General features: G+C 41.9%; 2 protein-coding genes across 4 annotated transcripts; both read right to left on the reverse strand.

The window, feature by feature from the left end:
* Positions 1-8,347: 8,347 nt before the first annotated feature.
* Positions 8,348-75,755, reverse strand: LOC142194711 (amine oxidase [flavin-containing]-like). Its single transcript, XM_075264020.1, has 15 exons — positions 75,549-75,755; positions 46,175-46,269; positions 45,283-45,420; positions 38,218-38,322; positions 37,616-37,707; positions 23,439-23,580; positions 21,157-21,306; positions 19,818-19,977; positions 17,630-17,726; positions 15,978-16,031; positions 14,820-14,877; positions 13,516-13,613; positions 11,556-11,667; positions 9,416-9,478; positions 8,348-8,610 (listed from the first exon to the last, which is right to left on the reverse strand). The coding sequence occupies exons 1-15, from the start codon at positions 75,592-75,594 to the stop codon at positions 8,455-8,457; spliced, it is 1,566 nt and encodes a 521-aa protein (XP_075120121.1). The 5' UTR covers positions 75,595-75,755; the 3' UTR covers positions 8,348-8,454.
* Positions 75,756-121,245: 45,490 nt separating this feature from the next.
* NDP (norrin cystine knot growth factor NDP) lies at positions 121,246-210,786 on the reverse strand. Of its 3 annotated transcripts, XM_075264044.1 has the most exons (4): positions 210,707-210,786; positions 208,947-209,055; positions 146,638-146,985; positions 121,246-121,992 (listed from the first exon to the last, which is right to left on the reverse strand). In XM_075264044.1, exons 3-4 carry the CDS (start codon positions 146,809-146,811, stop codon positions 121,765-121,767), a joined length of 402 nt encoding a protein of 133 aa, XP_075120145.1. In that variant the 5' UTR covers positions 146,812-146,985; positions 208,947-209,055; positions 210,707-210,786; the 3' UTR covers positions 121,246-121,764. The 3 variants fall into 3 exon arrangements, with proteins under 3 accessions (XP_075120145.1, XP_075120144.1, XP_075120147.1); XM_075264043.1 differs by lacking the exon at positions 210,707-210,786 and having other exon boundaries at positions 208,947-209,402; XM_075264046.1 differs by lacking the exons at positions 208,947-209,055; positions 210,707-210,786 and adding an exon at positions 202,346-202,434.
* Positions 210,787-288,358: the final 77,572 nt, after the last annotated feature.

A 288,358-nucleotide genomic window follows, 5' to 3' on the forward strand; every position in this document is an offset into this window, starting at 1 on the left:
ACAACGTAGGCATCGAAAAAAAATCGAAAAAAGTAATTGGCTGGCTAAATCAGGTGACCTCCACTTTATATGAATGGTGGATTTCAGATTCGGTTCATATGAGACTGTGAACTATGTTACTGTGAGACAGGGATAGATGTACAGGCAGGGTTAGCTAGGGATTACCTTTATTTAGGGGGGAATGTTACTCAAACAGCTCTTTGGGGCTATAACTCTTCGGGATCCCTGTCAGCTTGCGTTATGAGGGAGCTGACTTTTTCTCATAGGAATGCATTGACCAGCATTGATTGGCCATACAATGTACAGCACTCAGCCAATCAACGCTGGTTCTGCCAGAGCAGGCGAAGTCTAAGATCGGTCCACAGCAGTCTCCATTGTGGTCCGATCTCAGATGTAGCAGAGTTGACACAGCTGTGCTACACCTGAGATGCAGAAGATCTGGCCGTGCACTGAGCTCTGCTACACCTGAGATGCAGCAGGATTCAGCACACAGTCAGCTCTGCTGCATCTCAGATGTACCAGGGTTCAGCACACAGTCAGATCTGCTGCAACTCAGGTGTAGCAGAGCTCAGTGCACGGCCAGCTCTGCTACATCTGAGATGCAGCAGGGTTCAGCGCACAGTCAGCTCTGCTGCATCTCAGATGTAGCAGGGTTCAGAGCACAGTCAGCTCTGCAGCATCTCAGGTGTAGCAGAGCTCAGCGCATGGCTAGCTCTGCTGCATCTCATGTAATTTTATGCGTGATGTTCCTTTTCAGTACCTGGATACTTTGGTTACCTCAGTCACCTGATTTGATACCACTGGACCTTTTCTTCTTAACCCTCCTGAAGGATGTGGACAAACCCATGTTACACAGTCTTAAAGAGACATACACCTATTATTTTTCCCTCTCTTATGTCTTGGATGAACGGTGCAGGAGAGATTAAAAAGGAGAGGACTTTGTAAAAGTGTTTGAGCAGTTCATCCTATAGCAACAGCAAGCTCAGGCACAGCAGCAAAAAGCAGTGATAGAAGCTGAAAGGCAACAGCAGCAAGCGCAAGCACAGCAGCAGGAGGTTGAACTTGCAGTTTAAGGAGATGCTGACGCAGCTCAACAAGGCTTTGGTTGACCAGATTACAGCAGAAGAGTGTAGTGGCACTAGCTGCCGCACAGAGTACCCTACAAAGATGACATCCACAGATGACATAGAGGCATATCTTCACATTCTTAAGTGAGTTGCCGAGCAAGAGAAACTGCCTAAGAATCAGTGGGCCGATGTAGTGGCACCTTTTCTCACTGGGGAACCTCAGAAGGCCTACTATGATCTGTGTGAGCAGGAGGCTAAGGACTCCTCCAGATTGAGAGGTGAGATATTGGCACATCTTGGTGTGAATATGCATGCACTTGCTTGGAGAGTACACCACTGGACTTTCTCTGCGAATCTCCCACCCCAATCCAAGATGCATGATCTGATCTATCTGGTGAAGAAGTGGATTCAGCTTAAGGAAGCCACTCCAGCACAGTTGGTAGAGAGAGTGGCTCTGGACAAGTACATCAGATCGCTTACACTTAAAATTCAGCACTGGGTTAGACAAGTGGGACCTACAACGGCAGACCAGCTGGTATGTTTGGTGGAACAATAATGAACCACAGAGGAGCTAATACAGGCATCTCCAAGATCTACTAACCCCAAGGCAGTTAAGACTGCACATACTACTGTGGGGAATCAGAAAGGGGAGGATGCTCAGAGGGGGAACAGGCAGCTGAGACTGAAGGTATTAAGCTCAAGTCTCAAAATGGAGACCCATGTCGATGCCATGAACTAGGACAAGTTGCTGCATACTGTTTCCTGACAACTGAGCCCATGGACTGGGTGGATTTCCTTGTTTGCTCAACCCGCTTCTTTGGCAGAAACTGTGACTGAACCACAAATATTCTCTTTAACTGTAGCAGGACATGCTGTATGGGCTCTCCTGGACTCTGGTAACCTTGGTGCACCATGATCTGGTCGACTCTGCACTGTACAGTGGAAAACTATTGGGGTCTTGTGCATATTTGGTGAAACTAGGGAGTTTCCTTTTGCAGAAATAACCATAAAAACTAATTCTGGCACCGCCTCTCACAAAGTGAGCGTGGTTAAGTCCCTGTTCCATAATGTGATCATAAGGAGGGATTTTTCTCTATTTTGGGATATGTGGAAAAAGCAGTGTTTACCATGTCCTAAAATTATGAATGTTGATGATATCTTGCCTAAGGTTGACCCTGAACCCTTTGACGATAACAGGGAAACATCAGCTGTTTCCTTGTCATGGTCAAAGGTAATAATTTTCCCCTGTCTATATTAGCTGGTGATGCTGAAGTTCAAGAGGGAGTTCCCGAAATGTTGGAGCTTGAGGTGTCCAATTACAATTTTGGGACTGCTCAAATAAGAGATCCTAATCTGGCTCTTGCCAGACAAAACATAAAAATGATAAACGCTAAACCCCAGTATCCAGGGGCTGATAAAGAGTTCCCCTATATGTCCATGAACCAAGACCTATTGTATAGGGTGAACCAAATATGGGGAGAAATTGTTGAGCAATTGGTGGTGCCCTGGCCCTATCAAAGGGTAGTTTTAGATTTGGCACATAAGCAGGAGGACACCTGGGGTACAAAAAGACCAAAGAACTCATTCTAAAGCATTTCTATTGGCCAGGAATTGATTAGCATATCCAAGAGTATTGTAACTCCTGCTCAGAGTGTCAACTAAGTGACACTCAGTGTCACACTTCAGAAGTCCTTTGGTACCCCTTCCCAATACAAGGGTACCATTTGAAAGAGTGCCCATGGACTTGGTAGGTCTTGTGGTAAAGTCTGCTAGGGGGCATTAGTATATACTAGTGGTGTTAGATTATGCTACACAATACCCTGAGGCTGTACCCTTGAGACATACCTCAGGTAAGTTAATTGTCCAGGAGCTCTTTTATATGTTCTGCCCTAACAAAAGTCATCAATGACCTGCTAACCGCCAAAGCCAAGCGCCACTACTCTGTCCTCCTCCTCCTCGACCTCTCCTCTGCCTTCGACACAGTTGACCACTCCCTCCTGTTAGAAATTCTCTCATCCCTTGGTATCTCAGACCTGGCCCATTCCTGGATCTCCTCATACCTCACCGACCGCACATTCAGCGTCTCCCACTCGCACACCACCTCCTCACCACGCCCTCTATCTGTAGGTGTCCCCCAGGGCTCCGTCCTAGGACCCCTCCTGTTCTCCATCTACACCCTTGGCCTGGGCCAACTCATAGAATCTCATGGCTTTCAGTACCACTGCTATGCCGATGACACCCAAATCTACATCTCTGGACCAGACATTACCTCCCTGCTGGCCAGAGTTCCAGATTGTTTAGCGGCCGTAGCCTCCTTCCTCTCCTCCCGCTTTCTCAAACTCAACATGGAGAAAACAGAGTTTATCATCTTCAGCCCATCCTGTATGGCCCCTCCACCTGACCCATCTATCAAAGTTAATGGAACCACAATTACCCCTGTCCCACAGGCCCGATGCCTTGGGGTAACCCTGGACTCTGACCTATCCTTCAAGCCACATATTCAAGCCCTCAACACCTCCTGCCGCCTCCAGCTCAAGAACATCCACCGAATTCGCCCCTTCCTCACCCAGGAAACTACCAAGATGCTTGTCCAGGCCCTCATAATCTCCCGCCTAGACTACTGCAACACCCTTCTCCATGGACCCCAACAAACACCCTCGCCCCCCTCCAGTCCACCTTAAACTGCGCTGCTCGCTTAATCCACCTCACACCCCGATCTTCATCAGCTGCTCCCCTCTGCCAGTCCCTCCACTGGTTACCTATAGCCCAGCGAATTGAGTTCAAGCTACTAACGCTAACGTACAAAGCCATCCACAACCTGTCCCCTCCATATATCTCTGACCTAATCTCACGCTACCTGCCCACACGTAACCTCAGATCGTCCAATGATCTCCTACTCCACTCTGCTCTCATCTGCTCCTCACACAACCGTCTCCAAGATTTCTCCCGTGCATCCCCCATACTCTGGAACTCCTTACCACGACACATAAGACTGACCCCCACAATCACAGGCTTCAAGAAGGCCCTGAAGACTCACCTATTCAGGAAGGCCTACAACCTCCAATAACACTATCACCGCACCCCCATCTGTACAGTCTCCCCCTCTCCTTCTGTCTCTACCCCCCTTCCCTCATAGATTGTAAGCCCTCGCGGGCAGGGCCCTCTACCCCACTGTGCCAGTCGGTCATTGTTAGCATTATATCTACCTGTATATTCTGTGTATTGTATGTAACCCCCAAATGTAAAGCACCATGGAATTAATGGTGCTATATAAATAAATAAATAATAATAATAATAATAATAATAATAATAATAATAATGTTCTCTTGGACAGGTACAACCAAAGAGATCCTGACTGACTAAGGGACTCCTTTTATGTCCAAAGTAATGAAAGAGATGTATAAGCTCCTGAAAATTAAACACTTGAGAACCTCTGTATCTCATCCTCAGACAGATGGCCTAGTATAGAGATTCAATCAAAACCTTTGCTAAAGAGGGTGGTTAGCAAGAATGGCAAAGATTGGGATTACCTACTGCCCTACTTAATGTTTGCAATCCGGGAGGTACCTCAGTCCTCTAAAGGTTTTTCCGCATTTGAGTTGTTGTATGGTAGACACCCACGTGGTCTCCTAGACATAGCCAAAGAAACCTGGGAACAAGACCAAACCCCTTACAGGAGTGTAATTGAACATATTACCCTGATGCAGGACAGAATTACAGTGGTAAGGCCTATTGTTAAGGAACTTATAAAACAGGCCCAAATGGCCCAGAGCTGTGTCTTTAACAGAAGGGTTAAACTTAGAACCTTTAGTCTAGGTGATGGGGTGTTGGTGTTGGTTCCCACGGTGGAAAGTAAATTTCTTGTCAAATGGCAAGGACCACATGAATCATTGAAAGGGTGGGAGAAGTGAACTATAAGGTAGACCAACTGGGCAAGAGGAAGCCTGAAAAAAATATACCATATAAATTTACTAAAATCCTGGAAGGAAAGGGAAGTTTTGACATCAGTAGGTACCCCTAGAAAAGTTACTACTGAAGGGGTAGATATTCCAGGTAGATCTTCACCCCTGGGCACAGAAACAGGAGTCAAAAGAGTTAGTACAGAAAAATAATGAGTTATTTTCTGAATTGCCTGAACATACCAATGTGTTAGAACATGACATTGTCACCAAGCCACAGGAACAGGTTAATCTAAAACTGTACATAGTACCTGAAGCTCAAAGACAAGCCACATCTGAGGAGGTCAAAAATATGATGGCACTTGGGGTAATTGAGAAGTCTAAGAATGACTGATTGCTTGAATCCCATTGTTTTGATTCCTAAGCCAGATGGTTCCATAAGGTTCTGAAATGATTTCAGTAAGCTAAATGAAGTGTCAAAATTTGATGCCTGCTCGATTGCCAGAGTTGATGAGTTAATCAAAAGGTTGGGACTTGCCAGTTATTTCTCCACCGTCGACTTAACCAAAGGGTACTGGCAGGTGCCACCCACTAAAGAGGCAAAAACTGCATTTGTCACCCCAGAAGGCTTGTTCTAATATGTGACGATGTCATTTGGGTTACATGGGGCTCCAGCAACCTTCCAGAGGTTGATGGACAGAATCCTCAAGCCCCATTTTCTAACAGCCAACCCAAAAAAGTGTGCTTTAGGTCTGGAAGAGGCTAGATACCTTGGGTATGTAATAGGAAGAGGGGTGAAAAACCTAGGTTAACAAAGTGGAGGCCATTCAAAATTGCCCTCGACCCTTAAATAAAAAGCAAGTAAGAGCATTCCTGGGAATCATTGGCTATTACTGCAGGTTCATCCCAAATTTTGCTACTATTGCAGCCCCACTGACAGACCTAACTAAGGGGACTAAGTCTGTCATAGTCAAAACTAGTGAACAGGCTTAGGGGACATTCTATGAATTGAAGTCAATCCTCTGTAAACAACTGGTTTTAGTCACACTTGACTTAACTAAAGAGTTTGAGATTCAAACTGATGCCTCTGATATAGGCTTAAGCACAGTTCTGTACCAAATGGGCGGTGGTGAAGAACACCCTGTCACCTACCTGAATAGAAAGCTTACACCACCTGAAAGAAATTACAATATTGTGGAGAGGGAATGCTTAGCTATTAAGTGGGCCCTTGAATCCTTAAGGTACCACCCCCTGGGTCAACAATTTAAGCTGGGCACTGCCCTCTAACAAGGATGGCCACGCTAAGGAGAGAAACGCCAGATTCACCAGGTGGTTTCTGACCCTGAAAAACTTTAAATTCACTGTGGTGAACAGGGAAGGTAAGCTGCAGGGAAATGCCGATGCTCTATCTAAGGCCCATTGTATGTGGGCTAAAAGTGTGCACCCCCTACCGGATCTGAACAAAGGGGAGGGTGGGGTGGTATGTGTGAAGGTGAAAGGCGAAGTGCTGGGTGCTATATCCACCCCAGATTACCGACTTATGTGTAGTTCAGTGTCGGGAATATATTTAAGCCCCAGGTGTGGCCCATAAAAGGTTGCAGAGCCTGCAGTTCAGGGCAGATCCTCAGGAAGAGATGAAGTACCTGGATCTATCCTGACACCGAGAGCCTTGTAATAAGGTACAGGTTTTTTTTTATTTTTGATAGTAAGCCACATGTACAGTTAGTATTTTCTGTTTAATTACTGCTCAGACAAGCAGGATTTTGTTTGACGTTATTTTGCCTGAAGTTAAGGCTGTATTTTATTTTACTCATTTTTTTTTGTTCTTGACATGAGGTTTTATTCATTTTGCGTTTTTCTTAAATAAACCACTTTTCTGCAGGATTTGTGTCCCTGTCTCTAACCGGTTGGGTCCTCACCACTGCTTCTACCGAGCTACCTCCACACAATAGGCATGTGTCTAGTTTACCTTATGGAAAATCTTGTCCTTGTGTCAAACATCTACTTTCTTTTGTATTTTTTTGGGGGGCTAGACAAAATCTTTATTCATCATACCCTTGTCAGCAGATAATCCACTTTATTTTACAGTAGTGGCATAGTGAGTAAGATATCACAAAACCTCATAGGCATGCTGCAAAAAACCAACCTGCATCATAAATTTGCCATGATTGTGTTTCTAAAGTCACAGCATTTCAATTTACACCATATCTTTTAATCTTTGCAGAGATTATCACTGTAGAAATATCCCATTTTGAGTATTTTTTTTGCAATAGTGGCTTTCAGAAAAAAAAGCTTCTGACGTTGTAGGAAATTGAGCAGTGTCCACCCTAAATTATACAGTACTGAAATAAGATTAGAGATGAGCAAACAGGTTCAGATCAAATTAAACTCGATACATATTTTCCAAAAGTTTTGGGTTTGACTATTTGTTATGTTCAAACCCCTCCCCTGAGCCTCCATTTACTGTATTATACTCTGGGGTCTGTCTTATAATAACAGCATTTCCAATGACAAACTTATTCGACCCAAAATAAAACTGAACCCCAAATGAATCTGCCCATCTTTACAAATGGATAAATGAAAGGAATATATACAAAATATTGTTCATTAAACATACTGTATAGTATAATATTTGCGATATATCTAAAGAGGTACCTTACGATATATTAAATGTTCTGAGGTAATCAGGTACTTATAGACTAGAGTTTCATGAAGATATAAAGTCACCTGCAAGTCACAGTAAAGAAATGGGGTAACTAGTGTACAACATGTTGCAATTTCAACATTTCCCTGTAGAAAAAAGGTTTAATTTCAGGCAATTTTGCTTGTGTTGTTTGTTTCTATAAGTAAATTTACACAGCTGAAATGTTTCCCTAGGCTTACATTGAATAAAGTTAAAGGGGTTGTCTGGAGAATAGTATCTTATTCAACTGGTCCCAGGAATGGTGTTGCACCGATACAACGTTCGGCCACCTAGATTGCTCCATCCCCCCTTCTTCCCCGATCTAATAATAATAATTAACTGTGAGATAAGGGAAAGGGGGTGCAGAGTGACATGGATGGCCAAACTCTGCATTGGATCACATGATCTGGAGGGTCTTGATGTCACCGAAACCTCTGGGCCCATCATCAGTGATCCCCAGGACAAGGTACATAATTTCCTACTCCTTGGACAACCCCTTTTACAAAATTTGGTTTCTTGATCAAATTCCATGAAATACATATAGGATTTCTTTTCACCAGATTTGTCAATTTTTCACAATTGTTATTTAACAATAAAAAACTAAAGAAAATGAAATAAAGATTCAGTCACAAGAAACAAACAACTGAGTTAACATTTTCAACTCTTGAAATGAAAATTATATTTAACTTACATGGGAATTATTAAACACGAATTCAACTGTTCATTTCTGAAATAAGATACTGAGATACTTCACACCGGAATTTTAGACTAGAATGAAATATTTGGATTAAAACCATGAAAATTTTCAATTCCGAATGAGAAGTCCATTCTTGTAAACCATTAGACCTACAACCACTGTTGATGCTACAACTGCTGAAAATCCAACAAAAGTCAGTAAACCACCCACAGATGGCAAGTTTCTTTCCCAGACTGTAGTTGTAATTGGAAAGGCTGGAATATCCTACAATAATATGAAAAAAGGAAAATAAAAACATTAATTCTATATTAATTCTAAATGATTTCAAAAGTTCCCCATATACAACATAAAAGTCAGTTGAAATGCTAAATTCGGTCTACGATTGTCTGGTCAATAGCAGACGTCAATGAATATATTATTATCATTATTATTATTATACACTGTATAGCATTCGGCCAATCAATGCTGGTTCTGAATCGAATCTTTACTGCGAATAGGAGAAGTATTCGAATGAGTAGGAGTATTTGGAATACCGTAATATTCTATCAAATACCTACTCGATCGAATACTACTCGCTCATCTCGACTTATTACCAAAAGTCAGAATTGGTTGTCAATGCAGGATAGAACGACAATATGATTAAGAATGACCATCTGCATGATGTTATTGTAACAATAACAATAACTAATAATGTTTTCACACTCAGTAGACATTTTTATGTATGAAAATTTCATGAAATATGTGAAAATATCTGAAAAGAATTGTTGCCATAGATTTCACTTTGCAATATCAAGGGAAAAATCCACAACAAATCCAGAGGAAATCAGACACAGATATGGCATGTCAACCACAGTCTATCCTCATATCTATGCAGATGTTTTGCTGAACCATATGAATATATATTTTTTTTTTTTTAAAGCAAACAAACCTTGTTTCAGTTTATTGGTGTACAATCCACAGCAAAAAGTGCCAACAAATATGACTTCTATGCAAGTAACCAAATACAGTTACCTGTTGTGCTATGAAAAGTACTGTAATATACTATTTAGAATCATAATTGAGCTCTTACCATTGACTGTGGTTCTGGCTTCCATATATCACATTCTGGAATCTTTCCCATCTCAAATAAAATCTAAAACACAATTCATGGGATATATTAAAGATTTACAGTTTGTAATTGCCTAAATTCATCTAACTATAAGGTTAAGTTCACACTGGTGTTGTTTTGTTCATTGTTCTGATCCATTGTAAGATTAGAACAATACACTGAAAAGCCAATGTAATGGTGGATGTAATTTAGCATTTACATTCTGTTATGATTGCCACTTGGAACTGGGAATCTTCCTCTTCGGGAATGATGATTCATAACTTTTTTTTTAATAAGAGAAACAAAATTCTAAAATTACCCCTTTCTGTTATAACATATTATTCTCCATCATTAACAATATTACATCAAATTTGGTGAATACCAGGACTATACTTTGTACTGGAATGCATTGTGGTCATTGCCGTGAGAATTGTCTGTGCAGCTAACCGCTACAGGATGCTGATGCAGTGCACTAGCATCCCGTCACGGCATCCTGCTCCTGATTAGGTCCGAAAGAATGGGCCTACTCGGGGGTGAGTCTCGGACACCATAGCTGAGTTAGCCACGGAATGTTTCTTTTTTCCGCTAGCTGAGAAAAAATCACTAGTGGGGGAAAAAGCGAGGGGCTCTCATTGAAGTGTATGGGAGCCTTTTTTGCGGAATCCACCTCAAAATCCACCTGCAAAAAATTCTGTGTAAAATATACCGTTAGCGGTCTGTGTGCTTTAGGATGACTGTAATATTAACTATGAACAGTAGGGAAACAGTAGTAGGGGAACTGAGCATGCTCAGTATGCTCAGTTCCCCTGCTACTGTTCCCCTGCTACTGCGCCAGTGCAGGATTACAAGCAATGAAGCCAGAAGTAGAAGATGAGGAAGACGGGACCCGTGGACATCGCTGCAAGAAGAAAAAAGATGTAGGCGTGGCTAAAGATGATGTTGGACCATGATTGCTCGCCCAGTATGCACGATACGGTATGATTATCATCTTCTTTTTTAGGGTATTATTTTAAAACGGGGGGGGGGGGGGTAGTTTAATATAACATTAACAATGCCTGAATGGCCTTTTTAAAGGCTATTAATGCATATGTGCATTAATGCTTTTTAGGAGTCAACATGAGTTCCATCATTAAAGTGGAATCCAGGGAAAAAAATTCAATACATTCTATGATTTTTTAATGCCGCTTCTTTCTCATCAGGAAGCTTTTCTCTCAACAAAGAAGGAAATTCTCCCCTCCTTTCTGTGTTTAGGGACTATCACAATCCAAGGCTCTCACACTTCTTCTAAGATCTCAAAAAACATTTCAATTTTTAGATTATGTCTCTTCTAGGTCTTGAACCCAGGATCTTAATGTGCAAGGCCACAAAATAGGGAGGCAAGCCACACTAGTGAACATATTAGAGGGTTTTCATTCTGAAAAACCTCAGCACCAATGATACAGAAAGTATTCATGTATAGAAATCTATATATATGACAGTAGCTTAAAAGTGGAAAAAGTATATTGTGGCTAAAGAGGAACACCGCTATTGAGGCTTTTATGCTGCAAAGCTCCTTTTTCTAACATGAAGTAAGTGTGCAGTTCACATCACCATGTTTCTGTCTTTTATATAAGAGGTCCTGAGTTCAAAACCCAGCAGCGATACATTATAAATATTGGCTAAAATATTTAGTGGCATCTCAGTAACCGTCTGAGATTGCTACGAGGTGATAGTCTCTTAATACAGAAGGGAGGGGAGAGAATTTCTAGAGAAAAGCTTTTTGTCAAGAAAGAAGAGGCAAAAAGTCATCTAAAGTGTTGAAACTTTTAATGGCTGCACTTTCTAAAGTAAATTTGGTAACCACTTTAATGCTACGAGTGAATAGAAACCCCATGCGCTATCAGACTTTGGCCACTAACAAACACATACATAAAAATGTTCCAAAAACAATCTGTGGTGTAATTTTCTCATCCGCAATATCTAAAAATAAAAAGTCTATACAAAAGTGACATTTACTATTGGTGTTATTTTAGAGCTATTTTTGGCATATGTAATATTAGTAACAGAACTGCCCTAGTCTGGGAAAGCTAAAATGTTACTTATTACAACAATGTATGACCCCATGGGGAACAAGAAAATTTACTTCTCTGGTAGCTCTTTCTCCAGCTTGGATTGCTCCTTCAAGATATCCACTCCACTCAGTGGCTGTCTCTGTGCCAGCAAAGAAAATACGGCCAAAAGGTTGTCGAAGAACCCTTAAAATATATGGAAAGAACAAAAAAATAGAATAAAGAGAATAAAAAAATAAAATGTATGGCATACAGCTAACATACGGTATTTTTAGTATTTCTATTGGCATCTTTATCATTTTTTTCATGATGTTCAGTGCACATTTTTGTTAGCTGACCTGAGATGATACAAATAAGAATTGCCACCTTCTGAAAAAAAAATAGTCTACAAAAATAAAGACTACTTTTGGCTTTATAACACTAAAATTCATCTGATGACTCCTTCATAGACTTGCCATGACCTTATCCTTTTTTCATATAACAAATGGAGAACAAAAAATACCCATTACATGATAATGTTGTCCCATAGGAACCCTAACACAGTTATGATATTAATAATAAATTTTTAGTGTTTTAATAGTATTGATTTTTATATGAGTCAAGTAAAAAGGCTCATGGGGCCAAATCACTTGAAGACACACTTTAACATCTCAATTTTTGTTATATGAAATAGTTATAAGTACTAGAGATGAGCAAGTAGTATTCGATCGAGTAGGTATTCGATTGAATACTACGGTATTCGAAATACTCGTACTCGATAGAGTACCACTTGCTGTTTGAATGTAAAAGTTATGCTATACAGTCAGCCAATCAACGCTGGTTCTTCTCCTACCTTTAGAAGTCTTCTCCGTGCAGCTTCCCCGCGGCGTCTTCCGGCTCTGAATTCACTCTGCCAGGCATCGGGCCTGGACAGAGCCGACTGCGCATGTCCGCTTGTAGTGCGGGAATGCGAAGTCGGCTCTGCCCAGGCCCGATGCCTGGCAGAGTGTATTCAGAGCTGGAAGATGCCAGGGGACGCTGCACGGAGAAGACTTCTTGGAGGATCCAGCCCGACCCTCAGTATAATTTGATCGAACGTTGCCTACCCCTGAAACGAGCATTGTCCCCCCATAGACTATAATAGGGTTTGATATTCGATTTGAGTAGTCAAACATTGAAGGGCTACTCGAAACAAATATCGAACCTCGAACATTTTACTGTTCGCTCATCTCTAATAAGTACATTAAACCATTATGTTTCTAAAATGAAAAATGAAGCAAGTTTCTAATGAGTCGTGTGTGAACACCCCACCCCCATCCTAGGATCAAGGATAAGTGCCTGATTGGTGGAGGTCCATCTGTCGGGACCCTGCATGAATTACAATGCGGCAGTTCAATATAACTCTACATGGCTCTGTAGATAGCTTAGTGTTGTTATTATGGTCTCAATGAGGGTCTCAGCAGTTATATCCCGCCGTCATCCTTTATCCTGTGGACTCTTAAACAAAATGTTCTATTTTTGCATTTACAGTACCCATTCAGACATACGCCTCGATGGTGACTGACTGCCAACAAATCCTGTTTGCGGTTCTAATCCTGCAGTCATGAGCTACACTACTTTCTCTTCCTCATGTCATATTGTCTGGAGGTGAGCAAGAGGAGAGACTACTAAAACGGAGTAACAGATCCCTTTAGAAACCAGTTGTTGTTTTGACTTAAAAAATACTTCCATCCTTCCCACCTACTCTCAGCATTCACCGCCCTTGGCCTAACGTGGATGGGATTGTAGCAAATCCTATTCACACAGGAAAATAAACACAGCGGGCATGCTGCGATTTCCAATACTGTCGCTATTTTGGAAATCATAGCATGTCAATTATACCTACAGAAACTATAGAGGACTTTCTGTGTTTTAAATTGATGCAGAAAAAACCGCAACATGTTGCTTGCTGTAGTTTTTCCTGCAGTGCTTATAATTAAAAGCCTAATTTTATTCAGTTTTGAAAAATATTTTACAATTGTGATTTCTGATAATATTGTCCTTTTAAAAACTTACCTTCCATACTGAGTTAGGATTCCAGGTGGGAAATAAGCCGTATAGCAGCCCCCAGAATACTGTTCCTCACACCAGTTCTTCTCCTCGTAATGCACTGGCTGTTGGTATATGTAGAGTTACCAAATGAATAATACAACATAGTCAGACTATAATGATACTCAAAATGCCCTTCTTCATACCTTCCCTTAGTAAATTAATGAACATTAGATTCAATTCACAAGGAAGAATTTTGGCATTGATTTTGGGGTGGATTCTGCTTCAGAACCCTGAATCTGCCTCCAACTGTATTCAGTGGGAGGCCGAGACTGATGTAGGGCACGGAGAAAATAAGCGTCTGGCTTGATCTTACCGTAAACTACATAACTAATTCAATCGCAGAACTTACAGAGTAAGACCGAGGGAAAAAGTCAAAACTCTGCCTCAAATTTATTTTCATTTTGTGTACAGAACTTTTAGGCTAAAGCCCTACGTAGCGAGCTGCAGACAAAAAATGCTGTAGTATAGACTGTGGCGGAAACACATCTTTGTTTTTGTTCCGCAGTTCTTTTCACAGAAAGTCCTTCTGCGGACCTTCCGCCTATATTACACCTATACAGTAAACGCCAGCATTTCCAGGTACTGTATAATAGACTTGCTTTGATTTGCAAAAATGCTTGCGTTTTTAAAACTGCAGCATTTCCGCTGCAAATTTTTTCTGCAGTGTCTATATGGAATTAGCCAGAATCCCATACACTTTTGCACGTAATATAAAATGCAGCATTTATTGCCACAGCAAAAAACAAAACACTGCTTTTTCGCAACGTGGAGCTCAAGTCTATAGTAGCATAAAAGGCATGCTGAATTTCCTTACTCTTGTAAGCAGGACACACTATATAAATTCTATTACAGGGGCTACAGTATCTATAGGGTGAAATTAAGGAAATAATGACTTGTTATCGTTCAAATAAGTTTGGATTAAAAAAAAAGATATATTTTTATGTCAAGTTAAGGGTTTGAGTCACCATTGACTTTGTTGGCATAGCAATAGGATATACCACCAATTTCTAATCAGCAAGAGTCACAAAGAGATAACCTCTTTAGTGCAAGTTATATCTAAGGCTTGTGAACAAGCAAACAATAGTTTTATTTTATATATAGTGGTTATTTGCTGGGATTTACTGCCTGTAGCCTTTATTGTTCACATCAGTGTTTCCATATTTATGTATATAAATGCATAATCCTGGTTGTGTATTAATCACAGTTGACATAAAGTCCATACTCCAATAACTGTAAAGTGTGTACATTAAATATTAAAGTGATCTTACATGTAGAGCTTCCTCTGAATCCAATACTCTTGCATACAGCTCACAGATCCTTCTTTTTCTATACATGAAAAGCAGGAAATATTTATTTAATTTTTTTATTTTCCTTTTCAATAAAATGTTTCTCTAATATATATATTATATAATTTACATTCTGACATTCCCATTAACTACATGTCTAAGTATATAGGCTCCTATTATCTATGGTAGGGGGAACACTGTAGGAGAAATATACCAATGATTTTACAGTTTGTCATAAATTTAAACACACAAAAATTTGGAACTTAGTATCTCTGTAAGTACGGAATTGAATGTATCAGTAATTATAAGAGGGGTAGTGTCAGTAATTATGGGGAGGGGGACCGTATAAACAATTTTTAAGCCACGTCCCGCTTAAGAACAAAGTCATATAGAGGACTCTACAGTGCCTCCTGTCACCCAGATTGTACTCTGCCCCCAATGTTTCCCTATACAAATTATTCTCCTTTTTTTTTCAATATTCCTCTTAATGTCCTACATAGATTAATGCCCCCGTCAGCGCCTCCAAACAATATAATGGCCTTTCAATGCCCCCACACATTTTAATTGTCCCATCAGCGCCTCACACAGTTTAATGCCCACTTTCGTGTCCGAATACAATTTAATGTCAGTGTCAGATGCATTTAAATTGCCCACACACAGTCTAATACCCCCTTCAGTGTCCTAACAAAGTTAAATGACCTACCTAAGTGCCCCTACATTCAGTGCCCCCCAGTACTCACTGCTCTGCTCCAGGGCCCCTCACTTTCTCAGTTGCTGAGCTGTGATGTGTCATGTACTCCCAGAGCAGAGAAGGAGCATGGAGCACAGTGATGAGTGATAAACCACTACTTTCTTACTGGCATCTTGTAGGTTACAGGCCTAAGGCAATTTGCAGCCTACAAGTCAGAGAGTGTTAGGGCTTCAGGATTGGGTCTGGATACCTCATCTCCCTTGTACTGCAAAGCAGTACTTTTAATAAGTGGTTTGGATACCTGGTTGCATACATCTATGTAGTAAATATTTAGTTAATACAGATATCTTATGTGTTTAAAGCAATACAGAACAATACATACACTCAATACTACCTAAATTGCAAACCTATACACAAACAATAAAATGAAAAAAAAAGAAATCTCTTACCGATCATCTTTTGTAAGATTGACCAATCTCCTTGACTTGCGGGCGAGTATGAATCTACAATCAAAGGAAACATTTTGGTAACATTTTGTATTTTCGTTAATATGCTCTTATTTTTTTTATTTTAAACTGAAATTTTGACTGTGTTTTCATATCAACATGGACAACCAAATATTTTTACGTTCATACATAAGTGATACTAATAGCCTTCATTTGCCAACCTGGGCCTAGTTCCCGAGGAGACCCAGCATATCTTCTGCGGCATATATCAGAAGACCACTGTTTACCGCTCCTGGGCTGCGAAATGACTGTGTTCATTACACACTGTGTATCAGCTATTCGTAAACTGTGGAGTCACTTTGTAAATGACGGTGTGCAGTATACTGTAGTATTATGTTATGTTGCTGTAGTTGTATTTTATTATCCATGTTTTATAAGGTCACTGTGTCCTGTGACATTGCTGCATGTCTTTACCTTTCCTTTTATGTCACAGCATTTAAAATCCATGGACACTATGACATCACTGTGTTTTATTTGTGCCATAGACCTGTTGTGATAGGGGATAGTTAATATTTCACCAGTTTTCTATGCAAAAGTGGCTCATTTTTGGCTATTTTGCACATATACCAAAAATATATCCCTTTTTCATCTTCAGACCTGCTTGCTTCTTTAGGGAACCATGAACAAGGTGGGGATCAAAGTAGGCTGGGCCAGGAATACCTTAGTCCAACAGATGTACTATGGCTCCCGCTAGAAAACTGGTTTATGGGGATAATGTCACTCCTTAAGGAGAGACCACCTTTTCAGGTGTGTGGAGACTTATACAGAAAAGGTGGTCTCTCCTTAAGGAGTGATATTATCCCCATAATCTGGTCTCTCAGCTTCTCACTTCTACCAAATCAATCCTCTCTAGGCTGCACTGATGAAGTCCAACCAGACAGAAATGGTGCCGTCCGTAGCTGAGAAATTGATTTTGTTATAACCCCGCATTATGTAGTAAAGACTTCTGGGAAAGTAGGGCATGATGTTCAGGGTGCTTCTCATAGAGAGCAGCATAACAGAGGCACTGTCTCCCTGTTTACCTCTTGGGAGACAGATTTGCATAGAAAACTGGTGTGTGTTATACCAGTGAGTTATTACTGTACTATTTAATCATATGAACCATTATTTCTGAATTATCACCGTCGCATCACTGGGGCTATAACCTCATTGATGTCACTTCACTTTGACTATTACCCATGTGTTGTGGCATAACTGTCTTCACTATCCTTATTTGGAGATATCATCACTGTTTATTATCTAAGTAATCTTTATATTGTGATATTTCTATATTTATTATACCTGTAATTTTAGGTAACTGTTTATTATTTCTGTGCTATTACGACAGATGTCAGGAATGGGTTAAATTACTATATTGCTCCCAAAGTTATTGATACATTCATTATAATAATATAATGGTGTGCCAAAAATTTAAGTCATAAATACAAATTCTGTTCAAGATTTGGTCATTTTTAGTCTTTAAAGAGCTCCCCCTCCCTCTTCCCCTCCTTTTATTTTACCCTCCCTCTCTAAGCCAGTGCCACCCCCTTAGAGTTAGTTGAATCTTGTGACTAGTTGAGTCTGCGCCATTATTCTTAACTTAGAAGACATTATACCCCATTATTGCAGGCACTGAGCCATCAGGTTTTGTATCATCGAGGGTTAGACCAATAGGTGCTTCTTCATCTTCTATAATCATGCTTCCACAATAATCTAGAGAATCAAAAAAAAAATTACTAATAATAAACTTTTAGGTGATTTTTCAGGATAAACCATAATGTGTATGTACATGAGGAATATGAATATTATCCTACTTATACCCTGCATGTTGTAGAAGTTCAAGCTTCTGTAGTCTCTATTTCTAATTCGCAGTTGTCCCTGAGCTAGTGGGAGTCTCCCATAGGCAGCACATGGAGAAAACAAGAGATTTACCCCCTAACTCAACTTCCACTCAGAAATGTCAACAACATGGAGGGCATTACAAGTAGAATTAAACAGTATGGATGTGAATTAGACACTCTGATTAGACCGAAAACATGCTGTTAGTAGAATGTCAATGAGTGTATTCCTGCATCTATGTATTGGTATCTGTTAGAGATGAGCGAGTACTGTTCGGATCAGCCGATCCGAATAGCACGCTCGCATAGAAATGAATGGACGTAGCCGGCACGCGGGGGGTTAAGCGGCCGGCCACCGTCAAAGCGGAAGTACCAGGTGCATCCATTCATTTCTATGGAGTGTGCTGTTCGGATCGGCTGATCCGAACAGTACTCGCTCATCTCTAGTATCTGTCATTTAAAACCTCTTAGAGATGAAAGTCCATCTTGGAAACCAAGAAGGATTTAGCAGCGAATTCATAGTGAACCATTTACAGGGGGAGGAGAGGAGTCTGATAAGTAAAGAATGAGGGATTATGTTTAAAGTAAAAGTTTCCTAAAATCGCCAATACTATTGAGTTAAGGTTTGATGCACCTGCAGTGACCGCTTAACTGTCTGCTAAGAATTACAAGTAGAGGATTAAACTGTACTTGCTTGCTATTAAGACCTAGAGTCTCACTATATAAATTATCTGTGATGGTGAAAATGCATGTGTTGTCATGCCCTTGCCTGAATATAGACTACACTTCCACTGAGTATAACTACAATTTCCAACCACTAGGTGGAGTATTATGAGAGTAATATCAGCTAAATTATATCCACTAATTATATGCTAAAACTGCTGATGGACTAAATACATTCTACTTCTACTGAATTTTCTTCAACTAGATGCTTCTATGTGAGGAAGCAATAGTAGAGAACTTTCATGAAGGGTACTACGCTGTGAACATCCAGCAAGTTCAATACAGGAACACAGTGAATGGAGGTGTAGATCTATCATCGCACCCACCATATGTCTACACATTGATCTGGTGTCCTGTTCTCCCTACCTGTACACTGCTTTCAAGAAGTCTGCAGCTTCTTATAGCCCCAGGAGCTCTACAGAAATTAGTGTAAATCTGTCTACTTCTGACTAGCTGCTTGTGTTATTGCTAGATCTCCTATATTATGATCACTTGGGCTTTGCTCGGCCATTTGTTTGCTGTTTTACAGGTACTCTTAACAGATTTACATGTAAAGAAACCAGTAGTAGTAAAACTAGATGGGTGAGGGGGCAGACTTCTCTGTATTGTACACATCTCCTGCCTCAGAGAGAAATGCAAAATGTGCTGCAGCCATAATGGGGCTATTAGCAACAGAAAAATTATAGGAAATGTATGAAGATTTATACAGCAATAGAATAGTTTGATCAGCAAGGCCCTTTAAATCTTTGAACTTATGATAAAAAAATAAAAAAAATCAGATGCCCTTTCAGTCTTCAAAACTTAAATGATATTCTGGTAATTACATGTTATCATCTATCCCCTAGGGTAAGGAAGACTGTCTGATTGGCGAGGGTTGCCGCTCCATCACTCGCTATAGGACTGCTGAAGTCGAGTACAATCCTTAGCTGTATCTTGGCGGTCCCAAAAAATTAAATGCATCAACAACATGCATGTTCGTTCTGACAATCCATTCTTAAAGAACACATAGGACCCCTGTTCTTTTGATTGCTAGGGGTCCCAGAAGTTGGACCTCCATGGTTCAGACATTTCTCCCCTGTCCCGAGGTTAAGTGATAACTTGTAATAACCAGAATACCCCTTTAATAAACTAGTATCTTAAATTAAAATAAAACACAATTTTTGATCTTTTTAAGATAAATTGGCACATAATGTGCAAATACTACAGTATGAAAGTGCAGTCCCTGATATCTATGAGCCCATACCTTTCTTCCTCCAGAAGGCTTCCTTGTAATAAACCATGCACTTTATTACTGAGCCCATAGGAACACGATTTATTAGCTGATTTCTTAGTGGAGGCAAACTCGGATTAAAATGAATTTTAAGACAAAGAGCAGGTGGAATGGCACTGATGACATATTTGGCCTGTAACAGAGTAGAAGTGCTTTAGACACAAGAACATCATTTCACCGCTCTCCATTAAACTATAGGGTCATGTAAATTTTGATTTATTAGCCAGGATGTTTATAGGTGAATAAAACTTTATTAGAATCCACAAAATGTGTTTATTTGTATCTTTCAAACAGCAGTTTAAGTCGGGTCCATGTTCCTTATCTGGGATAAGTGAATGGGATGTGTTACATTTGAGGAAAAGGCATCTATTAGAGTAATGGAATATAGTGGCAGTGCTGCCACTAAACCTCCAAGCTGCTTGCTCTTCAGATGACTAAGTTTACCTCCTTCTGGGTATAGCGGCATGGTTAGTGACTATAGTACATATCAGGAATAGCTTAGCAGACGGTGGAAAAGTTCACAACCCTTACCTAGTGTTGTGGTGTCATGATTATGTCTCCTGGTGCAGACTGCCTTTGTGTGTGTAGAAAGGGTTAAATAAGTTTTCCCGTATCTGCAAATACTTGTTACTGTTTGTATAATGAAAGGTTATATAATCTTCGAGTATACTTTCCATATAAAAACCAGCCCATGGTCATGTGATGATCCAGAACCTTGTACCTGGGTTAAAGGTTGGATACCAGGGAGCCAGTTAGACAACACACCCTTAGGAGTAGTCTGCAGCTAAACCAGTTAGACACTGGGAGTCCAACTCCATGAAGCATTACAACATTATAGGTTTGGGGTTACTCTGTCTTGGGAAGTCTCTTCCCAGCATTACTGTGTCTCAGTGCGCAAAGTGGGGTCAATAAAGATACGACATGAGGAGGAGCATGGTGGTGAGGAACTCAAGCGGGCATGCCTTGCATGTCAATCCTCCCTCCTGGTTTGTTTTACTTTTTTGTTTTCAAATAAAGAAATAAGTTTTTAAAGAAAAACTCTTTGAACGGGTGAGTGCCCCCCTTTTCTTCTTCCACATATTCTACTCCACTGTATATTGGGATGTAGAGCACCACCCGGGAGTTTGTTTTTGTGACCGTCCCCATATGCCTTTAAAAACTACAGGGTGCATACACAGCAGTACAATATAAGCAATAGTGCCACTTATTTTTGGACTCATCTTGCTAACAATGTTTATACAAAAATTATCCCCAAAATTAAATTTTTTTCAAAGAAAAAAAAAATAGAAAAAAAAAGAAAGCAATTGCCTACCTCATATATTTCATGATTGACAGTTTCTACTGTAACATTCTCAGCAGATTGATCAACACGCACAACAGGCCTCTGCAGTTTTACCCGACCTTGTAACCGTTCTGCCATCTTTTCACTAATCTGTCCTGCTCCACCAACAAACTTTCTCTCCTTAAGAAAATCATAAAGTTTAGAAAGAAGCATTAAGAAATGACTATAACTACAGTCCTATGAAAAAGTTTGGGCACCCCTATTAATCTTAATCATTTTTAGTTCTAAATATTTTGGTGTTTGCAGCAGCCATTTCAGTTTGATATATCTAATAACTGATGGACACAGTAATATTTCAGGATTGAAATGAGGTTTATTGTACTAACAGAAAATGCGCAATATGCATTAAACCAAAATTTGACCGGTGCAAAAGTATGGGCACCCTTATCATTTTATTGATTTGAATACTCCTAACTACTTTTTACTGACTTACTGAAGCACAAAATTGGTTTTGTAACCTCAGTGAGCTTTGAACTTCATAGCCAGGTGTATCCAATCATGAGAAAAGGTATTTAAGGTGGCCAATTGCAAGTTGTTCTACTATTTGAATCTCCTCTGAAGAGTGGCATCATGGGCTACTCAAAACAACTCTCAAATGATCTGAAAACAAAGATTGTTCAACATAGTTGTTCAGCGGAAGGATACAAAAAGCTGTCTCAGAGATTTAACCTGTCAGTTTCCACTGTGAGGAACATAGTAAGGAAATGGAAGACCACAGGGACAGTTCTTGTTAAGCCCAGAAGTGGCAGGCCAAGAAAAATATCAGAAAGGCAGAGAAGAAGAATGGTGAGAACAGTCAAGGACAATCCACAGACCACCTCCAAAGAGCTGCAGCATCATCTTGCTGCAGATGGTGTCACTGTGCATCGGTCAACTATACAGCGCACTTTGCACAAATAGAAGCTGTATGGGAGAGTGATGAGAAAGAAGCCGTTTCTGCACGTATGCCACAAATAGAGTTGCCTGAGGTATGAAAAAGCACATTTGGACAAGGCAGCTTCATTTTGGAAACAAAAATTGAGTTGTTTGGTTATAAAAAAAAAGGCGTTATGCATGGCGTCCAAAAAGAAACAGCATTCCAAGAAAAACACATGCTACCCACTGTAAAATTTGGTGGAGGTTCCATCATGCTTTGGGGCTGTGTGGCCAATGCCGGCATCGGGAATCTTGTTAAAGTTGAGGGTCGCATGGATTCCACTCAGTATCAGCAGATTCTTGAGAATAATGTTCAAGAATCAGTGACGAAGTTGAAGTTACGCCGGGGATGGATATTTCAGCAAGACAATGATCCAAAACACCGCTCCAAATCCTCAGGCATTCATGCAGAGGAACAATTACAATGTTCTGGAATGGCCATCCCAGTCCCCAGACCTGAATATCATTGAACATCTGTGGGATGATTTGAAGCGGGCTGTCCATGCTCGGCGACCATCTAACTTAACTGAACTTGAATTGTTTGTCCAAAATACCTTTATCCAGGATCCAGGAACTGATTAAAAGCTACAGGAAGCGACTAGAGGCTGTTATCTTTGCAAAAGGAGGATGTACTAAATATTAATGTCACTTTTCTGTTGAGGTGCCCATACTTTTGCACCGGTCAAATTTTGGTTTAATGCATATTGCGCATTTTCTGTTAGTACAATAAACCTCATTTCAATCCTGAAATATTACTGTGTCCATCAGTTATTAGATATATCAAACTGAAATGGCTGTTGCAAATACCAAAATATTTAGAACTAAAAATGATTAAGATTAATAGGGGTGCCCAAACTTTTTCATAGGACTGTATAATGAAACAATGATAGTAATTGCATAATATGTGTATACAAAATTCTACATTGATGTGTCCCTTAGTTATTCCTCCTGGAAACGTATAACTACAGTGACATATGGATATTACCATGATACCTGTAAAGTTCATTTTACACTTTGATACTGTCCAGTAGGTTCTTATCAATGACAGTCTGTTTAGTTACACATCCTATAGACTTGCACATTCTCAGTCAGCGCCCTCTATTGATGTGCATACTTGAGGCACTGGCATCCTAATTACATCATGGAAGTCAGATTTGCATATTCTTCCCATATTGTGTTTATTCAGGTGTGAATTCATTCATGCATTTCCAGAGGTATTATTAGAGGAACTGACAATGTAGGACTTTAAGAAGAATATGCTCAAGAGTTATTATTTCATGAATAATACTGGTAAATACTGAAACAAACATAGCAGGATGATGGATTTTTATATTTACCTGCCCACCATTAGAGGTTGAAAAAATTCTTGTAGTTCCTCCACATTGCTTTACATACCACAAGAACCAAAGAGCTGAGACTTCATGAGGTTCTGATGTTACATTTACATTCACGAAAAGTGTTGCAAAATTCTTGGCTGTCCTGCAAGATCATAGGCAGTTAATACATAGAAATATTAAAGGGATAACTCCTTTAAGTTTTGAATCAGCCGAGGGCAGTGAAAAAAATGTAAAAAAAATTCATACTGCCCTGGTGTCTGTCCGACATGTTCCAGTCCTTCTGCTCAACAGGTCTCTTGCGGAGCTCTGCTGAAGCCGCTGATTGTCCTCAGCAGTCACGTGCGGACAATGTGACAGATAAATATGCATTTTCCTTACTTTTTTCACTGCCCATGGCTGATTTAAAAGTTAAAAGGGTGTCCAAATTTGCCTGGGCAACCCCTTTGAACACTATAAATGTCTTCAAGAACAGGGGATGTATTGTTTAATCTTACTATGTAATTTTTCAGTCTTGAATTAAATGGGACATAGAGATACTGAGCTCTGCATTTATTTAAAGTGCTTTTACACCTACAGTCCTATGAAAAAGTTTGGGCACCCCTATTAATCTTAATCATTTTTAGTTCTAAATATTTTTGCAGCAGCCATTTCAGTTTGATATATCTAATAACTAGAGATGAGCGAACAGTGTTCTATCGAACTCATGTTCGATCGGATATTAGGCTGTTCGGCATGTTCGAATCGAATCGAACACCGCGTGGTAAAGTGCGCCATTACTCGATTCCCCTCCCACCTTCCCTGGCGCCTTTTTTGCTCCAATAACAGCGCAGGGTAGGTGGGACAGGAACTACGACACCGGTGACATTGAAAAAAGTAGGCAAAACCCATTGGCTGCCGAAAACATGTGACCTCTAATTTAAAAGAACAGCGACGCCCAGCTTCGCGTCATTCTGAGCTTGCAATTCACCGAGGACGGAGGTTTCCGTCCAGCTAGCTAGGGCTTAGATTCTGGGTAGGCAGGGACAGGCTAGGATAGGAAGGAGAAGACAACCAACAGCTCTTATAAGAGCTAAATTCCAGGGAGAAGCTTGTCAGTGTAACGTGGCACTGACGGGCTCAATCGCCGCAACCCAGCTTTCCCAGGATCCTGAATGGAATACACTGTCAGTGTATTCCCGTATACCCGATATATACCCCGATACCCGTTCCAACGGTGTGCCCCCCCACCTTCACCCCAGAAATACCCTGCAAGTCCCCTAGCAATAGAATTGGGGCTATATACACCCACAATTTTTACTACTGGTATACAGTGCCATTGTCTGACTGGGAATTCAAAGAATATATTGGGAATACAAATACCCTCATTTCTTGCTACTGCCATATAGTGCCAGTGTCTGACTGGGAATTCAAAGAATATATTGGGGTTACGTGCACCCACAATTTTTACTACTGGTATACAGTGCCATTGTCTGACTGGGAATTCAAAGAATATATTGGGGTTATAAATACCCTCATTTCTTGCTACTGCCATATAGTGCCAGTTTCTGACTGGTAATTCAAAGAATATATTGGGGTTACGTGCACCCACAATTTTTACTACTGGTATACAGTGCCATTGTCTGACTGGGAATTCAAAGACTATATTGGGGTTATAAATACCCTCATTTCTTGCTACTGCCATATAGTGCCAGTTTCTGACTGGTAATTCAAAGAATATATTGGGGTTACGTGCACCCACAATTTTTACTACTGGTATACAGTGCCATTGTCTGACTGGGAATTCAAAGAATATATTGGGGTTATAAATACCCTCATTTCTTGCTACTGCCATATAGTGCCATTGTCTGACTGGGAATTCAAAGAATATATTGGGGTTACGTGCACCCACAATTTTTACTACTGGTATACAGTGCCATTGTCTGACTGGGAATTCAAAGAGTATATTGGGAATACAAATACCCTCATTTCTTGCTACTGCCATATAGTGCCAGTGTCTGACTGGTAATTCAAAGAATATATTGGGGTTACGTGCACCCACAATTTTTACTACTGGTATACAGTGCCATTGTCTGACTGGGAATTCAAAGAGTATATTGGGAATACAAATACCCTCATTTCTTGCTACTGCCATATAGTGCCAGTTTCTGACTGGTAATTCAAAGAATATATTGGGGTTACGTGCACCCACAATTTTTACTACTGGTATACAGTGCCATTGTCTGACTGGGAATTCAAAGAGTATATTGGGAATACAAATACCCTCATTTCTTGCTACTGCCATATAGTGCCAGTTTCTGACTGGGAATTCAAAGAATATATTGGGGTTACGTGCACCCACAATTTTTACTACTGGTATACAGTGCCATTGTCTGACTGGGAATTCAAAGAGTATATTGGGAATACAAATACCCTCATTTCTTGCTACTGCCATATAGTGCCAGTTTCTGACTGGGAATTCAAAGAATATATTGGGGTTACGTGCACCCACAATTTTTACTACTGGTATACAGTGCCATTGTCTGACTGGGAATTCAAAGAATATATTGGGGTTACGTGCACCCACAATTTTTACTACTGGTATACAGTGCCATTGTCTGACTGGGAATTCAAAGAGTATATTGGGAATACAAATACCCTCATTTCTTGCTACTGCCATATAGTGCCAGTGTCTGACTGGGAATTCAAAGAATATATTGGGGTTACGTGCACCCACAATTTTTACTACTGGTATACAGTGCCATTGTCTGACTGGGAATTCAAAGAATATATTGGGGTTATAAATACCCTCATTTCTTGCTACTGCCATATAGTGCCAGTTTCTGACTGGTAATTCAAAGAATATATTGGGGTTACGTGCACCCACAATTTTTACTACTGGTATACAGTGCCATTGTCTGACTGGGAATTCAAAGAATATATTGGGGTTATAAATACCCTCATTTCTTGCTACTGCCATATAGTGCCAGTTTCTGACTGGTAATTCAAAGAATATATTGGGGTTACGTGCACCCACAATTTTTACTACTGGTATACAGTGCCATTGTCTGACTGGGAATTCAAAGAGTATATTGGGAATACAAATACCCTCATTTCTTGCTACTGCCATATAGTGCCAGTTTCTGACTGGGAATTCAAAGAATATATTGGGGTTACGTGCACCCACAATTTTTACTACTGGTATACAGTGCCATTGTCTGACTGGGAATTCAAAGAGTATATTGGGAATACAAATACCCTCATTTCTTGCTACTGCCATATAGTGCCAGTTTCTGACTGGGAATTCAAAGAATATATTGGGGTTACGTGCACCCACAATTTTTACTACTGGTATACAGTGCCATTGTCTGACTGGGAATTCAAAGAATATATTGGGGTTACGTGCACCCACAATTTTTACTACTGGTATACAGTGCCATTGTCTGACTGGGAATTCAAAGAATATATTGGGGTTATAAATACCCTCATTTCTTGCTACTGCCATATAGTGCCATTGTCTGACTGGGAATTCAAAGAATATATTGGGGTTACGTGCACCCACAATTTTTACTACTGGTATACAGTGCCATTGTCTGACTGGGAATTCAAAGAGTATATTGGGAATACAAATACCCTCATTTCTTGCTACTGCCATATAGTGCCAGTTTCTGACTGGTAATTCAAAGAATATATTGGGGTTACGTGCACCCACAATTTTTACTACTGGTATACAGTGCCATTGTCTGACTGGGAATTCAAAGAATATATTGGGGTTATAAATACCCTCATTTCTTGCTACTGCCATATAGTGCCAGTTTCTGACTGGTAATTCAAAGAATATATTGGGGTTACGTGCACCCACAATTTTTACTACTGGTATACAGTGCCATTGTCTGACTGGGAATTCAAAGAGTATATTGGGAATACAAATACCCTCATTTCTTGCTACTGCCATATAGTGCCAGTTTCTGACTGGGAATTCAAAGAATATATTGGGGTTACGTGCACCCACAATTTTTACTACTGGTATACAGTGCCATTGTCTGACTGGGAATTCAAAGAATATATTGGGGTTACGTGCACCCACAATTTTTACTACTGGTATACAGTGCCATTGTCTGACTGGGAATTCAAAGAGTATATTGGGAATACAAATACCCTCATTTCTTGCTACTGCCATATAGTGCCAGTGTCTGACTGGTAATTCAAAGAATATATTGGGGTTACGTGCACCCACAATTTTTACTACTGGTATACAGTGCCATTGTCTGACTGGGAATTCAAAGAATATATTGGGGTTATAAATACCCTCATTTCTTGCTACTGCCATATAGTGCCAGTTTCTGACTGGTAATTCAAAGAATATATTGGGGTTACGTGCACCCACAATTTTTACTACTGGTATACAGTGCCATTGTCTGACTGGGAATTCAAAGAATATATTGGGGTTATAAATACCCTCATTTCTTGCTACTGCCATATAGTGCCAGTTTCTGACTGGTAATTCAAAGAATATATTGGGGTTACGTGCACCCACAATTTTTACTACTGGTATACAGTGCCATTGTCTGACTGGGAATTCAAAGAATATATTGGGGTTACGTGCACCCACAATTTTTACTACTGGTATACAGTGCCATTGTCTGACTGGGAATTCAAAGAATATATTGGGGTTATAAATACCCTCATTTCTTGCTACTGCCATATAGTGCCAGTTTCTGACTGGTAATTCAAAGAATATATTGGGGTTACGTGCACCCACAATTTTTACTACTGGTATACAGTGCCATTGTCTGACTGGGAATTCAAAGAGTATATTGGGAATACAAATACCCTCATTTCTTGCTACTGCCATATAGTGCCAGTTTCTGACTGGGAATTCAAAGAATATATTGGGGTTACGTGCACCCACAATTTTTACTACTGGTATACAGTGCCATTGTCTGACTGGGAATTCAAAGAGTATATTGGGAATACAAATACCCTCATTTCTTGCTACTGCCATATAGTGCCAGTTTCTGACTGGGAATTCAAAGAATATATTGGGGTTACGTGCACCCACAATTTTTACTACTGGTATACAGTGCCATTGTCTGACTGGGAATTCAAAGAGTATATTGGGAATACAAATACCCTCATTTCTTGCTACTGCCATATAGTGCCAGTGTCTGACTGGGAATTCAAAGAATATATTGGGGTTACGTGCACCCACAATTTTTACTACTGGTATACAGTGCCAATTTCTAACTAGGAATTCAAAATGCGCAAGGCTCCCAGAAAGGGACGTGGACGAGGCCGTGGGCGAGGTCGGGGGAATGGTTCTGGGGAGCAAGGTAGCAGTGAAGCCACAGGGCGTCCCGTGCCTACTCCTGTGGGGCAGCAAGCATTGCGCCACTCCACAGTGCCAGGGTTGCTTGCCACATTAACTAAACTGCAGGGTACAAACCTTAGTAGGCCCGAGAACCAGGAACAGGTCTTGCAATGGCTGTCAGAGAACGCTTACAGCACATTGTCCAGCAGCCAGTCAGACTCTGCCTCCTCTCCTCCTATTACCCAACAGTCTTGTCTTCCTTCCTCCCAAAATTCCGAAGCTTTACAGAACAATAACCCAAACTGTCCCTGCTCCCCAGAGCTGTTCTCCGCTCCTTTCATTGTCCCTCAACCTGCCTCTCCACGTCACGATTCCACGAACCTAACAGAGGAGCATCTGTGTCCAGATGCTCAAACACTAGAGTCTCCTCCATCTCCGTTCGATTTGGTGGTGGATGACCAGCAACCCACCCTCATCGACGATGATGTGACGCAGTTGCCGTCAGGGCATCCAGTTGACCGGCGCATTGTGCGGGAGGAGGAGATGAGACAGGAGTTGGAAGAGGAAGTGGTGGATGATGAGGACACTGACCCGACCTGGACAGGGGGGATGTCAAGCGGGGAAAGTAGTGTGGATGTTGAGGCAGGTGCAGCACCAAAAAGGGTAGCTAGAGGCAGAGGCAGAGGTCAGCAGCTTAGGCGAAGCCAGGCCACACCCGGAATCTCCCAAGATGTTCCAGTTCGTACCCAGCCCCGAAAAACTCCCACCTCGAGGGCACGTTTCTCGAAGGTGTGGAGTTTTTTCAAGGAATGCGCCGAGGACAGATATAGTGTTGTCTGCACAATTTGCCTCTCGAAATTGATTAGGGGCTCTGAGAAGAGCAACCTGTCCACCACTTCAATGCGCCGTCATTTGGAATCCAAGCACTGGAATCAGTGGCAGGCAGCAACGGCAGGACAAAGGCCGCCTGCCGTTCACGCCACTGCCACTGCCTCTGCCACTGCCTCTGCCACTGCCACTGCTGACTGTGCTGGCGATGCACTCCAGAGGACGAGCCAGGACACCACTTCATCTGCCTCCGCCACTTTGTTGACTTCTACCTCATCCTCCCCTGGTCCTGTCTTATCTCCTTCTCCTGCACCATCAAAGGCACCATCAGGCGTTTCTTTACAACAACCCACCATCTCTCAGACATTGGAGCGGCGGCAGAAATACACTGCTAACCACCCACACGCGCAAGCCTTGAACGCCAACATCGCTAAACTGCTGGCCCAGGAGATGTTGGCGTTCCGGCTTGTTGAAACTCCCGCCTTCCTGGACCTGATGGCAACTGCGGCACCTCGCTATGCCGTCCCTAGCCGTCACTACTTCTCCCGGTGTGCCGTCCCCGCCTTGCACCAGCACGTGTCACTCAACATCAGGCGGGCCCTTAGTTCCGCGCTTTGCACAAAGGTCCACTTGACCACCGACGCGTGGACAAGTGCATGCGGACAGGGACGCTACATTTCACTGACGGCACACTGGGTGAATGTAGTTGAGGCTGGGACTGCTTCCCAAACTGGCCCGGTGTACCTCGTCTCCCCGCCTAACATTCCTGGCAGGGACACGAGAAGAACACCCCCCTCCTCCTCCTCCTCTACCGCCTCCTCCTCCGCCACCGCCTCCTCCTCCGCCACCGCCTCCTCCTCCGCTGTTAGATTGACCCCAGCTACGAGTTGGAAACGTTGCAGCACTGGCGTTGGTAGACGTCAGCAGGCTGTGCTGAAGCTGATCAGCTTGGGGGACAGACAGCACACTGCCTCCGAGGTGAGGGATGCCCTCCTCGATGAGACGGCAATATGGTTTGAGCCGCTGCACCTGGGCCCAGGCATGGTCGTTTGTGATAACGGCCGGAACCTGGTAGCAGCTCTGGAGCTTGCCGGACTCCAACATGTTCCATGCCTGGCCCACGTCTTCAACCTAGTGGTGCAACGTTTCCTAAAGAGCTACCCCAATGTTCCAGAGCTACTGGTGAAAGTGCGGCGCATGTGCGCCCACTTTCGCAAGTCGACAGTAGCCGCTGCTAGCTTAAAATCTCTCCAGCAACGCCTGCATGTGCCACAACACCGGCTTTTGTGCGACGTCCCCACACGCTGGAACTCAACGTTTCAGATGTTGAATAGAGTGGTTGAGCAGCAGAGACCTTTGATGGAATACCAGCTACAAAACCCTAGGGTGCCACAAAGTCAGCTGCCTCAGTTTCACATCCATGAGTGGCCATGGATGAGAGACCTTTGTGACATCCTACGGGTCTTTGAGGAGTCCACAAGGAGGGTGAGCTCTGAGGATGCGATGGTGAGCCTTACAATCCCGCTCTTGTGTGTTCTGAGAGAATCCCTGATTGACATCAGGGATAACTCAGATCACACAGAGGAGTTAGGGATAGCATCCGATCCGTCACAGCTGGAGAGTAGGTCCACACATCTGTCCGCTTCACTGCGTTTAATGGAGGAGGAGGAGGAGGAGGAGGAGGAAGAAGAGTTGTCCGATGATGTGATGGTGATACAGGAGGCTTCCGGGCAACTTCGAATCGTCCCATTGTTGCAGCGCGGATGGGTAGACATGGAGGATGAGGAGGAAATGGAGATTGAACTTTCCGGTGGGGCCAGAGGAGTCATGCCAACTAACACTGTGGCAGACATGGCTGAGTTCATGTTGGGGTGCTTTACAACCGACAAGCGTATTGTCAAAATCATGGAGGACAACCAGTACTGGATCTTTGCTATCCTTGACCCCCGGTATAAAAACAACATCTCGTCTTTTATTCCGGTAGAGGGGAGGGCCAATCGCATCAATGCTTGCCACAGGCAATTGGTGCAGAATATGATGGAGATGTTTCCAGCATGTGACGTTGGCGGCAGGGAGGGCAGTTCCTCCAGTAGGCAACCAAGTTCTCACCGGTCCACACAAACGAGGGGCACACTGTCTAAGGTCTGGGACACCTTGATGGCACCCCCTCGCCAAAGTGCCGCCACGGAGGGTCCTAGTGTCACCAGGCGTGAGAAGTATAGGCGCATGTTGCGGGAATACCTTTCCGACCACAGCCCTGTCCTCTCCGACCCCTCTGCGCCCTACACGTATTGGGTGTCGAAGTTGGACCTGTGGCTTGAACTTGCCCTATATGCCTTGGAGGTGCTGTCCTGTCCTGCCGCCAGCGTCCTATCTGAGAGGGTGTTCAGTGCAGCCGGTGGCATCATCACTGACAAGCGCACCCGTCTGTCAGCTGAGAGTGCCGACCGGCTCACTTTGATAAAAATGAACCACCACTGGGTAGAGCCGTCATTTTTGTGCCCACCTGTGTAAAGCACCCCAACATGAAACTCCATGTCTGTACTCAACCTCTCCAATTCCTCCGCATCCTCATACTCATCCACCATAAGCGTTGCACAATTCTGCTAATACTAGGCTCCCTCCACCCTGATTTCCCCCAACTCTGCTGGTTAGAGGCTCCCTCCACCCTGATTTCCACCAACTCTGCTGGTTAGAGGCTCCCTCCACCATGAATTTGCCCAAACTGGGCTGTTTAGAGGCTCCCTCCACCATGAATTTGCCCAAACTGGGCTGTTTAGAGGCTCCCTCCACCATGAATTGGTCCAAACTGGGTTTTTTAGAGGCTCCCTCCACCATGAATTGGTCCAAACTGGGCTGGTTAGAGGCTCCCTCCACCATGAATTTGCCCAAACTGGGCTGTTTAGAGGCTCCCTCCACCATGAATTGGTCCAAACTGGGCTGGTTAGAGGCTCCCTCCACCATTAATTGGTCCAAACTGGGCTGGTTAGAGGCTCCCTCCACCATTAATTGGTCCAAACTGGGCTGGTTAGAGGCTCCCTCCACCATGAATTGGTCCAAACTGGGTTTTTTAGAGGCTCCCTCCACCATGAATTGGTCCAAACTGGGCTGTTTAGAGGCTCCCTCCACCATGAATTGGTCCAAACTGGGCTGGTTAGAGGCTCCCTCCACCATTAATTGGTCCAAACTGGGCTGGTTAGAGGCTCCCTCCACCATGAATTTGCCCAAACTGGGCTGTTTAGAGGCTCCCTCCACCATGAATTTGCCCAAACTGGGCTGTTTAGAGGCTCCCTCCACCATGAATTGGTCCAAACTGGGTTTTTTAGAGGCTCCCTCCACCATGAATTGGTCCAAACTGGGCTGGTTAGAGGCTCCCTCCACCATTAATTGGTCCAAACTGGGGTGGTTAGAGGCTCCCTCCACCATTAATTGGTCCAAACTGGGCTGGTTAGAGGCTCCCTCCACCATTAATTGGTCCAAACTGGGCTGGTTAGAGGCTCCCTCCACCATTAATTGGTCCAAACTGGGCTGTTTAGAGGCTCCCTCCACCATTAATTGGTCCAAACTGGGCTGGTTAGAGGCTCCCTCCACCATGAATTTGCCCAAACTGGGCTGTTTAGAGGCTCCCTCCACCATGAATTGGTCCAAACTGGGTTTTTTAGAGGCTCCCTCCACCATGAATTTGCCCAAACTGGGCTGGTTAGAGGCTCCCTCCACCATGAATTGGTCCAAGCTGGGTTTTTTAGAGGCTCCCTCCACCATGAATTTGCCCAAACTGGGCTGGTTAGAGGCTCCCTCCACCATGAATTGGTCCAAGCTGGGTTTTTTAGAGGCTCCCTCCACCATGAATTTGCCCAAACTGGGCTGGTTAGAGGCTCCCTCCACCATGAATTGGTCCAAACTGGGCTGGTTAGAGGCTCCCTCCACCATGAATTTGCCCAAACTGGGCTGTTTAGAGGCTCCCTCCACCATTAATTGGTCCAAACTGGGCTGGTTAGAGGCTTCCTCCACCATGAATTTGCCCAAACTGGGCTGTTTAGAGGCTCCCTCCACCATGAATTGGTCCAAACTGGGTTTTTTAGAGGCTCCCTCCACCATGAATTTGCCCAAACTGGGCTGTTTAGAGGCTCCCTCCACCATGAATTGGTCCAAACTGGGCTGGTTAGAGGCTCCCTCCACCATTAATTGGTCCAAACTGGGCTGGTTAGAGGCTCCCTCCACCATTAATTGGTCCAAACTGGGCTGGTTAGAGGCTCCCTCCACCATGAATTGGTCCAAACTGGGCTGGTTAGAGGCTCCCTCCACCATGAATTTGCCCAAACTGGGCTGTTTAGAGGCTCCCTCCACCATTAATTGGTCCAAACTGGGCTGGTTAGAGGCTCCCTCCACCATGAATTTGCCCAAACTGGGCTGTTTAGAGGCTCCCTCCACCATGAATTGGTCCAAACTGGGTTTTTTAGAGGCTCCCTCCACCATTAATTGGTCCAAACTGGGCTGGTTAGAGGCTCCCTCCACCATGAATTGGTCCAAACTGGGCTGGTTAGAGGCTCCCTCCACCATGAATTTGCCCAAACTGGGCTGGTTAGAGGCTCCCTCCACCATGAATTGGTCCAAACTGGGGTTTTTAGAGGCTCCCTCCACCATGAATTTGCCCAAACTGGGGTGTTTAGAGGCTCCCTCCACCATGAATTTGCCCAAACTCTGCTGGTTAGAGGCTCAATCCACCCTGATTTTCAAAACAAATGTTGGTGCCAACCTCAACTTACTACAAGGGCCAAATTCACTGCTGGTGACAAGCTCTCCTCACTGCAAGTGCCAAATACACATGTTTCAAGGTGTTTTCCTACTGTCAGAGAGGTGGTATTGAGTGTGTAAAGTGTGTAGTTGTTAGGCTGTGATGTTGGGGTAATAGAGGGTCTTTGGTGTGTTAGATGCCCCCAGACATGCTTCCCCTGCTGTCCCAGTGTCATTCCAGAGGTGTTGGCATCATTTCCTGGGGTGTCATAGTGGACTTGGTGACCCTCCAGACACGGATTTGGGTTTCCCCCTTAACGAGTATCTGTTCCCCATAGACTATAATGGGGTTCGAAACCCGTTCGAACACACGAACATTGAGCGGCTGTTCGAATCGAATTTCGAACCTCGAACATTTTAGTGTTCGCTCATCTCTACTAATAACTGATGGACACAGTAATATTTCAGGATTGAAATGAGGTTTATTGTACTAACAGAAAATGTGCAATATGCATTAAACCAAAATTTGACCGGTGCAAAAGTATGGGCACCTCAACAGAAAAGTGACATTAATATTTAGTAGATCCTCCTTTTGCAAAGATAACAGCCTCTAGTCCCTTCCTGTAGCTTTTATTCAGTTCCTGGATCCTGGATGAAGGTATTTTGGACTATTCCTCTTTACAAAACAATTCAAGTTCAGTTAAGTTAGATGGTCGCCGAGCATGGACAGTCCGCTTCAAATCATCCCCCAGATGTTCAATGATATTCAGGTCTGGGGACTGGGATGGCCATTCCAGAATATTGTAATTGTTCCTCTGCTTGAATTCCTGAGTCGATTTGGAGCAGTGTTTTGGATCATTGTCTTGCTGAAATATCCATCCCCGCCATAACTTCAACTTCGTCACTGATTCTTGAACATTATTCTCAAGAATCTGCTGATACTGAGTGGAATCCATGTGACCCTCAACTTTAACAAGATTCCCGGTGCCAGCATTGGCCACACAGCCCCAAAGCATGATGGAACCTCCACCAAATTTTACAGTGGGTAGCAAGGGTTTTTCTTGGAATGCTGTTTTTTTGGGACGCCATGCATAACGCCTTTTTGTATGACCAAACAACTCAATCTTTGTTTCATCAGTCCACAGGACCTTCTTCCAAAATGAAGCTGGCTTGACCAAATGTGCTTTTGCATACCTCAGGCGACTCTGTTTGTGGCGTGCTTGCAGAAACGGCTTCTTTCTCATCACTCTCCCATACAGCTTCTCCTTGTGCAAAGTGCGCTGTATTGTTGAACGATGCACAGTGACACCATCTGCAGCAAGATGATGCTGCAGCTCTTTGGAGGTGGTCTGTGGATTGTCCTTGACTGTTCTCACCATTCTTCTTCTCTGCCTTTCTGATATTTTTCTTGGCCTGCCACTTCTGGGCTTAACAACTGTCCCTGTGGTCTTCCATTCCCTTACTATGTTCCTCACAGTGGAAAACTGACAGATTAAATCTCTGAGACAACTTTTTGTATCCTTCCCCTGAACAACTATGTTGAACAATCTTTGTTTTCAGATCATTTGAGAGCGGGCTGTCCATGCTCGGCGACCATCAAACTTAACTGAACTTGAATTGTTTTGTAAAGAGGAATGGTCCAAATTACCTTCATCCAGGATCCAGGAACTGATTAAAAGCTACAGGAAGCGACTAGAGGCAAAAGGAGGATCTACTAAATATTAATGTCACTTTTCTGTTGAGGTGCCCATACTTTTGCATCGGTCAAATTTTGGTTTAATGCATATTGCACATTTTCTGTTAGTACAATAAACCTCATTTCAATCCTGAAATATTACTGTGTCCATCAGTTATTAGATATATCAAACTCAAATGGCTGCTGCAAACACCAAAATATTTAGAACTAAAAATGATTAAGATTAATAGGGCGCCCAAACTTTTTCATAGGACTGTATATACACCATTTTAGAGCTCTAACTGAATTAACACAAACTGTTTAGGTTATATAGAATCTGTTCTGAGACTGTGTTGCAAATTTCATCAGACTAGCAAAGACAAATTAATATGAGAACAAGAGAAGTGAAGTAACATTAATACAATTAAATACATTTAAAACTTCAAAAGTGTACTGTTTATGGACACTGTGTTGGATTGTTCTATTTATTTATTTGGACTTATTATCGCAATACAATCTGGACTATCTGTCTCATCCAACTGAGGCAGTCACAGCGGAGCAGGTAATTATTCTTCTACTATAGTATGTTAGTGGGATTTGCTGATGTTCACTTTATTTTGCCCATATAGTATATGTTGTATGACTATGGAGCAAGTTAAAGTAGATTTCAATGTCATACATACAAGAAGCAACATTTTGTTGATTATTCGGCAGACCGACTCAATAGATTGGTAGAAATCTTTGTAACAGATAAGTTCAGAGATGCCCAATAGACTTAAAAACCTGATGTAGCAATTAGAAACCTTGCTCTCTATGTCTGCATATACTATGGTCGTGCCCAGAATTGGAGCACTTTTGGAGATATGTGGTAGCCACTATCAACAAGGTACATGTCACTTTGTTCCCATTTGTATGTATTTTAAACTATATTAAAGACTTAAAGACTAAAAAACCTGGTAAAGTGACAATTACCAGAATGCTTTATATGATCCATAATGTTATTGCTCAGTGCTTCTCAACAGGTCGCACTGTCAGAGAATATGTGGATAAAACCAAGTGCTAGGTGTGTCTTGAAAAACATTTTATAGAGGACCATATGTAAAAAATTTTTTAAAAAATATGGGATCCCTGGGTGGATCATTCGGGAATGCATAGATACAAGTTGGAGATCGGCGGGGAAAGCGATGGATTGACTCAATGTTCATTTAAGACATACTGCTTGCTTAATTTTGTGTTTATTCCAGGTATGTATTTCAGGAGGAAAAAAAAAAAAGATTGTGAATTGATCTTTCCATTTTGTGAAAATGGACTGGTTACTCTGTTCACACAGTTTTTAGGGTATGGCTGGCAGGGGGGGGGGATGTTTGGGGCTTTATATGTATTATATGTATTTGTGTAATAAGTATAAAAAATGTCGATAAAAAATAAAGTTATTAAAACAAACTTTGATATTTAAAGAAACCAAAATACAATGAGACCTTACAAGACCTATGAAAAGAAAGAATGGACTATAACAAAACTAATGATAAAATGTTGGATAGAAATTGTAGTTTGGCATGTTCACCCTATAGTCTTCGAGTTTATTCTGTCGTCTGTATGATGTGACTTCTATATAAAATATGGGATAACATCTGATAACATTATCAGGCTTACTTGGTCCAGCATAATTTGTCGATGAGTTCTTTCATTGTTATTTTGTCCCATTCCTCGGCATGTGGTGCATTCCATGGAGCATCATTAGGAATCTGAAACAAATGTTTTAGAACATATATAAATAATACTCTACAATATATATAATTATCTTTTAGTTTGGCCAAAAAGCATATCTCAAGTTAGCCAAAAAATATTCTTTGAATTTTAATTACTACAAATATTTCTGACCCATAAAACAAGAGCTTTATGGGGTAAACTTAGGTTTAGTCACAGGAAACGTTATGGTTATGGTATTCACTATCCCACTGCCTTTTCTTCACTTTCTAAGTCTCTCTCTTGTTCCTCACTGTCAAGCTGCTTTCAACACACTCACGTCAAACTGGTATTGCCTCTGACCTGTATTATCCTGTATTCAGGAAACATTAGGTATGAGGCATTGCAAATAGAGTCAGGTAGTCAGAGAACAACATCAAGTTACATTATAATGACATCTCCAAAATGCTATGGTAATCTATTGTCACCACTAATATGTTTCTAGAACACTGCTGTATGGATATATTTGTGGACTTTTTTTTTTTCTTTGAAGTTTTCTTCAAGGTTACCTCCTTTCCCATTTCATCCATGGTTCTCCAGAGATTATTGTAATCCAAGTAGACAATTGGGTTCCACATTGGAGGGAAGGGACCTTTAAAGGTATATGACTTACCCTAAATGAAAGTAAAGTAAGAAAAATAAATATTAATTCATATTTATAACAAATTATTACTATATTAACATAAAACTTGTCTGAACTGTAAATCTAGTGAATCTAATTTTATTTCCTAATACGTCTAAAAATACAAACTGAAACAATTTATGGGCATGTATCACCAAAAATAATCTATTTAAAAAAAATTATGAGAAACACTTTTTAAAATTTTTTCCAAGAGACTATCTGTATTTTAAAAAAGTACAATATCCTGAAATGTTCACTCTGTATGCTAAACCTAGTAGCAGCCTTACAATTAATAATTGTCCAGGAACAGAGTATGTCTAGAAAACTCTTCTACTGACCTCAACAGGTCAGCTCCAGATGGCTCCAGACTATTGTTATATCCATGACTATATTGATAAGCAGTGCACGTCACTAAATGCAAGGCAAGGCAAGATGGCAACCCCTATATATATATATATATATATATATATATATATATATATATATATATATATATATATTCTAAAATTACAAAAACAGATTAGAAAAAAGTGCTATATTTCCATATCTGTTTTTAATAAATAAATTTAAATTGGCAGCACATTCCTTGTAAATGGCCCTAATGAAAAAATCTTGAATCACTTAGTGTCTACAGCACTTGTGCAGCCCTATTTGCCATACAGTTTGGCTGCTAAACTTATCACCATAGACCAGCTCCATCATGTCTATGGGACTGCCAAGAAGCCAAGTACAACACATGGGACCCCCATTCTGGGTGATGGGTGAAGGTCTCAGCAGTCAAAACCTAACCAATCGGACACTTATTACCTGTTCTGTGCAAAACAGGTAATATGGGGGAAAAACAAAATGGTACTTTTACTGTTGTCTAGCACTAGTTTATTGTTTTTTGGGGCAGAAGACCCGATATATCCGGTTACTGCCTATCTTTAGTTCAATCAAGCATGCTATAACTGTGCTGCTGATTCGTTTATGGCAATTAAGTGTATTGTTACACTGTATTCAGTTTCCCTCATTCTAGTGTCAAAGGTCATATAATTGTATACTCACATTTAGGCAAGGACAGTGTTGGAATTACTGGGCTCCATAGAAAAATTAAGAATGAGCCCCTATTTTGTTAATGTCCCATTCAGACATCAGTGATTTTCATCCGTGTGCTGCCGGACTTTATTACAGATAGGACATGGACTGATCACTGTCACAGTAAAGACAATAGGGCAATTGGCGAGTGATTTTCTGTACAGACCCTTTGGTCACATAACTGTACTAGACTCACCCATTCAAATCAATGGTTTAGTGAAAAGAAATAAATAGCACACGGATCCTATCAGTAAGCGATCTGTTTTTCATAGATAGTTGCCAATAGATACGGAAAGAAATTTCATGTGTGAAAACTGATGCCATAGCGATAGGGAAAAACCGATAAAAGAGAACGCACTGTTAAAGAAACACTGATGTAAAATTGGCCCTGCCTGCAAGGGCTTACAATCTATGAGGGAAGGGGGGATAGAGACAGAAGGAGAGGGGGAGACTGTACAGATGGGGGTGTGGTGATAGTGTTATTGGAGGTTGTAGGCCTTCCTGAATAGGTGAGTCTTCAGGGCCTTCTTGAATCCTGTGATTGTGGGGGTCAGTCTTATGTGTCGTGGTAAGGAGTTCTAGAGTATGGGGGATGCACAGGAGAAATCTTGGAGACAGTTGTGTGAAGAAAGGATGAGAGCAGAGCGGAGTAGGAGGTGATTGGAGGATCTGAGGTTACGTGTAGGCCATTGCTCATCCAAACGCAGACTTATTAATATTCATCAAATGAATACAGTGAAAAGCTAAATCATTTGTGATTTTATTTATTATTTTTTTTATTTTTTACTCAGATTTTTGAAATCCCTATCTACTTTCAAGGGCCAACATGGTTCATGGAACTGTCTATCCCTACGTCTTGTAGGATGAAGGTGTCAGTTCTTGCCCACAGTGTTGTCTCTGCTGTTGCTAGTAACTGGCTTCATTTTGTGGTGACAACATGCCATGCAGTAGTGGAACAACGACACATATTATAAAAACCTATACAATATATTGCTTTTCAACCAAATCGCATATAGCGAAAATATATTAGCTAAATATATTATTTAGAAGTAAGAATAGAAAGCAAAAACTTATTTTACTTACACAGATATTGACACATTTCTATTTGTGTTAAATGAGTTGTCCCATCTCAAGGATCCTATCTATACTGGTAGCGTATGTAAATTGAAGCCTTTTTCTAAATATATTGTTTTAGAAATTCTGCTTTCTTTGCCTGCAATGTGACTTTATTCCTCCCATTGTTTATACCATGTTGCTATAACCACGGACCTGGGAGATAGGACAAGTGATGTCACTTATTCAGTGCTGGCAAGACAATATGTTCAGCTAATTGCAGTTTCCTAATAAAGCCTGGTCTGTTATCTCTCTATGTAAACCCACAGATAACACGGAGTCCATTCTATACAAAAATCTGCAGATTATCTGACCTGCAGAAGTGTTGCTTGTCCTGCTCAGCAGGAGGGAGGAGGAGGAACACAAATACAGGAAGTGGGAGGCAGACACTGCAGGCAACCTGGCTGAAAGTCTGAGATGGGAAAACCCCTTTAAAAGTGCAAAAATAGATGCACTTCATATAAGACAAGGTGTAGGCCTCCTCATAAATGAGGCACAACCTGCACTAAGCTGTGAGCCTCAAGGGAAATTTACACCATCTTGTAACTGGCATACATTTCCCCTGTCATTACACCATAAATTATTGTAAATCTAGCAGAGCCAATGGTCCCACTTGCCATGCACCCTAATTGAGGAAGCCGCGCAGGCAGCGCAGAAGCGAAAAAAATGCAATTTTTTGGCTCAATGTGCCAATCTGTGCAAGGAAGTTCAAGTTTTTATGAAAACTGGCATACGGGGAATATTAAATGTGTTCCGTTATTTTATCCCTTTTAATTATTTTCTCATTATGTTTACTTGAGGTATTGTTTTTGTTTTTATTAATAATAAATAAAAAAAAATAGATTTTTTTATGATGCTGGTACAGTCTCAGATTGAAGAGACAGGAGTAGGTGCGCTCATTCTGCTCTCCAAGGAAGGTTACATGAAGCAGAGCCATTCAGAAACAAGGGGGCACAGCGCAAGCAACCGCAGGGAGTTTCAGCATCCAAAACCCTGCCAATGAAAGCTTCTCACATTCTACTATGATATGTCAATATGGCTGCAGCTCCTGATTTCTGAATTAGTAAAAAATCTAAACAGAAAAATAACTTATTAAACAAATGTGCTGGATCAAAATCCTATGAAAACTGTTGGTCCCTGCAGAAATATTTTTCAACTATTTATTACAGTAGTGACAAGAATTTACTTTATAATAAAGATTAGTAATTAAAGCTGGTGAGTCCAAATGTATGTTTTCCACTAGATGGGGCTAGGAGTGCTTAGATATGATTGCCATCTGTTCCTGTCAGCCCACAAGTTTATTTCTTTTGATGACTCTTCCCCTCGGCACTTGTCTGCTTTTGTAATGCTTTGATCTTCTCCCCAGGCTATTCCTTATCCATAGTTGGATACTTGTCATACGCACCTATTTTACACCTCTTACAACCTTAAAAAGCAGTTTATCATTTGCATAAGGAAACAGCTAAGCTGCTGTGTAGAAAACACTGATTTAGGAAGCACAATGTATAGAGCCAATGAAATAATGTAAATGATAGAGTAACACAGCCTGCTTCAAATGACCCACAAAAATACTCGAGTATATACTTGAGTATAAGCCGAATTTTTCAGTCCAGTTTTTGTGCTGAAAAAGCCCCCCTCGGCTTATGCTCAAGTCAGCAAAAAAAAAAAAAAAAAAAATTTAGGGGGGGGGGTTATGACCAGCCACAATATCAGTGTATAGAATCTCCTATAAAATAGTGCAAAAAAAAAAAAAGATTTAAAAAAAATAAAAGGTCTTAATCCCTCCTTTCCCTAGAATACATACAAAAGTAGAAAATGACTGTGAGACACATACACATTAGGTATCCCTGTGTCTGACAATGCCCGGTCTACTGAATATAGGGTATCTGCAGTGCTCCTGTTCCGTCGGGAAGGGGTTAATAGGAGCACTGCAGATACCCTACACTCACCGGCCACTTTATTAGGTACACCTGTCCAACTGCTCGTTAACACTTAATTTCTAATCAGCCAATCACATGGCGGCAACTCAGTGCATTTAGGCATGTAGACATGGTCAAGACAATCTCCTGCAGTTCAAACCGAGCATCAGTATGGGGAAGAAAGGTGATTTGAGTGCCTTTGAACGTGGCATGGTTGTTGGTGCCAGAAGGGCTGGTCTGAGTATTTCAGAAACTGCTGATCTACTGGGATTTTCACGCACAACCATCTCTAGGGTTTACAGAGAATGGTCCGAAAAAGAAAAAACATCCAGTGAGTGGCAGTTCTGTGGGCGGAAATGCGTTGTTGATGCCAGAGGTCAGAGGAGAATGGCCAGACTGGTTCGAGCTGATAGAAAGGCAACAGTGACTCAAATAGCCACCCGTTACAACCAAGGTAGCCAGAAGAGCATCTCTGAATGCACAGTACATCGAACTTTGAGGCAGATGGGCTACAGCAGCAGAAGACCACACCGGGTGCCACTCCTTTCAGCTAAGAACAGGAAACTGAGGCTACAATTTGCACAAGCTCATCGAAATTGGACAATTGAAGATTGGAAAAACGTTGCCTGGTCTGATGAGTCTCGATTTCTGCTGCGACATTCGGATGGTAGGGTCAGAATTTGGCATCAACAACATGAAAGCATGGATCCATCCTGCCTTGTATCAACGGTTCAGGCTGGTGGTGATGGTGTCATGGTGTGGGGAATATTTTCTTGACACTCTTTGGGCCCCTTGGTACCAATTGAGCATCGTTGCAACGCCAAAGCCTACCTGAGTATTGTTGCTGACCATGTCCATCCCTTTATGACCACAATGTACCCAACATCTGATGGCTACTTTCAGCAGGATAATGCGCCATGTCATAAAGCTGGAATCATCTCAGACTGGTTTCTTGAACATGACAATGAGTTCACTGTACTCCAATGGCCTCCACAGTCACCAGATCTCAATCCAATAGAGCATCTTTGTGATGTGGTGGAACGGGAGATTCGCATCATGGATGTGCAGCCGACAAATCTGCGGCAACTGTGTGATGCCATCATGTCAATATGGACCAAAATCTCTGAGGAATGCTTCCAGCACCTTGTTGAATCTATGCCACGAAGAATTGAGGCAGTTCTGAAGGCAAAAGGGGGTCCAACCCGTTACTAGCATGGTGTACCTAATAAAGTGGCCGGTGAGTGTATATTCAGCCAGGCTGAATTCCAAGTGGGGGAAGAAAAAAAACAGTCCTCAAGCTCAGGGAAGGGGCAGACAGACAACCAAAAACCCCCTCCCCTTCCCTAGCACCCAGTAACTACTGCACCCAAAAACTCCTACCATTTTAATTTTTGACATTTTCCAGTAGCTGCTGCATTTCCCCCCCTAGGCTTATACTCGAGTCAATAAGTTTTCCCAGTTTTTTGTGGTAAAATTAGGGGCCTCAGCTTATATTCGGGTCGACTTATACTCGAGTATATACGGTAGATAACACAGGGGAACAAAAATTTTTTTTTTTCTGTTGAGTTAAATTTTTGAGCTGTTTAATACTGAAATTGACATGCTGAAATTGACATGCTGAAAATATGATACTGAATACTGAAATTGACATGCTCAAATCTGCAGTTACTTTTCTTCTATCACGTCAAGTTTTTTCTCTACAGTGTATCTTGATGTGACCACGCTAGGCTATTTGGTAACGCATGCGACAAGGTGGTGGGAGGTTGTGCACCCATCTCCCGCGCGCGTGGTGACGTCATAACTGTCCCGACTGACTGGGAGAAGACACTGAGAGGTGAGTACTCAGTGTCGGGCTGTGGGGAGCACCATGGTTACTATACAGTGCGAGCGGGGGGGGGGGGGGGGGTGATAGGCAGTATACTGTGTGTAGTGGGGCTGCAATGTAGCACTGTGTGTGTAGTGGGGCTGCAATGTTGCACTGTGTTTATAGGGGGGCTGCAATGTTGCACTGTGTGTGTAGGGGGGCTGCAATGGGGAATGTGATTGTGATGGAGCAATGGGCAGGCTTTGTGCCCTGCACTCCAGACATCCTGTGTCCTGTTCTAGTCTGCTACCACAGAATAGAACAGAGCAGGCCTCGCACACGGATCTGTTTTCACGGTCGTGTGCGGGAAGCCTTAAGTATATTAGTCCGGCCCTCTGAAGCCATTCCAATTTCTAATGTGGCCCCATGGGAAAATTGCCCACCCCTGGTCTAGATAGCTATCGTTTTCCGAATTTTGTTGTGAGTTCTTGTTTGTAGACAAGCAGTTAACAGAATTTATTCTTTTATAGACATAAGTACTTTTTTGCTTTCCATTCGATCATGTCTGTGGCTTCATCTTCTCGTCGTAAGTGCCTCAACAGCCCTGATTCGTTTTGTTACATCTGTGGCAGTTTCACCATTCCAAGTCAAATCTTTACTACTTCTAAAACAATGGACCAAACTGAGCAATAAATAGCAATTGTAGGAAGAAAATAACTCTAGTATATTCAGATTAATTTCTGCTTCATTGTCATGTAAGTGTATATTTTGTAAGATTTTCACGAAAAATGGAGGGTATCCTGGTATTCTTGACGTGCTAGAGAAAAACGGGGGTCATTTTTGGAACCAAGAGCTAAAAGTAAGTCTGAAACAAGTGTCAGATCTAAGTCTACAAAAATTGTGTTCCCAGTGTAATATTTATAAGATGCCATATAAATACAGCTAATAAAATGTATTGCTACATTCCAGTTACCAATTACATTCACAATAATATATTATAGAATTGTATAACATTTGCAAATATATATATAAATGTTACCTTAACATAATGAATGAGACGTTGCTCTTCATTTACTTTATATGTCTCCACTCCCAGTTCCTTGGCGACCCTTATGATCCTGTTCTGAGTTGGACCAATATAAGCACCACCAAGATCCACATATTTGGCTTTGCTGTTCTATATGAAAAGCAGTAAAATTACTTTCAGTATGCAACATTTATAAAATATGCTCTAGTACAAATATAGACAGGTACTATATCAGGGTTTTATCATTTATTACCATTTTTATACCAGTGAAGTACTCCCTTTCTCTGTACAGTACAGGCATACCTACAATAGCTGAGAGTAAATTTCTCTTCAATTGGAAGCTTCTCAAATCAGCCATGAATATTCTTAGCCCAGCGTGCATGTGTTATGAGAGCGGAGAGGGTAATAGACCACTGTTGTGAATCATAATATGGATGGTAATGAGTAGCCACATGAGGCGCGAAGCTACTCATGGGCCTAAAGTGCACTAAAACTTCATGCACATTTTAGCTTTATTGTGCAGCCCCCAGACCAGACCACCCACCTATATGGGCAAAATATATGTAAATAAACATTACCCATCCTTCAGTCTCTATCCATATCATCAGAGCTAAAGGAGTTTCTACATATTATGTTACGTGTTATTTCTACACTAATAGGTACTGTAGAATTTGGGAAAGTAGTGTAATATACGTACAGATAACTTCCGATTTTATTTCAATGCATTTAATTTTGTAATATTTAAAATGATTGTTTTCAAGGCTTTGCTAATAATGAATATAGAAATTCATTTCTTTGCTATTCCATTTTTGCTTGTTTTTTTAATAGTTTTTTTTATATGCTATGGTACCAATCCTTTCATATTCCCATCCATTCAGCCATTTTTTATATCCAGTGAACTCACCTTTACAGTAAAAGTCCGTCCTCCAACTCGATCTCGAGCTTCTAGAACAACTACACTCAATCCTGACTCTACTAGCAATTTAGCTGCTGAGAGACCTAAGAAAGACAAAAACTCATCATTCAGAGAAAAACTCACGTGAGCTAACTGTAGGGACAAATATTCTGGTAAAATAAAAACTCAATGTGATTAATGGGTAATCGTGAGCCTTGCATATAGGAGAAAGTATAGAAAGGCTGCCATGTAGTTGCCCATGTAGGTCAAAGTAATACTTGCCTGGGTCCATGTGAATAGCAGTATTTGTTGGGAAAAGATTCAGCCACCTTATGGTTTCCCTTGTGGCACTGCCAGGATGAGTTGAGCTCATGCTCCCCTAGAAGTTGATAAGCATGGCCAGAAGTAGACAACCCCTCATATAGATGGTTGTCACCTTTTCATGAAAATGACAGTACCTGTGTAACGTCTCTGCCTGTTCGGGTCTCTGCACCAGGTGTGTACAGTTTCATTATTTGCTTACAGTTTTTTGTTGCTCTGTCTGAACACAGCTCTATTATCTATTCCCTGTAATTGAATTTCTACCACACCCATCTCCTGCACCTTGTTAATCTTAGCTTTGCCTGTGTGATTGACAGCCTGTCTACCAATCAAATCTAGGGCATGTCCTGGGCTTCCTATATACAGGTCATCGGCCCACACTTGCTGGCTATTTTGACTCTCACCTGTGACTTTGTCCTCGCTAGCTTCCTACTTACTATTACTGACCTCTGACCTTCAGCTTCCCCTATGACTTCTCTTTTGAATTATTATTTTTTATTATTCCCCTATGACTTCTCTTTTGAATTATTATTTTTTTATGTAGATTGTGAGCCCCATATAGGGAACACAATGTACTTTTTTTTTTCTCCTATCAGTATGTCTTTTATAGAATGGGAGGGAATCCATGCAAACACGGGGAGAATATACAAACTCCTTGCAGATGTTGTTCCTGGCCGGATTTGAACCCAGGACAATAGCGCTGCAAAGCTGCAGTGCTAACCACTGAGCAACCATGTTGCCCCTTTGAATTACAAGTTTGTACTGCTTTGTCTCTCTGGTTTTGACCGTTGACTTGCTGACTCCCCTTCTATGCTGTTTGTCCAGTCTTGTTCTGTGTGACACTTATTTCTAGAAAGGGTTTTTCTGCCCAGTCATCGTCTGTCGCCTAGGGCAGTTCAGGCGAGTAGGCAGGGACAGGAGCTGGGTTGCGTTTAGGACTCTCTGTCTCTTTCTTCCCTTCTTCCTGCTTTAAGCAGCAGCATTAGGGAATTGCACAACTAGCAATTCCCTTACAGCCTACCTATGATAAGCTTGTTGATTTATTTATATGCTTGTTTGATGCTTGTACAATGCTCATTATTGATTAATACAATATTAGGTTGGAGTTTGCTTCATTTTCAGTAACATTACCATTTACATAACTAATTTGATATAGAACATTTGAACAACATAAATGCATTACCTCAACAGATTGAATGCTCTGTATGTGACGCTATATTTCTGCCTAGCAGGGGAAAACTTAGTTACATTTGGCTTTCCAAATGAAAGGCAGAAGTTGATGGTCATTCAGCAAAATAAATAGATATTCATGGCTTGCCTAAGTTAGTAATATAACATGATTCCATTATTCACATGATATATAGTAACCTATTTGTAACAATCTTCTTTGAATTATGCATGTTTATTTTGTGCCACATATAGCATATGCTCACTTATGATTGTATGGTATTTACTATGCATGTAGTTTACTCTACACACTTCCTATGTCTAGTATTAGATATAGACGCAGGCTCCATAGCTTGCCTCTACAGTCTCTACCCTCATTATTTAGTTCTATAGTGAAAATAGGACTAAGACTGCCTGTACTGAGCAATACATGACTCTACTAAGCCCCACTACTCTCATGGTGCATCCCTTCCACTCACTAGCCAAGGTTGTGCTATGCAGAGAGGTTGAGAGGCAATATATCTTTCTGTAAAGGCGGTATAGTAGGGTCACTTACTAGGTAACTAAACCCAGAATGAGCAAAGATTTGGATCAGTACAATGCAAGTTATACTGGACTTTCTATGTTTATTGTGGATATTTTTGATGCAGCAATTAGTTAAATGGACATTTTCTTTGTGTTGAGGGAGGGGAACAACAAAGTGAAGATTGGTAGGGGGGTGCAGGTAAACATTGGTAAGGTGTGAGTTACTTCTTTAGTAGTTTTCAGCAATTTTGAGCTTGTTCTCAAAACTTTTATTGGCTGATTCTTTTAAATTTTTTGGGTTACTTTATTATTTTCTGAGCCCTGAGAAAAGGCGTTGTGCCCCACTAAACCCTACACATGCAAACGTCCTCCGTAAACTTTCATTATCACCTCTCAAACAGGAAATTATGTTGTAAATGGCCATCACTACCAAAAATGATTTTCGTTGTACTTCAGTAAGGGGAAATAAATAACCACTGACAGTACTTTAGTGCATATTGTAGGCAGATAAAATTGACCATCATCTTATACAAAGCAAATAAGTAGAATGAATACACACCAGGCTAGCTGCAGCACTAACATTGCTTTTTATGACTTCACCTAAATCAAATATTGTCCTTATCTGACGGAGTTACATTTAATGCCGGCTGTCCACATCAATTTCCTGCTTTTCTGTTCCAATGACCTTTACAGCAACCAGCTCATTTCTCATAATCATATTGTGTACAAGAAATACAAGGTGCAAATTTTCTATAGTTACTATAGCAGTTTCACTGCTGCATGTGCACATCAGTTTAAAGAAATAGGGAAATTTCAGTATATTTGGAAGCTACTAATATTCATAGGGTATCAAACGTTAGAATTGTAATTGTACATGTTTCTACAGTCTGAATTTATGTAGTCATATCTTCTATATCACAAGCAATATGTATATACCAATTGTATTCTTATATAAGTCTGACAGAATGTCTCACTAAAGCTCCCTAGTGAATCCCATCTATACACTGCAGGAAAATATACGCAGCGGAGACTGCGTTGCTGGCACAGTTTTTCCCTCACCATTTTTTCGCTATGGCCTGCAACTTGGGGTTGCCTTAGGCCTCATTCACATCTGCGTTGGTATTCCGTTCGGGGGAGTTCACATGGGGACACACCGAACGGAATACCAAATGCACTGGCAAGCGGTGTGCAGTGAAAGCACACAGACCCCATAGACTATAATGGGGTCTGTGTGCTTGCTGCGTGATCTCCGCAGGGAACATGCGGACAGGAAAATACTTCACAATCTACTTTTCTGTTCCCTGCGGAGATCTCATGGCAAGCACACGGACCCCATTATAGTCTATGGTATCTGTGTGCTTTCACTGCTCACTGCTTTCAAATGCGTTTGGTAGTCCATTCAGGGGGTCCCCATGGGGAATATTACTGCTTGGCTGTAGGTATAACTGACATGCTGTGGTTTATAAAAACCCGAGTGTTTTTGATATCGTAGCATTTTTGCAGCAGATTGTTTTCTGCAGTGTGTGGATGGGATTAACCAGAATCCCATCCACTTTGAAGGTCCTGTAATACGCAGCATTTCTTGCAGCGGCCTGTTTGCAAAGTGGGGCCCATGGACTAAAGGGGAATTAACATATCCTGTATTTTCCTTTAAATTAAACCAGACAGTACTATACAATACCTGAGAAAAGACACATGGGACATGTATGTACGTCTAGAAAACCTATGTATAAAATACATGATATATAATGGTGCAAAATGTGAGAGGTGTGCCCATACCTCTCCACTGTGTAGCAAGTGCAACAATTGGCCAATCTGACATATTTTAATGATTGATAATATATAATTAAAATGTTTCTGCTGTGTTTCTGTTTATTAAATCCCTTCCTATGAGGCATATGTTAGTGGTATTGGAAGAATATTTCCACACCCTATCTAACAGTGTATACCTTCAAAGTAAATACTATGGACCCAGTATATATTAAAAGACCAAATATATGGTGTACTTTAGACTTTTGTACTGTATGTTTAATCTTAATGTTTTATAGTCTTTAAAGACTCTGGCAGTTAATCCTACAAATTTCAGCTGGGCCATCTAATGTCTATTAAATGTGCAATCGACATTCATTCAGGTCTTGTCCGTGAATAAAATGACACGAGGAGGCTCAGGCACGACTCTGGGGAGCCATTTAGCTCATTTGGCCAAACAATAAAAGCTGTTTTTCTGCAAACCGACATAGCCCTGATGTACAGGAAAGTTACAAACCCACTGTCAGTAGCTTCATATGAACAAATATGGTATGGTAGACGCTCTTTAATATTCCATTGGTTTGTACAGTATATTACATTCACACCACATATCCTATGATGTTGATGAAAAATTCACTAGTTCTTATTTTTGAACAACCTAGAACCTAAATAATCCCCCCATTTCCTAATATTATTGCAACGTAGTATTATTATGTATCATCTAATGTATTTTTATTATCATCTTGTGTATTATTATGTTTCATCTTGTGTATTGTTATTATCATCTTGCGTATTATTATGTATCATCTTGTGTATTGTTATCTTGTGTATTATTTTGCATCCTCTTGTGTATTGTTATTATCATCTTATGTATTATTGTGTATCTTCTTGTGTATTGTTATTATCATCTTATGTATTATTATGTATCATCTTGTGTATTGTTATCATCTTATGTATTATTATGTATCATCTTGTGTATTATTATCATCTTATGTATTATTATGTATCATCTTGTGTATTATTATGTATCATCTTGTGTATTGTTATCATCTTGTGTATTATTATGTATCATCTTGTGTATTATTATCATCTTATGTATTATTATGTATCATCTTGTGTATTATTATGTATCATCTTGTGTATTATTATGTATCATCTTGTGCATTTTGTATCATCTTGTGTATTATTTTGTATCATCTTGTGTATTGTTATTATCATCTTATGTATTATTATGAATCATCTTATGTATTGTTATTATCATCTTGTGTATTATTGTGTATCCTCTTGTGTATTGTTATTATCATCTTGTGTATTATTTTGCACCCTCTTGTGTATTGTTATTATCATCTTATGTATTATTATGTATCATCTTGTGTATTGTTATTATCATCTTGTATATTATTGTGTATCCTCTCGTGTATTGTTAGTATCATCTTGTGTATTATTTTGCACCCTCTTCTGTATTGTTATTATCATCTTGTGTATTATTTTGCACCCTCTTGTGTATTGTTATTATCATCTTATGTATTATTATGTATCATCTTGTGTATTGTTATTATCATCTTGTATATTATTGTGTATCTTCTCGTGTATTGTTAGTATCATCTTGTGTATTATTTTGCACCCTCTTCTGTATTGTTATTATCATCTTGTGTATTATTTTGCACCCTCTTGTGTATTGTTATTATCATCTTGTGTATTATTGTGTATCGTCTTGTGTATTGTTATTATCATCTTGTGTATTAGGTATATTACCGCAGAGAGATAATTAATTGAATAAATGGAAGGTTATTTGATTTTATGACTATTAAATTACATTGGCTGCTATTACATTTATTGGCACTTGGGGGAATGCTTTACTTTTCTATGTCTAATGGCAAGCAGAGCCGTCCACGCCAGGGGCTTCCTGTGGCTTTACTTTAATTAAATAATGCTTTAAGACAACCTCATTACATCTGTCCTTTGGTATCATCAAATACTATTACTTTGATTAAGAAACATGACCATGGTTAAATAGGAAATCAGAAGCAAAAAACGAAAGATTTACAAAGAGCTACCACTTACCAGTTATGAAAAAGCAAAAACAAGAGGTAGACAGCACCGCACTGTATGTAGTGTAGTAAGTCAATATAGTGAGGGACAATCCTAATGTGTAGACTGCTCTAACCTGAACGGGTTGTGAGGGATCACAACTACCATTAGAATTTTAGAACCGTTTGCTAGGGAGTTCCTCCCTGGGTGGATTCCAAGCTGCAGTGCCTAATCACCAATGGTGTGAGGATATGTACCAAGGACGGTAAAGAAGGGCCGCGCTTCACCCATCAGAGTTAGCCTAACTTCATATAATTTATTGAGGTTCACACACAACGCATTTCGAGTCATAACACTCTTTTTCAAGTGCATAAGAACTTCTTCCTGTCGGCTGGGTGAAGCGCGGTCCTTCTTTACCGTCCTTGGTACACAGTTATGAAAAAGGGAACAGTAACATTTGTAAATGTTGTCTTACAATATCTGTGTGCTAAGACACAGTACTATGGAGCCATAGGCACGCCTGGAGTTGCTATATGGTACCTTTCTATGGTGCTGTTATATGTACAGTAACTAATACAGCATAATTTTTCAGCAAAAAACTGTTTGTGCGTCTGAATGATAAATACCAATACATAAATGCTATAGGTGTTGTATTGCAGGTAAGTTTTACAAATCTGAATTATGTTAATGTGAATACGTTCTTTATAAAGATGAATTTAATATATAGTATTATAATATTTAATATAATTTTAAGTTCATATCCCTGCTATCAATGGTGAACAGCAAATTAAACAGTGCCCCTAACTGTTGGCCGAATGACCCCCTCTTGATTATTTTCTTCCTATACACATGCACTCTTGTCTCAGTTCATTGGGGACATGTTCTTAATGGGAAGAGTGGAGAACAATGCTATCACTTTACACCCTGAGGGAAAAAAAGCATCAGGTATGTTGAACTACTTAATCTTTGTGTTTCTAAAATAGGCCATCATGGGAGAGTCAGGAGAACCTCTTCCCAGTACCTTGGAGAGATGTTTCTACAGTTTCCAAATATACCTCTGTTATTTAGCTTTGAAGCCCCTTTTTCATTCAGATCACTGTGTTATTTATATGCGGTAAAAGTGGTGGGTGACAGAAGGATACTGTCCGTGGTGAGCTCCATGCTGGAGAATAAATCCCATCCCATGTATGAGACCGTGACTGCACTTAGCAGCACTGTAAGTGACTGACAGCTGCACCCCAAGTGTGAGAAGGAGTGCTATTGGAGATCTATCCTCCCAACCATGGTCAGGCTGTATAATCTACATCAGACCAAGTGAAGATCACTCCGCACAGAGATCTAAATGATCCTGAAGTCTTCTTTTTTATATATATATATATGGTAACTATAGAATCACTTCTACAAGGTATTGGGTTATAATAAATTTCTGGCTGACAGACTCCCTTTTAATAGGGATGAGAGAGTAGTATTCAATCGAGTAGGTATTTGATCGAATATTACGGTATTCGATTGAATACTATGGTATTCGAAATACTCATACTCGTACGAGTATTTCAAATACCGTAGTATTTGATCAAATACCTACTTGATCGAATACTACTCGCTCATCTCTACCTTTTAACAAAACCTTTCTGCCCTAGTTGAGGGGAGGGAAATGTGTTGTCTGAAGCGCTTCTATCGCTCTACCTCTATGTTTTCTTCTATCGCTCTACCTCTATGTTTTCTTCTATCGCTCTACCTCTATGTTTTCTTCTATCGCTCTACCTCTATGTTTTCTTCTATCGCTCTACCTCTATGTTTTCTTCTATCGCTCTACCTTTACGTTTTCTTCTATCGCTCTACCTCTATGTTTTCTTCTATCGCTTTACCTCTGTGTTTTCTTCTATCGCTCTACCTCTATGTTTTCTTCTATCGCTCTACCTCTATGTTTTCTTCTATCGCTCTACCTCTATGTTTTCTTCTATCGTTCTACCTCTATGTTTTCTTCTATCGCTCTACCTCTATGTTTTCTTCTATCGCTCTACCTCTATGTTTTCTTCTATCGCTCTACCTCTATGTTTTCTTCTATCGCTCTACCTCTATGTTTTCTTCTATCGCTCTACCTCTATGTTTTCTTCTATCGCTCTACCTTTACGTTTTCTTCTATCGCTCTACCTCTATGTTTTCTTCTATCGCTCTACCGTTATGCTTTCTTCTATCGCTCTACCTCAATGTTTTCTTCTATCGCTCTACCTTTACGTTTTCTTCTATCGCTCTACCTCTATGTTTTCTTCTATCGCTCTACCTTTACGTTTTCTTCTATTGCTCTACCTCTATGTTTTCTTCTATCGCTCTACTGTTATGCTTTCTTCTATCGCTCTACCTCAATGTTTTCTTCTATCGCTCTACCTCTATTTTTTCTTCTATCGCTCTACCTCTATGTTTTCTTCTATCACTCTACCTCTATATTTTCTTATATCGTTCTACCTTTATGTTTTCTTCTATTGGTCTACCTCTATGTTTCTTCTATCGCTCTACTTTGATGTTTTCTTCTATCGCTCTACCTCTATGTTTTCTTCTATCGCTCTACCTCTATGTTTTCTTCTATCGCTCTACCTCTATGTTTTCTTCTATCGCTCTACCTCTATGTTTTCTTCTATCGCTCTACCTCTATGTTTTCTTCTATCGCTCTACCTTTACGTTTTCTTCTATCGCTCTACCTCTATGTTTTCGTCTATCGCTCTACCTTTACGTTTTCTTCTATCGCTCTACCTCTATGTTTTCTTCTATCGCTCTACCGTTATGCTTTCTTCTATCGCTCTACCTCAATGTTTTCTTCTATCGCTCTACCTTTACGTTTTCTTCTATCGCTCTACCTCTATGTTTTCTTCTATCGCTCTACCTTTACGTTTTCTTCTATTGCTCTACCTCTATGTTTTCTTCTATCGCTCTACTGTTATGCTTTCTTCTATCGCTCTACCTCAATGTTTTCTTCTATCGCTCTACCTCTATTTTTTCTTCTATCGCTCTACCTCTATGTTTTCTTCTATCACTCTACCTCTATATTTTCTTATATCGTTCTACCTTTATGTTTTCTTCTATTGGTCTACCTCTATGTTTCTTCTATCGCTCTACTTTGATGTTTTCTTCTATCGCTCTACCTTTATGTATTCATAATAAAGAAGTATCACAAGATAATTTTTGATGATGTTATTGATCATCATAGAAATCATTTGTTTGAGAGCCGACATTATTATTTACCGTACTTGTATGTCACATTATATTTGTCTAGGCTTGGTAGATAGAGGAGCAGATTTATTTGATCAGAGCAGTAATTTTTTATAAGTGTACCCTATGATGTGACTTAAATTGCTGTAAATTTAGATGGATTGCTACACTAAATGACCCTCATATGTTTAGTTGAAAGAGGAAAGTAGTACATACATATCTCTTGTCAGAAGCCTGAGGCTGATTACTGGCATATGCTTAGATCATCTTACCAATGCTATTGTTGCTTTAGGTGCTCTTGTGTTACCATGGCAACATTAAACCAAGATGTATCTCCTTGTAGATACAGTGACAGGAGGACGTTCTGCAGCTGCATCTTTCATTATGTCTAACATGCAATGAGCAGGCTGTAAACTTAAAAGACAAATAGGATTTAGGATTGGAACTGTATATAGCTATACCTTGGCTTCCCTTTGATGTACATTATATATTTATAGTATAGATTGAGATTGAAAACACAGAAACATTTTTTGTATGTAGTTTGTGTAGTACTAGTACTAGCTTAACCTCCCAACAGACACATAAAAATTGCAAAAATCCTCCTAAAAATGTCATTTGTTTTTACTGCAGATTTTGAACTTCTGTCCATTTAACCCTTAAGTGATCCGACTAACTTTAGCCTTAACATTTTACCCCCTCTCTGTGTTCCAGCACCCATAACTTTTATTTCAGACCTTGTAAAGCTACATGGATGCATATTATTTACTGAATACATTTCTTATAAGGGGGGGGGGGAGGAAAAACTTCAATTTTACTACTGTTTTTAAAGGTTTTTGTTTTTTTAAAGGCACACACAGTGTTGTATAAATAACATGTTAACATCATTTTATGATCACTATAATTACAACAATACCAAATTAGTATAGTTTTTTTTTTTTACTACTTTTGCATAATAAAGCTTTTTTTTTTTTTCCAAAAATTCATTTTAGTTTTTTTGTGTGTTGCGATTATATTTCATGACCCGTAATGTTTTTCTTTTTCTATCGACTTGGCTGTGTGAGGTCTTGTTTATTGAGGATGTTTTTTATTACACAATGTAGGGGTACATAACACTTTTTGATCAATTTTTATTTTTTGTTTTTTAGAGGTGAGATGAACAGAAAATATTATTCATCACATCTGAATTTTAAGGTTTATGGCATTTATCATGTAAAATAAGTAAGGTATTTTGTTATTTTTTTCAGTAACAAGGAGGAAATTTTTTTTCTATAAGACCATTGAGGTAAGCAGCATTAAAGGGGGCTAAATGGCATGTACAGTCATGGCCAAAAGTTTTGAGAATGATACAAATATTAATTTTTACAAAGTCTACTGCTTCAGTTGTTCTAATGGCAATTTGCATATACTCCAGAATGTTATAAAGAGTGATCAGCTTAACAGCAATTACTTGCAAAGTCAATATTTGCCTAGAAAATAAACTTTATCCCCCAAAACACATTTCAACATCATTGCATCCCTGCCTTAAAAGGACCAGCTAACATCGTTTCAGTGATTGCTCCATTAACACAGGTGTGGGTGTTGATGAGGACAGGGCTGGAGATCAATCTGTCATGATTAAGTAAGAATGACACCACTGGACACTTTAAAAGGAGGCTGGTGCTTGGCATCATTGTTTCTCTTCCGTTAACCATGGTTATCTCTAAAGAAACACGTGCAGTCATCATTGCACTGCACAAAAATGGCTTAACAGGGAGGAGTATCGCAGCTAGAAAGATTGTACCTCAGTCAACAATCTATCGCATCATCAAGAACTTCAAGGAGAGAGGTTCCATTGTTGGCAAAAAGGCTCCAGGGCGCCCAAGAAAGACCAGCAAGTGCCAGGACCGTCTCTTAAAAGTGTTTCAGCTGCGGGATCGGGCTACCAGCAGTGCAGAGCTTGCTCAGGAATGGCAGCAGGCAGGTGTGAGTGCATCTGCACGCACTGTGAGGCGGAGACTCTTGGAGCAAGGCCTGGTCTCAAGGAGGGCAGCAAAGAAGCCACTTCTCTCCAGAAAAAACATCAGGGACAGACTGATATTCTGCAAAAGGTACAGGGAGTGGACTGCTGAGGACTGGGGTAAAGTCATTTTCTCTTATGAATCCCCTTTTCGATTGTTTGGGACATCTGGAAAACAGCTTATTCGGAGAAGACGAGGTGAGCGCTACCACCAGTCTTGTCTCATGCCAACTGTAAAGCATCCTGAAACCATTCATGTGTGGGGTTGCTTCTCAGCCAAGGGAATCGGCTCTCTCACAGTCTTGCCTAAAAACACAGCCATGAATAAAGAATGGTACCAGAATGTCCTCCAACATCAACTTCTCCCAACCGTCCAAGAGCAGTTTGGCGATCAACAATGCCTTTTCCAGCATGATGGAACACCTTGCCATAAAGCAAAGGTGATAACTAAATGGCTCAGGGAACAAAACATAGAGATTTTGGGTCCATGACCTGGAAACTCCCCAGCTCTTAATCCCATTGAGAACTTGTGGTCAATCATCAAGAGACGGGTGGACAAACAAAAACCTACAAATTCTAACAAAATGCAAGCATTGATTGTGCAAAAATGGACTGCTATCAGTCAGGATTTGGTCCAGAAGTTGATTGAGAGCATGCCAGGGAGAATTGCAGAGGTCCTGAAGAAGAAGGGTCAACACTGCAAATATTGACTTGCTGCATTAACTCATTCTAACTGTCAATATAAGCTTTTGTTACTCATAATATGATTGCAATTATATTTCTGTATGTGATAAAAACATCTGACAAACACACATAAAAACCAGAGGGCAGCAGATCATGTGAAAATATAAGATTTGTGTCATTCTCAAAACTTTTGGCCATGACTGTATGATTGATAATGGAAGTGACATCATGATCAAAAGTTCATGGTTCTCATCCCCTGGGTTCAACTGAAGTCATAGGGGCAGAAGAATGAAAAATCATTTTCCTTTTCCTGCAGTCGGTCGGCTGCATGGGTTCCCCTGCACACTTGCTGAAATGAGAGCTGTGAGTATATGAGCACTGTTATCAGATGGGCTTACTCATAATCCCACACAAGCAGGCTTTATGACAGGCTGCATCAATTACAAACTATAGGTCAGAGGTTGCTGATGGCTCATAGGCAGAATAAAAGGTCCAGGCAGAAAGAGAAGGCGTCTATTTTGTGGGGATAGATTAGAGAGATAGGAAGCATTTTATTATCAAAGATGGCAAAAATACACAAATAAACATTATAGGGATTCCGGGAGAGTATAGTGTACTAAGGAGGTCTGGAGAAAACAATTGCTATTTAATTAAGAAGAGTAAGACAGATTGGGAACCTGGAGGGAATCTGTGTTGTGTCTGATTGTCTAGCACAAACAAACAGCAGTCAGTACTACTACAGGCACAAACATTGTGTGTGAGTGTGTGTGTGTGTGTGTGTGTGTGTGTGTGTGTGTGTGTGTGTGTGTGAGAGAGAGAGTGTGTGTATGATTGTTGCAAATCTATAGCAGCTGCATTAATCAAACGCAATTCAAATAGTCAAATAAAAATACAATATGCACTGTGTGTGTTCAAGGCGAAGAACAAACAATATACTTACATTAAACACATTACATTACAATTTTTCTATGTACCTGGTAAATTTAAGATTTATTTTTTCTTGCCAAATAGCAAGCCCCCAATAATTTTACAATACATTTTACACTAATATTGTATACCTGTTTATTCTGTTCAGTTTTTGCTCGTTCATTAAAATCGGCCTGTTTTTTTCTTTGCTAAACTGTATAATAACCCAGTGCCCATATACACTAGTGTCACTATTTATTTTGAATTAAAGGGGCTCTATCATTGGAAAAAGTCATTTTTTAACTAATCACATGCTTGCATAGCCTTTAGAAAGGCTATTCAACACATATCTTTTGTATGTAAATTGCCTCCATTGCCTCCGTAGATTTTGAATAAGTCTGTTTTTGTTCATATGCTAATTAACTTCTCTTTGTGCACTGTCTTCTGTGTATACAGCACAGGCTGCTGCTGCTGACTCCTCCTCCCTGCTCTCACACACAGCAGCCTGTACTTTATACACAGCAGGGACAGGAGAGCTGGCTGACAACTGGTGCACTGAGAAGCTAATTAGTATATGAGCAAAAACTGACTTATTCAAACACTACTGAGGGCGGGTTCACACCTGCGCCCAGTCTCCACTTTGTAGGTTTCTGTTTCCTGCCCGAGAAACTGGACAGGAGACGGAAACCAGCAGTCAGTTTTCAAACCCATTCATTTGAATGGGTTTGCAAAGTGTCCGCCCATGAGCGTCTTCTGCTCTCCGCGGCAAAACAGGTTTTTTTTTTAACCAGACACAAAGTGGGACATGCAGAACTTTGTGGCCAGTTAAAAAAAAAATGGTTTTGCCGCGGAGAGCAGAAGACGCTCACGGGCGCTCAACGGCGGACACTGAATGCCAGGTCTCCGTTTCTGGTCGGCAGAAGACGGAAACTTCAAAACGGAGATCAAGGGTTGTTGTGAACCCGCCCTGAGGCGATTTACATACAAAAGGTAGGCGTGGAATGGCCTTTCTAAAGGCTATGCAAGTATGTGATTAGTTAAAAATGACTTTTTCCAATGATAGATCCCCTTTAAGTTGTTCTGAAACAAAGAAAAAGGTTTAAATCAGTAGTGTCAGTAAAATTTAATGTTTTTTTTTTTTTTTTTCTGGGCAAACTATGTAAAATCACAATTATACTAGTAGTATCCCTAGGGCAAGTTTTTTTTTTTTTTTCTTAGCTTTTTTTTTATTGTTTTTGTAGTGGAATAAGTCATTCAAATCAATAGTATCAGTAAAATGTTGCCAACTTGGTAAAAAATAAAACTGCAGTTATACCACTAGTAACACTAGTCTCCACTTTGTGAGCACATGTATGCTCAACCATTATGAGCATACACGTTTATGGGAAAGAAAGCGTCCGGTCAACGACTATGGGAGCTGAATGTTAACGTAGGTAGACTAAATCAGGTGTTAAAGGGGTTGGCCACTTCCAGACCATTATTGAGAAACAAATGTTATTCTTTGTACAATAAAAAGATATACAATTTTCCAATATACTTTCTGTATCAATTCCTCACAGTTTTCTAGATCTCTGCTTGTTGTCATTCATTCTGTTACTTCTAGGAGATAAAAGTCTGACCATGGTCATGTGATTTATGGCCCATGGTCATGTGATGAGCTGATTACCAGGCAGATATCTGATTATTGTCATGTGACTATAACGAGCGGCACCTGTGTGCTCATCACATGACCATGGACCGTAAATCACATGACCATGGTCAGAGTTTTATCCATTAGAAGAAACAGAATGAATGACAGCGAGCAGAGATCTAGAAAACTGTGATGAATTGATACAGAAAGTATATTGGAAAATTGTACAACTTTTTATTATACAAACCATAACAGTTGTCTCTCAATATTGTTCTGAAAGTGGCCAACCTCTTTGATACTTACTACCATATTACTGTAAATCCTTCAATAGTCATAATAAGCCACTATTAGAAGTGTATGCCTTCTAAGATAGTAAAAAAAAAATAAAAAAAAAAGATTTAAAAGAAGGTAGTTGGATGACAAAAAACAAAACAAAAAAACATTGGTTGCCAGAGCCAACTTTGAAACATGCACTATATGAAAATATTGATGGAAATTGCTTACTTTATATAATGCACACATTTTTTTTTCATTCGTATGAATACAGCACAGTATATGAATGATGGGTTATTTTGCGCTTGGTAGATATAACAAGTCACAGCGTTATTCCATTTGTAACAGAAGGTACGATGAAGGGATGACCTGTCAGGTTCAGTGTATAAAATAGAGCTCTTAGAAGGATTGAACATAAGACTGGATTTAGGCAGCTACATTTAGCTCATTTAATAAAGGGAATCAATGTTGTTTTTGACTTTCTGAGATTCCAAGCCTTGTGAATGTAGTGAGTGCAGGGGTGTAAAGCTTAACTAATGGACCCAATATATGGTATTTGTCTTTTCTCCCACTTACTATAGATCTATGCCTTTAGTCAGAATCTCATACACCGCTGCATGAGCAGAACATTTCATTACTTTTTTGTATTTCTTTTTATGCAGAGTTGTCATTATTTTAGCAGTTTGGTTTGATAGTACACTAAATAATAGGAGAGATACAGTATAATAGTCCATTGTGGCCAATGATATAGTGCTACCAACATGTTCACCATACTTTAAACATGGCTGGTACATATTATCTTTAAAGGAGATGAAGCACCTGTCAAGGAACCTTCTGTGACTTTAATATACTTCAATTTAGTTATACATACATGTATATAGCAGATGTATAGCTTGGGGACTAGATGCCGCCATGAACAGCTTATCCATGTATGGGCCAGATGCCGAATCCCGCAATCAGATATTTATGACCTATCCAACAGTTTTTTTGTGTTTATTCTTATGAAACTGTAACGTTCCCAACTGGCTAGTGACATATATATATATATATATATATATATATATATATATATATATATTAGGGTTGGGTCTAGGTATGGATGTTTTAAGTATTTTTATGTTTTGTTTTCTCCCCTTTAATTTATTTAGTAAAGTGGATGCTTTTATCCCATTGTCTCTTGCTCTATTCTATATATACTGTATGTGGTTCCAGGATGCTACACCCTTCCATTTATTGGTGGTACCATCCGTTTATTTCCTTATTATTTATTTATTATACTTACTTATATAGCGCCATCATATTCCTCAGCGCATTACAGACATTGACAGTCACTGTCCCATATCACATATCACAATGGAAATTCCCAATCAGTATGTCTTTGATGCGTGGGAGGAAAGGCCACACAAACACGGGGAGAACATACAAACTCCTTGCAGATGTTGTCCTGGGCGGGATTAGAACTCAGGACTCCAGCGCTACCCTTTGTCCTGTCCTTTCCTTTCTTTTCTTTTCTTTTCTTTTCTTTTCTTTTCTCATTAGCACATCAGGTAACAAAAGTCAATACCTTGATCTTCCAAGAACATTATAAATCTTATTATGTATTTGTAAATTCAAGGTAAAAAATTGTAAAATGGAAGATTTGCCTGAGATTTGCCTAGAGGTTTAGCTGGCTGTACATTTTGCTATTTTCATACACTTCACCTGAACTATTGCTTGCTGACAAAATTGTATAGATGCAAAAAAAAACCCAACACAGTCAGAAAAAGGTAAACATATAAATGCCGAGTTGTTAAGATTCCTATCATTTTTCAAAGGTTAGTAACCTGAATATAGTCTCCCTAGTGAGCTCACTGAGGCATAACTGGCAGGAATAGGAAACCTTGTGAAATACTATTTTTCAGACAGGAGTATTATATTGTAAAATAATTTAAAAAAAAATGCAACAAGTATTACACCACACACATATGTAAACAAAACATAAAAATATAAGGTAAAAATTGAAGGCCCCACTTAGCAAATTGCAGCTAAAAAACCCCCAAAAAACTGTGGAATTAAACGCAGAAAATAAGCATCACATTTTTTTTTTCTCAGTTTTTTTCCTTTCCTATTAATTAAAATGGTACATTTAAAATTTTTTTAAAAAAATGCATTCTTCAAAAAGCAACTTTTCTGCAGCTCTTTTTCCCTCAGGGGAGCCGCCTCAGGTTCCGGACCAAAATACATGTAGCTGCTACTTGATGCCGTCCAATCGCACACTCTAGTCCGGGTTAGGCCCAAATGAATGGGACTAGTCGAGAGGGAGTGTCTTCAGGCGGATTTCGCGAGGCGACCTCGCCTGAAAGAATGAGCATGTTGCTTCTTTTTTCTGGGAGCCAGAACAAACGGCAACTGACCAGCTCCCATTGATTTCAATGGGAGCTGTCCTTTTGGTCAGGATTTTGAGGTGGATACTACCTCAAAATCCAGAGCAAAAAACCCAGTATGAACTTACCCTCAATGTGTGGGTGAGAGTAACCAGAATCTCATTCAGTTTGCTGGTGCTGTAAGACACAGTGTTTTTCTTTCCACTATGTTTTTGCAGCAGCTCAAAATACTGCGTTCCTACAATATGGTGCCCTAAAGGGGTTGTCCCATCACAAGGATCCTATCTATACTGCTAGGTTATGTGGATTTAAGACTTTTCTTAAATACATTGCTTCATCAAAACTGCTTTGTTTGGCCGTTATCTTAATTTATTCACTTTATTGTTTACACTGCATTTCCATGACCATGGTCCGAAAGACCCCCGAGTATAATGATAACAGCAGTAGCGGCTGTCACCGGGCCCCTAATGTCCCAGGCCCTGTGGCAGCTGCCTCTGCTGCTACGGTGGTAGTTACGCCACTGACTATGAAGAGGAGCTAAGCAGAGCAAGTAAAACCCCGCCCACCAATGTGCCAAGAAAACCAGGAAGTGAAGAGAGCATACAGCATTCAGGTTGCTGAACAAGGCAGTTGGGAATACATCTTTAAGCCCCAAATTGTGTAAAAGCTGCTTTTTTTGTTGTTGCAGATTTTGCTGTGTTTTTTTATGGCAAAGTCAGGAGTGGATTCAAAAGAAGGGGAGCTTGTAAGAACTTCCTTCATAGTTACCATACCTTGTCAAGGCACTCCTGGCTTTGTCTCAAAAATTTGCAGCAAAATCTGCAACAAAAAAAACAGCTTTTCCACAATATGGGGCCTCAGCCTTTGATTTTCTGTTGATGACTTTTCCTTAATATATCATACAAAAGTAAATAGAATGACATATCATTGCATATTCATCAGTAAAATACGCCTGGTGCCCACACTGATGCGTGTTTTAGCTTCTAAGCCTTCTTCCAGGGGGATGGTGCGTAAATGTCAGGATATAAATTGAAATATCCTGAATGTATTTCAATATTTCATCAATTCAGGATCAGCTCACCAACTGGTACCAATAAATTTACTGATAATTTCCTTAATATAGCTCATCTCTACAGATTAGTGAAGGTCTGTCTCTTGGCACCCCCACCAAGCATCTGATTAAAGTGGGTGCTTGGTGGGGATGCCAGGAGTTGCACAAAACAGAGAACAGAATTTAATGCTTTACAACGTTGAAAACTCTCAAAATGTGCATTCCAGGGAGACCTTTGGTGACTACTTGATCATTCCTCATATACGACCCTATTATAATGTCATTCATATTAAGTTTATAGCTGTAGAATAGTCTACAAATATTTTATTAAAAAATAAAAGCTCAAGGGGCAATTTTTCTACTCCAGTGATCTACCATGTCAGATCTGTATTCCAATTACTCTACAAGCACAGTCTCACCAACAAGCCTTGTTATAGAGATTTTCTGGAGACTTAATCACCAGCTAAATCCATCTGACTAATTTACACGTGCAGTCAGGAATATTTTTGGATTTTATACTTTAGGAGAGGATTGAGATAACCTGATATACAGCTTAGTGATCGCTCGACTTAAAATGTACATGCACGCTAAAGTACATTGCATCATATGTAAGGAAACAGCTCATGTAACGGGCCGCAGCCAAAATGTGCTGTGGGAAAAACGCATAGTTTTTCCCGCAGCACTTTTTACAGAAAGACTGCACAGTTTTCTTCTTTTCTTTCTGCTTCAATCATACCTATACTGAAAACATTAGCGTTTCTGTAGGTATTAGTGATATGATGCAATTTACAAAAACGCAGCATGTCTGCTGTTGATATGTTTCTGCAAGGTGTGGATGGGATAGCTAGAATCCCATCCATTTTGCAGTGACTGTATAATGCATGTTTTTTGCCATGGCGTTTTTACGATGCTTTTATCAGAATAAATGCAGGTAAACGCAAAAGTGATGCAAAAATGTCTTTGTGGCCAACATGAGAAGACTAGTACAATTAATGAATTGTCAGTTTTTGGGCTCTTTAACAGATTTCGCATTAGGGCCCAGTTATGCCACCGACTATGATCAGGAAAATGGGGAGAAGGCCGGAGTGATTTTCTTTGGATGCTTTTTTTGGATCACACCCATAGTTAAAGGGAATATGTCTCATTAACAGAAGATAGACATGTAAAACAATACTTTTGACATTCAAAATTATTTCCAAATCAGTACTTTTCTTGAAGTTTCTCAAGAGTTTCTGGATTATTTCCATCTATTATACTTTATATTAAGAAAATTATATTCCGGGAATACATTAAAACTAGAGACAAAAACAACTGAGGATGTTTTGGCCAGATGTGTTCACAAATAAATGAAAATTTGCATATTACTATAATATGGAGAAGTAGACAGTTAGATTATGTTTTGGTTGTTTATAAAAGGACAAATGAAATTTCTGGGAATAATGTATAATAACCACCAAATGCTTCTGGAAACAAGTCTTTTTGTAACATAAAGTTATTTTTATATAACTCTAAATAACTATGTAATATATATTTATTACATTCCAAGAATTCAGTCTGTGTTTAGTATATAGGTCAATGTATACAAAAACTGCAGAGACGCAATGAACAAACATCTGTACATAAATGTCTACTCAGCACTAGCATATCATACTGACATAAACAAATAAAAGATAACATCAAAAAACTTCTCATAAGATGCTGAACTAAAATAGTGATAAACAACTTACAATGGTTATTTCACTCCACTCATACCAATAAAAAACATAATATGGGGATCTATTTATAGATCTACTTTCTATTGAAAAGCATAGCCAAAGAGGCAATTTCATACTTTTTTGCAGTACCATTATATTCTAGCCCAGCGGTTCTCAACCTGTGGGTCGCGACCCCGGCGGGGGTCGAACGACCAAAACACAGGGGTCGCCTAAAGCCATCGTAAAATACATATTTCCGATGGCTTTAGCCGCTGAGAAGCCGTGCTGCCTTTGCAGCAGGGTAGATCCTAGTGGGGGTGAAGGACCTGTGATGACATCATGACCATGTGATCGGTCTCTGGTGTGGGCGGAGCTATTCAGTACAGTGCCGAGTTACACAGGAAGGGAAGGCTGCAGTGAGTGGAGGCTGGAAGGTAAGATGGAGGGAGGAAACAGCAAGTGTAAGTAAGAGGGGGGAAGGGGATGCAAGCAGTGTGTGAGTATGATAGGAGGGTATGCAGGCTGTGTGTGAGTATGATAGGAGGGGTTCAGGCTGTGTATCAGCATAATAGTGGGGTTCAGGCTGTGTGTGAGCAAGATGGGGGACATGAATGTGGGGTCAGAGATGGAGGGACATGAATCTGGGGGCAGAGGTGGAGGGGACATGAATCTGAGGGCAGAGATGGGGGGACACAAATCTGGGGGCAGAGATGGGGGGACATGAATCTGGGGACAGAGATGGAGGGACATGAATCTGGGGACAGAGATGGAGGGACATGAATCTGGGGACAGAGATGGAGGGACATGAATCTGGGGACATGAATCTGGGGGCAGAGATGGGGGGACATGAATCTGGGGACAGAGATGGGGGACATGATTCTGAGGGCGGAGATGGGGGCGGCATTAATCTGGGGGCAGAGATGGAGGGACATGAATCTGGGGACAGAGATGGAGGGACATGAATCTGGGGACAGAGATGGGGGACATGATTCTGAGGGCAGAGATGGGGGAGCATGAATCTGGGGGCAGAGATGGAGAGGGGGACATGAATCTGGGGGCAGAGATGGAGAGGGGGACATGAATCTGGGGGCAGAGATGAGGGGACATGAATCTGGGGGCAGAGATGGAGGGACATGATTCTGGGGACAGAGATGGGGGACATGATTCTGAGGGCAGAGATGAGGGGGGACATGAATCTGGGAGCACAGATGGGGGACATGAATCTGGGGGAAGAGATGGGGGGACATGAATCTGGGGACAGAGATGGGGGACATGATTCTGAGGGCGGAGATGGGGGCGGCATTAATCTGGGGGCAGAGATGGAGGGACATGAATCTGGGGACAGAGATGGAGGGACATGAATCTGGGGACAGAGATGGGGGACATGATTCTGAGGGCAGAGATGGGGGAGCATGAATCTGGGGGCAGAGATGGAGAGGGGGACATGAATCTGGGGGCAGAGATGGAGAGGGGGACATGAATCTGAGGGCAGAGATGAGGGGACATGAATCTGGGGGCAGAGATGGAGGGACATGATTCTGGGGACAGAGATGGGGGACATGATTCTGAGGGCAGAGATGAGGGGGGACATGAATCTGGGAGCAGAGATGGGGGACATGAATCTGGGGGCAGAGATGGGGGACATGATTCTGAGGGCAGAGATGGGGGGGACATGAATCTGGGGACAGAGATGGGGGACATGAAGCTGAGAGCAGAGATGGGGGGCATGAATCTGGGGGCAGAGATGGGGGACATGAATCTGGGGGCAGAGATGAGGGGACATGAATCTGGAGGCAGAGATGGGGGGACATGAATCTGGGGGCAGAGATGGGAGACATGAATCTGGGGGCAGAGATGGAGGGGACATGAATCTGGGGTAGAGATGGAGGGGACATGAAACTGGGGGAGAGATAGAGGGGGGACATATAATTTACGGGTGACTGTAGGAGGATTATACTGTGTGGGAGCATGTGAAAAATGAATGAGAATGGGCGGAGTCCACATAAAAGTGGGTGGAGCCAAATTTGTCGCGGCGCGCTCTGCGCACATTTTATCCCTCTTTCTACTTTTCAAAAGTTGGGAGGTATGGGTTGTAGCAAAATTAAGGCCCGTTCACACAGGCACAGAGGGGGCAGATTATGGTGCGAAATCCACGTCATAATCCGCCCACTCACAATGGGGGTTTTATGTAGACCGCCAGGCTTGTTTTTTGCGTGAGCGGCATGCTGCCGCTCACGAAAAAAAAAAGTGGGCTGCCCTTTCTTCAGGTGGATTCCACAGCTCGGTGACCCGTGGCATCCGCCTGGTGGTAGCAACCTCCCGAGTCGTCCCATTAATTTGAGCCATCTCCGGGGGGAAAGCCGCGACAGTCGTGGCAAGCGTGTTTTGACCCGAGAGTGACGCGGCTCTCCGCGTCACTCTCAGTGCCCAAATCCGCTATAGTTCCGCTATACCGCCCCCTGTGTGAACTAGCCCTTACAGTTATGAAGTAGCCACCAAAATTATATTTTGGTTTGGGGTCACCGCAACATGAGGAACTGTATTGCGGGGTCACGGCATTAGAAAGGTTGAGAACCACTGTTCTAGCCTCTGTAAGAAGGTGAAAGGGAAAGTGCTAGAGTCCTGCTGCAATCAGCCCCAGATTCCTGACTTATATGTGGCCCAATGTGGGTCTGGAGTAGGCTTCAGCCCAGGTGTGGTTCATAGATTCATCATTGGGCTATAAAATCCTGTTGAGTCTGCACTTCAGGGCAGATCCTAGGGTCCATTCAAACGGATGAAAATAGTGAAGAATTTGGTGTGGAATTTCAGCGCTGAAAAAAAAGCCTCCCATTGACTTCAATGGGTTTCTTTTTCTGCAAGGAACCCATTGAAGTAAATGGGAGGCTTTTTTTTCAGCGCTGAAATTCCACACCAAATTCCTCACCATTTTCCTCTGTGTGAATGGACACTAAGAAGAGAGGAAGTGCCTAAATCTGTCTTGACACTGAGAGCCTTGTGTTACAGTACAGTGTTTTGTTTTTTTATTGATTTAGTGTGGCTGGCAGCAAGCCACAGCGTACAGTTAGTAATTTCTTATTAGTTAGCGCTCAGACGAGCAGGATTTTGGTTTAACATTATTTTGCCTGAAGTTAAGGCTGTATTTTATTTTGATGTAAAGGTTTATTTATTTTGCTGTTTTTTTTTGTTTTTTTTTAAATAAACCGCTTTGCTGCAAGATTTGTGTCCATGTCTCTGACTGGTTGGGTCCACACCACTGCTGCTACTGAGATACCTTCCCCACACTTCATAGAAACCAAATGATACTCATATGGAAACCAAATGATATGCTTAGCATGTACCAATTAAAAGTAGTTGCATAGCAGCCGCAAGGACTAGCAGGACACATAGAGCAACTCCTGTACAAAATGACTAGTACATGAGTTGCTTATAGGTGGAGGCAGTTTAAAAATTTTCTATTATGCCTAAACTCTTTGTAGCCTACCCTCCTAATTTTGGTTTATGAGAACGCAAAATACTGATATGTGAAAAAGGCCTAAGCTAGTGTGCTAGTCGCTGGCTCGCCATGTGTCGCCTGTGCTCCGGCTGTGCATCCATGGCCCCAATTATTCAATGAATTAGAGCTGCAGAAGCAAAACCAAACAGAAATAAGACCTGTCATGAGTTTTGCGGCCTGGACTGTCGGCTCATACACGGGACCATGTACTTCATGGCATGTGCACACAGAAATAAATGAGTCCGTGTGCTATCCAGGAAAAACCCGAATAGTACACCGATCTAGCACAAGGAAATTTATACACATGTGCATGATCAGAAATCTTCCTAAACATGGTTTTGGTGTTAAATAAAGTATTGTGAACCTTGATTTATAGCACACTGATCTCCTTATAGGCCATTCATACCATGAGTTTGTCTCTTTATTTGTATACTATTTATAACTGACCTGGAAAATTATTCATTCTGGTTTTTGGTCTAATGGCAACATGAACCTAGATCACAACCGATATTTTAGTTTTGGTGGCTTTTGATCTTGTTCACATTTGTGAATTCTGTTTTATTTTGTACCAATGGTTTTACAAAAAAGAATGCAGAGAAATATTTCAGTTGCATCACGTGGATTTCAATGAGTTATTTCTAAGAGCAAATCTATCAGGTTCTTACACAGAGGCAGATACAAAAAGCTGAGGGTCCCTGTGTAACAACAGTTATGGCCTTTTGTTTTGTAACTTCACATCAGAGAACACACACACATACAGTTTGTCTTTGTATTAATAATAGACAGTAAAAACTTTCTGATAAGGTGATAGACCTTCACCTCCTGAGCCTTTGGGCAGCCGTACACATTGACAAATGGTATGTCCATCCCAGGAAGATTCCTTCTAGGACTGGGAATATATAATGCTTTTTTACTTCAAGGGGTTGTCCATTTTCAGGAAACAAATATTATTGTTTGTATAATAAAAGTTATACAATTTTACATTATACTTTCTGTATCAATTAATGGTCCATGGTCATGTGATGGACGATCCATGGTCATGTGAATGACACACAAATCAGAGCTGTTACTATTATACAGTAGCTGTGCACATGTGTGTCCATCACATGACCAAGGATTGTCCATCACATGTCCATGAACTGATTTCTATCCACTGGAAATAAAAGAAGAATGACTGTTTACATTATATTAATTTCCATATCCAGACTTTATGGATAGAGATGAGCGAACACTAAAATGTTCGAGGTTCGAAATTCGATTCGAACAGCCGCTCACTGTTTGAGTGTTCGAATGGGTTTCGAACCCCATTATAGTCTATGGGGAACATAAACTCGTTAAGGGGGAAACCCAAATTCGTGTCTGGAGGGTCACCAAGTCCACTATGACACCCCAGGAAATGATACCAACACCCTGGAATGACACTGGGACAGCAGGGGAAGCATGTCTGGGGGCATAAAAGTCACTTTATTTCATGGAAATCCCTGTCAGTTTGCGATTTTCGCAAGCTAACTTTTCCCCATAGAAATGCATTGGCCAGTGCTGATTGGCCAGAGTACGGAACTCGACCAATCAGCGCTGGCTCTGCTGGAGGAGGCGGAGTCTAAGATCGCTCCACACCAGTCTCCATTCAGGTCCGACCTTAGACTCCGCCTCCTCCGGCAGAGCCAGTGCTGATTGGCCGAAGGCTGGCCAATGCATTCCTATGCGAATGCAGAGACTTAGCAGTGCTGAGTCAGTTTTGCTCAACTACACATCTGATGCACACTCGGCACTGCTACATCAGATGTAGCAATCTGATGTAGCAGAGCCGAGAGTGCACTAGAACCCCTGTGCAAACTCAGTTCACGCTAATAGAATGCATTGGCCAGCGCTGATTGGCCAATGCATTCTATTAGCCCGATGAAGTAGAGCTGAATGTGTGTGCTAAGCACACACATTCAGCACTGCTTCATCACACCAATACAATGCATTAGCCAGTGCTGATTGGCCAGAGTACGGAATTCGGCCAATCAGCGCTGGCTCTGCTGGAGGAGGCGGAGTCTAAGGTCGGACCTGAATGGAGACTGGTGTGGAGCGATCTTAGACTCCGCCTCCTCCAGCAGAGCCAGCGCTGATTGGCCGAATTCCGTACTCTGGCCAATCAGCGCTGGCCAATGCATTCTATTAGCCCGATGAAGTAGAGCTGAATGTGTGTGCTTAGCACACACATTCAGCTCTACTTCATCGGGCTAATAGAATGCATTGGCCAATCAGCGCTGGCCAATGCATTCTATTAGCTTGATGAAGCAGAGTGTGCACAAGGGTTCAAGCGCACCCTCGGCTCTGATGTAGCAGAGCCGAGGGTGCAAAAGGGTTCAAGTGCACCCTCGGCTCTCCTACATCAGAGCCGAGGGTGCGCTTGAACCCTTGTGCAGCCTCGGCTCTGCTACATCAGAGCCGAGGGTGCGCTTGAACCCTTGTGCACACTCTGCTTCATCAAGCTAATAGAATGCATTGGCCAGCACTGATTGGCCAGAGTACGGAATTCGGCCAATCAGCGCTGGCCAATGCATCCCTATGGGAAAAAGTTTATCTCACAAAAATCACAATTACACACCCAATAGAGCCCCAAAAAGTTATTTTTAATAACATTCCCCCCTAAATAAAGGTTATCCCTATCTATCCCCGCCTGTACAGCTATCCCTGTCTCATAGTCACAAAGTTCACATTCTCATATGACCCGGATTTGAAATCCACTATTCGTCTAAAATGGAGGTCACCTGATTTCGGCAGCCAATGACTTTTTCCAATTTTTTTCAATGCCCCCGGTGTCGTAGTTCCTGTCCCACCTCCCCTGCGCTGTTATTGGTGCAAAAAAGGCGCCAGGGAAGGTGGGAGGGGAATCGAATTTTGGCGCACTTTACCACGCGGTGTTCGATTCGATTCGAACATGGCGAACACCCTGATATCCGATCGAACATGTGTTCGATAGAACACTGTTCGCTCATCTCTATTTATGGAGAATGGAGTTTGGAGTACATCCTAGTTAATTCATTTATTGCCTCATTCTAGTAGCCTCTTATCTACAAACCTAGCAGTATTGAAAGCACAAGGAATAGGAAGGTGTAACAACAGAAAATATTTGAGTGTCTCTTCTATCCCCCCCTTTCTTCATAGACTAATATATAGAAAGTAACTCTGGAGAAGTGGAGAACAAACAATTTCTTTAATAAGATATATTACACAAATTCATATATTAATCTGTATTATACATTCATGGTAAGTTATAACTGGAGATACACTTTAATCTTCAATTGAAGTTATGAGAAGCAGATTTCTCTAGTACCAGAAGCCAGAGGCTTTCAGATAAATGTCTATTGTCTATTAGCACTTTTCTATTGTCCGTAGCATTTGTAACTCATTTATGCAATTAAAAACTGAAGGTAATTTTTAAGTAAAAAAAAAATACCCAACAGATGTTGCAAAAAGAGTTAGGGTAAACTGACATACGGCAGATTTCTTGCAGTAATAATCCAAGTGTTTGCCCACTAAACAATCTTATTTACTTAGATGAAATTGATTTTTAGTTTTAGTAGCAGGAATTTCTGCAACATCTCACTCTTGCATTTCTCATAACAAAAATGTATTGAGTAGTTGTTTCACAAATTCCTTCTATAGTTAGTAAAAGATGGAGCATCCAGGGGCGTAACTACCGGGGTAGCAGCGGTAGCGGCTGCCACAGGGCCCAGGACATTAGGGGCCCGGCGACAGCCACTACCACTGCGTTATTTTTTTTTTAATAGGCTGTTACAAGCTGGAGTAACTCCAGCCAATAACGGGCCCTATTTACTTACCTCTCCTGGCTCTGGGCGGGCTTTGGGTCTACTTATGTGATGTCCCTGAAGTTACATGACCGGGGCCTCCATCCTTATGCTCAGGGTGAAGTGACATCCTGTATGTCATTGAAGATGGCTGACATCGACAGGGAGTGCAGTGGAGCCAGGATAGGTAAGTAACAGCGTTTTTTTTGTTTGTTAACCCCCCCCCCCAAGTCTCCAATTATTATACCTGGGGTCTATTACAAGTTTCAATGGACCATCAAAGTAACAGTAAAGTGAACAGCCTCTATTCACTGATATTGAGTATAATGCATTTTTGAATGTCCGCCACATGTCCATTTTGACAACACATTAAATTCAATGACGCTATGAAGATGTCTGTTTTTTTTAACAGTTTCCACGTTTGTCTAAAAAACTGACTTGCGTTATCTTTATCTGCTTTGTGCAAGTCTATGGGACCCTTTTTAACAGACTTGAAGCAAACTGTCATCAGTTTCATGTCCGCTAAAAAAAGATCAGTGGGTTGGATAAAAAAAAAAAATAGACTAATGAAATGTATCTATTTTTTTCATTGCCAGTTAAAAACTGATGACACTTGACCATCAAAAATGGAAATACAGAACGGAAGCAAAACAAATGCTAAATTGATGTAAATCAGCCTTCAAAAATGGACATTGAAGCCCGTTCTTAACGGACGTTAGATCCGCCAAAAATGTCTCCCTGCCCTAAACTGTTACTGTGGACAAACGTGGGCATACACCAGATATTCTTTAGTAGTGAAAGTTGTGACAGAACTCCTAGTATAGAAATATCTGGCATTTATAAAAGTGCCTGATGCTGTTTGATAAATATAAGTCTGTCTATTCTAATATTACATCACTTATTAGTTGAATTTTTGACACATTTTTGGCACACAGTATTGCAACTTAGACCGTGCCCCTTCCCCAATAGGTCACACCCTTTTTCGTGCAAGTCATGAAAGTATCTAAAAATTGGCTGTAATTTATCTCTTATCCTGTGCTGAAATGGGAAAATCTTTTTAATGTATAGTATAAGAAGTATTTTAAGTTAGTTGGACTGTATAAAATTTTAATATGACAAGCTGCGAGTTATTAGAAATAACTAAATGCATTAACTATTAAAACTGTATGTATATCAAAATGATGAAAATCTTAGTTAAGTGATCCTCCATTTTTCTCATGTCATATTATAGGTAACAATGAGATATCCCATTCTGTATGACAAGTTTCATACACAGCTGGTCAAGAAGGTGCCATCTCTTGTACCCCTTCCAATTTGATCTTCTTAAACTTAGTCCCACTGGATTGAAAACTTTGTCATTCCCTTTAATATTAAAGAAACCTAATTTTCAAATGTCTGGCTAAATACATGTATTTCCTATAATATAACAATTCTGAAAGCTCTTCTCATATCTCTGCATTGTGCCGGTCCTTAGTTACTCCTCCTAGCAAATTAGGAATAAATGAATAACTGGGTGTTGCCCATTGGGGTGTGTAGCTTTACATTCTCACTCACTCTGACAGTGCCAGGGACACACCCAATTGTCAGTTTAGTCATCTAGTACTAGGATTAATAACAGAGGAATGGCACAACACATAGTTCTAAGAAAAGATGCTCCAGAATTGTTTTGTTCATGAGGAATACAATTATTTACTAATACAGACATGGTAGGAAGGGTGAGAGAATTCATTCATTTTGTTGCGTTTCCACAGCACACACATATCAAACATAACATAAGCTTTCCCAATGGTTTGATGGGGCTAAAGGGCAGCCGTGCATCTGGCACAGACTTCTAATGTGTGTCTCCACCCTGCCACACAGCCATTCATACATTGTGAATGCTATCTCTAACCTGTTGCTACATACAGTATGTTTTGTACCTCTTCCATTACTCAAATCACTTCTTTTATCAGTCATTCTGGTTTCTTAAGTAAATTAACCATGTATCTTAATCTTCATATGATCTCATTTGTCTCACAAGGCCCAACACTGTTAAAATAGTACATTGCGATTCACCTAGACAAATCACACCTATACAGATTATAAAATGAGCTTGTTAAACTGAGCTATTACATTTGTAGACATCTGTAATCGCTGTACTACCAAAATCCTATATAATGAATTGTGGCACCTGCTGTAAAATCCTATGTATTGCAAATGAACAATAATCTCACTGCACTGATGTTCTTTGTCAGGTTGAGCCCTGAAGCCTAGACGGATTACAAAGATAGTTTCTACAGGATCACAGTGGATTAAGCAATGTTTAAAGCAAAGAAAAGCTGTATACACGAATAGACAACAGTGGAATATTTACAATGTATATCCATAATATGGATTTATATTTATATAGAAGGAACAGGAAAAATAATGGTAAAGTTTGTGTAACAAGTGACACAATATATTGAATTAATAGACTGTAGTAACACAACATAAAATGTATTTTTTACGTACCTGAAATGCCAGCTCCTATGACAATCACGTCGTATTTGTTGCTCATGGTGTAAATTATTATTTTCTACTGGATCTGGTTCTTCTATCCCTCTGCAACTGATGCTGGAGCTGAGTGAACCTGGCAAGGATCTCCCCTTATCAGCTGTCAGCAGCTCTGTCTTACAGGAGGTGGTTTTATTCATCCCAATGTTCCTCCTCTCGACTCCTCCTTCTCCCTCAGTGATGGGGAAACTGAAATGATCCTCTTAGTAGAAAAACCTGGATGCTCAAACCTCTTGTGCACAACAAAGATCATATACAGTCCATTCAGCTAATCGAATCTTTAGTCGCAAACTCCCTCAAGTGGCGAAACAGAAATATATCACATCACAAAATGACAGCAATAAAGCAAGGTGATAAATATCAGTGTCTGCATGTTACCTGACTGACACAAAATACTATGGCAACTGAGAGGGATGCACGGCTCTGCACCTTATGAAAGCTTTATGGAGTTATCTTTGGTTTATAGGACAGGAATATGTCTAAACCATACTGAAAGGAAGTGGTCGCAAGCTGCTAAGTACTTTGACAGCAGAGGAACGCTATCTTGGTCTCTTTATCAGTGCCAACTGGGTAGCCATGTTACTCTCTGCTGGCCAGAGTTCCAGATTGTTTAGCAGCCGTACCCTCCTTCCTCTCCTCCCGCTTTCTCAAACTCAATATGGAGAAAACAGAGTTCATCATCTTCACCCCACCCCTTATGGCCCCTCCACATGAACCATCTATCAAAGTCAACGGAACCACACTTACCCCTGTCCCACAGGCCCGATGCCTTGGAGTAACACTGGACCCTGACCTATCCTTCAAGTCACACGTTCAAACCCTCAACACCTCCTGCCGCCTCCAACTCAAGAACATCCACCGAGTCTGCTCCTTCCTCACCCCTGAAGCGACTAAGACGCTCGTCCAGTCCCTCATAATCTCCCGCCTAGACTACTGCAACACCCTTCTCCATGGACTCCCAGCAAACACCCTCGCCCCCCTCCAGTCCACCTTAAACTGCGCTGCTCGCTTAATTCACCTCTCCCCCCGATCTTCATCAACTGCTCCCCTCTGCTAGTCCCTCCACTGGCTACCCATAGCCCAGCAAATTGAGTTCAAGCTACTAACATTAACGTACAAAGCCATCCACAACCTGTCCCCTCCCTATATCTCCAACCTAATCTCCCGCTACCTGCCCACACGTAACCTCAGATCCTCCAATGACCTCCTATTCTGCTCTGCTCTCATCCGCTCCTCACACAACCGTCTGCAAGATTTCTCCCGTGCATCCCCCATACTCTGGAACTACTTACCAAGACACATAAGACTGACCCCCACAATCACAGGCTTCAAGAAGGCCCTGAAGACTTACCTATTCAGGAAGGCCTACAACCTCCAAAATGTTAATTTTCAGAGTAAATCTTTTTTTCCACTTTAAATTTTTATTATTTTGACATTTTACTAATTTGTCGTAACATTGTTGAGAACAGCTTTTTTTTCCGTTTGAACATTTTTATTTACTTTACATATTCAATACATATTATCCTATTAATATTATAAATGTGAAAGTTTGTGAGTTTGGATGTTTGTGGGTTTGTGTGTTTGGATGTTTGTTAGTCAATCACGCAAAACCCGCTTGACCGATTTGGCTGAAAGTTTCCACAAACATAGTTAATACACCCGATTCCGCAATAGGCTACTTTTCGTCACAATAGCACACATACGTTTGTGCTAGGACCCCCACAAAACCCAAACTCACATCACCATCTCTGCAATCTCACACACCTTGGACCATTGCAAGCCACAAAATTCATATTGCCCTCTACAGCCTCGCCCCTAACCCCACACAATCACATATACATATACTTTACCACTTTGCCCCTCACCTTAACGATACTCCAGGAGGCTCTCTTTAACGCTCCGGAGCAGCCATGTTTGCCGACCCCCACCACTCTGAAAATCCGCGACACCGCCCACCCATGTCAATACCCCTAGGAGGTCTAATAAATGCAAAAAAAAAGTTAAAAAAAAGTAAAAAAAAAATATAAAAACAAATAAAAAGGATTAAAAATTCAAATCACCCCCCTTTCCCTAGAACACATATAAAAGTAGTTAAAAACTGTGAAACACATACATGTTAGGTATCCCCACGTCCGAAATCGCCCGCTCTACAAAGCTATACAAATATTTTTCCTGTTCGGTAAACGCCGTAGCGGGAAAAATGGTCAAAAGTGCCAAACTGCCGTTTTTTCACTGTTTTGATTCTGATAAAAATTTGAATAAAAAGTGATCAAAGCAATAACATTTCCCGAAAATGGTAGAACTACAAAGTACACCCGGGTCCCGCAAAAAAAGATGCCCTATACATCCCCGTACACGCACGTATAAAAAAGTTACGGCTGTCGGAATATGGCGACTTTTCAAAAAAAAAATTTTTACCACAGTTTTGGATTTTTTTTAAGGGGTCAAAATGTAAATAAAACCATATAAATTTGGTATCCCCGGAATCGTAACGAAACACAGAATATAGGGGACATGTCATTTTGGTTGCACAGTGAATGCCGTAAAACCAAAGCCCGTAAGAAAGTCGCAGAAATGCATTTTTTCATCAAATCCACCCCATTCAGAATTTTTTCCCTGCTTCCCAGTACATTATATAGAATAAATAATGGTGGCATCATGAAGAAAAATTTGTCCCAGGAAAAATTAAGACCTCATATGCCTCTGGGAGCAGAGAAATAAAAAAGTTATGGGGTTTAGAAGGAGGGGAGTCAAAAACGAAAAACAAAAAATGCCATCGACGGGAAAGGGTTAACTTCAAATACTTCTGTCCCAAAGTCACTATGTAAAGTTTCTCACAACACCGTCTAGCAGCTCACATACAAATCAACTTCAACACAAAAGTCTCACGTATTCTCTGAATTACAGCAAAAACAAGATACAAACTTACATTTCATATCCCATACCTTATACACAGTACGAAAACCTTACCCACGCCTGTATATACCCACTTCTACAATCACCGCAGACGAAGTCGCGGGTACCAGCTAGTATAGTATAAGCTATTACAACTATTTTTTGAACTATTTTTTATCAAAAATTAAAATGTATGCACCTTACACAAACATATAAAACATTTACACCAGGGGTGTACCTACTGGGGTAGCAGTGGTATAGCGGCTGCCACAGGGTCCAGGACATTAGGGAGTCCGACAACAGCTGCTAGGGCTGCGTTTTTTGTTTTTTTTTATTTAATAGGTCATTACTGGCTAGAGTTACTCCAGATGGTAACAGGCCCTATTTACTTACTGATCCTGGCAGCGGCCGGGATCAGTAAGTGACACCACGGGCCCCACAAACAGTATTATTATACTCGAGGGTCTGAAAAGACCCCCGAGTATAATGACTGGAGGCCCAGGAGAGGTAAGAGTACATAAAAATCTGTGTTACTTACGTCTCCGGGCACGCTTCGGGCCTACTTGTGTGACGTCCCTAAGTTCACATGATTGGATCCTACGTCCTTTGTGTTGCGACCTAGGCCCCCCAGGTCACCTGACGTTCCAGACGTCATTGAAGATGGCTGTCATCAGCGGGAAGTACAGTGAAGCCAGGGATAGGTAACAGTGGTTTTTTATGTTTGTATCCCTCCTGGGTCTCCAATTATTATGTTCTGGGTTCTGAAATGCCCCCAGAGTATAATAATTGTTCATGGGTGTCCACAGTGGAGCATAATGCTGGGTGAAGGGGCCACAATGGGGCATAATGCTGTGTGAAGGGGCTACTATGAGGTATGTAATACACCACTGATGCAAATTCTAAAACTTAACATTTAATTTAAACTGTTAAAAGATATTCTTTATAAAACTTCTGAAAAACTCAATCACCACAGTTTAGTCAGAATATACACACAAGTAGATTAACTGTGAGCAATACATTCATGCTTAGTGTAAGCACAAGATATTATAGCGTAACCCACAGTATTAGGTACACAATAGGTAAAAAATGATCGATCTTACCAAAGTGTCGGCAGGAGTCAAACAATACAAGGGGCACCACAGGTAGCTGGTAATTGTCCCTTTAAACACCCTGCTTACACCCTGGCTCCCAATGACTCCCGCCCTAACAAGGGCAGTCCCAAGCTCTCCTTGGTAGACAGCCCTAGTTGTCCCTGGTCCCGACGCGTTTCCTGGTGCTGTTATGCACTATTCATTAGGGGACTAACAATAATATACCTTAGTACATGGATACTACAGATAACTGCCTACTTACATAGGTAAAAGTGCATCTGCCCACAGTGGTAGGTCTACACTCAGTACGTAGTGTCCTTACTGGCTAACACTATAGTGACAGTGGTGGCACAGTTGAGCCCTTACCTGGCGTTTATAAAGCTGTTGGAGAGACCGCACCTCTCCCCCATCAGGCAGTACATGTCCATACTGATTTTCGTGCCAAATTGACGCGCACTGATGACGTGACTAGTTGCCGCGTCATCATCCAGCATAGTATGCTAGAGCCGCGCGAGATCCCGAGCCCGGAATCCCGCGCATGCACACTAGTCATAAGTCATAACCTTATAACAACTTTTTAAATAAACTACATAACAATTTGGTCCAGCATCACATGTTCTATTAAATGTGACTAAGTTGTCTGAAAGATTATTGACCAGTTAAAGAAATTTTCCATACACTGTATTATGCACAGATATTGGCTAGAGCGTAGGTAGTGGCAGCTAATGTTACTTTAAGAAAGCACCCTACCCTCCATCAATATAATGTGCTCTGACTTGGAATGAAGAAGAATGGAGCAAGGCAATGGATGCACCTTGTGATGAGGATGAAGTGCTAGCATAGTGGTACCATTGCCTGAAATATTTTATTGATAAAGTGGGAATTCCATTTACTTTGAAGTGAATGAAAAAACAAGACTGTTGCTATATATATATACAGTCCTATGAAAAAGTTTGGGCACCCCTATTAATCTTAATCATTTTTAGTTCTAAATATTTTGGTGTTTGCAACAGCCATTTCAGTTTGATATATCTAATAACTGATGGACACAGTAATATTTCAGGATTGAAATGAGGTTTATTGTACTAACAGAAAATGCGCAATATGCATTAAACCAAAATTTGACCGGTGCAAAAGTATGGGCACCCTTATCATTTTATTGATTTGAATACTCCTAACTACTTTTTACTGACTTACTGAAGCACAAAATTGGTTTTGTAACCTCAGTGAGCTTTGAACTTCATAGCCAGGAGTATCCAATCATGAGAAAAGGTATTTAAGGTGGTCAATTGCAAGTTGTTCTACTATTTGAATCTCCTCTGAAGAGTGGCATCATGGGCTACTCAAAACAACTCTCAAATGATCTGAAAACAAAGATTGTTCAACATAGTTGTTCAGGGGAAGGATACAAAAAGCTGTCTCAGAGATTTAACCTGTCAGTTTCCACTGTGAGGAACATAGTAAGGAAATGGAAGACCACAGGGACAGTTCTTGTTAAGCCCAGAAGTGGCAGGCCAAGAAAAATATCAGAAAGGCAGAGAAGAAGAATGGTGAGAACAGTCAAGGACAATCCACAGACCACCTCCAAAGAGCTGCAGCATCATCTTGCTGCAGATGGTGTCACTGTGCATCGGTCAACTATACAGCGCACTTTGCACAAATAGAAGCTGTATGGGAGAGTGATGAGAAAGAAGCCGTTTCTGCACGTACGCCACAAATAGAGTTGCCTGAGGTATGAAAAAGCACATTTGGACAAGGCAGCTTCATTTTGGAAACAAAAATTGAGTTGTTTGGTTATAAAAAAAAGGCGTTATGCATGGCGTCCAAAAAGAAACAGCATTCCAAGAAAAACACATGCTACCCACTGTAAAATTTGGTGGAGGTTCCATCATGCTTTGGGGCTGTGTGGCCAATGCCGGCATCGGGAATCTTGTTAAAGCTGAGGGTCACATGGATTCCACTCAGTATCAGCAGATTCTTGAGAATAATGTTCAAGAATCAGTGACGAAGTTGAAGTTACGCCGGGGATGGATATTTCAGCAAGACAATGATCCAAAACACGGCTCCAAATCCTCAGGCATTCATGCAGAGGAACAATTACAATGTTCTGGAATGGCCATCCCAGTCCCCAGACCTGAATATCATTGAACATCTGTGGGATGATTTGAAGCGGGCTGTCCATGCTCGGCGACCATCTAACTTAACTGAACTTGAATTGTTTGTCCAAAATACCTTTATCCAGGATCCAGGAACTGATTAAAAGCTACAGGAAGCGACTAGAGGCTGTTATCTTTGCAAAAGGAGGATGTACTAAATATTAATGTCACTTTTCTGTTGAGGTGCCCATACTTTTGCACCGGTCAAATTTTGGTTTAATGCATATTGCGCATTTTCTGTTAGTACAATAAACCTCATTTCAATCCTGAAATATTACTGTGTCCATCAGTTATTAGATATATCAAACTGAAATGGCTGCTGCAAACACCAAAATATTTAGAACTAAAAATGATTAAGATTAATAGGGGTGCCCAAACTTTTTCATAGGACTGTATATATATATATATATATATATATATATATATATATATATATATATATATTTTTTTTTTTTTTATCAACAAGGCCACATAATACTGCTTGTTCTGCAAATTCCAACCCTTCCCATTAAATGTGGTGACAATCACAGATGACATTTTCAATTGGCTGTCTATAAGATAGTCTAACATTAGACACAGAGGTATATGGTTTAGTGATCTGTAGGGTAGGTTTGATCTATTCGTCAGGTGGTAACAAGGGAGGGAGAGTGTAACCTAATATTTGCAGTTACCATGGAAAAGGCTATGGAGTAATGTGTGGTAAAAGTTCAGGTTGAGGTGTCAGAGAAACAGTAACAATATATAAACAAGTTAGAGGAGCTTATGGGCTAGTTCACACGGGGCTAAAGGGGCGGATTTTGACAGCGGAATCCATGTCATAATCCTCCCGTTTCAATGGTGGTCTATGGAGACCACTAGCTTTCTTTTTTCAGGCGAAAGCCGCGGCGCGCTGAGCCACGGCTTCCGCCTAGCGGCAGCACCCTCCGGATCATTCATTTGAGCCGGCTGCGGAGGGGAAAGCCGCGACCGCGATGGTCGTGGCAGGCGGGTTTTGAACCGAGAGTGATGTGGCTCGCCGCATCTCTCTCGGTGTCAAAACCCGCCCCACTGCCCCACGAGTGAACGACCCTATTAGAGGAAGTCATACAGGTGAGGTTTTCTGCTACTATCCCCTCGACATGACCACTCTATTGACTCCGAACACCCCTAATCCAATGTGGGATGCTGGACAGGAAACAAAGGGTGGTGGTGTCCATGTAGTGAGTGAGCTATGAGGTAAGAACTAAGTGCATTCAGAAACATAGCCTGGTATGTGGGACATAATAAAATATGAGGTGTAGAGGAACCACTCAAGATTTGACACATAGCTAGGTTAGCAACTGGGGAGAATAAATCGGTAAAGCAACTGATACATGCTAGACAAGATAACATTATTAACAAATGACAAATATTAACTGACAAATATTAACAACTGACAAAATCTCCACGCTTGTTCAGCATTCCAGGGTTACAAGAACTCCTTTAATTGTAATTGCAAATGAATGGAGACAAAAGTCATGAACAAGTGGAACAAAACAGAGTGCGGCATCCCAGAGTGCTACTGCTTTGTTTGTCTTTTGTGCCTCTGGGTTGTGTTGTGTTCCATCCTCTGTGTTCTAGGTCACTTGTTTGCAGCTTTTCCCTTGTTAATTTTCCCCTTCATTGTTCAAGGGAATAAATGCACGGCCGCAAACTAGCACAGCGCATACGATCCCCGCTCCCATTTAAATCAATGGGAGCGTGTACGGCCCGCAAAGGGTCCCGCGGCGTCTACGTGCCACATCACGCGGCACATAACTCCGTGTGAACTCCCCCTAAAGGTGTGTTTTTGCACAGAAAACACAAGTATTTTTTGAACGCAGCTTTAACATAAAAGTAAAGGTTCGAGTGGCTTAAAGGGATATTCCCATGTGGATAACCATTTTTAAATTTATATATAATTAACAGTTAAACATTTTTGCAAATATAAGTAATTAAACATTTTGCATAATTTTAAAGATTCTCTCTAAATATCTTGTGGTTGCAAGTTGTTTTCTTGATCGGTTGCCAGTGGACACGACCATGAATGCAGAAACTCTCTAACATTAAAAAATCAGCCATGATGTCCTTATTGTGGCCGGGATATTTTCTCATACATGTAGTGTCTCTTCCTAATGACCCAATTACATTACATATTAAATATATAAGAAAATCATAGCTGATTTCCTGAAAAGTCCCAGATCGTTGGAAGTTTCTACATTGGTGGTCGTATCCATTGGCAACTGATCAAGATAACAGACTCTCACCACTAAGAAAGTTAATGAAAATCTTTAAAACTCTGCAGAATAAGAAGAACTATTTATATTTACAAACATGTTTACCTTTGAATTCTCTAGAAGTATAGATGTGATTATGTTCATGGGAATACCCCTATAAGAACATAGCTACATCCAGATACATAGTGTGTTTCCACCATAAGGGAGTTGCCATACTGTGCTCCTGGACACATACATTTGCCAAAAACTGGGGGCTGCACATGTAGTTTCATTGCTTCTAATGTAAAAGTACAGATGCGTCCCAGGAAATAGCTGTAAACGTATGTGTCCTAAAGCATCTGGTGGCAGCATTTCTGTGTTATGGCTTGTGGTATATAACTTTAGATTAGGAGTTCATCCGACTTACAATTATTGACTGGCACTCCGAGGACCTATTTTTTTTATTTTTTAATTAAAATTGGCATACCAAACAAAAAAAAGGTTGCCTACCCCTGCTCTAGGATGATTATTATATGCCCCAGGCTCATCTACCAATAGCCCAGAGAAGGGAGTGTAGCTGTCTGGACATTTGCATTCTGTGCTAGGAGTAACAGTGGAGGACACTGACAAGAGGAATTCACCATCCCCAGCATACTTATCTGGGAGTAGCACGAGAGGTGGAGTAGTTGGACAACTTTGCCATAGAGCCTATAACATCCCTGGGCAAAGCTGGGGGACTGGACATTGTGGTACTACTACCCCCATTTTGGAAGCTGCCATTGTACCTCTTTCCATGTGCTGTAATAAAGCTGTTACTCTGTTCAACTGTAACCACTGGCTTCCTGACTCATGCCTGCCTTACCATCAGGTCCCTTCTCCAACTGGAATTGCCCCAGCAAAACTACTACCACCACCATCAGGTAGTGCTGCAGGATCCCCCTCAGCGGTGTTTGGCCTTGGAGCGGGCCTGGAGTGTTTGCTTGAGTGTGCTCAGCCTAGTAGGTGGCACATCATCCACCACTACTACTCCCATCCTCTGGTTCCCTCTTTCTGGGTTGCGGCAAGAAAATTACCAGTGGCCCATGACACGTGAGTGGTGTAGTGTAGCTGCAGAGTAGTCCACGAATTGCGAACAAGATGACCGCACCAGTCATATCAGTGTTCAAGATGTAGCAGGATTCATCTGGGATCTTCTGGTTTCAGAGACTTCGGCTTTTCCACAAGTTTCCAATGCTGCAGCGTGGGGTAACACTGGTAGTGGAGGTTTGGTTGATACCGATAACCAAAAGAGGATTTCTATTGTCTGAATATGTGGCATGGGCCAGTTCCTCTAAGATCTGTTAGGGGGGTTGATAAATAACTTTTTACCATCCTTAATCACAGCTAGGCCAAAAATATATAGCCATGCATATTTTACCTTTCGTGTTTGAAGCTCATCCAGAGAGGCTTCATCAGGCGTCTTTTGGCAAGGCTCCTCAAAGACATGTCCTGATAGATGCTGATGTCTGTCCTTGTATTGTGTTCTCTGGCCACTTCCAATATAGCAGAGGTATCTACAAATGACAGGAGATCACATATCACATCTTGGGCCGTTTGCTAGGTTTTCGCTTAGACTGCAGTGAGTGATGGATACGTTCGATGGTAGCGTGTTGTAGCGGGTCCCAGGAGGAAGGTAAAGATGTCATTAGTCAAAGCAGATAGTAGGTCTGGGGTTGAGGACTCAGATAGTCCTTTGAATCTTATTTTGTCGCAAATTGTCATTTATTGTGATTTACAGTACATAATACGCACAGCATTGTGTTTGTGTTTTACGTCTTTTTCACAATTCTTTCAACATTTCTAAACAAATGTTTAAAAAATGCACAAATGTTAAGTATTTTAATAATTTTTTGGCTTTTTTATTTTGTTAGATTTCAAACTTTTTTTTATTGTTTTTAAAAACTTTCAGAGAAGCCAATTTCAACAATGCCAGAAAAACTACCATAATCAGAGTCGGATCACATAATCATAGAAGTGTCATACCATTAAGGTGCCATCCTGACAATAGAGGTTATTATATTGTATAATATTACATTATGTATGTATTTGCACACAAGACCCCTGATTCAATCCTCATAATCAGTGACATTTTTGCAGGTAGGGAATTGTTTAACATCACGTTTTTACTGGTTAAGCCCATATCTCATCAGTACGAGTCTGGGAATCTGACACCGACCAACTGATTGAAGAGCTCTAGGTCTTCCCTTTATAGCAGACACAGTGATGAGAATAACATTATGGCTATGCCTGATATTGCCGCTCAATATGAGTGGTGCTAAACAGAAAAAACTACAGCACTTGCTCAAGCCTCAGGGCCCTTTTATCCATTGATCGGTGGGTTTCCTTCTTGTTCTAAATATATATTCACTGAAGGGTACATTTTCCCAAAAATAGGAATAGATAGTAAAATTTAACCTTTATTGATATCCTCTATAAAAGCAAACAAAATTTTTCAAAGGTTTAAAAACATATATTTTGTCAGACCATATTAACCTTGTGCTTATGGTTAATAGATTCAAATACCCAATGAGTAGGGTGTAGATAGTTTTTTGTAGGGGCTGAGATTAGGGGTATACTCACAAAATCCCTATAATAAATGGCCTATCTCCCTCACTCAAAGGTAATGATATACCGCAGCATAAATACAAAAGGAGAACGCCTCCCAGCTGATAATTGTGGCCTGCTGCCCCCTCCCCTCCCTGAGGATACTGGCCTACTGCCACACCAACAGGGGTAAAGGATAGAGGCAAACAGGTCCTGGGAAGTTTAGCTCCTATTCACACATACTGCGGCATAAATGACTCCTATCAACCCTACGCGTTTCATCTCATTCAAGAGACTCTTCAGGGGTTAATTTTACATTTAGGAAATTCTATCACCAGCAGTAAACACTGCACAACAGATACTTTGTATAACGGTATGTGGTCTGACCGTCGGCAGGACTGCTCTGTAGACAGCGGTGAAGTGTACTGCCGAGATCAAACTATTTAAGCTACTCGCCACGCCCACTGTACCTTGGCCCAGCCAATCACGCTTGGCATATGCTTCCATCCCTAATACCAATGCAGCACCTGCATACGCGATCTCTGGTCTCTGATTGGCTCTTCCATACACGCCCATATTTCTGTCATAGTGTGCGACTTGCCTGCACGATCTTAAATAAGATATCCTTTCGTACGCACTACGTCATCACCTTCTATTAATGGATGTGCTTTATTAGGTGACACTCACTAACCACACTTAGGCAGTGTTGTATGATGAAAATCAATGTATGCTCTTAGCCATCCTCCATGCGCATGCGCAATTCACTTCGGCTCTATGGGTAGGTTCACGATCCCCTTCCGTGCTGTGCGCATGCGTTGACTCATCATCTAAGCTAGTTATACATACAAGAACCAATTGCAACAAAGTTAGACATCCTAAAGCTAAACACCAAGTTATCTCTCAGCCTATTTCCGCTGTATAACATGTCCTAAAGAGTGGGATATTTTACTATCCTAATTGATGAAAACGTGTCACCCTCTCAATCACCTAAATATCGCATAGTCTGAATACTCAGCAATTGTAAGTATAGGGATTTTTATGCATATGTACAGTATAAGTATAGTGGCTAGTATACATCTAAACGTGGGATAATTATACAGTGTTTGTAAGAGCTGTATTTACAGAACTATCAATTCTCACTCACAGAGAGTAATGTGTAACCATGTTTGCATTAACACTATATGCAAACCGTGCATTGCGTAACCATGTTTGCATTGACACTATATGCTAACCGTGCATTGCAATGCCCTTTGTAAGCTTATGGCTGCATAGGAATTATTAAACCAATAGGTCTATCTTCATGTGTGCACTCATCATTTATTCGATATAGCAGGTGAAGTCCATATGTTCATTTAACCCTTTTGGGGATAACGTATCTAGTCTGTAGATCCATAACGTTTCTTTTTGTAGGATCAACTTGTCCCAGTCTCCTCCTCTCGCTGGAGGTCTCACTACTTCAACGACTAGTACTTTCAGACCTGAAGTATCCCCTGCATGGCACCTATTAAAGAGCCTTGCCACTGGTGTATCTCTTTCATTAGCTACATCACAGATGTGCTCTCTAATTCTTCTCCTCAGTTGCCTGATGGTTTTGCCCACGTAGTACATGGGACATGGACAGCTGAGGAGATAAACTACACCCGTTGTAGCACATGTTGCAAAGTCCCTGCATACATATGTTGTACCCATAGTCCTGTTGGTAAATTCCTTACTTCTGTTGATAAATGGACATGCTGTACATCTCCCACAGTGATGTGTACCGCTAGATCTACTCTTTTCAAGCCATGTCCTATTTCTCGACTCCGGGGGCAAATAGCTGTGGACCAATCTCTCCTTCAAATTTCGTCCCCGTCTATAGGTGATCCCGGGTCTGTCTCCCACCATCTCCTCTATCTCTGAGTCTGCCTGTAGGATTCTCCAATGTTTCTGGAGTATTGATCTCACATCACGATGGCACATATCATAAGTGCCTATGACCCTTGTGGGCCCATCCACCTGAGCATGTCCCTTCTTCTTCGGGACCAATAATGTACTTCTCTCCGTCCCCTGGGCCCTTTTGTGAGATTTATGGATGACTGATCGTGGGAACCCTCTTTCCTCTAGTCTGTTGGACAGGTCTCTTGATTCCTGCATAAAGTCCAGTTCCTGTGAGCAATTGCGTCTAGCCCTCAGGAACTGGCCAGTTGGGATACCACACTTGAGTGGATCTGGATGACAGCTTCCCCAATGCAGGAAACTATTAGTGGCCGTAGGCTTGCGGTAAATAGTAGACGCAATTCTACCATCCGGCATTCTCTTCAGTTGCACATCCAGAAAAGTGGCAGAGGATACATTGTAATCCGCAGTGAATCTCAACCCAATGTTATTATTGTTGAGATTTTCCACAAATTGTTCATACTGGTCCCTGGATCCTTTCCATAGGACCAGTATGTCGTCTATATAACGACTCCATAAATCAATTTGATCAACCCATGCGTTATCCTCTCCAAAAACTACGGTCTCCTCCCACCAGCCGAGGAGGAGGTTAGCATACGTGGGGGCCACTGGGCTCCCCATAGCGGTCCCCCTCAGCTGGTGGAAGGACCGCCCCTCAAACAGAAAGACATTCCTTTCTAGAACGAATTCCAAAAGTTTTAACAGGAATTCATTGTGTGATTGCATCTGTGTGTTTCTGGATTTTAGATAATACCGCACCGCCTCATATCCTTTTTCATGTGGTATTGAAGAGTACAGCGCCTCGACATCCAGCGTGACAAATGCAGTGTTCTCTTCCAATACCACTCCCTCAAGCCTATTCAATATATCCATTGTGTCCCTAGTATACGAAGTGAGTCCCAATACAAAAGGTCTTAGGATGTTATCAAGATATACGCTCACATTTTGCGTTAAACTACCTATTTGGGACACAATGGGTCTCCCTTTAAGGGGCTCTAGCCCCTTATGGACCTTAGGGAGTGCATAAAAACAAGCCATCACTGGATGTCGAGGCGCCATAAACTCTTTTTCTTGCTGATCTATAAGCCCATCACGAAAAGCTTTATCCAAGATGTCCTTAAGCTCAGATATGTATCCCCTGATGGAATCATTAGATATGACTCTATAGCAGTCCTCATCTTGTAAGATACAGTTACACATTTCAACATATCTGTCTCTATCTAGAGCCACTATGTTCCTGCCTTTGTCGGCGGGCTTCAAAATTAAACTTTGATCTTTCTCCAGAGTTATTAGAGCCTCCAATTCCTCCTTACTTAAATTGGGATATGATATCTTTTTATTTTTTATTTCCAATTGTTTAAGATCTTCTGTCACCATCTGTACAAAAAGGTCAATGTGTGTGAAGTCTCCTGGTGGAGGTAAGCTTCTATTAGGTAGTTTTAGTGTTGTGAAGGGACCCTTTCCTTCCTCATGTTCTGATTCCTCCAGAAGTTGTTCAAGAGTTCTCAGACCATCATAATCAGAGGATTCTAATCCCAAAGATTCACATTTTTCTCGTTTTGTTTTGTTATGAAATTTCCTCCATCTCAACTTCCTCGCAAATAAATTCACATCTTTCACCCAGCTAAAAGAGTTGAATTTAACTGATGGTACATAGGACAACCCTTTGTCTAATAGCTTAATTTCTGCCTGGGTGAATTCGTGTGATGATAAGTTGATAAGGACTTATCACCCTGACACATATTGCCCTTTTGTACAGTTATTTCTCGTGACCATCCAACATTTAGTTGTCTCTTTTCCCTCTGAGTAAGTACTTTGAAATTGGAGGATTCTGGTCTAAAAAATGTTCTTTACTGGATCCTCTCCCTCTTCCCCTCCTACCACGAGACTGGCTTCTGTTTGAGCCCCTGGAGTTAGGCAATATTTCTCTCCCTTTATTATTGGGGGGTTCAGAGTCGGTGGTCTCTCCTTCCGATGTTGAGGGATCTCTATATCTCACTCTTGCCTGATTTGTTACTACCTCATAGGCCTTACGTTCTCTAAATTCTTGTAAATCTCTGAGGAATTGGTGGTGCTTACGTTCTTTAATTTGGGAACTGAATCGATCAATAACTTGTTGCAAATGTTTGTCCTTACTGTCAAAGCCTGGTAGATCCACTAATCCTTTTGCCTTATCTCTTTCTAGATTCAGTTCCTCCTCCAATTTTTTAAGCAACCCCTTCTCTTCCTCCAACAATATATTCATAAGTTTCAAAGAACTTTGTGTAATTTCTTTGTCCCACTTTTCTTGTAACGTTTTAGACCTAAGTCTCTGTGCTGGCAATAGTGTAATCCTTAATCCTCGGGGTACTATATTATGTTTGATATAGTTATCCAAGGATTGAACCTCCCACCAACTCCTGAAATAATCCTTATAGAGTTTAGTCAATTGTCTAAACACTCCCTTCAATGTAGTAGGTCCTAGGGTGGAGACTGGAAGTTCTCCCTCCTAAAAAACACTCTGTGCTTCACTTAATAAGTTCTCAGTATTGACAGCTGAAAATACAAAACCTGCCATACCCCAAGACAATATTCTCGTACCTATAGTACTTAAGTGGATTGTTGCTTCAAAATGATTCACTGACTTCTAGATAAAGTCTCCTATTTTTTTCAAACTATATTCACTGAAGGGTACATTTTCCCAAAAATAGGAATAGATAGTAAAATTTAACCTTTATTGATATCCTCTATAAAAGCAAACAAAATTTTTCAAAGGTTTAAAAACATATATTTTGTCAGACCATATTAACCTTGTGCTTATGGTTAATAGATTGAAATACCCAATGAGTAGGGTGTAGATAGTTTTTTGTAGGGGCTGAGATTAGGGGTATACTCACAAAATCCCTATAATAAATGCCCTATCTCCCTCACTCAAAGGTAATCAAATAGGCTGAGAGATAACTCGGTGTTTAGCTTTAGGATGTATAACTTTGTTGCAATTGGTTCTTGTATCTATAACTAGCTTAGATGATGAGTCAACGCATGCGCACAGCACGGAAGGGGATCGTGAACCTACCCATAGAGCCGAAGTGAATTGCGCATGCGCATGGAGGATGGCTAAGAGCATACATTGATTTTCATCATACAACACTGCCTAAGTGTGGTTAGTGAGTGTCACCTAATAAAGCACATCCATTAATAAAAGGTGATGACGTAGTGCGTACGATTGAGATATATAGCACAAAAGGATATCTTATTTAAGATCGTGCAGGCAAGACGCACACTATGACAGAAATATGGGCGTGTATGGAAGAGCCAATCAGAGACCAGAGATCGCGTATGCAGGTGCTGCATTGGTATTAGGGATGGAAGCATATGCCAAGCGTGATTGGCTGGACCAAGGTACAGTGGGCGTGGCGAGTAGCTTAAATAGTTTGGTCTCGGCAGTACACTTCACCGCTGTCTACAGAGCAGTCCTGCCGACGGTCAGACCACATACCGTTATACAAAGTATCTGTTGTGCAGTGTTTACTGCTGGTGATAGAATTTCCTAAATGTAAAATTAACCCCTGAAGAGTCTCTTGAATGAGATGAAACGCGTAGGGTTGATAGGAGTCATTTATGCCGCAGTATGTGTGAATAGGAGCTAAACTTCCCAGGACCTGTTTGCCTCTATCCTTTACCCCTGTTGGTGTGGCAGTAGGCCAGTATCCTCAGGGAGGGGAGGGGGCAGCAGGCCACAATTATCAGCTGGGAGGCGTTCTCCTTTTGTATTTATGCTGCGGTATATCATTACCTTTGAGTGAGGGAGATAGGGCATTTATTATAGGGATTTTGTGAGTATACCCCTAATCTCAGCCCCTACAAAAAACTATCTACACCCTACTCATTGGGTATTTGAATCTATTAACCATAAGCACAAGGTTAATATGGTCTGACAAAATATATGTTTTTAAACCTTTGAAAAATTTTGTTTGCTTTTATAGAGGATATCAATAAAGGTTAAATTTTACTATCTATTCCTATTTTTGGGAAAATGTACCCTTCAGTGAATATAGTTTGAAAAAAATAGGAGACTTTATCTAGAAGTCAGTGAATCATTTTGTTCTAAATATAGACAATCAATATAAAAGTCCCAGAATACCCCAATAAGTGTCCCGGAGTATACTGTATATATGGTAGGGAAATGATAAAACTAGGGATTTGATCAAGATGTTAAAATAACAACTCTGTGGGGTCATTTCCCTAAAGAAAGTCAGTGATTTGATCAAATCCCTGAACTGTTTTAGTGAAATGATGAAATAATATTGTTTAGATATAAAAAGTATTCATTTAGTAAAGCAGCATAATTACATGTAGAGTAGGTAATACAACAATAGTCATTGAAATGCAAATTATATATTCAAAACTAATTAACAAATGAAATAGGTATTAAGCTGATATGTTTTTAGTACCTACTTCCAGAACATCGTAATATTTTCCATAATAGTCCTGTGTATGTGTCCGTCTTGTAGTTTAAGTACTGCAGGTCATTTTAGATTGTGAAGATTCTTCTATCCTTTCGCAAAAGCTTTTCTTTATCATGCCATTTGTTTAACCCCTTCCCGCCGATGGCACTTTTTGACTTCCTGACCAAGCTCGATTTTTCAAAACTGACATGTGTCACTTTATGTGGCAATAACTTTGGAACGCTTTAACTTACCAAAGTGATTTTAAGATTGTTTTTTCGTAACACATTGTACTTCATGTTAGTGGTAAATTTTGGTTGATATGTTTTGTGTTTAATTATGAAAAAATTGGAAATTTGGTGGAAATTTTGAAAAATATGCATTTTATAAAGTTTGAAATGATGTGCATTACATACAGATAGTCAGACCGCCAAAATTATATCATAAATCTCATGTCCCAGATCTCTGCTTTATGTCGGCATCAAACTTTAGGCGCCCTTTTAATTTTTACAGACATTAGAAGGTTTACAAGTGAAACAACAATACCAAATATGTAATGTTTTTTTCTATTTTTCTTTATTTTACATAATAAAACATTTTATATGGGGAAAATGGGATTTTTGGGGCTTTATTTATTTCTATTTTATTTTAAACTTATTTAAAACGACCGCGGGTGTTACGGGGCATTGTCAGCCGTGTATTACGGCTGACACCCGCTGTGCATGGTGCGCACACAGTTTCTGTGTGCGCACCATGCATCCGCAGTAATAGTACGGCGGTTTGCGGGAAGCCCTTCCCAGCAGCGCCGTACTATTACGGCGAATGTCGGGAAGGGGTTAAAACACGTCCTGATAGTTTTATTAAACTGCTCTTTCGATACAATTTCGGTCAGAGTTTGATGCTTTTTTAGATCTGAGCCCAGTTTTTGTGCACGTCATGTCAGAAGAGCGGCACACTGGCCGGCATGGATGCCAGAGGGGAGAGGTGAAGTAAAGGGGACGTAGTAAAAAGCAAAACATAGAGCTGACTTGTGTTATTTCAGGGGAGTTTTTTCTAGATCTGAACCCATTTTTTGTGTGTGTCACATCAGAAGCGCGGTGCGCTTGACACCGGAGGGGAGTGGTGAGGTAAAGGGGAAGTGGTAACAAGGGAAACATAGAGCTGGCCAAGTCCTGACTTGTGTTATTTCATCATTTCACTAAAAGAGTTCAGGTATTTGATGAAATCACTGACTTTCTTTAGGGAAATGACCCCACAGAGTTGTTATTTTAACATCTTCCGGGATTTGATCTAATCCCTAGTTTAATCATTTCCCAGCGAAATTTATAAAGATTAGAGATGAGAGAGTAGTATTCGATCGAGTAGGTATTCGATTGAATACTACGGTATTCGAAATACTTATACTCGATCAAATACTACTCACTATTCAAATGGAAAAATTCGATGAAGAACCAGCGTTGATTGGCCGAATGCTATACAGTCGGCCAATTAACGCTGGTTCTTCTCCTACCTTTAGAAGTCTTCTCCGTGCAGCTTCCCCACGGCGTCTTCCAGCTCTGAATTCACTCTGTCAGGCATCGGGCCTGGGCAGAGCCGACTGCGCATGCCCGCGCTATAAGAAAATGGCCGCTTTGACTGTAAGCGGCCATTTTCTTGTAGCGCGGGGACGCTGCACGGAGAAGACTTCTCGGAGAATCCATCCCGACCCTCACTCGTGGACTTGGTAAGTTCAATTTGATCGAATGTTGCCTAACACTGAAATGAGCATTTCCCCCCATAGACTATAATAGGGTTCGATATTCGATTCGAGTAGTCGAATATTGAGGGGCTACTCGAAACGAATATCGAATATTGAGTATTTAACTACTCGCTCATCTCTAATAAAGATATATAAATAAATTCTATCTTTATGGCATTATCTATAACCAATATTTCTAATGCATAGATTTACCTTATATTTCATACCCACTGGCTAACATGGTACAATAACAAACATTCTCCTTATACCTAGATTTAGCTTAATCACTTGTTCTGCTCTTTTGAGTATAGCATTAGTTCTACCTTAGTAGACACCATTGTGTCTAAATATTGATTTTGACAGAAAAATTAATAAGTGTTTATTAGCTGGACTGAATATCTTTTACTTTATATTTGCTCATCTTATCAGTCTTGGGGGATCTCAAGAGCAGCTACATTTTCTTGGCCCTTTAGATAAGATGTAAAGCAGTGTCTGTTCTTATCAGTGAAAGGGATGTGGCTGTACATACAACATGTAACTCTTCACCTGCCTTGAGGCTGTCGGAGATGTGCACCTGCATGAACCATCCATATGCTTGTCAATATATACTATTACTGTGGATGGAAGACTCAGATTGTAACCTTTTTTCCCCACATACAACACCATAATTGCATTACCAATGCTGCAAGGAGTTTTTCTCCCATCTGTACTACAATAGTCTGTATCTTGTCCCTTTATTGTTTTACTATACTCCTGTGCTTACTCTAATATCTGTCAGATTATTCTTCAGTCAGTTCACCTGCTTTATTTTACTCTGTCCAAATCAAACATAATTGCAGATGCCGAGTATTCTAATATGGAAAAAGCCAGGGTGGAAACCCGGGAGGAGAAGGGTAGAACGCGCACACAGGAAGGATAGGGTTGATATTCGCATAAATAGTAAATCAGTCGTCGCTTTATAGTAATAGTAAATACAAAAATCAATAAATGATAGATCAATAGTTAAAAACTAAATTTTATTTTTATTTACTATTTTGCATTTGCTATTTTTTTTGTTAATCCAACCTTTATACACTTGAAAAAGGAATGTTTTGTCAGAAACGCGTTGTGATTTTAACCAATAAAGAGATGACCGATTTACTACTTATGCAATTGTGATCCCTATCCTTCCCGTGTGTGTGTGTTACCCTTCTTCTCCCAGGTTTCCACCCTGGCTTTCTCCGCTTCCTGATGCTTATGCCATCTGTAATACAGGTATTAATTTCAAGTGCTATTAGTTGTTGTGACTACTTCATAACAACCAAAGGTGAGAGGCCATGTCTGGTTTTACTATTATCTCTCCCTTGTGTAATTGTATCACACAATGTGTTGCCCGGCGTATCTTCCTTCATATCATTGAGTATTCAAATATGTAATCTAAGATCCATTTTACTGCATCATACAGAACATAGTTTTGAAAAATCTTGCTTCCAGTAAGCAATAGTTAAGAAGACTAGGAGAACTTTGTCAGATTCAAGCAATTACAAATGTAGTTTAGGGAGAGAAATCATTACACAGACTGGGATCAAACGAGTGGAGGGAATAGCTGCTGCATTCCTGCTTTAAATATAGAATTGCACAAACACAGATAAGACAGTTATCCCTTTCATTGGCAATAATCTAATTTTGTCTGTTGTGCAATACAGCTGTTTCATCTAAATACAAAGTCTTTAAACATATTTTTTATGTCAAAACAACCCTATTAGTGAAAAATCTTTTGTTAAGGCTTTATTGGGCAATAGTCTACAATTTTTCTTTAAATACATTCTGTCGTATGTATAACAGTAAGGGGCTGAGTCTGCCTGCGCTAATCTGAAAAAAGAAATTCTCGTTATTTAATGGAGTTTTTATTCTGTGAGCACCAAATATACAGTGTGATGGAGTGTTTTAAATGTGAAAACAAATAATTATTGCTTAACCACTTCAGTACCGAGCCAATTTGTGGTCCAGGACCAGACACATTTTAGGTTTATTTTGTATGTGCGGTTTTGAGGGCTGTAACATTTTTCTCGTATGTCTCTGTCAACTAATTTTTGCGTCTTTTTTCAGGGATACATAGGGCTTTATTTTTATGTTGTCTTTATTTTCGAATGTGTTTTCATTTCTTTATATCCGGGAAAATACAAACATAATAGGAGGGAAATTGTGTCTGGTTTTCAATTTATTATTTTTTTTATTTAATAACACAAAGTGTCACTGAAAAACTTTATAAAATAGTTTTTCCTCTCCGTTACGGTATATTTTGTAGGGTGTCATCGAGGGTGGGGCAATAACCTTTAATAACGGCGTTTTATTAGCGTATTATTTTTTTTTTTATTATTATTATTTTATTTACATTTTTTAAAAACTTTTTTATTATAATTTTAATTTTTTTTTTTTTTTTAGATTGTGTCCCCATAAAGTGATAATCGACCTTTGGGGACATCTGATCTGATTTCCCCTGCAACTGAGGCTGGTACATTTAGCCTCAGTTGCAGGAGGAATACAGCCTCCTGCACGCTGTATACACAGTATACAGAGCTGATCTGGGTCCTGTAGGACCCAGTAGCTCTTGCAAGACGCTGCTCCCGGTGGATCACGTGACTGCCGGGTCAGAGGGGGCCGCATCATGGCAGCGCCCATAGCCGTGTATACAACGCTCATTGAGCGCTGTATACACAGCCATCGAGATGGCAGGAAAGGGAATAAACCTTTCCTACCATCTCTCTGGGAGCTCCGGCTGAAGTTACAGCCGGCTCCCAGCTTCAGTAGCTGCACGATCTCCATGCAGCTATTGTGTTCTGACTGGACGTACCGGTACATCCTGTCAGAACTAGGCAACCACTTCTGCGGTTTATAGTTTATAGTCTATGGCCGGAAGTGGTTAAACTGTTTTTTGTTTTTTGCTGTACAAGTAAGCATATATAACACAATATTGCGTATATAAGAATATCCATCATTTAAGTGTTTTCTTGGTGTGTTCCCCCAATATACAGTATAACCTATGCTCTGGTCTCCAAATACAGTCACCAAAAACACTTAAGCAAATATTTATTTCTTAAGTGTTTTTTTTGCTGCACAAGTGTGCATATATACACGGTAATGCAGCCTTCACTAATGTAAAAAAAAAAACTCCATTATTTAAGTTTCTTTTAATTTTTCTGGTGCGTTCACACAAAATACATTCTTTCCTGCACTAATCTGAAAAAAACCCTCTTATTAAATATTTCATAGGGTATATTTATGCTACGGTCACCAAATACACAGTGTGATGGAGTATTGTTATTCTGAAAAATATATTCATCACGCTAATCTAAAAAAAAAATATTTTAAATCCCAAGTAGTGATATAGCACCTGCTCAGCAATCTATTTCTCCTAGTTTGACAACATTTAGCATTGTATGTAAGAAAAGGAGGAAGACAATGATAACAGTTGGTGGTGGAGGAAGTAGTGGCAGGTGGTGGGGATCTAATATTGGTTGTCTTTCTGGTGGGGGATCTAGGGGGATATCTGGAGGTGCAAATGCTGAGGGTGTGCATGGCCATGATGTGAAAAAAGTGGGGGATATGGGGATGATGATTCTCTATTGGATAGGACCTGGCAACAGGGTCAGGATGACAAGGTGACAACAGACGAAGAGGGAGAGGTAGTAGTGATAGTAACAATTCAATCCAGACCCAACATCCAAAACTCCTGTTCGCGGCAGATTTAGAGGAAGCATGCAGAGTGGGGTGGTGGCAATGGCAGACATGTTTCCTATTCTGCTGGCGGCAGCAACTACACACAGTCATCTTCGATATGGGAATTTTTTGTTCACTGCCAAATGATAAATCCATGGAGATGCGCAAGATCTCCTAAACAAAAACTTAGCTGTAACCATGCAGGAACAAATTTTGGAATGACATCTCTAGGTACGCAAATGAAAAGGCATCACTCTGTGGCAGTGGCACTGGCAGGGAAAATGAGCAAGGCTATTCTTCTACTCCTCTATTATTTCCCTGGTAGGCAGCCCACATCTACACCTAGCAAATGGTTGTCATTATCATCATCATAATCACCAAATGTTTTGCCTACTCCTCCTCTTCCACACCATCAGTAATCAATAAGGGAATGTTTGTCCAGGTAACAGCAACATGCGCCCAGTCATCCAGTGCTTATGCATCTTAACTCATACCTGGCCAAGCTGATGGTGCTGCCATACCACAGCTATGAAGGAAGCCAGAAGTCACAGAGTTCTCCTCAAGCGGGGCAGACAGGGATCATTGGCGCCAACAACACGCTCATTATATGGTGTGCCAGCGAGCTGCTGATATGCTGGAACAATCATGGGCTCAGCGTGAGGAATGAGTTCAGTGGCAGGCCAGCTTGACAGCTGCCAAAACATCAGAGCAGGTGGATAATCAACCTCAACAACACGCTCATTATATGGCATCCCAGCGAGCTGCTGAGATGCTGGAACAATCGCAGGCACGGCATCAGGAACCAATTCAGCAGCAGGACAGCTTAAGAGCTGCCAAAACGCCGGAGCAGGCAAATCATTGATGGCAGCAATTTGCTGAATATAGGCAGATAATCGATGCCAACAACATGCAGACGAAGTCGCGGGCAGAGACGCAAACGGCATACAAAATACAAAGTGCAAAACTGGGCAATTCTTATAGGGCCACTATACAAACAAAGATGAAATATAGTATATATATTCAAATACACATACTCTATACACAATGTGATATACACACAAATGTGTACACTGTGACACAAACCTGTGAGATTTATATTATAGGTAAACAATGTAAAGTCTTCTTTCTGGTCTCCCCCAGACTCAGCTGGTGTAAATATACAGCACTGTTTGCCACATGCTGGATAAAGGTTATTCCCTTGCGTCCCACCAGCGGCACAATATGGGGTATTTTCTGCCCCTGTGTGCTGGTAGGACAGGCGGAATTTTTAATTAGCCAAGTTTTAATCACCTGGCTGGTCCCTATAAGAGGGCACCACACCCCTCCCCCTGCGTGTTTTTTTTCTGTCCTGTGTGTGGACAGGTGGGGAGGACTTGGTGTCCTCCTATAGGGCTCAGGGCTAAGGTAAGTCTACCTAGTCCTGGGTCCTGTTCTTGTCTCCTCCTGCTTCCATGTTCCTAGAGGAAGCAGAGGGGATTAGCAAAGCTTTCTACCCTCCCTTCCGTCCTCCCCCCTCCCTTCACTTACCTCCTGCAGCATGCAGGCATCTTCGGCCGGGGAGCGCGCGGTCCGGCGCTTCCCCAGCGGGTATCTGGCTCCGGCGTGTGGACAGCTGCAAGGCGGAACCCTAGTCAGGGTCCTCTGTGTTGGGAGGACGGATTTCCTGGCCGCACACTTCCGGTGCGACCACACTTCCGGTCGCGGCGGCGACCGTTTGAATCAAATTATGGTTCCCTTGGCAAAGGGGTTTTGGGAGAATATAGGGAGGCAGGGGCCTCCTCTCCCCTCTCCCCTCCCCCCCTCTTTTGGATGGCTGTATGAGGTTTAAGGGAGGGGCGGGTTAAGGGCGGACTCCCAGGTGGCCCTGCCCCTCCGAAAAAAAAAAAAAAAAAAGGCGGCACATTAAAAGGTAGTGCAGTGCTTTGTATCCCTGCATTCCTAGATCCCCTAGTGGGGCTCCTAGTCTTTGACTACGGTTCAGCAGAGTACAACTTGCAACGTCGTGTATTGTGCCGCCAGTGGGCAGTTCGGGCATTATCACCTACGCCTGGTGAGAAATCTCTTATTATCTTATGGTTGTACTCCTCTTACCCAGTAATTTGGCTTAGGTGAGTGTAGCAGTTGCTACCCTTTTTCCACCATGTCTTCCTCCACCACCCCCCTGGGTCCCAGAAGAGAAGGAAATCCTCTGCTAAGAGGAAACATTTTTCCTGTCGGGACTGTGACATCCCTTTACCTGTTGGTAAGCGTATACAGGGGTGTAGGTGGTATGGTCCTCCCTGGCAGAGGCCCCCCTACTGAGGAACACTCCCCTAGAGACATAGTGGTGTGGGTAAAGGAGTATATGGTGAGTACGGTACAGAATACAGTGGAAAAGTGGTTTCCTCACTTCTGGTAAGCTCCTCCTCCTTTCTTTTAGGATGAGTTGTTAAAGGACATTCGTACGTTCATTACCCAGCTCTCTAAGAAGCAGCGCACTGAGTGGCGCTCTGCTTCCCTTCCCTCCCTGGAAAGACTGCAGGTCGAGGATGACTCCTGCCCCTCTGAGGTGCAGTCGAGTATTGCCAGCAAACCCATTTTTCAATGGGACAAAACGTCAACATTGCTGAAGGCCATCCGGTCAAGGGATCAAGATGGTATGGGGGTAGCCTCCACGTCTACCTCTGGGGGGCAGAGGGCCTTCCATGTAGACGCAGCCCTATCTGGCGTTATGGAGCAAGAATTGAAGTCCCGGAAAAGGCTCATGTCGCCTCCAGAGTGTTCAAAGATCTGTACCCTGTGGACTCGGCCCAGCTCGACCGCGGGGGTCCTCCTCCTAAGGTGGACCTCGCGGTGGTGAAGTTATCCCGCCGGACCATAGTTCCCCTGGGGATGGGTCCAATCTGCAAGATCTCCTGGACAGGAGAATAGATTCCACCTTTAAAAGGCGTACTCCACCGCATCTGCGCAGTCGGCGGTAGCAATATCCTCCACTGAGGTTCGGATTTTCTCCGTCCTCGTCTGGCGCAGCTGGAACATGACATAGATGCTGGCATCGGTAGAGATGAGATCCTGGCGTCGATGGCTCCTGTTCATCTGGCAGCTGATTTCCTGGGGGAATCCTCAAGACAGCAGTTATGGTTATCTGCCAAAACAATGGCTCAGACTACGGCCGCAAGACCATTGTGGCTGTGCCCTTGGAGAGCGGATTTGTCGTCCAAACAGGCACTCTGCGGCTTACCCTTCCAACCTGGTAAGGTTTTCGGGGGCGGGTTGGATGACCTTATGGAGGGTCTGGCTGAGGATAAAGGCAGATATCTGCCGCAAGCCTCCAGGAGTAGAAGTCCTCCTCCGGTGAGGGGTCGCGGGGCCTCTCCCAGAGCCCAACCTCAAAGGCAGTCCAGGTTCCGGTCCAGAGGTTCAGGCCGGGGGCGCGCCAGGGAGGAGCCAAAAAGGAAGCCGACCTTTTAAGGGTACGCCGCTCTTTGTGGCCGAACATCGTGGGTGGCTGTCTGGCCCACTTTGCCACCGTGTGGAATTATTTCATCAAGGGTCCTTCCTGCTGCCCAGCAGAGCATCCTAGAGGCAGCGGTCCTGGAAGACAGGTCAAAAAGGGGCCTTGGAGAAGGTCCCTCCTCAAGAAGTAGGGAACGGAGTCTATTCCCCTGTTTTCCTAGTCCCCAAACCATTCGGGGACTGGAGGATGATAATAGACTTGAGATTTCTCAACCGGTTCCTATAAAGAAAACCCTTCCAGATGGAAACTATAGACTCCGTGACATCCTTCATGTAACAAGACGAGATGATGGCAACCCTGGATCCCAAGGACCCTTACCTACACATGCCTATCTTCCTTCCACAAAGAAGATATCTGAGAATTGCCAGCCGGAGATCTGGCCACAGAGAGCACTTTCAGTTCGCCGCCCTCACTTTCGGCATATCATCAGCCCCATACGTCTTTACCAAGACAGTCGCCCCCGTTGCCGCCGCTCTGAGATTAGAAGGCCTTTTCGTGGTTCCTTACTTGAATGACTGGCTCATAAAATCTCAGTCTACTTCAGTGCTTCTTCAGCATTTTCAGATCGCCGTATCCTTCCTGCAGAAGTTAGGATGGGTGATCAACTGGGAGAAGTCCGAGATAGTGCCAGCCACCCTAAAGAAATTTCTCGGGTTCATTCTGGATTCCCAGAACATGCAGATCTATCTTTCCAGCCCAAGGAAACTAAAGATAGAGGCGGCCGCCCGATTCCTCCTCAGAACTCGGCGGGTGACCATCCAGACCGCCATGAAGGTTTTAGGCCTGATGTCATCCTCGGCCAGGGCGGTCCCTTGGGTCTTTATGGCATTTGCGTCCCCTCCAGAAGGAAGTGTTGAGCGCCTAGAACAGGTCTCCACGGGGACTGCAGGAGAAGATCTGCCTTTCTCCCAGTACCCGTCTTTCCCTCAGATGGTGGATACACCTGAAGGACGGAAGGTCCACGGTTCCAACAAAATGGATCCTGCTGACTACAGATGCGTCCCACGGGGGATGGGGAGCCCACCTACACGACAGGACTATACACGGCGTTTGGGCGCATCCGGAAGAGGGGTCACCCAACCTGAAGGAGCTTCAGGCAGTATACCTTGCCTTGTGTCATTTCGCCCCCTACTCAAAGGGAGGGCGGTCAAGGTCCGGTCGGACAACAGGACAACGGTTATATATATAAACAAGCAAGGCGGCACCAGATCCCCGGCCCTTCAAAGAACCACGAACTTAATCTTCACATGGGCAGAGAAGAACCTGTCCCATCTATCCGCTGTTCACATCAAGGGCTCCCTGAACATAGTAGCGGATCAGTTGAGTCGGGGTATCACCGTATCGGGAGAATGGTCGCTTCATCCAGGAGTGGTCCAATAGATCGTCCAAAGATGGGGTCCCAGATGGGGTCCCAGAGGTCGATCTTATGGCGACCCGACTCAACGCCAAGGTGGAAACCTTCTGTTCCCTGTATCAGGAGGACAATCCCTTGGCAGTGGATGCCCTGTCCATCCCATGGAGGTTCAGGCTGATTTACATCTTCCCTCCAGTTCCCATCATATCCAGGGTATTGATGAAGATAAGACAGGACCAAGTCTCGGGTATCGCCATAATCCCGTTCTGGTCAAAAAGGACTTGGTTTGCCCAGCTCATGAGGATGAGTCAAGGCATATACTGGAGGCTCCCCCCCCCCCCTCCCAGACCTGGTAACTCAAGGAGAGCTGATCTGCCAGGATCTGAGGAGATTCAACTTGACAGCCTGGAAGTTGACCAGTCCCTATTAAGGAATAGAGGTCTTTCAAGTGCCGTCCTGAAGACGATGTCATGTGCCTGCGCAGTATCAACAAACAAAAGTTACCAGAGGATCGGTAACATATTTAACTGGTGCCGGGAGCACGAAGTGGACTCCATGGATCCCCCAGTGGGGGTGATCCTGGACTTCCTTCAGGACGGCCTAGACAGGGGGCTTGCGGTCGCAACCCTGAAGGTGCACGTGGCCACCCTGTCCGCCTGTCTGGGGAGGCGTTTTTCTCAAAACTCTCTAGTAAGCACCTTCCTAAAAGGTGCAGGGAGATTGAGACCCGCAGTATCTGCGCCTGTCCACAAGTAGGGACCTCAGCACGGTCTTGACGGCACTATGCGAAAAGCCATTTGAGCCTCTGGAGGCTGTTGAACCAAAGTTTCTCACCTTTAAGGTGGCATTCCTCTTGGCAGTAACATCGGCCAAGAGGGTGGGTGAGTTGCAGGCTTTTCCTGTAAGGAGCCTTATACCAGTTTCTTTGAGAACCGGGTCCAATTGAGATTCCTCCTGGGTTTTACACCCAAGATACCCTCCGCTTCCAACAGAAGTCAGTTGGTCACGCTTCCTGTATTCCATCCAGCTCCCTCTACAGCAGAGGAAGTCAAGCTGCACTCATTGGATCTATCCAGATGTCTAAGGATATACATAGAGCGCACTCGCTCTTTCAGAAGAGCAGAAAACCTGTTTGTCAATTTCTTTGGGAAATTGAAAGGGCTGGCGACTTCTAAACCCACCATATCTAGGTGGGTGAAGGAGGTCATTAAAATATCATTTACGACCCACGGTTTACCTCCACCTTCCTTGCTGACAGCGCACTCCACGAGGGCGATAACCACCTCCTGGTCAGAGAGATGCGCTTTGCTGCTGGAGCAGATTTGTGCGGCAGCGTCGTGGAGCTCAGACTCCACATTTGTGAAACACTATAGGCTAGCCAGCCATACTGCTGAGGCCTCGGCATTTGGCTGGACGGTGTTGAGCTCAGTTGAGCGCCAAAACCCACCCTAAGTGGAGAATTACTTGTTATCTCCCCATATTGTGCCGCTGGTGGGACGCAAGGGAATGAATGGTTATGTAGATAACCTGTTTTCCCTAAGTCCCAACAGCGGCACAAGTCTCCCTCCCTAGAAATCACTGGAGGAGAGCAATACAAAACATGTACTGATGGTTACGTGCATTTTTATGTAAAACTGGTGTGTGTTGTGTATATAAGGATGTATAAACATCACAACAATGTACTAGATGCTATGTATAGGACCTATGTTGGTTACTTTGTATTAACACGCAGGGGGAGGGGTGTGGTGCCCTCTTATAGGGACCAGCCAGGTGATTAAAACTTGGCTAATTAAAAATTCCGCCTGTCCTACCAGCACACAGGGGCAGAAAATACCCCATATTGTGCCGCTGTTGGGACTTAGGGAAAACAGGTTATCTACATAACCATTCATTATCTCCCTTACATTATTAACTTTTCACCAGGGCATGGCAGAAAGCAATATATATTGGCTGTAAATGTATATGAGCCGGAGGAGAAAATCAACAATGAGAGGTCAGGAGTAAAGACACAAGAGGGGGGTTTTAACCCCATAACCCCTCTCCCTTGTATAAACCCATGATAGTGTAGGGAAACCTGTGCTGTATGTTGTATCATCATTATGTATTGTGTAATGCTTCATATCCAGCACAGTGTTACATTGTATGAATGTTTTGACTGAGTGCATGTCTAGTAACATCGGGGGAATCACAAAGCTAAATCACAAGCTAGAATTTCACTTCATCTCTTATTTCTCCAGAAAAGACTAGAACACAATTGGGCTTTTTAACAATTATCTAAATCAGAAGGATCCATAAAGGCTTTACTAAAATAAAGTCAGCATAAAAAAATCTGAAGATTTGCACATTCAACTACAGAAACTGCTAGCACCAGTGGAGTAAAGCTATATTCACACTGTAGCTGTAGACAGAATGTAAACACAAAGCTACATGTATCTTTTTAACTGTTTGTTGGGATGATTTCAATAATGCTATGTTCCAGCAAGGCAGTCTGAAAAGAATATTGCATTCAAGTATAGAAATCATGATTCACAAAAGGTCAGGAGAGAATACATTTCCCACATGCAATGTTGTTTATGGAACTACATAAACAAATTCTGGTTTTATGACCGAGTCACTAAGGGGCGCACTGGAAACACATTTTTATAATAAACATCTCGTTTGTATCGAAAATAGGTTTACATGTGGTGAACATGTGATGTAGTCACAAACTGTAGTAGAAATACATATATTTATACATCATTTCATAATTTATTATTATACTGTTATATATATATATATATATATATATAGATAGAGAGAGAGAGAGAGAGAGAGAGAGAGAGAGAGAGAGATGTGCATCTTTTATTTTGTTTAATTAAAAAAAAAAATCTTCAGCAGTGAATTTTGCATTATGCTCTTTTATAATACAGTATATGCTTTGTTCCTGGGAAATGCATTAAAGGGATTCTCTCACCAGAACCCATCCTATCAAATCAGCCCTGCAGATAGATAGGCAAGGATGACAGAATGAAACTGTCTTTTACCATTATGAATCAATGCTAAACTGATGATGAGAGATTGTGTTTTTGTCAGTATACAAAGGAGTGTTCTGGAGCAATGGGGCATTAGGCACTGGCCTTAGGGCATTACCACTTACCTCTTTGGCATGATGGCAATATCCTTGCTGCTCCAAGAGCTCATCGGTATATTCATATAAGCAGAAATATCTTGGCAACAGAGGCAATGAGACCATGTTCCTGAAAAGAGGGCATGGTGAAGTTGCTCATGGGGCAAGGCCATTAACTTGCCAGATTTACCATAATTTATGCCAGAAATCTGACCCCCAGATGCACACCCTGGCTCCGGTGCTATGAAGATTGGTGTTATTGATAAGGTCAGAGTCGCGTTTATGACTAAATGACCAATAATCCTGGGTAACTGTCGTTGTCCTAATTACTTAGACTGAGTGCCAGGCGATAAACAAGTCACACCACTCTATGTGTTTGGTATTTGTTCTTCTCTCAGCAAAAAAATGTATGCTGATGCCCTTTTTATTAAAAACACAGGGGTTAAATAGTAGCAGAGAAAGGAAGTGATATAACAACAATGTAAGTTTTCCTATTCATTCCTGATTGGTATGATAGATCTCAATCAAACAGAAAAAGTTTGAGCAGTGCCATATATTTCCAGCTACTCCTAGTCCTGCGTGGTAACCTTGGGGAGCTGAAAATTGTGAAAATATATGAAAATAGAAAATTATGAAAATATATGAAAATAATAAAGCAGATTTGTCACACAGTGTATGCACAATCTTGTTTTGTGGTCCATGAGGAATATGTCAAATACAAGATAGCTTTACATAGCATATATTCTCTACTGTAAACTGCAAATGGCATAGACATATGGCATTTTTGATGACAATTTCCTCCATCTATTTGCATATGTATCCCCGACTGTGCATACAAGGAAGCCATAAAAATAGAAATGAGCGTACACTGTTCGGATCAGCCGTTCCGAACAGCACGCTCCCATAGAAATGAATGGAAGCAGCTGGCACGTACACTTTTCTGGCGGGCGGTCGCTTAACCCCCCCGCGTGCTGGCTACGTCCATTCATTTCTATGGGAGAGTGCTGTTCGGAACAGTGTTCGCTCATCTCTAATACAAAACGATTAAAGATGATGAAAACACACACAAAAAAAATCATCAAAGCCCAAGACTGTGCATGTCCTGTAAATGAACATCTGCGATCATACACATTTGCACATGAAAGTCACATGTTAATAATCTGTGTAAAAAAAAAAATCTGTCTATTGTAACTTCGAGGACACAATATATAAATAGTCAAAGTGTAAATGAGAAACTGTTAATGATATTTTGTGTTTTAAATTGTCATTTTATCCAGTGTTTTCATGTGATAGCAATATATGGACATAGCTCCTCTCTCAATGACTTCCAGTAGATATAATTTAAAAACGCTATTCACACTACTTGCCTGGCAGTCTCATTGTCTGCACACAAAATGCTACAGTACACGTGGTATCAGGGTCATGATGTGTTATAGAATAACCTGTATATACTTGGGGATCACTTACAACTACAGTTTTTTCCTGCGGACTTTCTGTTTCCATGAATCCGAAACGGAAACCGCCAGCGTTTTCATAGGTTAGAATAGACATGCTGCAATTTACAAAAACACTTGCAATATTTCTGCCACAGATTAATTTCTGTACTTTGCAGGTAATGTAAAATGTGGTTTTTGCTCCAATGTTTCCATCACAGCAGAATTAAAGCATTTGCGCTACGTGGGGCCTCACCATTACTGGGTTTTTGCTGCGTTTTCTCTGCAATTTTCTTCTCCTATTAAATATATAGGGAAACACTTGCAATTCTTCAGCTAAATTTAGCATCGCATGCTTTTCTCTGCATTTGTGAAGCTGCAGCTTTTCCACAGTGTGTAAATGTGATTATTCAGAATCTCAGTCACTTTCTTGGTACTGTAGCCAGAAACGCTATGTTTATGCAACGTGAGGCCTTAATCTACAATGGAAAAGATTTCAGTAGATTAATGTCCACTTATAATAGCGAAAGGAAGGGAGAGGAATTATTTGTAGCAGCAAATATTTTTCCAACTAACCTTTTTGAGCAGCCTTATAGAAAATGATCAGAAACCTATTTGGTTTTAGACCAGGTTCACATCTGCGTTCGGTATACGATTTGGTGAGTTTGCATGGGACCCCCCAAATAGAATACCAAACGCATTGACAAGCAAGCAATGAAAGCGCATGAATCTCATAAACTATATTGGGATCGGTGTGTTTTCCACACGGTGTAAGGAAAGTAGTTCATGAAGTGCTTTTCTCCCCGCATGACTCATATGGAGAGCGCGCAGAAAACACACAGATCCCATTATAGCGTATGGGGTCCTTATGCTTACATAAGCTCACTGCTTGTCAATGTATTCGGTAGTCCATTCGGGGGGTCCCCAGGCGGACTTCCCGAACGGAATTCCGAACACAGATGTGAACCAGGCCCTAGGCATCTGTAATCTGTTTAGGGGAATCCGCATGTGGACTATCGAACACATTGGCAACTGGTGTGTAGTGAAAGCACATGGACCCCATAGACTATAATGAGGTCCATGTGCTTTCTGCACGGTCTCTGCACGAGTCATGTGGACAGGAAAGTAGATTGTGAACTACTTTTCTGTCTGCATGTTCCATGCGGAGACCGTGTGGAAAGCACACGGACCCCATTATAATCTATGGGGTCCATGTGCTTTCACTGCACACCGCTTGCCAATGCGTTCGGTAGTCCGTTTGGGGGTTCCCCATGCGGACTCCCCCGAACGGATTACTGATACAGATGTAAACCAGGCCTTAGTTAGCACCTGCTCAGTTTTTCATGGGCACTGGTTTAAATAAAACTCTCAAATATCTTGAACATCGACACTACACATTTGCTTTGCATAGCATTATGTTCAGTCACAGTCAACATAGTGTTATATAAAGAAATATATGTTGATACCAAAAAAACTAGAATTGATTCGAATAGTATTCGAAACCTAATTTCGAATACTTCGCTCCCATAGGAATGAATGTGAGTGGCCGAACAGCTAGGGGTTAAGCCGCACGCCAGCAACTCCCATTTATTCCTATGTAGCGAGGTATTCGAAACTATATTTCGCTCTTCTCTAAAAAAAAACTAATCTAGTCAAAAATACAATGACCCGTTGTGTTTTAATTTTGAACATCCTGTATTTTACTGCCCTCTGGAGGAACTAGCGATATCTTCAGAACAATGTCTGGATTAAGACAACAGATAATAATGCATCCCTATGTTCCTCCATTAGAGATATGATATTATCAAATGTGCACTCTATGCTTATGCTGTAATACATATATTGGCCCAGAGATGATAACTTAATGCACTATCATAAAAGTCGTGTCCATATTTTTCATTCTGTTAGCACAACTATTCCTCTTCGGGAATAATGATTGAAATCTGAGAGTCCCTAAGAATTGCAACATGTTTGCAGGACGTCTGCAATATAAATAATACTTCACAATATTAATAATTTGTATAGTGCTTTACTGGTTCATATACAGGCTTATTTATTTTAATAGCGCCAGGTTAATATATATTTTATAACCAATAAAACAGGACATGTTTTTTTTCCAAATAAATGTAGCCATGTTTTATATTTTCATAAAAGTGGAATTTGGTATAAATGTGTGAAATGAATTTAAATGAAATGAGCTTGAGAGCTGGAAGGCAGCGACGTAACGAAAGAGTTGGACAGCTGCAACACTTGGAAGTCAAACCAGATGTTTAGAACAAAAAGAGAGAAAGTGCAAGCAACAGGGGCCCTTGACTATGGGACTGATAGAAACACTCGTGTATAAACATGAAAGCGCATGGAATTTCAAAGCATGTTTTGTACCAATCACACCAATAAAGACATGTATAGGGTCATGTATTAGTAGTGTATTTCACACGACACATTAGGTTTTGTAGAAATGGCTATGAATGTGTAGGCTATAACAAACTTACTGTGGCAACTTATACAGGAGGAGACCCTACATCAGGACATATCTCATAGCATCCCATAGTCAAACATCAAATGGGTCCCACTCTCCATGGATAGCACGTTTTAAAAATTGTTATGGCTTCAGATCCAAAATTGTGTGGATTTATTTCATAATGTATCTGTATGGAGGGTTCTGGTTTTCTAATTTGGTAAATGAACTATCAGTACGGGGGCACCACAAGGTACAGTTCTTGCCTCATTTCTCTTCACACTGTACACTGCTGACTTTAGGCACAACTCATCCAGCTGTTACTTACAGAAGTACTCCGATGACTCTGCAATAGTAGGCCTCATCACTGATGGCGACGATAGGGAATACAGAGACTTAAACCGGGACTTTGTTGAATGGTGCCAGCAGAACCAGCTCAGGATTAATGCTGAGAAGACCAAGGAGATGGTGGTGGACTTTAGTAAACGGAGAGGTGCTCCGACCCCAGTGGAGATCCAAGGAACATGTATTGAGATAGTCAGGACCTATAAGTATCTAGGCTTGATCCTCAACAATAAACTAGACTGGGCTGATCACCTGGAGTGCGCTGCACAGAAAGGGTCACAGCAGACTCTACCTGCTCAGGAAGCTGAGGGCCTTCGGAGTCCAGGGGCCACTTCTTAGGGCCTTTCTCAACTCTGTGGCTGCTTCAGCCATCTTTTTCGGTGTGGCCTGCTGGGGGAGCAGTATATCAACCAAGGACAGAAATAGACTTGACAGGCTGATCAGGAGGGCCAGCTCTGTCCTGGGGAGCCCCTTGGACCCAGTACAGGTGGTGGGTGACAGAAGGATACTGTCTGTGGTGACCTCCATGTGGAGAACAAATCCCACCCCATGTATGGGACCCTGATGGGACTTGGCAGCACTGTAAGTGACCGTCTGCTTCACCCCAAGTGTGAGAAGGAGCGCTATCGCAGGTCCTTCCTTCCAACCGCGACCAGGCTGTATATTCTACATCAGACCAAGCGAAGATCACTCCGCACAGAGAACTAATGATTATGACGATGACTATGAGGTCTTCCTCTTTCTCTTCCGTTTTTTCCTTAGCTGCTATGGACTCCTAGTATATCTTCTCTTCTCAGCTTATGTGTGTCTACGTCTGTAATATATTACTGTGTATTATCCTGTATCTGTATTACTATGCTGCTGTAACATGCTGAAATTTCCCCAATGTGGGACTATTAAAGGATTATCTTATCTCTCTATCTTATAAAGAAAACAAAATCTAGAAAAATCACATATTGATTAAACATATATAGTAAAAGACATGAGTAAGTGTCGCAACCCAGTGGAGGAGACCAGAAGATGGCAGTAGTAGTAGCGTTGGTTGTGCCACCTGCTAGGCCGAGCACACTCTTCATACACCCTAATCCCACTCCAGGGCCAGACACAGTCGATGGGAGTAGTAGTTTCTCACTTCTAGTAGTAGTAGTAGTAGGGCACTTCTAGTTTAGAGAAGGGCCCTGTTGGTAATTCAGGCATGACTCAGGAGTCCAGATTGCACAAAGTAACAGAATATTAACTGGACTAAACAGCAAAACCAGCATCTTGTAGATGGGAGTAGAAGTTCACAGTCCAATCCCCCTGCCTTGGTCATAGGAGGCTGCCCAGGGATGTTATAGGCTCAGGGATAATAATCTTGGCCTACTCCTCCTCTCGTGCCACTCCCAAAGTGAGATGATGGGGGTTATAGTGGAGCAAAGAGTCCTGACAGGGATCTGGTTACCTGGAGACTAGGCCCGAATGAGTTTCTCCTGTCAGGACCCTCCATTGCAACTCCTAGCACGGCAGACAACTGTTCAGAGACACCCAAATGAATTCCCTGACTCAGGACTATTTGTGGGTGAGCCTGGGGTGATGAATAATCCTCCTAGAGGCCATTGAAGTCCAGTTTGGGTCTTCCCTCTGCACAGCTTGCATGAATTGTGCAGGGTGCTTGCTAACACTAGACTGGCCTGTAACAGTCGCCAAGAAGACTATAGTCTTCCTACAACCCCTCCCAGTGGCTGAACCATGGCAAGTTTTAGAACTTCAAAGATGGAAAAATAACAGGGAAAAGCTGCACAGTATTCACATTTAATGTAGAACACATAGGACAGGACATACCAACATAACCTGGAGGCACAATAGACAAACACAACAATAGCAGACTCTCCAGGGTGCTGCATAGGTGCAAATAAAAGACAAATGATAGACTATAAACATGAATAACAATTATCACATACATGCGTGGACAAAATTGTTAGTACAGCTCGTTTAATGAAAGAAAAACCCACAATGATCACAGAAATAACTTGAATCTGACATAAGTAATAATAACCAAGCTACATGTTGAAGCCACAAAGCTTCTGGGAGAATGTCCTATGGACAGATGACACAAAAATCAAACTTTTTGGTAAGGCACATCAGCTCTATGTTCACAGATGGAAAAATTAAGCATATCTTAAAAAGAACACTGTCCCCACTGTGAAACATGTAGAAGGCTCTGTTATGTTTTGCGGCTGCTTTGCTGCATCTGGCACAGGGTGTCTTGAATCTGTGCAGGGTACAATGAAATCTAAAGACTATGAAGGGATTCTAGAGAGAAATGTGCTGCCCAGTGTCAGAAAGCTTGGTCTCAGTCGCAGGTCATGGGTCTTGCAACAGGACAATGACCAAAATCTCACAGATAAAAGCACCCAAGAATGGCTAAGAGGAAAACATTGGACTATTCCGAAGTTGCCTTCTATGAGTCTTGTCCTAAATCCTATTGAGCATCTTTGGAAGGAGCTGAAACATGCCATCTGGAAGAGGCAACTGTCAAACCCAAGACAACTGGAGCAGTTTGCTCATGAGGAGTGGCCCAAAATACCTGCTGAGAGGTGCAGAAGTCTCATTGACAGTTACAGGGATCGTTTGATTGCAGCGATTGCCTCAAAAGATTGTGCAACAAAATATTGAGTTAAGGAAACCATCATTTCTGTTTAGGCCTGCGTCATGAGTTTTATTTATTTTTAAAAATCTGTTGAAGCGAAAAGCAATGTCTGACTTTCATTTGTTCATTTTCATAGAAATTTTCTCATATTACTTTTGTCAGATCCAAGTTATTTCTGTTTTTCTTTCATTGAACGAGGGGTACCAACAATTTTGTCCATATGTGTACATGTAATACTTAAAGAGGTGTGGAGTGGAGTTAACAGAAGGGAAACATTTCAGATCTCCCTTTATATTTCCCATTCCTTTTCAAGCCATTCCTAACTTTGGCTCATAGAAACGCAGCAACATCTGCAACAAAAAATGCTTAAGGCCCCACGTCGTGGAAATGCTGGTTTGTTTCTTATAGATTTAGTTGTGTTTTTTGAGCCAAACCTATCTAGGAAGCTCTAATTCTGCTCAATCCACTCCTGGATTTAGCTAAAATAAACAAACAAAACACTGCACCATCTGCAACAAAAAAAGCAGTATTCCTGCAATGTAGGACTGTAGCTTAGGCCGGGTCCCATGATGGGGCAGAAAAAGACACACAGTAGAAATGCAGCGATTTCCAAAACCATCACGTTTTTGGAAATCGGAGCATGTCAATTATACCTACAGAAATGCCAGCTGTTTCCCGATAGGTAGAGATGAGCGAGTACTATTCAAAACGGCAGTTTCGAATAGCAAACACCCATAGCAATGAATGGACGCAACCGGCATGCAGGGGAATTAAGCGGCAGTACGCCGGCCCTGTCTGCGTCCATTCATTCCTATGGGTGCGTGCTATTCGAAACTGCCGTTTCGAATAGTACTCGCTCATCTCTACCTATAGGTATAATTGAATTCCTGCTCCATTAATTGAGTTTTCCTATAGGTATACATAGGCTTCCTGTTCCATTCCCTGTGTTTCAACAGCTGAGAACAGCTGATCGATGGAGTTTCTAGGTATTAAACACCCTCAGATCTGATATTGGTGGCCTATCCTTTGTAATATGAACAAAGACAGGAGACGTAAACAGAGACCTTTTGCTGGATCACTGTCTGAATGTAAGGCTATGGTCCCATGTTGCAGAAAAGCTGCTTTTTTTGTGTTGCAGGTTTTACTGTTTTTTGGGGGGGTGGGGGGTTTAGCCAAAGTCAGGAGTGGATTGATCAATATGGAAATATCTAAGAGCTTCCTTTATATTTCCTATTTCTTTTGCAGCTGCTACTGGGTTTGGCGCAAAAAATGCACCACAAAAATCTACAACAAAGAAGTTAGCTTTTCCACAACGTGGGGCCATAGCCTAATGGTAAGTATTCAGGGGTTAAGAGAGGAAAAGGAACACTCTTTAAAATAAAGAGAAAGTTCAGCAAAACGCTTATCAACATGAAGTACAAAAATAGCCCAAAGTACAAGTGTTTGCACCGTCCTTGTATATCCTATAATATTTTATTCATACATTCAGCAGGACTTTTTTCATACTTCGTACGTCTTGGTGCTTATATGAAATTTGATGAACTTTCCTTTTATATTGACAATTACATGTATGTGATACAAGCCCACTTGTCTTTCATTTGTTTTGTCTCATATCTTTTAACCATTTAAGGTCCAGGACTAAATGGTAGCCCCGCTGCCAGTCATAGTAGGGCTACTGCAGTTATCATGTGGGCACACCTTCTGTGCTCACATGATCAGAATGATGTACATGTAGAACATCCTGTGGTAACTAACCCTCACAGATGATGTACACTCACCGGCCACTTTATTAGGTACACCTGTCCAACTGCTCGTTAACACTTAATTTCTAATCAGCCAATCACATGGCGGCAACTCAGTGCATTTAGGCATGTAGACATGGTCAAGACAATCTCCTGCAGTTCAAACCGAGCATCAGTATGGGGAAGAAAGGTGATTTGAGTGCCTTTGAACGTGGCATGGTTGTTGGTGCCAGAAGGGCTAGTCTGAGTATTTCAGAAACTGCTGATCTACTGGGATTTTCACGCACAACCATCTCTAGGGTTTACAGAGAATGGTCCGAAAAAGAAAAAACATCCAGTGAGCAGCAGTTCTGTGGGCGGAAATGCGTTGTTGATGCCAGAGGTCAGAGGAGAATGGCCAGACTGGTTCGAGCTGATAGAAAGGCAACAGTGACTCAAATAGCCACCCGTTACAACCAAGGTAGCCAGAAGAGCATCTCTGAACGCACAGTACGTCGAACTTTGAGGCAGATGGGCTACAGCAGCAGAAGACCACACCAGGTGCCACTCCTTTCAGCTAAGAACAGGAAACTGAGGCTACAATTTGCACAAGCTCATCGAAATTGGACAATTGAAGATTGGAAAAACGTTGCCTGGTCTGATGAGTCTCGATTTCTGCTGCGACATTCGGATGGTAGGGTCAGAATTTGGCGTCAACAACATGAAAGCATGGATCCATCCTGCCTTGTATCAACGGTTCAGGCTGGTGGTGGTGGTGTCATGGTGTGGGGAATATTTTCTTGGCACTCTTTGGGCCCCTTGGTACCAATTGAGCATCGTTGCAATGCCAAAGCCTACCTGAGTATTGTTGCTGACCATGTCCATCCCTTTATGACCACAATGTACCCAACATCTGATGGCTACTTTCAGCAGGATAATGCGCCATGTCATAAAGCTGGAATCATCTCAGACTGGTTTCTTGAACATGACAATGAGTTCACTGTACTCCAATGGCCTCCACAGTCACCAGATCTCAATCCAATAGAGCATCTTTGGGATGTGGTGGAACGGGAGATTCCCATCATGGATGTGCAGCCGACAAATCTGCGGCAACTGTGTGATGCCATCATGTCAATATGGACCAAAATCTCTGAGGAATGCTTCCAGCACCTTGTTGAATCTATGCCACGAAGAATTGAGGCAGTTCTGAAGGCAAAAGGGGGTCCAACCCGTTACTACCATGGTGTATCTAATAAAGTGGCCGGTGAGTGTACATGTATGTCACTTTATGCATAGGAATTAAAGTGGTTGGAATACAAATTGTGTGTTAGGGAATTGCCTGTTAATCAATTCCCCAGTAGCTGTTGCAGGAATCTGGGAGGAAGGGGAAGGACCGAGAGACAGTGAGCTCTGAAGTTACCCACCCCGAAGTCTCTACTTACTTGCCTCAATTATCCTAAGCGGTAGAGGATAACTGTGCAATGGTCCCTTCCTATATTAAGTGAACACGGAACGTAAACAAGACAATCAACAAAAATGGGTGGTCAAACTAGCCAAGAGGTCTGAACCAGACGGGCAACAAGGTACAAAGTCGGAATCAGAAGAACGGTCAAGAGGGAAAAGACAAGGTCAGAAAATAGATAATCAGAAAAAAAGTAAACGCTAGCTAATAGCAGGCACCCAAGAGTGGACTAATGGGCTGTATATAGGAAGCCCAGAATCCATTCCAGACAAGATTGGAAGGCAAGTGTCAATCAAGGAGCAATAAGTGTTAACCCTTAGAAAACCAGTGGGAACTCAGTGTATTGGCAGGACTAATGCACTAAAACAGATTACAACAGGAGACCCAGGAGCAGGGGCTCATAAGTGGACATGTCTCCTGCACCGTAGCATGTGGATGGAGGATGGCGCAGAAGCCCGAACAGGTAAGGATTTTACAGTGTATAGTTTTTTTTGTATTTTTTAGTTCAGCCCTGTTTCCCTTGCTGTTGTTTAATTGGTTGCATGTTAGACCTGATTATTGAGGGGTTTGGTGTAATTTTTGGTGTAATTCACATGGATTTATACAGCTATTGTTGAAATCAATGGGAGCTTTGTAAACCTGTAAGCAGTGAGCTCCTCTAGTGGAGGCTGCAAGTAATCCATCCACCAGTCATGAAAAGCATGTACTTTATTATTACTACAGTAAAGATCACACAGAGATAATACTAGTATCATCCAGTAAATGTTCTCCTGCTGTAAATGTTAATTTCACGGGGTTATTTCTCCTTGCTGATGATTGCTAATACTGGAGCAATAGTGTGTCTGTGTGTGCCTCACTGAACATAGAGGTCCAGAAGTGGAGAAGAGAACTGTCTGAGGACTTGAGAACTAAAATAGTGAAAAAATATCAAGAATCTCAGTGTTACAAGTCCATCTTGATGTATCTTTGTCCATGGTTTGCAACATAATTAAGAAGTTTACAACCCGTGGCCCTGTGGCTAATGCCCCTGGACGTGGACAGAAGACAGAAATTGATGAAAGGTTGCAACGAAGAATAGTCCGAATGGTGGATAAAAACCCCAATCTAGTTCCAAAGACATTCAAGCTGTCCTGCAGTCTCAGGATGCATCGGTATCAGTGCGAACTATCCATTGACATTTGAATAAAACGAAACGTTATGCCAGGAGAGCAAGGAGGACCCCACTGCTGGCACAGAGACATAAAATAGCTAGACTGAGTTGCCAAAATGTACGTGAGTAAGCCAAAATCCATCTGGGAAAATGTCTTATGGACATATGAGACCAAGATAGTGCTTTTCTACTTCTACTGAAAACAGAATGAGGCCTTAAAAGAAAAACATGGTGGAGGTTCAATGATGTTTTGGGTTGTTTTGCTGCCTCTGGCACTGGGTGCCATGACTGTATGCAAGACATCATGAAATCTGAAGATTACCAAAACACTTTGGATCCAAATGTAGGGCCGTGTCAGAAAGCTGGGTTTGTGTCCTAGGTCATGGGTCTTCCAGCAGGACAATGACCCCAAACATACTTAAAAAAGAGCACAGAAATGGATTGCAGCAAAGTCCTAAAGAGATCTGAAGTGGCTAACAATAAGGAAGCGATTGATTTCAGATATTTTTTCCAAAGGGTGTACAACCAAATATTAAGTTGAGGTTGCCAGTAATTTTGCCAGACCATTTTTGGAGTTTTGCATGAAATGATATCATTTTTGGCTTTTGGGTCTCTTTTTTATGTTGAGCCAATACACAGAAAAGAAGTAAAACATGGAGAACAAAATGCGTACAATTGCAGTCATTTTCTGGGAGAAATACTTAGTTTTCTGGAAAAACTTTAGGGGTGACAAACTTACAGCCATGACTGTATGTCCTTTATATAGAGCCAGCAGTGTTATAGTACATGGGGACGTCAATCTGGGACCTCTTGACAAGGTTGTTTGTTAATGGCAGATTGCAAGTGGGAGTGACCTTTTCTAGGGGTGTGGCCGTTACACTATAAATATATTCTTACCCTGCCTAATAATAATAATAATAATAATAGTAGTGCATTTAGTAATCACTGTAAATATTGTGTTCACTTTATTGTATGGGTTGTATTGTATATAATGTACCGGGAAGCTGGAAAATAATTTGAACACAGCCAAATTAGAGAAAAAAATATTTGCTTCATTTTGTACAGGTTTTGTTTTTACTGCTCTGACTACATAGTAAAAATAACATGTTTCTTATATTCTTCAGGACAGCATAATCTGCAAAATTGATATCGTTTTTATTATGTTTTAATACCTTAACTTTGAAAAATGCAAAATAATTATTTTAACCGTTTCAATGTACAGAGCTGTATAAAGTGTCATGCAATGTTTATTTATGCTATTTTGGGGAATGTCCAACCTTTTCATTACTTTTTCTTCAATTTTGTTGTAGGAAGCAAAATTTTTTATTTTTACTGATTAAAAATATTAAAAGGGTTGTCCCATCTCAAGGATCCTATCTATACTGGTAGCACATGTAAATTGAAGACTTTTCCTAAATATAATGCTTTAGAAATGCTGCTTTGTTTGCCTGCCATGTGAACTTACTCCTCCCATTGTTTACACATAATCATGAACCTGTAGGACAAGTGATGTCACTCACTCACTGCTCTTGGATAATCAGTTCAACTAATTGTAGTTTGCTGATAAAGCTGAGTCTGTTATCTCTCTATGCAAACACACAGATAACACAGAGTACAAGTATGAGCATATTATCTGATCTGCATAAGTATTGTGATAGTTCTCAGGCCCCTACAACAAGAGGGAGAGAGGCGGGGAGAAATACAGAAAATGAGAAGAAGAGACAACAGGCAGACTGCTTAAACAGTGAGATGGGAAAAACCCTTTAATATTTTTTCTTCTTTAAATGTGAAATGTACTGGTGTATATAAATATATATCACTTTATGCATTCAAAGAGTGCATGTGGCCTCTCCTCTGCAGTAGGGAATCCTGAATGGTCAACTGGTGCAATGACCGGGTGAAGAGGGAAGAAAAGGGGGAGACTTCTGGTAAAAATGGCTGAGTTCAGAACATATCTGCAGTACATACTGTACTAGGTGAAGGAGAAAAGTGAAACAGAGCTTTATTCTGTCTATGACATTACACTGCTTTTACATTCATCATGTGCCATACAATACTAATATAGCAGCATTGGGAATAAGCACAGCATAGCCACACCTATAATACTAGTACAGCAGGGAGATAAGTAGATGAAGGGCATGACAAGGAATGCTGAAGTTGCCAGGTGTGAATAGCTCTGTATATATTACTCAGAATTATTCGGATTCACTTTTCATTTCGAAGCAATTGTATAACAATAGTTCAGAGGAGAATGCAGAGAAATATCTATGAGAAATGTTAGAAGTTTAGTTTATCATTGATCTTCACTGATCATGTCACCATAACAACAAGCCTAATTTCTAGTTCCACGATCTTATAGATACATTTATATTTACTATAGTTATTGCCAACCTTCTTCGAGAGAGTTTGCTAGGCAACAGTGAGGCTCCTTGTCAGGCCATGAAGAAACTCTGCCAGCAGTACGAAGTGTAATGACGTAAATGTTCATGAGATCCTTGCCAAAGATTATTCCCCTATTGCTTTTGTCTGTGGTTAAAAAAAATTGTGTTCAGGGACCTAGAGAGACGGGGTCACAAAAATCTATAGACTGCCTTTATTTACTGTGCAGTTACAGTAACCTGTTATTGCACTTAAGCAACCATCTCTTAATAGAAAAGACTGACTATAGAGTTCAATGGGATTAGTGACAGGACTCGCACATGTGTTTGGATGGTACAACCAACCAATTGGCACAAGTAATTTAATAGTACAACTAATAGTACTGTACAATATGTTCTGCATTGCTCTTACTTGTGGTAGGATGGATTGTTCCTTTGGATGCACGGTGAGGGCAGCCCCATTTATTTTCCAGGTACACAGTATGTACTGTACAGGGCCATAAAATGCTCATGTCCTTCATATAGAAAGAGATTTCCAGTTTTTAGCAGTTTTCTGTGACTTTAGCAAGCAATGACTTTACTCTGTGTTATTTCTTTATCTTAATATTTCCTTATTTGGGGGTTCCTGAATCATTTTTTTTAGTTTCCCATAGAGTTATGACTTCAAGCTACAATATTTGCAGATTACAATGGCCATCCTGCAAATTGAGGGACCCCTGTAATACAATACATTTAGCAAGGCTGTTAGAAACAGTCCACCAAATGTCTCCTCCTAATATATGGAAATGTATGCCATTGACTTCCATTTAAAAAATAAAAAAAACATACTAATATTTTTGCAATTGTATGAAAAAGCATAGTCAAATGCACAACTGTACCCCAACATATAATTGACAAATTATGCAAATATAACACTCATTTGGTTATAGGCATATGTGAAAAATGTAAGCATTTGTTGGGATGGTCATTGTGGTATAGCTATAGACAGGGGCGTAACTTGAGGGGGTGCAGTTGCACTCAGGCCAGGAACCTTAGGGGGCCCATAAAAACTTACATCAATATTGATATTGCAGCTTCCATCTGGTCCATAAACCAAGGAGATTCATCAATTACATTAATGTTGATTACACTCTTTAGCGCCCAAGAATTCGCTGTAGGGATGAAGTAGGGGGCCCCGGACAAAAGATTGCACTGGGACCCACAAGACTTTAGTTGTGCCACTGCTTATAGAAGCTGCAGAGGTGGACCCCCAGTACTGAAGACTGAAAGTACCTATAGACTGCTCTGCTACATAAGAAGATACCATTGCTGTACACTACATATGGTAGAAGAGGGATCCTGTTTTGTCCATGGGGATCAGGCACCAAGTTACGCCTCTGATGTTAACCTACTTTACCTTCCAATGGCCGAGTGAACCACACAATTCCAATATAAATCATCCAGTAGTTAATACATGGACTGTTAATAACCTCTTGTGACAAAGGCTATCTCATATGTAAAAAATGTACATATGCCATTCTTGAAATAATTATTTTATTGTTCCTGTCAGTCCATTGTCGTATGCCAGCTTATTCAAACCAACCATCAATTCCTGTCATTCATCCATGCTTTCTGAAAATATTAAACCTGGGAATGAAATGATTAAAAATGCATAATGAAATATTCTGTACAGAAAATAAAGATAATGAGCCCATGGTCCATACAATGAAACATATACAATCTGGACCAGAAAAGTAATGAATCCTCAGAAAACCTTTACAACATGAGAATAGTTCATATCATTGCACACTGTATTTGTATCACTTATATTTAATTCACAAATAACACTTAATAAAAATAAATCACATAATCTCATGTCCATCGGGTTTTAAAAATTCCGAATCCAGTTGTCTATTAAATGTGTCCCTAAGAATTGCATTCTTCGCAGTGGCAGGAAAGAATATAGCGGTACGTGGCGGTGAGCCGGATTCCTCCAGAGCAGCGAAGCCTTATTGCTTTCAGCTTGGAGGTTTGTGGCCTGCAGCAATGGCAGGTGGAGCGGAAAGGCTGTTTTAAAACTGTGCTGAAGGAAACAAGAGGGTCCGAGCGGGATGTTTGACTGCAGCGTCCTTCACACCGGGCCAGTAATACCATCTACAAAGGAAAGGAGAAAGAAATTAATGTAACCTTCAAATACTATCAAGTTATTTGGAAATATACTAAAAACACTGTCTGATAAATTGAAGGCGGTAAATAGGTGGAAAGATGGAACCGTGTAGCAGATGTCTACAGGAACAGGCTACACACAAGTTTGTATGTATGTAGGCAGATACATAAAGATGAATTTATAAGAAATTTTAGCGGTGTGAGGTCAAAATCTAGTGACATTTGCTTCTTTAGTAGGAGAGAGAGGAGTTGATGTTATACAGGATCTCAATGGCATAATGTAGCCTCGTGCTGGATGTGGCAGGGATTTAGTATGAGAAAATAAATGTGTGTGTTTGTTGAGTCGGTGATCAATAGAATATTTTTACCAGAAATTCAACAAAAACACAGTATATACATTCAACATCAATCAACCAACGCATCCCATTGGATGACAGAATAGTGACACTCTCAAACGGCGGAAATCCAATAGGTACCCGGCAGACCCCATTATGGTCTCCATGGATAAATACTATTTTAGCAGACAGCCTCTCCAACATTTGGGTCCCCTGAATGATGGAGATTCTGGAACAAGTGTTAACGTAGCCTCACCTTTCTGCTAATATAATAGGATTTGGCACAGATCTTCAAATCCCAGACAGATGCTTCCTATTGCAGGGTGCTAAAAAACTAAGAAGCCTGCTTGATCTTGCAGTGGATTCAAGGGCGAATTCAGCCCCTTGGTCCCCTATTACTTCATGAGATGATAGACCCCCTGTATATAATGACTAGAGATGAGCGAACACTGTTCGGATCAGCCGTTCCGAACAGCACGCTCCCATAGAAATGAATGGGCCGCCGGCAAAGTGTACGTGCCAGGTGCTTCCATTCATTTCTATGGGAGCGTGCTGTTCGGAACGGCTGATCCGAACAGTGTTCGCTCATCTCTAATAATGACAATTTTTTTTTTTCAATGTAAAATACATCCAGCCATATACAAATTGGTTGTAAATATGTGTATATGCTTTACGGGGTTCACTGAATGGGGCTAAGCTGCATTACCAGGTAGACTTCAACTATGCACCTTTTACTAAGATATACTGTATACTAATAAAGGTTAGGAGGCCATTTCTCTTTATTCACAGCCTTGACTGGTTTCTATGTTTATCCTACAGTTTACAATACTAAGTTTAAGGTCACATCCACAACCTTGTAACAGAACAGAGCAGGCAACTACACGATATAGCCACACTTAATTCTACTTTGCAATATGTAAATGGTTTTTATTTCCTTATATACTTGCATTGTAGGGTAGTTTGCAGCCCTGAAATACAAATCAAATTCATTTCAGGACTGAAGTCACAGCCTACAATTACTACAAGTAACTATCAAAAATTTGGATCAAGTGTCAAAGAATATTATATTATTTAACAGCAATGTGAAATTAAAATCTGTTGCGCATTCAGCTGATGGGACCGGGCTCTAAACACATTATATAGTCATACTTTCCTCCTGTGTGAATAGACTTCTGCTTAGAAATTCTGTTTTCAAATACATCAATTTTCTTCATGGTAGCAGTGAAAGTAAAAGTTGGCTTTATCAAGTGAATTGTAGTTAGTTCTAAAAAGTACAAATTTAATGAAATGTAGAAATACTAATGTAAGATTTCAGAGAAAATACAGATCATTGGGGACAAATAAATTTCTGCAGAGCATGGGATTGTGTATGTGGGTTCTTAAAACAAAGGGCTTTACATTGCCATCTGGTGGATGCAACTGGTATAGGTTCAACAAAAATTAAGCATTGTTTCTAGTCTATAGATTATTTTTTTTTTATCTTGATTTTTAAGTGTCAGCATAAGTACCTACAGTCTGTACAAGTATCCCACAAATACCTTAATGTATATACAAACACCACATGTATTGTGTACGCTTTTCCAGTTATATAAAAGCGTTCTTACAATGAAAGAGTTTTGTTCCAAGACTTTTATTTTATTATATTAAAGCATAACTAAACTTTCACATAGCTTTTAATATGCTGGCAGTATTTGTGTCATGAATATATTTTGTAATGTATTTTATTAATAGAGATGAGCGAACAGTGTTCTATCGAACACATGTTCGATCGGATATCAGGGTGTTCGCCATGTTCGAATCGAATCGAACACCGCGTGGTAAAGTGCGCCAAAATTCGATTCCCCTCCCACCTTCCCTGGCGCCTTTTTTGCACCAATAACAGCGCAGGGGAGGTGGGACAGGAACTACGACACTGGGGGCATTGAAAAAAATTGGAAAAAGTCATTGGCTGCCGAAATCAGGTGACCTCCATTTTAGACGAATAGTGGATTTCAAATCCGGGTCATATGAGAATGTGAACTTTGTGACTATGAGACAGGGATAGCTGTACAGGCAGGGATAGCTAGGGAGAACCTTTATTTAGGGGGGAATGTTATTAAAAATAACTTTTTGGGGCTCTATCGGGTGTGTAATTGTGATTTTTGTGAGATAAACTTTTTCCCATAGGGATGCATTGGCCAGCGCTGATTGGCCGAATTCCGTACTCTGGCCAATCAGCGCTGGCCAATGCATTCTATTAGCTTGATGAAGCAGAGTGTGCACAAGGGTTCAAGCGCACCCTCGGCTCTGATGTAGCAGAGCTGAGGCTGCACAAGGGTTCAAGCGCACCCTCGGCTCTGATGTAGGAGAGCCGAGGGTGCACTTGAACCCTTGTGCACCCTCGGCTCTGCTACATCAGAGCCGAGGGTGCGCTTGAACCCTTGTGCACACTCTGCTTCATCAAGCTAATGGAATGCATTGGCCAGCGCTGATTGGCCAATGCATTCTATTAGCCCGATGAAGTAGAGCTGAATGTGTGTGCTAAGCACACACATTCAGCTCTACTTCATCGGGCTAATAGAATGCATTGGCCAGCGCTGATTGGCCAGAGTACGGAATTCGGCCAATCAGCGCTGGCTCTGCTGGAGGAGGCGGAGTCTAAGATCGCTCCACACCAGTCTCCATTCAGGTCCGACCTTAGACTCCGCCTCCTCCAGCAGAGCCAGCGCTGATTGGCCGAATTCCGTACTCTGGCCAATCAGCACTGGCTAATGCATTGTATTGGCGTGATGAAGCAGTGCTGAATGTGTGTGCTTAACACACACATTCAGCTCTACTTCATCGGGCTAATAGAATGCATTGGCCAATCAGCGCTGGCCAATGCATTCTATTAGCGTGAACTGAGTTTGCACAGGGGTTCTAGTGCACCCTCGGCTCTGCTACATCAGATTGCTACATCTGATGTAGCAGTGCCGAGTGTGCATCAGATGTGTAGTTGAGCAAAACTGACTCAGCACTGCTAAGTCTCTGCATTCGCATAGGAATGCATTGGCCAGCCTTCGGCCAATCAGCGCTGGCTCTGCCGGAGGAGGCGGAGTCTAAGGTCGGACCTGAATGGAGACTGGTGTGGAGCGATCTTAGACTCCGCCTCCTCCAGCAGAGCCAGCGCTGATTGGTCGAGTTCCGTACTCTGGCCAATCAGCACTGGCCAATGCATTTCTATGGGGAAAAGTTAGCTTGCGAAAATCGCAAACTGACAGGGATTTCCATGAAATAAAGTGACTTTTATGCCCCCAGACATGCTTCCCCTGCTGTCCCAGTGTCATTCCAGGGTGTTGGTATCATTTCCTGGGGTGTCATAGTGGACTTGGTGACCCTCCAGACACGAATTTGGGTTTCCCCCTTAACGAGTTTATGTTCCCCATAGACTATAATAGGGTTCGAAACCCATTCGAACACTTGAACAGTGAGCGGCTGTTCGAATCGAATTTCGAACCTCGAACATTTTAGTGTTCGCTCATCTCTATTTATTAACTTATTTTGGCTCCTTCCTGTGAATTCTACTGCTCCTCTATTGAGCACTGTTCACAATACGCACTGTGTACAGTGTACATAGAAACTTGCTTCTACTGCCATAATAATGAGAAGATTCCCATTTTTCCTATGACACTAAAGTTGCAGGTACCTGTATTAATTCACTGGGGTATCTTCTCATGGAAGACAGTTGTAAAACAAGCCATTATGAGTTACAATATGTAACTGTGTATTGAAGTGTGACCAGTTGGAATAAGAATCGGGAAGTGTGTTAACCAATGGCACTTTGGTATTGTAAAGTTACGCCCTATTGTAACACTATAAATAAAGGGGCTTGACCCAACCATAATTGAGAATTTTGTTGGGTACTACAATTTGTAGACTCTGTTATTCCTCCGTCATGACATCATTGACTGGCTACACAAAGACCTGACTGCCCCCTAATGAATTGCCACTACAGCTCTCTTAATAAAGTATAGATAGGACACGGGGTACCATCACTCAGGAGCACTATAACTTTAATAGTGCCCCCCACAGGTAATATTATCTGTTGGAAGCATTACTAGAGCACTGTCACAGTAATAGTCCCTCCCAGTTAATAACATTACCTATGTGTGTGGAGGGACTATTATTAAATGTAGGGGGCACTTGAACTGTAATAGTGACCTAAAGCCGGGGTTTTTTGGACCGCATTTTGATGCAGAGGCCACTTCAGAATCCAGTCTAAAAAATGGCTAGCCGTGACTGGATGCCGATGCAGTGCATACAGTGCACCAGCATCCAGTCAAGACTTTCCGCTACAGATTAGGCCCAAATGAATGGGCCTAGTCGGGAGGGAGGTGTCGCGCCGCAGAATCTGCCTCAAGAAAGGGCATATGGCTTCTTTTTTCCACGAGTGGGAACAAACTGCTCGTGGAAAAAGGAAGCCATTGAATTCAATGGGAGGTGGGTTTTTAAGCCGGATTTTGACGCGGATTCCGCATCAAAATCCTGACCAGAAAAATCTGTGTGAACCCGGCTTAACAGTGCCCCATGCCGACAGTAATATTCCCCCCCCCCACGGGTAATTATTGTACCCCCCCACAGGAAGTGTGCATCTATCTTCTGTGTGTCAGAAAAGATCCCGGGATCTGCATTACTAATCAGGAAAGTGGAAAGTGATCTGCAGATGTAGGCCAACCGGCAGATCGCTCTCAAAAACGGATCCTGTGGAAACTTGCTAGCTGTTGGCCGATGCTACTATGCTAGGAATTGCACGCAACACTGGAGCATCAGCCAACACTCCGTAGTCAACAGGGGTCCCCAATGACCAGGCCAGCCTAGTACCAAGTGGTCCATGGCCTGGTACTGGTATGCGGCCAGTTATTGGGGACCTCTGGTCTATGGTATCATATACTGCTGAAGGATCCCGTACTATGAAAAGAGAATAGTCGCCTTTAGATTTAGCTGTCAGGAGATCACTGGAGACTATTGTAGAATGTAGAGTGCGCAAAAAATGCAGCAAAATCTGCAATAAAAAAAGTTGTATTTTGGCAACGTGAGGCTTCAGCCTTAAGTGGGACTCAATACTACACTCCCTGATTAACATTGAGTAGTACAACATACTAACCATAACCTGTTGCAGTTTTTCCCAGTCGTTTAATTGCAAACCATGTGAAATTGACCTGTCATTGAATATTTACTATTTTATGAAGTGACATAAAAAAAATCTTGTCCTCAAATTATAGAAAGCAAAAAAACTAAATGCAGAACAACAGGATACAAACTCAACAGTAAAGTAAATAAAACTGTGGGAAGCAGCCACCTGGTACCTACAAACCTACAATGTCCTTGTTCAAATACAGCTTACCAAACAACTTCATATGTCAATGGATTTTACTGTGAAATAATTCCATTATTGAAATATTGTATTTAATAAGGCTTGATATTTGTGTTGACTGTCATTAAATCAAATATATTAAGCACATATTTTTTCATATCTGTTCAGTGTCATGTCTGTTTTTACATAGAAACCTTATCAATGGAAAATGTTCCAGGAAATCGTATCCTATGAAGAAACAGGGCATGTCATTACAATAAATAATCGAATGGAAAATAGAGAATCACCCATTTATCTTGCTCCTATTAATAACTGGAAAATGAAGATAACCAGAGCAAATTAATGTGGTGTATGTTTACTGGGATTAATATGAATCAATGTAAATAATAGAATATCTGTACCAATGTAATATGAAAGGGGTTGTCTGGTGGATGTCTGACTTTAGAGAACATCACAGATCATCAGCTTACCCTGGGCATTGTTAAATTGTCGTGCACCACGCTGCTCACTTGCTGTATCATGTAAGCCGTTATGAGAACCGCACCAGTGTCCTATAGAATAAATGGAACAATCCCTGCAGAATCCATAGCCAACACTGTCAAGTATACAGAGAGCTAGCAGTTTAGCGCCCGGTATGTCAGGTACCGTTACTCTGCGGAAATAGCTGATCTTCAGGGGTTGTGACACTAAGACCTCCCCAAATCTTATTGATAGGCCATCAATGTTTAAAAAATGAATAATCCCATTTATATGTGTTGAAGTAAAATGTTCTCCACATATCGTATGTCATTTGTCACAAAACTCCAATGTCATTTCAAAATGCTCCCTGCACAATGCCTCTCAGTGATATCATAATGTCAATTGTGATGTCACAGCGCTGCCTTTCTGACTGTGAAAAGAAGAAAAAAAATTGTGATCTTACATTACCCCATTGTAGTTTCATAGTGCTCCATTGGGATGTCACAATGGCCTATTCTGATGTCCCAGAACCCCAATGTGATGTCAAATAAAAGCGGTGTAGTACATCTACGCCTAGGGCAGATACATCCAAAATGTTGGTCCAAGACATAATTATTGATCCTTAAAGTGGTTGTATTAAGATATATGGATTCTGGTACTTGATTTAATAAAAAAGTAATCTCATTAAAGTGTCTGACCCTTTTTTCAGAAAATGTCTTTTTGTGATAAGCCATTGTGATGTCATAGCGCCCAACTGTGATTTCACAGAGTCTCAATGTAATGTCACAGATTCCCATTATGATGTCACAAAGCCCAATTGTGATTTCACAATCACCCCATGTGATGTCAGAGAATCGCATTGTGATGTCACTTTAGCCCATTGTGATGTTAATTTATATTCTTATTAGTTATGATTTTCTTACTAAACCACTGTCTGTATTAAACCTTTTTAATTTCATTTTTACCATGGCCCCATTTTGAAGTCACAGATGCCCCTATGTGATGTCACACAGTTCATTGTGATTTCACAGTGCTATGTCTCAAAGCATCCATTGGGATGTCACACAGTCCATTGTGGTGTTGCAATGCCCCATTGTGTTACTCTTATATTTAGACTGGAATAACAAGCCACTATTACTTACAGAAAAATATAGTTAAACCACAACAACCATTACACCACAACTAGTGATTCTCAGCTGCAGTCCCTTGGTGACCCTACTCCTGAAATTTACATGTACTACAATCCTTCAGCCGCTTCTCAAACTGTTATTACTAGACCTTCAGTGACGTGTCTGCACTAGCTAAGGGCCGGAAACTGCCAGATTAATAGAAGTGAAATCAGTAAAGGAGCAGCAGGGACTTAGAATATAGATATATAATAGAATATATAGAATATATAGATATATAATAGAATTAGAGAGGTTAGGGTGTGAGTGAAGGAGATGGAAGAAACCAATAGTGAAGAGGAGCTGCACATGGTTCAATTGAGCCATGTTTGAACAGTGTAAGAGCATTGGGCAGCTACAGCACATTATCACATATGCGATGTAGCTTTCCTACTCTGCAGCATGTATTCATGCAAATTTCTTAAATTACTCATTTCCAGCTCCCTTGCAGATTACTGATGCTAACCCTGTTGACTGTGCCATTCCTCTATTTTGGTTTTAATAGTAAATATGACCCTCACTGTCTCCAATGCCCACTACCTAGTACTATTCAACCTCCAATGGCTAGTGGTAAAACTATGTGTTTAGAAATTAGTCTGCACCTACTAGGGGGTGTAACCTGTATTGATTCGTCATGAAATAATGTCAGTGAGGTCTCAACGGCGCCATACACATTCAATAACCTCTGCATTGTTTGTACCTGACCTTCACCGGCACCGCAATGATTAATCGCTCCCAAACCAGGGACACTAACTGGACCGAGCTACTAGATCCAAAGTGATGGAGTCTATACAGGGTATTCCAAATCTAAAATTTCATTTAAAAAATATAACTTACAACCCCACAAACTTCCTAAGCAGCTGCTGGTTTACTTTTCCCTTATTGCTTGGTGTAATCGATGTAATATTTTTCGGCACTGCCTTTCTTCAGTGTTATTTGCTTTTTAAATTGCACTGGGAATTTAGGGAAAACCCATGAACCACATTACATTATAATTGCTTGGGCTTGGCCATTACAGAATGTAATCCTTTGATATGTTACAATGAGCAGCAGTGTAAGTCTATGTTATACAGGGGATTTTGAAGGATATGAAAATACATTTTGTATATGAGCTCTGTTTCTGAAACGTCTTGTGTTTTACTGGAAGCGATCGGGATGTTTATGACAGAAGTAATTATTGTGCATTATTGCTAGATTGGAGGTTTCCTTGAATAAACCGCTGGATTTCATTATAAGCCCTCACTTGGACAAGGCTCTGCAGGGCTGAATGTTTTCGGTCTTTGGCGGGGAATTTAATTAGAAAACTTTCACCTCTTCTTTGTATAATAATTTTATTTCTTGAATTATTCCATTGTTTCCTGACTAATTGAATTATTTCCTTAGATGTAATGGATACAACTAGGGGATTGTTTATAGCCGTCTCTATTGGTATTCTCAATTTATTTCATATTGTGTTTTGCCTTAAAGAAGTCTTTCAAGGTTTTCACAATGTTTCTTTGAGCCTAAAATAGAAAAACAATAACATTTTAATAGACTTATTTTGTGTTCTTTGGGTTCAGTGATGCATGGTGATATTTATACATCATCATTATGGAGGACATATTATTATTACGCATCATCAGATATGAAAAATGTAGGATACTGGCCGTAGGGGAATGGAGAAGAATTGATAAAGATATTTACTTAGAACAACTAAGAAAAGTGTATAAATGGGTATGTCCAATGCGGAGGCAATCATCTCCAACAGAAGACTAACTTTAGGAAAAGCATGCAGCCGTCAAATGCTTCTCTAAAGTTTTCATCGGCAGAAAACACTTTTTTTTTATTATACTACAAATTTCTAAAAAAATTGTATTTTAGTTTATGTATGGTTGTTGTTGTTCTCTAATATTGGACATTGCTAAACATGGTTTGTATTAGAAAAACATTTTTTTTTTTTTTTTTTTTAGTGGATTACATTAGTCCCTAAGCAGACCCCCCCTTCTCTCCCAAATGAAAACCCGAATGCAGGTGTCAACCTCTCCAGACACATTTGCACTTGGCTCAGCTAAGTGTGCATGCATTGTGAATGAGGCAAGGGAACTAAGTCACTTCCAGCCTCCTGTTGGTTGTATCTTATATTCCCTGAGATCAATATATCCTTCTATGGACCATATACATATGATAGTTGTAAATGTCCACTTCAGTACTTGCAGTATGTGTTAGGTTTTGCTAGTTCATGTCTGTAAAGCAAGCATACCAGCATTGGCATAACTAGGAATGACGGGGCTCCGTGGCAAACTTATGGCATGCCCTCCCCCCCACACGACCAACGCTACAGACCCTGACCTCCCACTCCCACCCGCATTCCTGCGTGCTCTATTATGCCCCGTAGTGGCCCCTGCACAAAGTACAGTATTATGTCCCATAGTGGCCCCTGCACACAGTATTATGCCCCAGAGTGGCCCCTGCACACAGTATTATGCCTCATAGTGGCCCCTGCACAAAGTACAGTATTATGTCCCATAGTGGCCCCTGCACACAGTATTATGCCCCAGAGTGGCCCCTGCACACAGTATTATGCCTCATAGTGGCCCCTGCACAAAGTACAGTATTATGACCCATTATGAACACCCATGAGCAATTATTATACTCTGGGGTCTTTTCAGACCTCAGAGTATAATAATCAGAGACCAAAGGAGATATTAACATAAAAAACACTGTTACTTACCTCTCATTGGCTCCGCTACACTCCTCGGTGGTGTCGGCGATCTTCAATGATGTCTGGGACATCACATGACCCAGGATGCAGGCCCCGTCATGTGGCGCCAAGAACGTTACAGACGTAGGCCCGAAGCCTATCTGGAACGTGGAGAGGCAAGTAACACTGTTTTTTTATGTTCCCTTACCTCTCCCGGGCCTTCGATCATTATATTCAGGGGTCTGAAAAGAACCCCGAATATAGTAACATTGTTTGTGGGACCCATGGTGTTTGTAGGGCCAACGATAATGGCCAATTAAAGAGATACCGCTACGTTTTCTTTTATCTTAAAGAGAACTTTTCATGGGTTTGGGCACAGGCAGTTTTATATACCGCTGGAAAGCCGACAGTGCACTGAATTCAGCACACTGTCTGCTTTCACGATCTGTGCCCTGGGTGAAGAGCTATCGGTCCCGGTACCGTAGCTCTTCACAGTCAGAAGAGCATTCCTGACAGTCTGTCAGGAACGTCCTTCTTCATAGCAGCGCCTATAGAGCTGTACTGTATGAAAGGAGTACAGTACAGCTCTATAGGCTGCTGTGAAGAAGGACGTTCCTAACAGACTGTCAGGAACGCTCTTCTGACTGTGAAGAGCTACGGTACCGGCACTAATAGCTCTGCCACTGTGAACAAGCAGACACCGGAGATCCCTGGCTGCATCCCACGATCGACCCATACGCCCTTTGCGATCAACCAGTAGATCGCGATCGACATATTGGGCACCCCTGACGTAACATAATTCTTTATATATTTCTGATATTTTGGATATATTTTGTGAGCGTAATATCTACAGCTAATGTTCTTTTACACATCACTTTTACTGAGGAGACTGATACACAGTTATTAAAAGGAAACACGAGAAATAAAGAACAAGGTACTGGAATGGAAGAAGTAATATCTGTCTATAATGATACAGATGTTGGGACCATTATTCAATATGTTATTATTAGATTAGTGCTGGATGGCATATAAAAGCATATAGTATGTTCTGTTGTACCAAAGCTTGATGGAGAAAGTTATATTTGTACGAAAAGCCATTTGAGACCTATGCATGCCTAGAAATTAGGGGGTTAATATTAGATGCAAAATGTTACGCATGTCGAAAATTTACAATAAACAAATGGATTTTAGATGAATTGTATGTTTAGCTTTTTCTTGCTAGCTTGTCCAGAGCTGTACAGTATCAAATATAAACAACTGGTCAGTGAACACCCATGTCGCTCCAATAAAAACATCCTTTATATAATGCCTGTTATGAGTTCGAGACAGAGCAAACACCACCGTTAAAGCATATGAACAATATAGAAATTCTATTTTTAAGGTTGTGTTTAGACAAGCATTATCTGTCAGCTTTTCTAATCCATTAGAGTATAAAAACAGGCGAAAAAGTTTCCTTTACTAACAGATACAAATGGAAAACACAAAAGTGAATTACACGTTACTGGACACACAACAAATAATTTGTAACTAAATTGTCTAATCCAAGGTTGGGGATCCGAATCACATCAGACCAGTTAGAGTAAGGAGTTTTATCTGGTTGTGTAACCATGTGTGCGCATTTGGGGGTCACATCAGTGACTTAGTGATACCGTTCATGGATGCATGTCACATCAGTTATAGCTGTCACCAAGATACAATGCCCTTTCCAAATGTCCAGAAAATCTAGTACATAGAAATTCCATAATATGTTATGAGTTCAACAATAGAGAAGGATAACTCTCGAGATTCGGTTCAACAAATATTTGTGACAGATGGCCGTCCAGTTAGCGTCGGGCTGAATATGTTTAGCGCAAACTGGAGTCTCTTTAGACTAAATGGAGGACTCATAAGTGGAGGCCCAAGGAAGGTGCCTCCAAATAACAGTTATAGCCATCTTGCCTCAGCTCTCCTGGGCATCCCCTCAGCACCCAGTGGTATCTGATGGTATCCAACAGCCCCCTCATCATCCTCTTCAGGTTTCTCGCTCATGTCAAATGCACAGGTGTCAATGCCTAGCCCTGTGTTTGTAGCTCAACAGTCATATGGAGCTTACCAACATCATGGCACAAAATCAAAGCATTCAAGACACCAACATGACCACTGAGGCCCAATCACAGGTCACATGGTGTTATTAAGCGGCCAGAAGAGGATGCCAGGATATCACCAGATGCCATGAGGATGTCCAGGAGAGGTGAGACAATTTGAGTATAACTATTTGTTATGTTGCTGCACCTATCCTGGGCCTCCATTTATTATATACTGGTATCTGGAAAGACTCCATAGTGTAATAGTTTTTGTAGGTGAAGAACCCCAAAAGTTGCAGGTTCAGGTCAAGCCAAATTTTTGGCAAATTCAGGACGAATCCAGTTTGATCTGAAGCATCTTGCTCATCTGTAGTCACTAATAGTATGTTACATTTGTTGTATTTGGCTACTTATGATCTTACTATACCATATTTGCTAACTCTCCTAGAGTTTCTGGGACACCACTAGAATAAGGGGAGATCCTGCTTGTGTCAAGTACGTTACCAATGTCTTCATCACTCATTTAATCAATGTAACTTTTCTAATTGGAGCTCACTCTGGAGCGGGCCAGAAGCAGAGACCACAGATAACTAGTTGCACAGCTCCCTTATGCAGCAAGAAACCAGAGTACACTTACAGGTGTCGTGCTATTTATAGAGAGAATTCAGAACAAAAGACAGTCAATGTGTTATCACTAAACATATATAAACATGGATTAATGTCTGTGATTCACCCAAATAAAACACTAAACAATCAAAACCATCTGCACTAAAGGCTTTTCATTGTGATCATCAAAAATATCCAGAATGATTTACTATTTACCTACCATACAGATGTATCCAGTTCTAACATTACAGTCAATTTATATAGACAGTTGTAGCACAATTTAACATGACCTTTTTTCAGTGACTTTCAATGGCATTTTTGTGTGCTATTATACTGCAGTGTGGTATCAGATTTAAGTTAAAGCCATGTGTATGTTAAAGGGGTGTCCAGGCAAATGACTTTGATGATGGCGTTCAGACACTTGGGTCGCCTTCTGATCAGCTGCTCTCTTTAGCCGCTCTACTGAGAACAGGTCCTTAATATCATTTGCCTGGAAAACTCCTTTAAATGAAATAATGAGCTTTATTGCAGCACATCCATATTCTAACATTGACTCCCCTTTGTGTATTTAAAGAAACGTTGTCATCTAGGCGAGTTATAAGTCACTGTTTTGCTTAATTTTTGTACTCATTCTGCAAATGCCTTGTTTTTTGCCTAAGTCATGAGCATGGGTCTTTTTATGTTTCCCCTGATGTGACCCCTGATGAACCATCATAGATAGGGAACATGTATAGACTGATACTTACATGTACCCGCAGTTTTTACTGACTGTGCAATAATTTAGGGCACAGTCCTTTCATGCTAATATTCGCCCTCTTTTTTGGTTACCACCACATAACCAATGTCATGTTTTCTACTAAATTTCTTTTGATCACGTGCATTGCTTGTTTGGGCGATTTCAGTTGAGCTCTATATATCAGATTGTTTATCTAGCAGAGCTAGATAAACAATCTGATATATAGCACGTATATAGATACTCTGTGCCAAATGTATGCGATTTCACATCACAATTTATTTATCAGTGTATCAAAAGTTTCTCCTGTACATTGCACTCTGTGATCTATAGTCAACATTGCTATCCAATTCTTGGTGCTGAAATATGCCAAGAGAATCCACAACATCTGTGTACAGTTATTTATTAACTTCAATTTTGTCAATTTGTGGTGTGTCACATACATTATACAATTATATTGAATGCGTGCATTTGGTGAACAGATGTTAGTTGTAAATATCAATGTTATTATTAAAATAAGCCAAGCATATCTGTTTTTAACAGAGATGAATACAATATAAATCCTATGTTATTAGTCTTTGTTACTGTTACTGTAGCTAAAAATTTAGTTTATAAATACTGTATATTGTATGTTCTTATATATAGTATTATTATATTACAGCCTAAAATAATATTGCAAATTCTGTTGGTTACTATTGGAAGCAGCCAGCAGTCTTGTTAACCTAGCCCCTGTCACAACTGAGATGGGCTTTTGTAATTTTGATGGAGAGAGGATTTCTATACTAGATTCAGAATGGGTGCCTGGTGTAAAAATGACACTTTCTATAATGCAAGTCATAACAGCAAACTCTATGCTTATCTTAAGGTGTTATCTGACTTTTTTAAAAAAACAAAAAAACAATAGCAAATCTTGTAAAATAAAATAATTACTTAATTCTTCAATCCCCCAAATACAAATCATTGGGAATTGAAAAGGTGAACATAGATTTCTTTGTTATTTCACATTTGTTATGATTATTTTTTTTCCATCATGGAGTTTCTGTGACCTGTGCAAGTCACTTACAACTTTTTCCCCCTATAAGCAAAAGGGGACGTGCAACTCAGGTGACCACATGTAGCCACAGAATTTTAGTCTAAATAAGTGATGCTCCATGATTTCTACCTAATGGAATCAACCAGGGCGCACTCAGACTGCAGAAGGCCCCTGACTAGAAGTCACAGCACCCTTGGGTCCCAATGTGACTCTCTTCACTTACATTAGTGAGGGAGCCGCAGGGTGATACAGAGATCTTTGGTTGAGTGACAAAAGTAATGGCAAAAGTCGCCGTTTATCCCTAGCCTTATTAGTGATATGGAGCGCTCCGCTAATAACTTTACATTGTGGCAGTGAAGGGGGTGCAGAATATGAAGCACTTGAGACCCATTACCCTCACAGGAAACAACCTTATGATTGGGGGAAGAGGTCAGAAAGTGAGGTAGGACACCCCCATTATGCTATTATTCAGTGCTTGATTTGAGCTTCGGCCCTTTGCCTCCACACATAACATTGAACTTCACACAAACATCTCTATAGACCAGGGGTCCTCAAACTGCGGCCCGAGGGCCACATGCGGCTCGCCAAGCACTTCTGTCTGGCCCCGCCGACAGGCATGCATTTATAATGAAGCTCCTGGGGAGCTCGGGCCAGGCCATGGAGCGCACTTCACTTTACCTATTGGAGGGCACCGCTCCCGATGTCTGTGCGACAACACTCCTGGACTCCGTTGCTGGTCTTCTGACCTCTTCTGGTCACAAAGATGTCATGAATGATGCCAGAGACCACTAAGGTTTGTATGGAGTGAAGGCCACCAGGTGGGCCACTTTGCTTCATGTGCCATGGGTGTTTGTAAATGCTGAGTGGGTCTCCTTCCCTCCATGGGCCCCTATGCAGCTGAACCAGTGGTACATGTGAGATGTCCACCAATGACATCAACCCAGAATACACTCATAAATGAAGTAGTAACGCTAGTTGAACACACTTAGATTATATGAAGTGTGAACTTTGCTCTACAAATAATATTTCATGAGAGCTGCAATCATTGTGAAATACATATGATGTGTTCGTCCACCATATACAGTACAGACCAAAAGTTTGGACACACCTTCTCATTCAAAGAGTTTTCTGAATTTTCATGACTATGAAAATTGTAGATTCACACTGTAGGCATCACAGCTATGAATTAACACGTGGAATTATATACTTAACAAAAGTGTGAAATAACTGAAAATATGTCTTATATTCTAGGTTCTTCAAAGTAGCCACCTTTTGCTTTGATTCCTGCTTTGCATACTCTTGGCATTATCTTGATGAGCTTCAAGAGGTAGTCACCTGAAATGGTTTTCACCTCAATGGTTTTGCCCTGACAGGTTTAATAAGTGAGATTTCTTGCCTTATAAATGGTTGGAAGACCATTTCCGGTTTTTGCAACTGCACTTGGGGACACTTACAAAGTTTTCATAATTTTTCAGACTGACTGACCTTCATTTCTTAAAGTAATGATGGCCACTCGTTTTTCTTTCTTTAGCTGCTTTTTTCTTGCCATAATACAAATTCTAACAGTCTATTCAATAGGACTATCATCTGTGTATCCACCTGACTTCTGCACAACACAACTGATGGTCCCAACCCCATTTATAAGGCAAGAAATCTCACTTATTAAACCTGGCAGGGCAAAACCATTGAGGTGAAAACCATTTCAGGTGACTACCTCTTGAAGCTCATCAAAAGAATGCCAAGAGTGTGCAAAGCAGGAATCAAAGCAAAAGGTGGCTACTTTGAAAAACCTAGAATATAAGGCATATTTCAGTTATTTCATACTGATATATAATTCCACATGTGATAATTCATAGTTTTGATGCCTTCAGTGTGAATCTACAATTTTCATAGTCATGAAAATACAGAAAACTCTTTGAATTAGAAGGTGTGTCCAAACTTTTGGTCTGTACTGTAAATCCTTAGGTGACCATTCAATTTGAACGGTGAAGCTCATAATTTATTGCTAAAATATTTCATGAGAGGGAGGAATAGGGGACTGCTCATTCCTCTGGACGATCTATGCCTTTATTTTACAAATATTTTTTATGGCCAAAGGGTAATTTTATTTAATTTAATAAAAGTTCTATTTTAGTATGCATATTCTTTCATAGGTCCACTGCCTATTCCCTATTCTCCTTGTCTTCACATATTGCGTTCTTTAAGTGGCGTGTGCTGTAGTAGTCAGACTATATATATTCATACAATTCATCACATATACCATTTATTTTGGAGGAACCACTTGAATAGTGAATACATGTTTTACTTTCTGACAGCTTTTCCAACTGAAATGTTAATGTAAAGATTAGACATAAAAATGCTCTCTCTCAATTGTATGCGCAAAAGTTAATTGTAGACTAAATACTTGTAGTCTGTGACATGTTTTTGTCTGAAGAGATAAAAAAAATAATCTGTAAAGTATCTGTAGCAATAAGATCATTTACTTTCAATAAATCACTATAACTAAGTGGCCTCATAAGAACCTATAAAACAAAACAGAAATACTAAGCCATCTTCGTTTCATGAGGCTGCGTTGTAAACATTCTCTCTAGGTGTCTGAACATCTAACAATAACAAGACTTTCCAGAACTGTAAGAACATTTATATGTAGTGATGCCAACTTGTACTCAACTCTTTCTAATAGAACCCAGAGAAAACAATAACAGAGAGGTTTAACCAATGCAGCACAGCGCTGGGAATAGCTTACTAGACTATCACATATAGTAACTGTTCATTGACACTCCAAGAATGAGTTAAAATCAAATGTCCAGTACATCTATGGATGCTTGCCTGCAACATTTTGGAAGGTCAGTAATGGACAGATGTGGATCAGAACAATTTGTATTTATTATTTTTGTTTTGTTATCTAAGGGTCTTCAATTTAGAATTCACCCAAAACTGATGTTCAAATTTATACCAAGACAACATTGTACAATATACATCACTGGTATACCATTAAACATATAATATTAGTTATTCACTATATCTTCGGTACATACAAGCATACTTTTACTCACTATTAATAAGAGTAGTATTACTCTCATCTCTTATATAGGCCTTCTAATATTTTGAGTGGGTCATGACTCGTGAACTAAAAAAGGTTGGCTAACACAATGGGAGGAATTCATTAACACATTTATGCCAATTTTCTGAAATGTGTTGCATCTTTGGCTCAAGCCCCCTATTGCGCTAAAGATGCAGCACATTCCCCATGAAGTAGGGTGGAGAGTTGGGTAGACCAGAGCAGGGAAGAAAGGCAGCTATTTTTCTTGTAGATTATCCCAAAAGCAAGAGAACATTGAGCAGAAAGTCGTCACTCTTGGCTTTGGCTTAAAAAACACAGAAAAATCTGCCACAAAAAGTGCAGCTTTTCCACAACAGTTGGGCTCAGTCCAATTGATTTTTTTCTACCAATTCCAAAATAGGGACACTTTAGTATTGGTATGTATATGGGTAAAGTGGTATGTGTTCACCTGTTGCAACAATGTGATAGATCTACTTCTACTTTCTACTTCCACTGCGTGTGTATTCCTGTACTAAACTCCCTCTTCAGAAGACATAAGCTATAGGGGTCTGACTGCCTTCTGTTCTAAAAGGAACATGGGAAGAATATGCAAACCTGTCTCCCAAGATGTAAACAGGGAGACAGTGTCTCTGTTATGCTGCCCTCTATAGCAAGCACCCTGAACAACATGCTCGACTTCCCAGAAACCTTCACTGCGTGATGCGAGGTTATAACCAAATCAATTTCTCAGCTACGGACGGCACCGTTTCTGTCTGGTTGGACTTCATCAGCGCAGCCTAGAGAGAATTGATTTGGTTTAAGTGAGAGGCTGAGAGACCAGATTATGGGGATAACGCCCATCCTTAGGGAGAGACCACCTTCTCAGGTGTGTGGAGACTTATACAGCTGTCAGAGTGGTCCTCAAGACAGACCAATAGGTATATTGGATGGATTCCAAATTACGTCACACTCCGGAGCGTCAGTGATGCAATGACACAGAAACAAGATGAATCTGAGCTAAAGCATAAGGTTTATTGAACAAATCATCTCTTCTTATACCCAAAGAAGTGGGCGTACATACAGGGTGTATTATAGAGTAATCATTAACTCGGTAGGCGTATCTGGGTGTGTCATTGAGTAATCATTACCCGTTAGGATTCAGCAATTTCTATACATAAGTATTACAAGAATATCCCACCCCTAATCATGAATATTCTAACTGTTCTGACATCTGATGATGAGGTTAACTCAGTGCGCATTACGTAGTGTATGTTTTAGTCACCTTACCGTGTGGCATAACAAAGTCTATTTTGACATGGGTTTTTCCATTAGTCTCATCTTAAACTATTTTAATAACCATCTTATCACTTTATTCCAGCCACTTTATTACTCTGTTTATAATGGGGTGCGGCATTATGTCTGCAAATATTCTGATTAATATGGAATATGGGTCAAGCTGACCTGGAGATGCATGTTACAAGCTTAAGTTATTATAAGAATGTATACACATATAGGGAATATATATGAACGTATTGATTTCCCTATCACAGCCATAGTTGCTCCACTGCAAAGGAACATGGGAAGAATATGCAAATCTGTTTCCCAAGATGTAAACAGGGAGACAGTGCCTCTGTTATGCTGCCCTCTATAGCAAGCACCCTGAACAACATGCCCGACTTCCCGACTGATATGTATTCTAAAAGGAAGGAAAGGAACTCGAGCACAAAGAGAGGATGAAACTTATGACTCAACATCTTCTCATTTACAATCTCTTGACTGATGTGTTACTTACAGAATACTGGAGAACATTTTAGGAACCAATCTGTAGTACAGCACAATTCCATAAAATAAGTTCTCATGTTATCACTGATTACATATTGCTCCACATTTCCTATAAGCTATCAAACAAAGAGCGCCATATAAAGTGACTGTGCCATTGCATCACATGTTCAGGCATTCAGAATATTCTGCACAATTTCACTAAAGTGTTTTATACTTAATAGGAATCTTTGGCCAGAAACCAGCATATCATTAAAGGTCTACATACTATATATATATATATATATATATATATATATATATATATATATATATATATATATATATATATATAAAATCTCGATAGGTTAGGATTCAGGTTCACCTGAATCATACAGTGTTTTTTCTTTGTGAATATATGCCTACATTTCTTTCGCTGTTTTTGTCAATATGTGACAAGATCTTTGGAGCAAGGAGGGCATTACCTCTTTGGAGCAATGACAACACCCTCACTGCTTGAAAGAGCTAATCTGCTTATTGAAGAAGCAGTAATATGCGCAACAGAAATACATATTCACAAGGAGAAAACACTGTTTGATTCAGGTGACCCTAAGCTATCTATATTTGTGGCTGGATAGATATGCTCCATTCTGGTGACAGACTCTTGACAATGATTTTTGAGGCATAGTATTGATTGCATAGACTTCTAAACCAAGTGAATCCTACCATTTACTACAATATTTCGGAGCACAGGCTCTGTATTGCCCATGCATTTTACTGTACATAAAGCCTTATTTACTCAGCTTATTCTAAGATAATACACTACGTAACGTTCCTGGAACTATGAACATGTCTTACAAATAATTTTTTATTGCTTTTGGCACTCAATTTTCTAAATATATAAAATTTGACTTCTCTACACGCAGATCTGACATCCATGGGAACAATTGTAATGTACAGATATTTATCAGTATAGTGACTGATATGTAATACAACTGCACAATGCTGGTATTTATATGTGTTTCACTTAATGAAGACAAGTGCAATATGTTGAATAACTAGAAAAAATAACAGTTTTTATTGAAAATGAAAGGTTTCATCTTAAATTCTTCATCCTGCTTATATATGTTGATTTTTTTTTTTTTTTTGGTTCCTTACCACATCTGTTTGCTGTCAGTACATTGGAACATTAATTCATTACATCCAGCAGCTTAATCCTTTCACTGATCACAACAAATGTAATATATTGTGATTTTAAGCACTTAGTATTGAACAAAAGAGGGCTTGGATGCCTTTCTTGAAGAGAAAAATATTACAGGTTATGGACTCTAGATTTTAAGGACACGTTGATCAAGGGTTTTATACTGACTGTCAGATTGGAGTCGAGAAGGAATTTTTTCCCCTGAAATAGGGCAATTGGCATGAGCCTCATGGGGTTTTTGCCTTCCCCTGGATCAACACTGTAGGGGATTGTAGGATTATAGATTGGACTTGATGGACTATTGTCTTTATCCAACCTCATCAACTATGTAACTATGTAACTATATGTAAAATATAAGAGATCTTCATATCATAGTAAAACCCAGGATATCTGCTAGGGTAAGTAATGGGGAGATGAGCAGAGAGTGAACTTGGCACATCTTAAACATATCTCTTATGCTGAGTTGGTGTTTAAAGAGGACCTTTCATCACATCCACTAAATCCAAGTGCTGGCATTCTTTAATAGTCTGCGCTCCTCTTTGTCTCTAGCCCTCGCAGTTCCTGAGCAATCAGTGCTATAAAGTTTTACTACCAAATATGCTACATTGCACAGAATCACACCAGCATTGGCCTATCCATTGTTCTTGTCAGGACCAGAACAACAGGTAGATGGATTATTACAATAGTAGTCACATACGGGGCCTGTTGGACCCCTGTAACTATAATGGGATCCATTAGGTGTCTGTTTTTTAAACTGAAAAAAGTCGGACTTGCAGTATGTTTTCATGTGCCAATTTTCAACACACACTGCGACGGAAACTCCAACACAGATGTGAACACAGCCTTAGGTTCTCTACTGTCAGGTGAGCAGTCCCAGACTGTCTACATCTACTCCAGGACCTCCCACCTGACAGTAGAGAGGCTTATTAGCATATTGGGTCCTGAAACTAACAGCAATGATTGCTCTGGAATGGTAGGGGCAACAGAACAAAAATACAACTGTGCCAAATCAGTGGAGCGGTGACTATTTTGTATCTGAGGGCTTAAATATATCATTATTGCAAATCCTTTTAAGAGGTGTGTAACTGAGGTATGACTGCCAATATTTAGGACATTCTACAAAAGTACAAGACACATGAGTCTATGATAATTAACCAATGGAAAAAAATAGTAAGAGGCAATGACCTTGTTGTGAGACCCATCCCTACAAGAAGGAATCTGCTTCTTCAGTACATTTGAGGGTAGGGCTGTGACTTGAGAACTGCACTGTAATGACTTTTAATGTTTTCTTCATCTACTGTTGGTATGATAATACCTAGACATACATGTTTTCCTGCATATCATTATATGGGTTTGTATGCTTCCTTCCGAGGAATCAATTGTTGATGTTTTATCATGCACCTCATATCCAATGCTACATCTGAAAATAAGCCCTGTAAATGTGGGTGCAGACACCTGATGCTGAGCCTGCTATGTGCAGACAATGGGCAGAATAAGCTGAGACGATTGTACCACACACACTATCAGTAATAGAGAAAATGCAGAAAGGGTCATGGGATGCATCAAATCCCCGACCAGACCCTAAAATTAACTTAGACCACAAATCAGACCCCTAAATTAATTCATACCCTAAGATAAAGTCAGACACAGCACCAAACTTAATTCAGATAACAAATCAGTTTCCTTAAAGGGGTTTTCCAAGATAAAAATATTGATGACCTATTACTAAGTCATCAGTAGAAGGTCAGTTGGGGTCCAAAACCCAAAACTCCCATCGATCATCTGTTCTCTGCAACTAATACACAGGAAGAAGGCAGCTCTGTGTAGTGGCTGAGCCGAATCACTGTAGCTTCAACAGAGCTGTCTACTTCCCGCTCTATCCTTTCTGTTATAAACTGCTGAGAGCAGCTGATATATGGGGTGCTTGGTTTCAGATCCTCACCACTTATATATTAATGACCTATCCTTAGGTTATCAATATTTTTATCCCATAAAACTCCTTTAACTTTTTTCCAACATGTTGGCTATTTCCTTAGATGTCAGTCATTTAAATATGATGATCACAATGTACATTTTTCCCTATCAGTGTGTCTTTGAAATATGGGATGGCAATCCATGTAAACACAGGGAGAACATACAAACTCCTTGCAGATGTTTTTGTTTTTTTTTCCCTTGGTGGGATTTGAACACCAGGACTCCTGCGCTGCAAGGCTACAGTGCTAACAACTGAGCCACCGTGTGGCCCCTTGGGCTCCACCAATTTGGGGTGCATTGTGGCCTTCAGACCTAGATTTAGGAGCAACAATCCATTCACATGACAGCCAGGAATCTATTGAAGACTCCTAGGCTTGTCTCCCACTGACTTCTATTATAGGATGTTCTTTGCAGCCTGTAATAGAAGTAGTGTTATTTTGCAAGGCATTACAATGCAGTACCTTAGTGATCAGACCCCCTGAGGTTCAAGACTCCTAGGGCATCAAAAAATGACAGTAAAAACCTAAAAATTCAAATCACCCCCTTTCCCTAGAACACATATAAAAGCAAAACACACACATTAGGTATCCCTGTACCCATAAATGCCTGGCCTACTAACGTCTAAAAACATTTCTTCTACATGGTGAATTCTCTAATGGGAATAAAAATCAAGAGCCTCTCCAACGTTTTTTTTTTCTTCCACTGTTTCACCTGCCATACAAATTTGAATAAAAAGTGATCAGATATGGTGACTCCATGAACTTTTATAAAAAAAATTTTTATTTATTTTTGGATTTTTTAAGGGATTAAAACATAAATAAAACTTTACAAATTTGGATATCCATGGAAACGTAAGGGGGCATTCACACGGAGTAACGCCGGGCATGTATCACAGCCGTACACGCCGGCGTTACGGCAGACTGCTGAACACTTCCCATTCACTTCAATGGGAGCGCTCGTAAACACCGCTGTTACGAGCACTCCCATAAAATACAGGTTGCCAGGGACAAAGATAGTCCTTCAGGGGCCATGAAGGACTTGATGTAGTTTAGAGGGTCTGTGGACCATCTGGGCTTTGAGACCTAGTCATAACTGCAACTGGTGTGATTCAAGCTATGCCCATGAACATACCTTAAAGTAACACAACATACCTTTGCCCTAAGAAATAATTATCATTTTAAAATTTTTATGCATGAGCTTACAACTAATTTTTTAAAAATTTTCTCTTATACAAACAGTGCTAATATACATACATCTCTAAAAATCACCTCTTTAAGAATACCACCCTTGCTCTAGGCTAGATATTTCTGTTATATAGACTTTCATTTTTCCTATATTCCATGTGTATTGGCCTTTTATTTGAAAGGACTTACCTTCAGTAAAGATGTTCACTGTAATTTTTTGTGATCTCAAAGAGATTTGTCCTACATTTATACCTCTACTGGAAAGGTTTCCAGGTTGAAGGTTGTTTTTCCCATCATAACTTCCCCCCATCACATGCAAGATCAAGTAATGACCATTCCATTGGTGCCCTCTGTAATCTTCCTATTTCAGCAAAGTCAAGTTATTAAGGTTTGATCATGTAAAAAGTCATAAGCAATTTAAGCTAAGTAGTCACGTGGGTGGAGATCAACTTCAGCCTAGTCCCACCAATTGTGCACGATTGGCCTATTCCTTGTGATGTCAGAGAGTGAGGGGAGGTCGGGTTCACACGGAGTATTTTGGTTCGTAATGTGGAACGTAGACACCGCGGGAGCTTTTGCGGGCCGTATATGCTCCCATTGTTTTCAATGGGAGCCGGTATAGCGCCGCGTATACGGTATTGGCTCCCATTGAAAACAATGGGAGCATATACGGCCCGCAAAAGCTCCCGCGGCATCTACGTTCCACATTACGAACCAAAATACTCCATGTGAACCTGGCCTGAGGGAGATGCCAATGGTATCCAGGAGGTAGGACTAGCAAGTGGACAGTGTGACTGCCCCTTACACATGTGGCCACTTAGATTATTTTTTTTATGACTTTTCATGCTTTCAAACATTTAGAATTTTACATTGATGCAAAAGAAAGAGGGTCAGAAATGGAAAGGGAATGACTTCATCCTGCACATGATGGGCCCACTTTATGGTGGAAAAACCACCTGACAGGTTCTCATCAAATGTGCTACAGTACTGTTTATACAAGACAACAACCATCTAGTATAATTCATCTAATGTATTAAAGTAGTATAAAGTGAGATAACAACCTTACCTTTGCAGTGCATTTGTGCTGTGGGTGACTGATTGAGTCTACATAATGGTGCCTCATACATCGGGCTGGGTCTGACTCTGCGATGAATGCGTTACTTTTTTTAATGTCAGCCTTGGTTAATATTGCTATCAGTGACAGTGCAGTAATCCATAAGACTAGGACATAGTTTCCCATTGTTCTCAAAATTTCTTAAACGCAGCAAAATGAGGACCTTAAAAATGTAGGATCCAAAAGTACAATCCGTGTGCTGTATGAAGAGGGATGTCAGCTCCTTTCATTATATTCCCTGTAGCCATTGGTCTTGTTGCTTTGGTTGAATAGGGAAGTGGTAATCCATCGTTGCATCTCCTGTAAGGGTGAATAAACAAGCATCCATTTTAGCAAAAAGCAGGAACTCTAATCCATGTATCTATTATGTTATCTCTCTTTTTGTGCCCATTGAATTTCACTGTCTGATTCTCTGCTTTTCAAAATTTACTAGAACTTTACAGTAAGTCAACACTTGTTGGCTGCTTTGCCTTTACTAACTGATTTAGCACCTTTATTGGATTTAGGACTATTGAGGTTAGGGCATTACTCTTTTTTGGATGGTGGCTTCTACAATGTCTGGATGTATGGTTTAGCTTACTGACATAATATAGCATGACCAGGGGTGAACCTTCCCCTTTCGCCGCCCGAGGCGAACGTCAGAAAGCCGCCCCCTCTTCCCGGGAGGAGGGGGCGTGGCGGAGCGGAGGGATGGAGCTTAGCAAAGGGGGTGGGGCTTAGCACCATTCGCAGGCAGAGAGCAGGCACGGAGATGACCTGTTCTCTGCCTGAGCGTGAGGGGAGGCTGCTGGAGCAGCGCTGCTCCAGTGGCCTCCCCAAACCACCGTTCGGTGCTAAGCCAGTCCAGGACAGCTTGTCCTGGACTGGCTTAGGTAATCAAAAATGCCGCCCTCCCTGAGGCCCTGGCATAGCGCCGCCTGAAGCGCTCGCCTCAGGTCGCCTCATGGGAACTGCGGCGCTGAGCATGACCCAACTAACCTGAAAAATGCAACAGATGGAACAGATATATGCTTTTATTGAAGAGAACAATATAACGGGTTATGAATTCTAGATTTGAGGACACGTTGATACAGGGTTTTTATACGGACTGACAGATTGGAGTCGAGTAGGAATTTTTCCCCCCGAAATGGGGCAATTAGGATAATCCTCATGGGTTTTTTTTTGTTTTCCTCTGGATCAACACTGAAGGGGACTGTAGAGTTATAGGTTGGACTTGATGGACTGATGTCTTCATCCAACATCATCTACTATATAACTATGTTAGTATTAGTATTATTGTTCTAGTGATGGAGCAAAATACTGAATATGACCACTGAGGACAGGAAATGACTATAGCAGCTACATAGGGGGAAACTGATGTCCTTGCTGGAGAACCAGAACTGAAGACTGGTATTGAGGACTTGGGATCTGCAGCTGGGCTGGTAGGGCGAAGGAGAGATGGATATCACTTCTTATTTATTTAAACCCCTTCCTCATCCTTTGATGAATTTATTTGGGACCAGAGAAAACCTTTAAAGTGAAAGATATTCACTTCCCTAGCATAATTATTACTCTTATTTGTCTTGCTTTGGTTTTCTTGCAGCAATTCTGCCAGGGGTGCCTAGTTCAGATAGTTGCCTAGTTCAGATAGTTGCTTCTGAAGAGGACGTGTTGAGATTGGTCCATTGTCTGAACTCAATGAAGCATTCAACTAAACTGTAATGCGAGGGTGCGAGGGTGCGTGCATTTATTATTTCTGGTGAATTGAATATACAAGCCTGTGAAATAGTAGTAACTTCTTCTACCTTTCATGCAGGGATTCTTTTTGGCACATCTACTTGAAGAATCTTGTAATTTCTTGCAATTTTCTGTACTGACTGACCTGTATTTCATAGAGTTATAATAACTTGTGTTTTTTCTTTGTTTATGAGCTGTTCTGGCCATACTGTGGACTAAAATAAGCAGTAAAATAACCTAGACACAACTAGTATACACAACTCTGATCTTGTACTGTTATCAGTCTTAAAGCATACCTCCAGTTATAAACAGCTTTGCATAAATGAATAGTGCATGTGACTGTAAGAAACTTTGTAATAAATCTTATTAAGGAGATCTGTTTTCTTCTCCACTTTTCAGGCTGAGTTACTTTCTACATAGAAGTCTAATAATTGATGCTTCTATATTCTGCTGTGAGTGAGAAATAGCTTTTCAGACAGTGATATAAATCCAGATAAGACACTACATTGCACAGAATGAGACAAAAAAAAATCAATGGCTTACTCTCCTTCTTTCTGTAGACTTCTGTGTATGAGTTGCATATGGAGACAAAATCTTATGCAAACAATCTGATAGTAGATAAGGAGGAGGAGAGCAACCTAATAAGTGGTGAAGGAAACAGATTTCTGTAATAAGATATTTTACAAAGTTTTTTATATTCACATGCACTATGTATTTCAGAAAAGTTGTTTATAACTGGAATTCCACTTTAAAGCCCCCATATACATAAGCGCAAAGTCAGCTGAGTATTAAGCATATATCAGGGTCTCTTGACTCTGCTTTTAGAGATGATGATGGATATTCATGAATTTTAACACCCATTTTTTATGTTCTCGGTGTAAGGGTCCATTTACACAGAGGAAAACGGGGAGGAATTTGGTGTGGAATTTTCCATGGTGAAAATAAAGCCTCCCATTGATTTCAAAGGGTGCTGCTAGCTTTTTTTCCATTAGCAAAATTTTCCGCTAGTGGAAAATTCCACTACTGGAAAAAAAAGCTAGCAGAACCCATTATAGTCAATGGGAGGGTTTTTTTCAGTGTGGAAAATTCCACACCAAATTCCTCCCCATTTTCCTCCATGTGAATGGGCTGTAAATAAGTCCTCTCTGCCCATTCAGAACACAGGCAAACTTCGCTGAGCATGTTTATGGGGCTGGAAGGAATAGCTGTCCATTAAATAAAGCTGTTCAGCCAACAGTTATTGAAGGTGATTTGGCATCTTTGTGCCTGTGTACCAATCGCATGACTAGGACATATGAAATCCCATCACTGTTAATGGGATAGGATTACTTACACTCATGAAAATACCACTTTATTAAAAGTAGAGGTTTAATATAATATACTTTAATATAAGCATAGCTGTATCTTGTATGACATAGTAAGAAATGCTACAATTGTGTTTACTTGTGCTTACAGGACAAAATAACTGTGGCAAGCACTAAACTCAAACACATTCTGCTTAATACCAAATCCCATGTACAGCATATTAATATTTTTTCTAATTTGCCCCATATGCTTCTCAAAACCCATAAACTGCTTTTTATTAAATCTTGGCAAAAAATGGATGCTTGGAATCTGAGAGAACAATATGGGTGTACATATGAATGAAACAAACATTACCACAAAACTCTGGGTCAAAAACATGTCCAGCATAAAAACGAGATCGTACATGATCCCTGCCCGTTGGCACTTCCTCACTATTGATGTGTTAAAAAGCCATGTTACAATTAGAAACAGATGAATATAACTGATTAGCTTTGCCTAGGCTTTAATGCATTAAGGTTAGATGTAAATGCATAAAAGGTATACCTTATAATATACAAGTGCATTTAACCTCTTGCAGACTACTAACTAACTGATTTTAAAGGGACTCCATCAGCTGTGAGATCATTATAAAGATAATCTCAGTATCTTGCAGAAGTGATTTTACAGTTTACATATATGTTATTCACTTTGCACTGTCAATTTCATATAAATCACTATTTTATTCATATGCAAATGAGGGGAAAAATGCTTAGAGAGTAATAGCACAGGTTGCAAAAGTTGAAAGCCTTTGCCATGCTGTGGGTTTAAAACCCAAAGAGCAAGTCACAAGTGCCTGATGTGTGAGGGTCCAACATTTGGACTATACACAGATCAGCTATTCTGACAGCCTGCTGCAGTGGACGGCGACCAATGCTGTCTACTCTTATACGAAATGCAGCCCCATCCACTGTATAGCAGTGGCACTGGATCACTGCAACTCAGCTCCTATTACTTGAACACTCACACTATATAATGCAGAAGATCGGATGACTGGGAGAGGTTCAGAAATAGCTGATCTATGTGGTATATGAGCGCGCATAAATATGTGCGCGCATAAATATGTGCACATATACAGGGTAGGGCGCATAAATATGTGCGCGCATAAATATGTGCGCTCATATACAGGGTAGGGTGCATAAATATGTGCGCGCATAAATATGTGTGTGCTTAAATATGAGAGCGCAGAAAAATGTGCGCGCAGAAAAATGTGTGCGCATATACAGGGTAGGGCGCATAAATATGTGCGCGCATAAATATGTGCGCGCATAAATATGTGCGCGCATATACAGGGTAGGGTGCATAACTATGTGCGCGCATAAATATGTGCGTGCCTATACAGGGTAGGGCGCATATATATGTACGCACATAAATATGTGCGCGCACAAATATGTGCGCACATATACAGTGTAGGGTACAGGGTAGGGCGCATAAATATGTGCACGCATAAATATGTGCGCGCATATACAGGGTAGGGTGCATAACTATGTGCGCACATAAATATGTGCGCGACTATACAGGGTAGGGCGCATATATATGTGGGCGCATAAGTATGTGCGTGCATAAATATGTGCGCGCATAAATATGAGTGCGCAAATACAGGGTAGGGTGCATAAATATGTCCGGGCATATACAGGGTAGGGTGCATATATATGTGCGTGCTAAAATATGAGCGCGCATAAATATGTGCGCGTATAAATATGTGCACGCATATACAGGGTAGGGTACAGGGTAGGGCGCATAAACATGTGCGCGCATAAATACGTGCACGCATATACAGGATAGGGCACATAAATATGTGCGCGCATAAATATGTGCATGCAAATACAGGGTAGGGTGCATAAATATGTGCGCACATATACAGGGTAGGGAGCATATATATGTGCGGGCATAAATATATGCGCGCTTAAATATGTGCGCGTATAAATATGTGCGCGCATATACAGGGTAGGGTACAGGGTAGGGCGCATAAACATGTGCGCGCATAAATACGTGCACGCATATACAGGATAGGGCACATAAATATGTGCGCGCTCAAATTTGTGCGCGCATATACAGGGTAGGGCGCATAAATATGTGCGCGCATATAAAGGGTAGGGTGCATATATATTTGCTCGCTTATATATGTATGCGCATAAATATGTGCGCGCATATACAGGGTAGGGTGCATAAATATGTGCGCGCATAAATATGTGCACGCATATATATGTGCACGCATAAATATGTTCGCGCATAAATATGTGCGCGCATATACAGGGTAGGGTACAGGGTAGGACGCATAAATATGTGCGCGCATATACATGTGCACGCATAAACATGTACGTGCATAAATATGTGTGCGCATAAATGTGTGCGCTCATATACAGGGTAGGACGCACAAATATGTGCACACATATACAGGGTAGGGCGCATAAATATGTGCGCGCATAAATATGTGCGCACATATACAGGGTAGGGCGCATAAATATGTGCACGCATATACAAGGTAGGGCGCATAAATATGTGCGCGCATAAATATGTGCGTGCATATACAGGGTAGGGCGCATAAATATGTGCGCGTATAAATATATGCACGCATATACAGGATAGGGCACATATACAGGGTTGCGCGCATAAATATGTGCACGCATAAATATTTGCGCGCATAAATATGTTCGCGCATAAATATGTGAGCGCATAAATATGTGCACGCATAAATATGTGAGCGCATATACAGGGTAGGGCGCATAAATATGCGCGCACATATACAGGGTAGGGTGCATAAATATGTCCGCGCATATACAGGGTAGGGCGCATATATATGTGCTCGCATAAATATGTGCGTGCTTAAATATGAGCGCGCATAAATATGTGCGCGCATAAATATGTGCACGCATATACAGGGTAGGGCGCATAAATATGTGCGCGCATAAATATGTGCGCGCATATACAGGGTAGAGTGCATAAATATGTGCGCGCATAAATATGTGCGCGGAAAAACAGGATAGGGCGCATATATATATGTGGGCGCATATAAATGTGCGCGCATAAATATGTGCGTGCTTAAATATGAGTGCGCATAAATATGTGCGCGCATAAATATGTGCGCGCATATACAGGGTAGGGCGAATAAATATGTGCGCACATAAATATGTGCACGCATATACAGGGGGTAGGGCGCATAAATATGTGCGCGCATAAATATGTGCGCGTATAAATATGTGCGCGCATATACAGGGGAGGGCGCATAAATATGAGCGCGCATAAATATGTGCGCGCATATACAGGGTAGGGCGCATAAATATGTGGGCGCATATATATGTACGCACATAAATATGTGCGCGCACAAATATGTGCACACATATACAGTGTAGGGTACAGGGTAGGGCGCATAAATATGTGCGCGCATAAATATGTGCGCGCATATACAGGGTAGGGTGCATAACTATGTGCGCGCATAAATATGTGCGCGACTATACAGGGTAGGGCGCAAATATATGTGGGCGCATAAGTATGTGCGTGCATAAATATGTGCGTGCATAAATATGAGTGCGCAAATACAGGGTAGGGCGCATAAATATGTGCGCGCATAAATATGTGCACGCAAATACAGGGTAGGGTGCATAAATATGTGCGCACATATACAGCGTAGGGAGCATATATATGTGCGGGCATAAATATATGCGCGCTTAAATATGTGCGCGCATAAATATGTGCGCGCATAAATATGTGCGCGCATATACAGGGTAGGGCGCATAAATATGTGCGCGCATAAATATGTGTGTGCATATACAGGGTAGGGCGCATAAATATGTGCGCGCATAAATACGTGCACGCATATACAGGATAGGGCACATAAATATGTGCGCGCTCAAATTTGTGCGCGCATATACAGGGTAGGGCGCATAAATATGTGCGCGCATATACAGGGTAGGGTACAGGGTAGGACGCATAAATATGTGCGCGCATATACATGTGCACGCATAAACATGTACGTGCATAAATATGTGTGCGCATAAACGTGTGCGCTCATATACAGGGTAGGGGGCACAAATATGTGCACACATATACAGGGTAGGGCGCATAAATATGTGCGCACATAAATATGTGCGCACATATACAGGGTAGGGCGCATAAATATGTGCGCGTATAAATATATGCACGCATATACAGGATAGGGCACATATACAGGGTTGCGCGCATAAATATGTGCAAGCATAAATATTTGCGCGCATAAATATGTGCGCGCATAAATATGTGAGCGCATAAATATGTGCACGCATAAATATGTGAGCGCATATACAGGGTAGGGCGCATAAATATGTGCGCACATATACAGGGTAGGGTGCATAAATATGTCCGCGCATATACAGGGTAGGGCGCATATATATGTGCTCGCATAAATATGTGCGTGCTTAAATACGAGCGCGCATAAATATGTGCGCGCATATACAGGGGAGGGCGCATAAATATGAGCGCGCATAAATATGTGCGCGCATATACAGGGTAGGGCGCATAAATATGAGAGCGCATAAATATGTGCGCGCATATACAGGGTAGGGCGCATATATATGTGGGCGCATATATATGTACGCACATAAATATGTGCACGCATATACAGGGTAGGGCGCATAAATATGTGCGCGCATAAATATGTGCGCGCATATACAGGGTAGAGTGCATAAATATGTGCGCGCATAAATATGTGCGCGGAAAAACAGGATAGGGCGCATATATATATGTGGGCGCATATAAATGTGCGCGCATAAATATGTGCGTGCTTAAATATAAGTGCGCATAAATATGTGCGCGCATAAATATGTGCGCGCATATACAGGGTAGGGCGAATAAATATATGCGCGCATAAATATGTGCACGCATATACAGGGGGTAGGGCGCATAAATATGTGCGCGCATAAATATGTGCGCGTATAAATATGTGCGCGCATATACAGGGGAGGGCGCATAAATATGAGCGCGCATAAATATGTGCGCGCATATACAGGGTAGGGCGCATAAATATGAGAGCGCATAAATATGTGCGCGCATATACAGGGTAGGGCGCATATATATGTGGGCGCATATATATGTACGCACATAAATATGTGCGTGCATAAATATGTGCGCACATATACAGTGTAGGGTACAGGGTAGGCGCATAAGTATGTGCGTGCATAAATATGTGCGTGTTTAAATATGTGCGCGCATAAATATGTGCGCACATATACAGGGTAGGGTACAGGGTAGGGCGCATAAATATGTGCGCGCATAAACATGTGCCCGCATATACAGGGTATGGCGCATAAACATGTGCGCGCATAAATATGTGCGCACATAAATATGTGTGTGCATATACAGGGTAGGGCGCATAAATATGTGCGCGCATAAATATGTGTGTGCATATACAGGGTAGGGCGCATAAATATGTGCGCACATAAATATGTGTGTGCATATACAGAGTAGGGCGCATAAATATGTGCGCACATAAAAATGTGCGCTTATATACAGAGTAGGGTGCATAAATATGTGCGCGCATAAATATGTGTGTGCTTAAATATGAGCGCGCAGAAAAATGTGCGCGCAGAAAAATGTGTGCGCATATACAGGGTAGGGCGCATAAACATGTGCGCGCATAAATATGTGCGCGCATAAATATGTGCGCGCATAAATATGTGCGCGCATAAATATGTGCGTGCCTATACAGGGTAGGGCGCATATATATGTGGGTGCATATATATGTACGCACATAAATATGTGCGCGCATAAATATGTGCGCGCATATACAGGGTAGGGTGCATAACTATGTGCGCGCATAAATATGTGCGCGCCTATACAGGGTAGGGCGCATATATATGTGGGCGCATAAGTATGTGCGTGCATAAATATGTGCGCGCATAAATATGAGTGCGCAAATACAGGGTAGGGTGCATAAATATGTCCGCGCATATACAGGGTAGGGTGCATATATATGTGCGTGCTAAAATATGAGCGCGCATAAATATTTGCGCGCATATACAGGGTAGGGTGCATAAATATGTGCGCGCATAAATATGTGCGCGCATATACAGGGTAGGGCGCATAAATATGAGAGCGCATAAATATGTGCGCGCATAAATATGTGCACGCATAAATATGTGCGTGCATATATAGGGTAGGGCACATACACAGGGTTGCGCGCATAAATATGTGCGCGCATACACAGGGTAGGGCGCATATATATGTGAGCGCATATATATGTACGCACATAAATATGTGCGCGCATAAAAATGTGCGCACATATACAGTGTAGGGTACAGGGTCGGTGCATAAGTATGTGCGCGCATAAATATGTGAGCGCATAAGTATGTGCACGCAAATACAGGGTAGGGTACGGGGTAGGGCGCATAAACATGTGCGCGCATAAACATGTGCCCGCATATACAGGGTAGGGTGCATAAATATGTGCGCGCATAAATATGTGCACGCATATATATGTGCGCGCATAAATATGTGCGCGCATAAATATGTGCGCGCATAAATATGTGCGCGCATAAATATGTGCGCGCATATACAGGGTAGGGTGCATAAATATGTGCACGCATAAATATGTGCACGCATATATATGTGCGCGCATAAATATGTGCGCGCATAAATATGTGCACGCATATACAGGGTAGAGCGCATAAATATGAGAGCGCATGAATATGTGCGCGCATAAATATGTGCACGCATAAATATGTGCGCGCATATAAAGGGTAGGGCACATATATATGTGAGCGCATATATATGTACGCACATAAATATGTGCGCGCATAAATATGTGCGCACATATACAGTGTAGGGTACAGGGTAGGCGCATAAGTATGTGCGCGCATAAATATGTGCGCGCAAATACAGGGTATGGTGCATAAATATGTGCGCACATATACAGGGTAGGGCGCATATATATGTGCGGGCATAAATATGTGCGCGCTTAAATATGTGCATGCATAAATATGTGCACGCATAAATATGTGCGTGCATATACAGGGTAGGGCACATACACAGGGTTGCGCGCATAAATATGTGCGCGCATATACAGGGTAGGGCGCATATATATGTGAGCGCATATATATGTACGCACATAAATATGTGCGCGCATAAAAATGTGCGCACATATACAGTGTAGGGTACAGGGTCGGTGAATAAGTATGTGCGCGCATAAATATGTGAGCGCATAAGTATGTGCACGCAAATACAGGGTAGGGTACAGGGTAGGGCGCATAAACATGTGCGCGCATAAACATGTGCCCGCATATACAGGGTATGGCGCATAAACATGTGCGCGCATAAATATGTGCGCACATAAATATGTGTGTGCATATACAGGGTAGGGTGCATAAATATGTGCGCGCATAAATACGTGCACGCATATACAGGATAGGGCACATAAATATGCGCGCTCAAATTTGAGTGCGCATATACAGGGTAGGGTGCATAAATATGTGCGCGCATATACAGGGTAGGGTGCATATATATTTGCGCGCATATATATGTGCGCGCATAAGTATGTGCGCGCATAAACATGTGCGCGCAAATACAGGGTAGGGTGCATAAATATGTGCGCACATATACAGGGTAGGGCGCATATATATGCGCATATATATGTGCAGGCATAAATATGTGCGCGCTTAAATATGTGCGTGTATAAATATGTGCGCGCATAAATATGTGCGTGCATATACAGGGTAGGGCGCATAAATATGTTCGCGTATAAATATATGTACGCATATACAGGATAGGGCATATATACAGGGTTGCGCGCATAAATATGTGCACGCATAAATATGTGCGCGCATAAATATGTGAGCGCATATACAGGGTAGGACGCATAAATATGTGCGCACATATACAGGGTAGGGTGCATAAATATGTCCGCGCATATACAGGGTAGGGCGCATATATATGTGCTCACATAAATATGTGCGTGCTTAAATATGAGCGCGCATAAATATGTGCGCGCATAAACATGTGCCCGCATATACAGGGAATGGCGCATAAACATGTGCGCACATAAATATATGCGCACATAAATATGTGTGTGCATATACAGGGTAGGGCGCATAAATATGTGTGCGCATAAATATGTGCGCTCATATACGGGGTAGGGTGCATAAATATGTGCGCGCATAAATATGTTTGTGCTTAAATATGAGCGCGCAGAAAAATGTGCGCGCATAAATATGTGCGCACATATACAGGGTAGGGTACAGGGTAGGGAGCATCAATATGTGCGCGCATAAACATGTGCCCGCATATACAGGGTATGGCGCATAAACATGTGCGCGCATAAATATGTGCGCACATAAATATGTGTGTGCATATACAGGGTAGGGCGCATAAATATGTGCGCGCATAAATATGTGCGCTCATATACAGGGTAGGGTGCATAAATATGTGCGCACATAAATATGTGTTTGCTTAAATATGAGCGCGCAGAAAAATGTGCGCGCAGAAAAATGTGTGCGCATATACAGGGTAGGGCGCATAAATATGTGCGCGCATAAACATGTGCGCGCATAAATATGTGCGTGCCTATACAGGGTAGGGCGCATATATATGTGGGTGCATTTATATGTACGCACATAAATATGTGCGCGCATAAATATGTGCGCGCATATACAGGGTAGGGTGCATAACTATGTGCGCGCATAAATATGTGCGCGCCTATACAGGGTAGGGCGCATATATATAAGGGCGCATAAGTATGTGCGTGCATAAATATGTGCGCGCATAAATATGAGTGCGCAAATACAGGGTAGGGTGCATAAATATGTCCGCGCATATACAGGGTAGGGTGCATATATATGTGCGTGCTAAAATATGAGCGCGCATAAATATGTGCGCGCATATACAGGGTAGGGTGCATAAATATGTGCGCGCATAAATATGTGCGCGCATATACAGGGTAGGGCGCATAAATATGAGAGCGCATAAATATGTGCGCGCATAAATATGTGCACGCATAAATATGTGCGTGCATATACAGGGTAGGGCACATACACAGGGTTGCGCGCATAAATATGTGCGCGCATATACAGGGTAGGGCGCATATATATGTGAGCGCATATATATGTACGCACATAAATATGTGCGCGCATAAAAATTTGCGCACATATACAGTGTAGGGTACAGGGTCGGTGCATAAGTATGTGCGCGCATAAATATGTGAGCGCATAAGTATGTGCACGCAAATACAGGGTAGGGTACAGGGTAGGGCGCATAAACATGTGCGCGCATAAACATGTGCCCGCATATACAGGGTATGGCGCATAAACATGTGCGCGCATAAATATAAGCACGCATATACAGGGTAGGGTGTATAAATATGTGCACGCATAAATATGTGCACGCATAGATATGTGCGCGCATAAATATGTGCGCGCATAAATATGTGCACGCATATACAGGGTAGGGTGCATAAATATGTGCACGCATAAAAATGTGCACGCATATATATGTGCGCGCATAAATATGTGCGCACATAAATATGTGCGCGCATATACAGGGTAGAGCGCATAAATATGAGAGCGCATGAATATGTGCGTGCATAAATATGTGCACGCATAAATATGTGCGCGCATATAAAGGGTAGGGCACATATACAGGGTAGGGCGCATATATATGTGGGCGCATATATATGTACGCACATAAATATGTGCGCGCATAAATATGTGCGCACATATACAGTGTAGGGTACAGGGTCGGTGAATAAGTATGTGCGCGCATAAATATGTGAACATGTGCCCGCATATACAGGGTATGGCGCATAAACATGTGCGCGCATAAATATGTGCGCACATAAATATGTGTGTGCATATACAGGGTAGGGTGCATAAATATGTGCGCGCATATAAAGGGTAGGGTGCATATATATTTGCGCGCATTTATATGTGCGCGCATAAATATGTGCGCGCATATACAGGGTAGGGTGCATAAATATGTGCGCACATATACAGGGTAGAGCGCATATATATGTGCGGGCATAAATATGTGCGCGCTTAAATATGTGCGTGTATAAATATGTGCGCGCATAAATATGTGCGTGCATATACAGGGTAGGGCGCATAAATATGTGCGCGTATAAATATATGCGCGCATATACAGGATAGGGCACATATACAGGGTTGCGCGCATAAATATGTGCACGCATAAATATGTGCGCGCATAAATATGTGAGCGCATATAAAGGGTAGGGCGCATAAATATGTGCGCACATATCCAGGGTAGGGTGCATAAATATGTCCGCGCATATACAGGGTAGGGCGCATATATATGTGCTCACATAAATATGTGCGTGCTTAAATATGAGCGCGCATAAATATGTGCACGCATATACAGGGTAGGGCGCATAAATATGTGCGCGCATAAATATGTGCACGCATATACAGGGTAGGGTGCATAAATATGTGCGCGTATAAATATGTGCGCGCATAAATATGTGCGCGGAAAAACAGGATAGGGCGCATATATATGTGTGCGCATATAAATGTGCGCGCATAAATATGTGCGTGCTTAAATATGAGCGCACATAAATATGTGCGCGCATAAATATGTGCGCGCATATACAGGGTAGGGCGCATAAATATGTGCGCGCATAAATATGTGCGCGCATAAATATGTGCGCGGAAAAACAGGATAGGGCGCATATATATGTGTGCGCATATAAATGTGCGCGCATAAATATGTGCGTGCTTAAATATGAGCGCACATAAATATGTGCGCGCATAAAAATGTGCGCGCATATACAGGGTAGGGCGCATAAATATGTGCGCGCATAAATATGTGCACGCATATACAGGGGGTAGGGCGCATAAATATGTGCGCGCATAAATATGTGCGCGTATAAATATGTGCGTGCATATACAGGGGAGGGCGCATAAATATGAGCGCGCATAAATATGTGCACGCATAAATATGTGCGCGCATATACAGGGTAGGGCGCATTTATATGTGGGCACATATATATGTACGCACATAAATATGTGCGCGCATAAATATGTGCGCACATACACAGTGTAGGGTACAGGGTAGGCGCATAAGTATGTGCGCGCATAAATATGTGCGCGCATAAGTATGTGCGCGCTTAAATATGTGCGCGCAAATACAGGGTAGGGTGCATAAATATGTCTGCACATATACAGGGTAGGGCGCATATATAATTGCGTGCTAAAATATGAGCGCGCATAAATATTTGCGCGCATAAATATGTGTGCGCATATACAGGGTAGGGTGCATAAATATGTGCGCGCATAAATATGTGCGCTCATATACAGGGTAGGGCGCATAAATATGAGAGCGCATAAATATGTGCGCGCATAAATATGTGCACGCATAAATAGGTGCGCGTATAAAGGGTAGGGCACATATACAGGGTTGCGCGCATAAATATGCGCGTATATACAGGGTAGGGCGCATATATATGTGGGCGCATATGTATGTACGCACATAAATATGTGCGCTCATAAATATGTGCGCACATATACAGTGTAGGGTACAGGGTTGGCGCATAAGTATGTGTGCGCATAAATATGTGCGCGCATAAATATGTGCGCGCATAAATATGTGCGCACAAATACAGGGTAGGGTGCATAAATATGTGCGCACATATACAGGGTAGGGCGCATATATATGTGCGTGCTAAAATATGAGCGCACATAAATATTTGCGCGCATAAATATGTGCGCGCATATACATGGTAGGGCGCATAAATATGAGAGCGCATAAATATGGGCTCGCATAAATATGTGCGCGCATATAAAGGGTAGGGCACATATACAGGGTTGCGCGCATAAATATGCGCGTATATACAGGGTAGGGCGCATATATATGTACGCACATAAATATGTACGCACATAAATATGTGCGCGCATAAATATGTGCGCACATATACAGTGTAGGGTACAGGGTTGGCGCATCAGTATGTGTGCGCATAAATATGTGCGCGCATAAATATGTGCGCGCAAATACAGGGTAGGGTGCATAAATATTTGCGCACATATACAGGGTAGGGCGCATATATATGTGCGTGCTAAAATATGAGCGCGCATAAATATTTGCGCGCATAAATATGTGCGCGCATATACATGGTAGGGTGCATAAATATGTGCGCGTATAAATATGTGCGCGCATAAATATGTACGCGGAAAAACAGGATAGGGCGCATATATATGTGTGCGCATATAAATGTGCGCGCATAAATTTGTGCGTGCTTAAATATGAGCGCACATAAATATGTGCGCGCATAAATATGTGCGCGCATATACAGGGTAGGGCGCATAAATATGTGCGCGCATAAATATGTGCGCGCATAAATATGTGCGCGGAAAAACAGGATAGGGCGCATATATATGTGTGCGCATATAAATGTGCGCGCATAAATATGTGCGTGCTTAAATATGTGCGCGCATATACAGGGTAGGGCGCATAAATATGTGCGCGCATAAATATGTGCACGCATATACAGGGGGTAGGGCGCATAAATATGTGCGCGCATAAATATGTGCGCATATAAATATGTGCGTGCATATACAGGGGAGGGCGCATAAATATGAGCGCGCATAAATATGTGCGCGCATAAATATGTGCACGCATAAATATGTGCGCGCATATACAGGGTAGGGCGCATTTATATGTGGGCACATATATAGTACGCACATAAATATGTGCGCGCATAAATATGTGCGCACATATACAGTGTAGGGTACAGGGTAGGCGCATAAGTATGTGCGCGCATAAATATGTGCGCGCATAAGTATGTGCGCGCTTAAATATGTGCGCGCAAATACAGGGTAGGGTGCATAAATATGTCTGCACATATACAGGGTAGGGCGCATATATATGTGCATGCTAAAATATGAGCGCGCATAAATATTTGCGCGCATAAATATGTGTGCGCATATACAGGGTAGGGTACATAAATATGTGCGCGCATAAATATGTGCGCGCATATACAGGGTAGGGCGCATAAATATGAGAGCGCATAAATATATGCGCGCATAAATATGTGCACGCATAAATAGGTGCGCGTATAAAGGGTAGGGCACATATACAGGGTTGCGCGCATAAATATGCGCGTATATACAGGGTAGGGCGCATATATATGTGGGCGCATATGTATGTACGCACATAAATATGTGCGCGCATAAATATGTGCGCACATATACAGTGTAGGGTACAGGGTTGGCGCATAAGTATGTGCGCGCATAAATATGTGCGCGCATAAATATGTGCGCGCATAAATATGTGCGCACAAATACAGGGTAGGGTGCATAAATATGTGCACACATATACAGGGTAGGGCGCATATATATGTGCGTGCTAAAATATGAGCGCACATAAATATTTGCGCGCATAAATATGTGCGCGCATATACATGGTAGGGCGCATAAATATGAGAGCGCATAAATATGGGCTCGCATAAATATGTGCGCGCATATAAAGGGTAGGGCACATATACAGGGTTGCGCGCATAAATATGCGCGTATATACAGGGTAGGGCGCATATATATGTACGCACATAAATATGTGCGCGCATAAATATGTGCGCACATATACAGTGTAGGGTACAGGGTTGGCGCATCAGTATGTGCGCGCATAAATATGTGCGCGCAAATACAGGGTAGGGTGCATAAATATTTGCGCACATATACAGGGTAGGGCGCATATATATGTGCGTGCTAAAATATGAGCGCGCATAAATATTTGCGCGCATAAATATGTGCGCGCATATACATGGTAGGGCGCATACATATGAGAGCGCATAAATATGAGAGCGCATAAATATGGGCGCGCATAAATATGTGCGCGCATATAAAGGGTAGGGCACATATACAGGGTTGCGCGCATAAATATGCGCGTATATACAGGGTAGGCGCATATATATGTACGCACATAAATATGTGCGCGCATAAATATGTGCGCACATATACAGTGTAGGGTACAGGGTTGGCGCATCAGTATGTGTGCGCATAAATATGTGCGCGCATAAATATGTGCGCGCAAATACAGGGTAGGGTGCATAAATATTTGCGCACATATACAGGGTAGGGCGCATATATATGTGCGTGCTAAAATATGAGCGCGCATAAATATGTGTGTGCATATACAGGGTAGGGTGCATAAATATGTGCGCGCATAAATACGTGCACGCATATACAGGATAGGGCACATAAATATGCGCGCTCAAATTTGAGCGCGCATATACAGGGTAGGGTGCATAAATGTGTGCGCGCATATAAAGGGTAGGGTGCATATATATTTGCGCGCATTTATATGTGCGCGCATAAATATGTGCGCGCATATACAGGGTAGGGTGCATAAATATGTGCACACATATATATGTGCGCGCATAAGTATGTGCGCGCATAAATATGTGCGCGCAAATACAGGTTAGGGTGCATAAATATGTGCGCACATATACAGGGTAGGGCGCATATATGTGTGCGGGCATAAATATGTGCGCGCTTAAATATGTGCGTGTATAAATATGTGCGCGCATAAATATGTGCGCGCATATACAGGGTAGGGCGCATATATATGTGAGCGCATATATATGTACGCACATAAATATGTGCGCGCATAAAAATGTGCTCACATATACAGTGTAGGGTACAGGATCGGTGAATAAGTATGTGCGCGCATAAATATATGAGCACATAAGTATGTGCACGCAAATACAGGGTAGGGTACAGGGTAGGGCGCATAAACATGTGCGCGCATAAACATGTGAACATGTGCCCGCATATACAAGGTATGGCGCATAAACATGTGCGCGCATAAATATGTGCGCACATAAATATGTGTGTGCATATACAGGGTAGGGTGCATAAATATGTGCGCGCATAAATACGTGCACGCATATACAGGATAGGGCACATAAATATGCGCGCTCAAATTTGAGCGCGCATATACAGGGTAGGGTGCATAAATATGTGCGCGCATATAAAGGGTAGGGTGCATATATATTTGCGCGCATTTATATGTGCGCGCATAAATATGTGCGCGCATATACAGGGTAGGGTGCATAAATATGTGCACGCATATATATGTGCGCGCATAAGTATGTGCGCGCATAAATATGTGCGCGCAAATACAGGGTAGGGTGCATAAATATGTGCGCACATATACAGGGTAGGGCGCATATATATGTGCGGGCATAAATATGTGCGCGCTTAAATATGTGCGTGTATAAATATGTGCGCGCATAAATATGTGCGTGCATATACAGGGTAGGGCGCATAAATATATGCGCGTATAAATATATGCGCGCATATACAGGATAGGGCACATATACAGGGTTGCGCGCATAAATACGTGCACGCATAAATATGTGCGCGCATAAATATGTGAGCGCATATACAGGGTAGGGCGCATAAATATGTGCGCACATATACAGGGTAGGGTGCATAAATATGTCCGCGCATATACAGGGTAGGGCGCATATATATGTGCTCGCATAAATATGTGCGCGCTTAAATATGAGCGCGCATAAATATGTGCGCGCATAAATATGTGCACGCGTATACAGGGTAGGGCGCATAAATATGTGCACGCATATACAGGGTAGGGTGCATAAATATGTGCGCGTATAAATATGTGCGCGCATAAATATGTGCGCGGAAAAACAGGATAGGGCGCATATATATGTGTGCGCATATAAATGTGCGCGCATAAATATGTGCGTGCTTAAATATGAGCGCACATAAATATGTGCGTGCATATACAGGGTAGGGCACATAAATATGTGCGCGCATAAATATGTGCGCGCATATACGGGGTAGGGCGCATAAATATGTGCACGCATATACAGGGGGTAGGGCGCATAAATATGTGCGCGCATAAATTTGTGCGCGTATAAATATGTGCGTGCATATACAGGGGAGGGCGCATAAATATGAGCGCGCATAAATATGTGCGCGCATAAATATGTGCACGCATAAATATGTGCGCGCATATACAGGGTAGGGCGCATTTATATGTGGGCACATATATATGTACGCACATAAATACCCTACATATACAGTGTAGGGTACAGGGTAGGCGCATAAATATGTGCGCGCATAAATATGTGCGCGCATAAGTATGTGCGCGCTTAAATATGTGCGCGCAAATACAGGGTAGGGTGCATAAATATGTCTGCACATATACAGAGTAGGGCGCATATATATGTGCGTGCTAAAATATGAGCGCGCATAAATATTTGCGCGCATAAATATGTGTGCGCATATACAGGGTAGGGTGCATAAATATGTGCGCGCATAAATATGTGCGCGCATATACAGGGTAGGGCGCATAAATATGAGAGCGCATAAATATGTGCGCGCATAAATATGTGCACGCATAAATAGGTGCGCGTATAAAGGGTAGGGCACATATACAGGGTTGCGCGCATAAATATGCGCGTATATACAGGGTAGGGCGCATATATATGTGGGCGCATATGTATGTACGCACATAAATATGTGCGCGTACAAATATGTGCGCGCATAAATATGTACGCGGAAAAACAGGATAGGGCGCATATATATGTGTGCGCGCATAAATTTGTGCGTGCTTAAATATGAGCGCACATAAATATGTGCGCGCATAAATATGTGCGCGCATATACAGGGTAGGGCGCATAAATATGTGCGCGCATAAATATGTGCGCGCATAAATATGTGCGCGGAAAAACAGGATAGGGCGCATATATATGTGTGCGTGCTTAAATATGAGCGCACATAAATATGTGCGCGCATAAATATGTGCGCGCATATACAGGGTAGGGCGCATAAATATGTGCGCGCATAAATATGTGCACGCATATACAGGGGGTAGGGCGCATAAATATGTGCGCGCATAAATATGTGCGCGTATAAATATGTGCGTGCATATACAGGGGAGGGCGCATAAATATGAGCGCGCATAAATATGTGCGCGCATAAATATGTGCACGCATAAATATGTGCGCGCATATACAGGGTAGGGCGCATTTATATGTGGGCACATATATATGTACGCACATAAATATGTGCGCGCATAAATATGTGCGCACATATACAGTGTAGGGTACAGGGTAGGCGCATAAGTATGTGCGCGCATAAATATGTGCGCGCATAAGTATGTGCGCGCTTAAATATGTGCGCGCAAATACAGGGTAGGGTGCATAAATATGTCTGCACATATACAGGGTAGGGCGCATATATATGTGCATGCTAAAATATGAGCGCGCATAAATATTTGCGCGCATAAATATGTGTGCGCATATACAGGGTAGGGTGCATAAATATGTGCGCGCATAAATATGTGCGCGCATATACAGGGTAGGGCGCATAAATATGAGAGCGCATAAATATGTGCGCGCATAAATATGTGCACGCATAAATAGGTGCGCGTATAAAGGGTAGGGCACATATACAGGGTTGCGCGCATAAATATGCGCGTATATACAGGGTAGGGCGCATATATATGTGGGCGCATATGTATGTACGCACATAAATATGTGCGCGCATAAATATGTGCGCACATATACAATGTAGGGTACAGGGTTGGCGCATAAGTATGTGCGCGCATAAATATGTGCGCGCATAAATATGTGCGCGCATAAATATGTGCGCGCATAAATATGTGCGCACAAATACAGGGTAGGGTGCATAAATATGTGCACACATATACAGGGTAGGGCGCATATATATGTGCGTGCTAAAATATGAGCGCACATAAATATTTGCGCGCATAAATATGTGCGCGCATATACATGGTAGGGCGCATAAATTTGAGAGCGCATAAATATGGGCTCGCATAAATATGTGCGCGCATATAAAGGGTAGGGCACATATACAGGGTTGCGCGCATAAATATGCGCGTATATACAGGGTAGGGCGCATATATATGTACGCACATAAATATGTGCGCGCATAAATATGTGCGCACATATACAGTGTAGGGTACAGGGTTGGCGCATCAGTATGTGTGCGCATAAATATGTGCGCGCATAAATATGTGCGCGCAAATACAGGGTAGGGTGCATAAATATTTGCGCACATATACAGGGTAGGGCGCATATATATGTGCGTGCTAAAATATGAGCGCGCATAAATATTTGCGCGCATAAATATGTGCGCGCATATACATGGTAGGGCGCATAAATAAGAGAGCGCATAAATATGAGAGCGCATAAATATGGGCGCGCATAAATATGTGCGCGCATATAAAGGGTAGGGCACATATACAGGGTTGCGCGCATAAATATGCGCGTATATACAGGGTAGGCGCATATATATGTACGCACATAAATATGTGCGCGCATAAATATGTGCGCACATATACAGTGTAGGGTACAGGGTTGGCGCATCAGTATGTGTGCGCATAAATATGTGCGCGCATAAATATGTGCGCGCAAATACAGGGTAGGGTGCATATATATGTGCGTGCTAAAATATGAGCGCGCATAAATATGTGTGTGCATATACAGGGTAGGGTGCATAAATATGTGCGCGCATAAATACGTGCACGCATATACAGGATAGGGCACATAAATATGCGTGCTCAAATTTGAGCGCGCATATACAGGGTAGGGTGCATAAATATGTGCGCGCATATAAAGGGTAGGGTGCATATATATTTGCGCGCATTTATATGTGCGCACATAAATATGTGCGCGCATATACAGGGTAGGGTGCATAAATATGTGCACACATATATATGTGCGCGCATAAGTATGTGCGCGCATAAATATGTGCGCGCAAATACAGGATAGGGTGCATAAATATGTGCGCACATATACAGGGTAGGGCGCATATATGTGTGCGGGCATAAATATGTGCGCGCTTAAATATGTGCGTGTATAAATATGTGCGCGCATAAATATGTGCGCGCATATACAGGGTAGGGCGCATATATATGTGAGCGCATATATATGTACGCACATAAATATGTGCGCGCATAAAAATGTGCTCACATATACAGTGTAGGGTACAGGATCGGTGAATAAGTATGTGCGCGCATAAATATATGAGCACATAAGTATGTGCACGCAAATACAGGGTAGGGTACAGGGTAGGGCGCATAAACATGTGCGCGCATAAACATGTGAACATGTGCCCGCATATACAAGGTATGGCGCATAAACATGTGCGCGCATAAATATGTGCGCACATAAATATGTGTGTGCATATACAGGGTAGGGTGCATAAATATGTGCGCGCATAAATACGTGCACGCATATACAGGATAGGGCACATAAATATGCGCGCTCAAATTTGAGCGCGCATATACAGGGTAGGGTGCATAAATATGTGCGCGCATATAAAGGGTAGGGTGCATATATATTTGCGCGCATTTATATGTGCGCGCATAAATATGTGCGCGCAAATACAGGGTAGGGTGCATAAATATGTGCGCACATATACAGGGTAGGGCGCATATATATGTGCGGGCATAAATATGTGCGCGCTTAAATATGTGCGTGTATAAATATGTGCGCGCATAAATATGTGCGTGCATATACAGGGTAGGGCGCATAAATATGTGCGCGTATAAATATATGCGCGCATATACAGGATAGGGCACATATACAGGGTTGCGCGCCTAAATATGTGCACGCATAAATATGTGCGCGCATAAATATGTGAGCGCATATACAGGGTAGGGCGCATAAATATGTGCGCACATATACAGGGTAGGGTGCATAAATATGTCCACGCATATACAGGGTAGGGCGCATATATATGTGCTCGCATAAATATGTGCGTGCTTAAATATGAGCGCGCATAAATATGTGCGCGCATAAATATGTGCACGCATATACAGGGTAGGGCGCATAAATATGTGCGCGCATAAATATGTGCACGCATATACAGGGTAGGGTGCATAAATATGTGCGCGTATAAATATGTGCGCGCATAAATATGTGCGCGGAAAAACAGGATAGGGCGCATATATATGTGTGCGCATATAAATGTGCGGGCATAAATATGTGCGTGCTTAAATATGAGCGCACATAAATATGTGCGTGCATAAATATGTGCACGCATATACAGGGTAGGGCGCATAAATATGTGCGCGCATAAATATGTGCGCGCATAAATATGTGCGCGGAAAAACAGGATAGGGCGCATATATATGTGTACGCATATAAATGTGCGCGCATAAATATGTGCGTGCTTAAATATGTGAGCGCATATACAGGGTAGGGCGCATAAATATGTGCGCACATATACAGGGTAGGGTGCATAAATATGTCCACGCATATACAGGGTAGGGCGCATATATATGTGCTCGCATAAATATGTGCGTGCTTAAATATGAGCGCGCATAAATATGTGCGCGCATAAATATGTGCACGCATATACAGGGTAGGGCGCATAAATATGTGCGCGCATAAATATGTGCACGCATATACAGGGTAGGGTGCATAAATATGTGCGCGTATAAATATGTGCGCGCATAAATATGTGCGCGGAAAAACAGGATAGGGCGCATATATATGTGTGCGCATATAAATGTGCGGGCATAAATATGTGCGTGCTTAAATATGAGCGCACATAAATATGTGCGTGCATAAATATGTGCACGCATATACAGGGTAGGGCGCATAAATATGTGCGCGCATAAATATGTGCGCGCATAAATATGTGCGCGGAAAAACAGGATAGGGCGCATATATATGTGTACGCATATAAATGTGCGCGCATAAATATGTGCGTGCTTAAATATGTGAGCGCATATACAGGGTAGGGCGCATAAATATGTGCGCACATATACAGGGTAGGGTGCATAAATATGTCCACGCATATACAGGGTAGGGCGCATATATATGTGCTCGCATAAATATGTGCGTGCTTAAATATGAGCGCGCATAAATATGTGCGCGCATAAATATGTGCACGCATATACAGGGTAGGGCGCATAAATATGTGCGCGCATAAATATGTGCACGCATATACAGGGTAGGGTGCATAAATATGTGCGCGTATAAATATGTGCGCGCATAAATATGTGCGCGGAAAAACAGGATAGGGCGCATATATATGTGTGCGCATATAAATGTGCGCGCATAAATATGTGCGTGCTTAAATATGAGCGCACATAAATATGTGCGTGCATAAATATGTGCACGCATATACAGGGTAGGGCGCATAAATATGTGCGCGCATAAATATGTGCGCGCATAAATATGTGCGCGGAAAAACAGGATAGGGCGCATATATATGTGTACGCATATAAATGTGCGCGCATAAATATGTGCGTGCTTAAATATGAGCGCACATAAATATGTGCGCGCATATACAGGGTAGGGCACATAAATATGTGCGCGCATAAATATGTGCGCGCATATACAGGGTAGGGCGCATAAATATGTGCGCGCATAAATATGTGCACGCATATACAGGGGGTAGGGCGCATAAATATGTGCGCGCATAAATATGTGCGCGTATAAATATGTGCGTGCATATACAGGGGAGGACGCCACCAATGAACCAGGACGCTTCACTCTCAGCTCCCTAAGGGTACACTGCACCACCAATGCGTTACTCCTTCAAGCATACCATAGGCGTCACCTTGCAGCCAACCCTGCATTACAAACAGCTGACCTGGCCATTTCACTGATCTATATCCAGACTAGGTAGGGTCATCACCCCTGTACCTAGTCTACTACAACACCGGCGTCCATCTCAGTGACACAGCTTTGAGGAGTCTGAAGAAGGCCATCTGGGCCGAAAACGTTTATGTATCGTTTTCACCAACTCTGTTCAAAAACTTCCGATATTAAAGCATTCACACTAAAGAAGTTACTTTTGGTGGGACTTTTTATTATATACAGGGTAGGGCGCATATATATGTGCGTGCTAAAATATGAGCGCGCATAAATGTTTGCGCGCATAAATATGTGCGCGCATATACATGGTAGGGCGCATAAATATGAGAGCGCATAAATATGAGAGCGCATAAATATGGGCGCGCATAAATATGTGCGCGCATATAAAGGGTAGGGCACATATACAGGGTTGCGCGCATAAATATGCGCGTATATACAGGGTAGGCGCATATATATGTACGCACAAAAATATGTGCGCGCATAAATATGTGCGCGCATATACAGGGTAGGGCGCATAAATATGAGAGCGCATAAATATGGGCGCGCATAAATATGTGCGCGCATATAAAGGGTAGGGCACATATACAGGGTTGCGCGCATAAATATGCGCGTATATACAGGGTAGGCGCATATATATGTACGCACAAAAATATGTGCGCGCATAAATATGTGCGCGCATATACAGGGTAGGGCGCATAAATATGAGAGCGCATAAATATATGCGCGCATAAATATGTGCATGCATAAATATGTGCGCGTATAAAGGGTAGGGCACATATACAGGGTTGCGCGCATAAATATGTGGGCGCATATATATGTACGCACATAAATATGTGCGCTCATAAATATGTGCGCACATATACAGTGTAGGGTACAGGGTTGGCGCATAAGTATGTGTGCGCATAAATATGTGCGCGCATAAATATGTGCGCGCAAATACAGGGTAGGGTGCATAAATATGTGCGTGCTAAAATATGAGCGCGCATAAATATTTGCGCGCATAAATATGTGCGCGCATATACATGGTAGGGCGCATAAATATGAGAGCGCATAAATATGTGCGCGCATAAATATGGGCTCGCATAAATATGTGCGCGCATATAAAGGGTAGGGCACATATACAGGGTTGCGCGCATAACTATGCGCATATATACAGGGTAGGGCGCATATATATGTACGCACATAAATATCTGCTCGCATAACTATGTGCGCACATATACAGTGTAGGGTACAGGGTTGGCGCATAAGTATGTGTGCGCATAAATATGTGCGCAAATAAATATGTGCGCATATAATTATGTGCGCGCATAAATATGTGCGCGCAAATACAGGGTAGGGTGCATAAATATGTGCGCACATATACAGGGTAGGGCGCATATATATGTGCGTGCTAAAATATGAGCGCGCATAAATATTTGCGTGCATAAATGTGCGCGCATATACATGGTAGGGCGCATAAATATGAGAGCGCATAAATATGTGCGTGCATAAATATGGGCACGAATAAATATGTGCGCGCATATAAAGGGTAGGGCACATATACAGGGTTGCGCGCATAAATATGCGCGTATATACAGGGTAGGGCGCATATATATGTACGCACATAAATATGTGCGCGCATAAATATGTGCGCACATATACAGTGTAGGGTACAGGGTTGGCGCATAAGTATGTGCGCGCATAAATATGTGCGCGCATAAGTATGTGCGAGCATAAATACGTGCGCGCAAATACAGGGTAGGGTGCAAAAATATGTGCGCACATATACAGGGTAGGGCGCATATATATGTGCGTGCTAAAATATGAGCGCACATAAATATGTGCGTGCATAAATATGGGCACGAATAAATATGTGCGCGCATAAATATGTGCGCGCATATACATGGTAGGGCGCATAAATATGAGAGCGCATAAATATGGGCTCGCATAAATATGTGCGCGCATATAAAGGGTAGGGCACATATACAGGGTTGCGCGCATAAATATGCTCGTATATACAGGGTAGGGCGCATATATATGTACGCACATAAATATGTGCGCGCATAAATATGTGCGCACATATACAGTGTAGGGTACAGGGTTGGCGCATAAATATGCGCGTATATACAGGGTAGGCGCATATATATGTACGCACATAAATATGTGCGCGCATAAATATGTGCGCGCATATACAGGGTAGGACGCATAAATATGAGAGCGCATAAATATGTGAGCGCATAAATATGTGCATGCATAAATATGTGCGCGTATAAAGGGTAGGGCACATATACAGGGTTGCGCGCATAAATATGCGCGTATATACAGGGTAGGGCGCATATATATGTGGGCGCATATATATGTACGCACATAAATATGTGCGCTCATAAATATGTGCGCACATATACAGTGTAGGGTACAGGGTTGGCGCATAAGTATGTGTGCGCATAAATATGTGCGCGCATAAATATGTGCGCGCAAATACAGGGTAGGGTGCATAAATATGTGCGTGCTAAAATATGAGCGCGCATAAATATTTGCGCGCATAAATATGTGCGCGCATATACATGGTAGGGCGCATAAATATGAGAGCGCATAAATATGTGCGCACATAAATATGGGCTCGCATAAATATGTGCGTGCATATAAAGGGTAGGGCACATATACAGGGTTGCGCGGATAACTATGCGCATATATACAGGGTAGGGCGCATATATATGTACGCACATAAATATCTGCGCGCATAAATATGTGCGCACATATACAGTGTAGGGTACAGGGTTTGCGCATAAGTATGTGTGCGCATAAATATGTGCGCAAATAAATATGTGCGCACATAAATATGTGCGCGCATAAATATGTGCGCGCAAATACAGGGTAGGGTGCATAAATATGTGCGCACATATACAGGGTAGGGCGCATATATATGTGCGTGCTAAAATATGAGCGCGCATAAATATTTGCGTGCATAAATATGTGCGCGCATATACATGGTAGGGCGCATAAATATGAGAGCGCATAAATATGTGCGTGCATAAATATGGGCACGCATAAATATGTGCGCGCATATAAAGGGTAGGGCACATATACAGGGTTGCGCGCATAAATATGCGCGTATATACAGGGTAGGGCGCATATATATGTACGCACATAAATATGTGCGCGCATAAATATGTGCGCACATATACAGTGTAGGGTACAGGGTTGGCGCATAAGTATGTGCGCGCATAAATATGTGCGCGCATAAGTATGTGCGAGCATAAATATGTGCGCGCATAAATATGTGCGCGCATAAATATGTGCGCGCAAATACAGGGTAGGGTGCAAAAATATGTGCGCACATATACAGGGTAGGGCGCATATATATGTGCGGGCATAAATATGTGCGCGCTTAAATATGAGTGCATAAATATGTGCGCGCATAAATATGTGCGCGCATATACAAGGTAGGGCACATAAACATGTGCACGCATAAATATGTGCGCGCATATACAGGGTACGGCGCATAACCATGTGCGCGCATAAATATGTGCGCACATAAATATGTGTGTGCATATACAGGGTAGAGCGCATAAATATGTGCGCGCATAAATATGTGCGCGCATAAATATGTGCGCGCATATACAGGGTAGGGCACATATACAGGGTTGCACGCATAAATATGTGCGCGCATATACAGGGTAGGGCGCATATATATGTGGGCGCATATATATGTACGCACATAAATATGTGCGCGCATAAATATGTGCGCACATATACAGTGTAGGGTACAGGGTAGGCGCATAAGTATGTGCGCGCATAAGTATGTGCGCGCATAAGTATGTGCGCGCATAAATATGTGCGCGCAAATACAGGGTATGGTGCATAAATATGTGCACACATATACAGGGTAGGGTGCATATATATGTGCGGGCATAAATATGTGCGCGCATATACAGGGTAGGGTACAGGGTAGGGCACATAAACATGTGCGCGCATAAATATGTGCGCGCATATACAGGGTACGGCGCATAAACATGTGCACGCATAAATATGTGCGCACATAAATATGTGTGTGCATATACAGGGTAGAGCGCATAAATATGTGCGCGCATAAATACGTGCACGCATATACAGGATAGGGCACATAAATATGTGCTCGCATATACAGGGTAGGGTGCATGTATATTTGCGCGCATATATATGTGCGCGCATAAATATGTGCGCGCATATACAGGGTAGGGTGCATAAATATGTGCGCGCATAAATATGTGCACGCATATATATGTGTGCGCATAAATATGTGCGCGCATATACAGGGTAGGGTACAGGGTAGGGCGCATAAATATGTGCGCGCATATACATGTGCGCGCATAAACATGTACGTACATAAATATGTGCGTGCATAAATGTGTGCGCTCATATACAGGGTAGGGCGCACAAATATGTGCACACATATACAGGATAGGGCGCATGAATATGTGAATATGTGCGCGCATAAATATATGAGCGCATATACAGGGTAGGGCGTATAAATATGTGCGCGCATATACAGGGTAGGGCGCATAAATATGTGCGCGCATAAATATGTGCGCGCATATACACGGTAGGGCGCATATATATGTGCGCGTATAAATATATGCACGCATATACAGGATAGGGCACATATACAGGGTTGCACGCATAAATATGTGCGCGCATAAATATGTGCACGCATAAATATGTGAGCGCATATACGCACATATACAGGGTAGGGTGCATAAATATGTCTGCGCATATACAGGGTAGGGCGCATATATATGTGCGCGCATAAATATGTGCTTGCTTAAATATGAGCGCGCATAATTATGTGCGCGCATAAATATGTGCACGCATATACAGGGTAGGGCACATAAATATGTGCGCGCATAAATATGTGCGCGCATATACAGGGTAGGGTGCATAAATATGTGCGCGCATAAATATGTGCACGGAAAAACAGGATAGGGCGTATATATATGTGGGCGCATATAAATGTGCGCGCATAAATATGTGCGTGCTTAAATATGAGCGAGCATAAATATGTGCACGCATAAATATGTGCGCGCATATACAGGATAGGGCGCATAAATATGTGCGCGCATAAATATGTGCGCGCATATACAGGGTAGGGCAGATATACAGGGTAGAGCGCATATATATGTGCGCGCATATATATGTTCACGCATAAATATGTGCGCGCAAATGCAGGGTACGGCGCATAAATATGTGCGCGCATAAATATGTGTGCGCATATACAGGGTAGGCCGCATAAATTTGTTCGCGCATAAATACCTGCGCGCATATACATTGTCCTTTGTTCACTTGAAGAAGAAACTTGTATGGTTTCGAAACGCGTTGTGTGAAAGGCTATTAATAAACGAATACAACAGCTTACAGCTGGTAAGCGCGGATCTAATTGTCCATTGGTAACTTCTATAAAAGGGTTTCTTTGGATTGGTCTATACTATTGCATTGCTTTATACGTGGATACACGGTTAAGATCTGCTTGCTATCAAATATCTCAAATATCATGTCCTCACTCTATCTGAAACTAAATCTCTCCAAGACTGAACTACTACTGTTTCCACCATCTAACAGATCTGTCCCTGATATATCCATTGCAGTCTCAGGCCTTACTATAACTCCCAGGCAGCAGGCCCGCTGCCACGGGGTCATGTTTGACGCAGACCTTTCCTTCACCCCTCATCACTCGCACTCGCACGTTCATGTCACCTCCACCTCAAAAACATCTCCAGAATACGCCCTTTCCTTACCAGAGATACACTAAAGACACTTATTGTCTCTCTGATTCATTCTCGCCTTGACTACTGTAACTCCTTACTAATCGGTCTTCCCCTCACTAAACTCTCCCCTCTACAATCTATTCTGAATGCAGCGGCCAGGCTCATCTACCAGGCTAGACGCTACAGCGATGCCTCTGGTCTGTGCCAGTCACTACACTGGCTGCCTATTCATTATAGAATAAAATATAAAGTTATTACTCTCAACCACAAGGCTCTCTATAATGCTGCACCTCCCTACATTTCTTCCCTCATCTCTGTCTACCGCCCAACCCGTGCTCTCCGCTCACTCAATGACCTAACACTTACATCCTCTATTATCAGAACCTCCCACACTCGTATACAAGACTTCTCCCGAGCTGCACCACTTCTCTGGAATGCTCTACCCCCGACAATCAGATTAACTCCCAATTTCTACAGCTTCAAGCGCAAACTAAAGACACATCTCTTCAGACAGGCCTATCACAATTCCTAATGTCAACCCCTCCGTACTACAATTAGAATCCCTACATTTTAACCCTCCTCTGTCCCCGCTCCCACATTACCCCACTTGATATGATGCCTTTCCAGCCTAACTTATTTGTTCAATCTCCATCCACATGTTAAAGGTCACCACTAGTGACGGCTCATACAGTATTATTTGTGTATTGACAGTAACCTCTATTACAGAATTGTCTGAACACTGTATAAGCAATGCTACCCCTGCTACCTCTTGTGTCACCCCCTCTACCTCATAGATTGTAAGCTCTCTTGAGCAGGGCCCTCAGTCCCATTGTGTGAAATTAAGTTCTTTGTTATGTATCAGTCTGTATCTGAACCCTACAAATAGTACTGTTTCGGAATATGTTGGCGCTATATAAATAAAATGTATTATTATTATTAAAGTATGCGTGCCGGCCGCCTCCATTCATTTCTATGCGAGCGTGCTATTCGAAATGGCTGTTTCCAATAGTGTTCGCTCATCTCTAGTAGCAACATTATCTCCCGACTTTACCCGCTCTCTAAATAAAACCTTAGGAAACTTGCAGCAAATCCTCCTACAACAAAGGAGGGGTTCAGAAAAGACCCCTACCTCCAGGACCAGTATATGATGACTCAGGATTAGCGTATTCAGACACAAGCTCACCTGTTCCCAGATGAAGGACTTATGGACTCTTAGTGACAGTGATCTTAGACCACTGTGGAGTTGTGGTGCACTTGTCTTATAGTTTGTAGTAAATGTACCTTTAAGTATCTTATAAAACACTCTGAACCTTGAAGTGCTTTGGCATATAACATTTGATAAATACATTTGTACATAAATATTTTCCCTTGGTAAATATCAAACATACGAATATTCACCATTTTCCTTTTTTGCATTAGATTGAAGTCTCTTATATCAGAAATCTGTTGAGCCAGTCTCTGTTTTGCTGGTTTTGAACAATTTAATAGCATTGGATGTTCTGCTTTGCTGTCACATGTGAAGTAGACGGCTATCAATCACTTGATAATCTACGTCTCTGTTTTCTCTGAGGACAGATCGCATCTCCTGTTGCCAGAATTCAGAGCTTTTATCGATTAACTCTAATAAGATTTAAATAGCTGTCTACAAGCCGGAATTTTGGCTTTACACCCTTAACTGGGCGATGCTTCAAACACAGCATGCAATAGCCTCTCCTGAGTTAATTTTCTATCAGAGCTGATACTATGATGGGATTTATGTTTTTTTATCTAACTTTAAAGGGTTTTTAGAGTTCTATAAACAGGTAAGTAAATCACAGAAATGGGTAAGAGAACTACGTTTTTTATATTTTTCTTAAAAATTGTACATCATTGTAAAAACTGATGTTAAACAGAAGTGATAAAATAGAACTTGAAGAAAGAAATGTTACCTGTGATATTATTATTGTGACATATCTTACCATTAAATATTTAATGTAAGAATTAGAACCATCTTAAGAAAGTCCATAATGTGTGCTTGTTATATAGGGTATGAAGTATAGGGCATGTTGCGGAAAGTGCACTGCTCAAAAAAATAAAGGGAACACTTAAGCAACACAATGTAACTCCAAGCAACACTGATTGACAATGAATTTCACATGCTGTTGTGCAAATGGAATAGACAACAGATGGAAATTATTGGCAATTATCGAGAAACACTCAATAAAGGAGTGGTTCTGCAGGTGGGGACCACAGACCACATCTCAGTACCAATGCTTTCTGGCTGATTTTTTGGGTCACTTTTGAATGTTGGTTGTGCTTGAGCATGAGACGGACTCTACAACCCACACAAGTGGCTCAGGTAGTGCAGCTCATCCAGGATGGGACATCAATGCGAGCTGTGGTTAGGTTTGCTGTGTCTGTCAGCATAGTGTCCAGAGGCTGGAGGTGCTACCAGGAGAAAGGCCAGTACACCAGGAGACGTGGAGGGGGCTGTAGGAGGGCAACAAACAAGCAGAAGAACCGCTACGTCCACCTTTGTGCAATGAGGAACAGGAGGAGCAATGCCAGAGCCCTGCAAAATGATCTCCAACAGGCCACAAACGTGCATGTGTCTGTACAAATGGTTAGAAACGGACTCCATGAGGGCCCAACGTCCACAGATGAGGGTTGTGCTCACAGCCCAACACGGTGCAGAACTATCCCTATATGATCTTCAATTCCTCCAATGAGCCATTTGATCATTTTAATATTATTTAGAAGTCAAGATGCAGAATGTCTAAGGGTAGGTTCACATAAGGCAGATTAGTCGCTAACTTTTCTGTAACTGGGTAGATTCAAATGCACAATGACAAAAGTGAGCTGTATAACAACCAGAGAAGACTGTGTAGTAAACGGATATGCTTTATTTATTCAGGGCCTCTAAAAGAGAGGCATATTATATATAATGTTACATATGCTGTAAAACTAGTTGAGGCTAAGGGCCCAAATTACGTAAATATAGCTTTTTTTTGTTGCAGATTTTGCTGTGTTTTTTTGAGCCAAAGCCAAGAATGGCTATAGGAATGGAAAATATATTGGAAGTTCTTATACTTTTACCATTTGCTCAGTCCACTCCTGACTGTGTATCAAAAAAATACAGCAAAATCTACAACAAAAAATGCTGCATTTCTGCAACTTTGGGCCTTAGTGTTGGTTCACATCTGCATTTGGTAATCTGTTCGGGGAGTCCACATGGGGACCCCCGAACGGACTACCGAATGCACTGGCAAGCGGTGTGCAGTGAAATCACACGGACCCCATAGACTATAATGGGGTCAGTGTGCTTTCTACAAGATCTACAAACGAGTCATGCGGACAGGAAAGTAGATTGTGAACTACTTTCCTGTCCGCATGTTCCCTGCAGAGATCTCGCGGCAAGCACACGGACTCCATTATAGTCTATGGGGATCCATGTGCTTTCATTGCACACCTCTTGCAAATGCATTTGGTAGTCTGTTTGGGGGGTCCCCATGCAGACTCCCCCGAACAGATTACCGACGCAGATCTAAACAAGGCCTTAGCCTAAATCAAGTACTGGGTATGTCGGTAAACAATGTCCTACTCTTACATCAGTGCTTCTTCCACTCAAGACAAAAGACAGAAACTTACATACCAGTAACAATACTGGTGGGCACAATACTCCAATATGGTACACTCGTACACCCAAGTAGTAGATTTATTGCAAAAATTGCTCTCATTATTTCATTCATGGATTGGCTTGCTGCATCTACAATGGCATTCAGATATCTGAAAGTCATTTTTTCATTACAGAAATATTTGCAATGAATTTGAAAATATTAAAGGTGTTTGTCCACTGGGATTAAATTTTGTAGAAAAGCTACAGAATGTGTTAAAAATAAGCATTACTTATCCATACCTCTCAACTTTTAAAGAGCCGAAAGAGGGACAAAATATGTGTTGTGCGTGCGCGCTGCTGCAAACTTAGCTCTGCCCACTTTTATGTTGACTCCGCCCATTCTCATTCATTTTTCATGTACCCCCACACAGTATACTCTTCCTACAGTCACCTGTAAATTATATTCCCCCTCCATCTCTCCCAGTTTCATATAACCCCCTTTATCTGCCCCCAGTTTCATATCCCCCTCCATCTCTGCCCCAGTTTCATGTCCCCCATCTCTGCCCCCCAGATTCATGTCCCCCATCTCTGCCCCCAGATTCATGTCCCTTCATCTCTGCCCCTAGATTCATGTCTCCCCTCTTCATCTGCCCCAGTGTCATGCCATTCTCCCCCCCTTCATCTGCCCCAGTGCCATGCCATGCCATTCTCCCCCCTTCATCTGCCCCAGTGTCATGCCGTTCTCCCCCCTTCATCTGCCCCAGTGTCATGCCGTTCTCCCCCCCTTCACCTGCCCGAGTGCCATGCCATGCCGTTCTCCCTTCCTTCATCTGCCCCAGTGTCATGCCGTTCTCCCCCCCCTTCATCTGCCCCAGTGCCATGCCATGCCGTTCTCCCCCTTCATCTGCCCCATTGTCATGCCGTTTTCCCCCCTTCATCTGCCCCAGTGTCATGCCGTTCTCCCACCTTCATCTGCCCCAGTGCGCTGCCATGCCGTTCCCCCCCTTGATCTGCCCCAGTGTCATGCTGTTCTCCCCTCCTTCATCTGCCCCTGTGTCATGCCATTCTCCCCCCTCCTCATATGCCCCAAGTCTAATAGGCCCCCTAACATTACATTCCCCTCAATGTTTAACACAAACAAATACTTATACTCACCTTCCAATGCTTCCCCGCTGCTCCATCCGCTCTCTCACTCCACTCACATAGTTGTAGGCCCGATGTGACGTCATCACATCGCGCCTACACACGCCGGAGCGCAGCGGTAAGGCAGGAGCTGAGCTGTGACAGCTCCTGCTTTACTCGCTTATATGAGTTGAAATCGGGACATTCCTCCCGCCACTAGTTTTTAAGAATTAATGTATTACAATAATTATGAGTAATGTATATAGTATAAATAATACTAACACTATACACATATGGAACATACAGTAACATCCCTATGAATGTTAAAAATGCCATAATCTTGCAGACTCATGGCAATGTATCACTCCATGTTCCTCCACTCCAAACATGATTCCTAGAATAGTTCTTATCACATACGATTTTTGTGTCTTATCCAAAAATTGGGGAGCTGTGACTTACTGGAATAGTTGTGGCTTAATGTAAAAGTGGTGTTTACCGCACGGGCCGTGGTTCTGAGGTTCCTTTCATTAAATGATTAGGAGCCACGTAAGCAATGGATGCAAAATAGGATAAGAATAGGACCTGTTCTATATTTTGCCCCCCAGACATTTGGCCCACACATGGGACCGTCAAATTCATGGGTATATCTACGGGCCCATTGACATGAATGGATCAGGGTGTTTTCCTTGAAATACACAGATAACACACTGAACACGGCCACAGTCATCTGCAACCAGCTTTAGGTTAGAAAAATAACATTATGCAAATGACATTGATAAAACTGATAAAACTGCTCAAGTGTAAAAACATACATAAGATCATGTTCATTTCTACATTGTGGCTTGTCTTTATAACGTACAGTGGATTCCAACAGTGCACAATGAACACATGAGTTATAATGTAGTCATTGGTGTTCACTCCCAGTGTCCATCAAGAATAGTACTGTATGCCGTGCTATTCTTCCTATTATGTGTAATGGAACACACAGCTCTGGCTCTGAATGGAGCCCAATGTAAGGCCTGGTTCTCATCTGCATTCGGTAATCCGTTCAGGGAGTCCGCATGGGGACCCCCTGAATGGAATACCGAATGCATTGGCAAGTGGTGAACAGTGCGTGCCTTCCACGCACTATCCGCACGAGTCATGCAGACAGGAAAGTAGATCATGAAGTACATGTGGACACCACGCGGAATGCACACAGACCCCATTATAGTTTATGGGGTCCTTGTGCTTTCATAAGCTCACCGCTTGCCACTGCGTTCAGTATTCTGTTTGGGGGGAGTCCCTATGCAGACTCTCTGAACGGATTACCAAATGCAGATGTGAACCAGGCCTTAGACACTGGAATCTGTATCCATTGGGATCTGTTGTAAGATAGACCCAACTTTGTATTGGGCCTTCAATTACACAAACCTACAAGCTATGAGAACTATGATCACAGTAGCATCGTCACTAGTACAAGAAGTATAAGAGGGTTGGGTGGGGTGTTGTGTGAACTAGCAAGCTTGTAGTCATTGTGGCAGTGGCAACACTGGATGTTGTGTAACATGGCAGACAATGCTAACAAAATTGCTGGGTTCATTCCTGAGTTTTGAAAGGAGAATCTTATATTGAAAGTGTTCACATTCATCTTATTATTCACAAATGCTAATATTTCCTGTGCAAATGGCCTATTTAGTCAAATTCTGGTAGAAATTATGTAGCATATGTGCTCTATTTTTCAATACCTAGATAAATATTGTTTACATTGTTATATTGCATGATACACAGCAGATAAATCTACAGCTAGTTGTAAACTTTTTGTCTTTAATATTTAACGTTACCATAGATCTGAGTACATAAAAATATGAATATAACATCAGCTTTTTATACTACTTTCCAACTCGTTGCAAACTTAATAATCTTTTGCTGTTGCTTTTTTTCATTTATTATATAATTTAAAATAATCCTTTTTTCATGGGAGGCGGGGGTTGTAGTTTTAGCAAATTGATTTTAGTAAGTTGAATGAATACAATGCAACTTTTTCCACAGTATATTCCTCCAAGCTCAACCATGCCAAACATAGTATATTGGCTTTTCTTCATCTTTGATTTATGAAATGATATAATTTTATATTAAACATATATATTTGACAAAACATTTCAATTATTTATTAATAATAGGGAATTTTAAAACTGAATTGCCTTATAAAATACCTCATCTATTGATAGAATATTAGAACTTTTATATTGCATGTTTGAATATTATTGTTATATTAAAAAATATATATTTTTGATGTTTTTATATATTTTTTTATTGTTTTGGAAAAAGATTTGTTATCGTGTGATAATATATTAAGATTATGAACTGTGGTTGAGAAATGAAAAATACCCTCTTGCAGATCACGTTTTTGGAACCTAATGTGAAGTTTCTATGGTTATAATAAACCAGGAAGATTGTAAGCAATCACATTTGTGCAATGGATCATTCACCTCCATGGCTTGGGAACCATTGGAAAAATGTTCTATCGTGTTCTCTCCTTTAGGCTGAAGCCCCATGTTGTGAAAACGCTGCGTGTTACAGTATCTCCAAAGTGAATGAGATTCTGACTAATCCTCTTCACACACTGCAGAAAAAAATCTGCAGCAAAAAAGTTGCGTTTTCTGAAACCCTTGTGTTTTTGAAAATCGCAACATCTCAATTACAACTGTGGAAACACTGTCGTTTTACATATAGTTATAATAGGAGCAGAAAGTCCGTAGAGGAAAACGCTGAAATGAAAGTCAGCAAAGAAAAATACTGCAGAACAAAGGTGTTTTTTTCTGTATCTTTTTCATTGAGGTTTCCTTAAATTTCACTACTTGGAGCAATAAGCATTATTCAAGCATTATTAATACCTTATTTAAAAACTAAATCCATTTAAAAACTATATCCCATCTATATCATATTAGGAGATGGCCCTAAAAATAATACATAGGGGTTACATTTCTCCTAAATAATATTAACTCATGGGAAATATATCATCCTAAATCTATTTCAAATGTGAGAAGACTGGAACAGAATGTTTTACTTTCCTATGGGTATGTCCCCAAGTACATTGATTTTGGAAGTGATCCCAAACTTTTGCTGTTACCAGGTGGACCTATCCTGAGCTGTTTTCAGATATATATTTCACCAAGACAGCTCTATACCACAGGTTGGTAAAAAATTGCTATTTGATATCTCAACCACAGCTTGTAAGGCCATGCTGCAAAATTGGCTGTTTCAAGAATCTCAGTTTAACTGCTGTTGCTTAGAGGTTACCATGTGAAACTGTAAAGTTTCTGCAGTTTTCAGGAGCTTCTTATGATGATCCTATTTGTAGCTGAAGAAGGATACTTAAACCTTGTTCCTTCTCATCCAGTTGCCTGCTATTTGGTTGTATTTTAGCAAGGCTTTCATAACCCTGATCATTTTTGTTGGACTTCTCTGATATTAACCTTGAATTGTTACTGGAAATCCACTTGTCTTCTGATTTTGGCTTTGACATTACCACCTGGACTAACTTTTGTCCTGGACATGTTCACACTTTTGAGTCATACCCTTGGTTTTGATCTGCCTTTCAGCTTGTGGAACATAGAATTCTTATACCAGTCTCTGTGGTGGTAAATTGGACTTTAAATTCACTAATAGTCCATCTGGCTTTGTCATTGTCGCTAATTGTCGGTGGAGAAGTTTGGGTTCCCAGGATCTATCCCTCAGCATTGTGTGAGATTTAAACCTCTAGTTTTCTACTCTATGTTGACAGACAGATCCTGCTATTTCTGATATTTACTCCAAAGATGCTATCAACAGGCTGGTTCCAAATGTATCCAACTATGTACTATTTTAGGTAAACAGGCCTTTGCATTGTCTGTGTGGACACATCCTTGAGAAAGGAATTTCAAAGGCTTTTTTTTTACACCTAGACAACAATCATACACCTGTCCCTTTTACAGTTCAAACAAAGAATGTTTTGGGTTAAAGAGGAAATCCAGGTTTCTTTCGTGTATACTGTCCTCATCACCCTGGAATCCAGCTTCTCCCCAATCGTAGCTTTCATGTTTTTATTTTTCCTTGCTCTGCTATGAGTCCTATAATGTATCTGCACTGTATCACATGGATAGCTCTAGGCTTCAGTATATCTACCTGCTAGGTAGTAATTTCCCTTCCCTTTGTAAATAATTTAAGAGAGCCATAAATTACTAATCCATAGTTGTGCCACATACACTGTCTGATCTTTTATAGTTAGGGTTGAGCCTGTGTGGTACAATCTATCATGCTGGAAGTCACTTTAACTCTTTCTCTTGATCCTATGTACATTTTATTTGGTCAGATTGATCACATGACCTTATTGAAGAGAACGATTAAGATAGAAAGGATTAATTAAAGTAAGCACGATTAAACCGTCTGAATTATATATATTGGGGGAATATGTGCATAATGAATGAAAAAAAAATTACCGGAGTGTTACTTTAACCATCTGGTTCTTTAAACTATCCTTGCTGGGCAATGATCCCGCTATATAATGAAGCTAGCTACTAAACTACTCCCTAATTCTCTTTCCTTTTTTCTGGATTCATTAATACGACCATTAAATGGACACTCATGTGACCTCTACTCTGGTGAACCATTCCATGTCCATCAGAACACTGACACACCCTAATTTTTATAACCTCGATGACTCATAGATGGCCAAAACCAGTTCATTCCTTACAATCACAATAGATCTTACTATGGAAGACTCCATTCCTAGCCTCTCCCCACTTCCCTCTCCAAACCAACCTCTCCATCATTATTGTTATAAAAACACTTTAGAAAAAAAAAAGGTCATAAGAATTCATATCTGAGACCGATCTGAGTCCGATCAATAACAGAAAATATTAAAATGTCCAGACCAGAGGCAATAGATAGAGATTGGAGAAATGTGGTGAGGAGAGACAAATCTAAGTCTGAGATGTAAGGCGAAGAACAATACTTTATTTGTTATGCATGGTGTAAGACATAATGTTCTGGTGCTGTATTAGTGCTGCATAGTGGAAATTTGGTTTTATTTCCATTTTTTTTACTTTATACAATTTATCAAAATGCTCGCATTCATATATATATTAAAAAAATTGAAAGCTTTTAAATAGGGAATACGGTAAATCCCTGGGTCAATGACCCATTTCTAAAAATTCAGTACCCATTGCTTGATTTACCTTGCATATCTCTTCCCCCTCTCCTATTCAGCTATGCCTTGTCTGATGTATTCTATGATTTTATTTGCTTTAGCGCCAGCTTTGTAGCACTTTGTGGTTGCTAGAGTTGAGTTCTAGACTTGAGTTCATTGTTCACCAGTCTTTTGGCCGCAGTTAGTAAAATGTAACTAAAACAGTATAATTCTGTTTCTTTTTCACCATAATGTCGGGCACATTAGTAAATTAGTTTAGTAACTTTCTCTTCACCATACGCTGTAACTTTTCAGAAAATTGAAAACTCAACCAAGCAAACCTACCAGCACCACTATATAGGGTTCACTGTATACAACATTGATCATTCTCTGTATACTAAGTAAATATCTGTAGATATGACAGATTGAGAGCAGGGCATACCGAACAAATGGCTAGAAACTATACATGAGAAAAGTAATACAATTGTATCAGAAAAAACAGGACTGATTTATTCAGCCTCTGCTCATGTTACTCTTATTTTAAAGAATATACATCAGTAAGATTCTTCAAGACGCAGAAGACTAGCTTTACCTCCCAGAAGAAAACAAAATACATACATGTTACTTCTCCCACTATACAGGTAAACAGACAGCAAATATTCCCAACCATTATATAATGAGCTGTTTAACAAGACAATACCTTAGTAACAGCAAAATAAGGATCTAAAATATTTGACTTATGGTTTTGATTATTTATCATCTATTGAGCATTAAAAATGTAATTCAAAGCATAATTATCCAATACATATGTAAAGTGTGAAATGATGAGTTGCAGGGACTGTCTACATTATAGTCAGAATGTTTTATGGCTTTGGGTCTGTTATGATATCTTGTGCTGTAACGTGCACATAAAACCTTTGGCACACTGGCCTATGTATGTATCTATAAAAACAAGAACGATCATAAGATATGAAATGTTTACCCCTGTAGGCGATGCTCAAACAAGGTGTTCACAAACATTGTGAAAATGTGCAGCATACCAATCCATTTATGTATAGTCATGTATATGTAATGTTATCTGTTCTTTTGAGTTTATGAAAGTAGTTTTTTTACTTTTAGAAATATGTGTATTTTCTAAGTTTGGATGCTCTATGTGAAAGGGATTCGGATACATCACTTGTGTCACCGGAAGTCTTCCCACCTATTTGCTATAATTTAAGTATTTAACAGACAACTTAGGCTTGGTCAACAACTTGATAGCTTTAAAACAGAGACTCCGCTTGTTTGGAATCTTATGTCATGCATTCATGTTACCATTCACATAATGGGTTCACTGAAAAAAAAAAAAAAAAAGTCAGCAAAACGTGAGACACAGGAAGAAGAATAAAAGGTTTTCCTCTTCACAGACATTATAAGATGATGCTTTAGTAATGCTGTTCCTCAATATATTGCTATTAACCCCTGGACAATGAATTGAATACCAGTTCACATGACATGTGTGAAGGTCACATGAGTAGTTAATTTCATGTCTCCTACAAATGTATTTCAAATGTTGGACTTAGGGCCCCTTCACACGGAGGATACTCTGGCTGATTTGGAACGTGTAAACGTTCCGAATCAGCAGCGTTTAAAGCAGGTCCCATTGCTTTCTATGGGAGCCGGCATACGCGCGCTTCCCATAGAAATGAAAGGGAAAAAGCAGCCCACTCATTTCTATGGGGAGCGCAAGTATGCCGGCTCCCATAGAAAGCAATGGGACCTGCTTTAAACGCTGCTGATTCGGAACGTTTACATGTTCCGAATCAGCCAGAGTATCCTCCGTGTGAAGGGGCCCTAAGATTGGACCATACCATTTTTCTATTTAGGGACAGACTACTGATGGGTATCTGCTATGTTATACATTAATCCACCCGATGCCTCAGTCAAAAATGACCAAGGCACCATTTGTCTGGTAGCATATGGGTAGCGCTATTTTGACATGTGAACGAGATCTGAGAGCGGTGATCTGTTACTATGACAGCTGACGGCCTATTCAAGGCACCCAAGTCGGTCAATGGTACACTTCTATTACAGGCTAGTATAGGGATTATACTGTTTCTCTTCCCATAAAAATTTGAATAAAAGGTTCCCTTATGTATGTCTCCATTTAGGTTAAAGAGGACCTTTCATGTCCTCGGGCATATGTGGTTTTATATACCACTAGAAAGCTGACAATGCGCTGAATTCAGCCCCAGGGTAAGAGATATTGGTACAGTTATCAATAGCTCTTCACCCTCAGAAGGGCATTTCTGACAGTCTAGCTGGGAAGAGGTATATCAGATATATATTTCCCATTTCTTTTGTAACCATTCTAGCCTTTGGCATAAAATAAAGATATCAAAAATAGCTGTTTCTGTAAGGTGGTTTTTTAGGTTGCCTTTGATGGTGGATGCAAATATCACACAGGAGATAGGGGTGGCAGCTAAACAGGTGATGCTCGTGGTACGGTTATATAGTAGGTTTTCTTCTAGTTGTAAAGCAACATAATGGCTTATTTACTTACAGAATGCCAGATCCACATGCTGGGCACGTTACATACACAAATATTATGATGTCTGCTCTTCACTACCTCATCTAGTTCTCACCATTGCGATCTGGGGCAAACTGTGGGATCGATACCTTTCTTTCCAACCCCTTTGGGGGTGAGCAGAGGGTTCGGTAGCATAGAACTGTTTGTTGCGGCCTTTGCCACCATTAAATAATCTGAAAACCAAATGTGCTCTTCTACAACTTCAATTGCAGCTAGCTCTAGACTAACTAAAAGAAGCCTGAAAACTGGCTGAGAGCTGGGGTAACCTAGCAATGACTAACCTCCGCCCAGCATAAAGCTAGGAAAGTGCAAAAGCAAGTATTAAACAGTGCAAAACAGTATCAAACATATCAAACAATACAACAGTTCATTGCTTAGTAGTGATCTCTTTTGGGCACTGTACTGGGACCATAGCCAAGCATCTATAGATCAATGGGGCACGCTGTTGTCCATTCCAAGAATTTCAAGTGCTTGGATGGCCATCAACACCTCTTTAAAAATTCCCAAGCTAATAAGGACATATAGTATAAGATAGTATAAGCATGTCATGACCGACTTGACTATATTTTGTTAGTTTTATAACATCAAAGCACCTGGGAAAAGAACCAAAGAAAAGAAGCTAGCCAGAAAAGCTACATGTCAATCTCAGAGGATCCGCATGTGCTCTCTATGATTCCTGTATTTCATTTTTGGGGATGTATAAGAGCGTAAAGGTCATTTCTGAAATATTTCTAATGGCAAATAATAAATATTTATAAATTAAAAAATAATTTATTGCAGGGACAATACAAGGTTCTGAGTCCTGCACAGAAATATTGTGTGTGTATTTTTTTTTTTTTTGTTTCCTTATGACAACATTGCTGCATTTGAAACCACCCAGCATGTGACTGGGTAATGTTTGTGTTAGTTTTCTATAGTGGACACATGTGAAATGCATTAGTATAGCACCTAAAATGGCAGCCTATCCCTTTTCCCCCTGCTCTGGAGGATCTCTTCAGGGACATGGAAGTCAGCAGAAGTGGGCGGCGGGGGAAGCAGCTGCCTTTTCATTTTCACGCAGTTCCAGTAAAGGTGAATGAGGCTACATCTGTAACTAACTACGATGAATTTTAGGAATGTACACATTCCAGCCTTACACATGTGTCACGTTAAATGTATTCTAATGACAATTGCTATTTGAGGGAATTCAGTTCTTAAAACAATGTATCGGACAACTCAATCCTAATGACTTGTGTAGGATAACATATACCTGTGGCTATGTAAAGGCTATGGGCTTCATGTGCTCATGATTTCATGCTCCAACTGGTTTTCTTCCAGCTATAGAGAAATATATAATATCTGAGTTTTATTAAATGTGACGTATAAAAACTAAAGAGCACAACACACAAATTGATTTCAGTCTACATGTATAATGTGGTATGTTACCTGGTCAAGTTATGCAAAAAGGCAATAAGTCATATGCTTAAGTGTTATTCAAAAAGTCAGCATGAGTGCAACATATAAAAGTACATAACATTCTGTGCATAGATGTTATGTATTAAAAGAGTTTTCAGGGGCATTGATATAAATATCATATTGGTAGGGGTCAGACTTGTGGCACCCCCAGCAATAAGCAGGATAGGTTATCAGTATCCGATCAGTATACTTGCAGAAATGGGGTACAGGGAGGCACTTGATTCCTAATGACTCAAAATTAGTCCAGGTGCACGTTCACTGGGGAACTGACCGACTCCCAAATAGAAACCATGTAAAAAGACGTATGCCAATTTTTTCAGCAAAAAGTGTTTATTCACATCATGCATGAAGTCCTCACCATCCACCAACAGTTCTTCTCAGACTACTGTATGATATCACATGGTTCCACCAGAAGCCATATACTAGGTATACAGCCAGAAGCAGCCCTGCTTCAATTCAAGTGAATGAGAATGGCGCTACAGTATACGGAGCCAGATGCAATATGCAGTGTGTGGAGCGTCTCACACTGTACTGAGGGTAGCCCACTCTCATTGGTGGCCAATCCCATTCACCGATCTAATACTGTTGACCTATCTTGTGGATAGATCATCACTAGAGATGAGCGAACAGTGTTCTATCGAACACATGTTCGATCGGATATCAGGGTGTTCGCAATGTTCGAATCGAATCGAACACCACGTGGTAAAGTGCGCCAAAATTCGATTCCCCTCCCACCTTCCCTGGCGCCTTTTTTGCACCAATAACAGCGCAGGGGAGGTGGGACAGGAACTACGACACTGGGGGCATTGAAAAAAATTGGAAAAAGTCATTGGCTGCCGAAATCAGGTGACCTCCATTTTAGACGAATAGTGGATTTCAAATCCGGGTCATATGAGAATGTGAACTTTGTGACTATGAGACAGGGATAGCTGTACAGGCAGGGATAGCTAGGGATAACCTTTATTTAGGGGGGAATGTTATTAAAAATAACTTTTTGGGGCTCTATCGGGTGTGTAATTGTGATTTTTGTGAGATAAACTTTTTCCCATAGGGATGCATTGGCCAGCGCTGATTGGCCGAATTCCGTACTCTGGCCAATCAGTGCTGGCCAATGCATTCTATTAGCTTGATGAAGCAGAGTGTGCACAAGGGTTCAAGCGCACCCTCGGCTCTGATGTAGCAGAGCCGAGGCTGCACAAGGGTTCAAGCGCACCCTCGGCTCTGATGTAGGAGAGCCGAGGGTGCACTTGAACCCTTGTGCACCCTCGGCTCTGCTACATCAGAGCCGAGGGTGCGCTTGAACCCTTGTGCACACTCTGCTTCATCAAGCTAATAGAATGCATTGGCCAGCACTGATTGGCCAGAGTACGGAATTCGGCCAATCAGCGCTGGCTCTGCTGGAGGAGGCGGAGTCTAAGGTCGCTCCACACCAGTCTCCATTCAGGTCCGACCTTAGACTCCGCCTCCTCCGGCAGAGCCAGCGCTGATTGCCGAAGGCTGGCCAATGCATTCCTATGCGAATGCAGACTTAGCAGTGCTGAGTCAGTTTTGCTCAACTACACATCTGATGCACACTCGGCACTGCTACATCAGATGTAGCAATCTGATGTAGCAGAGCCGAGGGTGCACTAGAACCCCTGTGCAAACTCAGTTCACGCTAATAGAATGCATTGGCCAGCGCTGATTGGCCAATGCATTCTATTAGCCCGATGAAGTAGAGCTGAATGTGTGTGCTAAGCACACACATTCAGCACTGCTTCATCAAGCCAATACAATGCATTAGCCAGTGCTGATTGGCCAGAGTACGGAATTCGGCCAATCAGCGCTGGCCAATGCATTCTATTAGCCCGATGAAGTAGAGCTGAATGTGTGTGCTAAGCACACACATTCAGCACTGCTTCATCAAGCCAATACAATGCATTAGCCAGTGCTGATTGGCCAGAGTACGGAATTCGGCCAATCAGCGCTGGCTCTGCTGGAGGAGGCGGAGTCTAAGGTCGGACCTGAATGGAGACTGGTGTGGAGCGATCTTAGACTCCGCCTCCTCCAGCAGAGCCAGCGCTGATTGGTCGAGTTCCGTACTCTGGCCAATCAGCGCTGGCCAATGCATTCTATTAGCCCGATGAAGTAGAGCTGAATGTGTGTGCTTAGCACACACATTCAGCTCTACTTCATCAGGCTAATAGAATACATTGGCCAATCAACGCTGGCCAATGCATTCTATTAGCTTGATGAAGCAGAGTGTGCACAAGGGTTCAAGCGCACCCTCGGCTCTGATGTAGCAGAGCCGAGGCTGCACAAGGGTTCAAGTGCACCCTCGGCTCTCCTACATCAGAGCCGAGGGTGCGCTTGAACCCTTGTGCAGCCTCGGCTCTGCTACATCAGAGCCGAGGGTGCGCTTGAACCCTTGTGCACACTCTGCTTCATCAAGCTAATAGAATGCATTGGCCAGCACTGATTGGCCAGAGTACGGAATTCGGCCAATCAGCGCTGGCCAATGCATTCTATTAGCCCGATGAAGTAGAGCTGAATGTGTGTGCTAAGCACACACATTCAGCACTGCTTCATCACGCCAATACAATGCATTAGCCAGTGCTGATTGGCCAGAGTACGGAATTCGGCCAATCAGCGCTGGCTCTGCTGGAGGAGGCGGAGTCTAAGATCGCTCCACACCAGTCTCCATTCAGGTCCGACCTTAGACTCCGCCTCCTCCAGCAGAGCCAGCGCTGATTGGCCGAATTCCGTACTCTGGCCAATCAGCACTGGCTAATGCATTGTATTGGCTTGATGAAGCAGTGCTGAATGTGTGTGCTTAGCACACACATTCAGCTCTACTTCATCGGGCTAATAGAATGCATTGGCCAGCGCTGATTGGCCGAATTCGCTGGCCAATGCATTCTATTAGCGTGAACTGAGTTTGCACAGGGGTTCTAGTGCACCCTCGGCTCTGCTACATCAGATTGCTACATCTGATGTAGCAGTGCCGAGTGTGCATCAGATGTGTAGTTGAGCAAAACTGACTCAGCACTGCTAAGTCTGCATTCGCATAGGAATGCATTGGCCAGCCTTCGGCCAATCAGCGCTGGCTCTGCCGGAGGAGGTGGAGTCTAAGGTCGGACCTGAATGGAGACTGGTGTGGAGCTATCTTAGACTCCGCCTCCTCCAGCAGAGCCAGCGCTGATTGGTCGAGTTCCGTACTCTGGCCAATCAGCACTGGCCAATGCATTTCTATGGGGAAAAGTTAGCTTGCGAAAATCGCAAACTGACAGGGATTTCCATGAAATAAAGTGACTTTTATGCCCCCAGACATGCTTCCCCTGCTGTCCCAGTGTCATTCCAGGGTGTTGGTATCATTTCCTGGGGTGTCATAGTGGACTTGGTGACCCTCCAGACACGAATTTGGGTTTCCCCCTTAACGAGTTTATGTTCCCCATAGACTATAATGGGGTTCGAAACCCATTCGAACACTCGAACAGTGAGCGGCTGTTCGAATCGAATTTCGAACCTCGAACATTTTAGTGTTCGCTCATCTCTAATCATCACTACAATTTAACTTCAGGTCCTGCCCAAAACATTTAAAGGGGCCCTATTATTGGGAAAGTCATTTTTAGCTAAATACATACTTGCATAGCCTTCGTATGTAACTCGCCTCAGTAGTTTTTGAATAAGCCCGCTTTTATTCATATGTGAATTAGCCTCCAGAGTGCACCCGGAAGTGTCTATGATCACAGTCCGCTATTCTCTGCTATGAGCTGTGTGTGAGAGCAAAGAGATGAGTCATCATCAGCAGCAGCAGCCTCTCAGCTCTCACACACACAGCAGACAGTGCTCGCTGAGAACTTCCTGTGCTTGCTGTAAGCTAATCAGCATATGAATAAAAATGGGCTCATTCAAAAACTAATGAGGCAATTTACATACAAAAGGTATGTGGGGAATATTCCTTCTAAAGGCTATGCAAGTATGTGCTTAGCTGAAAATGACTTTTCCCAATGATAAAGCCCCTTTAATCTAGATATGTTATTGCCCTTTACCGTGGAATCAAGTCTTTATTCATATAGAATAAAGATTCTTATTCTATATTAAGTGGGCCTACCTCTGGAGCCTGCGACTATCTCAGAAATGTATGTTGGGGACCTCCACTCCATGGCCACATGGCTGGCTCTTTCCATCCACGCATGCTTATTCTGCTGTTTACTAAACTACCTTAGATATGAATAGAGAGCCTTATGAATAGTCATTTGTTCTGGATATTGGTGCCGCTGGGAGATGATGTTGTATCTTTAAGACAGTAGCAGAATTACCTGACTTTGCAAGGGTCTATAGTATTTGATTTGATAGAGCAGCACAGTGGCTCAGTGGTTAGCACTGCAGCCTTGCAGCGCAGGAGTCCTTGGTTCTGCAAGGAGTTTGTATGTTGCAAGGACAACATCTGCAAGGAGTTTGTATGTTCTCCCCGTGTTTACATGGGTTTCCTCCGGGTACTCCGGTTTCCTCCCACACACCAAAGACATACTGATAGGGAATTTAGATTGTGAGCCCTATATGGGACAGTGACTGACAATATCTGTAAAGCGCTGCAGAATATGATGGCGCTATATAAGTAAGCATAATAAATAAATAAATAATTTGGCTGCTGATGAGAAATAAATTAAACCCTTTCCCGGTATAGACTGTTCATGGCAAGTAACACAGCGAAGAAAGCAGGGCTAAAACAAAAATGGCTGGTTTGTTATGGAAACTTGTGTTAAACCGGTGTGTAACTATGTAACTGTATAATTATGTGTGTCAGTCAGACTAAGACTGAAGGTTCTACATATCTCTTTTTGCTAAAATGGGACATCTAATGGCATATGGAGGAAGGTCTTTGATGTGGGAGCCAGTGGTGCAAAATTTGCTTTTGTGAGTTTGCGGGGTTGTTGTGGAAACCTAGTCTAAAACAACGATTGCTGGGTTGTTGGTCTAAAACAAAATAGTTGGGCTCTTATAAAGGAATGCCTTCGATGTGGAAGCCAGTGGTGCTATATTTACTTTCATTAATATGTAGCAAACAGTAAAGCCTAGTGAAATCAGGTGAAATCAGAAAGCCGGTCTAAAATATTCGGAAGCGCCTGATTTATTTACGTGCCAAATTTGGTGCTGATTGGTCCAGTTGTTTGGCTGTGCATAAAGTACAGACAACAGAAATTCAGTGTTTTATAGATAGATAGATAGATAGATAGATAGATAGATAGATAGATAGATATAGGATGAATGTCGGAAAAAGACAACTAATTGCTTAGAAACACAGAATATTTTTGATCCGCCATCTCTAACAACCTGCCACACTACTTAGCCCCCTACTTGTATCATGTTTTTATTTGACTATATCGGACACATCTTCGGGCAACTATCATGGGGAGTGAGATATGTACATTCTAGGGCCTGCACTGCTCATCACCAAACAATGTGTAGCAGTGGGTGAAGGTATTGTAGCAGTGCCCCTTAGACTTCAATGGTGCAGTACAAAAAAAAGCAAGTAAGCAGTGCAGCTCCTGCATGTATACAATACTGGGAGCAGCACTGTCTCAGTACGGCTGATCTGCAGGGATTCTAGGTGTCAGACCCCTGTAAACCTAATATTGATGGTTTATCCTAAGGATATTGCGGTGTTTTACAGTACTTGCAAAGTGGATGGGATTAATGCGAATTCCATGCCCACTTTGCGGTAAAAACCGCAGCATGGACACACTGCGATATCCAAAATAGGGGTGGTTTTGGAAATCGCAGAATGTCAATTATATCTACGGAAACGCCGGCAGTTTCCCCGTGGATATAACGTTAACAGAAAGTCTGTGGAGGAAAACTCTGTGAACTTTCTGTTCAAAGCTCTGCAGGAAGAATTGCGATGCATTCCTGCCACGTTTTTCCTGCAGCGCTAAAGCTAAAGATCGTCCCGTGTGGCTTTAGCCAAAGGGGCAATCCTAAAATTTTTCTTTTGTCCAGTTTCCACAACTTGAGGAAAGAAAAACTCACCCCACCATGCTAAAATAGATTTTATATGGTTCTTTACATACAATGAAACTTTATTGACGGTATATCATATAACCCTGTCACGTGGCAACTAAATTAATAAGTGTTATGAATGATCTCCACTATGGGAAAAGGTTGCCAAATGAAATATATTTCATCAAGAAAAGAGAAGGCTGAAAGGGAAATTATTGTTTTGTTTTTTTCAATATGTTCCTAGTCCTTGGGGCTAGAAAAAAAGTGATTTCATCTTAAGAAGTTTATGAAATTTATAGGGGAATTCATTGTTCTCCTTATGCCAATTTTTTGTTGTAGAATTTTAATGCCACTTGCAACAAGATATTGCACAGACATTGTCAACACTATCCCTAGTAAGGCTCACGTACACATTCCATGCAGATGTTCCCAATGGGTGGATTACCACCCAGGACTCCAGCGCTGCAAGGCAATAGTTCTACCCATTTATAGTGCTATAGAGTAGAAACGTATTATTGTACTTTTTCCATCACCACAAGATAAACAGTCTTTATGCCTGAGTCCGCAAATTGCTTTAAGTATTATAATAGCTGTCATGGCTGCTACTGCTATAGTTCAACTCATATCTCAGCAAAGTTATTAGAATATTCATGGAATAGAATTGAAATATGTAAATGAAGTTTGCTAAATGGTGTTTGGCGGCTTTCAATATAAAGTAAACAAGCCTTGTATTTTAACCTGTATTTTAACCAAAAACTTTGTTTTCCATGTAGATAAGCAGCCTTAGAGGTGCCTGGCAGCCATTCATGATCCATTATTAAAATAACATGTCTCACAGTCTTAAAGAAGTCTGATGTTTCACTGACAGCAATCTAGCCCTAAGAATAAAAATACATTAAACACAGAAAATGTATAAAAATGTAAATATATATATATATATATATATATATATATATATATCCTTACTAATAAGTTTGTGTGTTTGGATGTTTGTGGATTTGGATGTTTGTTCCTCAATAACGCTGAAACGGATGCACGGATTACATTCAGATTTTGCACATACCTAGCTTGGCACCCGGAAGAAAACATAGGCACCTTACCATTCCCGTAGGTTAGCGAATTTCACAACCGCGAGCACTGAAAGCACGGTCGGCGGAGGCTGAAGCACCTGAGAGGACCTCATTGCCCTGACCTCTGATTGGAGCAGGCGATGGAGAGGGCAGAGGTGTAGATACTCAAGCGGGCCGCAGAGCCTTCACACTGGCATCTGTTTGGAGCAGCCAATGTGGGGATCGGGGCTATCGTGGCTCAGGCCGGCCGACGCGCGGGTCGAGGAAGATGGCAGCGCATATGTAGAGTGCCGGACATCGTTGGAGCACGCCCCATCGCCGTGTGTCCAGGGGTGGGAAGGGGAAAGGCACACTGGAGCCAAGTTCGCAAACCTGCACAGCACAGTCTGCAGCCCCAATACATGCCGGGACACTAGGCGCACAGCAGCCTCATGGAGGGGTGCCAGGAGAGGAGAGAGTGGAGCACAGCTCAGCAAACCGCCATATGCCCCTCCAGCGCTATGCATGTCCATAGCTGCTGTGCCCCACTCTCTGCAGACCCTAGACACACCGGGACACTAGCCCCACGGTGGGGGTCCCGGGATTGGTAGGGGGGCGGGGGGTCCGGCCCGCACTGCAGGTGTCTCGCACACAGAGAGAAGGGGGCTGCGGACGATGTCGCGTGTATTGCTAGTGTGTGTATATATATATACAGTCCTATGAAAAAGTTTGGGCACCCCTATTAATCTTAATCATTTTTAGTTCTAAATATTTTGGTGTTTGCAGCAGCCATTTCAGTTTGATATATCTAATAACTGATGGACACAGTAATATTTCAGGATTGAAATGAGGTTTATTGTACTAACAGAAAATGTGCACTATGCAATAAACCAAAATTTGACCAGTGCAAAAGTATGGGCACCTCAACAGAAAAGTGACATTAATATTTAGTAGATCTTCCTTTTGCAAAGATAACAGCCTCTAGTCGCTTCCTGTAGCTTTTAATCAGTTCCTGGATCCTGGATGAAGGGATTTTGGACCATTCCTCTTGACAAAACAATTCAAGTTCAGTTAAGTTTGATGGTGGCCGAGCATGGACAGCCCGCTTCAAATCATCCCACAGATGTTCATTGATATTCAGGTCTGGGGACTGGGATGGCCATTCCAGAACATTGTAATTGTTCCTCTGCATGAATGCCTGAGTCGATTTGGAGTGTTGTTTTGGATTATTGTCTTGCTGACATATCCATCTCCGGCGTAACTTCAACTTCGTCACTGATTCTTGAACATTATTCTCAAGAATCTGCTGATACTGAGTGGAATCCATGTGACCCTCAACTTTAACAAGATTCCCGGTGCCGGCATTGGCCACACAGCCCCAAAGCATGATGGAACCTCCACCAAATAGTACAGTGGGTAACAAGTGTTTTTCTTGGAATGCTGTTTTTTTTGGACTCCATGCATAACACCTTTTTGTATGACCAAACAACTCAATCTTTCATCAGTCCACAGGACCTTCTTCCAAAATGAAGCTGGCTTATCCAAATGTGCTTTTGCCTACCTCAGGCGACTCTGTTTGTGGCATGCTTGCAGAAACGGCTTCTTTCTCATCACTCTCCCATACAGCTTCTCCTTGTGCAAAGTGTGCTGTATTGTTGACCGATGCACAGTGACACCATCTGCTGCAAGATGATGCTGCAGCTCTTTGGAGGTGGTCTGTGGATTGTCCTTCACTGTTCTCACCATTCTCCTCTGCCTTTCTGATATTTTTCTTGGCCTGCCACTTCTGGGCTTAACAAGAACTGTCCCTGTGGTCTTCCATTTCCTTACTATGTTCCTCACAGTGGAAACTGACAGGTTAAATCTCTGAGACAACTTTTTGTATCCTTCCCCTGAACAACTATGTTGAACAATCTTTGTTTTCAGATCATTTGAGAGTTGTTTTAAGTAGCCCATGATGCCACTCTTCAGAGGAGATTCAAATAGGAGAACAACTTGCAATTGGCCACCTTAAATACCTTTTCTCATGATTGGATAGATCTGGCTATGAAGTTCAAAGCTCAGTGAGGTTACAAAAACAATTTTGTGCTTCAGTAAGTCAGTAAAAAGTAGTTAGGAGTATTCAAATCAATAAAATGATAAGGGTGCCCATACTTTTGCACCGGTCAAATTTTGGTTTAATGCATGTTGCACATTTTCTGTTAGTACAATAAACCTCATTTCACTCCTGAAATATTACTGTGTCCATCAGTTATTAGATATATCAAACTGAAATGGCTGCTGCAAACACCAAAATATTTAGAACTAAAAATGATTAAGATTAATAGGGGTGCCCAAACTTTTTCATAGGACTGTATATATATATTCTAGCACTTACTCCTAATTTGTCTTGATCCTATTTGCCTTGATCATATTGTAGTTAAAACTGAAAAAAATATATGAAAAAAATCTGTGCATCTCTTGAGCTCTACCATATCGCCCCTTATTTCCTCATAGTCCTGAAGCAGAATGTAGAACAACTGGCTGAAACAGGAGCTGTGCCCTGTGTGCAGCACAACCAAAAGATCAGTAATCCACACTTTCCTTTGACTCTATTCTCCATATCATTATGTAAACACATAATGTGACCCACAACAGTGAATATTCCTTAGTTCCAAGTTCATAATGAGAAATTCACACTAACTGTAAGGGAATTGCTAGAGTAGCAATTCCCCAGTAGCTGCTGGTGAACCCTGGGGGGAGGGGCACAATAGAAAGTGAGCCCTAAGCTGAAATCCTCCCTCCTTCCATTGTCCCTTCCTGCTTGCCAGTCCTTTCCTAAGCAATAGGCGACAACTGGTCAACAGGCCCTTCCTATATATGGGACAACGCAGAGCGCAGACAAGACAAACAACAACATAGGGAGGTCAGCTAGCAAAGGGTCAGGTAACAGTCAAGCACCGCAGTACAGAATCAAATCCAAGAGAATAGTCAAAGGGTAAGTCAGAGGTCAAGAACAGAATACAAATAACAACAGCAAAAGAAACATCAGCACACACGAGGCAAAGGCAAGCACCAATGTGAATGTGAGCAAACAATAAATAGGAAGGAAGAACCCGCCCCAGGCTTGATAGGAAGATAGGCTGTCAATAACACAGGCAATTAAAACATTAACCATTAGAGGAGCAGAGGGAAACCAAGGTGAAGGAGATGGGTGTGATGGAAAATCAATTATCAAGGTGAGGGAATAGGACAATGTTCAGACAACACAAGAAGAACCCAAAGCAAAGAATCAAAACTGAATATGCCTTTTGCGCCGCAGCATACGAGCGGTTAGCGCAGAAGTTCGAGTGGACATAACACTAACTATTAGAGATGAGCGAGTAGTATTCGATCGAGTAGGTATTCGATCGAATACTATGGTATTCGAAATATTCATACTCGATCGAATACTATTAGCTATTCACAGTAAATATTCGATTCAGAACCAGCGATGATTGGCTGAATGCTATACAGTGTATATTCTATTTTCTCATAGGAATGAATTGACCAGCATTGATTGGCCAGTGTACAGCATTCGGCCAATCAATGCTGGTTCTTTGTGGTCTGATCTTAGACTCCGCCTCCTCACAGACGAGCCTCCGGCAGAACCAGCGTTGATTGGCCGAATGCTGTAGACTGGCCAATCAACGCTGGTCAATTCATTCCTATGAGAAAAAGTAAGCTCCCTCGTAACAGCAAGCTGCTAGCTCTCCTGACTAGCAAGGATGAGCCTGCTGCAGAACCAGCATTGATTTGCCGCAGGCTTGTCTTTGCTAGTCGGGAGAGCTGGACGCTTGCGGTTACGAGGGAGCTTACTTTTTATCAGTGCAACTGCAAGCGTTGTGCAGTTAAAGCGCACGGACCCCATAGACTATAATGGGGTCCTTGTGCTTTAACTGCACAGCGCTCCTCCTAAACACTCTCCTCCTGCTATTCGTGGACTTGGTGACTCTCCTTTAATCGAATTGTGTTTTCCCCTGAAACTAGCATCTTTTCCCATAGACTATAATGGGATTCGATATTCCATCGAGTAGTCGAATATTGAGGCTCTACTCAAAACGAATATCGAATATCGAATATTTCACTGTTCGCTCATCTCTACTAACTATCACAAATTCTCACTTTAGCCCACAAATGATAATATCTAATGTAATACTTATACATAACCACTTGTTTTCATAAACCAAATCACAAAATGAAGTAAAAACAACCAGAAATCAAGAATGTTTGGAATAACCGTGTAGACATACAGAGACGTGGAGCTAAATACTGTATTTTAGCTCAACAACAAAACATTAAGAGTAAAACTTTTGCTTGTCAGTGGTTCTGCATTAACAAAAAAATCAATGTAGTCTGCTTGTGACCTTTCAGTGTAGAATTCCTAATGCCATTTCCAATCAATGGTTCTTCTGTCTTTGCTGTAACAAATAAATTACATAGCACAGAGAGCAATTACTACTATTGACCACTAAGTTCTACTGTGAGACACAATACATAAATAAAACAAAGGAAATACTAGCCTTATGGCATGTGTACAGCATAGAAATGACATCATTCTAATCTGCCCCAAAGAAAAGAAAATCTTAGAAAAAGTATTTGAGCAGCTATATATATATATATATATATATATATATATATATATATATATATATATATATATATATATATATATATATATATATATATATAGCTACATAAGAATCCCCCTCCGATATATCTAGTAAATTGGTATGTTTCAATGTAGTGAGATAAATAGTTATAATAAACTTTGGGAGAGCAAGCAAAGGATCAGAATCGCTAAGAGCTATCCCTTTCTTTCATCTTAACCCTTAAGTACTATCATGGTGTCTATCATAATAATATGTGTATGATAGTGGTGTATGATAGCCGCCATGAAAGTACTTAAGGGTTAAGGAAATTTAGGGAATAGTCTGGTTGTACCCATAGGCATAATGGAGAATTTATTTTAGGTAGACATTATAAAAAGGAAAAGTAAATAACTGTCAAAATTTCAAAAAAAGTGTCCCAATATAGCCGTCCATACACATTGAATTGGCCAATTTACCATCTCTCATATATGGGAGCGCACAATTTAGCTAACAGTAAAGGATTGAAGGACTAGGCTATTGGATTTTCCTTTTTTTCTCAGGTGATATAGACCGAGGCTAGAGGTGTCTGGCAGTAGCTTACCCCTCATTCACATCAGCGTTTGGATTCCATCCTGGTGATTCCGCATGGGGACCCCCCGAACGGAATACAAACGCAATTGCAACTGCTGTGCTGTAACAGCACATGGACCCCATAGACTATAATGGGGTCCGTGTGCTTGACGCGCGCTGCCCCTACGAATCATTCGGACAGGAAAGTAGATGGTGAACTACTTTCCTGTCCGCAAGATCCCTGCAGACCTCATTATAGTCTATGGGGATCCGTGTGCTTTCACTGCACCAGCGCTTGCACTTGCGTTTAGTATTCCATCCGGGGGGGGGGGGGGTCCTCATGCAGACTTCCCCAGACGGAATCCAAACGCTGATGTGAACGAGGGCTTACTCCCCTCTTATTTTTAAGAACACATCAATGAGTCAGGAAAAATAGCTTTCAGCTGAAAGAGAAGAATTGAATTTGTGTGGAAAGCTTTAAAACAGGTCACAAAAAAATTTGTAAATATTAGAGGGATTCTTTCAGCAGGTAAATTGGTATCAAACTAATGACAGTACCTTGTAGGGTTGCTGCTACACTTTCCAAATATGCCTTTCCGATTCTTGCAGCTACAGTTTTGGAAACTGCAAGATTTTCACTTCACATATCTTTCTGCAATGTGTGGATGGGATTTGCTAGAAAACTGGCACGTGAGGCCCCGGCTTTAGAGGCAATTCTTCTGCCAGGGAAGAAATCTCAGATTCTTCCCTACTCTTCCCCCATTGCTTGAGTAATATTTCACACTTTGTCTGTAGCTGCCTCCATCTGAAACTGATGCAGCCTGACCTCATCAGACATACATAGTACAGTCCGTACTACACTTGTCACAACAAATGAAAACAATGAGCGCAGGGGAGAGGTCATAGCAATGTGGGGTGGTAAAGCATGGAGGCGGTTAGGCCCAGCAGAAGAACAAATACATGTAAACCTAATTTGCATTATAATAACATGCAGATTTTCATGAAAATGGAGCAGCAATACAGAATAAGTAAGACATCTTTGGAAATCATAAATGATGTTAGCTTTGCTCCCTTTAATGCTCCTGATATTGATATGTAAGTTATTAGAAAGATATGAAGAAAACAATATTTGTTCGATTTTCTAAGGTCATAAAAACTAAAGATTTCTTAGCTGTTCTTTAGGGTCATCAGTACAAGATTTAATTCACATATGCAATTTGTAGCAAATTTTGTTACACATTTCACCCTCAAATCTGTTGCACAAATGCAGCAAATGCCAAGCTATTTCATATACAGAACATGATGCCTATGCGGAAATCCACAGCGTGTATGTATCGTTATGTACTATACTTGTACTGTTTATTGCATTGTGTTTTGTTCTATTGTATATTATAGTACAACCACATGTAGACTTAGACTAGGAAGACCACATTGATAGGGTTGCAAGTTGAAGATAGTTTATAGTGAAATGAGTTACATCTTCTAAAGTTACTCGTCACTATGAATATGTCTGATCTGCAGACACCGTGTTATAGAGCAGAATGAGCTAAGCAAAGTGATATATACTTTTGTGGGAAAAGTTCAGTATAACTGGTTACATTTACAGTATATGTTTGCTCTGGATAGTAACGCTCCGGGAATATGGTGGGCAGTCCAGTCAGTGATTGACAGTCCTTCATACATACAATCACTGATAGGACCACCCATATGACTCCTACCAATCTATAATATCACACTTGGAGATTACACAGCATGTTCATGGTGACAGGTTACTTTGAAGGATTCTTCTTTTCTATAATATTTCATGGCTACCTAGGGCTACAGTGCAAGGCAAAGAATACATAAAGAACACTACTGTCAGTTTAATGCTAAAAATCTCTTTACAGGGTTTGCACTCCATTAAACATATCTCATCAATCCACAGGATAGGTAATAAATGTATAATGGAGGGGGCCTTAGCACTGAGACCTCTACTAATCACTAGAAGGAGGGTGTTGTATCCCCGAAACTGTGGTCCCACATGCGTATTACCTCTCCATTCAGGCTTTGTAGTAGAGAAATAGCTCAGTGACCAAATGACCAGATCTGACAGAGAGATGGCTAAATGCTGCGAAAATCTCTATGTTAGAGAGTTTTTCACAATTGCAATAAAGTCTTTACATAGGCCCGTACAGAAGCACAAATCTAAAATTAGGCCCACGAACTTACATGAAAAGGAGGCCTTGTCGCTTATCATATAACATATTCTGCAGCCCATTCTACAGAATGCATTCCTTTATATCAGCCCCTGTCCACCGTACGTCTCACAATCTAATTTCCATGTCTCAAGCACATATGCAAGGGTCAATTTCATAGGAAACAATTAATCTAAGTATAGTTTGGGCGTCTCAGGGGAGACCCTGTGAATATGGGAAGAACTTGCAAATTCCAAGCAGATGTTGCCATTGTCAGATCCAGATCTATGCCAAGGCGTCTATACTACAAAGCTGATGTTCAGAGATTTATAAATGGTCACCCGCAGAATAAATACATTTATAAAGACGGAAACCTTCCAAGAACTTGTCATATTAAATATTAGATAGATAGATAGATAGATAGATAGATAGATAGATAGATAGTTGGTGGATTAGCTTCATTTCGCCATATGTGCTTATGTGTGCTTGGTTTAATGACCTAGGTAACATAAACCTATTTAGTGTAATTTTGACTCTATAAACTTCAATAAAGGTCTCCAAGTTCAGTAATAGTCACTTAAATTGAGCGAGGTCCTGTAAATAATTCCACCGATAATACCTCTCCAAAGCTTGTAAGAGAAGCTAAGAAAATAAACAATGCTGGGAGGTGCATTAAGCAGGCAGCTAAAGGGGAAGTGATTGAAGTGCTGCCCATCACAGAAACGCTTCAATGTCGGGCATGCACAGACAGCCAGCTGTTCTAAGGGCTCATAACCTTCTCCTTTATTGTTCTGCTCACTTAGAGGTGGGGCATGAGAGGGATTCCAAACATAGCACATGTTTATACAGAAATGTTAATATGTTCCACACTCTCACATACATAAAAAGGAAATAACAGCTGATCAGAATCAAACCAGACAGCAATCTCTGACAACACTCATTTGGAGAACTGTGGAAAATCCAGGAGAGCTGATCACCCACAGGGAGGCCAGAATAATCTAAGTACAGCTGCCCTTTTATCTAGGGATCATCACAATTTAAGCATCCAATGGAAAGGCAAAAGTATTTAGCACCAATCTTGCCAGTGCCCTAATGTTAATGCCTTTGTCTGGGTTTGTGAATTCAACATTATTATTTACAAAGCATTCTACAGGCAGGTGACATTCAATACAGTTTTCCATCATTGATCTTTCACGTTGTCATTTTCAGCATTTCGCTGTGTTGCAATAGTGGCGGACAGACTTAAAGGACAGGTCTGATTTTGTAACCACAATTTTTTTAACTGTTGCAACGGGCCTAAAACAAAAAGTAAAGCTAACACACTTTTTGTGGGGACTGTGTCCTCTTAGATTACACAGGGTTTGCTATCTGTAACCAAGAAGCATAGGTCTGCATAGGCACTGTAAACTCAGTAGATAGATTTTTTTTTTTAATCCATATTTTAATGGCTCATTATTTTATAATAATAAAATTCAAGTATAAATATTTTTACCTTTAGGCATTAATAGTTTACTTGGACTTAAAAGCATGGCTGTGCAGCAAAGATACCATATATGATTTTCAATGAGATTTGGTGCATGTATCAGTGTTACTTGGGACAGTTCATAGCCTCAAAGTGGATGCATGGGTTTGTGACATCCTCTTAATTCAATGGGAAGTTAGAGTGCCTATAGATTCTGGAAGTGTCTTGCCCTTGATGTAACATCATGCATTATTTCTCCTTCTGAAGTGCACTTAAGAGCTCATTTACTTGGGGTAAGAGGGGGCAAATTTTGATGCTGAATCCACCTCAGAATCCGCCCCCTCACAATAGAGGTCTATGTAGACTGTTAGCTTCCTTTTTTCAGTCAGCGGTATGTTTCGGCTCATGGAAAAAAGAAGCAAGCTGCCCTTTCTTTAGGCGGATTCCGCGGCTGATTCAGCCCCGGCATCCGCCTTGCGACAGCACCCTCCAGACCAGGCCCATTTATTTGGGCCTACTCTGGAGCGGGAAGCCGCGACTATCAGAAGCCGCAACAGTTGTGGCAGGCGCATTTTGGTCCTATTCTGACGCGACTTCCCGCATCAGAATCAGGACCAAAATACGCAGCCACTAGCCTCGTGTGAACGAGGCCTATGAATTGTTCTCTGGGATGCTGCCCAGGTCTGAACCCCCCTTTCTGAATATGCGCAGACTGTAAGTAGACGACTGGAGTAAGCTCATGTCTTTAAGAATCCCCTCCCAACTGCCAGTAATCTGTCTCAGCATCTCTACAGCTGAGGACGGATCTTACTTGACACCAGCCAGTGGACAATGAATTGGAAAGAAAACACTAATGCTGTGTAGTTGAATGGACATAACATATTAAAAACTAATACAGTAGCACGAGGGCCCAGTAAGTAAGGAGTCCTATTGTTACCATGAATACAGCTTTATTGTGTCAATTATACTGCCTTTAAGGGACAGAGGTAATGGATTCCCCAGTACAATATTAGTAGTGAGTTATTGGAAAGACCTAAGGGAATTCTAAGGAATTGAAGGGCCAGGGGCCCATATACCGTTCTTGCATATAGTTGCTGTGCTGTCTGTGTCCATGAAGATACATATATAAGAAAACAATATTTATGTTAATGAATAACAAACAGCACTAAGTATATAGTACATACGGTATATTCGAGGTTAGTAAGTCAGTAAAGAGCTCACCCCTCTCATTCCATAGCTCTGTAAGGACAAAGTGCAGGGAAAGTGTTTATCTAAGCAGACCCCCTCTGCACCTAGCAATCCTCACATCTGCCCTCAAGGACCACATTTTGACAAAATGTACTAAACATGCTTTTAGTTATTTCAGCCATACTTGTAATAGATCACAGTAGCCTTTAAGTATAGACTCTCTGCACTTGTGGGTGATAAAAGCTGTCCACTTGGCACATACTACTCACAAATCAGCAGCACACAATGATCACCCCGTGGACTTGATTTAAAGGCAGCTTTATATGTCATTGACTACATTATTATAATACATGATATTTACGAGTAGCCAGTAGTACAGTGTGATTTTCCAGTTATCCATGTCCGACGTAGTGAACACTCACCACCAATTATAAATATATTTATAACTCTTATAAATACATTTATAGGCTTCTATGAATTCTCTCCTGTGTCTTATTATTGGGATTTTTTTTGTTTGCACTGTTACTTATATTTATTTTATGTTTTTACATATTTTGTACTCACACCACAGCACCATAAAGTGATAGCTCTGTATCAAGAACCAAGGTGTAAACTGTATGGAGTTATTATATGTGACCCCCATCTCCTTTACATTACGCACTTTTAACTCTTCCAGACTCTGTAACAATATATACAAGGGTATATCTAATATTTGATATGTATGTCATGGTAAACGTCAGCTCAATAGCTTTCCAAAGAGCTTCTAAATATTATTATTATTATTATTATGTTGTTGTTGTTGTTGTTGTTGTTGCAGAATAGTTTGCAGTATTTACTGTAAAGCAAAATTCACAGATAAATGATATAATAAAATGTATCTAATAATCAATAAAACTGCTAATAAGCCATCTACTTCAATAGCATTAAAATAAGTGTTTGGTAATTAGAAACGTTAATATATTATAAATGCAGATTTTCTTACCTTCTCAAAGAAATCCTATATAATCCGTTTTAACGTCCATCCTTAATCCAAGTGTTAGGAAAAAAAAATACGCAGCCCAAAGATATTTTAAAAATCTTGTTTTAGTCCACTATAGGAAAGACAAAAAAAGAATGATAAATGTGATTTCTTGTCCTGCACTCATTGTCTAACATCAGTGTCCTCAGCTCAGCATCTTAGCTGCCTAGTTCACACTTAGAACATTTGTTGTGCCTCAGTAACTAAGTCCACTACTAAATATACTTGTCTGAGGTCCTGCCAACACAAACACGGTATATTTCCTCCTAGCTAGTAGCCAATCATAGCCCCACATAAAATCCTTCCTAATCCATAACCAGTGCACTTCAATCCATGACAAAGCTTCTCTAACATTAATATAAATATTATTGTATAAATTAAAAGAGGTGCCGCACAGCGTGACACACGTAGCTTTAAATAAGTCTTGCCTATTGTTTCTGTCATCCCAGATATCCCAGGCAGATGCTGTGCGGGAGATCAGTGAACATATGTAATCACAAGAGAACAGGCTCATTGAAATTAGCAAGCGAAGCTTCACAGGCTGCTCTGAAAGCACAAGACACTGAGGCATCCATACAACTTTCCACAGAGTGAGAGGCGCAGGAGAAGTGAGGTGTCTGTCTCTGGTCATGCTCACTGGAACCACAAATGTACAGGCAGGTTTGGTACAACTTTATAATTAACAGATGTTCCAAATCTCACCCAGCCCTCTGACTTATAAGCAGTCTCTGCTTGGGCTGTGTGACTCCTAAGCCATGTTAGAAGGATGGCAGTCTACTTCTCACTCTCATTCCTCTCACAACACTCTCTTTTTCTCTTTCAAATCTCATTTTCGTCTTTCCACTCTTCTCTCTAAAGCCGACCCTGCTACCTTTCCACCTAAAGTGTCTGCGTGAAGAAGATATATTAACCCAATCTAATCTGTGTACTGTCCAAAGATTTCATTCTTGTTGTCATGTATACTTCAATAGACATACCATACAGTACATACAGTGAAAAGTCTCTAAAAGACCACCTCCTTGAGAAGATCATCCACTTCTCCAAAGCAGATTTTCGATGCAAGATTGTCCATTCCATCACATAATGTGCACACTGGCCATTGTCAAGTCCAACCCTATAAGAAACCGCTTTTCCAGACAACTTTCAGTAGTCACAGACCTTCAACCACTTTGTATGCCACCTACTAGCACAACCAATCTATAATATCCCAATTTGTACACCACCTACTAGCACGACAAATCTATAATATCCCATGGTTTAGTTTAGTAATAATACAGATTCCCATATCCTAAATTATGCTTCCTATGATATATGTATTATCAAGATAAATAAAGCTGCATTCGCACTATGTGCCTCAATACAGACTCCATGCACACATGGAAGGGTTAACACAACATATGTTGTAGACTGTATATAATCTCTTTCCCTCTTTTCTGCCTCTCTCCCTCTCTCCTCTGAGCACACGTCACTATCCTGTCTCTTCATGCCAAAAGTCTCTCATTAATTTTCTCTCTCATTCTTCTTTCCTTAATTTCCTAACCCTGCCAATCTTTCCTCTCTCTCTTCCCTTTCTTCTTAATTTCCTCCCTCTGTCATTTTCTCCCTTTTCCTTGCTCCTTAATTTCCTGCCTTTAATCTCCTTCTGCTCCCTTTTTTCAGTTTATCTCTCTATTTCCCTCAATCTGCTTTCCCCTGTAATCTCTATCCCTGTTCAGGTCACTCACTTCTCTCCTTCTTCCTTCCCCTGTCTTGCATGGATCGCAGACAATAACTTGGAGCTGTAGTTAGAGCAGAAGAGAGTGGGGTAACGTGAATGTCAGATGGACAAGAGCCATTGCAGTCATATATCAATCAGGATAGCAGCAAATGGGAGTACCAGGGAAACATGAAGCCCTCCTTATCTGGGAAATCACTAAACACAATTTGCTGAAATAACCACAAACTAGATTCACATGTTTATGAGCCTCATAATGTGCGCTGGTATAAACTGGAGAGGAATGCTTGTTTTAAGTGCTGTTCTCAAATAAATCATCCCAGCCAATGGCCCTGAATTGTGATAGTTTAGGATAAAAGCTGAAAGTAATGAGACAGTGCCCTGTTTCCTGTAAACAACCTACTGCGTATAGAAGAAGAGAAAACACCCCTTGTCCTACACTCAATATCCTTTACCTTGCAAAAGACATCAAATTTAGAATGATTCCTTTTCAAATGCCCTTTAAGGCTGTTAGAACGAGCACATTTACTGCAAAATGTACACAAAAGAGAAGTATCAATCTTCCCAGAATGGAGGCACATCGCCTTTTCATTGCTTTTATTGATGCAGATTTTCCTGTGGGTTTTTTGGAGCTAAAGTTTAACCCCTTAAGGACACAGCCAAAAATTGACTCAGCCCCCATGTTGCAAAACACAGCTTTTTTGTTGCAGATTTTGCTGCATTTTTTTGAACTAAAGCCAGGAGTGGATTGAACAGAAGGGAGAAGTAAATATAAGAACTTCCTATATATTTCCTACTTTGGCTAAAAAAAAACCGCAGCAAAGTCTGCAACAAAAAAAAAACTTTGTTTCCGCAATGGGACCTCAACCTTAAAGATTGCCTTTCATGTCATCTGACATTAATGGAGTTATAAACATCTAGAAATCTGACAGTGCACTGAATTTTGTCTGATCGGTAACCCTGGGCTGTTCAAAATACATATCGGTGGCCAATGGGGGGCAGCATAAGCGCCAACACCCCTTAGATGTGAACTAAGATGTAAGTTACAGCTAACACCCACTCAAGAGGCCGCCAGCTCAGTGTCTGAGAGGGCACAAGGCTCATGCCATAGTAGTAAGGCAAGTTGCCTTAACACTTTGGCAACTGTGGCATACTAATACATCACATGTCACAAAGTATCCAATAAGCTGCAAAAGCTGCAACTGAAAAGCAATGAAAATGCTACATGTGTCTCCAACCTTAAATCTCCTACACAAAAAGAATTGCATTTGTCTTTGCTACAAATGTGGATAAAAGTTGGGCAAGCTTCATGCTTCAATTTGTGGTCCTTGTATATGGCACGGTCACTCATCTGCAAAAACCATAAGCCCATAGAAATGAATAGTTTTGTGCTTTTATCTGCAGTTTCGGATCTGCAATTGTGGATAAAAACTATAGTTGTGTACATTAGGCCTTAGGTAAAGGACCTATGTAGTGTGACACAGATAAAATAAAAAAAAAATCCTGTTGAAAAAAATGCAATGAAAACACATTGCGTTTTTTTTCCAAGTTCTTTTGATCATTTTTTTTCTTTACTTTTCTCTGCATTCTTTGTTCCCCTACTAAGTACACACATGGACAAAATTGTTGGTCCCCCTAGTTTAATGAAAGAAAAACCCACAATGGTCACAGAAATAACTTGGATCTGACAAAGGTAATAATAAATAAAAATTCTATGAATATGAACAAATGAAAGTCAGACATTGCTTTTTGCTTCAACAGAATTTTTATAAAAAAAAGAAAGCTCATGAAACAGGCCTGGACAGAAATGATGGTTCCCTTAACTTAATATTTTGTTGCACAACCTTTTGAGACAATCACTTCAATCACACGATCCCTGTAACTGTCAATGAGACTTCTGCACCTCTCAGTGGGTATTTTGGCCACTCCTCATGAGTAAACTGCTCCACTTGTCTCGGGTTTGAAGGGTGCCTTTTCCAGGCGGCATGTTTCATCTCCTTCCAAAGATGCTCAATAGGATTTAGGTCAGGGCTCACAGAAGGCCACTTCAGAACAGTCCAATGTTTTCCTCTTAGCAATTCTTGGGTGTTTTTAGCTGTGTTTTTTGGGTCATTATCCTGTTGCAAGACCCGAGACCTGCGACTGAGACCAAGCTTTCTGACACTGGGCAGCACATTTCTCTCTAGAATCCCTTGATAGTCTTGAGATTTCATTGTACCCTGCACAGATTCAAGACAGCCTGTGCCAGATGCAGCAAAGCAGCCCCAGAACATAACAGAGCCTCCTCCATGTTTCACAGTAGGGACAGTGTTCTTTTCAAGATATGCTTCATTTTTCCTGCTGTGAACATAGAGCTGATGTGCCTTGCCAAAAAGTTTGATTTTTGTCTCATCTGTCCATAGGACATTCTCCCAGAATCTTTGTGGCTTGTCCACATGTAGTTTGATTATTATTACTTTTATCAGATTCAAGTTATTTCTATGGCCATTGTGAGTTTTTCTTTCATTAAAGAGGGGCACCAACAATTTTGTGTGTATATATGGAAAATGCTCACAATTCAAAAAAATTGTGCATTTTACAGTATCTGCAAAATGGATGGATGCTGGCCAATCCCTTCTAAAAATTGCAAAAAAAAAAATCTGTAGCAGAAAAGTTTTTGAAAATCGTAGCATGTCAATTATACATGTGGAAATGCTGTCATTTTCCAATAGTGGCAGAAAGTCCACGGAGGAAAACTCTGCAGACTTTCTGGGCAAAATGCTACGGAAAAAACATGCTGTGTTCTCACCGCAGTTTTTGTCTGCAGTGGTTTTTTTTTTTTTTTTTTGCTGGGTTTTGCTTCATAAGGCTATATCCTTAGCATTGGCTTCAAAAACTGTGTGAAAAACTGCATTGAAACTACATATGTGATTCTAGCCTTAGGAAACAGTTACATGGAGTCCTCAAATTCTTCTCCTTCTTTATTAGCTACAGCCAAGAGCCACATCTAGTGCAATTCTTGGCACTAGAACACAGCCATTCTATCTACTGTACAATGTGAAGGACATGGAGTCAAATGGGTGCTGACAAATGGGTACTACTGATTAATGAGTGTATAGAAGTGTATATTTTACATATGATAACGTATATATTATTAACCCTGTTGATGCCTAGAATTTGCATCTTTGCTCAGATATGCTAAAGATTATGGGTGAATTTAAGACTGAGATTCTCATACCAGCCATAATTGATACCTGACAGGCACAAGATATGCCGGAATTACTAAGAGACTCCAGTCTGTTAGTAATTCTTGCACATGTAGTTGGACCTGGACATGTACATCAGTCAGGAGCTGGCATAGATTTGGGCAGGGCCGCCGATAGGGTAGTACTACTGGTACTGGCGTCAGGGGCCCGGCCAAATTGAAAAATGAGGGGGGGGGGGGCGGTTTTGGCCCGCCACCGTGTGTCGGCCCCCTGGCGCCCGTAGCAGTCATTGTGTATGTCCTATTTCAACTCAGATCTGCATCCAGAGGATGAAGCAAGGAGCTGACACAGGTCAGCTTATCGCTTTGCCGCTGCGCGCCTCTCTCCCTGACACATATGCAGCTGAAGCGAGGAGCAGACCTGTGTCAGCTCCTCGCTTCGCCGCCGCCGCCGCTGCTACTGGCTTGTAGACGCGATGTGATCACATCGCGTCTAAAAGCCAGTAGCCGGCGGCAGCGGTGAAGTGAGGAGCTGACACAGGTCAGCTCTACGCTTCAGCCATCGCGTCTACAAGCCAGTAGCCGGCGGCGAAGCGAGGAGCTGACACAGGTCAGCTCCTTGCTTCGCCGCTGCGCGCCTCTCTCGCTGTCACATATGCGGCTGAAGCGAGGAGCTGACCTGTGTCAGCTCCTCGCTTCGCCGCCTCCGCTACTGGCTTGTAGACGCGATATGATGACGTCACATCGCGTCTATAACTGTGCGCCAGTGAGAGAGAGGCGCGCAGAGAGCTGCGAGGGAACGAAGGAGAAGGTAAGTCAGTCAGTGTAATGTGGAACGTGAAACTGGGGGCACAGAGAGGACGGCATGACACTGGGGGCAGAGATGGAGAGGACATGAATATGGGGGCAGAGATGGAGAGGACGACATGACAATGGGGGCAGAGATGGAGGGGACATGAATATGGGGGCAGAGATGGAGAGGACGACATGACAATGGGGGCAGAGATGGAGGGACATGAATATGGGGCAGAGATGGAGGGGACATGAATATGGGGGCAGAGATGGAGAGGACGGCATGACAATGGGGGCAGAGATGGAGGGACATGAATATGGGGGCAGAGATGGAGGGGACATGAATATGGGGGCAGAGATGGAGGGGACATGAATATGGGGGCAGAGATGGAGGGGACATGAATATGGGGGCAGAGATGGAGGGGACATGAATATGGGGGCAGAGATGGAGAGGACGACATGACAATGGGGGCAGAGATGGAGGGGACATGAATATGGGGGCAGAGATGGAGAGGACGACATGACAATGGGGGCAGAGATGGAGGGACATGAATATGGGGCAGAGATGGAGGGGACATGAATATGGGGGCAGAGATGGAGAGGACGGCATGACAATGGGGGCAGAGATGGAGGGACATGAATATGGGGGCAGAGATGGAGGGGACATGAATATGGGGGCAGAGATGGAGGGGACATGAATATGGGGGCAGAGATGGAGGGGACATGAATATGGGGGCAGAGATGGAGGGGACATGAATATGGGGGCAGAGATGGAGAGGACGACATGACAATGGGGGCAGAGATGGAGGGGACATGAATATGGGGGCGGAGATGGAGAGGACGACATGACAATGGGGGCAGAGATGGAGGGACATGAATATGGGGCAGAGATGGAGGGGACATGAATATGGGGGCAGAGATGGAGAGGACGGCATGACAATGGGGGCAGAGATGGAGGGACATGAATATGGGGGCAGAGATGGAGGGGACATGAATATGGGGGCAGAGATGGAGGGGACATGAATATGGGGGCAGAGATGGAGGGGACATGAATATGGGGGCAGAGATGGAGGGGACATGAATATGGGGGCAGAGATGGAGGGGACATGAATATGGGGGCAGAGATGGAGGGGACATGAATATGGGGGCAGAGATGGAGAGGACGACATGACAATGGGGCAGAGATGGAGGGGACATGAATATGGGGGCGGAGATGGAGAGGACGACATGACAATGGGGGCAGAGATGGAGGGACATGAATATGGGGCAGAGATGGAGGGGACATGAATATGGGGGCAGAGATGGAGAGGACGGCATGACAATGGGGGCAGAGATGGAGGGACATGAATATGGGGGCAGAGATGGAGGGGACATGAATATGGGGGCAGAGATGGAGGGGACATGAATATGGGGGCAGAGATGGAGGGGACATGAATATGGGGGCAGAGATGGAGGGGACATGAATATGGGGACAGAGATGGAGGGGACATGAATATGGGGGCAGAGATGGAGGGCATGAATCTTGGGGTAGAGATGGAGGGGACATGAAACTGGGGGCAGAGATGGAGGGGGGGAACATGAAACTGGGGGCAGAAATGGATGGGCGGACATGAATCTGGGGGCAGAGATTGGGTGGGAGACATGAAACTGGGTGCAGATGAAGGGTGTATATGAAGCTGGGGGAGAGATAGAGGGGGGACATATAATGTACGGGTGACTGTAGGAGGATTATACTGTGTGCGGGCACATGAAAAATTAATGAGAATGGGTGGAGTCAACATAACGGTGGGTGGGGCTAAATTTGCCACGGCGCGCAAAGCGCGCCGCACATTTTGTCCCTCTTTTGGTTCTTCAAAAGTTGGGAGGTATGGGTACAGGGGGCAGTGGAAAGATGTTAGAAGGTGGACGGGGGGGAAGGGGTATTGTTGGGGCATCGGGTGTGCGGCACTGCGGAGAGGGAACTGGGGCAATAATATATAATATATAAGTTTTTAGCTGGAGAACTACAAAGCACACAAGACCTCCAAAGGTATGTGTGCTTTGTATTAATAATGATGTAGGCTATGCTACTAGCATAGCAGCCTGTTTGGGGGTGGGACTTTCACTTTAAAGGAGTATTCACGTTGCATTTTTGGCCTCCCTTGCCGGGATACATTGGTAACCAGTCACAATCAGCTCCCCACTTATCCCTGCATGGAGAACTGCAGGCCCCCCCTTTTTTTTAATGGCCAGTTCTTCGTGCAGGGATAAGTTGACAGCTGATTCTGACTGGTTACCAACGTGTCCCGGCAAGGGAGGCCAAAAACGCAATGTGAATAAGCCCTGAGGATTTATTAGGAGGGCTCTTATAGATGGTGTTGGCTCTCTATAGGGGCTGTCACACGTAGCAGATTATACCTGCAAATAGAATCTGATGAAGCCTTGTAATGCTTCTAAATAAAGGGAAATGTAATACAGAATTGGTATGTCGCAAAATACAGTAGTTTTAAAATGGTGGCAGCCGGGGAAGGGGGGGCCCAGACACTTAGGCTGTATGGGGCCCCAAAATTCCTGATGGCGGCCCTGGATTTGGGATATGGTTCATGCTAGTATTCTGGTGTGAGTTAAAATCTAGTAGACCAGAGTGCCCCTGTCATGCCTAGAATCCTGCCCTGCTCTACTTACTGTTTAAAAATGTAGCAAGCAGGGCACAGGGGCTGAGGTGCATCACAGTGCTCCAAAATAAGCACCAGGTTGAGTCGCATGTTTGGCTACTTTCTTAGTAGGACCTCATTCCGTGGACGTATTAGGTCTATGGTTTTTCAGGATGATGTGTTGTCCATGGTGGATCCACTTTTCACATCTGTGCAAAGTAGATACATTTTTCATTTTCTATATTTTGTCCTCTGGTGGAAAACAGATGAAACATGGATGTCAGATTTTGTTCATGAACCCATAGACTTTCTTTGATTTCGTGCATCAATATCGTGCATCAGCATCTGTGAAATAAAAAAGGATGTGCCTCTGTTGTTTTTTCTTGCTGACCTATAGTCCACAAAAAAAAAACACTATCACCTGAATAAACACATTGAAATAAATGTGCAAGCCATATGTACGTGAAATGCGGATGTGTGAATCTGACCTAAATGTGGGCCTCTGAATTTTAAGGTAAATTTAGCACCATGGTTCTGAAAGTGTTACTGGATATAGGTGTTGGGTGGCATTAAATTAGTCCACATGCACTTTGTGGAGAAGTTAGCTCGGTAGAAGCAGTGGTGCGGACCCAACCAATCAAAGACAGGGACACAAATCATCCAGCAAAAAAAACAAACAAAAAAAACAAACAGGAAAATAAATAACACTTTATGTCAGGCACAAAAATGAGCAAAATAAAATACAGCCTTAATTTCAGGCAAAATAACAGTAAACAAAATCCTGCTCGTCTGAGCGCTAACTAAACAGAAAAATACTAAGTGTACGTGTGGCTTACTACCACTCACATGAATCAACCAAAAAACACCTTACCATATCACAAGGTTCTCAGTGTCTAGACAGACCCAGCCACTTCCTCTGCACCCAGGATCTGCCCTGAAGTGCAGGCTCTTTATGGGCCAGTAACAAGCCTTAGGACCCAAACCTGGGACTGGAACCTATTCCAGACCCACACTGAACCACACATAAGTCAGGAATCTGGGGTTGATATAGCGGGACTCCAGCACTCCGCCTGTCACCTTCTCACAACTTGGACATATAACAGTTCTGTTCTGTACCAATCTGTAATATAGTGCATTAGCCTGCAATAGACCTATATTGTAGATATATGTTATAGTTCCATGTACTTCAGATTACACACAATACAACGCAGAGCATTTTTCCATGACCAAAAAATTGATGGCATCTTCCACCAAATGCAGTGTTAGACTATTACAGCAAAGTGAGGGACATTACATGGCAGCATCAACTTCAATTCAACTGAATGGGGGCTATTCCTTTGACCATTAATAAAATTAATTAAATTTTTATGGCTCCCTCCATACACTCAAATGTAAAAAATAGATGTTTCTCAATGCTATTTTGCACCCCAGTCGAGTGAATGTAGCCTTAGGGTATGTTTACATGGCAGAAAGGAAGAGGAATTTGAGGTAGACTTCTGCCTCAAATTCCTCTCCACTTTCCACTTTTCCATTTCTCTGCCATGGCTTTCTTTTGTAAATTAGGCAGAGATGAAAGCGCCTAAGCAGTGGAATTCTTGTGGTGTAGGTTCTGCAGTTAAATCAGTCACAGAATCCTGAAAACAGATCTGGTTGCTTATTTTTTTTTAGAATCCTGCTTCAATTTCTACCTCCCATTGAATACAATGAGTACACTCAGCCCCCCTCCAGTCCACCTTAAACTGTGCTGTTCGCTTAATACACCTCTCCCTCCCATTCTTCATTGGTTGCTCCCCTCTGCCATTTCCTCCACTGGCTACCCGTCACCCAGTGAATTGAGTTCAAGTTACCAACGCTAACATACAAAGCCATCTACAACCTGTCCCATCCATATAACTCCGACCTAATCTCCCGCTACCTGCCCATACGTAACCTCAGATCCTCCAATGACCTCCTACTCCGCTCTTCTCTCATCCGTTCCTCACACAACCGCCTCTAAGATTTCTCCCATGCATCCCCCATACTCTGGAACTCCTTACCAAGACACATAAGACTGACCCCCACAATCAAGAAGCCCTTGAAGACCTATTCAGGAAGGCCTACAACCTTTAATAACACTATCACCACACTGCCATCTGAACAGTCTCCCCCCTCTCCTTCTGTCTCTATCCCTCTTCACTCATAGATTGTAAGCCCTTGCGGGCAGGGCCCTCTACCCCACTGTGCCAGTTGTCATTGTTAGAATTATATTTGTTTGTATATTTTGTGTACTGTATGTGAACCCTAAATGTAAAGCACCATGGAATTAATGGTGCTATATAAATAAACAATAATAATAATAATAAATATAATAATAATAATACAGGATAACATGTCCACTGCTTCAATCATTGTGGGATCAGGGTAAGGTGAATACAATATTTATATATTTTTTTTTCTTTTTAAAGACACAGGGAGCACTTACTTCTGAATATGGACACATTATTTATAATTAGGTATTATCTATAGTGGGGGTACTATTATTTTTAAGTAGGGCTATTATAAGGGAGGAACTATTATTTGTGAGAGGAGAGTATTATAAATAATAGCCCCATTAAAAATAAACGTTATCGGTTATAAACAATTGTTCCCCCTTAAAAAAGCTCTCCTTAAAAATAAATCCCCCCCCTTTCTTTATGAATAAAAAGGAACTATTATTTATAACAGGAGGGGAGGCTATTAGTTATAAATAGGGACTATTATTCTAAAGGGGGAACTATAAGGTAGTACTATTATTTATAAAGGGGGCTATTATTGATAATGAGGACTACTAATTATAAAAGGGAACTATTTAGATAGAACTTTTAGTAATAAGGGGGCTATTATTTATAAGGGGGAACAATTAAAGATAAGGGGCATTATTATAAGCATAGAACCTTATTTATAATGGGGCATTATTATTTATAAGCAAGGAATCTTAGTCTCCTTTTTCTAGTCAATGCTTATAAATAATAATCCCTGATTATAAATAATGACCACCTTATAAATGTTATTGATAATGGTGCAGTTTCTTATGAAGCAAGCAGAACTTTTCTCTCTGCATATTTTGGGGGAAACCCGACGAACCCCGCTACAGCGATGCCTCGGGTCTGTGCCAGTCGTTACATTGGCTGCCTATTCATCATAGAATAAAATATAAAGTTATCACCCTCATCCACAAGGTTCTCCATAATACTGCACCTCCCTACATTTCCTCCCTCATCTCTGTCTACCGCACAACCCGTGCTCTCAGTTCACTCAATGACCTAACACTTATATCCTCTATTATCAGAACTTCCCACGCTCGTATACAAGACTTCTCCCGAGCTGCACCACTTCTCTGGAATGCTCTACCCCGGACAATCAGATTAACTCCCAATTTCTACAGCTTCAAACGCAAACTAAAGACGCATCTTTTCAGACAAGCCTATCACAATGTCTAATGTAAACCCTTAACTCTCCTCTGTCCCTCGCTCCCACATTTCCCCACATGATATGATGCCTTATCAGGATAACTTTATACATCCAAGCTCCATCCACATGTTAAAGGACACGACTGTCGACGGCTCCTAAATTTTTATGTTTGTCTAATGACAGTCACCTCTATTACAAAAGTGCCTGACCTCTGCATAAGCAATACCGACCCTGCTACCTCTTGTGTCACCCCCTCTACCTCATAGATTGTAAGCTCTTGTGAGCAGGGCCCTCAGTCCCATTGTGTGAAATGACTTTCTTTGTAATGTATCTTTCTGTCTGTATTTGAACCCTACAAATTGTACAGTGCTGCAAAATATGTTGGCGCTATATAAATAAAAATTATTATTATTCCCCTGACGCGTGCCCTTAACTCTATTTCTGAAGGTTCCCTCCTTCCTCCAGATATGACTAGGGCTCACATTGCTGTGATACATAAGGAGGGCAAGGATCCCACTCTGTGAGACCTGGTCCTGGGCTTGGGCCCCCCCCCCCCCTTCCTCCTGTTCCCCTCCTCTCCCTTTTGTCCCTTTCCCTTCCTTTTTTCTTTCACGCCCCCCCTCTCCTTCTGTTTGCTCCGCCTCCCCCTTCCCTTGGTCTGGTTTGTTCGCCCATTGATTGTTGTGGCGGACCGTCTCCGCATTTCTTGTCTTGTTCGGTTCCTGGGTCCCAGGGGCCCTTTGTTGTTATGACAATCGTTTGCCTGTTTTTTTACAGTTTGCTCGGTTTCTACTGTATCTGTGTTTATAAATAAAGAATTTATAAAAAAAAAAAAAAATTATTATTATTATTATTATATTATAGACTATGGGGTACGCGGCTTACCACTTTTTTAATTGGATTAGGTTTCCATTCAGGAGGTCCCAAAGCAGGGGATGCTAGCGTAAGAAGGAATTATACTATGTGGGGGCCATTTAAATTTGGGTGGCTCAGATATGTTTAATTGGTGGTGATGGGGGAGCCCACTTATGAAACGTTTGCACTGGGTCCACCAGTATGTCAAAATGGCCCTGACTGTGACATCTAGGCGCAAACTCATGCCAACCAGTATCCTTCATCTCTGGACCGCATCTTCTAAATCACACTGCAGGGCCTCAATCATTTTCTCTGCTGCTGTGAGGGCCCAGATCCCTGGCTCACAGAACTAAAAGAACCCATCTTCAAAGTAAACCAGGGATCAGGGTACTGAAAGAAGCAGTCTGAAGAAGAGAAGAAGTTTGGCTCTCCATACCGCTATTCTGGCCCATACTCTCTAATGGATGTCGCCCACCCCACCACCAATTTTCTTTGCATCAGGGTGGAGGATCCCGTATAGGGGCATGTAGAGCCTGACTTCTGACATTAGCTCTAAACCCATTAATTGCAAAATAACTTATTTTCATATTGAATTAAAGCTTGTTTTTTTAGGGGTTTTTTGAATATGGATTGCAGGCATGGGCTTAGTTATAAGGGTTGCAACAATCGCTACTGGAGCCTCAAGGGGCCCAAAGACCATTGTACAACATAAGAAGACACCGAATCATAGATAGCAGGTGGCAAGTGAGCATCCATTATATATTTTGCATCAGGAATTGACAAGTGCCAAAGATCACATTGTTAAAAATGACAGTAAGTGACCTCTAATACTAAAGATGACACGTAGAATAAAATAAATGAGGAATCTATGAAACGTACAACTGGAATACACACCACGTAGTCGCTTACCATATGCTTGCTATTAGCACTTGGGAATAATGACTTGTATATTGACATTGATCATTGTCCTAAAGCAAGTAAATATTCAACATTCATGTATAAATATAGCAGTGGGGGTTCTTCGGGAAATAAATTGTCCTTAAATGCCTTTTTCATGACTGTATAGTTTGGAACCATCAGGTTTTGCCACAATGTAATGCAAGGTGCTGGAGGGTGAAGGAAAGTGATAAGTGTATTAACCCTTTTTATGTTACTAGTACAGGAGTGCAGCTCAGAGATGGGTGACATTCATTCTCCATGATCTAAAGTAACCTATGGTTTACATTAAGATAAGATAATCCTTTAATAGTCCCACAGTGGTAAATTTCAGTATGTTACAGCAGCATAGTAATACAGATACAGGATAATACACAGTAATATATTACGGAAGTAGACACACATATGCTGAGAAGAGAAGATATACTAGGAGTCCATAGCAGCTAAGGAACAGAAGAGAAAGAAGGAAGACTTCATAGTCATAATCATTAGTTCTCTGTGCGGAGTGAGCTTCGCTTGGACTGATGTAGATTATACAGCCTGGTCGCGGTTGGAATGAAGGACTTGCGATAGCGCTCCTTCTCACACTTGGGGTGAGCAGACAGTCACTTACAGTGCTGCCAAGTCCCATCAAGGTCTCATACATGGGGTGGGATTTGTTCTCCCGCAAGCAGGTCACCACGGACAGTATCCTTCTGTCACCCACCACCTGTACTGGGTCCAGGGGGCTCCCCAGGACAGAGCTGGCCCTTCTGATCAGCCTGTCAAGTCTATTTCTGTCCCTGGTTGATATACTTCTCCCCCAGCAGGCCACACCGAAAAAGATGGCTGAAGCAACCACAGAGTTGAAGAAGGTCCTAAGAAGTGGCCCCTGGACTCCGAAGGCCCTCAGCCTCCTTAGCAAGTAGAGTCTGCTGTGGCCCTTTCTGTGCAGCGCCTCCAGATGATCAGCCCAGTCTAGTTTATTATTGAGGAGCACGCCCAGATACTTATAGGTCCTGACTATCTCAATACATGTCCCCTGGATCTCCACTGGGTTCGGGGCACTTCTCCGTTTACTAAAGTCCACCACCATTATACCTATTTATTTATTTATTTATTTATTTATTTTTAATCATCAGGCATCAGGTATGGAAGTAAAACAAGCATCTTGAATTCATTTGTTGTTGTTTTTTTGCTTACCCTTAGTGCTAAATAAATGAAAATCTACACACAAGTCCAGATTTTACTAATTAGACAATTCTGCAGCAGGGAGACTAGAAAAGCTGCAACACATGGTTTTTAATGTATTACAGGTTTTAACTATTTTTAATAGTTACAAAGATCTGAGAGCCAAAGAAATGCACTAAAGGCCTTTTCACACGAATGTATTCAGGCAAAGAAATAGGGTCCATTTGTCAGCTGCATTTCTTGGCTCAAACACAACTCCTGTAAACTGAAATTACAGCATCATACTTAAAGGTGTTATGCAACAAAAAGTATTTACCATTATAAATACCTGTTCAAAGGGGGTTTGACCACTGAGACCCCCATCGATCCTGAGAAAAGGGGAGTTTTCTCATTTTTCTCATTCAGCCTGAGTGCAGTCAGAGTGAGTGCAGTCATGTTAGGTAGTGGATGGCGCTCCCATTCACTTTAATGGTAGTATTGAATATAGCAGCGTGTTGTATTTATCCATCTCAGTGTTTCCAATGAAGTGACTAGTAAAGAGGTTCACCACTTGATACACCTACTACATTTAGCCGTTCTCAGGATCAGTGGGAGTCTCATCAGTCAGACCCCTCCAATTAGGTCTCATTACTAAGAAAGGATTAGAATAATAAACCAGAAGGGTGGCTCTGAAACCTGAATGCTAGAATTGAGTATGATCACAAAAACATTATCACCCATGTGGGGATCATTTACATCTGAGTGTGGTCATTTTATTTTAAACCACCACAAGGAATCAGAAGCACTTTCTCTCTTTTATTTTGCAACTGTTTGCTTGTTTATGTCATTTTTATGTTGTCTCTTTTTGTAAGCCTGTAATCACTTTAATGTTAGTCTCTGTATGCTCTACAGAGGTATTGTATTTTAAATTATGTCACAGAATTCAGTAGGTGATATCAACATATGTCTGGATTATCAATACATTGGATTTTATATCCAGAGTATGAAAGTGAAACCTTCATGGAATCATCTATTTACTTCTTGGAATATTATTGGTTTCATATCATTTTGTAATGAAGATGTTAGTTTAACAATACATTACCATGACCAGAAATGTGTATCCAGACATCTTATGATGGAAATGACTTTCATGCTATGTTGTGTTATGTTTTTGTAATTTTTTTATGAAAAAACCTCTAAAAATTAAAATAGAGAATAGTTTCAAGTAGACCTTCACAAAACCCACCTAATTTCATGAAATTTTTGCTATCACGGTGTTCAAGGAATCACTCTGCTGGCAGGCTGCTTTCCCCAATAGACACAATCAAATGTGTTCGATGTGTGTGGCCCTGAATTAGGGCCTTATGTACATGACAGTGGCATTTTTTTATGGCCCTAACATCCATGAACTTGGCTGTGTTGGTCCATTCAAGTCCACAGAATGGACTTGTTTACATGACAGTAAATAATGGTTGTCATGAAGCCGCTATAAAACTCATAAATATCTAGGGGTCTATTCACACGATTCTAACTATGTCCATATTGAAAGACAAAGAAACAGCATGTCAGGTCTTTTTCATAGCAAAAAACAGACAAGTGGATAGACCCATTCACTCTTATTCTTATCAAAACAGCAACACAACCATTTTTCACTGTCTCAAGATTCACACAAACATCATGTAAAACAACCATGAAATATATACATTTTTCGCAGTCATTTTGCACCTGAGGGGTGTCCGTTTCTACAGATCCCTCATACATTTCAGTATATTGGGGAATCCATGAAAACAAGTAAAAATAGGAAGTGTTCAATTGTTGATGGTCTAGTAAATAGATCATCAAAAATGTGTAGCCCCCGTTCACACACACTGAATTTAATGCAGCCAATTTTCACTGTTCAATTTTCACTATGGGACCTTAGATTTTTTTTTTTACATAACTTTTGAAATAAGCAGGAGATTACTTTCAAGTCTATAGTAAAATATAAAGAATGGGTTTTTTATGCCTTGTATGCCAGATTTCTGCAACTTTTTTAATTTTTGCGCACCCCTCAACACTTTCTCGAGAAGGTGCTGTGACCTGCTGTACATTTCCCTCCAGGCACATGGCCTAGTGGTTGGTGTGCCTCATTTATTGTGTATATATATATATATATATATATATATATATATATATACAATGGGTGCCTTGCACAAGCTCAGGGGCTGTGTAGACTGCTGTTAATAATGTCAATCTTCATAAATTTGCCCCAATATTTACATACAGAGAGAATAAGTGTATGTTGTTTTAGAAGCATTTTGGGGTCAATTTTATGGAATTTGCCGTGTGCTGAAGGTTTGGCATATATTCAGCTATTTTTCAAATGCACCAGGAATACATCCAGACACTGTGACACAAGTTGAAAGGGACCCCCCCTGGATCACTATTGCTGCTATATAGGGGCTAAAGAAACATGTTTGACTAGTATCTATATATGTCATCAATAATAGAGCATTACTTAGAAAACGTACTTTGAACAACTTCTGCAACAAGCAATGCGCCTTTCATCTAGGCGTGATTGACATCTTTTAACATCAGTTAGACCAAGGTTCAAGCAGTGGTGAAACTACTGCAGTACCAGCTGTGGTGGCACCCAGTGGGACCCTGCTGTGTTTTTATGGGTTTTTTTTTTGTTTTTTTTTATAGATAGGCCATTACCTGTTTGAGTTACTCTAACAGACCCTATAACTTTCTGATCCCTGCTTTGTAATTGGTCTGTGAGGTCATTGAAGAGGCCCAAAGACGAACACCAAAGACAAGGGAATGTGAGTTACACATTTTTTTTTCACCTCTTCTGGACCTCTGATCACTGTAGTATATGAGGGGTGAACCATGAAAACTTTCCATTCTAACGAACTTGATATTTTTGCAACATTTGCAATGAACACCTTAGGGGCAACTTTAGGACATTATACTGCATGGAGGCAAAACTATGACACATTATACTCTGTGGAGGCTACTCTGAGACATTATACTGTGTTGTGGGGCCAATATGGGATATTATACAGTGTGGGTGCCCTTATTGGACATTATAGTGTATGGAAGACACTATGTGACATTATACTGTGTGGAGGGACCACTAGGAGACATTATACTGAATGGAGGAACCACTATGGGATATTATACAGTGTGGGGACCATTATGGGACATTATACTGCATGGGGGACACTATGGGGCATTATACTGAGGGGAGGGGCCACTGTGGGACACTATACTGTGTGAAGGGGCCATTGTGGGACATTATATTGTGTGTAAATGGGGCTTTTTAGCGGGTCATGTTTAGGGGCACCATGCCGTATGAGGGTGGAGGGCCCCAAGTCAAAAGTTTGCTATGAAGTTCAGTCATTGCTATTTGTGCCTCTTGCTACAAGGTGACTTTGACTACAACTGCTAACTGCTGTTGAGAGACCAATGACTGAAGTGTCAACTCCTTCACTAATATAAGTGAATAAAGCTTAAATTAGCAAATGAGTGGCAAGGTGACATAGTGACAAAAGGAATTGTGGCCAAAGCCGCTGTGAAGCCCTAGGCTTAAGCCTAGTTGCTGATATCATCAAAGACACTTGCCTGCTAAAGAAACACCAGGTGGACACTTGGAGATTAATTTGCACAAAGCACACAATCTATGTGGTATTACTGATGGCATACATGGATTTATTAAGAACAACTAAAAACACATGGAAGTAATGCTTCAAAATATCTATAGAATACATCTATTCATGTTGTAGGGAAGGGACCTGAAATAATCATCTTTCCCCTACTAAGTTTTAGTAATAACAACTTTGTTGTTGTTGGAGTTCTACTTTAATGCAACATTACATTCAATGAAAATACAATGAAGATATAATATATACATGCCTCAGTGTAGAGACCAAAAATATCCAAAAAGGGTGGATCTTACCCACTTGAAGTCAGCAGGAGATGATGTCAGGGAGAGAGGCATCAGTCCTTAAAATGCCCCTCAATTTCTATACCTGTCCCCTACAAAGACTGACTTCTGCCTGTACAAGGGCAGTACCTAACTAAATAGTCCCTAAACGTTTCCCGGAACCTCTGCGCCTTTCATCAGGGGAACTGACTAAGCTAGTAAAACTAAGTTTACCTACAGGTAGACAAGTAACAAAATAATACTTAGACAAAAACCCACAGTGGTGGGTCTCCTACTTAATCCCCATGGTGGGGGATAACTCATAACTCTACATAACTGAGTCACAATAATGACGCTGGCACTGTGCCCACTACAAGAAGCTACATAAATGGTGGGTATCCCACTCCGAAAAGAAAACGTGACATCCTATGAGCACATTAGTCTAGTGCCTACAGCAGGGACACATATACCATTAGTTTAGCTACTCGGCAGCCGAAACTAAAGGCACTGATAATAGGGGTAGATACTGGCAAAACTGAAAATTCGCTGAATTCACTCCACTGTCAGCTTTGAACAATATATAACACCCCCAAGTTTAGCGGATATAAAAGGTCCTCTTTAAATATGTAATAAAAAGGAGGTACAATATCTCAGAACAACAGTATATCCATGAAGCCTTACTCTACAATAAATGGTATGTCATACTACTAAATGTAATAACACAACTGACTACTACTCCAGTATTAAACTGTAACCTAAACTGACAGAACAAGATGCTGTGGGGCCTAGGAATTGGAGCAAACATAAGTCAATGGTCTAAAATCCAATATTAATTTGAATATGGATCAACTGAAGCTTAGAGCAAGTTTTGTGTATCTGGATATATTGAAATATCCTGGAAACTGATGTGTATATATTAACATTAATTAGAAATAAGATTTTGTTCTCTCAAAAAATTCAGTGAGAAAGCTTAATAGAAAATAAGTGTGTGTATATGTGCATATATATATATATATATATATATATATACTGTACTACTAAATATACTGGCAGATCATATTTGCACAATTGCCTCCGAAGTTGCAATCCAACAAATTTATTTTAATTGCCCTCCCCCGCCCCTCCCTGATGACAGCAGTGTGAAGCTGTGTAGATGAGCCCCTATTAGCCTCTATTATATTCTCTGTTATTCCTATACAGGGACAATGATGTCACAGTACAGTAATAATAATAATAATATAGGTCACCCTGCTATGAATAGATGCTTAGACGCTTTGGCCATTTGAGTAGTAAGTCGGTACTCCGCTGCTAAATTCAGATGGACCAAACACAGAAGAGGTACTTCTGCTATTCAATAGCTGGATAGCTGAACCACCGCCACTAATAGCATTGAGCGTAATGAGTGTGATAACTTCATATAGTGGAGAGAAGGTAAACCACGGTGAAACATTTATGAAAGAATGGCTCATGCTCAAGAACTCGCTGAAATAGAGTGTGCTGATATAACACGATGCCACCACTGTAACAAGTCAGTTTGAGACATGGATTTCCATGGTCAAGCAGCTGTAGGCATTCTTTATATCACTAAACATAGCACCAAGTGTCAATTGGTATAAAGCACGACCAGTGGAAACTTCTATGAAGTGGTGAATCATGTCGGTGAGTCAGTGTTTGGTAAATACCAGAAGAACACTACCTACGTGACTACACTGTGCCAACTGGGAAGTTTTGTGGAGGATGGATAATGTTTTTCAGGGGTTGGCTTAGGCCCCATAGCTCCAATAAATGGGAAATCGTAATGCTTCAGCGTACCAAGATATTTTGGACAATGGCATGATTCCAACTTTGAGTGAACAGTTTGGAGAAGACCATTTTCTGTCCCCTCATGACTTATGTTTTATACACAAAGAACGGTCCAATGCTTGGTTGGATGTGTTTGGTGTGGAAAAATTGTCCAGTGGATGAAAATTCCCACAGGCCCACTCCAAAATGTTGTAGAAAGTCTTCTCAGAAGAGTAGAAGCTGGTTTAGTTGCAAAGTGGGACCTGCATCATATTAATGCTTATGATTTTAAAATGGGATGTCCCTATACTTTTGTCTGTGTGTGGATAGCTAGCTAGATAGACAGATATAGACAGATAGATAGATAGATAGATAGATAGATAGATAGATAGATAGAAAAGGAGGCTATAGCTTGCCTACTACTGCACTGTTGTGCAGAGCCCTTATAAACACCAAAAACATCAATTGTTGTTGCTTCAGAGATGCTATTAAAAATGTGTGTTTCTACAAGAGGCAACGAATATGACAGTTTCATGAAGATTCTCAATGTGGGCACAGATCTTGATGGTATCGATCTTTGCCAGAGGCACAGAGGTTATAAGAACGGAACACAAACCTTGACATAGAACACAGCCCTGCATTACTGGCAACAACAACACACACTATACATCTCTTTATACAGTTTTAGGGTGCATTCACACTTCGGATAAGCTACTGATTCTGAACGTTAAAACACGTTCAGAATCAGCGCGTATAAAGCAGATCCCATTCATTTCAATGGGAGCCAGCATATCAGCGCTCCCCATTGAAATGAATGGGCTGCTTTTTTCTCTACGAGCGCTCCCATTGAAGTGAATGGGAAGTTAGAAGCGCTCGCGTGTACGGCTCGGAATGAGCCGTGTGAAGGGGCCCATAGAGAAAAAAGGAGCCCATTCATTTCAATGGGGAGCGCTTATATGCCGACTCCCATTGAAATGAATAGGATCTGCTTTATACATGCTGATTCTGATCATGTGAATGCACCCTAAAAAGGTTGTCCAATGCAGGTATAGTAGTCTATTGATCCTTAATCTGGGGTCCATAGTTACAGTTTTCCTCCCCTCAGGGTCAAGTGAAGAGGAAGATTCCTTACAGTATGTACTCTTAGTTTTGTGTCATCTCATCTGTGTATTCATTTCCTGTCCATGTCTGTGATATCTCATGGATTCTATGTTGTTTATGTTCTTTGCACAGACTCTAATGAAGACCCAATGCGTGGAAAAGTCACGTCTCTATTCTCTGTGGATTAAGTGTACTATTGGATGATTCTGAACCATTTCTGGATTATTGAGATTAAACCACTTTATTGCATCACAGTTAAAGGAGTGCTGGAGTTTCTTTGTACGGACAGCAGGTTGGGACCCTACTTCAGGTATCATTGGTCAGGATGCCACTTACATCTGTGTATGTTTGTTCACATCCCCTGGGTGTTTGCTTATTATATAGTAGTACTTTGCGTTTCAAATTCCAAAATTTTCATGTTGATTCAAACCCAAAATTTTTGGAAAATACATTTTGAGAACCCGTGGGATCAACGCCACATACGTGCTTGTGACTGTACAGCACTGTTTGTACTAGTCAAATTCAAATGGTAAGGATCATTGCAGCCTGAATATTTGCACCATTATTGTGGATTTGTTGCAATCACAAAGTTTTATTGCCACACTGCATGTTCAGAGACCATGTGCTTTACTATCTGTGCTTTTACATGTACAAGGCAGATCCTGTCTGCATAGTTGGCTACTATGTGGTGAGTCCCCAAAATGTGTCCAGACAGTGCCAGTGTACTCTGAGATAAGTTCCACAAACCTACTAGGAGCTGCACTGCTCATTCACCATACCATTTGTAGCAGGGAGTTTGGAACTGCAGCACTTCCCCATTGAAGTCTAGGGGGCAGTGTTGCAATATTAAAACTTGCCACTACAGGTTAGTTACATATTAGAAACTTGATAAGCGGCCATTTTCTTGTGGCCTGTGGGCATGTGCAGTTGGCTCTGCCCAAGGCCTACAAGTTTCACTGCCTGCGCTGGAAGAAGATGTATGAAGCGGACGTTCCAGGCGAAGATAGAGGCAGCGCTGGAGAGAGTTCACTCACAGCATTGGGGACGCCCCCAGTGCTGTTTGAGAGAGCGAGAACTCATTTGCATACCAACGGAAAACGGAATTGTAATGAACGGCGGGTGAAAAAGACATCTAAAGGTAGGAGAAGAATAACCTTTCTTAAGGCTATTCCGACGTGTCAATGACAAAAAAAAAGTTTTTAATGGTGGAATTCCTTTAAATAAAACTCATGAAACAGACCTGGACAGAAATGATGGTTCCCTTAACTTAATATTTTGTTGCACAACCTTTTGAGGCAATCGCTGCATTCAAACGATTCCTATAACTGTCAATGAGATTTCTGTCCCTCTCAACAGGTATTTTGGTCCACTCTTCATGAGTAGGGTTGAGAGATCGGGATCGGAAAAGATAGGATCCCGATCGGTGATCGAGCAAATTTCATGATTGGGATCGGCTGGAAAATGATCAGAAATTGGATTTTGAAATCTCAAGATCGGCTCAACCCTAAAAGTGACTTTTTCCATAGAGAAGCATTGACTAGGGTTGAGCGATTGGGATCGGAAAAGATCGGATTCTGATTGGCGATCGAGCAAATTTCACAATCACGATCTGGAAAATGATCGGAAATTGGATTTTAAAATCGATCCTGAAATCTCAAGATCAGCTCAACCCTATTCATGAGAAAACTGCTCAAGTTGTCTCGGGTTTGAAGGGAGCCTTTTCCAGATGGCATGTTTCAGCTCCTTCCAAAGATGCTCAATAAGATTTATGTCAGGACTCATAGAAGGTCACTTCAGAATAATCCAATGTTTTCCTCTTAGCCATTCTTGGGTGTTTTTAGCTGTATTTTGGGTCATTATCCAGTTCCAAGACTCATGACCTGCGATGGAGACCAAATCTTCTGATGCTGGGCAGGACATTTCTCTCTAGAATCCCTTGATAGTCTTGAGATTTCATTGTACCCTGCACAGATTCAAGACACCCTGTGCCAGATGCAGCACAACAGCCCCAAAACATAACGGAGCCTTCTCCATGTTTCACATTAGGGACAGTGATCTTTTCAATATATGTTTTCATTTTTTCATCAATGAACATAGAGATGATCTGTCTTGCCAAAAAGGTCAATTTTTGTCTCATCTGTCCATAGGTCATTCTCCCAGAAGCTTTGTGCTTTGCCAACAATTTTTATTAATAATTACTTTTGTCAGATTCAAGTTATTTCTGCGACCATTGTGGGTTTTCTCTTTCATTAAACGAGGGGTACCAACAATTTTGGGCATGTGTATGTGACTTTAGCAAACCCACAGAAGCCTTATTGCAGTACATGGCAGAGTCACATGCATGGAGTGTTTACAGAAGCACATTAAAGGGGCTCTATCAGCAAAATCATGCTGCTAGAGCCCCACATATGCGTGCATAGCCTTTAAAAAGGCTATTCAGGCACTGTAAAAGTTAAATTAAACTACCCCCCCCGTTTTAAAATAATAACAGAAAAGAATCTTCTCTACTTACGGAACGTGCACCCTGGGCGGGCCCTGGGCAGGCATTCAGGGTGCGCCGTCTTCTTCTTCCCCGCCTCTTCTTCCTCTGTCGTCTTCGGTCCCGTCCTCCTCCGGCGCTTGCTCGCGGACACTGATAAAAAAAAAACAGCCCGGGCGCATGCGCAGTAGCCATAGTAGAAGCCGCGTGCTACTGCGCATGCACCCGGGCTGTTTTTTTTTATCAGTGTCCGCGAGCAAGCGCCGGAGGAGGACGGGACCGAAGACGACAGAGGAAGAAGAGGCGGGGAAGAAGAAGACGGCGCACCCTGAATGCCCGCCCAGGGTGCACGTTCCGTGAGTAGAGAAGATTCTTTTCTAAGTTATTATTTTAAAACGGGGGGGTAGTTTAATTTAACTTTTACAGTGCCTGAATAGCCTTTTTAAAGGCTATGCACGCATATGTGGGGCTCTAGCAGCATGATTTTGCTGATAGAGCCCCTTTAAGGATGTGTAACCTATTCTCCGCTATAATCAGTTCTTCTAAGGTAGAAAACCATTATACATATGGAGTATTGCTTAATTGTGCTTTTTCTTTTGGAACATAATAGAAAAAACCTTTATGTTGGGATTGATTCACAATGTGATTTTTATACCACAAAATCCGTTTAATGGATGCAAATGGGTGGCCATAAGTTTACATAGAGATCAAAGAAAAAAACACAATGTAAATAGAGCCTTACTCTGTATGAAAGACATAGGGAAGAACAGTCAGAATTCAAACTCTGCTATAGGTATTTTTAGCCACATTCGGCAGCTACTCCATCTGTGCTTACCCTGATACTATGTATTCACAAGTTTTTCTTCCAGATATATTAGATTTGTATGGATGGTGTGTGTGACTATATTTGTTCAATATACAGTACAGAGCAACTGTAGTAATTCTAATCTATAATAAGGCATAAATAGCTGATGACTTTAAAAACTTGTCACCTGTCACAGGTCTTATCGAGAATTCTTACCCATAATCAAGGAGGATAGGTTTTAAGTAAGTCTCACACATCTTGAAGACTGTCCTATATAACCCCTTGCTGCTATCATAATCCTTACCTTGTCATTCAGTGATAGTAAATAATCCCATCTATTTCTAACTCCGGATATAGACAGTAAATAAAATCTTAGTATTTGTTACTTGACTTGTCTATGACAGTTTTCATCACATGGAAGGTGAGAGAATATATTCATTGAGGACCATATCTTGGTTTCATTAGTCCTATGGATGCATTTGTATGTTGTATCTTTTAAGTATATGGACTAAAGCATTGTGTTCATTGAATGTATATTTTTTTTTAAATACTTTGTGAATTGGATTCTAATTTTCAAAATAATTTTTCTTTACCATAATGTCACCAGCCACTATTGAACCTAAAGGAATTGTCCAGGATATACAGTACAGACCAAAAGTTTGGACACACCTTCTCATTCAAAGAGTTTTCTGTATTTTGTAGATTCACAATGAAGGCATCAAAACTATGAATTAACACATGTGGAATTACTGTATATACTTAATAAAAAAGTGTGAAACAACTGAAAATATGTCTTATATTCTAGGTTCTTCAAAGTAGCCACCTTTTGCTTTGATTCCTGCTTTGCACACTCTTGGCATTCTCTTGATGACCTTCAAGAGGTAGTCACCTGAAATGGACTTCCAACAGTCTTGAAGGAGTTCCCAGAGATGCTTAGCACTTGTTGGCCCTTTTGCCTTCACTCTGCGGTCCAGTTCACCCCAAACCAACTCGATTGGGTTCACATCTGGTGACTGTGGAGGCCAAGTCATCTGGCGTAGCACCCCATCACTCTCCTTCTTGGTCAAATAGCCCTTACACAGCCTGGAGGTGTGTTTGGGAACATTGTCCTGTTGAAAAATAAATGATGGTCCAACTAAATGCAAACCGGATGGAATAGCATCCCGCTGCAAGATGCTGAGGTAGCCATGCTGATTCAGTATGCCTTCAATTTTGAATAAATCCCCAACATTGTCACCAGCAAAGCCCCCCCACACCATCACACCTCCTCCTCCATGCTTCTCAGTGGGACCAGGCATGTAGAGTCCATCCGTTCACCTTTTCTGTGTCGCACAAAGACACGGTGGTTGGAACCAAAGATCTCAAATTTGGCTTCATCAGACCAAAGCACAGATTTCCACTGGTCTAATGTCCATTCCTTGTGTTCTTTAGCCCAAACAAGTCTCTTCTGCTTGTTGCCTGTCTTTAGCAGTGGTTTTCTAGCAGCTATTTTACCATGAAGGCATGCTGCACAAAGTCTCCTCTTAACAGTTGTTGTAGAGCTGTCTCAGCGGCCTCAGCGATGGAACAGGGATTACTACCTGTGACGTCCCCGCGTCCTTTCCTTAGGCAGCTGAGTGGCTTCAGCGGTCGCGTGACTGCTCAGGCTAATCAGTGGCCTAAGGGAAGCGACTCGGGACATCACAGCTGGCAAGGACTTCCAGCAGATGAGGACAGGTGAGCAGCAGGACCAGATGGTGCTGAGAGGCGCCGGAGCATTGGGACAGATGAGTATGGGTTTTTTTAAATTATTTTTTTCATCTAATTTTTAAAAAAAAATCTGATGGACAACCTCTTTAAGCATAGTCAGATAGCTGAGGTTCACCTGAATAAAACAACTTTTTTCTGCTTCTCAATCATTGCTTAAGATTTATCATGATATGCTAATGAGCTGATTGGTGCAACTTATTAATGGAATTAGATTGATTGCCGCAGTCACGTGCCGATATGACATGTATCCACATTTCCTAAAGTAACTTGTGTCTCCCTCAGGATATTAATTTATATTACGTCAATATATATTTCACTTCAGAAGTGTGAACAGAGTTGTGATGTCTGTCTGCTTTCTGCCTACTTGCCTTGTGAATGTTGCACTCCTGTGGCCTTTGAGTGACAGTTTTATCTTCTGCATAGCATTCCATGAGCCTAGAACAGCCATTGTATGGATTCCAAGCTGTGATTTATCACAAGCAGAGATATCACAAAATAGGCTTGACAACCTCAGCACATGTTAATGTATTATTTAGTTAATATCCTTTATGGCTGTATTTTGTGAATAAACATATTTTTTATTATTTAGTTCTCTTGCTTATATAGGGTAAACCTATGTTGCGGCACTTTATGATTGCTATCCTCAGTCACTATCCAAAGTAGGGATCACAACCTAAATTCCTTACAGTAACCTCGCAATGACATGACCGAGTTTCAGCTATGAAAGTCTGTTTGTGTGTTGGCTGGATTAACCGGTCTGAATAGTATGCAATACAGGACTGTATACTGCTAGAAGTCCCTATAATCAGTGGACACTGTCACTTTTGTCAATGACCACTATCTAATAGAAAGGAATAACACTGACGGCTTATGAATATGAGCAACAGGGTTTTTTGAAAATAATAAAACCCTTATTATTTTAATCTCATCTAATCTTAACCCACAAGCTTGAGAAACATTTCAGATTACCATGAGCGCCAATCTCATTCATTTATCTTCTGTGCCTTGTTCAGTAGTTCGGTATATTGTCCATACACTTGTGGATATGATGAAGATCTTTGTGCTGTTACCAATGATTTGGACTGTCAATGGAAACTTCATCCATTCCTCTTGGTTACGAGTATACAGTCTCTTTCGCGTCACAGCTCCTTATTTGTTCTGCTAAAGATGGAATAATAGTTTTGTATCAGAATAAAGAATAAGAAAAAAATACTGTATCAAGATCTTCAATTTGACTTAAAACGTTTACTGTATAGGTAGACATGTAGACCTTAGCAGGTTGAGTTTGTAGACATGAAGCATGGTGATTAATATAAGCCATGTTGCAGAACCATGTGCAGGGGACTTGTAGGTGGCTCCTACCTTACCAGGCTTTGGTTTACTGGTTGGTATAACTGGGGCTCTACTTGAGGGTGATACATTGAGTCAGGCAAACACAGTAGGTAAGCCTAAACAAAGTCTTTTCTCTAGAAGAATCCAGTAGCCTAATAGTTACAGAACAGTATTATTAGAGGCAACAAAGCTTATGGTTACAGAGGCCCAGAAGTAACCATCTAGATTGAGGGACATCAAAAGTCACTATTGGATTTAATCACTTTTACAGGCTGTACAGCCACATATGCCGCCTGTGTACTGTCATTTGGACATCCACTTGACAACATATTTCAGAGAATACCGCTACAATACAGCATCCCATATTGCATGCAACATTACTATAAAACACAGTATAAAAACAGACAAGAGGGCAATGTGGCAAAGTGCATGTGGCCCAATATAATATGATACCTGCTTGCAGGACTTTCCTCCCTGCATTTTTCAAGTGGAATGAGGGACAGAATCCCCAAACGCAGATATGAACCTAGCTTACATTGTAGATTCCTAGTTTATTACCTGCTTGGTTTGACACCTAGCTGTACCTTCTGACTATGCATACGATTTACCCTTGAATCTTGGCTTGTCCTCGAACAATGCCTACATGACTCAGGGCTCGTTCACATCTGCGTCCGGTCTCCGTTCTGCAGGTTTCTGTTTCCTGCACAAAACAGAGGCAGGAGACGGAAACCTGAAGGACTCTTTCTCACCCATTCAAATGTGTTTGAAAGATGTCCGGCCGTGAACGTTTTATGCTTTCCGCCGCGAAACCGGTTTTTTAAATCCGGACACAGAGTCGGACATGCAGTACTCTGTGTCTGGTTTAAAAAAACTGGTTTCGCGGCGGAGAGCATAAAACACTCACTACCGCTCACGGCCAGACCTGGTCTGTGGTTTCCGTCTTCTTGCATGCAGAAGACGGAAACCACAGAACGGAGAGTAGAACGCAGGTGTGAACCTAGCGTCATCTGTACAGCGGCAGTGCCATTTACTTTCCAGGGACTGATGTGTATGAGGAAACAATGGAAGCCCTTAATAGTATATATTCATGTGGATCACCCCACAGATCGAAAATTGATAACATGCCCTAAGAATATGATCTCCAAACCCCTTAATATAGATATGCATATAAATATTTGGAAATAGTAGGAACTGTCCATATTAACTCATTTGTTTCAAGATATAGTAAAATGAGGGAAAGCCAGGCAAAAGTGTGCAACGTCTTGTAATCTCTTCAGTCATACACATCTTCATGTCTTCTCAGATCTTTTTAATCTTTAAGCAATTGGCAAAACTTTAAACAAGTGAAAAAAAATTATTATAGAAAGTCTTTTTTCTACACATCAATGGAGTTTTCAATGAAGCCAACATGAAGTTACGACCTTTTCTGTGATATTTCTATCAAACTGAATTAAAACTAACAAAGAATTTCTATTACAGTTTCATCATGTGACAAGCAGATGTCTTTTCTGTGTGTTGGGAATATTAGAACTATAATTTTATGCAGTTTGGGACATAGAGAATTGTCTCATAACAATACCAATAAATTAACAAACATAAAAATATTTTGTCAGGACTAGAGATGAGCGAACAGTGTTCTATCGAACTCATGTTCGATCGGATATTAGGCTGTTCGCCATGTTCGAATCGAATCGAACACCGCGTGGTAAAGTGCACCATTAATCGATTCCCCTCCCACCTTCCCTGGCGCCTTTTTTGCTCCAATAACAGCGCAGGGTAGGTGGGACAGGAACTACGACACCGGTGATGTTGAAAAAAGTAGGAAAAACCCATTGGCTGCCGAAAACATGTGACCTCTGATTTAAAAGAACAGCGCCGCCCAGGTTTGCGTCATTCTGAGCTTGCAATTCACCGGGGACGGAGGCTTCAGTCCACTTAGCTAGGGATCAGATTCTGGGTAGGCAGGGACAGGCTAGGATAGGAAGGAGAAGACAACCAACAGCTCTTATAAGAGCTAAATTCCAGGGAGAAGCTTGTCAGTGTAACGTGGCACTGACGGGCTCAATCGCCGCAACCCAGCTTTCCCAGGATCCTGAATGGAATACACTGACAGTGTATTCCCATATACCCTATATATACACCCCCGATCCATGTTCCAACGGTGTGCCCCCCCACCTTCACCCCAGAAATACACTGGCAGTCCCCTAGCAATAGATTTGGGGCTATATACACCCACTATTTTTGCTACTGCCATATAGTGCCAGTTTCTGACTGGGAATTCAAAGAATATATTGGGGTTACAAATACCCTCATTTCTTGCCACTGCCATATAGTGCCAGTTTCTGACTGGGAATTCAAAGAATATATTGGTGTTACAAATACCTTCAAGTCCTGCCACTGCCATATAGTGCAAGTTTCTGACTGGGAATTCAAAGAATATATTGGTGTTACAAATACCTTCAAGTCCTGCCACTGCCATATAGTGCCAGTTTCTGACTGGGAATTCAAAGAATATATTGGGGTTACAAATACCCTCATTTCTTGCTACTGCCATATAGTGCCAGTTTCTGACTGGGAATTCAAAGAATATATTGGGGTTACAAATACCTTCAAGTCCTGCCAGACAGACAGCACACTGCCTCCGAGGTGAAGGATGCCCTCCTCAATGAGACGGCAATATGGTTTGAGCCGCTGCACCTGGGCCCAGGCATGGTCGTTTGTGATAACGGCCGGAACCTGGTAGCAGCTCTGGAGCTTGCCGGACTCCAACATGTTCCATGCCTGGCCCACGTCTTCAACCTAGTGGTGCAACGTTTCCTAAAGAGCTACCCCAATGTTCCAGAGCTACTGGTGAAAGTGCGGCGCATGTGCGCCCACTTTCGCAAGTCGACAGTAGCCGCTGCTAGCTTAAAATCTCTCCAGCAACGCCTGCATGTGCCACAACACCGGCTTTTGTGCGACGTCCCCACACGCTGGAACTCAACGTTTCAGATGTTGAATAGAGTGGTTGAGCAGCAGAGACCTTTGATGGAATACCAGCTACAAAACCCTAGGGTGCCACAAAGTCAGCTGCCTCAGTTTCACATCCATGAGTGGCCATGGATGAGAGACCTTTGTGACATCCTACGGGTGTTTGAGGAGTCCACAAGGAGGGTGAGCTCTGAGGATACGATGGTGAGCCTTACAATCCCGCTCTTGTGTGTTCTGAGAGAATCCCTGATTGCCATCAGGGATAACTCAGATCACACACAGGAGTCAGGGATAGCATCCGATCCGTCACAGGTCCACACATCTGTCCGCTTCATCGCGTTTAATGGAGGAGGAGGAGGAGGAAGAAGAGTTGTCCGATGATGTGATGGTGATACAGGAGGCTTCCGGGCAACTTCGAATCGTCCCATTGTTGCAGCGCGGATGGGTAGACATGGAGGATGAGGAGGAAATGGAGATTGAACTTTCCATTGGGGCCAGAGGAGTCATGCCAACTAACACTGTGGCAGACATGGCTGAGTTCATGTTGGGGTGCTTCACAACCGACAAGCGTATTGTCAAAATCATGGAGGACAACCAGTACTGGATCTTTGCTATCCTTGACCCCCGGTATAAAAACAACATCTCCTCTTTTATTCCGGTAGAGGGGAGGACCAATCGCATCAATGCTTGCCACAAGCAATTGGTGCAGAATATGATGGAGATGTTTCCAGCATGTGACATTGGCGGCAGGGAGGGCAGTTCCTCCAGTAGGTGACCAAGTTCTCACCGGTCCACACAAACAAGGGGCACACTGTCTAAGGTCTGGGACACCTTGATGGCACCCCCTCGCCAAAGTGCCGCCACGGAGAGTCCTAGTGTCACCAGGCGTGAGAAGTATAGGCGCATGTTGCAGGAATACCTTTCCCACCACAGCCCTGTCCTCTCCGATCCCTCTGCGCCCTACATGTATTGGGTGTCGAAGTTGGACCTGTGGCTTGAACTTGCCCTATATGCCTTGGAGGTTCTGTCCTGTCCTGCCGCCAGCGTCCTATCTGAGAGGGTGTTCAGTGCAGCCGGTGGCATCATCACTGACAAGCGCACCCGTCTGTCAGCTGAGAGTGCCGACCGGCTCACTTTGATAAAAATGAACCACCACTGGATAGAGCCTTCATTTTCGTGCCCACCTGTGTAAAGCACCCCAACATGAAACTCCATGTCTGTGCTCAACCTCTCCAATTCCTCCGCATCCTCATACTCATCCACCATAAGCGTTGCACAATTCTGCTAATACTAGGCTCCCTCCACCCTGATTTCCCACAACTCTGCTGGTTAGAGGCTCCCTCCACCCTAATTTCCCACAACCCTGCTGGTTAGAGGCTCCCTCCACCCTGATTTCCCCCAACTCTGCTGGTTAGAGGCTCCCTCCACCCTGATTTCCCACAACTCTGCTGGTTAGAGGCTCCCTCCACCCTGATTTCCCACAACTCTGCTGGTTAGAGGCTCCCTCCACTCTGATTTCCCACAACTCTGCTGGTTAGAGGCTCCCTCCACCCTGATTTCCCACAACTCTGCTGGTTAGAGGCTCCCTCCACCCTGATTTCCCACAACTCTGCTGGTTAGAGGCTCCTTCCACCATGAATTTCCCACAACTGTGCTGGTTAGAGGCTCCCTCCACCATGAATTTCCCAAAACTTGGCTGTTTAGAGGCTCCCTCCACCATGAATTTGCCCAAACTGGGGTTTTTAGAGGCTCCCTCCACCATGAATTGGTCCAAACTGGGCTGGTTAGAGGCTCCCTAAACCATGAATTGGTCTAAACTAGGCTGGTTAGAGGCTCCCTCCTCCATGAATTTGCCCAAACTTGGCTGTTTAGAGGCTCCCTCCACCATGAATTGGTCCAAACTGAGCTGGTTAGAGGCTCCCTCCACCATGAATTTGGCCAAACTGTGGTTTTTAGAGGCTCCCTCCACCATGAATTGGTCCAAACTGGGCTGGTTAGAGCCTCCCTCCACCATGAATTTGGCCAAACTGTGGTTTTTAGAGGCTCCCTCCACCATGAATTGGTCCAAACTGGGCTGGTTAGAGGCTCCCTCCACCATGAATTTCCCAAAACTTGGCTGTTTAGAGGCTCCCTCCACCATGAATTGGTCCAAACTGGGCTGGTTAGAGGCTCCCTCCACCATGAATTTGGCCAAACTGTGGTTTTTAGAGGCTCCCTCCACCATGAATTGGTCCAAACTGGGCTGGTTAGAGGCTCCCTCCACCATGAATTTGCCCAAACTGGGGTTTTTAGAGGCTCCCTCCACCATGAATTTGGCCAAACTGGGGTTTTTAGAGGCTCCCTCCACCATGAATTGGTCCAAACTGGGGTTTTTAGAGGCTCCCTCCACCATGAATTTCCCAAAACTTGGCTGTTTAGAGGCTCCCTCCACCATGAATTGGTCCAAACTGGGCTGGTTAGAGGCTCCCTCCACCATGAATTGGTGAAAACTGTGGTTTTTAGAGGCTCCCTCCACCATGAATTTGGCCAAACTGGGGTTTTTAGAGGCTCCCTCCACCATGAATTGGTCCAAACTGGGGTTTTTAGAGGCTCCCTCCACCATGAATTTCCCAAAACTTGGCTGTTTAGAGGCTCCCTCCACCATGAATTGGTCCAAACTGGGCTGGTTAGAGGCTCCCTCCACCATGAATTGGTCCAAACTGTGGTTTTTAGAGGCTCCCTCCACCATGAATTTGCCCAAACTGGGCTGTTTAGAGGCATCCCCCAACAAGAATTTGCCCAAACTGGGGTTTTTAGAGGCTCCCTCCACCATGAATTTGGCCAAACTGGGGTTTTTAGAGGCTCCCTCCACCATGAATTGGTCCAAACTGGGGTTTTTAGAGGCTCCCTCCACCATGAATTGGCCCAAACTGGGCTGGTTAGAGCCTCCCTCCACCATGAATTTGGCCAAACTGTGGTTTTTAGAGGCTCCCTCCACCATGAATTGGTCCAAACTGGGCTGGTTAGAGGCTCCCTCCACCATGAATTTGCCCAAACTGGGCTGTTTAGAGGCTCCATCCACCATGAATTTGCCCAAACTGGGGTTTTTAGAGGCTCCCTCCACCATGAATTTGGCCAAACTGAGGGTTTTAGAGGCTCCCTCCACCATGAATTGGTCCAATCTGGGGGTTTTAGAGGCTCCCTCCACCATGAATTTGCCCAAACTGGGGTGTTTAGAGGCTCCCTCCACCATGAATTTGCCCAAACTCTGCTGGTTAGAGGCTCAATCCACCCTGATTTTCAAAACAAATGTTGGTGCCAACCTCAACTTACTACAAGGGCCAAATTCACTGCTGGTGACAAGCTCTCCTCACTCCAAGTGCCAAATACACGTTTCAAGGTGTTTTCCTACTGTCTGAGAGGTGGTATTGAGTGTGTAAAGTGTGTAGTTGTTAGGCTGTGATTTTGGGGTAATAGAGGGTCTTTGGTGTGTTAGATGCCCCCAGACGTGCTTCCCCTGCTGTCCCAGTGTCATTCCAGAGGTGTTGGCATCATTTCCTGTGGTGTCATAGTGGACTTGGTGACCCTCCAGACACGGATTTGGGTTTCCCCCTTAACGAGTATATGTTCCCCATAGACTATAATGGGGTTCGAAACACGTTCGAACACTCGAACAGTGAGCGGCTGTTCGAATCGAATTTCGGACCTCGAACATTTTAGTGTTCGCTCATCTCTAGTCAGGACCACAAGATTTTGCTACCTTTTTGGCAGCTATAACCTAGTAGGGGTCCAACTCACCACACTTCCCCCAATAAGTTGACTGAAGGGGCTGCAGTACATTTGCAAGGGTTCCATCTACATGCATGCAGTCTACGTAGTAGTAGTGGTACATAGTATTGCAGAATCTGCAATACCATATATTGCCACTACTATAGTGAACAGACCACAGCACCAGGGCCAGACACTTGGCTAGATAGGACCAAGCCGGGGGCACTGACCAGTGTATGAGATATTTCTGCAGTGTTTAACTAGTGGCGATGTGACTTTCTCTCTGATGGATTTTGATTGCTGGAGGTTAGTATAGCACTAAATTGCATAATAAACAATACACAAAAGAATGTATCACACCCAGACAGAAATTTTGAATTGCTGCAAAACCTGACATGCATTTAGGTCTCAGGTGTGGTCTGATTAGACAATGGAACTTTTGGGTAGTGTACCTCTTGACGAGAGATTATTGCCTGCTACACATGCTTCTCACTGATGCACTCAAGCACATTTTGCCCAGTTTGCCCTATGGTTAAAGCGGCCTTGGCAGAGATCCTTACATCGCAGAACCCCATATATGGTAAATAATTTGGGAAGATCAAAAACTGTCCTTAGGTAGGGGCAACACAGTGGTTCGGTGGTTAGCGCTGTAGCCTTGCAGTGATAGAGTCCTGGGTTCTAAGCTTGCCAGGAACATCATCTGCAACGAGTTTGTATGTTCTCCCCGTGTTTGCGTGGATTTCCTCCTGTTCTACAAAGACATACTGATAGGAAAAAAACATGTATATTGTGATCCCTATATGGAGCTCACAATCTACAAAAAAAAGAAAAACTGTCCTTAGGCAATACAAAACATAATAGTCATTATCTGTTATGTATACTTAGTCCATATAAACCGAAGTTTTAAAAGCTCAGATATGCATAACATTCTATGAAGTCAATGAACCTATGTAAGTAGACTAGTTTTGGGATATAGCAAGCCAGCTACAGAAGCATAGTGGGAATAGAAAAACTTCACTATCCAGAAGGGATGCAGTTATAACCTACAGTAGTACTCTGCTTTATTTGATCTTTACATATAAACATATGTCCAGGATTCAGTTTGCTTCTTTCTCACAATTTTGACCCCATTAAAGTTGGACAACACATTTGAGTCGTTGAAAATAACTCTGGAAATTCGGCTCATTCCTTAATTGGTTGAAACAGTTGAAGATCACAGATAATTTGCACATCATTAACTTATATAAACATTCCTAACTCTGCGCCCTTTATAGCAATGTGGGAAATATAACATTTCCGTTTCTCCAAGGGATTGTAAAAGCTAGTGTCCATAGATGCTTGCTGTGAAGCTTGAAAGCAAATCATTTTGTGGAGAGATGCATTATATATGACTCATGCAGAAACACAGCTAAGAAAACCTAGGACTCATTTTAAAATCCATATTACGGTTGCCAGGGCCGGCCCCAGGTTTGTGTGGGCCCTTGGGCAACAGAGCACCAGTGGACCCCTTTTGGAGTAACTCATGCACACTGCAGCAAAAAAACAATCTAAATTGGGTGTTTTACTGAAGGAGACCTCCTGGAGAGGAGTATAATACAGTCCATTCTATACAAGTAGATACAATCTGTTCGGATATCGTAAAGTAAAGATGAATTTGAGGTGAATGTCTGTCCCAGATTCTTTTTTATTTTCTTCCCCCGTCTTACAGTGCAGAATACCAGTATTCTGTTGTGGTTTTTCACCACAGATTAGGCCCAAGAAAATGAGTCTAACCAATGAGGAGTCTCAGGCCATGGTGTCTGAAACAGCTGTAGAATTTGTGGCATGATTCAGCTTTTTTTTCCAGCTTCCTGCTCCAGTTAGTTTCAATAGGAGGAAGAATGGGGGAGGAATCTGCTGCTGATTTAACCAGGTAAACGGGGCCTGAAACTGTTAATAGTGCAACTCCACACTGACCCCCACATAGTATTATATACCCACAGTGGCCGCAACACAGCATTATATGCCCACAGTGGCCCTCAGACATATTATATGCTTCACCATGACTCCCACACAGTATAATGTGCTCAGTAGTGGCCCCAACACAGTATAATATGTTCCACAAGGCTCCCACACAGTATTATTTGCTCCACAGTGGCCCCCACACAGTATTATATGCTTCAGAGTGGCCCCACACAGGATTATATGCCCACAGTGGCCCCCACACAGTATTATATGCTTCAGAGTGGCTCCCACACAGTATTATATGCTCCGTAGTGGCCCCACGGGTACTATATGCTGCACAGTGGCCCCTACACAATATTATATACTCCACAATGGCCCTCACACAGTATTATATGCTCCCAAGAGCCCCTCCCCCTACAGCTGAGGCTATTATTATACTCTGGGGTATTATGAAACTCGAGCGCGCCCCACGTGGCCACTGGGACCCAATCACAGGTTGCAGAAGTGAGGCCTGGGGAATAGGTCCTTAGTCACTGGCCAGAGGTCCTACCTTCATTTGATGCTACCTGTGTGTACCGAACTCTATGTTTACCAAGTAAGCGCACAGCCTGGTTTCATTTTTGGGAAATTCGTTCCCTAAAACCTTGACCTGAATTCTGTCAACCTTCGGAGTCCTTAAGCCAGTGATCGCTACCTACCAACTCGGACTACATCACGCTCTAACATAAAGCGTGCAAGTCATCAGCACTTGATTACTATACCCCAGAGCACTTGCATCACATTGCTCTAAGACAGGTTCCTGAGAAGCGTGGCTGTTCTTGCTCACCACTATCATCCTGCTACTATATGCCTATATCCTACTAATATTATAAAGGTGAAAGTATGTGTGTTTTGATGTTTGTGTGTTTTGATGTTTGGATGTTTGTTCCTCAATCACACCTACACGGGCAAACGGATTTGTCTGAAAATGCGCACATACATACCTTGGGTCCCGGATTGAACGATAGGCTACATGGAATTCCCGTACACCACGACAATTCACTCCTGTGCTTCTCACGGTTCAATTCATGGCAGGACCTGGCACGCTGTAGGACCTGGGATGACGTCATCCCAGCCCCTTCAGCAGCTCACCTGATTGGGTGCTGCTTCTCTATGTGGGCGGAGTTATCGTCTGGCCGCCGTCCACACCAACATGGCGTCTCTGAGAGGTCCGGAGCGTCCTGCACAAGGGTCTCTACTCTGGGGCAGCGACAAGTCCATACGCTGCCCCACTGTGTGGCCTCACCACGGGACCGCAGTACTCTGCCGTGGCCGGACAGGGGGTCGCCTGCGCCGTGCTCTGGAACGCCGGTTCAGTCAGCTGTCCCGCAGCGTCTGCGTCTCTGGACACTACAAGTCGGAACATCGGTGCACGGGAAGCCCAGGGTGTGGTGAGGCCGGGGCCACAGGTTGGTAGGGGGGAAAGGGGACAAACAGTCAGCAGGGTCTGGTGGGGGAAAAGGGGGCACGGGGTAGGTAAGACGGGGGGAAGGGGGATGGGGTAGGAGGAAGGAGTGACCACATGGGGAAGTGGGTAGGGACAAAGGGGGGTGGCTGGCACCAGGAGGGAGAGCAGGTAAAGAGTTACAGCAGGCCGCAGGGTGGGGGGGGGCACGGGATAGGTAAGACGGGGGAAGGGGGCATGGGGCAGGGGGGAAAAGGGGGCACAGAGTAGGTAGCACGGGAGAAGGGGGCATGGCGTTAGGGGGGAAGGGGGCACGTTCCTGGGGGGCAAAAGGGCATGGGGTAGGAGGAAGGAATGACCACATGGGGAAGCGGGTAGGGAGAAAGGGGGGTGGCGGGCGCCAGGAGGGAGAGGAGGTAAACAGTTCCAACGGGTCGCAGGGTGGGCCCCGAGGGTCCATGGACCCACAGGTGTAGGAAAGGCCTGCTGCGGACACAAGGCAAAGGAACAAGCCTGCGCACCGCTCTAGGTGGGTCCTGCAGGGGGTCAGGTTTCCGCGGACGAAGTCACGGGTAAAAGCTAGTGTTTACATAAGGTTGCCAACTAAATTAGTTTCCAGTCTCTTATCTCAGATATCTCAGCTAAATTACGTAAACCTAGCCAACATGACTGCCCATTGATTAAAGTACATCAGATGTGTAGTTTAGAAAGTGCCCTTACTTAGGTTATTTTGGTGGCCACAGATGAATGACTTTATAGTTCACTAAAGCCTCATGAATTCTGAGCGATTCCTCACATAAGTAGTGTCTATGTTACATTCACTAAAACTGTTTTCTTAAAAGTGGCTTAGAAAGTTGACATATTTTCTTCACAGATGACAGTTGACAAAAGAAAGAGGTTTCCCAGAGGTTAACAAGGGTTGGAAATAGCAGGATAATAGACAGGACCCTTATCAACCTACAAGAGTGTTTTAAGAGAGGCATTTCCTAAACCAATAAGGGGATGTACTGTATAATCTTTCACTCATATGGTGGATAATACAACAGTCTATAAGGCGTTTACATGCAAATAGGGCTCTGAAACAAAAAAAGAAGAACTGGGAGTTAAAGAGTCTGCACGTAACTCATACACTATAGCAAACCATCAGATAGAAACAACATTTGTGGTAAACGCTCAACCGTAGGAACGATTTTGTGTTTACCCTGAGAGTAAACAAGAATGTTCCTATCTTCTGAAAGCAAGCATTGAGAAATTAACCCCTTCCTGACATCCACCATTGATGTCAGGACTTCGAACATGGCACCTGCTCAGGTTTTGAGAAGGTACCAAAGTCAGCCATCCGATCTCTGTAGTTTTACACATTAGAGACTATGTCCAACCTATAAACATATAAAAAGAATCATCCAATACAGTGAATGCTTTAACAATAGGAAAATGCTATAAAAAAACATAAAACAATCCCCGTAACAGTTATATATAAAGCCTATAACTTGCTGAGCAAAAAAGATGCCTTAGACAGCTCCAGACACATAAAAAACATGATTGCAATGACCCGCACAATACAGGCAATGTGTCATTTGTACTACTCGATGGGGAAGATTTAACATCATGTCTAAAGGAAGAAGTGTCCTTACTGCATATGGCAACCAATCACAGCACAGCTTTCATTTTCAAAGACAAAATACAAACCTGAAGCTCTGCTGTGATTGGTCGCTATACGTGGCAAAGAGACTTCTTCCTTTAGACATGATAATAAATCTGCCCACATGAAGTGTAAACACAAAACCCATAGGAAAATACACTGCTCAAAAAAATAAAGGGACCACCACTGGTCTAATACTGAATGCCTAGCCTAAATTAACCCGTAGAAGTTTCATTCACTTGATAAGGAACCCCCTGCCCGGTCCTCCTCTAAACACGTTATACTCTAGATGATCGGTATCATCACCAGCATCAATAATATGACTTGTAGATATTCCGGCTGTTGTAGTATTTTAAAACAAACAACTTATCTTGTATATCAGAAGTAACTGATCAAGCACAACTACATTCTGGCCTTCAGACACTACAATGAAACACATCATATTTGGCAAGCATTGGAAACACTTTGATATCAATCCAGTTATTTTATCTGCAGGGTGTTTGTTTTGGTCATCACATTGTAGAAGAACCAGTCATGACTGCAGAAAGATTTTTCTAGTTTACTTGTTTCAATTAATGTGGATCTAAAGCCAGAACGGATAAATAACATACTTAAGAAATATCTTTCATGTTAAATCAGAACATATTTTTCTTAACCATATCATGATTTCGGCCTTGTGACTACCACATCTAAAATCTGGTATGGGGCTGTGAGAGAATGCAGAACCTCCAAAATAATCCTTCAGGTAAAGTCCTGCAACATTCTCTGCCATGTCTGATTTCATACAGTGTGTATTTTACTGTATGGACAGGTTCTGACTGGTGGACTGCATTTAGTTGATGCCAGTGGGGGAAGGGGGGGGGGGAACAACTTCAATGATAAAATGTAACGGCCCTAAATCGTGAGAAACGTGAGTAACCACTGGGACCCCAATATAGAGATCTATATGAAGAGGCATCTATGATATTTACAGGCAAGAACATGAAGACAAAAAACCAACAGGACTGGCAATGAACCTTAAGGACATCAGAGAATACATAATAGGAACCATAACCCCTTACGCTGGGTTCACACCTGCGTTCAGGGTCTCCGTACTATGGTTTCCGTCTTCTGCATGGCAGAAGACGGAAACCATAGACCGAGTCCAGCCGTGCGTGGCGGTGAGCGTTTTAGGCTCTCCGCCGCGAAACCGGATTTTTTTATCCGGACACAGAGTAGTGCATGTCCGACTCTGTGTCCGGATTATAAAACCCGGTTTCGCAGCGGAGAGCGCAAAACACTCACTGCCGCGCACGGCCGGACAGCTTTCTCACCCATTCAAATGAATGGGTGAGAAAGTCTCCTGCAGGCTTCCGTCTCCTGCATCTGTTTTATGCAGGAAACAGAAACCTGCAATAAGGACCCTACAACGCAGATGTGAACGAGCCTTTAGGCTCTCTTTAGGTCAGTCCATAGGAAGGTTCTATCTAATCCAGGTTCCAGTAGTTTTTAAGTCAAGAATATTGTAGTCTGAAATTATTTTCTTGATATGAAAATGGGATCCACCTTAACTTTATTATTCTTTTTGTTATTTATTTTTTATTTAATTATCATGTTGTATATTTTCTGCTATGTACACTATATCATGTGTTGTCACATTGTTCATCTATTAAACTATTGTCACTGTATAGCCTATATATGTTTTTATATATCCTTTTATCATTATTATTTATTATTGCATTATTCTTTGCTAATATTCATATATTTATATATATCACTTCACTCGATTAGGTTTATGAGACAATCTCATATGCATAACATATATATATTTTTTTTCACACCTTTTTTTTTTTTTTTTTTTCACACTTCTTTTCACATTATGTCTTTTTTCTTGGTAATACATATATATTTCCTCACATCACTTTATTAGGCATCTTTTTATGCATATATCTTTTGATGGATGAGGTATATTGTTTTACACTGTTTTCACATTTTTCTCTCCCTCTCAGACTACATCGCGGCTATTTATAGCTATTCCCTTCTCCTTACCTGTCTAAAGCGCATGCCCTCTGTAGACTGGCCTTTTGCGTGCCACGGATGGAAGCGAGGCTTGGCTCTCCAGCCACGCCTCGGTTTCATTCGTTTGGTCACGTGATCGGAGTAAGTCGTGCGCAGTGGGCATGCGCCGCTTATGACGGAGAATATGTTTCCGGTCCCAGCTGAGTTATAGGTAATTCAATTAACACTCTACCGGATCATGTGAGGCTTTAACAATAGAAGGGGGATAGGTATATATATATCCAGACATGCCTACATGACTCCACCCCCGGAAGAAGGCCGGTGTCACGTGCCGAAACGCGCGTCGGGTGGGCTTCACCCATACATTGGGGCCCTATACTAGCACCTCGTTCATCACCTAGCCATGGGTAAGTTATGCTGATAAACACATGTAGTTAGGACATGTGTTGGAGACTGAGGGATAGCTAAGCTGTTTTGGGATTATGGGCATATTTTTATAGGGACTTTATATCTCAATACATCTTTCACTGAGCCGCTTTCACATGGATAGTATTTTTGCATAGCAACAGCTGCTCTATTGTGACGAACATATGTTCAGGTGGATTTTTCTTCCCTACAACATTCTTTTCAGCTATCCTTATTGTGGGGGTCTTTTGATCCCGATTCCTTATACATATGTGTACAATATATGTAGGATATTGATTATATGCTTTTATCAGTCTTCTATGGTGATTGTGCTATAGGTTGCCTCTGTTGGGCTGCCCTGTTTTTTACAGTATACCATTGGTCTCTATGTGTGTATTTTTCATAGTTATGTGTATTTTAGAGATTTTCAATAATAAAATATATTTTCTCATATGTTGAATGTCTTGATCTATTGGACTCTTTGAGTCCATTTTTTTGTTTGTATTTATTATGGGGAGTCATAATGGCAGTGTAAGCAAAGTCTTAGGGCTAGTTCACACGTGAGTATAAGGGGAGGTTTTTGACAGCGGATTTCGCGTCCAAAACCTCCCCTTATAATGGTGGTCTATGGAGACCGCCGGGCTTCTGTTCTCCGCTAGCGGCGAGCTGCTGCTAGCGGAGAAAAGAAAGGACATGTCCTTTCTTCAGGCGGAAGCTTCCGCCCCCGGCAGCTCCCTCCTATGTCGGCTCATTCATTTGAGCGGACAGCAGAGGGTTAAGCCGCGACAGCGATGGTCGCGGCGGGCGGGTTTTGACAAGAGAGAGACGCGGCTCGCCACGTCTCTCTCTGTGTCAAAACCCGCGCGGGCAGTTCACGTGTGAACTAGCCCTTATATCAGCCAAAGGCATTTGTTGTAAATGGATAATGTTATGGTAGTGCCCCTTTCCTGACATTAAATATGAATATATTGATTCATTTCTGATCAATATCTAGTTATTTTGTTATAGTAATTCACGTAATTACAAGTTACAGTATTGTGGATAGATATGGGCATTCTCCATGGAAAAGCTGACCCAAAAGCTACTTAATGGAAATGTATCACCATTTCTTGTTTATTATTTCTAATTACATGTTTTATTCTATTTTCTTTACATCTATTTTCTGTGCATGATTCTGAGGGCTGCCATATTGCCAGAGCAATTTAATGATAAGTTTTACAGTAGTCTTATAACTGTAGGTAGCCATAGACTTACTCTATGTCTTTATACACAGGTCCCCTAGTGGTGAAATAACCTAGAAGCTTAAAAAGAAATGTAAAAAGAAATGCATCACATTATAAAACAAGACAAAAAATGTAAAAAAAAAAAAAAAAAATCTACATTACGCATTATAACCTTTCAAAAAAAAGAAAAAGAAGAAACACAAAACAACCTGATCTGTTAAATTACCACTTTTTTAACCCCCATCGTGAATGCCATAAAAATGTAAATAATGGCAAAATTACTGGGTTTCTGCATCTAACCTTCAAAAAAACTTAAAGTGTAACTCCCATTTTTTTTCTACTATTTTTGTGACCATTTTTAGTATATAGTTCATTAAGCTATCTAACTGCCTTTCTAATAGTAAATAGTCTGTTTAGCAGCCCTCTGAGTTTTTACTAAGGAAAGTCCTTACACAGTTATATTGTGAATATCCAGAGCTGAAGCATTTATCAAAGGGGGAGATGGTCACTTCAAATGGCTGTATCTCCGATTTTATAGCGTCAAGAAAAATGGTTCTGGTATTATAAGAAAGCTGAGACTTAATATGCAGCAGTTCATATTAAATATAAAATCACATTACTGATTGTGTTTTAACTTAGGTTCTGTAATAGCTAGTACTTCATTGTAAGCTTTCTTGTGATACCAGAACCATTGTTATAGGTGGTATAAAACAAAGGTACAGCCATTTAAAGAGACCATCCTGGAGGTCATTGAACAGGCCCGAAGACTGGTGACAGAGCCCAGTAGAGGTGAGTAGCACTGTTGGTTATGTTTCCTCACCTCACCTGGGCCTCTGATCATTATACTCTGGGGTCTGAAGATAGATATATTATTGTTGAATGATATGGTCCAAACAAAACCGCTAAACGACCCTCATGAGATTTACTCAACAAATACTACCTGCCACAGTCCTACTTACTGATCCCTGCTCCTGCCCACGGTCACCTCTGCTCCTATCTTCAGCCTCCAGGAGGTCCCCCTGCCCATGATCACCTCTGCTTATACCCAGTGGTGAACCTAGCCTTTCTGCTGCCTGAGACGGACGACAGAAAGGCACCCCCCCCCCCCAGCCACCGGACTGAATACCGGGGGGGGGGGAAGGTTTGCTAGTAGTAACATTAACAGTGAATACAGTGAGTAACATTTTGTGGTGACTTACCGGAGACGTCCCTGACTAATCGCTCCTCTGGACCACTGTGATCACTTCTTCCAGCTGTGATTTGCCTCTGTAAGGTTTGCAACACAGACATCTTTGACTCCTCACTTCTCCAGGCATCCGACCCATATTGTCCTCTCCTACACAACGCCCCTTAAAGAGGACCTTTCATGAGTTGGGGCACATGTGGTTTTATATACCGCTGGACAGCCAACAGTGCGCTGCTGGCTCTTCACAGTCCGAAGGGCGTTCCTGACAGTCAATCAGGAATGCCCTTCCTCATAGTAGGGCCTATAGCACTGTACTGTGAGAGGGGAGGAATGCCTCCCCCAGTACTAATCTATGGACGAGTACTGTGAGCAGAGGCAAGGGGCGTTCCTCACCGCTCTCACAGTATAGCGCTATAGGCACTGCTGTGAGGAAGGGTATTCCCTTCTGACTGTGAAGAGCTACGGTACCGGTACTCATAGTTCTTCACTGGGGGCACAGATCGTGAAAGCTGACAGTGCACTGAATTCAGCGCACTGTCGGCTTTCCAGGGGTATATAAAACCGCATGTGCCCCAACCCATGAAAGGTCATCTTTAAATAGTGCCCCTTATAAATAATACCCCCCTTATATTAATAATGCCCCTTATAGTCCCTATATAAAGTCGCCTTATTCTGACACCTGTAACTTTTTTTATACTCCCTTGCATAGGGAATCATTTTTTTGCCAGGCCGGGAGTACTTTTCAGTTCTACCATTTTGGGGACTGTTTATTGCGTTGATCACTTTTTATTCAAATTTTTATCAGAGGCAAAACAGTAAAAGAAGTCAGTTTGACACTTTTGACTTTTTTCCTGCTACGGCGTTTACCGTCCGAGAAAAATATTGTTATAGATTTGTAGAGGGGGCGATTTAGTACACAGGGATACCTAACATGTACGTGTTTCACAGTATTTACATACTTTTATATGTGTTCTAGGGACAGAGGGATGATATGAATTTTTAATACTTTTTATTTTTTTTAATATTTTTATTTTTTTATTTTTTTATTTTATTTTTGTACTTATTAGACCCCCCAGGGGTCTGATCACTAATACAATGCATCAAAATACATTGCAAAAATCCAGAATTTTATTGCAGGCTACATAGAACAGCCTGCAATAGAAAGTATAGAATGACAGGCTGGAGAGCCTTCACAAGGCTCCGGCTGTCATAAAAACACACGCAGACCCCGATGCTTGCTCTGGGTGCCTGCGATTGCCGGTAAAATGGCGCCTCAGTCAAAGCTGGGAGGTTAATGCTAAAACAGCAGACACCATTATTGTGTTAGGGTGCTGGGGAAGGGTTGGCGTGCCGGGGGGGGTTGGCAGGGCCGCCATCAGAAATTTTGGGGCCCCATACAGCCTAAGTGTCTGCCCCCCCCCCCGCCATTTTAAAACTACCTTATTTTGCGACATACCAATTCTGTATTACATTTCCCTTTATTTAGCAGCATTACAAGGCTTAATCAGACTCTATTTTCAGGTATAATCTGCTACGTGTGAAGGCGCCTATAGAGAGCCAACACCATCTATAAGAGCCCTCCTAGTAAATCCTCAGGGCTTTTTCACATTGCGTTTTTGGCCTCCCTTGCCAGGATACGTTGGTAACCAGTCAGAATCAGCTGTCAACTTATCCCTGCAAAAAAGGGGGGCCTGCAGTTCTACGTGCAGGGATAAGTGGGGAGCTGATTGTGACTGGTTACCAATGTATCCTGGCAAGGGAGGTGAAAAACGCAATGTGAACACTCCTTTAAAGTAAAAGTCCCACCCCCAAACATGCTGCTATGCTAGTAGCATAGCAGCCTACATCATTATTAATACAAAGCACATATAGCTTTGGAGCTATTGTGTGCTTTGTAGTTCTCCAGCTAAAAACTTATATATTATATATTATTGCCCCAGTTCCCTCTCCGCAGTGCTGCACACCCGATGCCCCAACAATCCCCCTTCCCCCACGTCCACCTTCTAACATCTTTCCATTGCCCCCTGTACCCATACCTCCCAACTTTTGAAGAACTACAAGAGGGACAAAATGTGTGGCGCGCTTTGCGCGCCGCGGCAAATTTAGCCCCACCCACTGTTATGTTGACTCCACCCATTCTCATTAATTTTTCATGTGCCCGCACACAGTATAATCCTCCTACAGTCACCCGTACATTATATGTCCCCCCTCTATCTCTCCCCCAGCTTCATAAACACCCTTCATCTGCCCCCAGTTTCATGTCTCCCACCCAATCTCTGCCCCCAGATTCATGTCCGCCCATCCATTTCTGCCCCCAGTTTCATGTCCCCCCCTCCATCTCTGCCCCCAGTTTCATGTCCCCTCCATCTCTGTCCTGTTTCATGTCCCCCATCTCTACCCCCAGATTCATGTCCCCTCCATCTCTGCCCCCATATTCATGTCCCCCCATCTCTGCCCCCATTGTCATGCCGTCCTCTCCATCTCTGCCCCCATATTCATGTCCCCTCCATCTCTGCTCCCATATTCATGTCCCTCCATCTCTGCCCCCATATTCATGTCCCTCCATCTCTGCCCCCATTGTCATGCCGTCCTCTCCATCTCTGCCCCCAGTGTCATGCCGTCCTCTCTCTGCCCCCAGTTTCGCATTCCACATTACACTGACTGACTTACCTTCTCCTTCGTTCCCTCGCAGCTCTCTGCGCGCCTCTCTCACTGGCGCACAGTTATAGACGCGATGTGACGTCATCACATCGCGTCTACAAGCCAGTAGCGGAGGCGGCGAAGCGAGGAGCTGACACAGGTCAGCTCCTCGCTTCAGCCGCATATGTGACAGCGAGAGAGGCGCACAGCGGCAAAGCAAGGAGCTGACCTGTGTCAGCTCCTCGCTTCGCCGCCGGCTACTGGCTTGTAGACGCGATGGCTGAAGCGAGAAGCTGACATGTGTCAGCTCCTCGCTTCGCTGCTGCCGCCGGCTACTGTAGAAGCGATGTGATCACATCGCGTCTACAAGCCAGTAGCGGAGGCGGCGAAGCGAGGAGCTGACACATGTCAGCTCCTCGCTTCAGCCGCATATGTGTCAGCGAGAGAGGCACGCAGCGGCGAAGCGAGGAGCTGACCTGTGTCAGCTCCTTGCTTCAGCCGCGTATGTCTTCAACTCAGATCTGCGTTCTCTGGATGCAGATCTGAGTTGAAATAGGACATACACAATGACTGCTACGGGCGCCAGGGGGCCGGCACACGATAGCGGGCCAAAACCGGGCCCCCCCCATTTTTCAATTTGGCCAGGCCCCTGACGCCAGTACCAGTAGTACTGCCCTATCCGCGGCCCTGGGGGTTGGGGTGCTGGGGAACAGGGAGGAGGGATTTTGGATGTCTGTCTGGCTCTTCCTTGGGCTTGAGGAATGTTTTTTTTTTTTACCACTTGCAATTCTTGCACTTGGGGGTTAATAGGAGCATTACAGTCTGTAGTGCTCCTATTAACCCCCCAAGTGCAAGAATTACAAGTGGGTGGGGAAAAAACAGTCCTCAAGCCCAAGGAAGGACCAGACAGACATCCAAAAGCCCCCCTCCCCATTCCCCAGCACCCCAACCCCCCCCCCAGCACTCCAACCCTCCCCCCAGCACTCCAACCCCCCATCATTGTCATCAATCTAGTATTTATCCCCTATCCGTAGGATAGCGGATAGATACTTGAAAAATCACTTTACTTTTTTCATCAGAAGCTTACCTGCTTCTGCTCTTCTGCCTGTGCAGCGGTCTTGTCACTGGAGACCGCATAGGAGCACAGGCACATGTGGGGTGCGGGCCTGGTGACGTGGCCACGTCACCCGGCGTGTGGGGAAGAGGGGGAGGCGTTAACATGCAGAGAGCAGACAGGGAGACGACCTGCTCTCTGCTAAGAATGAGGGCCGCTGGAGCAGCACTGCTGCTAATAGGTGAGAGTTAAAGCAGCGCTGCGTCCACAGGGCTGCCCCAAACCACCGTTTGCTTCCTGTGCCAGGCTGCCGTGACGCTAAGTCAGTACAGGACAGTTCGCACACCGCTTATCCTGGACTGACTTAGGTCAGTAAAAATGCTGCCCCTGGCATTGCGCCGCCTGAGGCAATTGTCTCACGTCGCCTCATTAGAGGTGCAGTGCTGCTTATACCTTCAGCCTCCAGGAGGTGCCCCTGGTGTAATCTAGCAGGTATTGTTCCATAAAATAAAACAATAGTTGCAGGCCCCAAGGCAGCTGCTGCAGCTGTCATTTCAGTAGTTCCACCAATGTCTATAAAGACTGAACATCTGACACCCCTGCAGATTGATATTCTTGAACAGTGAAGCAGCAATGGTAGATTATGTAGATAATCTGTTTTCCCTTAGTCATAACAGCAGCACAATGTGGGGTATTTCTGCCCCTGTGTGCTGGTAGGACAGGTGGAATTTTTAATCAGCAATTAATTAATTAATAGACTGGAAGGAGAAGGTAAACAGGATGGCACTGCTGGGTCTGTAAATATGAATCCTGGTAGGCTGGAGGTGAGTAGGAGGAATATGACCTTATATATAAAGAGCCGTGGGGGTGCTCAACAACCAGAAAAAAAGCACTATGGCAATAATGAAAAAGTAGGAAGATTGGTAGGGCACTCACCCACACCGAGGCTCATCTTCATAAAAGACTTCTTTTATTAAGGTATCACATCTTAAAAGCAATTCGTGTAGGGAGGGAAAAACAGCATCAAAATGGCAAGAAGGCCTATCAGTGCGCAATTATTATTATTTTTATTTATTTATTTATTTATTTTAGAGATATGGGATGTAGAACCCCTATATCCTTGAGAATCTTCCATGAATTCTTTTACCTCAGGAGTAGGGCCTCTGCAGGAGCAGCAGTGGGATCAATGCAGATATAAAAACCCCATATGGGTTGTTTTTTTTTCCGGAATATCAGGCTAAAGTGAACTCATCCTACCATCAGGAAGAGGTACTTTGCAGATAGCGCAGGCCATATGCCTCCTCTTGGAGGAAGACTCCCGTCTTCTGTGGTCACCCGGAGGAGGGGTAGACGACCTACGTGGAGCCGCTAGCCCAGTCAAGTCTGGAAAAAAGACATTTAACCAAATTTTGAAGCAAAAACTGGTAAAATATTTAATATATGGGAGTTGTAGTTTTGCAACAGCTGCAAGGCCACATTGACAGGTGACCCTGCAGCTGTACGGGGATGCATAGGTTTTTTTTTTGTGGGGCCAGAAGTACTTTTTAGTTATACCATTTTGGGGAATATCTATTGCTTAGATCACCTTTTATTGAAAAAAAAACGGTGGTTTATGATATATGATTTTCTACTTTTATATATATATTCTAGGGACAGGAGGTGATTTAGAACTTTTATTTATTTCATATTTTTATAATATATTTTTAAAGCTTTTTTTTTTTTTTTTTTTTTTTTACTATTTTATTCCCCCCCACCCGGGGCTTGAACCTGCGGTCACTTGATTGCAAGTCCCATAGACGGCAATACAACTGTATTGCCGTCTATGGGACATTCTGTGTATTAGTATTACGGCTGGTCATAGACCCAGCCGCAATACTAATATATAGCAGTGACAGGCCCGGGAGCCTCATTAGGCTCCCGGCTGTCACCCGAACAGGTCGGCTCCTGCGATATCGCCGCGCAGGAGCCGGCCTGCAACTTTACAGGTACGGGGCCGGTGGGGACCGGCCCCGGGGGAGAAGAGGCCGCTGATACAGACTGCAGACCCGGCATCCGCTGTACTAGAGAGGCGGATGCCGGGGAGGGATAGACGCCGGGGCCTGAGACATCGCTGCGCTCCTATGCCCTGCATGAAGCCAGCGGCGGGGGGAAGGAGGAGCGGAATAGCATCGCCCCTGCCGCTGCTGGCTTCATGCAGGGCAGAGGATCGCAGCGATGTCGCAGGCCCCGGCACCTGTAATGGCGTCTATCACTTGCCGGCTTCCGCCTCTCTATTACAGCGGATGCCAGGCGCCACATTCGGCCTATAAGACGCACCCTTCTTTTCCCCCCAAATTTGGGGGAAAAAAAGTGCGTCTTATAGTCCGAAAAATACGGTAGCTTACCTTACTGCTGGGCAATGAATCAAACTGCAACAGCTGAAAATATACTAGTAACAACCTTACCGAAGCAGGTAAGACAAGAGACTGCAAGATAAACCTAAACCTTTCTCCAGAAAGAAAGAAAAAGGAAAAGAAGAAGAAGAAGGTTTGCAGACACCTTCTTCCAAACCATACAGGAGACCACAGAGGCCTCCTCCACCTGTCCCACCATCACTGGAGAGAAAAAAAACATGCGGGGGGGGGGTGTCCTGTGCCCTCTTATAAGGCCTAGTCATGCATATTAATTAATCGCTGATTAAAAATTCCGCCTGTCCTACCAGCACACAGGGGCAGAAATACCCCACATTGTGCTGCTGGTATGACGACAGGGAATGTCTACATGCTGGCAGCCACACTGCTCGCTTGCTGTAAAAACTATAGTAAGTGGATAACTCTTTTAAGAATCATAATAATGTACAATGATAACCTGATTTGCCCTAATACTATGGAATTTTCTATATGGAATACAATGAAAAGCAGCATTAAAAATTGTCATTGTATCTGTCAGCATAACTATCCATTCAATTGACTAGTCTGTTTTCCCACATTGCTCTTCAGTATCATAAAAACAGCTAATAAGTTATTCTTTCATCTCCAACATTATAATATAGATCATCCCCTGCATTCTCAGCAGTCACTCATTGGTAATGATACTATAACATAAGGACACGTTATGTGATACAAATGCAGAAATAATGTTCAAAAACTTGTGTTCAGACTCAGTATGTTAGTTTGTCATTTTACATGAACTAGGACTCTACATAGTAGTACTTGTTGATGTGTTACTTCAGTATTCTTTATTAACATACACTAACATATCTGTTCCTGGTACACACTGTTAATGAACTTCTGTGCTTTATTTTCAGGAATATTAAAGAGGACCGTTCATATCCATAACAATGTGCAGTATTATATACTGCTAAAAGCTGACATTGCGCTAATCTGAAAAATAATCTCTGTTATTTAATAATGCCTTCCAGACATCCATTGTACTACTACAGCAGATGCCGATTCTATAAAGAGTTTCAGAGAGGCCGCCATAGCCATTGGGACTCTACTGTATTGTAATGGATCACTGTCTCTACTGTACTGTACAGCATACCTCCCAACTTTCAAAGGACAGAAAGAGGGACAAAATGTGTGGAGTGCTATGCATGCTAATGTAAATGTAGCTCCATCCACTTCTACATTAACTGCACCCATTCTCACCCATTTTTCTTTGTGCCCCCAAACAGTATAATGCTCCCATAGTCACCCTAACATTATACAGTGACTATTATAAAGTCTGGACACCCCTGGTCAAAATGACTGTTATTATAAACAGTTAAGCAAGTTGAAGATAAAATGATCTTTAAAAGGTTTAACATTAAAGATGACTAGGGTTGAGCGATGGTGTTCGGAAAAGATTGGATTCCGATTGGCGATCGAGAAAATTTCACGATCGCGATCGGAATTCCGAACACGATCTTTTTATGTGGGATCGAGATCGGTGATCTTTTCCCACAATCCTTTGCTTAGCCTTCACAGTGAGTATACGCTGTATACTCAGTGTGAAGGCTCCGCTGCAGTTTCATAGGAATGAATGGAAGCAGCCGGCACACAGCCTTAACCCCCTGCGCGCCGGCTGCCTACATTCATTCGAATGGGAGGCTAAACTAAACATCTCTAGCAGCTACTTACCTCTAGAGATGGCTGCTCCGGTGCCCTCCTTCTTCTTGACTCGCTGCCCCGCCTCCCAGGTTAGTGTTTAAAGTGCTAGGTAGGCGGGGCTTGTGGCTTAGGAGAGTTAGGAGAGTGTGGGCATGTACAGGGTGGGGAGACGTGACGTCTCCCCTCCCAGTACCCGCCCACACTCTCCTAACCCACCCACACTCTCCTAACCTGCAAGGGAGGGGGCAGCGAAGGGAGAGGAGAAGCGTGGAGCGGCAGCGAGGCAAAGAAGAAGGCACCGGGCACCGGACCAGCCATCTCTGGAGGCAAGTGGACATCAGGGGGGACTAAGTAGCCAGAGGATTAAAAAAAAATCCTCTGGCTACTTTAGTGATTCACTACACAGCGTGGATTCTAACAATTGTTAGATTCCATGCTGTATAGTGAATAGGATTGCTTTTAAAATCTGATCTCCGATTAATAAAAAAATCTCATTGACTTGCATTGGGATCGGAATTGGGATCGAGATCGGGTTTGAATGAAAAATGATCGGAAATCGGATTTTAAAATCGATCCTGAAAAGTCAAGATCGGCTCAACCCTAAAGATGACACATTTCCTATCTATTTTTTGAAAGAAAATATATATTTTCATATTTTACATTTTCAAAATAACAAAAAATGAAAATGGCCCAAAGCAAAAGTTTGGGCACTTTGCATGGTTAGTACCTTGTAGCAGCCCCTTTGGCAAGTATCACAGTTTGTAAATGCTTTTTGTAGCCAGCCAAGAGTCTTTCAATTCTTGTTTGAGGGATTTTCATCCATTCTTCCTTGAAAAAGTCTTCCAGCTCTGTGACATTCCTGGGCGTTTTGCATGCGCTCCTCTTTTGAGGTCTAGCCACAAATTTTCAATGATGTTTAGATGAAGGGACTGTGAGGGCCATGGTAAAACCTTTAGCTTGTGCCTTCTTAGGTAGTCTGTGGTGGATTTTGACGTTTGTTTAGGTTCATTATATATTTTCAATTTCCAGCTTGTTTACAGATGGTGTTATGTTTGCTTCAAGAATTTGCTGAAATTTCATTGAATCCTTTCTTCCCTCTACCCATGAAATGTTCCCCATGCCATTGGCTGCAACACAACCCAAAATCATGATTGATCCTCCCCATGCTTAATGGTTGTTCTTTTCTTGAAATTCTGTGCCCTTTTTTCTCCAAACATACCTTCCATCATTGTGGCCAAAGAGTTCTATTTTATCCTCATCAGTCCATAGGACTCATTCCCAAAATGCATCAGGCTTTTTTAGATGTTCTTTTGCAAACTTCTGATGCTGAATTTTATGGTGAGGATGCAACAGAGATTTTCCTCTGAGGACTTTTCCATGAAGGCCATTTTGTGCAGGTATCGCTGAACAGTAGAACAATTGCTAAATCTTCCTGAAGGTCTTTTGCAGTCAAGTGGGGGTTCTGATTTGCCACTCCTATGAGCAGCTGTCTCTGAAATTTTTCTTGGTCTTCCAGAACTTATCTTGACGTTCACTGTTCCTGTTAACTGTTATTTCTTAGTTACACTTTGAATTCAGGAAAAGGGCTACTTGAAAATGCTTTGCAATCTTTTTATAGCCTTCTCTTGATTTGTGGGCCTCCATTATTTTCATTTTCAGAGTGTTCAGAGTGCTAAGCAGCTGCTTAGAAGAACCCATGGCTGCTGTTTTTGGCACAAAGTTAGGGGAGGCTAGGTATAAATCTGTAGAATTTGCATCACTTGTGCTTTAATAACAATGGTAGTGAATAAGCCATAACCCTAACTGGCTAATTAAGGTCTGAGACGTTGGTCAAAGTTATCCGACCTGACAAATCTACAAGGGTTCCCAAACTTTTACAAAGTACTCCTTTCTCTTTTTCACTCTAAAATTGTACTCAAACATAATAATACACTAATATTGATTAAAATTATAAACAAGTTTGCTTATATTGCAAATGTTTTGCCCTTTTGTACACTTCACTGTGTTTGGCTATCCCTCTGTATTGAGGGACTTGGAACAGTCCTGGTAAATCACTGGTGACTGCAAGTGTCTAGGGAAGCGTTAGGCCATTAGTAGTGTGCCATCAACTCAGACAGACCCTGCAGCCCCTGAGGGAGAAGAAGTTATCTATAGTCCTGAAGAAGCCATATACAGCCCAGAGACATGGAGAAATTACTGTCAGCTGCATAGAGGAGAAAGTGCCTACTTTTGAAGGAAGTGGTCAAATCCATCATCTAGGACCCTTGTATCTTTAAGTATCTGGGCACTGGGAACTCAGCCATCATATACATATTGGGAGAGGCAGAGCATTGTATGTTACTTTGGAGTGGAGAAATGCACCATATTCCACCATTTTATATTGGACATCCCACAACCCAAGTCCAGAGATAGCCAGTACAGAGGAAACTACAACCCTGCATGATATGTCTGTTACCAGTTCATACAATAACGTTACTTCTTGGTTCAATTGCCTCAATTCCTCCTGAGTCATTCATACTACTACCATCACAGCCCTTCAGAATACCATCACATTACTCAAGGTAAGAGAGAACCCTTCTCCAAGTGGAAGCACCCCAGTGAACAACTACCAGCATCAGGTACCACGCAGGCCCCCTCGTCAGTGTCCCCCTGGCAGGTGTTCTGGAAAAGTTGGTTGGGATATCACCACTAGAGATGAGCGAGTACTATTTGAAATGGCCATTTCGAATAGCACGCACCTATGAGAATGAATGGAAGCGGCCGGCATGCTGACTTTGCCGGCGGCCGGCCGCTTAACCCCCTGTGTGCAACGTCCATTCATTCGTATGGTTTCGTGCTATTCAAAACAGGAGTTTCGAATAGTACTCGCTCATCTCTAATCACCACCACAACTACTACCATCCTCTGGTTCCCTTCACTGGATTGCAGCATTTCGTACCGAGCGTGTTCGACCCCAAATGGATCTGAAACTCAAGTGGTCTTGAAAGGTCCGCTCCTCTTTATTCAGAATTTTATTTATTTTAAATTTGATTTTTATTGAGAAAAATTTTTCAACGTATAAAGTCCAACAACAAAACAAGGGTACAGAAACAGTGGCCCGGTCAGACCATACAAAAGAAAAGAACAGAAAGCAAATTCACGACCAGCTGTCAGAATAACATAAACAAAAAAAAGAGTACAAGTACTAAGTACAATGTATGAAAATAGCGAATATATTGATTCACGAACGTCGTCCAATGTCAGATGGATTTCTTCAGAATTTTACCGAACAATATCCTAGCCCTATCCTGGCACTGTTAAGAGTACTACTAGCAATACTTTTTGTAAGTGCCATTCTGGCTGTTATTTTGGGCAGGTTAAGCATAGAGAGCTACATAACTTGACACTTGGCAGCATCATACTCTGTCAAAGAAGTTCATAGAAATGATAGAAACTCTATCATTCCCTTCACTGCATTGTACAAGAAAAAGATGTCACCAGTCTCAGGACCTTGAGGGCAGCGTATTAGCTATTAAACCATACTACTTTGCAATTTTATGTAATGTTTGCAAAACCATTTAATCATTGTCAAAGTCATAAATCTACATAGTTTGTATTCTATTCTATGAAAACTGAAACATTGGCTGGATATGTGAACCTCTCCTCCTTATGTAAATAAACTTTATTTTTGTATTTATACGTAAAAGAAATAGAAAATTGCCTGGTGTTTGAATGTTATCCTTCCAGTTCCCAGATGCCGATTTCAATATGTTCATGATGTTAGCTCACGACTAGTACTATACCACTTGAGAGTAGGTCTCTTGAGACAAGAGAAAGCACTACAGTAGTAGTAGGAGCTCAATAAGTTGTCTTAGATTGTATTAGTTGTATTTAGAAGGCCGACCCATTACCTCTTCATTTAAAGAACTGCCTCCCCCCCAACCCCTGGCTTGAAATGAGCCTATTTATAGTGTGTTGTTATTGAATAATTTACTAATAGCTTTATTGTGAAGGTTTAAGCTCCTCTCGGGAGCACTGACTTCCTCTCCACTTCTCTGATGTGTAAAGAGTTTGCTAAATGAACTGTATGTCAAACTTATAATGCAAGTCCATCAGAGCCTTGATCTGACTCACACTAACCTTCATTGATAGTTTGACCTCCTGTTCATAAAGGAAACATTTTGCAACAAAAGGGCAGAAAAGAGGTCGGTGCTCCAGAAGGGAGCATATAACATCAGAGTAAACATGTTAGTAAGTTATTCAATAACATTACACTACAAGGAGGCTCAATTTAAAAAGGAAGAGACAATAAATTACTGAATTGCTTCTTGATTTATAATTGACTTCTTAGTCTACATTTAGTCTAAAATTAGATACAGTAAACACCTCCAGTGAAATCCCTCCTTTGGTCTTGTAAAATGATAAAATGGTTGACCAGAGGCGCTTTATTAGGGGATTGTCTCATGGTATGAGCTTGTTTTGTTTTAAATTCTGATTTTATTAAACATTTTACAATAATATAAAGTTCGTTGAAACAATCAAGTACAGAAACTGATTAAACAGTATGGTATGAGCTTGTGTGAGGGCTCATTCACACTACGGATATGCTGACTGATTCTGAACGTTAAAACACATTCAGAATCAGCGCGTATAAAGCAGATCCCATTAATTTCAATGGGAGCTGGCATGCGCTCGCGCTCGTGTGTACGGCTCACTCTGCTAATTCGGAGCCTTACACGCGAGCGCTTCCCATTCACTTCAATAGGAGCGCTCGTAGAGAAAAAAGCAGCCCATTCATTTCAATGGGGAGTGCTCGTATGCCGGCTCCCATTGAAATGAATGGGATCTGCTTTATACGCGCTGATTCTGAACGTGTTTTAACGTTCAGAATCAGTCAGCGTATCCGTAGTGTGAATGGGCCCTGAATTTGCTTTACAGACAATCTTTGTCAATATATAGGCAGATACACATACTGTGGGGATGTTAGCTTGTTAGCAGCAGTGATGCTGACCCAAACAGTCAAGATAGCGTGCAGCAAACTGGTTTATTTAAGAAAAAAACAGGAAAATAAATAAACCTTGACTTCAGGCACAAAATTAAAAAAATTAAAAAAACAGCCCTAACTCCAGGCAAAAACAAAATAAAAAAACCTGCTCAACTGAACAACTAACTAAACAGAACTGATAACCTAACTATACATGTGCCTTACTTCTAGCCACACAAACAAAACAAGCGCAATATAGTCTCACCAGACTCAGGATTACAGGACAGAACCATACACCTCCTTTCACTCCATCAAAATGCACTGGAATGCAGGAGCTGCAGCCCTTTTCTGGCCCATTAATAAGCCCAGGATCTACACCTGGGCTGAGATCTATTCCAGATCCACCCTGGACCACACATATGTCAGAAACCTGGGGCTGATATATCTGGACTCCAGCACTCTGCCTGTCACCTTCTCACAATACATATTCTTATATATTATATATACACACATATATTTGCTTATATATTATATATAGGTGAATAAATATACAGACACACATGCACATATATACTGTTCCTGAGGCTCATTGCTGGGTCAGTAAAAAGGCTGCTGATCCTGCAGTGCGAGGGCAGAACCTGGGAGTAGGGAAGGAAAAAATGGTCCAAACATAAAAGTAGTCAGGTAGGTAGGTATGTTTATTGATTTATTCATAAGCATTTTCTATCTTTTCTAATTATTTTCTTTAATCTCAGAAAACCCCTTTAAGTCTCATTTCCCCTGTTTAGTTTGTATTTTCATATTATTTTCCAAAATATTTTTGCACATACTTTTACATTCCATTCCCACTCTTATTATTGGAAAAAGCTCAAAGAAAAAAGGAATGAATCAACATTTTCTATGAAAGAGAAATTTATTCAAATGTATTCAAATTTTTCAACTTTGACAACCACACATCTCCCAATCAAAAGGTCTGATACCATATAGAATCTGAATATTATATTTTAGATAAATATTCAGTTACATCTAGTCTATAGTCTGCAGAAAAACAACTGTCCTCCAAAGCCATACAATAAGAATAAAGTTAATTCTCCCATGTTCTACTATAATTTTTTTCAACTTCATAATTAAGTCATTTTTAACACACAGTGGTAGTATGTGATATAGATAGATAGATAGATAGATAGATAGATAGATAGATAGATAGACACAGCACAGACCAGAAGTTTGGACACACCTTCTCATTCAAAGAGTTTTCTGTATTTCCATGACTATGAAAATTATAGATTCACACTGAAGGCATCAAAACTATGAATTAACACATGTGGAATTATACACTTAACAAAAAAGTGTGAAACCACTGAAAATATGTCTTATATTCTAGGTTCTTCAAAGTAGCCACCTTTTGCTTTGATTCCTGCTTTGCACACTCTTGGCATTCTCTTGATGAGCTTCAAGAGGTAGTCACCGGAAATGGTTTCCACTTCACAGGTGTGCCCTGTCAGGTTTAATAAGTGGGATTTCTTGCCTTATAAATGGGGTTGGGACCATCAGTTGTGTTGTGCAGAAGTCAGGTGGATACACAGCTGATAGTCCTACTGAATAGACTGTTAGAATTTGTATTATGGCAAGAAAAAAGCAGCTAAGTAAAGAAAAACGAGTGGCCATCATTACTTTAAGAAATGAAGGTCAGTAAGTCTGAAAAATTGGGAAAACTTTGAAAGTGTCCCCAAGTGCACTTGCCAAAAAACCATTCTTAAGGCTATTCCAATGTGGTGATAAAGAAAAAAGGGATTCTAATGATAGAATCCCTTTAATGTATGGCTGTGGAGATCCACTGTTTGTGACATCAGCAGTTTCCCAATTCTCAGACCAGCAAATGGAGCAGCTGAATAAGAAGAGGGAGGCAGTGAATGGAACTGGAACTGGGACTGGGACTGGCTGAAAACCAATGATGAGGCAAGGGTTGGATATGAGACTTCCCCAGTGTCTGTAGACACTGTAACTAAACTGTTGTCAGTCAGATATTGCTCTGTCCTATAAGGGATAATTCTGCGTTGAGCTGAAGGCCTAGAATAGTAATCAATGTGCAAAATTGTTTATGCACTGCTTGTTCTACAGTGGAACGGATCAGTTTAATATAATGATTCACTAGATTATCTGTATTAGATTTCATTACAAATATTACAACACTAAAGGATATAAATAATGTTTTTAAACATAATAACAAACTAGTGACCCTAAATCTAACCTAATAAAACTATTATTCTCTATACAGCCGATAACCAAGCCTCCATACACTAAATTGTGTATTTACATCCCGCTTGTTAATTGTTTGACATTCATACATTGCATTTTTCTCTTATATTACATGTCTGTTTTTCATTTTCTATGAACTGCGTTGCCCTTAATATACTACGAAAACAAATACATCTGGCAAATTGAATGTAATTGTCAAGCCTCTGTAAATTTTATAATTCAGCTTTTCATTGGCTTTAAAGGAAGCAATTTAGCTTGTTTTCTTTGTAATTCATTCAATGCACATAGTAACATTTTATTGCTACATATAATTTAACTGTGATGTTTAATGTATTTTTATATTACGCTGAAATAAATCGTATTCCCAGCATTTCTCACAATGTACAAAGCAATATTTTTCTGTAACTGTAATATGTTTACTATGGTTTATAGGAAATGTGTGTGCAATAATCTAATTGGAGATTAAAGCACTTCATATTCATGTTTCTATCTGTTACTTCTGGGAATTTTCCTTCTCATTTAACAATGCTATGACTGGTGTGCCATGCTTTACTTGTTATAGCTGGAATAATAACTACAAAGAATGTAATTCTAGAATAGATGTTCTAGACTAGAAGGGCTACTTAGTAACTTGCCGTTCCACATGAATAGTGGTTAGTTTCTAGGAGCAATGTGATGGAACCATGGTGATTATAAAAAATATGTTTGCTATTATTATTTATTTATTTATATAGCACCATTAATTCCATGGTGCTTTACGTTTGCAATGGTCACAAGAATCCAGCAATGTTGAGGGGAATGGTGTATTGTCATAGGAAGGAAGGGGTTGTCCAACAAAAATTTACTTAATAATTTACTTTACTTTAATAATCACCTTACCAATCTCCTACCAATCCCAGTTAGATGTTCCCAGATGTCCTGCCAGCCTGTGCTTCCCAGTGCTTCAGAACACAAGAACATAGCTGATGGATTCAACGCCATACCTATTGATTTGCTAAGCGATCATTTTCATTGTGTAGAGAGGAAACAGAGTGGGAAAAGAGCAAATAACCAACTGGGGACATGGGAATCATCAGAATGGGAATGGTGGGGGGATCAATGATGTATCACTTTTCAATTTTTTACACAATTTGGAGAAGACAGTAATGACTACAGTTGGAAAACGATATGTCCTCCATTGTTACGGTATATATATATATATATATATATATATATATATATATATATGTATATATATGTAATATTTTAAGCAACAGAACCTCTAGTCTGCAAGACACTGCAGCGAGGTCCACAGGCCCAATGGTGGGCGGCTGTATGTCTGAATAGTCCTCTACCAGTTAAGCTGCACTGGCAGATATGTGACGCGATACTTAATGTGAACACGCTGCAAGAAAGCCCTGCCAGTTAACCTCACTGGACAGGTGCACAGTACAGCTGAAACAGCAAGGCTGCCAAGGGTTAACAGTCACCCCAGGTCAGCAACTAAACATTCTCCTGCAACAGCCAGGAGAGTAAAGGAAGTTTGACAGTATAGAGAGGCTATCTAAGAGCCCAAACCTGCTGCAACTCTATGGGCTGGAACAATGTCTATTGCTCCTAGCCCTGGTGTAAAGCTGGCAGTTCAGGAATTACAGGGTACTAAACTATAGAGCAGATAGAGGATAAGGAAAACCCCACACAGAGGCCTAGTCTGTACACCTGCCTGAATATTGGAGCTAGCCCTAACCTACTGTCATGAACAAACTTCATTCAATCTGATTCAAAGTGTGAGCGCTGGGTGGGCGTCGGCTCACACTATTTAAAGGCAAGTCCCCGCCCAATAGGGGTGGTGGTCATGACCTTACTGCTCATGCTCAGTAGGAACGAAATGGCACTTAGCCTGCGAGCGGCTCCAATAGGTCTGAGCATGCTCAGTAGGCTGAAAGTTGGACATACACTCCAGACACCTCACTATCCGAGGCCGAGAGTTAGATTGACCCGCAGGTGGCGCTGTGCGCTGAGTGAGATCCCTGACCCAATCCTAACATCCATACACAACTAATATTTTGTAATATACAGTAACGAAAAAGGGTGGACCACTGATTTATGCAACCACCTTTCCTGTTGAGAACCACCAGTAGTGGAGAGGTCCATCGCTGCTCTCTACTCTGTATGCAGGTGAGGGAAAATCTACACAAGACACGTGTATATTCTTAATGCCTGTATAGATTCTCTTCTGAGAAAAGGGTCCTCCCAATATGCTGACTATGATGCCTCAATATCTTTAATATATTCTTCTTCCACCCATATTTCCCATGATTTAAATCCAACACCTACTGTATGGAAAGTACAAACACCTACAGTCACAAACAGTGATCTATATGGTCAGCTCTTGTATAAGAAGCTATGATCTCCTAAAAACCTCACGATAAACATTACAACATAGTGAATGTTTTTTATCTTCGTAACTGGAACAACATACAATACAGTCAAACAAGTTATTTAAGGTAACCAGTAAATGGCATGAATAAAACGAGAGAACATGTTTTTTTGTTTTTTTTACACATATCCCTTAATAAAACTTAATATATAGTATATTAAACATGTACTTATATGTTGTAACTTGTAACCATTACAAAAACATCACTGGTGCCAGTATACTAGCTAAGTAGGTAATGAGATCTATAACGGGGCCCAACGTAACTGTATTGCCCAAAGGTCTGCGTAAACCTGACATTGAGCCTGGATACATTAAAACTTCTTTGAGAGGACCACTCAGGTACAATGATCTCCTATAGGTAAAATACCCTATAAGAAGTAGTTCACTATCACGATGTGGACTACATAAAGAGGTGGTCTTTTGGATAGATTTTTCTAACTGCTAATAAAGAAATGCTCAAATTGCTATAAAGCAGAAAAATGTAATATATATAGAAAATTTGGTCGCCTGATGCCTTTATAGCTCTTCGGTTTCTTTGGCCAAGCTCTCATCATTATGCCATGCTCAAAGCTTTGGAATCATGCTATGTCAATTTCAAAGTAGTATTAAAAAAGTGTGGTGCTAGTCATATTTATATATATACTAGCAGGAGGACCCGGCTTCGCACTGTTATATTACATTTTATGTTTGAGTAGTGGCCCCATAAGAATTGTCCAATTTTGCACTGGTGTATTTTGTATGTTGTTTGTGTGTATGCCCATAAGCGTCATGTGATTATGTGTATCTCATTTTGGATATCAGTGAAAAATCTGTGATCAGTTGTTATGGATACCTGGAGTAAAGCTGTATCTAATCCTTCCCCGTGTAGTACTGTGTTTAGATGCAAGTATCTAATTCTTGTTGGTGTGGTACTGTGTAGAGATGAGCGAACACTGTTCGGATCAGCCGATCCGAACAGCACGCTCCCATAGAAATGAATGGAAGCACCTGTGACGCTAACTTTGCCGGCGGCCGGCCGGCGTCACAGGTGTTTCCATTCATTTCTATGGGAGCGTGCTGTTCGGATCGGCCGATCGGCTGATCCGAACAGTGTTTACTCATCTCTAGTACTGTGTGCAGATGCACATATCTAATCCTCTGGCGTTTGGTACTGTGTGCAGATGCGCGTATCTAATCCTCCCCGTGTGGTATTGTGTGAAGAGGCGCGTATATAATCCTCCAGCAAGTGAAACTGTGTGCAGATGTGCGTATCTAATCTTACGGCTTGTGGTACTGTGTGCAGACGTGCATATCTAAACCTCTGGCGTGTGGTACTGTGTGCTGAGATGTGTATGTAATTCTCTGGCGTGTGGTATTATGTGCAGAGGCATGTATCTAATTCTGCCCCATATGGTACTGTGTGCAGACGCATGTATCTAATCCTATGGTGTGTACAACTGTGTGAAGACGTGCGTATCTAATCCTCTGGCGTGTGGAACTGTAAGCAGATGCGCGTATCTAATCCTACGGCATGTGGTACTGTGTGCAGACGTGCTTATCTAATCATCTGGTGTGTGGAACTGTGTGCAGATACGCGTATCCAATCTTCTGGCATGTGATACTGTGTGCAGACGCATGTATCCAATCCCCTGGCATATGGTACTGTGTGCAGACGCGCATATCTAATCCTCCAGCATGTGAAACTGTTTGCAGACGCGCGTATCTAATACTACGGCATGTGGTACTGTGTGCAGACGTGCTTATCTAATCCTCTGGCTTGTGGAACTGTGTACAGATGTGGATATCCAATCCTCTGGCATGTGGTACTGTGTGCAGATGAGCATATCTAATTCTCCCCAGTGTGGTACTATATGTAGATGCGCGTATCTAATCCTCTGGCGGTGGTACTATGTGAAGACATGTGTATCTAATCCTCTGGAGTGTTGAACTGTGTGCAGATGTGCGTATCTAATCCTCCCCTGTGTGGTATTGTGTGAAGAGGTGTGTATCTAATCCTCCCCCGTGTGGTACTTTGTGTAGACACACTTATCTAATCCTTAGGCCTGTGGAACTGTGTGCAGACGCGCATATCTAACCCTCGGTCATGTGGTACTGTGTGCTGCCGCACATATCTAATCCTCCCCTATGTGGTATTGTGTGAAGAGGCGCGTATCTAATCCTACGGCGTGTGGAACTGTGTGTAGATGCGTGTATCTAATCCTACGGCATGTGGTACTGTCTGCAGATGTTCGTATCTAATCCTCCCCGTGTGGTACTGTGTGCTGAGACGCGTATCTAATTCTCTGACTTGTGGTACTGTGTACAGAGGCATGTATCTAATCCTCCAAAGTGTGGTACTGTGTGCCGACACACATATCTAATCCTCCCCTGTGTGGTATTGAGTGAAGAGGCGTGTATCTAATCCTACGGCGTGTGGAACTGTGTGTAGACGCGCGTATCTAATCCTGCGGCATGTGGTACTGTGTGCAGACGTGCTTATCTTATGCTATGGTGTGTGGAACTGTGTGCAGATGCACGTATCCAATCCTTTGGCATGTAGTACTGTGTGCAGACGACGCATGTATCCAATCCCCGGCGTATGGTATTGTGTGCAGACGTGCGTATCTAATCCTCTGCCATGTGAAATTTGTGCAGAAGCACGTATCTAATACTACGACATGTGGTACTGTGTACAGACGTGCGTTTCTAATCCTCTGGCGGTGGTACTATGTGAAGACATGCATATCTAATCCTCCGGCGTGTTGAACTGTGTGCAGATGTGCGTATCTAATCCTCCCCTGTGTGGTACTGTGTGAAGAGGTGCGTATCTAATCCTCCCCCATGTGGTACTTTGTGCAGACACATGTATCTAATCTTTCAGCGTGTGGAACTGTGCGCAGACGTGCATATCTAACCCTTGGTCATGCGGTACTGTGTGCAGATGCAAGTATCTAATCCTTCCCTGTGTGGTATTGTGTGAAGAGGTGCGTATCTAATCCTCCCCCGTGTGGTACTTTGTGTAGACACACTTATCTAATCCTTAGGCCTGTGGAACTGTGTGCAGACGCGCATATCTAACCCTCGGTCATGTGGTACTGTGTGCTGCCGCACATATCTAATCCTCCCCTATGCGGTATTGTGTGAAGAGGTGCGTATCTAATTCTACGGCGTGTGGAACTGTGTGTAGATGCGTGTATCTAATCCTACGGCATGTGGTACTGTCTGCAGATGTTCGTATCTAATCCTCCCCCATGTGGTACTGTGTGCTGAGACGCGTATTTAATTCTCTGGCTTGTGGTACTGTGTGCAGACACGTATCTAATCCTCCCCTGTGTGGTATTGTGTGAAGAGGCGCGTATCTAATCCTACAGCATGTGGAACTGTGTATAGATGTGCTTATCTTATGCTCTGGTGTGTGGAACTGTGTGCAGATACGTGTATCCAATCCTTTGGCATGTGGTACTGTGTGCAGATGCGTGTATCTAATCCTTCGGCATGTGGAACCATGTGCAGATGCACGTATCTAATCCTTCAGTGTGTTGAACTGTGTGCAGAAGCTCGTATTTAATCCTCTGGTGTGTGGGACTGTGTGCAGACGCGTGTATCTAATCCTCTGGTGTGGATACTGTGTGCTGATCTGTGTATCTAATCCTCTGATGCTTGTATCTCAGTTTGGATATCAGTGTTGTGTTGTACATGTGGAGTGACCGTGTGTATTGCAGTTGGAATATGAGTGAAAGACTTGCAGGTTTGCATTGGCTAAGGGGGGGCATTGTGTTTGGAATGCTGTATCTCAGCAATGGTATGTCTGAGCGAGTTGGAGTCTTGTCTTAAACCTTCCCAGATACCTGAAGTATCTCTGTAGCAAATTTGATGAAGATCGGTCCAGTCCTTTGGTTTGCAATAGAGAACAGACAGACAGACAGAAATTCATTTTTATAATATAGAGAGATATATGAGCAGAGATTACATATTTAAAAAATCTTCCATGACTTATCCTCTTTGTTTAAAGAAAGCCTTCAATGTCTCCATGTATTACTAATAACAATGTTAGATCCCAGATTTTGTGTGAGACCCACGTTACTGTAAATCCATGAGTTCTTTTACTGTGCCTCTAGGTTTAATATGTAACTTTTATCATTTAGTCATCATGTAACAGCTTTTCCCTTGATATACAGACTAACATCAATATTAGTATCATTAGTAACAAATGTTTGGAGATAATGTTTAATGAATGCTGATATTGGAGCTGCTTGCTGAAATTTTGCAGAATGTTCCTACGCTAAAGTTTTACATTTCTTATCTTGGCAGAGGTCCAGGCTGGAGTAAGCGATTAAAGTAACTACATAAACAGTCATGTATAACGTCTTTGGCCACTCATGCTCTTTAATCCCAATCTTTCATGCTAGTAAAATCAAGAGAAGAGATAAAAGTTACAAAGAATTGTATTATAGAACAGAACAAGCATACATAATAAAGTCATCTAGGAGGATCATTACTTCTCTCCATATGGAAGTTCACTAGTTAGCAAAGTTGGAAATCTATCAAACTCCATAGACGTATAAAAGAAAGATTTATTGGTACATTTTTATGGATTTTGAACAATATTCTATAAAAGTTTTACATATTAGCTGTAAATAAAATCTACAAATAGAATACAATTTTAGAAATATGTTACAAAAAAAGGGCCTCATTGCTCTAATCTGGTAATGACCATGGAGAACATATCTGTATTGCATTGTCTTGAGCTTTCAAACCACACTATTATATCTGCATAGCATGGGGTTGAAGTTTTGGCTCACGGCTCTTAGCAAACCACTCACATAGTTGTCTGTTTATGGCAAAGCTTTCCTGACTCAGATCAGATCTGCTTTTAGCTAATTTCACCAAACAAGGCTATTTTTTCCCTATAATTGGGATTTTTTTTTTTCTAAATGTTCCAGTTACAGTGGTAAACTACATAGCAAAAAATAAGTTTGATTGTATCTAGGGCTCTTCAGGCCTTGTCCCCATGGCTTTTTCAAAGAATGTCCCTCTCACCCTTTCTCTATTAAAAGGGTTGTCAAGTTGCTGAGCTAACATTTCCTGTGTGATGAGACAGGATCAGGAATAGAGACTGGTGGGGACCCAGTATGAATCAGAGCATGAGCAACAGGTCACTGTAACAAGCAAATGGTACCATGCTGCAAAACCTGCAATCCAAGTTAACTCCACTGAGGTACCATGCTCCTAAATTTAAAAATATAAAATGTTTTCAAATTTATAAAAAAAAATTAAAATCTAAACCCAAATACCATTTATAAAGCTTAAAGGGGTTGTCCCATCTCAAAGATCCTATCTATACTGGTAGATTATGTAAATTGAAGACTTTTCCAAAATATATTGCTTTAGAAATGCTGCTTTGTTTGCCTGCTATGTGAACTTTTTCCTCCCATTGTTTACACAATGTTGCTATAACTACAGACCTGTGAGATAAGACAAGTGATGTCACTAATTCAGTGCTGGCAGGACAATCAGTTCAGCTAATTGCACTTTGCTAATAAAGCCAAGTCTGTTATCCCTCTATGTAAACACACAGATAACACTGAGTCCTTTCTCTACAAGTAATGCATATTATCTTATTTACTTAAGCATTGTGATATCTCATAGTGTCGTTCAGCAAGCTGGGAGGGGGGAGGAAATACAGGAAGTGAGAAAATGAGACCACAGGCAACCTGCTGAAACAGTGACATGGGAAAACCCCTTTAAAAACAATTAAAAAAAAAACGTATATTTTGTTTCATTGCATTTCTAATCATCTGTACTAAAACTAACACACTATTCTGCTAGTAAATACTGTTAAAAAAAAAAAAAAAAAAAAACCACCATAAATGCTGTTTTTGGCTGAGGCCCCATGTTGCGAAAACGCAACTTTTTTTGTTCCAGATTTTGCTGTGTTTTTTACCAGGAGTGGGTTGAGCAGAAGGTAGAAGAATAAGAGTTTTCTATATATCTCCCATTCCTCTTGTAGCCAGTCTTAGCTTTAGCCTCAAAAAAATGGAATATAAGTTATGAAAAAGTTGCAAGTATTGCCTAAAAGGAACCAACAAAATGTACTTGTCTTCCTTTAAAAAAATATTCTTTAAACTATCTTATTCCATATGTGAAAAATAAAAAAGTTATAGCTGTTACAGGACAGCAATGCCAGTAGTCAAACAAAATGAATTACCGTATATAAATTAGGTATCACCAATACAACCCATACTATAAATCTAAAAAAATATTTATAAATATTTATATAGCTTTTAGATTATAGTAAAAAAAAAAAAATTCAAAAAAGTTTTTATTGTGAAAAATTAGCAAAATGTAAAAAAAACCTATATAAATTAGGTATCGCTATAATCATACCTGCCGGATGAAGGTTACATAATGTTTATACTGTATAGTGAGGGCAAGAAAATTTGGTTAATTTAACCCCTTACCACCACAGCCAGTTTGGACCTCTACGTCAATATTTTTTTTAATGATTTCTTTATCTCCATCTTCTAAGAGCCACAACGTTTATAAATTGCTATCAATGTAGCCATATGAGGACTTGTTTTTAAATGAACAAGCTGTAATTTTTAATGACACCAAGTTACATATATTTTATTGAAAAAAAATTTTTTAACCTGACACTCCAGAGATTTTTTTGACTCATACTATCTGAAAGACATTCCCTCTATAGTAACAGTTGTCTACTCACAGTGTTCTTCCTTTTCCTGTTTTTCACCTTCTTAAAGAGGACCTTTCACCACCTAGGGCACTTGCGGTTTTATATACCGCAAGAAAGACAGTACGCTGAATTCAGTGCACTGTCGGCTTTCATGGTGAAGAGCTATCAGTGCCGGTACCCTAGCTCTTCACTGTCAGAAGGGCATTTCTGACAGTCAGTCAGGAACGCCCTTTCTCACAGCAGCGTCTATAGCTGCGTTCCTCACCTCAATCAATTCTGCAACAGTCTTCTTTTTCTGCATTCACTGTGAGCTATAAATGATAGGCTCACATTATTTAGTCTGTTACAGCAGGACACCGTCAGGTCCTGGAGATCACTTGGATATACTAATGCATCTCAATAAATTAGAATATCTTCAAAAAGTAATTTTTTTTTATTCAATTAAAAAAGTGAAACCCATATATTATATTAAGTCATTACAAACAAACAGAACTTTTTCAAGTGTTTATTTCTATTAATGTTGATGATTATGACTTACTGCCAAGGAAAACCCAAAAGTCATCATCTCAGAAAATTAGAATATTATAGAAGAACAATTGTAAAAAGATGATTTAACAGAAATGTTGGTCAAATTAAAGTCTGTCCAGTAAATGCCCTCAATATTTGGTCGGGGCTCCTTTTACATGAATGATGGCATCAATTCAGCAATGAGGATTGGGGGCGATCAACCTGTGGCACAGCAGAGGTATTATGGAAGCCCAGGTTGTATGATAGCAGCCTTCAGCTCGTCTGCATTGTTGGGTCTGGTCTCCCTCATCTTCCTCTTGACAATACCCCATAGATTCTCTATGGGGTTAAGGTTAGGTGAGTTTGCTGACCAAAGTGTGCACAGGGGCCAAGTCCTGTTGGGAAATGAAAATTCCATCTCCAAAAAGCTTGTGGGCAGAGGGAAGCCTGAAGTGCTCTAGACTTTCCTGGTAGACGGCTGCATTGATCTTGATAAAACACAGTGGACCTACACCAGCAGATGACATGGCTCCCCAAACCATCACTGGTTGTGGAAACTTCACACTAGACCTCAAGCAGCTTGGATTGTGTACAGCGGCCTCTCCACTCTTCCTCCAGACTCTGGGACCTTGACTTCCAAATGAAATTTACTTTCATCTGAAAACACCTTTGACCACTGAGTAACAGTCCATAACTTTTGATGATATTCTAATTTATTGAGATGCATTAGTACATGCATAGTAAATGTCAGGAACTTGTTTCTATTTATGACATACATGTAAATTGTGTCTTAAAGCAGTTAGAATCACAAGTCTAATTTAATTGGCAAAACAAATATTGCAGTAGCATGAAATGTGCGGAGTGTTAAATGAATGAATTCAGTCTGAATGTATGTACACTTTTGTCCCCAGCTGTATCTGTAGCCAATAGACCTAGCCTGTAAATTCATTTACAGGAACAGGATGAGTATTGCAGGAATCATTGAGGAAGCTCATATACTTGGAGAAGCTAGAGGTTAAAAGGACATAAAAGGACACAAGGTGAACAGACACTTTCTTAAATGGTGGAGAAGCTTCCTTTAGGATTCCTTTACTCCCTGTGGCATTATGATAATAATAAAATAATATTTAGCGATATTTTGTGATGTTAGGGGAGAGGGTGTTACCTGAGATAATAGGAGAAGGATAAAAATAACAATGGTTACAGGTTCTCTTTATATATAAGGTATAAATAAGGTTCAAGAAGTTTTTAATAAAAAAAAAAAAAAAAGAGGGAACTATATTAAATTAGTTTGGAGCAAGGACCACAAGCAATTTTAATGAATGTTATTTTACTGAATAAGTTGAGGATTGGAGCAAACTTTCAGAAGATGTGGTTGGGAAATCTACAGTAAGTGACATACTTGGGATAAACACATGTCTATCTACAACTACAGTTTCTATATAATACCAACAGTGAATGTGAGGTAGTCTGAGACACACCTCATGTCTCGCCATTGGTTCAGGCTGCTGCTTTGATCCTCCTCCCTGAAGATCTTCCACCTTAGATTCCTCACTGTTTGTTTATCTGGTCAGTGTATGGAGAACTGATTTACATTAAAGGGTATTCCCAATTCGCCTGTTCACCATCTTGCAGGCTGTGTGCTCTGTTCACTTCCTGTTTTTCTCGGTACATTGGTGGGCGGGGTTTCACTTGCTGTCTCACAGGCAAAGCCAGCTCTGATACCACTCTTCATAGCAGTACGTTTGCAGTCAGTATTTTTTATTTATTTTTTTAAAATGTAGATTGTGAGCCCCACATAGAGCTCACGATGTACATTTTTTTTGTATGTCGTTTTGGAATATGGGATGGAAATCCATGCAAACATGGGGAGAACACACAAACTCCTTGCAGATGTTTTTTTTTGCCCTTGGCGGGATTTGAACACCAGGACCCAGCGCTGCAAGGCTGCAGTACTAACCACTGAGCCACCGTGTGGCCCTTTTGCAGTCAGTATTGGGGATGGTTGTAAATAAATTAGCACAGTATCACTGGAAGATGCACAATATGAAGCTGATGTAGCAGAGCTGGATTTGATATGTGATCAGAATCCCAAATTTACATGCTACAAAACCAAGAGTCAGCTTGCAATAAACTCAAATTTAGGTCTGTGTTTACATACAGAGATTACAGACTCCCTGTCTCAGCCCTTATCAGCAAAATTCTATTAGCCGACCTGATAACTGGAAGAGGGAGATAAACGGATCAGAAATACAAGCTCCCGAGCACTTAGCTCCCCCTCCCTCCTGAGAGCAGAGAGCTACATCACTTGTCCTGGGTGGAGAGATAAGATCATCCCAGGTCCGTGGTTATGGAAACACAGTGTAAACAATGAAGTGAATAATTTCAGATAGTGGCCAAACAAAGCATTTTTGATGAAGCAATGTATTTAGGAAAAGTCTTAAATCCAAATAAGCTAGCAGTATAGATAGGATCCTTCAAATGGAACAACCCCTTTAAGGATATGGAAGAATGAATATAAACTATACATTACTAAACTACTAGTGAGAAGAAAATCAGGAATGGCTTCACCTATACTGCGGCAAATAAGCCTTAGTAAGCTGGAGCCTGGAGAGTTGTGTTTAATCACCGTTACCCCATCTATTGTCAGGCTGAAGTGAACATAAATCATGAGAAAATAATCATTGAGAAGAAGCAACATTGTGATTGTATACAGATAACGGATTCAGTATAATAGGGGTGAAGGGGTTATACAATATGTCTTGTGATGCATAGTTTGATCTCTGCTTGTGAGTTATCCTTTCATTTACATGTTTAGTTTTCTGTTTATCTCCTACAAAACCCAATGAGACAGAATGAAATAATAAAAGCTAAAGCAGATCCCTAGATTGGCATGTCCGTGCGTTTGGCTGCTACAGAATACCAGAAGTCATTATGGAAAGGATGCTACAATTAAAATCTGTAAAGCAGATGGTCTGATGTGTCCTATCTAAACTGACCTAGAACTAGATTGAAAGCAAAAAAGGCTGCGGAATAAATTAAGTGAGAAGATAAATGCTTATCCGGCTGGAGGAGATGATGCGCTTGTTTTATTCTCACATTGGAGTGAGCGTGAACTCTAAACATTTACTTTACAAAATCATTAAGGCATGAAATGTTTAATAAACAAGAAAATAAGACATTACACATTAGTGAGGACGCTCCTCATTACATGCAGATACGGTGACTACAAGATTTGACTTCAGATCCTGAAGCAGATGACAAGATATAGGGTGCACATGTCATATGCACACAACTAAACGTGCATTAGTATATGTGGCTGTTTACGTGAAAAGGGCCCAGATCGTCGATACTAATTATAGAGAAAATAGTCCAAAACATATTTGGGTAAAAAAATCACAATTTTGTTTTATGCAAAAATTTTATTTAAAAATATGTCAATTGTGCTTTCAATAAATTTTTTTTTGCTGTTTCGGACAATGTTACACCATAACCGTTACAATGATACCAAGAACTCCATATCGACAGTGTGGGCCCTTTTCACATAAACAGCCACATATATCAAGTCAGGAGTGGGTGGAGGAGGGGGAAGTATAATGAGATAGAAATTAATATTAACCTTCATTGCTTGATATTATATTGTGACATTATTTTCTTATGTCTCACTCAAACCTCTATTATTGAAATCACTTGATAGTTCCGCTGGATGTAATATGAAATTAAAATAACTAGCCAGATTATGATGAATAACCACCTTAACCAAGTTCTGCAAATGTGAACCCGTGATCTGATATACAAACAGGTATATGTGAATACATGTAAATACCAAGACATATACAGGATGAGTAACTAATTCTGATGGTTACATCTTATGGAGCATACAGTACTTCTCCCAGAAAATTATTGCTATTACAGATGTTTTGTTATTTATTTATTTTGTGTGTATTGGAAGAACACAAATAAACAGAGAAAAAAAGCCAAAAATGATATAATTTCATGCAAAACTTCAAAAATTGACCAGACAAAATTACTGGCACCCTTGGGAAAAAATAACTGAAATCAATTACTTCCTTTAACCATTAATAAGCTTCTTACATCTCTGGAATATTGGACCGCAATTTTGAGAACTCTCCCCAGGTGTTCAATGGGATTTAGATCTGGACTTATTGATGGTCATTGATACATTGCAACCCTGTAACATCTCTACCTGTTCAGGTCTCTGCACCACCCTCTGCTCGCGTGCTGTGGCACAGGAGGCGGGTGCAGTTTGGTTCTTGGCTTGGAGTTTTTGGTCGCACTGTGTGAACACGGCTCTAGTTCTGTGATTGTATTTGTTATGTCAGTCCAGGTAGCTGCAACGGGGCTAAGGAATAGCAGTAGGAAATCTCGCCCTGCACTACTCCCACTAGCTATCCCGGTCCCTGCCTCACGGGTGTGGGTCGGCTGTTCTCAGGCTAAGCCTGACCCCGACAGCTCCTCTCTCACTGATACCGTAGGCCTAGAGGGAAGTGGGAGAAGGAATGCCCTATAAGAACTCTAGGGACTGGAGACTAAAGGGGTCACCCCTAACGAACAAGTGAAGCTGCTACTGACAGGGACTGACAAGGGTGTGCGCTGACTAACAACACAAGCAGCACACAGGAAAAATGTGGGAAAGGATTCCCCCAAACCAATATGGGAAGGAACCTTACACTAGGAAACAAACACAGGGAAACTAAGTAGAAATCAAAGGATAAGGCAATTCACTCACACAGTCAATAACACACAGAGGTAGGATTGGTGAACACAGAAGGGAAAACACACAAACCAACTTGTTCACCCAAACCTCCCAAAAACCAACCACGGAACTTCCTCTATCCCAGATAACCACCTACTCCTCCTGCTAAGGCCTAGCTCTGTAAAAGAGACACTCAGCACAGAACCATGGGAGGCATGGGTTTAAATACAGAGTAGAGACCACTCCTCCCAGGTGCAAATGGGAGGACAGACTAATCAACCAGGAAATAAAGCTGCCTACCAACAGTGTGCGCGTGCAAGTCAGAAGGTGTGCACCAATACCCACGACAGGACAACCCCGCAGCGCCAGGATGCCACCCCAGACACCGAGCAGCCAAAAACTCCCCAGGTAAGAAAAATAGAAAGCAATGAACCAAAATACTCCTAACAGGATCCTCCCCTCAAGGAGAAGACTCTGGATTCTCTAGGAGCATCCTTCTTCGGGAACTCCTTGTGGAATTTCTCCACGAGTCTGGGGGCTGACATATCCGACTCCAGAACCCAAGAATTATCCTCAGGACCGTATCCCTTCCATGCCACCAGATACCGTAGCTTCCCCCGAACATATTTGCTATCCAGAACTCGGGATATCTCATACTCCCCGGACTCAGAAACTGGTGGAACCTTAACTGGAGACGTTCCCTTCTTGGCCTTCTTTAACAAGGAGACATGGAACACCCGGTTTATCTTCCACCTTTTAGGTAGTTGCAGCTGTGCCGCCACTTCATTTACCATCTTGATGATCTTAAAAGGACCCACAAACCTGGGACCCAGCTTCTTGCTAGGAACCTTCAACCTGATATTCTTGGTGGACAACCAAACCATCTCACCAGGGAAGAACTGCAACTCTCCTCTCTTCCTATCCGCCTGGACCTTAGCCTGGTGCGACGCCCGCACCAGATTCTCTCGGATACGGGACCATACCCCCTGCAGCTTTTTAGAAAATAGCTCCTCCTCCGGAACTGGGGAAGAAATGGAAGAAAATACTCCGAAAACAGGATGTCTACCACCGGAGCAAAAAAAAGGTGTGGTGCCTGTGGCGTTGGAATCATGATTGTTTAGGGAAAATTCTGCCAGGGGGAGAAAGTCAGCCCAATTATTCTGGTTCTCTCGAACAAAACACCTCAAAAACTGTTCCACATCCTGATTCTTCCTCTCTGTTTGCCCGTTAGACTCCGGGTGAAACCCAGAGGAAAACGACATTGTAACTTCCAGCCTGCTGCAAAAAGCCCGCCAGAATTTAGCCACAAATTGCGGACCCCTGTCCGAAACGATCTCCTCAGGAAGACCATGCAACCTTACAATTTCTTTAATAAATGCCTCTGATAGTGTCTTGGCACATGGCAGCCTGGAAAACGGGATCAAATGGCACATTTTCGTGAAGCGGTCAACGACTACCCAAATGACCGTGAAACCCTTAGACACCGGAAGGCCCGTGATGAAATCCATAGACAGATGAGTCCAAGGTGCCTTAGGAGGTTCCAATGGATGTAGAAGACCGTGGGGACGGGTATGTGACGCCTTGGCTCTTGCACAGACCGAACAATTTTGAACAAACTGCAAGACATCCCTACTCCACCCTGGCCACCAAAAATTCCTAGACACCAATCTCATGGTCTCTGAAACCCCCGGGTGACCAGCAAGAACCGACTCGTGACACTCCCTCAGGAGACTTTGTCGGAGAGTAGTTGGGACAAACAGCTTGTTTCTAGGTATCTTGGAAGGTGCAGCGTGTTGCGCTTCGATCAAGGCCTTCTCCAATTTCGCGCCCAATACTGCTACCACCACTCCATCCCCAAGAATAGTGGCAGGCGCCTCTCGTTCCTCCTCGGTCGACATATACCGGGATAAAGCATCAGCCTTAACATTCTTCGAACCCGGCACATAAGTCACGGTAAAGTGGAACCGCGCAAAAAATAGAGCCCATCTGGCCTGCCGTGCATTTAATCTCTTCGCCGACCCAAGATAAACCAAATTCTTGTGATCAGTAAATACCTGGACTGGCCTTCTGGCCCCCTCCAGGAAGTGACGCCAATGTTCGAACGCTAGTTTTATTGCCAGTAGTTCCCTATCTCCGATGTCATGATTCCGTTCAGAGGCAGAGAATTTCTTAGAAAAGAAGGCACAGGGATGCGTACCCTCCTCGAACTCCTGAGAAAGTACTGCTCCCACCCCCACCGAGGAGGCATCCACCTCCACTCGGAAGGCCAACCTCTCATCCGGCTGTCTCAAAATGGGAGCGGACGAGAATCGCTTCTTCAGTTCTTCAAACGCAGCTAGCGCCTCTGGCGACCACTTAGCACAGTCAGCCCCCTTCTTAGTCAAGTCCGAGATGGGTTTCACAACCTCAGAAAATCCCTTAATAAACTGGCGATAATAGTTGGAGAATCCCAAGAACCGTTGGACCGCCTTTAGGTTCTCAGGTCGCGGCCACTCCAAGACTGCCCTGACCTTCTCAGGATCCATCTCGAACCCCTTGTCCGATAGGATATAGCCAAGGAAACATAATTTATTGACCGCGAACACACATTTCTCCAGCTTAGCACTTAATTGGTTAACCCTCAGGAGATCTAAAACCTCTCTCACTCTCTCCCAATGAGTCTCCAAATCCGGGGTGTAAATGAGTATATCGTCCAGATAGACCACAACCCCCCTCCCTATGACGGCACTTAGTACATCATTAATAAAATTCTGAAAAAACGCGGGCGCATTGGTTAGACCGAAAGGCATCACCAGACTCTCAAAGTGTCCTAGGGGTGTGTTAAACGCTGTTTTCCACTCATCCCCCTTCTTGATTCTCAGCAAGTTATACGCCCCACGTAAATCTATTTTACTAAACCAGCGAGCTCCCGTAATCTGTCTGAATAGATCCGAGATCAACGGAATGGGATAGGGATTCCGCACCGTGATTATATTAATCTCCCTAAAATCCAAACAAGGGCGCAACCCTCCATCTTTCTTCTTTACAAAGAAAAACCCCACTGCTACTGGGGACTTAGATGGGCGAATATGCCCCACCTCTAGACTCCCCTCAATATACTCCTTGAGCGCCTCCCTCTCCGGAATAGTGAGATTGTACAACCTTGTCTTGGGTAACACTGCATTTGGTATAAATTTAATTGAGCAATCATAGGTGCGATGTGGTGGTAATGTCTTGGCTGCCCTTTCCTCAAAGACCTCCCTGAACTCACATATTTCTTGAGGCAAATTGTCTATAGACAAAGACATAACGGATATGGGCAGACATCGACCATTACACCCCTGCCCCCAAGAAACAACTGACTCGGTCTCCCAGTTGATAATAGGGTTATGCTGCTTCAGCCAGGGCCACCCCAACACTACTTGTGCTGGTAACTTAGACAATAAGAACAAGTTAATCTCTTCCCTGTGGCCACCCACAATAAACTCCAGACCCTCCACCTGTTTGGAGATGACAGCTTGCTGTAGAGGGGTCTTATCAATAGCCCACACCGGTATCTGAGACTTCAAGACCAAAGGACTCACCCTTAGTTGCTCGCAAAACTCTGCGTCAATAAGGTTGACTGCCGAACCACAATCAACCAAAATCCGGCACTTCTGCCCATTTACCCATCCATCAAGGGTCAACCCGGCAGTCTGAGTACAGGAAACATACACACCTCCCTCCTTAGTAGGTTTTCTCCCTTTACCCTCAATAGACCTGGGGTTATTACTCTCCTTGGCGAACCATTCTCTGGAGGGGCATACCCTTGCTAAATGTCCCATCCCTCCACACACAAAACAGCGTACTGTGCGGGACCCTTCACTCTTGGGTCTAGCACTTCGCACAGTGGCCCCAATCTGCATGGGTTGGTCCCCCAGGTCCTTTCTAAAAACAGAGAATTGTGGAGGGTTAACCCCCCCAGGACTCTTGTCTCCACGCTCCCGGAGGCGCTGTCCAACTCTAATTGCCAGCTGCATGGCCTCATCTAGATCTCCCGGAACAGGGTGAGAAACTAGATGGTCTTTAACCTGGTCTGAGAGTCCTGTCTCAAACTGACTAAGTAGAGCGGGGTCATTCCAGTGTACTTCTGCTGCCCACCTACGAAACTCTGTGCAATATTTCTCTATAGCGTGATCCCCTTGCACCAAACGTCGTAGGTTATACTCAGCCGTGCGTACCCTGTCTGGGTCGTCATACAGTAACCCCATTGTGGAGAAAAACGCCTCTACAGTTAGTAAGCAAGCTGAGTCGGCTGGTAACGAATGTGCCCAGATGAGGGGATCATCTCTCAATAAAGTAATAATAATCCCAACTCTCTGTACCTCAGAACCGGAGGAAAACGGCCGTAGCCGGAAATACAAAAGACAGTCCTTTTGAAATCGGAAAAAATCTGACCTCTAACCTCGGAAGGGTTCAGGTAAGCTGACTTTTGGCTCCAGAGGCCGACCCACAGGGGCGCTACTCACCTGCCTCTGTATGCCCTCCACCTGAGAGGCTGTGTGTTGAGCCAACTGCTGTAACTGAGATATGTCAGAAGCTTGGATGGCATCCATTCGTAGCTTGATCCCCTCCATCTTAGTGGAGATCTGCTGCACCGCCTGGTACAACTGTTTCAGGTCCGTCATAATGCAAACGAACCTTTCCTTTTTTTTTTTTTTTACGGCTGAGTGTACTGTTATGTCAGTCCAGGTAGCTGCAACGGGGCTAAGGAATAGCAGTAGGAAATCTCGCCCTGCACTACTCCCACTAGCTATCCCGGTCCCTGCCTCACGGGTGTGGGTCGGCTGTTCTCAGGCTAAGCCTGACCCCGACAGCTCCTCTCTCACTGATACCGTAGGCCTAGAGGGAAGTGGGAGAAGGAATGCCCTATAAGAACTCTAGGGACTGGAGACTAAAGGGGTCACCCCTAACGAACAAGTGAAGCTGCTACTGACAGGGACTGACAAGGGTGTGCGCTGACTAACAACACAAGCAGCACACAGGAAAAATGTGGGAAAGGATTCCCCCAAACCAATATGGGAAGGAACCTTACACTAGGAAACAAACACAGGGAAACTGAGTAGAAATCAAAGGATAAGGCAATTCACTCACACAGTCAATAACACACAGAGGTAGGATTAGTGAACACAGAAGGGAAAACACACAAACCAACTTGTTCACCCAAACCTCCCAAAAACCAACCACGGAACTTCCTCTATCCCAGAACACCACCTACTCCTCCTGCTAAGGCCTAGCAGTGTAAAAGAGACACTCAGCACAGAACCATGGGAGGCATGGGTTTAAATACAGAGTAGAGACCACTCTTCCCAGGTGCAAATGGGAGGACAGACTAATCAACCAGGAAATAAAGCTGCCTACCAACAGTGTGCGAGTGCAAGTCAGAAGGTGTGCACCAATACCCATGACAGGACAACCCCGCAGCGCCAGGATGCCACCCCAGACACCGCGCAGCCAAAAACTCCCCAGGTAAGAAAAATAGAAAGCAATGAACCAAAATACTCCTAACAGTATTTGCACCACACCCGTCTTCTGCCCTTGGCTGCCTCTGTTCATTAAGTGTTAATTTGTGTGATTGACAGCCTGCCTTCCTGTCAACTCCAGGGGCGGATTCTTCCTCCCCTATTTAACCTTGGCTTTCATTCACACC

Source organism: Leptodactylus fuscus, chromosome 2 (genome assembly GCF_031893055.1).
Source record: "Leptodactylus fuscus isolate aLepFus1 chromosome 2, aLepFus1.hap2, whole genome shotgun sequence".
Taxonomy (NCBI): Eukaryota; Metazoa; Chordata; class Amphibia; order Anura; family Leptodactylidae; genus Leptodactylus; species Leptodactylus fuscus.

Coding starts and splice junctions, on each gene's coding strand:
- LOC142194711 (XM_075264020.1), bottom strand. CDS start 75,594: ATGAGCAACAAATACGACGTGATTGTCATAGGAGCTGGCATTTCAG. Junction 46,270..75,548: donor CATAGGAGCTGGCATTTCAG/GTACGTAAAAAA, acceptor TGTCTTTCTTAG/GTCTCTCAGCAGCTAAATTG. Junction 17,727..19,817: donor AGCCTTCTGGAGGAAGAAAG/GTATGGGCTCAT, acceptor TTGATTCTCTAG/ATTATTGTGGAAGCATGATT.
- NDP (XM_075264044.1), bottom strand. CDS start 146,811: ATGGGAAACTATGTCCTAGTCTTATGGATTACTGCACTGTCACTGATA. Junction 121,993..146,637: donor AGCACAAATGCACTGCAAAG/GTAAGGTTGTTA, acceptor TTTCCTTTGTAG/ATGGTATTACTGGCCCGGTG.